The sequence below is a fragment of the Schistocerca nitens genome, chromosome 2 (assembly GCF_023898315.1).
Source record: "Schistocerca nitens isolate TAMUIC-IGC-003100 chromosome 2, iqSchNite1.1, whole genome shotgun sequence".
Classification (NCBI taxonomy): Eukaryota; Metazoa; Arthropoda; class Insecta; order Orthoptera; family Acrididae; genus Schistocerca; species Schistocerca nitens.
The window spans coordinates 835,127,769-835,416,126 of NC_064615.1; the positions used below are offsets into that span (position 1 = coordinate 835,127,769).

The 288,358-nt window shown below is 40.4% G+C and overlaps 1 protein-coding gene across 3 annotated transcripts; it reads right to left on the reverse strand.

Annotated features, from left to right (window-relative positions):
- Positions 1 to 53,411: 53,411 nt before the first annotated feature.
- On the reverse strand, positions 53,412 to 175,935 carry LOC126234664 (zinc finger protein 346-like). 3 transcript variants are annotated; one of them, XM_049943397.1, is made up of 9 exons: positions 175,804 to 175,909; positions 169,831 to 169,873; positions 159,100 to 159,210; positions 124,049 to 124,214; positions 89,617 to 89,706; positions 78,446 to 78,584; positions 76,990 to 77,118; positions 68,076 to 68,209; positions 53,412 to 54,710 (listed from the first exon to the last, which is right to left on the reverse strand). In XM_049943397.1, the coding sequence occupies exons 3-9, from the start codon at positions 159,153 to 159,155 to the stop codon at positions 54,516 to 54,518; spliced, it is 909 nt and encodes a 302-aa protein (XP_049799354.1). In that variant the 5' UTR covers positions 159,156 to 159,210; positions 169,831 to 169,873; positions 175,804 to 175,909; the 3' UTR covers positions 53,412 to 54,515. The 3 variants fall into 3 exon arrangements, with proteins under 3 accessions (XP_049799354.1, XP_049799355.1, XP_049799356.1); XM_049943398.1 differs by lacking the exon at positions 159,100 to 159,210 and having other exon boundaries at positions 175,804 to 175,930; XM_049943399.1 differs by lacking the exons at positions 159,100 to 159,210; positions 169,831 to 169,873 and having other exon boundaries at positions 175,804 to 175,935.
- Between the last annotated feature and the right edge of the window lie 112,423 nt (positions 175,936 to 288,358).

Below are 288,358 nucleotides of genomic sequence, written 5' to 3' on the forward strand. Positions count from 1 at the left end.
ATTTGTTATATATTTTAATTGCCAAATACTTATGACTATTGTTAGTTTTAGCTAATCTATTTTGTGGCAACAGCAGAGAAGTACACGTTCTTGTATAGTAGCCATGTCTTTCATTTGTTACACTTAAATTAAGTAGTTCAGCAAGTATGCAGTTAACACTATCAAGAATATATAAATTAATTACTGTTAAAATTCTATATTTAGTGAACAATGGTTTACAATGTGTTCTATTATCTACCTTAGCCATTACTCTGATTGCTTTCTTCTGGATCACCATAATTTCATTTATTTTTCTGCTGTTTCCCCAGAGTATTAACCCATACCTTAAAACAGATTGAAAAAAGGCAAAGTACGCTGTCCTTACGTACTCAAATGTCACACAACACATCAGTCTCTTCAACAAATATATAACTCTTGACAACCTAACCACAATGTGATCAACATGAGAGTTCCATGTTAGACTGTTGTCAAGTACAATACCTAAAAACTTTGCCTTTTGTTTTTCTATTTTTGTAGTCTTTGATAGACTGAACCACATATTCTGGGTCTTTTCCTCATTTAATAGCAGACCATTGGCATTAAACCATGATGTTGCATTTTCTTTTGCCAATTTCATATCACTTACAAGGTTATCAAGTACATGGTTTACAGATAGAAAAGTTGTGTCATCTGCATACATATATGTCTTTACATCTATATTTCCTGGTAAGTCATTTATGTGTACAAATGACTTACCAGGAAATATAGATGTAAAGACATATATGTATGCAGATGACACAACTTTCCTATCTGTAAACCATGTAAACCATGATGGGGTTTCATGACCCCATTCCTTGAGGTATGGCTATATATTGGTTTAATTTGACTTACCTACAATATTAGTAACCATGAACAAATAAGTAACAAATAAATTTGGTATATCATGCAAACAACTATTTGAAAGTTCTGGTATTCTACTGTTGTTGTTGTTGTTGTGGACTTCAGTCCAGAGTCTGGTTTGATGCAGCTCTCCATGCTACTCTATCCTGTGCAAGGTACTTCATCTCCCAGTACCTACTGCAACCTACATCTTTCTGAATCTGTTTAGTGTATTCATCTCTTGGTCTCCCTCTACGATTTTTACTCTCCATGCTGCCCTCCAATACTAAACTGGTGATCCCTTGATGCCTCACAATATGCCCTACCAACCGATCGCTTCTTCTAGTCAAGTTGTGCCATAAATTTCTCTTCTCTCCAATTCTATTCAATACCTCCTCATTAATTATGTGATCTACCCATCTAATCTTCAGCATTCTTCTGTAACACCACATTTTGAAAGCTTCTATTCTCTTCTCGTCTAAACTATGTATCATCCACGTTTCACTTCCATACATGGCCACACTCCATACAAATACTTTCAAAAACGACTTCCTGACCCTTAAATTTATACTCGATGTTAACAAATTCATTTTCTTCAGAAACGCTTTCCTTGTCATTGCCAGTCTACATTTTATATCCTATCTACTCTGACCATCATCAGTTATTTTGCTGTCCAAGTAGCAAAACACATCTATTACTTTAAGTGTCTCATTTCCTAATCTAATTCCCTCAGCATCACCCGATTTAATTTGACTACATCCCATTATCCTCGTTTTGATTTTGTTGATGTTCATCTTATATCCTCCTTTCAAGACAATGTTCATTCCATTCAACTGTTCTTCCAGGTGCTTTTCTGTCTCTGACAGAGTTACAGTACAATGGCCAAACCTCAAAGTTTTTATTTCTTCTCCATGGATTTTAATTCCTACTCCAAATTTTTCTTTTGTTTCCTTTACTGCTTGCTCAATATACAGATTGAATAACATCGGGGATAGGCTACAACCCTGTCTCACTCCCTTCCCAACCACAGCTTCCCTTTCATGCCCCTCAAATCTTATAACTGTCATCTGGCTTCTGTACAAATTGTAAATAGCCTTTTGCTCTCTGTATTTTACCACTGCCACCTTCAGAATTTGAAAGGGAGCATTCCAGTCAACATTGTCAAAAGCTTTCTCTAAGTCTACAAACACTAGATACGTAGGTTTGCCTTTCCTTAATCTATTTTCTAAGATACATCATAGCGTCAGTATTGCCTAACGTGTTCCAACATTTCTACGGAATCCAAACTGATCTTCCCTGAGGTTGGCTTCTACCAGTTTTTCCATTCGTTTGTAAAGAATTCGTGTTAGTATTTTGCAGCCATGGCTGATTAAACTGATAGTTCGGTAATTTTCACGTCTGCCAACACCTGCTTTCTTTGGTATTGGAATTATTACATTCTTCATGAAGTTTGAGGGTATTTCACCTGTCTCATACATCTTGCTCACTAGATGGTGGAGTTTTCTTAGGCCTGGCTCTCCCAAGGCTGTCAGTAGTTCTAATGGAATGTTGTCTACTCTCGGGGCCTTGTTTCGACTTAGGTCTTTCAGTGCTCTGTCAAACTCTTCATGCAGTATCATATCTCCTATTTCATCTTCATCTACATTCTCTTCCATTTCTATAATATTGTCCTCAAGAATATCGCCCTTGTATAGACACTCTATATACTCCTTCCATCATTCTCCTTTCCCTTCTTTGCTTAGAAAAGGGTTTCCATCTGAGCTCTTGATATTTATGCAAGTGGTTCTCTCTTCTCCAAAGGTCTCTTTAATTTTCCTGTAGACAATATCTATCTTACCCCTAGTGATATGCACCTCAACATCCTTACATCTTTTCTCTAGCCATCCCTGCTTAGCCATTTTGCACTTCCTGCCGATCTCATTTTTGAGACGTTTGTATTCCTTTTTGCCTGCTTCATTTACTGCGTTTTTATATTTTCTCCTCTCATCAATTAAATTCAATATCTCTTCTGTTACCCAAGGATTTCTATTAGCCCTTGTCTTTTTATCTATTGATCCTTTGCTACCTTCACTATTTCATCTCTCAAAGCTACCCATTCTTCCTCTACTGTATTTCTTTACCCCATTCTTGTTAATCATTCCCTAATGCTCTCCCTGAATCTCTCTACAACCTCTGGTTCTTTCAGTTTATCCAGGTCCCATCTCCTCAAATTCCCACCTTTTTGCAGTTTCTTCATTTTTGGTCTACAGTTTTAATCTACAGTTCATAACCAATAGATTGTGGTCAGAATCCACATCTGCCCCTGGCAATGTCTTACAATTTAAAACCTGGTCTTATCATTATATAATCTATCTGAAACCTTTTAGTATCTCCAGGCTTCTTCCAAATATACAACCTTCTTTTATGATTCTTGAACCAACTGTTAGCTAAGATTAAGTTATGCTCTGTGCAAAATTCTACTAGGCGGCTTCCTCTTTCATTCGTTACTCCCATTCCATATTCACCTACTGTGTATTCTTCTCTACCTTTTCCTACTATCGAGTCCCAGTCACCCATGACTATTAAGTTTTTGTCTCCCTTCACTATCTGAATAATTTCTTTTATCTCATCATACATTTCATCAATATCTTCATCATCTGCAGAGCTAGTTGGCATATAAACTTGTACTATTGTGGTAGGCGTGGGCTTCGTATCTATCTTGGCCACAATAATACATTCACTATGCTGTTTATAGTAGCTTACCCATACTCCTATTTTTTTATTCATTATTAAACCTACTCCTGCATTACCCTATTTGATTTTGTATTCACCTGACCAAAAGTCTTGTTCCTCCTGCCACCGAACTTCATTAATTCCCACTATATCTAACTTTAACCTATCCATTTTCCTTTTTAAATTTTCTAACCTACCTGCCCGGTTAAGGGATCTGACATTCCATGCTCCGATCTGTAGAACGCCAGTTTTCTTTCCCCTGATAACAACATCCTCCCGAGTAGTCCCCGCCTGCAGATCCGAATGGGGGACTATTTTACCTCCGGAATATTTTACCTAAGAGGACGCCATCATCATTTAACCATACAGTAAAAGCTGCATGCCCTCGGGAAAAATTACGGCTGTAGTTTCCCCTTGCTTTCAGCTGTTCACAGTACCAGCACAGCAAGGCTGTTTTGGTTAGTGTTACAAGGCCAGATCAGTCAATCATCCAGACTGTTGCCCCTGCAACTACTGAAAAGGCTGCTGCCCCTCTTCAGGAACCACGCATTTGTCTGGCCTCTCAACAGATACCCCTTCATTGTGGTTGCACCTATGGTACAGCTACCTGTATTGCTGAGGCAAGCAAGCCCCCCACCAACAGCAAGGTCCATGGTTCATTGGGGGGTAATTCTAATGGTAGAGTTATTCCCAACATGGCTTCATAACTTTAATTACAGTTGATTCTGGATCAGAGAACCTTATCATGAACTGATACATTTGCCCTTCATTTTTATCCTCTACAGAAAAGTATTCCAGCTCTACTACCCACCTACAGGCAGCCAAGTGCCAGTGGGGAGCAGCGAGCAGGGTGGGCAGTCAGTCAGTTGGGGTGAGCTGATAGGCATCACAGGCAAGCTGATAGATGCCCATGCCCCCTGAAAAAGTGTTGGAACATCATGCTCTAAGGCCTGTATCATAACCATATAAACACTCTGCAGACCACATTGACACAACAACAGTCATCTATGGCAGTGTGATCAGCATCGCTGGTGCTGGAGTTGGGTAATTTCATGACAATTCAACAAACCACTCAACCTGATCAACTAAGACTTCTTTCAAGCATGGCGCATTCAATGATCTAGATAAAAGATGAAAAACTGCTAATTTGCAGAGTTGTATTGCACTCACGAGGAAAGTTACAGGTCTGCAAAGTTTAGAAATTGTGTGAGACTTAAATGAATCTGTCTCAACATAAATGACTATAATTACGTCTTTAATCCAGATACAGCAATGAAACATATATTATTGTAAAGTTAATGAGTAGAGTTCTATGTTAATATGCAACATGACCGGTTTCTAAGAATTTTCACATGAAAGGTCATTGACCTTGATCTTGAATATCTCAAAACACCCCACCTTCATTTTTTTGAAAAATGCGTATTGTATTGCTCCAGTATTTTACTATAAACATGGTAAACATGAAGATGGCACACCAATGACCTCATCCTCAAAAATTTATTTTGTCAGCGTCACTACATTATCAGAGTGCAGTAAGCAGCTATGTATCCAGTTTCTTCCAGAACAGCACACAATAGCAGTCAATTTTATTCTGACTAATTGTTGAAGTGAACAGCCAGTCAGAGAGACTTTTGTTTCAATTAATCATCATTATCTTGATTCATGGGTGTGGCTTGTTTACTCAGACAGTAGTGGTAAATGGATTTCAAGTAAAAATTGTACTGCTGTAATCCATTTAAAGAAGAAGGTCTTGAAAGAGTACACAGAACTCAAGGAATGTTTAGGAGCAGATGTTAAACAAGTGTCCTAATGTATTGTTAGGTGAAAATATTTGCAGCAAATGCTGAAAGCAAATATCACAAAACCCATGAAGCTCTGCTGGTGTTGCCTCAGCTGAACTAGGTACTACGAGAGATAATATCAGTGAACATGAAATAGCATAAGATCTGGCATTGGATTCCTTAAATATTAGCCTTCACTATTTTGGCAAATATCCTGTGAAGAAAAAAATGGCTTCAGGCTGAGAAAGAGTACCAAAAGCAAAAATTGAAAAAAATTGCCTCAATTTTGGAGCATGTTTATGTAGCATAAATGGAAAAAAGAAGATTGTGAAAAAAGGTCGGTGGAAGAAAAATCATAGCCCAGCAAGAGACAATTTTCACATTTCAGATGGTATGTGTGACAAAATAGAAATTTGGACTGTAGTCTGAAAAAGCTGCAGTATAAGGAAGACCATGAAAGAATTTTCTGCTTCAGAATCATCACATGGAGAGAGAAACAGTTAGCAGTGGAACATTGTATAATAATGACACCAGATCCAAAGCTAGGTAAGACGTGTGAGAAAACCATTCAACATGTACATGACTTTTACTATGATCACAATGTGAACCATGTGTCTGTGAAAGAAAATAGAATTAGAGTACATAAGTAGAAGTAACTAGTGTTAACAGTCTTAAGGAATTGTAACTATATAAGATACATACCCAGATGTAAACACTGGATTCTCAAAATTTTGTGAGTTACGACGAAGGTACTGTGTTCTTGCCAATGCCAGTGGGACCAATGTTTGCATGTGTGTCTCACAGCAGCATTTTAAGTTAAATATTTGTTGAAGGGTGTAAAATGAAAGGACTAACAAAGTGTGAGGAACACACATTACTGTCATGCAAGCACTTTGCAGAATTTGTTACATGCAAACCCGCACTTCCAGCATGTTTCTTAAGTGCATGTCCCTATTGTCAAATTGTGACAAGATCAACTGATTATTTGTTTGAACTGTCTGGTATGAACTGCATTGATGAAACTACATGTAAGTGTTGATTAACTACAGGTAGGGTAGCTCTTGAGATTGCAACAAAATCAACAGAAGATTTCAAGGAGGTGTTTGTATGAAGTTTACAACAGTTCCTGTCACACTCATTTGTGCAGCACCAGTCTAAGTTTTTCAAAATCACTAAACAAGAACTCAGTATAAATGAATATTTCGTTGTTTGTGATTTTGCAGAGAATTTCCCCTTCACCATTCAAAATGAAGTACAAGGATTGTACTAGAATAATTCATAGGTTACAGCTAACCCATTTGTAGCTTGCTACATAGATGCAAACATTAAAGAAATACATCATGTGTTGCAAGTGGAAATATCTGACTGCCTTCAGAATGATATGGAGTGCATGTGTATTCTTACCAGGGAAATTTCTTCAGTTTCTTAAATATGTTGTTTACCAACTGCAAAGCACATTTATTACTTGCTGCCCAATACAAAAAGCAGAAAGAATGTCATGAAGCTATTCTACCATCAAGAAATTTTAATGTTACAAGAGAATGTCATAGGCTTGCAGGGATTGGTGAAGAGATTAGCCATACTTCACGGCTTTAAGAGAACTCATAAAAACCAGATTTTGACCCCATGAAAATTGGTTCAATGATTCAATGAAAATATTCATGCCTGTTTTTTCCATTATACATATGCATCCAATCATGATGAAGATATTGCCAAGCTGAAGCAATGTTTGAAGAATACACACATGATTTATGTACCCATAAGTTTCATTGCATAAAGATATAAATAAAGACATATCCCACTTCTTTGGTGAGCAGAGAAGAGTCAGTGACTGCTATGGTGAATGAAATACTGTTAACTGATATGCATGGATTTGTTGTCTCTGTATACGAAAGTCATTGGTGGATTGCACATGGCTTTCAAACTTATGAAGAAATAGATGAAGCCAAAGTTCTTGCAACCACATGGACTATCCCCATCATTCGTGTTTCCTACCAAAGCAGAAACTTGTATTCTCAGAAGATGTGACATTCCCAAAAACTGGATCCAGTGACACCAACTGAAGGATATAGACTCTCCCTGCATCAGATCTAGTGAACATTAACAATTTAACTGGAGAATTGTGAGACGAGTTGTAACTACACTTTACTGCATGTTCACTGAATCTGCACTGTAAATGGTTCATAATACCACTACAAAGCTATGAACTATATTTTCGTGCAACGTTACTTACAGAATGTACTTTTTAATAATTTGTGTTTCATATTTATGTGTTACTGTAGCTTCTGCATTTTGATAATGTACTGACGTGACAAATTTTTGAGCATGATGCCTTGGTTATACCATCTTGATATTTACCATGTTTCTAATAAAAGACTATGGCAATACAGATTTTTTTTTTTTTTCAAAAAATTGATGGTTGTGTTTTCTGAGATATTTAAGGTCAGTGACCTTTCATGTGAAAATTCTTATACATCTGCCATGGTGCACACAAATGTAAAGTTCTAGTCATCAGCTTTCCAATGATTTATGTTTCATTGCTGTATCTGGATTAGAATCGGAATTACAGTCATTTATGTTGAGACCAACACATATAAATTACACACAATTTCCTAAACTTGCAGACCTTTGCAAACTGGTAGTTTTCCATCTCTTACCTAGATCATTGCATGCACCAAATTTGAAAGAAGTCTGAGATAATCTGGTTGAAAAAAATGTTACTTTGCTGGATTGAATGGATAACGAATTACACAGTTAGCAAAGAACATCACGTAGATGAAAGACTTACAGGTTAAATTTCACATGTACACTCATGATGATCCAAGCTTTCCTTATTAACAACTTGCCTTAGTGTCACCGACTACCTAGACACAGTGATTTAGCAATATGTTCATACACTGAAAATGTGACTGCATTGCAATTCATTCACTTAATACCTACCAAGCTAAAAGAAAAGTAATTAAGAATTGTGTTCCACAACATTCTATTTTCTGCCCAGTGTTGTTCTGACTTTTATCAATGACTTAGAATCATCCAGCAACTCCAAAAAATATATAACATTTGCAGATGACACAAATGTATTGATAAAAGGCTAAAATGCTGCAGAAGTACAATATGAAATACAAAACTGTACCTCACACATTGCAGTATGGTTCACCACTAACAATCTTGTCAACACAGAAAATTATTGTAGTGAACCTTCATACCACACAAAACAAAAATCCATTAAACTCCACTACAAATCTCTTCAATAAACAATCAAAAATTGTAAACTCAACAAGTGTGAAGTGGGACACACACATCAATTACTTTGAGTCATCAATCTTCTGACTGATTTGATGTGGCCCACCACCAATTACACCAACAAGAAGCAAAGCTTGGTATGGTATGGTGTAAAACCCTTGCTAGGTGTAAAACAAAATAAATATTTTTAAACAATTTGTATTATGCCCAAGCAGAATCACTGCTGGGATGTGGGAATACTTTTTTGGGGCAACTCGCCAATTAGCAAAAGCTGTTTCATAGCACAAACAATGATTAATCATAGAAGCAACTGAAAATACTGCACGAAGAAACTTTTGCAAGCCACTTTCTAAAGCACTCCAGACACTAACACTGCTATGCCTGTACATTTTGGAGTTAGTTAGTTACTTACATAAAGAAAATTTGAGAGGCTAAAAAAATTTAGTACTTACAATTAAAGCTGTCTGCACATATAACACCAGGCAAAAATTCATTGGCAGCTGGTTATCATATACTAATTTACTACAGCACAATGTACATACTGCACTAAACTTAAGCCATTCACTTCAAATGTGTGCCAGAAATTGCAGTAAAATTACAACATTTCTCTTCAAAAGTGAGCCAGAAATCACATTAAAATAAAGCCATTTCTCTTCAAATGCATGATGGTATGCAAATAAAAAAAAAAGACAAAAACATGTTTTGTACCACTCTCTACACTATAACTAGAAATCAGTGTTGAATGCTGAAATGACTTTCAGCAACACTATGATCAGCTCAGAGAAGCATTGCAGCTGTCTGTTTCTACTGTGCATGCTTTGATGTGAAGTCATTCCTTCCAGCACTATGAGTGCTAATTTCCTCACAGCACCAGATTAATATATTTTTTTGAAACTGGATGTAGCACATTGTGCAAGCGTAGAGTTGAGAAATTTTTAAAGCTTCATTGTCAAAATTCCACCGTGTCAAGTGTTGCCATCACGGTAGCTCAGCATGTTTGGTCAGAGGACTGGCTGTGCTCTGTAATAAAAAATCTGAGTGAAGTATTCAAAGATGAACTTCAAGGAGTGGTGTCCACCCACTCCAAATGCCAAGAACAATTAAGAAAACAAAAACAGAAAAAAGTAGCCCAGTAATAGACTGGTAATCTTTGGACCTGTGGCACTTCTTGGAGATAGCAGTTTTTAATCTTTTTTCCCGCTTGCGATGTCAAACTATTAATTATGAAGTTTAAACATATTTAAGAAGTTCAATTTATACACGTAAAATTAATATATTCAATTTAGATCTGATTTCTAGCATTGTAAGACAAAGTGTTATAGTCCATCACATTGTAGCACAATGGTATAACTTTGCATGAGCCATCACTGCAAAAATTGGACCTTCACAGCGAGTATGCAAACACAGCTCTCACAAGGAACCCCATTGAGTGAAGGCCCCTAAAGGCCAATGACATATACAGCATTTGATGTCCCACATATTGTCTACCATGTAATTGCAATATTGGCTCACATTCAAAGAGAAATGACAACACGTTATACACCCATGGTCTAGGGGTAGCGTCTTTTATTAGTAATCAAAATGTCCTCAGTCCCAAGTTCAAACTATGCCACCACTCAAATTTTTAATAAAAATCATCAGCAATGGAGGTCAAAGACTTTCAGCATAAGAAGTCACCCTCATTCAGCCAATAGCATTGTCAATGAGAGTAGAGGAGCGGTCAGAGGTTCAGGCTACTCTCTTGCCCTCAGGGTGGGAAACAGTCTATAAGGGCAGAAGAATCAGCAGGAAGCAGCCCATAAAGGCAGAAGGATCAGCAATGATCAACACAATGAGGACGCAGAAGGCAATGGAAACCACTGCACTAAAGATACATAATGTGTATCCATAGGAAATGTGCCCTGTAATTGATAAAGTGTCATGATGATCTCTCCATTGGCAAAAGATTCTAGACTAGTGCCCCATTCAGATCTCTAGGATGGGGCTGCCGAGGAGGTGGTGACCATGACAAAAAGACTGAATAACCAATGAAAGAATAATATTCTACGAGTCAGGGCATGGAGTGTGAGAAGTTTGAACATAATAGGGAAGCTATAATATCTGAAAAGGGAAATGCTAAGATTCAATGTAGATATAGTGGGGTCAGTGAAGTAAAATGTAAAGAAGACAAGGATTTATGGTCACATAGTATAGTGTAATATCAACAGCAGTAGAAAATGGTATGACCGATCTAGGATTTATTATGAATAGGAAGGTAGAGCAGAGAGTGTGGTACAATGAACAGTTCAGTGATAGGGTTGTTCTTAGCAGAAACAACAGCAAACCAACACCAACAATGATAGTTCAGGTATACATTCCAACATCTCAAGCTAAAGGTGAAAAGAGAAAGAAAGTATATGAGGATATTGAAAGGGTAATATAGTACGTAAAGGGAGATGAATGTCTAATAGTCATGGGGGACTGGAATGCAGTTGTAGGGGAAAAAATAAAAGAAAAGCTTACAGGAGAATATGGGCTTGGGGCAATGACTGAGAGAGGAGAAAGATTAATTGAGTCCCGTAATAAATTTCAGTTAGTAATAGCAGATACCCTGTTCAAGAATCACAAAAGGAGGAGGTGTTCTTTGAAAAGGTCAGGAGATACAGAGACATTTCGGTCAGATTACATCATGGTCAGGTAGAGATTCTGAAATCAGACATTGGATTGTAAGGTGTACCCAGGGGCAGATAAAGGCTCAGAACACAACTCAGTACAAAAAATAGGCTGAAGTTTAAAAGGCTCTACAGGTAGAATTAATGTGCAAGGAAGTGGGATACAGAAATACTAAGGAATGGGGATATATGCTTGAAGTTCTCTGAAGCTATAGATACTGCAATAATGAATAGCTCAGTTGGCAGCTGAGTTGAAAAGAACTTTACATCCCTAAAAAGGGCAGTCACAAAAGTTGGAGAGAAAAACATAGATACTAGAAAGGTAACTGTGAAGAAACCATGGATGGCATAAGAAATACTTCAGCTGATCAATGGAAAAAGATAGAGTGATTGACTGAGGGGAGTTATGGGACTAAACGGTGAGGTCATCAGTCCAGCAATTCTACGGTTATGTGCATAAGATAGAGGCATTCATTAAAAGTGGGTGGATCCAGAGGGGTCAAACTATAAAGCGAGGAAGCTAAAAACACACACAGTAGAAGGGATTTAAGGATAGGTCAAACCTAAAAACTCGAAAAATTGAAGGAAAAAAGATCAGTCTTTGCATGGGGGAGTGATCATGGGTCCCAGACCCAGAAAACACAAAGAGAGGCCCTAACCACAACAAGCCTGGTCCAGGAGGAAAGCAAAACCTTATAACTGAAAATACAAAGCACTTGCATGAAGGGAAGTCAGGACCAGTTCAATCATCTGTGCATCACCTGCTTATATTAAAGGCAAGGAATCTGGAAGGTTATACTCAGTATGAAGGACCAAAAGAAGGGGACATTCTGCCAATATATGGGATACTGTCAGTCTGGTTCCACAACCAAATTGTGGTGGTGGCTCATTACACAAGAGAAAACAATAGGAGCGCTTCATATGACTGATGTGTAGACAACATAAGACAGTGGACTCCTTCCAACAGGAGCAGAAGGAAGAGTGCCAAACTGCGGTAGTCTCCTTGATTGTGCAGAGTTTATTACTGATAGCAGTAGTACATTGGATGTCATTACACTTTTGGGCAAAGAGAAATTTGATGTGAATCTGCATTTGTGCACCTGGGATCATGAAAGGGACTGGTGGTATGTATCTGCCTCTCTAGCCAAATGGTCAGCCAGTTCATTCACTGGGATGCCCACATGCTTTGGGACCCACGAAAGACAACTGAGCATGCATCACAGCCAAGGGCAGAGAGAAGGTCATGGACAGCAGAGACCAAAGGGTGACTAAAGTAAATTGGTCTGTTGCCTGCAAGCAGCTCATTAGTCAGTACATATTAAAACACTGTAGAGGGAGGCCTGAGTAAGAAACTGGAGAGCCTCTTAATAGCTAGCAGTTCTACTGTGAACATGCTACATGATTCTGGCAGTAAATGATGCTCCATGCCAGAAGGAAATTAAGAGCGTATTCTGCCTTATCTATCAGTTTTAGAACCATCAGTGTAGAAGATGGCAGCCCCTGGAACTCTTCCAAGGAGGGAACATACAAGATGCCAGAATGCCATAGGGTGAAAGAGACCTTAGGCTAAGGCACCATCTGGGGAGTGTGGGGGGTGGGAGGGAAGAAATACATGGGGCACTTTCGAGTGAGTGGAGGTGGATATCCTGACAGAGGGAAGTGAGACACATTCCAACTGGTAATCCTGCCTCTGGTGGGAGACATCCCTCATTTGCAAAGAGGGTGGGGTACACAGGACGGTCAGGGAATCATCTAATGGTGATTGCGTAAGGAACCAGGAGCTGGCTCCATCATACTTGTAGAGGGAGAAATCCCTGCTTCTGTGAGGAAACTGTTGACAGGACTAGTGAAAAAGGCACTGATAGCCAGATGCATCCCATAATGACAAACAGAGTCAAGTAGTTTCAGAGTGGAAGGAGCCACTGAGCCATAAACCTGACAATCATAGTCTAGTCTGGACAAAACCAGAGCACTGTAAAGATGGTGAAGAGTAGTATGGTCTGCACCCCAAGATGTGTGGGCCGGGAGACAGAGAACATTGAGCTTCTGCATGCATGTAGTCCTTAGGTGGCGAATATGGAGCACCAACGTCAACTTTTTATCAAAAAGAATGTCCAAGAAACAGGACTATGCCACAACATCTAGGCGCTTGTCACCAAAATAAAGTTCTGGATAAGGTGTACTGTGGGCTGATGGCAAAAATGCATAACCCGTGTTTTGGAGGGAGAAAACTGGAAGCTATGGGAAAGTGCCCATGCAGATGCCCATCAGATCGCACCATGAAGCTGGCATTCAGAAGATGCTAACGAGTTGGGAGCTGCACCTGATGCAAAAATCATCAACATACTATGCTGGGGTAACCAGAGGACAAACAACGGTTATTGATGATGATGAGGAAGAGTATGACACTTAACACAGAACACTGTAGGATACCATTCTCCTGGATCTGAGGGCTGCTCAGTGAAGTGCCAGCTCGAAGACTGTAGAGCTGATGGGATAAAAACTCATGGATAAAAATTGGAAGAAGGCCATGAAACCCCAGTCATGGAGGGTAACTAAAATTTGATGGCACCAATACGTGTCATATGCCTTATGTAGGTCAAAGAAGATCATGACACGGTGTCCACGGTTAGTAAAACCCTGCCGGATTGCTGTCTCCTATCTGAGTAAGCAGTCAGTTGTAGATCATCCTTCCTGGAAGACACACTGATATGGGGACAAAAGGTCCCAAGATTTGAGTACCCAACATAATCAGAAGCTAAATATCCTCTCAAGTAGTTTACAAAATATGTTTGTTAGGCTAATCAGTCAGTAGCTATTGAGAGATGTTGAGTTCTCCACAGACTTAATGATGGGGATTACTGTACTGCCTCGCCATTGTGAGGGGAAGGCACCTGTGAGCCAAATGCTGTTGAAGATCATGAGTAGATGTTGACTCAGGGTAACATCAAATGTGGATGGAATTTGAGCCTGAGGTCACGTTATGTGAAGAGGTAAGAGCCTGCAAGAACTCCCATTCAGTGAAGGGTTCATTATAGGATTCAGCTTGGTGGGGGTTGAAACAGAGGCAGGTTTCTTCAACTCATTGTTTCTGCAGGAGAAAGGCACCAGGATAGGAAGAGGATGCCGATGCTGTCACAAAGTGTGTCGCAAGGTGTTCTGCAAGGACCGATGGATTAGTGCACAGAGCACCCTGTAGGATAAGACCCTGGACAATTAATTGTCACTGGCAGCTCAGAAGGTTATGGAGCTTGGACCAAACCTGCAATGGAGAGGCATACATCCCCAGGGAGGAAACATAGCACTCCCAGCATTCCTCTTTGCTCCTCTTAATAAGGTAGCGAGCCTTAGCATGGAGATGCTTAAAAGCGATAAGGTTTGTCTATGAAGCGTGTCTTTTAAATCGTTACAGTGCCTGTCAATAGTCCTGGATAGTGACTCCTATATCCTTGATCAGCACAGTACTAGTCAATGATAAGGGGGCCTGTCGATAGGAGTATAGCAGTGCCAGCGGCGTAAAGAATAGGGGCAGAGGCGCCTTGCACAATCGCATCAGTGCAGTCCGAGAGAGAGGTGCGGAAGTTCACAACAGACTATATAAAGCTCAATTGGCCCTGCAGAATCTCCAACATTGGGGCATGTCTGCTTGGCAGCGGCAGAGCAAGAATAGAATCGCCAGGAAGTCATCACTGTCATAAAAATCATCATGGGGTGACCAATGTAGGGAAGCCACAAGAGATGGGGAGGAGAACATGAGAATGACAACAAAAAATGTGCCATGAATGGCACTGAAGTGAGTGGGGAAATCATAACTGAGGAGACACAAATTGAAGTCTGCAATAAGTTGGTCAATTAGAAGAGCCCTAGTTGTCAAAGTGGCGTTCACCCACAGGCAGTGGTGTGTATTGAAGACCCCGAGGAGGGGACATGAGGATGGGAGTTGCTGTATTAAGGGGCAGTTCAACATAAGGAAGTGGCATACCAGGAGGGAGGTAAACATTGCAAATGGTGATTTCTGGGGTCATTTAGACTCGTACTGCTACTGCTTCCAGGTTGGTAGGAAGGAGGATCCAGTCACCAAAGACATCGGTGCAAACCAAAGTGCAGATCCCTCCAGCTGCTATCCCAGGGCCAGCATGGTTTCGACAGAATTCCTGATAACCATGAAATATTGGAGATTAGTCATCTTGGAAGTGCATTTGTTGAAGAGCAAGACAGGATGCATAATAAGAGGAAACAAGTTGTTGAATTTCCAGCAGGTGACACTAATATTCATCGCAGGTTAGACATAAAGAAGCTGAGGGAAGGTCTTGTAACCAGGTCAGTGATTGTCACTGTTGAGGATGGGGTGACATCCATAAATAAGATGTCAGATTCATGTTGCAAGGGGGGATAAGGCACCTATTGGGACGAGGGGGGGGGGGGCCTTGTCCTGGGACTTATGTTTCTTCTTCTTATCCTCCTCCAGAGAGAGAGTGGGCTTCTGCAAGATCTGGAACCAAAAGAGAGCGAGCGACCTTGGGCACAAAGACAGTGCATCCCATGGCTGAGTTGCAATAGCAGGCTTCCAGCCTGAGAGATGCTGGGGGAGGGGGTGTGTGTCCCATAGGGAGGAGCCCCATCACTGCAGTGCACCAAAGAAGGGGGAGGGGAGGGGCACTACTTCAGCCTAGGAAGGGTAGTGGCACACACAGGGGAGGGCATGGGAACCGCAGGTGGGGGAGAGGGGAGGATGAGGGAGGGGAGGCTGGGGTAAGGAAGAGGTAGGAGAGCGAAAGGATGTAACAGTGGCAAAAGTAGAAGAAATCAACAAGGGGTGGGGTCGTCCATATTTTTGGTGAGCTTTAGCATAAGATAGATGATCCAGGGGCTTGTACTCTTGGATCTTATTTTCTCTCTTGTAAGCTGGTCAATCTGGCGTGCATGCAGTATGGTGGTCATGACTATTTACACACAGGTGGCGAAACACAAGGGCTTCCCTCATGGAGTGGATGTCCACAGTCACCACACAGAGGGTTCGCCATACAGCAGGAAGACATATGCCCAAAATGCAAGCACTGAAAGCGCCTCATGGGTGGTGGGACATCAGATTCGGGTCACATCAGTAACACATAACCTTGATGGTCTCTGGGTATCTCCCTCAAAAGCCAGAATAAATGCGGAGGTATCAGTGCGATTGTCTTTATGACCCTTCTGCACATGTTCAGCAAAATGAACCCTGTATCGCTCCTGGTTAGCCTGGAGTTCCTCATCAAATTGCAGGATGGGGCCCCTATTGAAAATCACTCCCAGGACCATATTCAGAGACTGGTGAGGGGTAATAGACACCAAGACATTGCCATGATGATTACAAGCACAAAGAGATGCAGTTTGGGTGGCAGAAGAAGTTTTCATCAACAGGGAGTGCAGCTGCATCATACTGAGGGACTCCACTTTGCCACACTTGTCCTCGATATTCTCCACAAAAAACAATGGCTTTGTAGCGGTGAGTGTGTTCCCATCCATCCTAGTACAGACCAGGTAGGGCAGCAGGTAAAGTGTTTCATCAGAGGGTGGTGAACCTGGCCCTCCTGCCAGGGTGTAACCACGGAAGGGAAGTCTATAGGGCCATTTGAAGTAGCATTCAATGAACCTTTACCATTCAAAGGGGCAGCCCTTTGAGAACCCTTCATGCACCAAGCATCTGACCTGAGACCACCTATTCTGATCAGGCTCTCTCCACGGGTGCTACCCAGCCACAGAAAGAGCTGTCTGGCACAGCAGCAGTTTCTGGGAGTTCCGATGCTCCAGGATGACAAGCAACCACTCCTCAGTGTACATGGAGAAGCAACAGCTCAGATATCAAAAGTGTGATCCCTGTGTTGTCAGGGGGCTCAGCCAGATGGGTACATAACAGCCCCACCACATGGACTGGCTACACGTGCAAGTGACCTAGCGAGGCAGAGGGAGGCTATGGTGGGAAAGGAAGAAGGGAAGGCAGGGAGGAGAAAAATCCACACCGTAGACACTGGGGAGGGAGTTTTTCCCCAAATGGCTCACACTAAAGACAGAGTATTTAGAAGTGGAGGTCAAACCCCAAGGGGGGACCAAAATGCCAGAAAGGATGAAAGAGAACAGGCAAGGGGAACATAACTGCAAGGAATACAGCAAACCAGACAGATAGCCAGGTTGACATAAATTAGAACACCGAGAGAGGGGAAGGAAGGGGCAGCACGGAAGGAGCAAGGATGGGAGGAGGGACACAGTGAAGGAAATACAGCCTGGGAAGGAAGAATAGGCCGCAATAGCTTGGGGTCCCTGTGTGCCATGCACGAACTCACATAAGAACAGTGCGCCCCCTGAGGGATCGATGAAAGAAGGAAGCACAAAAATGTTCAGCAATATAGAAATATAACTCACTCAGGAATGAAATAAACAGGAAGCGCAGAGAAGCTAAGGTGAAATGGTTGCATGAAAAATGTGAAGAAATTAAGAAGAAATTATTTTTGGAAGGGCTGTCTCAGCATGTACAGAAGTCAAAAGAACCTTTGGTGAAATTAAAAGCAATGGTAGAACATTAAGAGTATGATTGGAGTTTCACTGTTAAATACAGAGGAGAGAATGGATAGATGGAAAGAGTACAATGAAAGTCTCTACAAGGGGGAAGACTTGTCCGGTGACATGACAGAAGAAGAAACAGGAAACAATATAGAAGAGATAGGGGGATCCAGTAACAGAATCAGAGTTTAAACGAGGCTTTGGAAGACTTAAGATCAAATAAGGCAGAATTTATAAAATCATTAGTTGAAGTGGCAACAAAATGACTATTCCAGTTGGTGTATAGAGTGCATGAATCTAGTCATATACCATAAGACTTTTGGAAAAACGTCATTCACACAATTTTGAAGTCTGCAAGAGCCAAAAAGTGCAGAATTATCACACAGCCAACTTAACGGCTCACGCATCCGTGTTAGAATAATATGCAGAAGGATGCAAAAGAAAATTAAGGATGAATTAGATGACAATCAGTTTGGCTTTAGGAATGGTAAAGGTATCAGAGAGGCCGTTCTAATGCTGTGGTTGATAAAGGAAGCAAGACTAAATAAAAATCAAGACACATTCACAGGATCTGTCTGCCTGGAAAAGTGTTCAATCATGGCAAATGGTGCAAGATGTTCGAAATCCAGAGAACAATATTGGTCAGTTATAGCGAAAGATGGGTAACATACAATGTGTACAGGAGCCAAGAGGGAACAATAAGAGCTGAAAACTGTGGATTAAATGCTCAGATTAAAAAGGGTGTAAAACAGACATAGCTATTGAAAGTGAAAGCGATAAAGAATTACAGGATCTGCTGAATGGAATGAACAGTCTAATGAGAACATAATATGGACTAAGAATAAACTGAAGGAAGACAAATGTAATGAGAAGTAGCAGAAATGAGAACAGTGAGACACTTAACATCAAGGTTGGTGATCACAAAGTAGATGAAGTTAAGGAATTCTGCTACATAGACAGCAAAATAACCCATGGTGGATGGAGCAAGGAGGATATAAAAAGGAGGCTAGCACTGACAAAAAGGGGATTCCTGCACAAGAGCAGTCTATTAATATAAACATAGACTGTAATTTGAGGAAGAAGTTTCTGAGAATATACGTTTTGAACACAGCAATGTATGGCAGTGAGACATGGACTGTGGAAAAATCAGAAAAAAGAGAATTGAAGCATTTGAGAAGTGGTGCTACAGAAGAAGGTTGAAAATTACATGGATCAATAAGATAAGGATCACAGAGGTTCCCCAGAGAATGGCAAGAGAGGAATATATGGAAAAAAATGACATGAAGAAGGGACAGGACTAGAGGACATCATGGACTAACTTCCATGGTACTAGAGGGAGCTGTAGAGTGTAAAAACTGTAGAGGAAGACTGAAATTGAAATACATCCAGCAACTAATTGAGAATGTAGGTTGCAAGTGCTACTCTGAGATGAAGAGATTGGCAAAGGAGAGGAATTTGTGACGGGATGCATCAATCTACAGTGCTAGCGTTGTTGATACAAAGCAGAGCAATGGCATCAGTAAACACAGTAAACATTGCATTATATCTAGAACAACAGTTGCTGGAACTGATGTTTTGTCAGAAAGGAACCCAAAGAATTTCACAGAGTGAGAAAGAAGTGGCAGATGAAATATTAGCATTTCTGCAAGATGAGTTAGTGAAATGTGTGGTGTCATATACAATTGACTGAGCAGGCAATTCACATGAGGAGTGCAGTCTTGACAGTACATACTTAACAAGTGAAAGTGATACTGAAACAGGTGTCAAGTCATGCAGTTCATCATCCACATTGGACAGGGAACCACAAATGCCATCTCCAGTGAAATGTAGTAAAGAACAATCATTGTCCAAAGGGCGAGTACTAAACATAACTATGTACTTAGATCATTTGCAGCATAGTAAAAAAACAATTATGAACAGATTTCAAATAATTCAGCAGCAATATGACCATGTAGTGCATATGAAAACAGGAAAAGGTGCACTTGTTACAAAATTAGTGTTTGCAATTTTCAAGGATTCTTGATACAATTTACAGGATGTGCATGATAGTGTCCCACTATGTTACGCACATCCGATCACATGCAACATAGGTTAGAGTGATTTCAAGGGAAGCAGTGGATGGTTACAAAACTTCAAACAGTGCTACAAAATTGGAAGATGTAAGATAATCAAACTTCAGTCATCTTGATGATGCACAGCAAACTGCAGTATCAGCCCAAAAAACTGTACATGAGATAACCAAACTTATCCCATCATTCTGTATGGAATTTGTTTTCATCTCTGACCAGTTGGAATTTGAAGAGGAAATGCATATGAAAGGAACCCCTGAAATTAAAGGTACTAAGAGAGAGCTATATCAAGATCGACCAACATCAAGCCCTTAAAGCATTCATATTCAATTATGCTGGCTGCTAATCTGGATGGTCAATTGGCTGGAAAGTTATTTATTGCACTGTGATAAATTGGAGGTGCTCTGTCCCTATGACTCTTTCCCGTGTATGTGATTTTGCAAGGGCACTAGGGAATATTTACATCACAACAAGCAAGAGTGGGAAAATGGGCATAAGAGAACTACAACTATGGTATGAGCACTGCTTTTGGACAATAGCTGGTCAAAATAACTTGATTTTGCTCAATTCCTGATCTGCGTATAAAAAAATTCTCTTTTAGAGCAAACTATCTCTCCTGAAAAGTATGTGACACTGCAATTCATACCACCTGGAAACAATGGACAAATTCAGCCTCTAGATTTTTTTCTGTGCTTATAGAACATGAATTACACTTACTGCAGCTATGCCTTAAAGGATAGAAGTCTCACACTAGGATCCAAAACAGAATGTTTTGCATTCCATTGCTTGCTATCACATTCAATCAATTCTGATCACCCCAATAACCAATATGATTCTGTATGCAATCTTTAAAAATGGATAGCTAGCTGAATGTCCTGTATAGTTTGTAATTCCCATGGAGTTCACCTTCAATCCTGATGGTGCAAGCCTTTGTGATCACAGTGGCATGCCATTTTTCATTTGGTGTTCATGGTGCAAGTTAATGGTTTGTTTTGAACATATCTTCAATGTCAACACTGCCCATTTTGTGAAGTGTACTACAGGCAACCCATAGAAGATTGATTTCTACAGCTCCCAGACAATCATTTTCTATCATCCTCCTAATGCACACAGTGAGTCATTAGCAGCTAATATTTTTCCAGTCACAACTGTTAACATGTTACTTTCAAATGAGCCTTACTAAATATTGAATTTGTGGCCTCGCATTCAAGGGACTGCTTGTCAGACAAACTGGACCATTGCAAACAGACAAAAAACTTTACAACAAACTACCTTACTAGGTCAGTAAAGTAAAAGAAATACAAAAATTTAATGTGGTTCTAGAAAGACATTTGTAAGACAGGTGCTATTACACTGTAAGTGAATATCTGTTGACATACATTTAAACCGAGCGAGGTGTTTAGTGGTTAGCAGACTGGACACGCATTTGGGAGGACGATGTTTCAAACCCAAACCCTGCCATCCCGATTTAGATTTTCCATGATTTCCCTAAATAGCTTCAGGTAAATGTCGTGATGGTTCCTGCAAAAGGGCACAGCCAACTTCCTTCTCCATCCTTCGCTAATCTGATGGGACTGATGACCTCACTCTTTGGTTGCCTCTCCTGAATCAACCAACCAACGTAAATTTAAATTATTTCCTTATTTTAATTATGTAACTAAAATTGCTTTTGTTATCTATTGTATGTTATACTAGATTTTACTATTATTTTATTGTATTATATTTCAGTGCTTTACTGTACTGTACGACGTAGTTAAAATTATTTATGTTGTTTAATCAATTGTATTGTTATTTGCCACGTATTTAAAATTGTGTATTAATGCACAATACACGCTACATCATTACCAAAGATTTGATGAATGAATGCTTAATAAATAAGTAAAAAAGCCCATGCTGTCCAATATGGGCCCCATGTGAAATGAACTTGTGATGTCAAGCTAACCTTGCCAAATATACATCGTGAATTCTCATCTATGTCTGGTACTAGGTGGGAAATCAGTATGTGAATGAAAAGGTACCCACTAAAGTCCATAACTTTGTTTTTTGTGTTCTCAAGAGCATGACTGAGTTTAAATACGCAGCTAGGAAGTATTAAATAGGTGTGAAATACTAATACACTTCCCACCGCAGATGGTTGCTGGGACTGGTTAAGACAGATAGAGTCATGTGCTGTGATGCACAGCACAGGAACCTGCAGATCTCATTGGCCCCAGTTGTCTACAGTTGGAGACACAAACGATGGTAGTCGAGTTTAGGCTTGTTCTGTGCACCTTCTTCACACGTTTTCCAATAGCCAACAAATGTTCAGTAGTGTTCTGGGCACTCTGCTGTGAATGTAGTAGCCAACGTCAGCGTTAAACACGATCATAATGACTAACTTAGTAAATTTTTACTACATTTACTGCGAGTTGTCGTCACTGATAGTGGAGGTAAGAGACAAATTCTACATAAGGAAGCGAGAGACATAATTTACTGGATAGATGTGTTCTTCAAGTGCAAAGCACCTGTATGCGTGTACTGCAATAATCGTTTGGAACCAGCAACAACACACTCCACATCCAAGTCTCGACATGCGTGAACTACCATCGTACGTGAATCTGACTTCAGTATTCAATGACACACGCTATTTGCTAGTGATAAATGGATTCTGCAGAGACATTGTTGCATTTTACTTTCTTACTTAAAATACAGGTGACAATCGTAATGACTTAATTAATTTTTACTCCATCTGTTATGAGTTGTCATCACTGATAGTGCAGTTAAGAGAAAAATTCCACATAAGCAAGCGAGAGACTTCATTTACTGGATACATCCGTTCCTCAAGTACAAAGCATGCCTAAGCGCTTACCGCAACCGTCACTTGGAACCGGCAACAACGCATGCCCTGTTCATGCCTCAACATGCACCAACCACCATGTTTAAAATGTTTTCTAATAAGTTCTAAAGAAAATAAAACATTAGGGATTTCTTTTTTCCAATAGACTTTTACTTTTGAAGGCAGGGGCGGCTCCTGTATAGGTTTGCAGGTTTGCGCTACCCCCAAGGAATAATTTTGGTCAACTGTGTTTACCTTCTGAGCGTTCTGTACTAGTGGAGAAGTAGCGCGCCGTTTATCTCTTTTGAAATGCCCGGGCTCCAAACACCGAACGCAGCGGAGTTGGACGGAATGTGCCGACGGCGACCGCGGGTTGCATTGTGGCTGCAAATGCGGAATTTTGCGGTCTCAGACGGGGTGCGGGGTGCGAGGGCAATGCCTGGCAACACTGTACTCGTATGCGGGCCTTGTGTGTATAAACACCTCACTCGGGCCACCCAGCCAGCCGCAGGAAGAGCGCCCGAACTCTTCCGAAGGGAAACGGAACTATCGAATCTTCAAACAAATTGGGATTCTCGTGCCACCTTGCCAGTTCAGTTGTAGCTGCGAGCGAACTATGTCCTGTGCGTTGTGTTAGTTATTTTAGCGTGGGCTACAGTAAATTTTAGGCTCAAGTGACAAGCGAATAAGTGAAATTATGAATCAGGTATTTGCATTGCTCCCTGAACCCTTCAGTTCACGGAAGTTTAAAGAAAAATTAGAAATCAAGAGGCTAGGTAGGCCGACTCCTGCTTTAACAATTTCAATAGGAAATTTAACTCTGAATTGCACAACAAGCATGAATGGCTGTGTGGTTGTGACATGAAAAATGCCTTATATTGTTTTCCTTGTTTATTATTTAGAGGAGATCTTTCATGGTCTAAACACGGAGTCTGTGATATTCAACACTTCCATGACAAAATTAGAAAACACGAACTTTCTTCAGTCCGTATAAATAACGTTTTGAATATGGCAAGTCTAGGCAATGTTAATATAGCTACCCAATTAGACAGTGTGTACAAAGGGTCCGTGGCATTACACAATCAAAAAGTTACCAATAATATGTACATAATTAACCTAATTGTTAACTGTATTCGTTTCTGTGGTGTGTTGGAACTTGGCCTTAGAGGACATAATGAGACTGAATCATCTTCCAGTCCTGGTGTTTTTCGTTCCTAGATTAATTTTAGTGCAGAATTAGACTCTGTATTAACATCGCATTTAAAGAAAGCTACAGTTTTCAAAGGAACCTCAAAACCCACCCTGAATGAACTCCTCCAGTGCATGCTTCAAGTCTGCCAAGGGGAAATTAGTAAGGAAATTAAGGGTGCTGAGTTTTTGGCCGTAATAGCTGACGAGAGCAGTGACGTAGCCTGTATTTTCCAGATGGTTATAGTATATAGATAAATCATTAACGGAAAACCAGTTGAAAGATTTTGGGACTTCGTAACAGCAGAAAAGCATGATGCCCAGTCTTTGGAAACGTCCATCATCGAATAGATAAATAATCATTTGGGGAATTGTCCACAATAGCGCAAACATATGATGGTGCAGCAGTCATGAGTGGTAGGTCACGTGGGGTGCAGGCTCTTGTTAAGGAAAAGTTTCCCAATGCTTCATACATTCATTGTTATGCCCACCAGTTGAACCTCATTATGCTTAAAGCCGCTTCCATTAATAAAAATGTGCGAATATTCTTCACTAAACTTCAGCGACTTTGCAGCTTCTTTTCAGCATCACATTCAGTCCTGCCACATTCAGTCCTGTTCTGTGGAATTTTCAGTCAAGGAGCGTCAATACCGTTTTCGAATATAGGGAAGATATTGTCACGTGCATGAATAATATGAACCAGGGAGAAAAACTGTGTAATGAGAACACGATCCTGCAAGCCTGTGGCTTAGTAACAATTTTGAAGGTTGAAAAGTTCATTTTTTGGCTTTCATTTTTTCGTAAAATCATGATCCATGTGGATATTTCGTACAACCAGCTACAAAAAAGGGATATTGGCCCAACTTGCGCACAAAATCAGCTGACAGCTTTTGAGCGTGAAATTGCGAACATTAGGGAAGGAGTGAGTGAAAATTCAACAGGTTTACATGAGTACCTACCATAAAAGAGGGAGAACTGAAGATGGCGCAGCGGTGTGTAATCTGTAGTGTCACAGAATAGTAAAGAGTTGGAAACGTGGAATATTGCCAAAGTTTCGTTGCCTATGCCGAGAGCCAGAGGTTAGGCAAGAGCTAAGAGGATTGCGCATATATCGGAATGTGTCGTCACGCAGGGGCAATGGCCTGGTTACGCACAACAGGCGAGAAATAATTGCTTAGCACGCGGGTTTGTGTTAGGCGGAGACTTTCGTAGAGTGCAAGACAGAGGTATAGCGTCAGCTGTACTGCATTTCACAACTTCGCGTAAGTCTGTTGCAACAACATGTAACTCTGTCGCAAGAACACCTAAGGGGCGAGTACGACAGATAAATCAGCAGTATAAGTGGAACGAATGCGGTCATTACAAACGAGCATGACGTCAGGACGTCGCTCGTGGTTCTTTTATATACGCCAGCTTTGATAGCACTCGCACTCGCACTTGCAGTTAGAGGTGTACTGGGTCGCTGCGTAGCGCTCAGCTCGGTGATCAACATGTTAATCTTTATTAAGGAGATGTTGCAGTAAGGGCAACCATCCAGCAGCAGACGTGAGGGGACAGTACCAGCTCTGGTCCTCCCTGCTGCCGCTGTCAATCATCAACCCAGGATTAGCAGACATCGCGACAGACTCGCTCGCCGCCAATGCTGACCACATCAGTGAGCCGTCGTCGAGATCGTGCGGGGCCTAGGCCCTGTGCATCCGCCGTCACAACCGGGTGAGCCGACGACGCTGGGGGACTGCAGCCCGTTCCGCCCGTCCACCGCGGACGAGCCACCAGGAGGAGCAGAGAAGAAGACGGGGTGGGATAGAGTACACTCCGCACTACGAGAACGCTTCTGGTGCCGACAGCGTCGGGGACTCCAACCTGGAGCCTCTTGCTGTCCGCAGCCGAGCCGCCGCCCAGCTGGGCGCCGCCATCCACGCGCGGCTGAAGTAAGGACATTCCTCCGCTACGTCACAGCACTCGGCGCTGCGCTAGCAAGACTGCACGGCCCGGATCTGGTGTCATCGCTACGAGTCAACGAGGATTCGGGGAAGCCATTTCCTAGTATCCAGACAACTAGAGAGGTCACCGCTCGGCCATCCAGTCCACCGTAGGCGACCGGGACCACCGGGGCGCCTACAAATCTACTGCAGGAGGCAAAAGAAGAAGGTGATGACATAAGTTACGAGGCAAAAGAAAGATTCAAGTTCACTGGACACCTAGTTGCAGCCCGTCTCTTTCTACCAGAGAAATTCGATACTTACTCTTCCCGTTTTCCAGAAACTTCTTTCAGAGCTGCTATTGAATGCTACTCTTTTTTGAAAGCAAAGAAACTTTTAACAGAACTCTCTGTTATTTATGGAAGAGAGGAGTTCAAAGGCTTGTGTGAAGCTTTGAGCTTTCTGGATTACACAACAGACAATAATCTTTATGATACACTGATGCGAATCTGTGAAGCTCCTGAAAGCGATAATTACAATTCCAGTGACCACATCAGAAGCAGAACGTTGTTTTTCTTCGCAGAAACGCATCAAAACCTTGTTGCGGAATAGTATAGACCAAGAAAGACTATCAGCACTCTCTATTGAACGAGACCTCGTTTTACGAATTGGAGACTTCAATCAAAGAGCGATTGAAAGATTTGCAAATATAAAGGAAAGGAGGATAGAATTCCTGTACAAGTGATCACCACCACATCCAAATTCAGCCATAAAATCGAACGGCGTTAACATCAGTGCTGCTGAAAAAGGTTAGTAAGGCATGCCTACCACTTCTTGAGTACATAGAGCTGCAGTTAATTCCTTTTATTCTGCAAAAGTAATACTTTTTTCTGTGTACACCTTTTGGTTAGTTCAAATGGCTCTGAGCACTATGGGACTCAACTGCTGTGGTCATAAGTCCCCTAGAACTTAGAACTACTTAAACCTAACTAACCTAAGGACAGCACACAACACCCAGCCATCACGAGGCAGAGAAAATCCCTGACCCCGCCGGGAATCGAACCCGGGAACCCGGGCGTGGGAAGCGAGAACGCTACTGCACGACCACGAGATGTGGGCTCACCTTTTGGTTTTATTATGAGTAGATGCAGGAGTGACATGAGCGAGCGGTCTGTTTTTATCAGACATTACAAAAACGTGGGCAGTGTACTGATTTTCTCTCTTTTATTGATGTTTTCTTCGTGAGCAAAGTGCACCACCAACTTCTTTGGTCACGAGCCGCCACTGATCGAAGGTATGAACGAAGTTTTTGCATCTCTCTTATCATGTATTATACTTTGTAGCTTATTTTTACAGTTATTTTCCCGGAAACCCAAAACACGTAAGTATGGTACATTAAATGGAAAGATTGAATTACATCGACATAGAAACGGATGTTTCGAATGAATGAGGGTCCATTCTAGCGTACGATTCCACTCCTCGGCTTTGCGCAATGACGTCATATCTAAGGCAGAAAGCCTACATAGAGGCGATTTTTGAAAGCAACTGATAATTTTCGTAAACAAACGAATGTAGCTTACGATAAAATTACAATCACAGTTCATGTGATTAATTACTTAGCCGCAAAGTATACCGACAAGAATTAAAGGTAACGAAAATAAAAAAGAACAGAAGTTATATGCCCGAAATAAATTATTACCGTAATTTATGTGAGTAAGAAAAGCCGAGAACCTTTAACTACATTACGGTATAGCGCATGATGAATTCATAAAACTGTGAAATAAAATTAACTTTTAATAACAATTATTAAATCTAAGAGTCTAGTATACAAGAAACGAAAATTCCCAAATGTTGAGTCTAGCAAACACCGGAATCGTAGCTAAAATTGACCTATATAGGTTAATTCCAGCTACCGATTCCAACCACTCCCAGTTCGTTATTTAGACCGTTTTAACGTCAAGTGTTTGCACCAAAGTGTTACAGGATTTCTACAAATGTAGGGGAGAGTGGGGGAAATACACGCACCTAAGGAAAAATCGATGTGAACCATTCCTTACGTCATTAAAACCTACGAAAATAAGTGCATACCATACAATGGACATTTCTCCACATATTCCAATCGTCTGTAAATAGTTATAAACAGTACCTTAATTTTGAACATTATAAAAAGTGCAAATGCGTGGTATTCCCCACCCCTGGGGGTAATGACACGTAAAACAAACAAACCATAAAAATGTACAATACTTGCTATTTTTCTTTTCTTATTAGTTACTACAAATAGTAAACAGTATATTTAAGAACTACATAATGTAATTCTACAAACATCTCTTATAATTTTCGTTTTTTACATTTTTATTGATGTGAAAAGAGTTCATTTTCTCACACAGCAAAGATCGCACTTGTAACCTTTTGGAGTGTTCCAGCCACTACATTCTTCATGACTCCATCTGCCACAAGAAATACATCGGTACCATAGTTTTCCATCTTTCCCAAACTCTCCACAAACTAAACAGACATCCCCTGAAATCGCCAATGGATCAATATCATCCATTTCATCGTCATCACAAATGTTCTGCAAGTCCAGATTTAGGTCATCCTCGCTGCTACTTTCACTTTCTTGGTGGTGTTTCTTCTTATATAATGTCTGCTCCTTCTTCGAGACTTTTTTAAGTTGCTGATTTCTGCACTTATCTGCTTTATCCTTAATATTTCTTGTTTCCTTCTGCTTTCTTTTTTATGGCCTCTTTTTGTTTCTTTATTGATAACTCCATTAGCAGTTTATTCTTCACCGGAGTTGCTGTAAGTATCACTGACTTTCCCTTAGGCTTTCCCTTGGCTTGCTTCGTCTTAGGAAGAACTTGTTTTTGTTTTGTAACAGGAGATATGTCAAATACACTAACTTGCTTGACACATGCACTTTAAGTTGATGTTGTTGTGACCTCTTCTAGGCCTAGTAGAAGTGGAACATCTTCTGGTGAAGGTCCAGGAAAATGTTCTTGACTCCTTTTGGGGATATGTTTGTAGATGCAACCACTTCATTTCCATTTGTTGCATTCGGAACCTCTTCATCTTCAACGACAATATCTCTGAAGATCTCACACTGTAGTAAGTCGTCATGCTGAAATTTGTTTGGATTGAAAGGGCAAATCCCACATGCCTTAAACCCTGACAGCCCTTTGTCCATGGTAGCGACCTTAATATATGCCTAATTAAAAAATTCTGCTAACTCATATGGTGTAATTTTTTGATACATCTGTGACTTCATATACATGTCACATCACGATTGAAGTCTGATTTCAAACAAGAAAAGAATGTAACATAGTGGTTGAAGCTTGTGAGAATTGTGTGGAGGTATGGTCACCATGACAATAGAATGTTTTTTTACAAAATTCAAAAATATCAAGTGAAATGTGGCTGCTGTGATTATCTAAAATCAGCAGCACAGGGTCATCAATAGTTGATTTTACATTGTTCTGAAAATGTTGGATCCATTCGAAAAATACACGTTTTTCCCCCTTTCCCAAGACGTGGCCCCACCAATTTGTTTAACACCTTTAGGAGCCAAAATTCGCATGGGCTTTTGTACAGTATTTATGTTTGTTTCATCGGCGTTGAACACTCGCCTCTCTTTAAATTTATATTTTTCAAAGATTTGTTCAAGTTTTTTAAAATATGCATTAACCTCTTCTTCATTAAATGCCTGTATTCTGTTAATGCTAGTTGCTTCAGGTTTTCTCATGCTGATACTTGGGTTTCTTTTTAAAAATAGAGCTAGCCAATCCTTTCCAGCTGACCTAGATGACTTATCAAAATTGTCTGCAATGGTGTTAGCCTCTGCATACTGAAATGCAATCTTTTGCAGCTGGATGCATTTAATGCCATAGAACAGCTTGGCCATTGTAGTAACATGATCCCTAATCTCATTTTCCTGTTCTGTCGAAAATGTTAGGTTTCGTCCAAGTCTTTGACCCTCGGTATTTTTAACATTCATTCTCATTCGCAGAGTAACTTCATAAATCCCGAAAGCTCTTGATACTTGTCTTATTTTTCTTCCAGATTTGATGGCATCAAGAGCCTTACAAAGTTCCTCTTGCGTCCAATTTGCTTTCTGGGTTTTTCTTTTATAATATCTACCCATCTGAAATTATATAAAAAAAAACCTCGTTAGTATTGAAAATATAACCTGCAAGGGGGAATACCACGCACTTCAACAGCTGCGTGGCATTACCCCACTGTAAGTTCGATGACTAACCTAAGCATAACTCAGCACCTAATTCAAATAGTGGGACAAATCTATAATTATATTAAAGGTTTCATCTAAGGTTAGTAGTTGATATACAAGAATTACATTAAAGCAACTTATAGTAGCACTTACCTTGCAAAATACAGCTGTCCAAAATTACATGAGACACGCCAAAAATAAACAATACTTCACTGTTCCAACAATGCCACTGGAAAATGGCTGGCATAAGCCACGTAATAATAATAATAATAATAATAATAATTTTATTGTCATTCGGCCATTACAGCAATAGACAACGTCATATACATACTAAATTCAATTAATAGTTTGAAAGAAACACAGGTTTCTTGTTAACATTATAGTATTATATTACAGTTGATAAAGTCTCTTATGTCATAGAATGGGTGGTGGACTAGCCAGTCATGAATTGTTTGTTTGAATAATTGTTCAGGTAATTCTTGAACAGATTGAGGAAGTTTATTAAATAATTTGTACCCCATGATTTCGTAGCTGTTGAGTGACTTTGACAACCTGTGGTAAGGAATATAGAGGCACCTATTCCTTCTTGTATTGTGGCTGTGTACATTTTCTCTGGTTTTTGTTTCTGGTAATTTCTTCTTCGTATAAATTAGAACATAGTATATGTACAAGTTTATAACAGTCATGATTTTCTGTTCACAGAACAATGGTTTACAGTGTGCCTTATATGCAGAACCAGTAATTATCCTAATAGCTTTTTTTTTGCAGTATTAATATGTCATGTACACAGCTAGAGTTCCCCCACAAAATAATTCCATATGTTATTATACTCTGAAAGAATGAAAAATGGGATGTTCTAACATATTTTTCAGGAACACAATCCATAAGTCGCCTTAACAGGTAAATAACTCTAGACAATTTACCACTAATTTATTGTACATGTTGACCCCAAGATAATTTATCATCAATGTATACCCCCAAAAATTTGACATAACTTGGATCATCTTACAGAAGCTTGTCTCTAAGACTACAGACCATCTGCTGTGTTTTGTTTTCATTCAGCAGGAATCCATTTGCCTTGAACCAATAGGATGCTTCGTCAATTGTCTTTGCTGCACAAGTTTTAAGGCTATTGAAATCCTCACTAGCATTAAGAAATGTTGTATCATCTGCATACAACACAGTGGTGGACTTGATAAATGACGGCAGATCATTTATCATTATCAGGAACAAAAAGGGGCCCAGCACAGATCCCTGCGGAACACCTACCTTGACTTGCTCTATACTCGACATTTCTCTCCCTACACAAACGACTTGCTTACGATTTTGAAGATATGATTTTATTAATTTAAGGCTGTTATGTCTAATGCCATAGAATTCCAGTTTTTCTAGGAGTGGCTTATGCTTTACACAGTCAAAAGCTTTGCTTGGATCACAAAATGTGAGTTGAGCATAGCCCTTATCCTCAAACACTTGATGTAAGTATTTGACTACAAAGTCTATAGCATCCACAGTAGACAACTTTTTCCTAAAACCATACTGAGATTCACTAATTATTCCTAATTTTTCAAAATAGACAGATAGCTGTTGGTAAATTACACATTCCAGTATTTTAGAAAAAGCTGGGACTACGGAGATTGGTCTGTAACTGCAAGGTGAGTCCATATCTCCCTTTTTATATATTGGAATTACCCTAGCCCCTTTGAGTTCTTCGGGAAAATATCCTTCAGATATGCATTTATTTATACAGAATGTTACTCCTGCCGGCAGGGTGTAGCACCAACTGGGAACAGCTTGCGCCATTCAAACAGCGTAAATCAGCTTGCATGGGATTACCCACATGCGTGTAATTCCCCCACTTTCCCCTACTACCACAGTCTAACATAACAGTCGCGACACTTCGCCTAGATTTTGTTGCCTTCAGCGCTAGCTGCGCCCCAAGCGGCCGGTAGGTTGAACTGTGAGTTCGGCGCGATCGTTAAATCGAATAGTGACTGTTTATTTTGATTTACACAATGGTTTCTACCATCGGGAGCGTTTGTAGCGCAATAAATTGCAGCAGCAATAGGAAGAAGACACCACAGCTGTCTTTTTCAGGTTTCCTAAGGATCCTAACATAACAGTCGCGACACTTCGCCTAGATTTTGTTGCCTTCAGCGCTAGCACCGCCCCAAGCGGCCGGTAGGTTGAACTGTGAGTTCGGCGCGATCGTTAAATCGAATAGTGACTGTTTATTTTGATTTACACAATGGTTTCTACCATCGGGAGCGTTTGTAGCGCAATAAATTGCAGCAGCAATAGGAAGAAGACACCACAGCTGTCTTTTTCAGGTTTCCTAAGGATCCTGAGAGGTATATACCATCATGTTACTAAAGTGTATCGTCAGGATTCACTTGCAAACTGTATGTGTATAAATGATGAATGTTTCGTTTTAGGAGCAAAAAATGGCTAGTTAATAGCAGACGAGAAGACCTTATGAAGAAAGACCCGGTTTACCTGTATAATTATATTAGGTTTTGTTCGCTACATTTCGAACAAAACCAGTTCATGAACGCAGACAATAACAAACTCGTGTGGAATGCACTACTCACACTATTTGACATTCCAAATAAGGCACCTCAACTGACGATGAAGAGGAAACTGCCACAAAGGTTCGACAGTCAATCTAAAGCTGTAAAACAGTCCTATGACACAGAAGCAGCCAGTTCAACTCTCCATGTATTAGTGCCAGATTCGTGAGAATCATCAACACAGACCTGCTTTGAGGATGAAGTGGTTAGATTAAGTGCAGCTGTTCGTGTCTTACAAAAGCGTGTGTAGTGCCAAAATGTGCAGATCGCTAGACTTCGAGCGATACTATTATGGGACAAGGAAAGTGCCTACAGACAGACTGTTTGAAAATTATTCAAATATTTGGTTTTGCGTGAAATGTAATATAATCACCTCATTATAATGTTTTCAGCATATTTCTCCCACTATTTGTTAGTTGCTTGTCCCACTTAGAATAATATAAAGATGAAGGTTGTACTTGTGGCAACAGGCGACAATGACAAACACAGTAGGCCTACAGAACGATAAACGAGCTGTCCATCGCTTTTGCATGTAGAGGTACATGTCTGTGCTTCTTACATGTGATTCTGTGTGTTTATATTCTTTTGATATCGACGTGGTAAGCTGCAATTCTGTCCAATGTCACAAGTGTTTCTTCACGAATGTGTTGTAGCTTGCCACTATATTCATGGTTTTTGTCCATACTTGCGCTTATTTTAGAATCATTTTTAGAAACATATATGCCTTCTGATACTACACAAACTCTTGGAGGCAAGAAACTAACTCGAATAATTCGGAAATAACGTAGGAAATGGATGCAAACAAACATTATGCTTACGACGCATCTGACGTTCACCTTACCTGCCGCTTGGAGCGCTAGTGTCGCTCCACCTGTCAAACGGCAACAACTTTTACAGCAGTGAGTGTCGCGACTGTTATATTAGACTGTGCTACTACCACAGTCTAACATAACAGTCGCGACACTTCGCCTCGATTTTGTTGCCTACAGCGCCAGCAGCGCCCCAAGCGGCTGGTAGGTTAAACTATGAGTTCGGCGCGATCGTGAAAGCGGATAGTGATTGTTTATTTTGATTTATACAATGGGGAGCATTTATAGCGCAATAAATTGCAGCAACAACACGAAGAAGAGACCACAGCTGTATTTTTTAGGTTTCCTGAGGATCCTGAGATGTATATACCATGATGTTACTAAATTGTATCGTCAGGATTCAGTTGCTACCTACATGTGTATAAATGATGAATGTTTCGTTTTAGGAGCAGAAAATGGCTAGTTAATAGCAGACGAGAAGACCTTATGAAGAAAGACCCAGTTTACCTGTATAATAATATTAGGTTTTGTTCACTACATTTCGAACAAAACCAGTTCATGAACGCAGAAAATAACAAACTCGTGTGGAATGCAGCACCCACACTCTTTGACATTCTAAATAAGCCACCTCAACTGACGAAGAGGAAACTGCCACAAAGATTCGACAGGTTTTATTGCGATTTCAAAAGTAATGAAGACAAATTTGGAAGTTTGGTTATTTGCAGTGAAAATGTTTGTTTACTTTAAGGGATTGTGAAAATCAGATGGCTTCAGTTTTTGATGAACGTCCTCACAAGAAAAACTGTGGTGAATTATATGTGGACTTGTTGATGGCTATCCCAAGTTTTCCTCCTGGATGTTGTGAAGAAACTAAGGTGCTGTTGATCAAGATATTTGTTAAAGTGAGACTCGTTTACCGGCTCAAATATTGGAATCAAGACTTAGTTTCTAACAACAAGAAAGCAAATAAGAAACTGAAGAAGTTTGCTCATTTGGGCTACTGATTTCTTTGGTATGTATTTCATTCACTTCTGTCGTTAGTCACTTAATTTTCCTTGCTTCTTTCGTGTGATGACATTACTTTGTTAGCACCTTGTTCGCTGACAGATTGTTTGAAAATTATTCAAATATTTGGTTTTTCAAATGTAATGTAATCAGCTCATTATAATGTTTTCAACATATTTCTCCCACTATTTGGCAGTTGCTTGTCCCACTTAGAATAATATAAAGATGAAGGTCGTACTTGTGGCAACAGGCGACAATGACAAACACAGTAGGCCTACAGAACGATAAACGAGCTTCGATCGGTTTTGCATGTAGAGGTGAATGTCCGTGCTTCTTACATGTGAATCTGTGTGTTTATATTCTTTTGATATCAACGTGGTAAGCTGCAATTCTGTCCAATGTCACAAGTGTTTCTTCACGAATGTGTTGTAGCTTGCCACTCTATTCATGGTTTTTGTCCATACTTGCGCTTATTTTACAATCATTTTTAGAAACATATATGCCTTCTGATACTACACAAACCCTTGGAGGCAAGAAAATAACTCAAATAATTCGGAAATTACGTAGGAAATGGATGCAAACAAACATTGTGCTTACGACGCGTCTGACGTTCACCTTACCTGCCGCTTGGAGCGCTAGTGTCGCTCCATCTGTCAAACGGCAACAACTTTTACAGCAGTGAGTGTCGCGAATGTTAGACTGTGCTACTACTCTCTTCACTACTTTGAAAAGGAGAAAAATTTGGAAGCTGTACCTACAATATTAATTATCTTTTCGTAGTAGCTCTAATATCAATCAGAAATCTAGATATCCTATAAAAACATAGTCCATAGATCTACTGCAAAAACGTCCAAAATTGTGAACCACCGAATAATTGGATTCGGTATCTAAAACTGACCTCCTATACAGGTCAATTCTAGTTACTGCTTCCAGCCATTCAGTGATGCATTAATTAGTTTTTTCAGTAGGTGTGTGCACTAAAATGTATGCTAACGGAATTTCTGCACTTATAATTGCACTGCAAAAAAAGTTACTAATATTGGAATTGGTAACTGGAATCGACCTGTATAGAAGCTCAGTTCTAGTTACCGATTCCAGTTTTTGCTATAGGCTACACCGCAGTAGTTTTAGAGAGTAATTAGAAATGCTATTACGTTTCAGTGCATACAACTCCTGTAAAAGTAATTTACATATGAATCATGGAGCCGTTGAAATCGGTAACTGGAATTTACTTACGTAGGTTCATTTTAGCTATCGATTACAATATTCGTTAGTTTTTGTAGATATTCGTTAATTGTGTATTGACTTTTCTTTTAGAATTGTGTCTCGGTTTCCCCATATTTCATCCTACTGTTTCGTATTTGATGCCATTTCATTTTCCCTGATTTTCTGTTACATTTTAGTTTCTCCCCGCCCAAAATCCCGACTTTCCTGCCTTCTTGCATTAGATTCAATAACTAATAGGAAACTTGAGGCTATTTTATAGCGGTATGACTTTACCATGCTCTTTGCTGTAATGCAATTTAAAGGTTCTCTCTTGCTTTCTACTAGCATAAATTACGAAAAATCTTTTTATCACACATGAAAATTTGCTTTTAATTCTTGCTCTCAATTATTTCTGTTATCTTCAATTCGTTTCGATATAATTCATGACTAAGTAAATAACTGCGTAAACTGTGATTGATTATCGTATACTACATTCATTTACGATCCTTTGCTTTTATAAATTGCTATTCATTGCGTCTTTGCCTTAGGTGTTACGCCAGGACACTAGACTTTATCCGAAATAGCGGTATGGTACTTCCAAATTTATTAAGCACAACCTTGTAATCCCATCTCTAAACATTATGTAGTAATTTTATGTTACCAAATAATTCAAAAAATATAGCTCTTATGTTCGTTTTTACTTACGCGCCTCTGCTTCATGATGAATTCCTCCCAGTCAAACTCGAGCATACCACGAATAACAGGTTTTGAGAAGAGGTAAGGAAGATGGCGATGTAGACGCTAAAGAAACAGAAGTTATTAAATAAAACAATTTTGAATTGCGCAATAATGTTACTGTATGCTACCAACTATTTTCCATGTTCTAAACACTATAGTATACAGTCTTTTGAACAGATGAGCCACAAACATTTGCATGGAAGCATGTAGCTCTGTCTCTTTCACTGTGCTAACTTATAAAAAGTAATAAGAATCCATGATTAGTCACCATCTGACCACAAATCACGAGGACTGGTCAGGGTTATTCTCCTCGACAGATTCCGGGATGTGCTGGGACGGCTTACTTCTTGGGACAAACAAGTGCCCTCGTGCCAGTGGAGTATTGATCGAACTATTCTGTCACGAACTTCAACTACACAATGTCTCACTGATAGCACAGATCCCAAAATAAAGTTAACCAAAAGACAAGTGCACATTATTAACCCCGATAAACCTATAAATGCATCTTTAAAGAGTGATGGCAGAAGCGTGACAGGCCTAATTTAATCGAAATCAAATATTCGTCAGACAGTAATATTGCCCATAGTCTCACGCGTTTTTCGAAGCTATGTGTCACTGGCATACACCACTATATATATTGTATAGTAACTCGCATTCCTGGTGAACTTTGCCCTTTCTTACGTCGTTTGGATTGGAACAGGCTGCTACACGGTTTGCTCAGGGATTAAATTACCGCGACTGATATCACTAATTCAAAACCTAAGCACACTTTTTGTTTACTTATTTGTTTGGAAATGTGGTCGTTAATATTAAATGTCGCTTGTAAACATATAAACGACTATATTGAAGAACGTGACAACAAAGGATCAAGAGCCTGACAGACAGCTTTTAACATTTTCAGATTTCGCAAACTTTATATACTTACCTCGACACATAATTTGGCTTTCTGATATTCCACCGAAGTGATTAGACCAATAACATTTATCTGTACGGCAGTATTGTCTTCTGACTCCATGGCAAGCACTGAACATAACTTCTGTTCTTCCTCTTCTCGTACCAGTATAAACAAACAAAAACAAATGATTTCGGAGAAAACGAAAAATCCATGGAAATTTATTGTTAGACCCCCCCCCAGAAAAATCAAATATTTGTGCGTTCTGGGTTGATTTATTCAGGATTATCTTAGGTGCATTCTGATTCTTTTATTTATTTATTTTTTTCTGTCTCGGTCGGTTGAACCCAGAGAACAAAGTCCCTCGTTCTTCCCTCTTTCCTCAAATCGAATTAGAAATATAAATTTTATAATAGTAGGGAATTTAGGGTTGTCACCTATCCCGATTTCGCAGGGCACTTCGCTGCTTTACTACAAATGCACCCTGTCCCTGCATGAGTATGACGGGATTCATTCAAGTCGATGTTTTTGGTTTACTTTTACAGTTTTACTTTTTATGTCATATTGTTATTCTTGTTAGCCAAAGCCAATATGTGTAAAATACACGAAAGAGCAACAAAACAGTAGGTTTCAATGCCAGTTCTTCCACAACCACGTATTCATAACAAGAAGTGGTTTTATTTACTGTTGTTAAGTGTTTGCAGTTTAGTTTTGGTGTGAGGATAAAAACTGACGAACATCAGTACGAAAGGCCTGCTTAATACATTAAGTGCTACCTTTTGTTTGAATTTTCCTACTTTTGACTTGCAATCCTAGTTGGAATATTTGCTCCATCGACGCCGCCACAGTCGAGTGGTTATTTACCAAGAAACTTCGAACATGTCATGAAATTCTGCTATGGAAAAATAACTGCTAATCTTTTCTTGAAACCAACAGCTGTGTTCATGGAATCAATTCTAGAAATAAGAATAACTTTCACAAAGATTTATCACTTGCTTTGGTTCAGAAAGATGTCTAGTATTTAGCAATACATATTTTCAATAATATGCCAGCAGCCACAAAAAGTTTACCTAATAATAAAGTTTAGTTTGGGAAGAATTTAAAGGATTTATTGGTGGCCAACACTTTGTCCTCCACTGATGAATTTCTTAGCAGAACAGATTGATGCGTGTATGTTAATAACATCACAGAACGTGAATATTGCGTACTATCTGACTTCTGTACACATTTTGCGCAGTAATATGTACTTTGTAAATAAGTACTGAAAAAAGTTCTTTTTGTACGTGGCTACAAATAGCCTGAGAATTATCAAAAATGCACCTAAGTGTATTGAATATTATTTTAAATGTAAATACGCTTAAGTTGGAAAGATTCCACATCCGCAATGGGAATTTCATTAGGGATCTGTGAACTAATTTTGTTGGTTGGTTGTAGTGATGGGCTAAACTGCGATTTTCCGATATCAGTGATTTCTGTGAATGCTACTTTTCAGTATCTGCTATTCTTAACTGCGATTTGTCGCAGTTAAGAGTCGCAGTTAAGGAACATAGGTCGTGTATCCCTCCGCCACTGCTATTTCTGCGATTTCTGCTACTTCCGCGATTTCTGCTACTTCTGTGACTTCTGCTACTTCTGCGATTTCTGCTACTTCTGCGATTTCTGTGACTTCTGCTACTTCTGCGATTTCTGCGACTTACTACTGTATGAAAAAGTTACATCTGTCAACACGGAAAATTGCATCGCAACAAACCTGTCATTGGCAAGTATGTTTTACGTTTTTTCTTCCGTTGGCTTTAATTTTGTATTAAAGAAACAACTGTGAAAATATTAATAGTGTAATTAATATGTAAGTAGCCGTACAGTACCGTAATAGTTCGTATTTAGAAAATGAATTCTAACATATTGTTATGTTCACAGGTACCTGAACTACATTTCAGTCACTCAGTAAAGTGATAACTGAAAATATCATTGTCAACAGATCTGAAGAAATTGCCACTGCATCTTTAGACAGTTTTCGTCAGACGATAGGTTAGTTTCTAAGCGTTTCGATGGACTTAATTACTTCAGTGAGATCGTTCTTGCAAATGTGATATTCATTATAGCAAATATTAGCAATCTACTCTGTCAATTATACTTCTAGTAATTAATGACAGCAAAAATTGTTTAATAATCCTTGTGTTTTTGCAGACACAGTTCTGACTCTGATTACTGGTTGCTGTACGTATCTATCCACATCAAGGCTGTTGTGAGGGACCCGTGAAGATTCAAGACAGCTCTTAGAGGATTTGCAGTTTAAAAGTGAAACAATTGTGAAATAAGTGTGTTAATGATTAAGCTGTGTTTTATCGAAGTTGTTGTGCGATTTTAAAGGAATAATAAATGTCAAATACAGTGAGTGAATAATAAAAATCTCATTTTCCACATGTTTAAGCCGTGTTATACCCATAATTTTCCGCCACTTACTTATTGGTAAACACTTGTTGGAGAGCGACATGCCCCCCCCCCCCCCGCCCCCTTTCTCCCCAATCTTGGTGTGACACTGACCTGTAACATATCCCGAAGTCTACAATATGCATTATGAGGCTGTTGATATGAAAGTGGGAAGTACAGATCTTCCAGTTAAATCAGGAATAGCTTAAGTGCATTACTTGAAAGTAACACAGGAAAAGCTTACTTATGTAGGTGGTAGTAGTGTCGGCAAAAAGTTCTTGTGTGTGAAGTTGCCATGTAGAACACCAGGTGTAAAACTTTTATCCCGAGTCTTGAACTGTGTCGTAACAAAAGTGAGGCATTCATATGACTGTTTTCATTTCTCTACACTTATACAGATGTCTGAGTTCTGCTGTGTTAACATTGCAAAGTCCTGTAGGCATGTGGAGTATTAACCAAAACTGTCATATTGGAAGCAGAATCAAACACATTTGTTACGTTACTTGATATTTTCAGGAGAAAACGGCAATGTTGCTTCTTATTAATATAGTACATTCAGAGTCACAGCAGTATTTGACCAACCATAACTGATGCTGAATGTGCATGTCGTCATATAATATGAAAGGCTTATTTCAATAGTGGTACAAGTCCATTACCTCCACTTTTCTGTCTATAATGCTTCTGAAATTAGTGATCCAAACAAACATAAATAAAGGTTCATCTCTAGCAAGAAGCCATATGCTTGAATATTTCTGGTATCTCAACTGCAGATTTTTCAGCGATCATGTAACTTTACGACTCTATATCTCAAAATTAACAAAAATGGACTTGTACCACTATTGAAATAAGCCCTTCATATGCACACACAGCACATCGATCTCGTGAGGCACAAGGCTCTCATAACGAAGTACGTACGTCGGTCAACAGATGACACTAGGAAAAGTATGTTAACTGCGCTTTTTAGTTGCTACTTGCGACTCTTAGTTGCGATTTGTCACAGAAATCGCAGTTTGACTCGGTAGCGAATAGCGTAGTATGAACTTTGCTCAACAGATGGCAGTGCTAACTGCGCTTTTTAGTTGCTACTTGCGACTCTTAGTTGCGACTTGTCACGGAAATCGCAGTTAGACTCCATAGCGTACCGCAGAGATGGGCGTAGTACGAACTTTGACCCACAGATGGCACTGTTAACCGCGCTTTTTAGCTGCTACTTGCGACTCTTAGTTGCGACTTGTCACGGAAATCGCAGTTAGACTCCATAGCGTACTGCAGAGATGGACGTAGTACGAACTTCGGCCAACAGATGCCACTGTTAACCGCGCTTTTTAGTTGCTACTTGTGACTCTTAGTTGCGACTTGTCACTGAAATCGCAGAAAGCAGTGCTAAATTCGACCAATAGATGGCTCACGTCTTTGAATGTGAAATACTACTTGCGACTGCTAACTGTGACTGAAATCGCAATTAGATTTTGTAAAGTTGCTACTGTGATATCTGTGACTTCTCAGTCACTGCGATTTCTAACAGATACGCGATTTCCTGCCCACCACTAGTTGGTTGACTGATTTGGGGGAGGGGACCAAACAGCGATGTCATCAGTCCCATGGGATTAGGGATTGTTTTATAACTTGTTCCAAATCCTAGAGGATCTTCTTACCATATATCAGTTGGAAGGAAAAGTACATCTAATAAAATCTACGACAGTAGCAGCTGATCAGCGTATGTCGCCAAAAATCGTAAAAAAATTAAAAGTTACAGGTGCAAATTTATTAAATTTGTTCTGCGACACTTTTCTTTGTGGATTGTAAGCTGCCATTAATTAACAGAATACACTACATTTCTCTTCAGGACCAAGTATACTGCGTACATCACATCTTAAATTCCATGATTTAATTTTCAAAAGTTTTTCAGGTCCGGTAACGTCAAATATTTAAACTGTGGCTTTGTAATCTCGGATGTGTTTCAAATTGTTATCAATAACAAAAGTGCAACTCCAACAACTTCTGTTGTAAATTTACTACGTTACATGACACGGCGAGGGACTTTTCGGACAAGTTGTTCTGGAAACGACACATTCAAAACAATAAGATAAAAACTACCACTTTGTAGTATTAAAAAGTACTTCATTCTGTTAAAAATCTCAATAAAGCGTCAAGTTGTTTCACGGAAATGAAATGAGGGTATGGCATTTTTGGCATTTCAGTCGACGCCACATGGGGCGACTTGCGTGCCGGTGATGAGGATGAAATGATGATGAGGACAACAAAACACTCATTCCGCGAACTAAGAAAATCTCCAATCCGGCCGGAAATCGAATCCGGGCCCGCTTGCATGGGAGACGAGCCCGTTACAACCCAGCTAAGCAGGCGGACGTCTTTTCACGCGTACAGTTCCATTAAACTTGACACACCGGAAAGGGCGGAATGGAACGTTAAAACATTCAGCAATACATTTCAGTTGGTGGCATTCACAAGTATCAACAGAACGGAACGGGATATAAAATTCAAAATTTTCTCGGAATCAAAGTTTTAATGTCGTCAACGGTGAGGGAACGGTGTCGTCGTCTATTAATGTCGGGAAGTTAATCAATTTTCGCCGCCCTTACTCATGTTATAATAGCAGATTTCGTGCTTTTGCGACTTCCCACTCATTTTGATTTGTTTTCGTGACACATAACAAATGTCCCATGACAACTTGGGTATTTTTCACACTGAGTATTCTTCCAGTAAGAGAGGTCAGATAATATGATTTAGGTTTTACAATAATTTAAAAGAGCTGATAACCATACTATGTATAAGGAAGAACATAAGTTGGCGAAGCGATTGTCATTAAATAACTTTTTTTTTTTTAAGTGAAAAGTCATCTCTATTGGAGGAGAAAAATACGGCTGATTATGACATTATTTGCTACGTAGGGGGGAAAAAAACCACAAGTGATAATCAGGCTGTATTTATTCCCTTATAAATATTGTCTGATGTGTTTGTATGTGGGTCTTTTACTGACGTGACAAACGTCAAGGGATACTTCTTTAATAATATCGTGTCGGGCCTCCTTCAGACCAGCATAGTGCAGGAAATCGATTTGGCATGGACTCAACAAGCTGTTGGAAGTCCCCTACATAAATGTTAAGCCATGCTGCCTCTATAGCTCTCCATGGCTGCGAAAGTGTTGCCACCTCTGAACTGTTTCGATGTCTTCCTTTAATCCAACCTCCTATGGATCCCAAACACTCTAGCAGTACTCAAGAATAGGTCACATTAGAGTCCTGCATGTGGCCTCCTTTACAGACGAAACACACTTTCCTCAAATTTTCCCAGTAAACTTAAGTCAACCATCTACCTTTCCTACCACAGTCTTCACATGCTCAGTCCATTTCATACCACATTGCAACATTACACCCAAATATTTAAATGACACAAGTCAGTCAGACAGGACACTACTAATGCTGTATCCTAACATTACAGGTTTGTTTTTCCTACTCAATCACATTACCTTACATTTTTGCATATATACAACTAGCTGCCATTCACACCAACTACAAATTTTGTCTGTGTCATCTCGTACCTTCCTACAGTTATTCAGCTTTGATACCTTACTGTACACTACAGCATCATCAGCAAACAACCACTGATTACCGCTCACCCTGTCTGCCAAATCATTCATGTGTGTAGAGAGCAGCAGCAGTCCTATCATACTTCCTTGGGGCATTTCTGACGATACCCTTGTCTCCGTTTAATCCCTTTGATCTACAAACAAACCAATGAATCTTGTCTCTGATGAACACTCCCTGTTGATAACAACATACTATGTTCTATAACTTAAAAACTCTTTGAGCCACTCACACACCAGTGAACCTTTTCCATATGGTCGTACCTTCATTAACAGCCTGCAATGGGAGACCATGTCAAATGCTTACAGGAAATATGGAATCTGCCTGTTGCCCGTCATCCACAGGGCAAAATGAGTTTTATACAAGTGATGCTTTCTAAAACCATACTGATTCTTGGACTTAGCTTCTCAGTCTCAGGAAAATTTATTATATTCAATCCTAGAACAATTTTCTAGGATTCTGCAGCAGACTGAAGTTAGGAACATTGGTCTGTAATTTTGCAGATCCGTTCACCCTTCCTATATACAGAAGCCACCTGCACTTTTTTTCCAGTTGCTTGGGACTTTGCGTTGGGCAAGAGACTCATGATAAATACAAGCTAAGTAAAGAGCCAATGCTGTAAAGTACTCTATGTAAAACCAAACTGGTGATGTATTTGCTTTCAAATCTTTCACTTGTTTCTTCGCGCCATGATTGCTTATTACTACGTCGTCCATATGGGAGTCTGTCCAATAGTCAAATTACAGTATGTTTGCATGATTCTCCAATGTGAATGATTTCTTGAACACAAATTTTAAAACTTCAGCTTTCATTTTGCTATCTTGTTATGGAGTGTTGTGGATGGGGTAAATCTGACACAGTGAAGGTAAAAGGCATACAAACTCTTACTGAGAAGATTAAGACGAGCAAAGATAGTAAAGATGTAGTTTTGGAGAACAGTAGCCTACCTCTGTTACTGTTCATGAAAAATGGAGAAAATCTTATTACAAGGATAATTATGCTAGAACAGCAACATTGGAAAATGAGTCCCGTATTTATCAGTCGCCAATTCGAAAATTTTACCTTTAAAGAAACTATTTTGTGGAGAAAATGTATCAGAGGATTACATGAAAAAATAGGTGTAAGAACTATTTAAAAAAAATGAAGTTCATTACTTTGTAAAAAGTTCTTCAAAATCAAGAATGGAGAAGGTGACAAAACGAAGTTGTTAATGAAGGTAGATACCGATACCATGACATGTGCAGAAAGGTTTTTCAAATATTATGGTGCAATTTGCAGAAGCGTTGGACAATCAAAAGATGATTAGGTATCTGCCTGGGTGAAAATAATTGAGAGCACTGGGAAGCAAATGAAAATGAATTACAAAAACGGCTGTTGTAAAAGTTCTATGAAGATCTGTTATTCACTGGAAAAATAAATCAGCTAAAAAAACATAATGCGCTTTCAAAACACAGTCTATTCCAGCTTATCTAATATATGGTATGAGACCAGTAGCAAACACCAACAAGAGGAATGCATATGAATTGGTGAAACTACTGCCGTAATCTGGAGGACATATGACAAGTTTATGAAATAGAGACATATCTCTTGTCAGACACATTCTTGGCTAGAATTGAAAACGACATCCAGAGTCACTGAAATTACTTATCAGAATGTTAATTTGTCCAAAAATAAAAAAGAAAGAAGACCGTTTAGAGCGAAAGATGACAATCAACTGCCTTCCACATTCTGTTATTTCAGCTGCAGGATCGAGATCCTCCTTTTCTACTACACATCTAGGGCTCGAGAAAGTGGTATAAAAAATTTGGATCAAGACATCTTGTAGATGTGCTATCAGCTTTTGAATTATGATGATATGAGGCAGTTTGAAGTAACCAGTACACAAAAAGCACTATAAATCTGTCAAAGACAAATTTTTCATCAAGTTTGCATTCAATAGTGTGGAAGTCCATAATGACACAAAAATAAAAGTAACTAATATCCAGGTAAGCAAACTTTTTGTCCTTTAGTTCATATTATTTGTAAATTTTAGTGTCTCCTATTATCTTAATGCATGCGATTTTTATTAAAATGATAAATGACAATATCTCCTTACCAGCCCCTAGGTTTTCATCAATTTCTTAATACTATTTGAAAACCCATGTGGTGTGCTACAACTTACCTCTTATACAGATTTGCATCAAACTGGTCAATCCTCAGATATTGCATGTATCATATAAATGTAGAAAAATAAAATAAAAAAACAGATTACCATGTTGCGCACACTGGGCATTCCTCTCCCTTGTTTAACATTATTTGTAAGAAACATTAAGAAAAATACTTACTACGATAACAACAACAATTTATGTAGTTTCCAGGAAGCATGATGATGATAGTTCTAGCCTGCTGCCGTGTGAACAAATGTCTTCTCGCTGCACCTGGCCTCAGCAACTGGGACAATTAATGTAGCTCTCACACAAGACCATGCTACCTGGATTTTTCCAGGGCTACAGACAAACCACATTCCTTTGAGGCTCAGACCACACACTGGACGCAATATTGTCACCTACGTTGGGTCATCACTGCCATATTCACTTTGCGCACTATGCCACGCTGACAATAGTCTCGGTTTGAGAATGTGGTCATTTTTAAATAAAGATAACTTTGCAGTCGATTTTAATACATCTTTTCGCTCTTTATTTTAGCCTTGTCAACATTCTTGGGGGGGGGGGGGGGGCATTTAATCCCAAAATCCTCCCACTGGCTACACCGATGGAATGTATAATAATCACATAGAGATTAGTTAATGAATAGCTAGCAATTAACCAACACTGTTTTGTCAGGACCATGTCTTGTGACTTCGTCCCTGCATCCATTCCAACTAGCAATGCTAGAAAATTTTGGGCTTTTCCAATGGATCCACTGAAGGTTAGGTATAGATGAATTACAGTGTCAGTTGATGAGTGTATTTCACAGAGAACTAAGATCTTACTTAGTGACAAAACTGTAGCATTTCTACTCTCAAATGAAGTTCTAAAACTCCCAATATTTTCTGCTGAAGTTATCCATTAATTCTTCTTACACTTCTCCTAATGCTATCAATTTGTCTTCCACATTCACTTATCCCTTGTTATTTTCCCCCTTTTTCTGTCACACTCCCCAGGTACTTCAAAATTTCCACCATTTTCAGCTGCTACCCATCCAGTCAACTTTCCTATGATGTGCCCCTTTTTCTTGTTGGGACCACCAGCTCGTCCCTATCTGCATTAAATTTTATGTCTATTATTGTGCACAATTTCTACCCTCACATCTAATTGCTTCTGTGTTATCTACTGTTTCTGCATAACAATCAATAAACAGTAGCACTGTCATCCTGTCTATTACCTTTCTTATTACACGTGTCATTATACCACTTATTATCATATGAAGAATTATGGAGATAGTGCACATTCTTGTTTTTTAAGACCATTTCACTGCTTCAGCCATTTTGTTTTCTCCTTTCTCGCTCACACACAACTTACACTTTCCCAGTACTAATGTTCTATCCTCAATATAGTCTGCTTCTCTATTCCTCTTCTCCTTACTACCTCCAAGCCTTTCTTCCGTGTACAGTTGTATACATTATCTAACTCAGGAAGACCACCCATGGGCGTCTTTCTTACTCCCAGTGGTGTTCCTGTAGCTGTCTCACTGTAAATATGAGATCTACTGCAGATCTTAACTGGCCATAAGTCATGGTGTTCCTTCTTTCAACTGCTTTTCTACCATTCTTGGTATTCGTTGTCTCCAGTATCTCCTCGAAAAGTTTAGCACTGTGCCATGTAGGGGTAACATCCATATAGTTTTTAAAAATCCTGTCAGCTTCCCTTCTTGGGGACAGGTACCATTATTTCTGTCTTTCAGCCTTCTGCTGTTTTCACTACTTCTGCTTGTCCAGTGATTTTCACATTTACTTTGTTCAAAGCCAGTGCCTTTCATGTCCTTCAGTGCGTTCTCCACAACTATTCACATTAGATCTTCTTCCATTTACAGTTATTTCCTCCTTTCATGTTGTCCAGTGCCTTTCCATGTGTATTCACATAGATCGTTTTCCATTTCCAGTTAACCCTCTCACAATATGATTAAAACATTTTCTCCACAGCTCCTTGAGATCTTCTCCTCTACCTCAATCCTATCTTTAATATTACAAAAGGACTGATTGCTACTAAATGTGTTATCTATCTTGACAGTGAGTAGCAATCTATTCTTTTCATAACATTGTTGATATTCCAGCCTAGACTTTCAATTGTTCCATTCCTATCTTTCCATTACTTGATGGAGAAATACATCAGTGGTAGAGGCAGGCGACCATTCAGATTTGGCACAACTTTGGAATGTGCAAAGATCTTGATCACACAATTCTTTATTAAGTGTTGATAAGTTTCAAAATTTCATCATCAAACAGAAGCTGTGACAAAGCATACAAAGGAACTAGCTGTAACAAATATTAGTCATCCATAGACAGAATTTTCAATTAGTATTATACTTACATTTAAATCGAACTTTTGTAAAACACTCACAAAAATGAGGACATAGATGGAGTATAATTCAGTCTATGTGCTCAATTTCATGAGCTTTTACTAAAGTTTGATTTAAATGTAAATATAATATTAACTGAAAAATCTGTATATGAATCACTAACATGCATATGTATGTTAGTACATAAATATTTGCTATCATTAATTCCTTTATCTCACAGTTCTGTCTGATGAAATTTTGAAACACGTAATACTTAATAAAGAATTGTATGATCTAGACCTTTCCATATTTCAAAGCTGTGACAGTTCTATCTTTATCACCATTTTTACATATGCTGTCATTCCATACAATATTTTCTGAGTTCCTTTCCTAACCAATAACATCATGATAGTCCATTTTTCCATCCACTTTTTGGGCCTTATTTTTCCTCATTTCACATTATTCCCTTGCTTTTAGTTTGTTTTGTTGGGAAAAAAAGTACTTACTCTTCTTCAAAACTTAGTTATTATTCTTCAAAACTGCTTTTTAACTTCTCATGTGGACACCAGATGGCCTCATGTGCTGGATGCTGCTTGAAAGCACTTCCATGGCAGGCGAGTAGTCAGATGGAATGCTGCTGACTTAAAATCAGACAAGAACAGGTATGTGTCACAAGAGAAACTGCTGCTGGGTGGTTAGTAGCAGTTCAACTGAGTGCTGGATATATTATGGCACAAGTCGTTATCCTTCTAATACAGGTTTCCAATCAGCCTGGAAGCCTATCACTGTAACGCACCTGGAACTTACAGTAATACAAGACTGGCAGTGCTAACAAATACACACCTCAGGGGCTCTGGGTTTGCCATAGATCAAAACAGTAAATTTTAGCCAGACTTGCCGAGTGTTTAGCACCAACCAAACAGCATGCACTGCTTAGGAATGCTACTTACATTATCTCAACTATCTATCTTTGAGACAGAAATGGCAGAAAGGAAGATAGATTAGGTTTTAATATCCTTATTCTGGCAGTTTCTTGAAATGATTTGGAAACCACTGAAAACCTAAAGTCGGCTGGTCAGATGAGAACTTGAAACCCCCTCTTTTGAAATCATGTACGGAATGCTGCCTTCTGTGAGAACTAACTTGGTAGATAACAGAATGAGACGAAATTCTGTTTCATCATATAAAATGAAAGACATGACATCCCAAATTTAGATATTGTTTTATTTTTACTACTTAGGAGTTCACAACAAAATACACAATTTTATATCTTTAATTTTCTGAAAATTTTCTCACAATTATTGTAAAGCTATATCTGATGACCATGAAGCCTCAGTGCACAACCAATCATCAGATTCAGTAACACATGGTGTCTCCATAAGCTGCTGTTTCTCAGTTTTTAGGCTTGGGAATTGAAATTACAATTTCAGAACATTGTGATGAAATGAAGATGACACAGTACAAAGGGACAATAGACTAGAGAAGAGAGTTCATACAAATTATAAATACTTGATATGTTCTTTACATTACTAACAGTACAGTATCAGTAATGAGCAACATTAGACAGCAAGATTAATTTCATCTTGGAAATATATTTTGTACATTCAATAATTCCTCAGAATAAAGATAATTTTCAATGACACAACATATATAAAACATTAGTTAATACCTTTCAATTTCAAGGGTTTCTACTGACTGCACAACTAGTGTCAGCAAACACTTTGAATTGTGCTTATTAAACACATACACAGTTAATAGAGATGCTGTGCTTCTTGGAAAAATACTGATATACAATGTCTGGTTTATCTTATAATTAAAAATTAATATTGCAATCATTTAAAATTATGTACATTTAAATATTATGTACAGTTGTTTAAATTTTACAGTAATTATGATACAAAACTGTGTTAAAATGATGTGTAAAAAGACGTTGGCTTTTTCCCCATCATGATGTCCTCTATGAGCCGAGTTACCTGGCATTCTTCAGGTGTTCCTTTCCCCTCAAAGAAAAATTGGTTTATTTTTGCAGATGAGGAAAGGGATTCTTATTAATACAGAAGATATAAGAATAAAACAGGATCATTATATTAGCAACTTGCACAGAAGACTAGGAAAATAAATAAAGTAATTGACTTCTACACGAAGAGAGGTGGCTAACAGTTGTACACAAGTAAGGGACAATAACATGTAACTACTTTAACACACCTGTCATTGCTGAATCATAATTAATGGAAAAAAGAGAGAATTTTTGTTAAATTTCCACAATAATGTTAAATGTTGTAAGAAGAACAACATAACAGCCACAAATGCTTACATGTTTAATTATGTTGCATTCTGTTAGTTAGGTATAATGAAGATAATTTATTATGTTTTACTCAACCACAGCTCTCAAAGCAACACCTCATAAACACTCCCACTACACCAGCAATTGCTACAAATGCACTGCCTATTACAGCTGTAACAACTAACACGATCATCAGCACAAGCTAAGTCATGTACTCATAGAATATCTAGTGTTGTACCACAAAGATTTAGTTCTTAAAAGTTTTCCAGTTTATGTATAACGTATGTCACTAAGAGTGTTTGTTGACAATACAAAGAGTCACTAGCATCTCACACACAAATTATAATGCTATAAAATGCCCTGAAAATATTTATTGTCATGTAAAAGAACCATAAATTAATACTGTAGCAGTTACTTCACTGTGATAACAACTGTGGACTATTTTCACATCATATTTTTCTTTGGTGCTGTTAATCAAAACAGAAAAAAATGTTCTGAAAAGACGACTATGAAATACACTGAAAGTTCAATAAGAGTGAAACTACTTATCTAAAAGCTGATGTAAGCAGAATTATAAAAGGATTTACATTACACTATCAGTTAGGTCACATTACAAAAATGGCAGAAAGAATATTTAGAAACCTATAACCGATCTGTCTGTAATGCAACAATATAGTTCAGGGAGAAATGCATAGGACATTTAATCACAATACAAAGAAAGGAAGCACTGTTATTATTCAGATCTGTCATTTACTCTCTTTGTATCTTTAGCATAGCCCAGACAATGTGTTTGAATTTAAAACTGAATAATGACCCCAGATATAAATAATCTGCAAAATAAGTTCCTTAAATTTAATCACTGCATCAGTTTGAAATTGTTGCTGGTTAAAAAAAAAATACACACACACAATGAAAAAGACATTTCCTTACAACATTTAAACTCTACAGTTTTGTTCTTACAATGAAAAGTACAAATACACTGCAGAAATAAACTATCACTATTCCAGATCCCAACTATTACTCCAAGTGTCCAGCTTGTTGTTCATTTTTCTAATTACTCCACAGACACTGTACTGGCTGTGAACAGCACTGCACACAAACTATCATGCCTTGTTCACTGCTTCAGTGCTCTTCAGCGTATAAATTTTTAATGAAACGGGAAAAGTTAATACAGCAAACAATTTGAACAGTTTTTTTTTCTTTTTTCTTCAACTAAAGGTGTAATATCACTACCATTTGTTACACCTGAAAAAAATATTTTGAATTATTATTTATGTGTGATCATAATTAATCACAGATCTTCAGTAACATTCAACAACTCTTCTCATTTTTTGCTAATGCTTCTAACAATCCAGAAGTCTGAAAACAGCAATAAAGAGATAACCAAGAAATGTGTCAACCAGAATGCTTCGTTCAAGATAACAACACACTGTTGCAAGAAAAGTCAACCTTAGTCTATACATTCACAGCAGAACAGATGAAAAAGTTGCAAACATACAAATGAATTTTCCCTATATAAGTTACTAGGTTTTGAACAGTTTCTTGTATTTATCACTTACATAATAAATTTGTTAAAAAGGGTTTAAGGTGGTTTCCAAATCTTATATGATATTACAAATATATTAGCTGACTTATCTTGTGTTACCTTGCAAATTTTCATGTGGTCAGTGACACATATGATTAGAATGAACACTGTATTCCTTGTTATCAATGAAGACCATTCACATTTAAGGAAAACTATAATAAACCAAATCCTAAACAAGCCACAATATTTGAGGATTAAATGGTAATTAATTATCTTCTAGTCATTATACCCTACAAATCTGAACAAATGCAAGTTTGAAATTGATTGAAATGTCTGCAAATATTAGTTTACCCATCAAATAACAGAATGTCATCTCGTACAATACTCCCTCTTCTTCAATTATTCTACATTTAATGGTGCTACAGGAAACTGGCATTATCCGCACACAAGTTATTTGTTGCTATGTGTGAACTGTGTACAGTTTAATGTCTAAAATTTAATTTTTTCCAGAAAACTGTCTAAAAACATTTTCACACCAGTACAACTGTGTATTAAAAATAACTAATACTGTGTAGTTCCAATTAGTTTCTCCCGACTTTTCCACACTATGCTAAACACTTTATGAAGCTTACCGTAACAAACTTCACGGTCTACAAATACCTAACCACTAGTGTTATTCAGTTTTTAAATTTATTTATTCAACAGTGATAAATTTCCTTTATTAAGCTAATTTAGCTTCATAACTTGTACCCCTGAATGACTGCTTCTACCATCCTTACCAGAACAAAATAGTTCAGAGCACAAGAAACAAAGTAATAAACATAAAAAAGTTATAGTAACTGAAATACATATTTACTGCTATCAACAAAAGGAATTCCAGTTTCTCTGTCCATTAAGATGGTAAAGTTCACTACATTTTTTGGCTGGTGCACGTCATCACGAATAACACACGAGGAAAAAATTAGTTTTAATAGATATCAAAACATTTTTTTTAAAATTGTGTATCAGATTATTGCTTGGAACTTGAATATACTCTGCCAGAAAACAATAAGCCAGAAGTAAAACCAACACATGTAAAAGAACTGAGAAATCAAACTTCAGTTTCACTATAATATAGGAGCTTTATTTCACTTTAATATAGGAGCTTTAACCAACTAACAAATTTAGGTGGCCTAAAAACAGAAATAATAATTGCTATCTGCAGAACTTCTCAAGTGTAGATGCCCCAGGGAGTTCATCAGGTTATCTTCCTGACACACACTTAATACAAGTTAAATAACAGTTTCATGAGCAGTTAGATTGGTTTATTATAGTGTTTTTAGTTATCAAAGTTGACAAGCTTTTCTTTGTTTCCATTCTCTTCTCAACACCATAAAAGTTAAATAATGCGATACTGATACATCAACAATGTGTTGTTTTGAATCAAATTTGTTATAACAGTAGTTTTAATGTTCATTTTGTTGTGCTGCAACTTTTAGTTCTCGTAATGTTTCACCACTTTGTAGATATATTAATATATGCAGAAATGTATTGTACAAATGCATACTGATTTGTACAAAAAAAAAAAAAAAAAAAAAAAAAAAAAAAAAAATTCATCTCATGTTTTTTCAGATACATAAATTTTAAACTTTACAATATTTCCAACTGAACACACAAGAGTAGCTTCAGAGGAAATTAGTTAGATTAATTCAAGTCAGAAAACACTAACAGTATCACATATTGACGAATTTGTGAGATTTTAACCATTAAAAATAGGTTATCCTCAGTACACTAACTAATCAAGTAACATCAATCATGTTAACAACAAAACTAAAATTCATGAACATTTATTGAGAGTTCCAACAGAAATGATTGTTTTTGATACAAAGTTTGAAGCATTTACATGACAAACAAGGGGAAACAACAAAATGAATAACAAAGGGAAGCGATGTTTTTATAATAATTATACAAGTAATGAAATCACTTTCAAAAAGTTTGTGTGACAACACAGACACTTCACAAGTTAGAAAAAAGCATCTCTTGCAAGCATACAAGGGAGTGATGATAACAATAACAACAGCATTAACACAGAGACAGACAAATGTACATGGGCAAATGACAGCTTATTTGTGTTCATGAACATGAATATCTAAGTCTAAAGGAACAAACGCACATACAGCTTGTCTTGAACATGAGTAACAAAAATTCTAACTATTCAAAATATAAACAATTATTTCTTAGTATAGGAGTATACCTCAGGGATGAAACACATTCATTGCTTCTAGCAATAAAAACATTCAGAATGAATTATTGGTTCTTCTAAAAAATGATGAGCAACTTACATATACTTACAGAAATTAACAGTGGCATAAAATGTGTTATTTTCAGTGAAAAATGTTGTCATACTTGTCAGCACAATAAAAACATTCTTGTTCCAGAACGGATGACTCCTACTTGCACACTAAAAACTTGAATCAATACGGAAAAATGTAAGCTTTACATGAAGAGATAGTTAGTGCTGTTTGAGGGTCATTATACATTTTATGTTGAGCAGAAGTACGACTGCAAATAGAAGACCTGGGAAACAAATAATCGAAACAGACAGTGTAGAAATAACTAAGGGAAAAAATAAAGATACATCAAAGGAAAACTCAGAACAGAAAACTGATTTATGCTTATACTACTCTCGTGAGATTCATACAAAAAGCTGCTTGCTTATTTCACCATTAAAATTCCAAACACTCTGAATATATTTTTTCACAGAAACAAAAGTTAAAAATCAGTCAATTCAGATTAAATACAATTTACATATCATTATGAAAAATAAAAACTATTACCTTAAAATATACGTCTGCGGAATAATTACTCTTCAAATATGAAAATGATTACCTGTACAATCCAAATGATACCAGTCACACATCTTTCTTAAAGACACTATACTGACATTTTTTGAACAAGATGAGGATAAAACATGTTAAAACAGCCCTGTGGCTCTTCAGATCATTGTGGATGTTCCACTCACAATGTTACTATTAAGTGGCTGTGAATACTGCATGGGTAATTGCATTCTGTTAACTTTTGGTTTCCCTGATGGATTGAAATTCGGCCGTCCTCGTTTCCAGTATGGAGCTGATCTTGGCTTACCTTTGCCATTCACTAGTCTATCCTTGTGCTTCCTAGAGCTTAGGTGCTGTGGAAAAAAAGTGTCATATAAATTGATGAAAGAGAGACTTTAATTTTACAACAAATGTATTTAGAAGTGAGCATATAAAGGTAGAATGAATGTAATTAGTACCTGCAACAATGAGCATTATTGTTATGATATACAATCTTAGAAGACTGATTGTCATCCCAAATCATAATACCTATAGGTGCAAATCAGCACAGCTCTCTAGACATGATTGTAATGATAATGGTATTTTGACAGTTTACTTGGGTCTTTCAATAGAATGTTTAATGTGTGTTTGTATTGCCCAAAAACTGGTTGTACAAAGTTTCTTGTGTTCTTGTGAATATAGAAGGGTGTGGAATGAGAAAGAGGGAGGGTGACACTGGGTCCTGGAATATATCCTTCTCTTTTTTGATTCACAATAAATATAATGTGCCCATCTGACAGATGGTTCACCATCAACAGTGTCAGTGTGGTACTGTCAAAAACACTGTAGTTTAATCCAGAACATCATTCCACAGTCTGGTGGTCAGAAAATGTATGCCATCACTTTGTTTATAAGCCAAACCTTTGTGATGAAAATCTATTCCAACATCACGATGTAAAAAGGGCAACCTTCAGATGTGCGTTAGAACCATCAGCTATACGGTGTAGTGATCTACACCTCCAACAATGTGGGTGGTGCACATCTCACATAAAATCTTACCACTGAATAATTGTTAATTAAAAAAGTCAGTCCATGTTTCTTAAAGGAGCTGCTTTATGGACACCATTACAGGTGACCGAATTTTGGTGCACCTTGAGGTAGATTAATATCTGATGAGACTGAAAGACGTAAGTCATCCTTAGAAGTCCTTGGGAGAAAAATGATATAGACTTTTTCCTCTTATCTTCCCAGAGCTAATTCATTTGTGGGCTGATGGCCTGCCTCTATTAATTAGACATCACTTTTCTAGTGTGACATTTTTGTTGCAGGGTAAGAAATTTTACAGTGTTGATCAGTGGCCTAAAAGTTTCTGTCTTATAAGGTGTCTTCTGTGATGTCTAGTCCTCTCAAATCTCTCCTTAACTCTTCCAGCCATCCAATGGAGGTTTTTAAAATTTCGAAATGGAATTTAAAATTTTCTTGGTTAGCCTATTGTCAGTCTTCCTGTTAATATGATCATAAAACTTTACTCCTCCTCATTGTGTCTGTGCATGTTTCCATATTTCTGTACAAATATTCATATTTATCCTCTTTGTCTAGTTGAAATCTTTGTTGTTTTCTGGTCCTAATTTTTTTCTGGGTATTTTCCTTTATTTTTTCCAGTTCTTCTTGTTAATCTCCTTTATTCACAGAAAGGCACTCAGATTTGCTTCCCATTCAGTTACTGCTGGTAGTGTGTAACTTTTGCCTAGAACAATACTGATCTTTTACTATATCATTTTTGGGTGAGATTGTTTGATAATTTTATTTTCTTTATTCTTTCCTTGCTTATCATGTTATTTAATCCATCTGATTCTCTCCATTCGTCCAAATACATTACTTATCAATTCTTTTTATTTTCCTTGGTGTGATTGTATATATATTTCTCTGTTGTGCTTATTTTCAGTGTATTCCATTTCTCATATGATATTTACAATTCAGTTTTAGCTGCTATTTTGTAAGTGTTTCTGCCATTAGTACATTTCTGTCTAAAGTGAGACACTTCACCTTGAATTTTCTTCTTCCTTGGCGCAGTTGGATCTCTTTGATGTTTCTCTCTCATAGTTCTTTATCTCATTCTCTAAGAGCATCAGTGACAGGCTACTGTTCTGCCAAACTCTAATGTTAATTCCAAAAGCTTCGGAAACTTGTTGCAGGATTTTTTTAAGACATGTCTGTTCAACTAACTGTTATACATGTTGGATCAGCTGTTGGGGATGATATTAAATGTTATATTATCCTGAAACATCAGGTATGTCAAGATCACTTGTAAACCTTTTCACTGATTACCGATTTTGAGAGATCTGTTACAAGATCGGATGATGACAGCACAGATTTGTTGAAACTGGTAATCAATAAAAAGATTTACAAGCAATCCTGGTGTATCTGATATCTTAGAACAAAGTATCAACTGATTTACCCGTGGTTTTGTTGGTACCTGCTTCTTCTAGTGTAGGTATACTGTCTGTCTGTCTGTCTGTCTGTCTATCTATCTATGGAATTGTGGTTGTTTATGAAGTAGATGAAGGCAACGGCTCTGTTACATTTCTATATTGTTCTTTTAATGACACACTACACTAGTGGGTAGTGGTACTACATGGTTTCAGAGAAAATGGCAAGTGGCCAAAGAATCAAGTGGATGTTTTGTTGGTACCTGCTTCTTCTAGTGTAGGTATACTGTCTGTCTGTCTGTCTGTCTGTCTATCTATCTATGGAATTGTGGTTGTTTATGAAGTAGATGAAGGCAACGGCTCTGTTACATTTCTATATTGTTCTTTTAATGACACACTACACTAGTGGGTAGTGGTACTACATGGTTTCGGAGAAAATGGCAAGTGGCCAAAGAATCAAGTGGATGACGGCAAGCCAAACACCAGTCCGAAAGAACAAAACCAACAGGAATTCAAACGTAAGGCCTACAATCAACAACAGTGTACAACCAAAGCATGAATAGCAAAATTAGAGGAATCAACAAGACAAGGATGTCACTGGGTGTGAATAGTAACATTGGCGATTGGAAAGCTTCAGGCGCATAAACGCAACTGACCGAGGAATGCGCACTCACTTTACTCGTTGCCTACACTGCCAGGGGGTCTTGCCAACTCACGCAGTGTCCATGCTGCCACTGTCATGGCTGTGAAACCATACAACTCCGAACAGACAATGCTGGTGCGTGCATCTGAATACTGATGTTAAAGTCAGCAATTATACCAAATCTCTGCCACCTTTAACAGGTGCATTGGGACGGAAATGACCAAATCTGTGCTTCATTTGCCGGGACAAGGGGGAGCATTGTGGGGTAGTGCTCCCAGTGCCTCTAATGGCATCTCAGTTTCCACGTTTCATTCCCATGGTGTCTTGTATGCCTGATCCACTTGAGTCTGTGGTTGCTGCTGAGGCATTGAGACTGTCAGTGACTGCGGTGATGGAGGAAGTGACTCAACCTTCATGTGTTGCCAGTCCTTACCTGGTTCAGCTGTCAGTTTCTATTGCTGGTAATGATGATATGGGTGGAGGTTCTAATGCCTCTGTGGCCATGTTCCAGGTAGAACCTGAGGAGCACCAGCAGTCTGTGAGGATGCCAGAAAATGTGATCATCAAGAGGGGTATGTGATGGCTGCAACTTGTTTCATTATTATTTAAATGATGAATAACAGCTGCAGGTGTTCCAAAAACACTGAAATTACTATGAAACTGAGTCAAACATTTCTGCTTCCCAATTATCAGTTTCCATTATATCAGTGGTTTTTATTAGATAATAAAACCATTAGTAGATAATAAACAAGTCCCAACAAGAGTATTTTGATGCCTATTACGTGCACATACATAAAGTGCAAAAATGCAATGAGGTATCCTATATATAACTTTTGTAGCTTAAAATGTCATTTCCCACATTTTACATTTTCCCGCATTTTACACTACTTTTTTTAAGTCCCTAGAAAAGTGTAAAAGTGGGGTTTCACTGTAGTTCAATGCATTCATCATCTACACATACTGTCTTTCCATTCTAGCATTAATAGTCTTATTCAGGTCTTCCATGGTAAACTGATTTAAAGCATGGTAGACTGTTCTTCTTTCTCCTTTTTGTTGTGTGTAATCTGATCACATAACTACACAAGTCCCTCTGAGAAAACTATTGAGATGTTTAACCAATCAAATCTCCCTGGCAGAAAAATTTGCATATCCCATGGGAACATGATAGGAATGAAAGTATCAAAATGTCCATTAAATAAGACTGAGTATTCAGTGCACACCAAAATCTAAATTACAAAGATAAAAACCCAACAAGTGAATTTTGCCTGGCAGACAGAACTTGATAAAATGGATGAAGTATAGGCTTTCATTACTTAAAAAAGATCCTTGATAATTGTCATAATTGATAAAACATTGTAACAAAGACTGCTGAACTCATGTCAACTGTGCATTTTCTTTAAACCATGGCACAAAGATGGAATACAGCTCTAATCATGCTACTTAATATGTATATCACAGTTCTCACATTGTATGAATGAGTGAAATGAAAAAAAATCTTTTTCCTTTAATTCAGTTAAAGCAAACAGCAAATGGCAACTAATTCTGTTCCATAACAAGGTTTCCTTTTAAAATAAAGTCCTTGATCTCTGAATATACTGCACTACTACTTTTTCAGAAGCATTTAACATCTCAAACATCATGTCACTGTAGAGGTGTATAATTTGGTTAATTCCCTTCTTACACTGAGTAAAATAGCTTTAAAATTAGATTATGCTAGCACTTTTTTAATGAAAACTAAGAAAAACGTAGTCCCAATGGTATGGTTGGATCTGAACCATGCTCTTCCCAAATCCAAGACCAGTGTCTTAACAACTGCACTTCTTCATTCAGTCAAAGATTTGTGACTGACTCCTTTGATTGTATTTTTCCAACCTATAAAAATACAACTGCTTGAAGTAACACATAATATGTCATTAAGAAGCAGAATGAAAACACTGTAATCTATGACTAGGTTCACATAACATTGTGGCCATTTTAGCACAAGATATCTTTTGCATTTAATTTATTCATACAAGATCTTAAAAGGAGACCATCCAGCAATTGGATTTTTGTAATTTTTAAGGTTCCATATCAGTAAAATAAGAAAACTTACAGAATTACTTTATTGTCTGCCTTTTATCTGTCCATCTGACTTAAGAACCCTTTTTCTCAGGTATGGATGGAGTTATTAAGTTGAAATTGATGTTGTGTACTAAGGTATACAGCCCCTGGTGATGTGAAAAATTTAAGCTCCTGAGTCAAAAAGATATGGCTACTATGTCACATACTTCTATACTCGCAAACTCACTTAATGAAACCTAGAGGGGTACCTACCGTTGACTAGAATCATAAAATTTGGCAAGACGCCAGGTTTCAAAGTACAAGCAAAGGAGAAACTTGTTAATTTTTAATTAATCACAAACTAAATTTACGCTTTGTTGTCTGTCTCATAAGAGCCCTTCTACTCGGAGAAGGGTACAGGTAGCAAGTTGAAATTTATGTCAATTACTAAGGTCTATGGTCCCTTGGTGGTGTAAAACATTTAAGCTTCTAAGTCAATGCAATTGAAAGATACAGCCATATAAATTGATGGGAAAAAATCGTAACACTAAGAAAGAGTTGTGTGAAAAGTTGGTAGGTGTGTTTCTACATCTGAAAGACGATGTCTATTCAAATTTTCCACCAGTTGCATAAGAGTGGCGCTACTAGCACCATTATGAGCGTGCCAATGAGGTTTGCTTTAAATTCATGCTGTAACAGCCTTGAGCATAAGTCACTTTTGAGATTGGACTGGTGAGTTATGTTAGCCAAGAATGCCTTTCACATGACACAGACACCATTATCAACACCTCACTGTTTGAATGGGATCTTGTAACACGGCTACAATGAGCTGGACATTCCCTCTGTGATATTTGAGAAAGACTTGGCAGGAATGTAGCCACTTAGATGATTGCTGGCAGCGATGGTTACGAGAATATACAGTCGCAAGAAGACTGGGCTCCAGATAGTTACATGGCTCTACTGAGACGGAAGGTCATTGTGTTCAGCGTATGGCTCTGGCACATCATACTGCATCTACAGTAGTAATTTGAGCAGCGGGTGGCACCACTGTGACACAATGAACTATTACAAATCAGTTCAGAAAGCCTATGTAAATGTAAAATCTATCAAATATTTTCTAATTATTGTCAATTAAGTAGTATATCTAATCATAGTTTTTATAAATCTGCATGTCTCCTTCTTTGTTCTTAATTATCTATATTTTATAAAACATTACATACTAAATACATTTTACTATTAGTTTATGGCAGTTGCCTTTGCTTATTGCCTTTATGAAGAGTTAAAGACCGTTGACCGATTTAGAAGCTGCATCTTGTGAAATCATCTCGACAGGTGCTAACAGCTTTTTCAGCACAGTCAGTCACAGTTAGCTGACAACAGTGTGTTCAGCGTGTCTACATACTTGTAAACAAAAGTGCTCCAATTAGTACAGCCTTGTGACATGTATTTTTACCTCAAGTAAAAAACTTCATTAAGTATCTATACAACTGATTTAAGCATCTGATAGAACAAGGATGCGAAATCAACGATAGAGAAGACTTAATAAAAATCCATTTAACTACTCATCCCCTGCTGTCCTCTCCAGGCTTCTGTGAAACGATCAGGTATGTGTGACTTGCTTCAAAACTTGGTGCTGAAAGAGATATCTTCATGAACATGAATAAGTCTGCTTTTCAATTGATGGATTGGAGGGCCAGTGGAGGGGGGAGGAGGGTGTGGTTTCAGCAGCATTAAGTGTGAGCATAAAAATGCAACATTTGTACAGTGTGCTCGATGCTGTGAAAACTATTGTTTTCACAATGTTTATCACTCTGGCACATGTTAGACCACATCTGTGGTATAAAACAAAGGCAAAGCTAAATATCAAGTATTTTATTTTTCATTTTTGCATTCAGAATTTAATTTGTGATGTTTCCTTACTTAAAAAAATCTTTATTAACAATGTGTTATAAAATGTCAATAATTAAGAATTTGTATTTACAATAAAAACTGGAATTTTGCAAGCTATAAATAATTTGAAACAAAAAGATGTGCATTTTCCACAAAAAATTATGAACAGATGTGTTAATTGGCATATATTTGATAAATTTTATATTTTAATGATTTAAATAATGTAGATATTTGAACTGAAAGGGAGGAGGATCACAACTAGTGTGATTCAAACCAGTAAACCGTCAATTACCTGATTACCATTCTCTAAAGCTACAAAATGAGTCATGAGACTCATGGATAAAACATTTAGTGAATTAAAGTTTTTAGGAAAACTTCAAAATTCATTTTCTCAAGTCTTTTTGAGTGCTGCATCAAATTACTAGGCTAATTGCTATTTGAGTTCTGAACTTCACGTACCATAAATACAGGGACATTCAATAAGTACAGCAACATATTTTTTCTTTTTCTGAAAGGGGGTTGGTTTTATTCAGTATTGCAATAAATCATATTATTCCCCAATCTTTTGGCTAAAGAACCCTATTTTTCAACAAAATTTCTGTTCATTGTGACAGCCTTATGCCACCTTATTGGATGGACTTGTATCCCCGTCCCCGCATGGTACCACTATACTGGTTGATATCGGAGCTAACATCTTGCTGCATCAATAACTTCCTCACTATCCACATATGGTTTCCCGTGGAATGCAGCCTTCATCACACCAAACAGATGGAAGTCTAAAGATGTGAGATCTGGGCTGTACAGTAGACGAGGAAGGGCAGTCCACTGAAGTTCTGTGAGCTTCTTTTGGGTGCGCAGGCTTTTAATAGGCCTTGCATTGTCATGGAGAAGGAGAAGTTCATTTTATTGTGATCCATCGATTACCCCAAATGAGAGTGTTCGCATGTTACAACATTGCAAGAGTCACAGATAAGTGGGGCTGGCCAGCGCGCAGTAGTTCAGTTAGGTTTGCGTGACCTTGTTGAGATGATTACAGACACCTCAATGAACGACTCACCACACTGCTGTTCACTGCCAGGTCTCCACAGACATTCTGCAAGTGCCTTTGAGTATCTGTGACGCTCTGGTTTTGTGCCGAAAGAAACTCAATGATACCTCTCTTCTTAGAGAGCACCTCTGCTGCAGACACCAAGCACTGCCATCTATTTGAACTTCGTGAAACTAGAGAAGATAAAGCAGGATATTTGATGACGTCCCACAACAAATTCCACATTTTTTTAACTGAGAAGGTGTTGCATTACTTACTGGCAAAAAGAAGAGGAAGAAGATTAGTGGTTATTCTTTAGCAAAATTCTGATGGTCTACATGTTGCTTGTAACTGTTAGAATGTCTAACAAAAAAGTGTGTGAGATAATCAAGTCACCATCTCTGGTTTCATCATCGACAAAACAATGTTATCAAAGCCACAGAAGTAAAGTTTACAGTATTATTTTCTATTAGCTCTATTCCAAATCTCTTTGGCCTATCTTACTCCACTCCTGCTCAAAGTGTTTGTATTCTTCACAGGCTTGCCCAACTTTCATTTAACTATTTCTCTGGAAATTTTTTGCAGACAACATTTCAAATTATTTTTAATGTTATTTTCTTTGGTTTCACTTCTTATCACTACATTCAAGTGAAAAGTTGCTTAAATATAAATATGAAAAATATATCTGCAAGTTTAAACATAATGGAAATTCCTGGATGGAACAATATGTACAATAAATCACTCACCTATAGCGGATCAGTTGAGTACAGAAACACACAAACCAAACAGCTTCACAGTAGCTTTTAAGTGCTAGCTCTTTTTCTAGCTAAAGAACACACATTCACACAGATAACTACACAGACATCTGAACTTGCACTCCCATGGACATTGCAACAATGACTATTAAAAGCAGTTACCTAAGCTCTTGCAGGTGGAGATGGAGTAGGGAAGAATACGAGGAAGAGGCAGCAGGAGAAAAAAAAAATCATGATTCGAAAAATACAGGGTCATTTTATATTCGCAGATGAAACTATTGCCTCTAAGTTCAACATTTTTACATTGTTTAATGGATGATTATAGGGGCCATCTTACATTATTTACAGATGAAGCTTTGGCCACTGAGGTCTGGTACAAAGTTTATTTTGAAGAATTCTGAAGGGTAGAGCTTAGCAAACAATATTTGTGTTTGAATAGGCTTGACATTTCCCAATACACTGAAGTGCTCAGTACAGTACTGATCTTCCTTGAACAATCACATGACCTATGATTTGTGGCGCTAGTGCATGAGATAGTTACAAAACTGTGAACTAGACACTAAAACAAGCGAATGACCTGCTTAAAAATTGACAATTTCGTGAAACACATGATGAAATAGCATTAAATTCTATCATCTTACAAACTCTTGTTGTATGTGAACAACTTTGTAATAAAAGTTCTCGTACATATATAGATACTGTGTACACACATTAATGCTGCTTTTTAAGTAAAGGTAACATTCAAAAGCAGAAATGTTGTCCTTCAAAAAACGTTACTTGATTATGTGAGACTGTAATGATTTACTAAGTGGTTTGCAAAAGAGAAATTTGGTCACTGTTCATGTATTGGAACAGAAGGTAAAAATGATACCAGCTTTTAAACATAATGGTGACATTCAGATGAAACATGGAAAATTAATACAGAATGAAATGTCTTAACAAACAAAATAAATCATATTAAACTGACTCTAACTGCTGTCACGAGAATAAATTACAGCATCAAGACCCGTTGTGATGTTAGTACCAACAGATGTCACCAGATCATGAGATGAGCGAGCGTTTGAGAATTGGACTAAATTGTGATTGCTACCTTATAATTACATACTGGTTGCTGTTGTTACATATGACCTGCACACTAGAAGATATTGCCATCTGTGTTTCACTGTTGCTCAAGCACGATGCTATGGAATAGTTACAGGGGAAACTAGCACCAACTAGGCTGAGAAGTGAGAACTACGACAAGTGTGGGGAGGAAGGGAGGGAGGGTGTTGTGCAGGCAGCAAATTTCTCCATGCTATCAACCATGGGAATCTACATTGTACACTTTGGCCTTTTGTGAACATCTATCACATTTAAACTGCAGTTTGCCTGAATTCACTCATACTCAGAATTGAACTGGTATTAAAATTGGATACATACGCAAAAATATCACACATTTCTACAGGAAATGGTAAAACTCTAGAGCAAAGCTAGCTGCGTAGTTAGTGTTTCATGCAGCAATGTTATTGGCACTCATTGTGAGGTATGATGGGAACTTAAGTTGTATGTGTCAGCTGTTAGTTCTACAAAGCCATTAAGAGCGCAGCAGGGATACAATGTACTTGGAACCAAGAGACATTGTGACATTCTCATGTCAGTACAGAAGCGAAATCTGCTGTTTATTACAAAAAAAGGAAGAAAGAGACAGTGTTCTCAGGTCCCATCATAACCCCAAATTTAGAAATTACAACATATTCGGAAGAAACAGCCAAACATTAGTGGCAATGAAGAAATAAGTTTCACAGCTGTCCTGTTAGGATGATGATGATTTAAAATAGTGATACCACAGACGACGAGCTAACTAGAAATGAAGGTGTTTAAATAATTTATATTTGTTTATTTCTTCTTGCATTATCAAAATATAGACACTCAATAAATGGCAAAGTTTAGAATACGTGTAACGTAAACTTTTTAGGCGCAGATAACTTAAGTTCATAAAATTTTGTAATTTTGATTAGTCAGAATATGTTAAAAAATATATTTTTCCTGAGGAGCCTCTTAAAATAAGGGCAGTCATCTTATATTCAGGATCGTCTTATACACAGGTAAATATGGTAGAAAACTGAACAGTAATTGCAGGATAGCTAATATATGACATGGCTACTTTCACACATGGCTCTGGCCTCTTATTGGGTAGCAAAAGCCTTGGATGGGCAGCAGAAAACTTAGTTTGGGGGATGTGGGTAGGATTTTGTGTAGGATACCCCTCATTCAGGGCACAGCAAAAGGTAGTCAAAGCTCTGGTGAAGAATATGGTTGGGATTTTCTAGGCCAGGATGATAATGAGTGATCAGAGGAGTGCTGGTCAGTAGGCGGTTAACAGGTTTACCAGTGTCAGAAGAGAAGATGGCATGGGAGATTTATTTATTGATGGATAGGATATTGTGTGTCAGTAAAGGGTCTGGTAAGGTTATTGGTATACTTCAACAGCTTCTGCTTTCAACTAGATGCACCATCCACAGATAGTGAGGCTGTAAAGAAGAGACTTTTTGACATGGAATGAGTGACAGCTGTTAAAGTGGAGATACTGCTGGTGGTTGGTGCGTTTGTTATGGAAAGACATATTTATGGAGCCATCAGAGAGGAAGACTGACATTTAGAAGGTGGTTCAATGAGTTGAGAAGGACCAAATGAAGCTGATTTGGGAATACATGCTGGGGTTATGGAGGAAAGAGCAAAGGTTGTCCCTGCTGTGGGTCTAAACCATGAAAATGTCAATGTATCAGAACTAGATGAGAGGTTTTAGGTGTTGACTGGATAGGAAGGATTCCTGCAGATGGCCCATAAATAAGTTGGCATAGGATGGTACCATGCGAGTATGCATGCCAGTACCACAAATTTGTCTGTAGATTTGGCATTGCAAAGTGAAATAAATGTGGGTCTCACAATGTGGCTAGCTAGGACGATCAGGAAAAAGGGTGCGGGTTTAGTTTGAGGCGGACACTGGGAAAGGTAGTGTCCCATGGTCACAAGATGTGGGGGATGTTGGTGTAGTATGGGAGATGTTGGTGTACACTGATGCCGCATCCACAGTGACCAACAAGTGTCTGGTGATAACGTGACAGGAACTGTGGAGAGGTGGTGACGAAAGATTCCAATGTCTCGAATGTAGTATGGAAGGTTATGGACAACAGTTTGGGTTGCTCAACAAAGGACCATTATATGCAGCACCAATCGAATGACCAGCAGGGAGGTGTGAGGGGTTGGGTTGCTGGAGTTTGGGGAACAGGTAAAAGGTAGGTGGGGGATTGGGGGGGGGGGGTTTGCAGGTGTGTAGGAGCAGATGGATTCATCCTGTGCCAACATATTTACAGGCCATCTGGAGAAATCCATTCAACATCTAAAACCTCTTGCCTGGTTCAAGTTCACTGATGACAGTTTCATGATCTGGACTCATGGCAAGGGAAACCTTTGCTCTTTCCTTCATAACTTAATACCTATCACCAAATCTACTTTACCTGGTCCTTCTGGACTTGTCGATACACCTTCCTAGATGTTGATCAACAACTCGTAGATATCTCCATAAGCACATCTGTCATGTCAATTGCACCAACCACCAACAGTACCTACACTTTGACAGTTGTTACCCTTTCCATGTCAAAACATCTCTTCCTTACAGCCTCACCATATGTGGACGCTGCACCTATGGTGGGAAGCAGAGCTGTCAAAATATACTGATAATGTTACCAGAGCCCTTACTGACAGACAATATCCCACCTAGCTCATCCCTAACAAATATCCCATGTCATCTTCTCCTCTGACACTAGTAAACATGTTAACCAGCTACTGAAACAGCACTCCTCTGATCATTTGGTATCACCCTGGCCTTGAAAAACTTAACCACATCCTCCACCAGTGTTCCAAACACTTCTTGTTGTACCCTGAGATGAGGGACATTCTACACAAAATCCTACCCAAATCCGCAAAGTAGTATTCCGTAACTCTTCCAACTTACGTAATATCCTACACCACATGGGTCATTCCCTTGCTGTCGGCCAAGTTGCAATACACAACCCATACAATCACCCACCACCTCCTACAACAGTCCAGTCACAGGCATTTCCTACCCAATAAAAGGCATGGTCACATGTGAAAGTAGCCATGCTCAGTTACTGTACAGCATTCTATGTAGGCATGACAAGTAACCAACTGTATATTCGCATTAATGGCCCCCACCACACTGTCACAAACTGCAAACTTGACATCTAGTTGCTAGGCACGCTGCACACCATATAAAAAATGTCTTCAACAACTGCTTCACTATGGGGGCCATTTTGTTACTTCAAGCCCATGTCTCTCTGAACTATGCAGATGAGAATTGTCTATTCAACATATACTGCATGCTCACAATCCCCCTGACCCAAAACTCTGCTAACCTGTTCCCATTGCTTCACCTCACTTTTAACCTTCTTCCTCTGCGCCTCTCAAACCCCTACATCTCAGCAACTGCTTTCAATAATCCAGTATCAATAACCAGTCTTGCTGTGGCAATGGGAGTGTACTTTTGAGTGTATGGGTGGTTGTGTATGTGAATGTGTGCATTTTAGCAAGAAAAAGTGCTAGAGCTCAAAAGCTGATGTGAATGTTGTTTTCTGTTACAAGCATATTTCTGTATTTCGACACTGATCTGCTACAGAGCACTCCTTAACTGCGACTGTTATCTTAAGAGAAACATATTTCTATAGGTTACAAATGCCACTGAATTAGTCTTACATATGTTAATTATACAAAAAAGAAAATTCCCTTGAGAAAAACTATAAAATTACAAGGAGATAGAATGGTAGGCCAGTACTGACAACAGACACACATACAGCACAAAAAATTGTCCTACCTTTTTGACCTATTAGTTCCTTCCTCTTAGCAATGTCTTGTAATTTTATAGTTCCCCCTTTTTTTCTTACTAATACGATACACACCTGCTCCAGCTGTATCTCGGAATTCAAGGAGACACTACAAGTATCACAGTAATATTTGTTCACCTTCGACCGTGTTCCATCTGGAAGTTTATGCACGCCGGGAGGAATCTTGAACTCCACATTTCGTACTGCACCTGTCAGCACCAATGATATCAATACTATCTATCTATCACATCAGGAGGTGGCTGCATAGAACAGCACTGATGGGATAATAAATCAGATTGATAGGCATAGGTACTGAATGAGTTAAAGAAAAGAAGAGAAAAAAATTGGAAGCTAAATTACTAAACCATTTACACTGAAACTACAGACAGAACAGCATTTTCCAAGAAAGACACACAACATATAAACATGGCATGACTAATATCTGCAAGAAATTTACCCAACTATTAGTTGCTTCTAGCTGTAAATTACAGTTATGAAATTGACACAGATTTTAAATAGCAAACCATAACAAAAAGAATAAAAAATGTTATTTCTTCGAAACTGAAAATCTGTTGTGATTAAATACCCAAAAAAGTTAGTTGAGAAAGAATTTGGTTTACTCTAAAAATTTATTTTTGCATATGACAATATGCAAACGATGCTCTGCAAAGTGAAAATTCTGCTGCAAGTAACTCTGCTGAAATGGGCTGATTGCTGGTATTCTTCTTCTTCCAGAACAAAAGGTGAACTGACACCAATCTGCCACCAGTTTATGGTGGATATAAGAAAAATTACTATAACTCTTACAAACATCGTTCGCATGAAAGTCAAATACACACTGGTTTTTAAATTATCTATGAAGGTCAAAAGCTGCTGGAGCTAAACAACTATCACTTATTTCATAAAATGTTGGAACCATTGTCACTGTGTAGCTTTTGTGACTTTACAGAGTACATTTTTTAATTTACTGTTTAGAAGCATAAGGAAGAAGCAATTTTTTGATATTTTTGAGAAATTTGTGGGCATTTTGTATTTTACTATATAGCTGTGATTACCAAGAGGGATATTGTTGAAGAACCTAAAAATCTGCCTTTTTCAAGGCAGACAGAAAGCAGGGCTTATGCATTACAAAAAATACAAGTGAAATAAATGTTTGCAAGCATTAACGTGGTACCTGAATAAAACTTCTGAAAAGTACATATTATTTGGGTCACACAATCTAGTTAAATGGTATACTATCTTCTTTTATATATTTCAGTTTATTTTGATCTACACTATATATATTTTGAATACTCGAACACATATACTAATCAGAGTAGATGTTCCATTCTGAACCACCCTTCGCTCGGGATTACAGGGCTGAAAAAGATGGCCAATTTTTAGAGCACTATTTGTGAGGACGTGACCAAGTAAAGTGACATCGTCAGTTCTTTCTACCACTTTTGGTCTTCTCTTGAGTTACTTTAACAGTCTCCTGTGCTTCCAGTCCACACAAACACCTTGCAAGGTCTTCACGAGAACACTCCATTCTACTGTGTGAAACACACTTTCCCAATCAAAAAAACATACATACGTATTCCGGTAAACCTGTAGCTTTATCTGCCCTATCACAAACATTGAATATCATCTCTTGTCTCTTTCCTTTCAGGAATCCAAAACTGATCCCCCCTTCCAAACATATTTCACCTTTTGCTGATTACAATCAGTGTTAAGAGGGGGTGGTGTTCAAATACTAGGCCTGTTCAAAAAGTATCCAACCTTAATTCTTATTGATGAACCAAACAATCGTATTGGGGCATTCATTCTCTCTGTGTCTGTAGGCATATTTAGTGTGCATGACTGATTATTTTTTCATGACTGTGGAAGCAAAAAGTCTGTCTAACCGTTGGCAAGCGAATGCGTGTAAGTGGTAGTTGTTGGATTTTGCGTTGTGGGTACAATGACAGAGAAACTGGAAGAACATTACTGAATCCAATTTTGTTTTAAGTTAACAATTCTCAAGTTGAAAAAATCCACAAGTTTCAACAAGTGTTTGGGGACGAAGCAATGGGTACCACACAGATAAAGACGTGGTACAACTGCTTCAAAGACGGAAACTCATCAGTGAAGAGTTGAAGCATGTTCAGGTAAGGCATTCAACATTAGCAAATGCAGGTATTATTGATCATGTAAGGGCCCTGGTGATGCAAGAAGACAAATCATGATCATAGAACTTGCAAATAAGGTTAAAATTAGTACTGGATCCATTTATTCCATTTTAATAGGATACCTGGAGCTCAGGAGGATCTCGGCTAAATTTGTGCCAAAGTTGCTAAATTTTAGCAGAAGCAACTTCATTTAGAGATCACATAGAACATGCTGGAAACTGAACAGTAATCCCAACCTTCTTAACACAGTGATCACTGGTTACAAGTCTTGGGTTTACGAATGTCCAAATTTTCAGATAATATGCAATGTACAGCACTTTTTGAAATGCCTGCTATCCCTCGCGCACTTTCAGTCGACGATCATCCAGTACCGCTTTGTGGATTTTCTTCACCATTTCTGGAGTCGTCACCTCATTTGGTCGACCACTGCGATGCTCATCTTGGCAGCTCGTACAGCCTTGTTTAAAATCTATTACCCAATATTTCACTGTTGTCAACGAAGGAGCAGACTCTCGCAAAGTAGAATCGAGCTCAGCTTTAATATTGGTTGTGCTGAGGCCTCTCCAAAACAAAAAAATTGTAGCACATAGCGATGATCAATTTTCTACATTTTCACAAGTTCACTTATAATATTCACTGCTGATGGCTGCCAAACAAATACTAAACAATGTGGTGTCTTCAAACTTGAAACATACATATGCTTCATAGATTGTATACTTTCTAATCCAGAGATATTTTTCAACAACTGCCATATCTCGGTCAGGCCGGGTACTTATGGGACCACCCTCATATACCGTGCATAGCAAAATAGCACTGTCCAAAACAGTGCTGAGGTAGCTGTGGTGCACCATGGGCCACAGACGACAGGGGGAACGATGGCTGCACAGATGTGTATGGGTGAACAGATGTGCAACTGCTGATCAACTGACCGCCTAGATGAACCAAGGGGCTACCAACAATGTCTCCTCAATGACCATTCAGCAAATATTGCTGTGTACATGTCTCTCCAGCATATGCCTGGTTTAAGTACCCATGCTGACTGTTGTTCGTCAGCAACAAAGTGTGGAGTTTTCAGCCAATACTGCAACTGGATGTCCAATGAGTGGCGACAGCTGGCCTTTTCTGATTTATCATCTTTTATGCATTTTGGCAGTAGCAAGTGCCCAACCACACTGCTAGCCACTGTTCACTAGGGCATAGACGCCATCTAAGTATTTCCTCAGAGGAAATTATTTCGTTCAAGGAAGACACAAAAAAATAATTCTGTAACAGTAGATTATATCAGTTTTTGTACAGTTCAGAATTGTAATCGTAACTATCAGTTCAGCTGTCAACACGAATTTAAAAAAAATCACAGAAACTAAGTAGATTTGAATTATTAAAGAAGTGAATACACAGTATTAATGCTCTACAATAATATTTATTTGAACCAGCTTTCAACCTATTAGGTCATCATCGAATAACTTAATTAAGTTATCTGATGATGGCCTATAGCCAAGCTGCTATATAAAATTCATAAACGAACAGGAAGCTTTTGAAAAGAAATTTAAACTCTAAAACTGCCTGCATTAACTGAAAATCTGAAATATTTTTCAACTGTTGATGGGTTCTCTCAGGTGCCCAGCTAGATATGATCGTCGGATGCCCATGATAGTTCGGTGATTAACCGTTCTGCCATCATCAGGTGGTGCTAATGCAATGGTCTGTCCGCTCTCTGCTGTTAGTATTTATCCCTTGTGGATCAGGTGCAATTCTGTGTACCGACTGCGCACGGTGTATCCAGTGATGGGGAAAGCAGAGGCTGCGGTATGTGGTGGTGGGGCACTGCAGTATCTCTTTGATGGACATGGCAGAAAGATCTCGTATCTGCTTGCACCATGGCTCATTGGTAGAGCTTGGTACTGATTTCCAGGCCTTGCTGAATTGGTAACCAGTGTCCCTGTTGATGAGGTTGTCTGTTACGCAAATTTCCATGGCCTCTTTGAAGATGCAGTTCTAGTAATTATTTGTGGAGGCCAATACTTTTTTATCATCATAATTCGCTATGTGTCCAATGTTTATGCAATGTTCTGCTATGGCAGATTGGCTTGGTTGGCCAAGGCAGTGTATCGTTGGTGTTCTTTGCATTGATCTTCCACTCTATGAACTGTTTGACCAATATAGGATTTACCACAGCCACATGGAATATCGTATATGCCCGCTTTCTTGAGGCCGACATCACGTTCCACCATTCCTAGTAAGGCTTGCGTCTTAGCTGGTGGTCACAAGACTGTGTTGATCTTATGTTGCCTCAACAGTCTCCCTATTTTGGGCTACACACTGTCAGGGTTTTTTTCTCTTCTTCCGTACGCTCTTCATCTTGGTCCCTACTTGGCTTCTGTTGCCGGAAGGCCCTTTGGATTTGCTGGTTGCCAAATCCATTCTTGCGGAACACAATCTCCAGTTGTTTGAGTTTTGTCAACAGGTTCTGTTTGTCCAAGATTGTATGTGCTCTATGTACCAAGGTGTTAAGCACTCTGTTAATCAGAGCTGGATGGTGGCAGCTGGAAGAACATACATAAAGGCCAGTGTGTGTGGCCTTGAGGTACACACTGAGACCTAGTGAGTCATCTGAACTACACTACATGAGGACACCAAGAAACGGTAGTTGTCCATCTTTCTCAGTTTCCCTAGTGAACTGTATGTTATTATGGATGGAACTTAAGATGATGTAGAAATATTTGTAGTTGATCCTTTCCATGTGGCCAGATTACAAATGCATCGTCCACACATAGGAAGAAACATACAGGCTTCAGTATGGCAGTTTCCAGGGCTACTTCTTCAAAACTCTCCATGAATAGATTTGGCTACCCCCAGAGAGAGAGCACTCTCCATGGCCATTCCACCACTGAAGACAAAGTTGGTCGATGTTAGTACATACCTGAAAAGTTGTATCAGTACTGCCCTGAATTTCTCACTGGTTAAGTTGACAGAATCTTCCAGGGGAACTTTTGTAAATAGTTACGCGACATCAAAGCTGACCATGGTGTCGGATTCTTGTAAAGTCAGCTCCTTTAGGCAGCCAATGAAGTTGGTCGTATTCTGGATTTGCCCAGGAAGGGTCGTAGCAGACCTGCCAGATGCTGTGCCAGGGGGGTACGTCGGTGGCCCTGTGTTCCTAACTAACAGTCACACCCCACCTTTGTGCATCTTTGGAAGGCCATATATCCTCAGTGCTACCGCTGAGCGTTGGCAAAGTCTCTTGATGTCCTCACCTTGAAGCATGCCACTTTTCAGCAAGTCAGAGGTGCTTTGTTGTATCTTATTAGTTGTATCTGTTTTAATTTTCCGATATTCCGGATCGTCTAGTAATTGCAGCATCTTCTGTTCATAGTCATGTCTGTCAAGAATGATATTAACATTCCTCTTGGCAGCTAGGAGAACAACTATAATTGTATTTTCTCTGGGTTATGTAGTACTGTCCTTTCCACTCTGGAGATATTGCTCATGACCATTCTTGCTCTTGAAAGAATCCGGCACATTTCCCTCCTGAGTTCTTCGGCCTTGTCATCTGGTAGCCCTCAGATAGCCTGTTCTACTGAAGATATTATTTCTATGAATGGGAGAGTTGGAGGTGTTGGCGCAAAATTGATCCTGTTTTAAAGTACGGCTATAGTTGTGTTGTCAAAACGTTTCCCTGTGAGAGTGATCATGGTGCGTCATTTGGTCTCTGTTTCTTCTTGTGGTTTGTCAGGTAGCCATGCAAACTTAGGTGTTCTGCTTCTTCGTGGATTTTCAGCACGTCCAGTCTGCTTGGGCTCAAGTGACACCACCGAACCGTTCCCAGGTGTATTCTTGGAGCACAAACGATAATTTTAGGTGAAGGTGCAGCAGCTCCTTGATGTTCTTGTCAAGTTGTTGTCTGGTGTAGCAGATCCTTTCCCTGACCAGAGCCAGGCTGGCTCTCTGCTCGACACGATTCACTGCAGGTTTGCGTATGTGATGTACAACTTTTGTGAAAGTAGGTATGGTGTGTTTGTCCCTGCACCTTAACAAGAAGGCAAGAAAACTTAGCAAACTTCCTTCCTGGTTTCGAAGCTTATCAGGCATCTCCAACAGATGGTACATGTCTTCCCCGTAGAGGTTGGTGATCTGAGGCTTTTCTAGCTACTGTCATTCTTGAGAGACATATGAACAGAAGATGCTGCAATTACTAGAAAAACCGGCATATTGCAAAATTAAAACAGACCTGACTAAGAAGATACAACAAAGCACATCCAATGTGCTGAAAAATAGTGTGCTGGAGAATAAGGACATTAAGAGGTTTCGTCAACACTCGAAGGTAGTACTATGACATATGGCCTTCCAAAGACGCACAAAGATGGGATACAACCTACAGTCAGCAGCAGAGGGCACCAATGTACCCCCTGGCACAGCATCTGGCAGGCCGGTTACGACCCTTCCTAGACAAATGTGGGCTCCACATTGGGAATTCGACCGACTTCATTGTCCGCCTACAGGAGCTAACTTTACAAGAATTTGACATCACTGTCAGCTTTGATGTCGTGTCACTATTTATACAAGTCCTCCTGGAAGATTGTATTAACTTAATCAGTGAGAAATTCATAGTAGTACTGACAACTTTTCAGGCATGTTTAAACATTGACCTACTTTGTCTTCAACAGCCAATACTACGGGCAGACCGACAGAGTGGCCATGGGGAGCTATCTCTCTCTCTGGATGTAGCCACTCTATTCATGGAGAGTTTTGCAGAAGTAGCCCTGGAAACCAATGAACTGAAGCCTGTATGTTTCTTCCAATATGTGGACGACACATTTGTAATTTGGCCACATGGAAAGGATCAGCTACAATCTAAATTCCATCCATAATAAAATACAGTTCACTACGGAAAACAAGAAAGATGGGCAACTATCCTTCCTTGATGCCCTGATGCGGCGCAGGTCAGATGGCTCGCTAGGAACTGTGTGCACCACAATGCCACACACACTGACCTGCACCTATATGCTGGTACACAGAGCACATATGATCTCAGATGAACAGAATCTATAAATGGAACTCAAACACCTGAAGACTGTGTTCCTCAATTATGGATATGGCAACCAGCAAATCCATAGGGCCTTCTGACAACAGACGCCCAGTACAGTCCACGATGAAGAACAAACGGAAGAAGAGAAAAAAAGGCCTGGCATTTCAACCTTTTGCAGGCAACGTGTTGTCCAAAATAGGGAGGCTATTGAGGCAAGATAAGATCAATACATCTTCTGACCATCAGCTAAGATGCAAGCCTTACCAGGAACAGTGAAATACAATGTTGGCCTCAAGAAAGTGGGCGTATACAAAATTCTGCGCGGCTGTGTTAAATCCTATATTGGCCAAACAGTTCATACAGTGGAAGATTGATGCAAGGCAGCCAAGCCCTTCTGCCCTATCAGAACATTGCTTGAACACTGGACACACAGTAAATTATGACGAGACAAAAGTACTGGCCTCCACAAATAACTACTGGGACTGCATCTTCAAAGAGCCCATAGAAATTTGCGTAACAGACAACCTCATCAACAGGGACACTTGTTACCAAACCAGTAAGGCCTGGAAACCAATAGCAATCTCTATCAAGGAACACTGGGCAAGCAGACATGATCATTCTGCCATGCCCCCCCCCCCCCCTTTTCACCTACCGCAGCCTCAGCTTCCCCCACCACCAGATATTCCGCACGCTGTCGGCACACAGAATCGCACCTGGACCTGCAAAGGATAAATACTAGCAGCAGATAGCGAACAGACCACTGCATGCGCACCATCTGATGATGGCAGAACCGTTATTCTGCTGAAATACCATGGGCATTCGAAAATCTTATCCTGCTGGACATCCGAGAAACCGTCAAATAAAATAGTTGCCAGGAAAGCCTCAGATCACATTCTTATCAACTGCTTGAATGATATTTTTGTTACTTTTTAAGATTCATGAAAGTAAGGGAATGATGAAAACATGAAATGATTTAGAAGTTTTTTTAGAAATCTATGCTGAAGTTAAAAGAAAGCTAGATGAAACGTCAGGAAGTGAGATTTTCTCTGTCAAGGCCCACAACCAAAATACATTTTGTATTCTCTAACAACAAAGTAAATGACCTGTTAACAAAGGAGCCATGTGATATATAGTAGGGAATTCTACAATTGTTTCATTAACCAAGTGAATAGCTTTTTCTCCACAAAATGATATGCACTGACATTGATTACTGGACTTAGTTTCTGGCAAATGTGGATGTATGTTACAATACGTTTTTTCAATATAGTTAGTCTCCCTGATGCATAACTTTTCTTCCACTTTTCCAAATTGTATGCCATGCTGCTAAGAGCACATCTCCAGAATTTATCTTTGTAGTCTAATTTATTAGCCCCCTTCTTTATATTATCTTTTTCATCACTGTACTTCCAGGGTTCACTGTCTATGGACTTGTTACTTCACACCTCCTGAAATCTCTCTTTTTTTTTTTTTAAATAATTTGCATTCATTTGCTAGTAATACAGTCAGCTTTCACAAAATACTTACTTTTCTGAATGTCATATACAATGTCATATACTGCATTCTGTTCCAGCCAGGTACATTCTCAGGTAATGTGCAAGTGATGGGACCTCCTTGCACACCTTCAATTCCTTTGCTTTGTGTAACTTTAACACTATTCTTACATTTTACAGGTGCAACATTATTTTTCACCTGTAACTCATTACTCTGTAGCTTTTATTTTCATGATTAATATTCCTCTAATTTTACACCTCACTGGAAGAGTTATGAGAAATAAAGTTCTGTACTGGTTAATATTCAAGATGCTAAACATACTAACCTTTGTTTTCTTCAGAACTAACACCACCTCCATTATTAGCTGCTGAAGATATACTAGTGTTACTTAATATGGATGAATTTCCAGCACTTGTTATCCCTTTTTTAAGAACCTTCTGTTTATGTTTATTGCCTGAAAAATGAAAATTTGTACAACTTGGGCAACAAAAGTAATATCTCAACTGAAAGACAGTAGAATAGAAGCATGCAAAACGTGACATGCACTTATGGTCAATATAGACAACATAATTACTCAAGTACTTCCTACAATATTCTACTGTTCACTTTAACTTGTCCATGTACTAGTAAGTGCACAATGTCCCATTTGTAAACAAACCAAACAGAACTCCTATTGTAGCTACATCAAACATTAGCAATGTAAAGGCCTGTAATCATGCAATGCACCAAGTTGCATTTTACAGTTTGCACAAACAGATCTTGAGGGTCCAAATCTATAGTGTGTTGTAGGGAACGTGCTGATCAATCACAGCTGTAGCTGCCAGTACTTCCATAGTATAAACTGAGCTCTCACAGCAGTGCTGGCCTGATAAGTGCAATGGGAAATCACAGGAGCTATATTAGTTGAAGGTCACAGTGCACCAATGTCGATGGTGCACAGTCTGCCCATCAGATGGATGGCTCTGAGTTAACGAGAGTTTACCTTCTGGCTTTTCTCTACCACTGCAGTATCGCATCAACCGTGTAGAAACAACTAAGGCAAGAGATAAGTACCCACAGTTTGTTTTAAATATTTGTCATAATGCTTCAGCTGACTCACCAGCTCAAGCCAGTCAAAATGAAGATAGAAATTTCAAAGTTTTGACTTGAAAATTGCAGTGAAGACACTGTAATTTCACATGCTTAACTGATTTTAAATCAATTAAGTTTCTTAAGTACATAAAAATTATGAGTAATAATGATATGGCAACAGAGATAAATATAGTGATGTGCAGACATATAGAATATAGTCCTGACAATTATGTTCACTAAATTTCTACTGCCAGATATCAACTTACTAGTATTACGAGGTAATGAAATAGGAACCACATTTAAAAATCATACAGGGGTCAGGTTGACAAAGAGTAAATTTGAGAAAATAATGAAATATACCATCACAGAGCTGAACATTGCTTAACTTTTCAGCTTTTTGAAAGTCTGTCATTGTTTTCCAGAGCTGGGAAAACTTACGCAATCTGAAATTCAAGCAACCCGCAAGTAATATGAAAAGGTTAAAGAACTTTCTTATCTTGTTTAATTTATCACTTTTTATAGATCACAGCATTCATTAATGATATGTGAACATCAAGAAATGCAAGTTGTGATAGTACTAAGCAACTTAAAATATGCCCAGTTCTCAGTGGCACACAACACAATGTAGCAGTAGATGCAGTTGTCAACATACATTCACAAGTTCTGAAGTTAAAATATGAAATTTACATAGCTATCTAAATTATAAATACCAGCCAAATGTGTCTGCAGCTGCTGTGAGGAATTCACAACGACATCACAGACTTCGCACCTCAAAATCCTGGTCTTTTCATCACGAGTGAATGTCTGCCCACTGCTTTGCAACTGCTTCAAAATTTCTTGTGATTTTACCTAATTAACACAGAAACAGTCTATTACTGGTTTTATGCAATGAGTCTCAATGATACTATATCAACTACAGAACCATCTTCATGTACTTCTTAAAAATAAAAGCCTTCATACTCTAATGCCTAACCTACTCAATTGTCCTGCAAAGATACCCTAAAATCACCCATTCAAAATGCTACAAAGTATGCAAAACGTATATTACATAAGTGGTATTAATAATCTGATATGGCCATCACAAATGGGGAGAGACAGTAACTTAATCTCAAATTCTACACTGAGTCTTAAAAAGGAGGTTGAGAAGTTAAAATTTCATTTTGGCTGCTTCCAGTCCTACCTCTCTCACACATGTACCCTCTAAATATGAATAATCAGTATTCAATAACGGCTCTTCTTTCTTAAGTCTTCTCATTTTCACAATGTTTATTTCTCACTCCCCCCCACCTCAGAATTTCCTTGAGGAAACCAGTAGCTCCAAAGTCTCAAATGCTGTGTCTCTGTTACTGTGGATCCAACTATAATTATGCCCACCAAGTGCAAGAACATTACTTGTCTTCAATCTAGAGGGGGCTTTGTGACTGGGGGGGGGGGCAGGGCGGGGGGGGGGGGTGATGGTGAAGGCATGAGGGTGAGAACAGAAAGGGGGGAGAGGGAGGCCTGAAGTTTCTACTGAATTCCACCTGTGGCCATCGAATATATAGTGAGAAGCAGCCCCTCTCAAAATATACAAAGGATCTCATTGAGACCTTCCCAGAGCAAAATTATTCTCTCAAATTTGTATAGAAACAGATCTTCCATCCCTTACCTCTCCAGTCACCTATCACCTCTCACATTCCACCACCTGGTCACAAAGGAGCACTTCCCTTGTGACTCAGTACAACCCAGGATGATACCAACTGGATCACATTCTCCATCAGGGTTTCAAATGCCTCTGTTATGCTCTGAAATGAAGAATATGAACTATCCTTTCCACCCCTCCCATAGTGCTAGTCCACCACCAACCGAACCTAAGCAATATCCTTGTACATCCCTACTCCACCCTTGTTCTCAACCCTCATTGCTCACATCCTTGATCTAGAGGCAAGACTTGTCCCGTATATCCTCCCATTGCCACCTGTTTCAGTCTGGTCGCAAACATCATCCATCCAATCAAAAGGCAGAGCTACCTGTGAAATCAATCATGTGATCTACAAACTAAACTGAAACCAATGTGCTGCTTTCTACATGAGCATGACAACCAACAAGCTGTCAAAAGAAAGAAAACAAAGAATGAACATTTGTTTTTATGTCCCTCGCAACTTTTTTTCTAGTATTTATTCTGGCACCTTCAGATGCAAAACTCAACACTATCAATTTGACTGTGGAATGTAAATGTGCACATTTGTAACAAGCAGGCATATATGCTCAGTTCAGCACTAGAAAGTAGTAGTTTTTAACAGCAGTCATATAGGTTGGCTGTTACACTTGCATAACACAATGCAGACTTTTACGACCAGTGTTTGCATTCTTAGCGATTTTTGTTTTATGGGCATTGGGCTGTGGTCCAAGGCATCCATTTGTAACTTGTACACTTTTATCCCCAAAGATACCCTAAGCTCAACTCTCAGCTGTTGGCAATGATTATTGTCCACCAACATTTAGCTTACCAAACAAGGTAAGGAGACACACACTCAAATTAAATATGAATGTAAAAATCAATGATGTGTATACTGCCTGCTAAGAATATATTGTAAAATGTTCTCAAAACATATCAATATATACTAATGTCCATGTATTAAGGTATACCTAAGGTCAGCAAATGAATATTGAGTCACTGGCAACACTTTACGCACTATTCTATGGCATGACAATATGGAAGTAGTATGGTTTTGAATGAGTATTGTGTGCGTTTAACACATGGTATATAGTTTTAAGAAAGGCAGAATGGCATAGCACATATTTTTTTGATGACATGATGTATGGCTAACCCACTATAAAATTAGAGTCCAAGCCCAATCAGCAATAGTCGAATGTCACCCATATCTTTATTGTATGGCTATGCAGAAGATTTCACAATAGAGAAACACATTCAACGGCTATGTGGACAATGTAAATCATGAGCTATGGCTTGGTGCTTGGATTATTGTCTTTTTTTTAATTGGCCAAAGGATGTCCAACCAACACAGAAACTGCCCTGGTTAAAGACCAGATGGTAGTCTCTGTGTCTTAAATCTTTCACCAGAATGTGTATCGTCAACTTCAAAATGCTGGTTTCCCATACACCATGGCGCATTCCTATCACAAAGGCATCACACGGCTCATATTGTGTGCTTTCTACCCACTGTTAGTGAACACAGAAGCAGTGTAATTCTTTTCTATTCACAGATGAGTTATAGTTAGTCCCGGAGAGTGAATCTCACAATCTGACACGTAACTTAGCCCTGCGTCACGTCAAAGCCCGGCCAATATGGTGAAAAAGTAGCCCATGACAGCACCTCCTTTCTCAGTCTATTAAGAAAAAGGAGGACATCCTAGTCTGCCTGGACTACTTTCTCTGCTGAACACATGCACTGGCGATTTGCTAATACTCATGCACCACAAGAACCACTCTCTCACTAGAGAAGGGATATATGTGTTGCAGTGAGTTACCAAACACAGAGGTGGAGTAACAAGGTTTCACCACAGTTAAGTATTGTATTTTACGGACTATAAAAAGCACCTTTTTCTGTGAAAAATTGCCTCCAAAATTCAGGTGCATCTTATACTCGAAATTAGTATAAAAATGTCAATTGTTTGAGTTATAGCTCTTGACATCCTGTAAAGGGCCATATATTCGATGTCGTGGGAAACCTATCTCTATCTGGCAACACTGGATTCAACTGGCAGCACCACAGCACCATGCGACGAACATGGGTAGCAGGGATTCACAAGTTTGCTAACACAGTCTCCCTCCTGTCCCACAATCACAAACCCAGAATACCGTCCAGCCTATGATGTGTGATTACAGTCTATGGTGCCAGTGAACTTGAATGAAAAGTGGTTTGTGTTACCGGTAACAGTACAATAATTTTAGTAACTACTTTCGAAATGGAAAAAAAATAAAAGGTACAGTATTCATATGACAGGAGCTATAACCTGAAAGTAATAGCATATGAAGAACGACTTGGAAACAGAGCAGCTGAGCGGCATTTCAGGTCTCCACCAACAGAAAAAACCATTCACGATAGGCGGGCTAATAAAGAAGAACTGATAAAAAAGTGAGGAAGACTGAATGTAAAATGGCCAAAAATAGAAGCCAATGTATCGAAATGGATTCAAGGATACCGTCAAAATGGCACTGGAACTGATAAAAAAAATTAAAATACACGCACACAAGCTAACACTACAGGGAACTTAGACTTTATGGGTGGAGTTGGTTGGTGCTACAAGTTTACAAAAGTATCATGGACTTAGCATGCAAACCAAAACCAAAATATCTCAGAAAATGCCACAAAAGTATGAAAAGAATATGCTTTCTTTCCGTCACTTTATTATTCAACATCGAAAGAAAACCATAACTACAAAAACAAGTGAACATATAAAAAAGTGCACTACACTGTTGTCCTTTCATGTAGTACTAAACTTATCCAATGATCATTTTCAAGGGCATAAAATATCAAAATTTTCTGAAATACTGCCAGGACATGTTGTTGACGTACATGACACGGGTTGGATGGATGGGGCTGGTATGAAACTATGGATTAACAGAATGTGGGAGAGAAGGAAAGATGCTTTACTGAAGAAGAGTTCTCTTCTTGTACGATCAGTTTAGTAGTCATCTGAAAAATTCTGTGAAAGAGAAACTGAGACAGGGAAATTTGACCTTCTTGTTATTCCAGGAGAACTTACTTCACAATTGCAACTCCCTGATGTCTTAATAAATAAACCTTTTAAAGTGTGTACAAGAGACGAATAGAACAAATGGGTGATGGATGAAACCCAACAAGTTCACAACAAACAAAACAACCTGCAATCAAACAAGTGTGTCAGTGGATAAAACAGTCATGGTCAAGAATGAGAGAAGACATTATTGCTAAATCTTTCATGAAGTGCAGCATAAGTAGTGCTCTCGATGGCAGTGAATATCATTTTATATATGAATAGGAAATCGATGACAATAAAGAGGAATATGAAGAAGAAGAAGAAGAAGAAGAAGAAGAAGAAGAAGTGGTTCAGATTATGATTTTTAGGGATTTTGAACGTCAGTTCTGTTTTGTAACTAAGAATTTTTTTAGTCTGGTTTTTGTAAAAATTTTATTTAAAAAAAAAACTGCTTGAAAATTAAGGTGCATCTTGTAGTTCGTAAAATACAGTACGTAGAAAGAACTTAACATAGTCATGCAGTTCACTTTACTATGCACAAACTACACACTCATCATCTACACACATTGGTGCATGACCCCATACCTCAAAAGTGTGGTCAATGCATGTAGAGCATCAATAAATTGTAGAGCTGTGCAGGCCTCTTTGGCTGGGTGCATCAGCCCCAATATCCTATATGGTGTGATACCAAGAGAATAATATCACCTTTCCTGCCATTTTTAGGTAGAGGAAAGCATCATGATTGGCCTGTACCACTCACTGCATAGCTTCAAGAACACTCACTCATGGAGTTGAAGCTGTTGAGGAATTTATAACTCTAAAACATTTTGTGTGGTCCAGTGCCCTCTAAAATACATGAACCTCTGCATCACAAGAAAATGAATTCTTTAGGTAAGCAAATGATGAAAATGCTAAGAGCAAAACATTTACCAGCTGAGACTGTCCACTTACTTAGTTCCATTAGTGTAGATATGCATATGCCGAGTGCTCATTTAAAATGATATACTATCTCGATTTGTAAATCTAACCCAGAGAGTGATACATATATCTGCAAAAGAAACTGTGCCATCAAAGACAAATGTAATAAATAGACTTGGACCAGCATTCATACACCTACGTGAAAACTGTCAGAGCCTGTAAAATAAAGCAAGTTGTTTGCTGATGACAGTAAAAGCAGCAGAGAGAAGAGAAACTAATAGTGCCTGATGGGGGCAAAAACTAGACATTCTAACTGAAGAAGCCAAATATATGCCTTATAACTAGAGTGAAATACTATCGGTGCATAAAAATTGTAAGGAAAATTCTGGCAAAATGTAAATAATTTAGGAGTGAAGGAGACAACTCTCTGAGTAGCAGAAGCATTAAGTAGTCTATAGGCACACACAAAAGAGAAAGAAAAATTGCTAACTTTTGGAATCTTTCTCTCTTTCACCATCCCTCCCTCACACACACACACACACACACACACACACACACACACACACACAGATGCATACCTGCGTCCCTAACCCCCTACCCCTTCACTGTGCCAACTGGACACACAACATCCAGCCGGGGGGTGGGGGGCTCTGGCTCTGGCTCAACAAAGAATATATTCTGAAATCTAGCAAGTTTTCTTTTACCGTTGTGTGTGGCTGTCGACGACTCAACACTTTTCTCTTTTGTGTATGCCTGTTGATGACTCCTAAATCAAGTATTTAAAACTATTAGATAACATTAATACCGTAAAAACAATGCCTACGCTAAGCACACAAGAAAGAAAAAGGAAAAAGACTGCAAAACCAAAAGCAACATACTGTTAACTTCTCAACAAAGCAATCCTGAAAAAATGATCCATAGTTTTCTGTTGTCCATCAGAATGTCCATAGTTAATACAATTGGATCAGTTTCAGTAAGCAATTTCATCCCCAAATTGGCAGGCTACAATTTCAGTGTGAAACCCCAACTTGGTTAAAAAAGGAATACGGTCAAAGTCTATAACAGTGGTTCCCAACCCATCTTAGACCATTACCCTTGAGTGCAATGAAATGCTAGGTGGTAACCCAACTCCCCTCCTCCCCACGCCGTCCTCAACATTAGTGCCAACTAAACTTTACAATGAAAAATAATTTTCTGTTAATACTTTTATTTTTAAAATGTTGAAAGATAATTATATTTAGTTTTCGTAAGTGTTTTAGTTTGCCTCAATCTAATAAGACATTTGGTCACACTCACCATGCACCCCATCCAAAATCAACCAAGTTAAAAACTCTGCACTATTCTTATTATTTGTAATTCACTTGATTGTTGGGCTCTTTAGTCCTGAAATCCCAAAAATTGGAAGACTGGAGGCTGCCAATGCTTTATATCTGATTACTACTACTACTACTACTACTACTACTAATAATAATAATAATAATAATAATAATAATAATAATAACTGTGTAAGCCCTACATCAGCGTAACAACCATTTCAAAGTTGCTGTTGTGCTGTGCTGTCAGTTGGTTCATTTATTGCTGCAAACTTATTAATGAACCAATTTCTGGTCCATTGCATGAAGAGCCCACAACTTGCACAAGGCATTTTCATGAGATATTTTAAATACTGTCATAGTTCCATGGTACAAAGTAGAAAGTATGTGTTGTGTGGACTATGAGAGGAAGATATTCATACATTTGCTTCACATCTCTAACATCCACCACACCATTTCACGTGCTAATGCTAGTTTTGAAATAAAAAAATGTAAGTATTGGTAACTTACGCAATCTGCATTACACTCTTATGGAATACTAAAAAACTCATAATGATCCTTTACAAACAATGTACTTTCATGGCTGAAACACAACGGTGCCTTTTGTTTTTACCCCTCAGTAAGTTACATTTTACCCCCAGGTTAGGAACCACTGGTCTACAAAATAAGTTATTAAATAGAGGAAAAAATTTAGAAATATCAGCTATAACAATATCAGCATTCAGAATAACACTGTAGTATTCTTATATAGCTCTACTGACGGGAGACAAAAAAACTTTCTTCAAGGCTTAAAAGACATAAAAGCAAACTGTAAAAAATATGCAACTTTGCTCATTTGTAACTATTTTAATATGGACCATAGCAAATCAAGCAACACAAGAACTGAGATAACGCATCTGTTAGCATCTTATAACTGATACATTCCCCAGTGTTCGATCATTAGGTGACACACTATTGTGAATGTCTAAGAAATAAAATGATTTCTGAGCGACTAATGAATGTCTCTTACAAAATCCAGCAAATTACACATTTACTCAGCGCAATGAAACTGCTTTTCTTTAGCAATTTCCAACAGCTAATATGTCAAATAACTGACTCATTTGCTGTATCTGTCTCCCCAATCAAACAGACATGTACTGCAGGTTGCCGCAGCTCTGGTCAACTAGCAAACACTACCTCAAAAGATCGTATGAAAACAGTACGACAGAAAACGAACACGCTGGGTTGTTGTCTAATAAATCACCAGCAGCTGCCATGGTAGCATGTGGCACCAGCCGTGCACCAGCAACACGAACATCATCGAAAACAGCACTACCATCGCAGGCACGCACGCACTCTGCAAGCCACGTGCTTGCCACTCGTCCACTCTGGACCAGTTTACATCACTAGGCAGAACAATGATCATCTCACTGCAGTGACCGAGCAGCCAAGCCATCACAGAGTACCCTCTGCTCATTGGACTTCCATCTTTAACCCACACTCAAGCTCACTGCCACACTGGACTTTGTCTTCAACCCATCCCAAGCCAATGGCGTTGCTGGATTTCATGCTGAACCATCCTCGAGCTCATCGACTTGCTGGACTCTATCCTTGAGCAGCCAAGCGCACAGCGGCGACCATTGACTCACAGATTTAGTCAATTTAAGAAAATTCCAGAACAAAATCAATGATTGACTTTCAGGCAAGAATATGCCTTGCAAAACTATTGACTAATTTTCAGTCAATAACATTCCAGTATAATGTCAGGGATTGACTTTCCAGCCTGAAACAATCACAGTATGCTTGCTTCTCAAGAAACTGTGCTACTGTGTTCTGTTCATTGGACTTAACATACAATTGTTCCTTGCTGCCCGGGCACATCTACTGTAGTGTAACATTTGCCTTGGTCATGAACACTAAAATTTTGAGAACGATATTTGGCTTAGGGATTACGTGCCAACAGTGACTAAAGACCAGACTTCCAGACTTTTTGTGCTTTCTTGGTTGTCCTGAGCAGCCTTTCCATACTCATGCACTACTTAGAACTGGGGCTCATTTTTTTGCAGCATACATCTGCTCTCAAAATGCACAGTTTCTTTTCAGTATGACATCGCAGCCCTCAGATGTCTTGCACAGCTCCTGCTTCCCTTACAGTGTCTGTAACACAACTTTTGAGTTTCTCTTACAGAAGTTAACCTGCCTGGATGCTGATTTAACCCACGTGTCGACGATGCAGCCACTGCTACTTCTGGAATTCAATGAAGAGTTGGAGCCATGGCCCACCTTCGTCAGATGGCTGGAACAGTGCTTCATAGCCCCTGCAATTCAAGATGGCACTGGTCAACAAGTTTTTCTCCCTGTTTATTCTGGTGCTTTACCCATCTCAACCATTAGTTTCTTAACTCTAGTGTAGACCTTGGTACCAAGTCCTATTCTCACTTTTACAGGATCAACTCAATGCCTATTACAACAATCTTCATGCTTCTATGCACTTCCAGCTTACTGTAATGTATTCACCTGTTTTGACGATCTCCTGACAAATGATTAAGGTAGTATTACATTCAATATTTTTTTTTACTACAGTTTCTGACATGTTCCACATCCACGAGAATCATCTCATTTTTGGGTATATGGAACGAAAACTGAATCTAATCTAAATCATTCTCCATGCCACTCTTCACGCCTGCCAGTACTGATTCCTTACGAAAACACTCACAGCCTTTGGCGCTTCTGACACCTTCCAGCTCCTTCCCACCCTCCGGGTGCAACATCCTTCCTAGTCCCCATTCATCCATGCTCTCATACTACTTCCTTAACCTTTTTCGTTCCTCCTTTGGTGCCATACACTGGCACTACTGCCACCAGCACCTTTGACACCAGCCCCATTCACACTGGCCGCAGTGCCACTTGTCCTGTTGCTGATGCTCCACCCAAATCTCCGGTGACTTCACCACTCTTCTGGGAGCCTTCCCTTCAGGTGGTGCATCACACACCATCTGGGAGTGACATGTTTGATGCTCCTCACCCTCCCTCGTTGCACCTTCTTTGACAGTCCTCTTCAGCCCTCCAGTCACATTCATGGCGCAAGATATGTACCTTCCCTCACTCCTTCAGTTGTCTCCAGCATTTCACAGCATAATGTCATCCTGTTCTCATATGCTATCCCCTTCCAGTTATTCCTACCTGTGACTCATTACTGTCAGTACCTTATGCACCATACGGCAGGATATCACATGCTTCTTCTATCATCTCATTATCTTTCCTCTGGGTGGGCCAACATTTTGCCAATGTAGTTTCGACTGCCGCAGAAATTTCACCTGTAAGCTCTTACATGTTCTCCACACACAGTCCTGAGCTCTCCAATGTGAGTTCCATATTTTTGGAGCTCTGAAAAAATACATCTGTGAGTGTTGATTTCCTTTGAATGAAGAGGTGCATGCTTGGGTACAATCATGGCTGCATAGGCAACTGTAAACATTTTTCCATGAAAGCAATGACTGTCACGTCTCACAATAGGATAAATGTAGTTTCGGTTATGGTAATTACAACAAACAGTTTACTTACTTTTTTCCATCTACCTCATCTTCATTTGACTGCTCCCTATAGTAGAAGAAAAACGCAAGCAAGCAGAGAAAAGTATCATTTCTGCTGAACATTAATTCCATCCAAATAATTATACAAGCATCAAAGTCATCTTAAATGTGTAAAACAAGCAGTAGACTTTACTGAAAATACTTTTAATGCACACAAGAGTTTCAATAGGCACTTCTTTCCTTTTAAAACAGTTGCAGTAATGTAGAGTTCTCACTAACAACATCGTGCGAAAAGTATAAATAGAAACATACACACACACACCTATGCCAGTACCTGGAAGATGCACGGAGAAGTGTGAGTGAGTGTGTGTGATCTAGCTTGTTAAAAGGATCTGCTATCCAGTGAGTTGTCTCCTTTACTGTTAAATTATTTACAGTCTGCCAGAACTTTGCATCAGCAATGGACTACGTTATTCTTATATTCCTTCAACTTACACTGTACCTGTGTATAATTTCTGCAAAATACCAAGAACACTTTATTTCATTATATGACTTATTCACTGTATTTTAGCTTCCAGAGATCCTAATGGATGTAGAGAAAGGGCTAATTCTCATTTGTCGGGCAACATTCATGCAATGACTGCACATCAATAGTCCGCATGCACATACAAGAAATAGTACTGGGATTGTTTGGGGTAGGTGTGAGACGTGGAGCAGAGGCATAAAAGAAATGGAGACGGAGATACTGAGAAGTGAGGTATTGGTTGAAGGAGCAAAGGATGGGAAGAGGGAGAAGGAAAATAGAGAAATTGGAGGAAGGATGGAATGGCCAGTAAACAGGTAGTGAAAGTCATGAGAAAGTGTGTAAATAGGAGGTGAGATGGAGGGAAATATGTAGGATGGATAGTTATTAACTTCCCATTATGGGACAGTATCAAAAATAAGAATGTTGCTGAAGTGTAATTGCAAGCTACTGAAATGACTTAAGGATGAGAATTTAAACAATACTCCAAGTATAACAACCCCATGTCATAACCCTAGTTCTAGATCACTTATTTGGTGATGGTGGACAAGAGAGGAAGGGATGTAGGTGTCAGCAAGAAACAGGGGAGGCAGTGGAACATGTGTGTATGGCGGGGGAAATACAGACAATGGAAGGGGCTTATGGGGAGCAGGGCTAATGACAGCAGAGAGGTGAGAAGGCGGGGCTAGTGGACCAATTACAGATTCTGTGAATTTAGAAGCAGTAACCTACAAGCAAAAAAGGGGAGGGCACACAACGTGTCAAAGCACTCCCCTCCCCCCCTCCCCCCGACACACAAAATGAAAATTGTTGAGTGTGTTAGCCATTTTTTGCAAAAAAAAAAAAAAAAAAAAAAAAAAGTTTGTTTTCTCTTTACGTGGACACAAAACAAAGTGCATACATTTGTGAAAGTCTATGTTTGGCAGTAGTACCTTTTTTGCATGCTTGGCTCCCGCAAGGTGCGTCTCAAGGACTACCATTCCAGAAAACTCTAAGCCACAGATCTCACATTTCAGACCAGCCTAAAAAGAAAAACAGAAGTGAAAGATATTATATAACAAAACGGTAAAAATCTACCCACCCATTTCCTGACTGACATTAGAACTTCTAAAAATTTATTAGAACAGGGATTTTCTCTAATGATACAAACTAGACTCTGAAAGCAAATGCTAGTAATACATGCAGCCTTGCAAAAATATTAACCAAATAGATTATGATATGAAGTATTTGTTTGCTGTAGTAGTAAGTCAAAAGCTATAAGTGTTATTTCGTGAAAGATAAATGTTATAATTCACTAAAACATGTTAACAAGTACTAGTTTCATTTTTTTTTCCCCCTCTGTGTAACTTGGCAGCTCTACAATCAGAATTTTCACTAAAAAGCAGAATATCTGGAGGTATGACTACAGCAATACAATATTAAAAGTTAAAAAATGTAATATGCAGATCTCATGCATAATTGCAGCAATGCTCATATGGGATATGAAAATTTCACCACATGATAAAGTTAAAATGGCTTTCTTTCCCTCTTATTTACTCCTCGCTAAACTTTTTCAGTACAGATATTTTGGCATCTATCATCAGATACGCTTAGAATGGTGATAAAATACAGTTCAAACACGTTTCTGTTAAAATAAGTTTGTAAAACAGAAAATGTGTTTAAGGAAAATGTGTAATAGTAAAATTTTGAATTAACAAAGTTTTGAAGTGACATGTACTGAACATGTGAAACATTTAAGTTGAAAACATATATATTCAGCAACAAGTGAGGTGCAAAAGGCATACAGAATAATAATAATAATAATAATAATAGAAGTACTCATTTTTTCAAAGAATAACTGGATCATTCTCTGAATGAGACAATAGCTGTTGTCCAATAACTATGGACTATTTTTAAAGTAAGTCTACTAAGTGTCATGTCCTGTGGCAATCTGTGTCATAAAAATGGTCCAGTGTAGCTGTATTAACATATAAATTATTAGTTACTCAGCTCATTTACCACTTTCAGTGACAACAAATTTCAACTTGCTACCTGAGATACAATAATTTTCACATGGCCACTCTTCTTCATGACAATAGTCACTGATGACATCAAAAATACTGAAGCATGGGTGACGTGCATGCAGTGATCTTCATTAAACCTATTTCTCAAACATTGTTTTCAATTAAAAATAAATAGTACCATGAAGGCGGATTCAGAACTGAACTTTTTTTACTTTGGAAAAATATTTAAAAACTGCCATTTTTTACTCTCTCAAATTAACAATGAAAAATCTTGTTTTGCTACCTATAATACTGTATTGAACTTAACAGAAAAGGGATAATAACACAGGTTTCATTCAACATACATAAGCAGCATACAAGCTCATCTACGCCCCGCATCGCTTATGGTTTGGCTGCACCTGATGACTAATCCATAGACCCAAGCACATCATGCACTAAAACAAACAAAAATGTTGCTAGCATTTGGACTTTATACATTACAGGTACAAAAACATAAAATTGAGTGCACTTCAAAATAAAAATAATAAGAGATATCAGAAGGGTCAAAATGAAGAAAAGTGAGAGGAACAGGTTACAAGGGGCAACAGGTCAATTTGAACTGAAAGTATTGGAATGTCATGAAACAGATGATAAAAGACAAATAAAAGCAATAAAAACAATAAATCAAATAGGAAGAGTAGGAGTCTCTGATCAATGTTTAACTTTAATGTGAACTTGCAGTTACTAACCACACTGCAAAAACTAGCAGTGCCTCAAGCACGGCCTAGCCTCACAGACTATCCATGCAGAGTGATATGACATTGCTGTTAAGATTGTACACTTTTATCTGGAAAGAATGAATTTACCGCCTCCAGTCACATCATTTTGTATTTTTTTAAGTTGCATGTTATCCACTAAAATCATTTTGGTTTACAAGCTGCATCATTTTGAATAAAACACTCAAACATTTTATAGCTGTCTCGGCATTGTCATCAGCAGATGAAATCACTGACTGCCAGGGCTAGCATGGAGTTCTGTTTACATAGATGTTAACAGCAGCATCTGGAACCTTCCACAGGTGGCCAGAGTGGTGCATGTACGGAAGGCAAGTTGGGCAGCCCCTGGCAGCTCTGTCCCGCTGTGGGACCAAGTGATGTCTCTTGTTACAAGCGGCCAGCACCATGTTTGAAACTGCTGCTCTCGTGTCCCTACAAGCATCAAGGCTAAGTCTTTGCTTTTGGCCAATGTCCAGAGCCCCCATGCCCTACTAAGTGTGCATCCCTGATCTCTGTTAAAATTGTTGCTGTTATTCCAATTTTGCCCGCTTCTTTTATAATAAAATTCCAGTATGATGATGTTTTCTAGGCAATGTTCATACACGGCTGACTTTTCACATTCCCTTTGCTAGGTATCTCATGTATGTGATTATGAAATGTATGCAAGAGAACTCGTCCTTTCCAGAAAATATCACGATCACTATCTTTTCATCATCAGTATCCCATGAAATCAAAAAAATTCTTTCCCATGTCAAGCTGTCATCTGAAAAAAATCTCCATTAATAAAAGCAACCACATAAGCATACTTCTTATATGTTTTTCAAAACCCTAGCTAATAGCCCATTAAATAGAATTAACTTGCACATGCAACAATTTGCTCCAAATGAGGTGCCCTGTTGTCATTATTTGCTTGCACGCAAAAATCCATAACATGCAACTGAGCTACAGGCACATACCTATTAAAATTTGGTAGTTATCCACTATTTTTGGTTACCGCATGGACCTGTGTCCAATTTACTGGAATCCTACCAAATATTTACTTTTATTTAAAGATTTTAAGAAAGGTGCGATATGTAATGCCCCCTAATAAAACATCAGATTAGTGTCTCTGGGCAGTTTCAGTTAAGAAATCACTATCACTTCCTTTCTTCTTGTGAAAGATATGACTCAGTTTATTGGATTAGTTTACAAACCCACCAAATCATTTACTGGATAGTCATTTAAAAGAATTGTTTTAAGTAGACTGTATTTTACTGGTCCTGTTATCAACAAAACAGTTTATAAAGTCAATTTGTGAGTATAAAGGTGAAAGCAATTTCTATGCATACTTATTTAAGGTTACACTAATGCACTTCATATAGTAAGTATTTAAATAGCACACTACATAAATTCAAACACTCTTAAATTGAGTAAAAGCAGTGATGGTGTAAATATGACAAAAAGTTTTTCAAGCATTTTGACCTCAGTAATTGCTTTTATGGTTTCAGGAAGTTTGTTATAAAGTTTAACTCCTATTTGGAAAGTACAATTGTGGTATAAGGATGTGTTGATTTGGATTACATGTAAGTTTTTGTTTTGTATGGTAAAGTGATCATGAATATCAAAGTTTTTTTGCCAACCTGAAGTCCTTATCTGTTACATTTACTTTAAAGGATATAAGGGTTTTTATAACAGATTCATCAGGAAAACGTGATCTTAAGCAGAGGTTTACATGAGTCTCTAGGTTTGCAGACAAACATGATTCTAATTGCCCAGTTCGAAAGTGTTGACAGCTGCTTTAGAGTTTCCTAAGAATGTGGCCCCATGTTTAAAGTGAGAATGAAACTAGACATGATTGTGTTCATTACTGTTTTTTCACTACAGCAGGATTTCAGTGAGCAAAGGAGTTGCCATATCTTGCTCAATTTTGCATTATGGTATTCAATGTATTTATTCTATTTTGCATTGTTTAGCAGCCATAGCCCTACGAATTTGGTTTCGTACTGTTACCACATGATTCATCGTTGATGGAGACAAATACTTACTGTATGAAGTGCATTAGTGTAACCTTAAATAAGTATGCACAGAAATTGCTTTCACCTTTATACTTACAAATTGACTTGATGGAGACAAATGCTTCCCCCATGAACCATGGACCTTGACGTTGTTGGGGAGGCTTGCGTGCCTCAGCGATACAGATGGCCGTACCGTAGGTGCAACCACAACGGAGGGGTATCTGTTGAGAGGCCAGACAAACATGTGGTTCCTGAAGAGGGGCAGCAGCCTTTTCAGTAGTTGCAGGGGCAACAGTCTGGATGATTGACTGATCTGGCCTTGTAACATTAACCAAAACGGCCTTGCTGTGCTGGTACTGCGAACGGCTGAAAGCAAGGGGAAACTACAGCCGTAATTTTTCCCGAGGACATGCAGCTTTACTGTATGATTAAATGATGATGGCGTCCTCTTGGGTAAAATATTCCGGAGGTAAAATAGTCCCCCATTCGGATCTCCGGGCGGGGACTACTCAAGAGGACGTCGTTATCAGGAGAAAGAAAACTGGCATTCTACGGATCGGAGCATGGAATGTCAGGTCCCTTAATCAGGCAGGTACGTTAGAAAATTTAAAAAGGGAAATGGATAGGTTAAAGTTAGATATAGTGGGAATTAGTGAAGTTCGGTGGCAGGAGGAACAAGACTTTTGGTCAGGTGATTACAGGGTTATAAATACAAAATCAAATAGGGGTAATGCAGGAGTAGGTTTAATAATGAATAAAAAAATAGGAGTGCGGGTTAGCTACTACAAACAGCATAGTGAACGCATTATTGTGGCCAAGATAGACACAAAGCCCATGCCTACTACAGTAGTACAAGTTTATATGCCAACTAGCTCTGCAGATGATGAAGAAATTGATGAAATGTATGACGAGATAAAAGAAATTATTCAGGTAGTGAAGGGAGACGAAAATTTAATAGTCATGGGTGACTGGAATTCGTCAGTAGGAAAAGGGAGAGAAGGAAATGTAGTAGGTGAATATGGATTGGGGGGAAGAAATGAAAGAGGAAGCCGCCTCATAGAATTTTGCACAGAGCATAACGTAATCATAGCTAACACTTGGTTCAAGAATCATAAAAGAAGGTTGTATACCTGGAAGAATCCTGGAGATACTAATAGGTATCAGATAGATTATATAATGGTAAGACAGAGATTTAGGAACCAGGTTTTAAATTGTAAGACATTTCCAGGGGCAGATGTGGATTCTGACCACAATCTATTGGTTATGAACTGCAGATTGAAACTGAAGAAACTGCAAAAAGGTGGGAATTTAAGGAGATGGGACCTGGATAAACTGAAAGAACCAGAGGTTGTAGAGAGTTTCAGGGAGAGCATAAGGGAACAATTGACAGGAATGGGGGAAAGAAATACAGTAGAAGAAGAATGGGTAGCTCTGAGGGATGAAGTAGTGAAGGCAGCAGAGGATCAAGTAGGTAAAAAGACGAGGGCTAATAGAAATCCTTGGGTAACAGAAGAAATATTGAATTTAATTGATGAAAGGAGAAAATATAAAAATGCAGTAAATGAAGCAGGCAAAAGGAAATACAAACGTCTCAAAAATGAGATCGACAGGAAGTGCAAAATGGCTAAGCAGGGATGGCTAGAGGACAAATGTAAGGATGTAGAGGCTTGTCTCACTAGGGGTAAGATAGATACTGCCTACAGGAAAATTAAAGAGACCTTTGGACAGAAGAGAACCACTTTTATGAATATCAAGAGCTCAGATGGCAACCCAGTTCTAAGCAAAGAAGGGAAGGCAGAAAGGTGGAAGGAGTATATAGAGGGTTTATACAAGGGCGATGTACTTGAGGACAGTATTATGGAAATGGAAGAGGATGTAGATGAAGATGGAATGGGAGATAAGATACTGCGTGAAGAATTTGACAGAGCACTGAAAGACCTGTGTCGAAACAAGGCCCCGGGAGTAGACAACATTCCATTAGAACTACTGATGGCCTTGGGAGAGCCAGTCATGACAAAACTCTACCATCTGGTGAGCAAGATGTATGAGACAGGCGAAATACCCTCAAACTTCAAGAAGAATATTATAATTCCAATACCAAAGAAAGCAGGTGTTCACAGATGTGAAAATTACCGAACTATCAGTTTAATAAGCCACAGCTGCAAAATACTAACGCGAATTCTTTACAGACGAATGGAAAAACTGGTAGAAGCGGACCTCGTGGAAGATCAGTTTGGATTCCGTAGAAATGTTGGAACACGTGAGGCAATACTAACCTTATGACTTATCTTAGAAGAAAGATTAAGAAAAGGCAAACCTACGTTTCTAGCATTTGTAGACTTAGAGAAAGCTTTTGACAACGTTACTGGAATACTCTCTTTCAAATTCTGAAGGTGGCAGGGGTAAAATACAGGGAGCGAAAGGCTATTTACAATTTGTACAGAAACCAGATGGCAGTTATAAGAGTCGAGGGGCATGAAAGGGAAGCAGTGGTTGGGAAAGGAGTGAGATGTTATTCAATCTGTATATTGAGCAAGCAGTAAAGGAAACAAAAGAAAAATTCGGAGTAGGTATTAAAATTCATGGAGAAGAAGTAAAAACTTTGAGGTTCGCCAATGACAATGTAATTCTGTCAGAGACAGCAAAGGACTTGGAAGAGCAGTTGAACGGAACGGACAGTGTCTTGAAAGGAGGATATAAGATGCACATCAACAAAAGCAAAACGAGGATAATGGAATGTAGTCAAATTAAATCGGGTGATGCTGAGGGGATTAGATTAGGAAATGAGACACTTAAAGTAGTAAAGGAGTTTTGCTATTTAGGGAGTAAAATAACTGATGATGGTCGAAGTAGAGAGGATATAAAATGTAGACTGGCAATGGCAAGGAAATCGTTTCTGAAGAAGAGAAATTTGTTAACATCGAGTACAGATTTAAGTGTCAGGAAGTCGTTTCTGAAAGTATTTGTATGGAGTGTAGCCATGTATGGAAGTGAAACATGGACGACAACCAGTTTGGACAAGAAGAGAATAGAAGCTTTCGAAATGTGGTGCTACAGAAGAATGCTGAAGATAAGGTGGGTAGATCACGTAACTAATGAGGAGGTATTGAATAGGATTGGGGAGAAGAGAAGTTTGTGGCACAACTTGACTAGAAGAAGGGATCGGTTGGTAGGACATGTTTTGAGGCATCAAGGGATCACAAATTTAGCATTGGAGGGCAGCGTGGAGGGGAAAAATCGTATAGGGAGACCAAGAGATCAATACACTAAGCAGATTCAGAAGGATGTAGGTTGCAGTAGGTACTGGGAGATGAAGAAGCTTGCACAGGATAGAGTAGCATGGAGAGCTGCATCAAACCAGTCTCAGGACTGAAGACCACAACAACAACGGAGACAAATTGGATAAATGTGTCCTTGTTTGAAGCATTATGCAATTTTGGTGCAATTTTTTTTGTGCCTCTTTATTACAAGCTGATTATTCATTGCTCAGCTGCTAAGTTGTTCTGTGACAGTGTTTACTGACTGCTGGAATTCTCCCTTACTTTTCCCTTCTAGTAGAACTGTTGTGTCATCTGCAAATATGATATTTTATGCACATCCACATTTAAGCTTCGATCATTTATATACAGAAGGAACAAAAGGGGGTCCCATTACTGATCGTTGGGGTACACCATACCATATTTGTGCGACTATAGGCCACCTGCAAATATATGCCACACCTAAACTTTTGACATGAGATTACAGTAAAAAGTAAATCTTGAATAAGGGTAGCATTACAAATTTACGAGGAAGTTCAATTGGAAGGTCTGGTGATGTGACTAATTCTAGGGACAATGTAAGGAAGTTGAAGGCGAGAGAAAAGTTGATCTTTTGGTTTGTGAGTGAACATACCAGTGACTCGGCGAAATTTAAACTTCAAGTTACCAGCTATGTAAAGGAAAATGGAAAACATGATGCAGATTTGATCTACATGAAAAAACATTCGTCGGAGTTTTGCAATTGAACAGAAACTTCTAAATACTTTGAAAAGCCGGTTTGCATTTCAAGGGCAAAAGTGTAAATATCCAGATGTGGAAAAAGATTTGCCTCACTTTATAATTCAAAATAGGAAATGTGATATGGCATTACAATGGTAATGATTCAAACTGGAGGTTGCAAAATAGTACACAGGAGAAACATTTCACCAGTAGAATTTAGTTTTGCATGGGCAGGCTCAGCAATTTATGCAACGAAACAATCTGTGTCTTTGTCGTAGAGCTACAATAGTGCAAAAACTGCCACAAACTTACACAAAAACAGTTTACCTTCTTTCCAGCATTATGTAATCCAGATTTGATGCAGAAATTATTTACTTCCCCAGATAGGGACTGCAGATCAAATGTCGATCTATTTTAATATAAATAACGTAGGCAAACATAGTGTGTAAATACATACATGTGGTGCAGAAAAGTATTGTTGTATAGTGACATTATGCATTACAGCTCATGGACAAAACTGGCCACCATATGTGTTTTTTAATCAGAGAACCCTCCTCAAAGATGGAAACAGCCCACTGGTATCACTGTAAGAGCTTGTGACGGTAGGTATATGATGGGAAAACTCGTCCTAGACTGGATTTCAGCAGTTTGGAATAAGCGGCCAGGAGCTCTTCTTCACTCAAAATCAGTGCATGTGTTGGACAGTTTTTTGCAGGCACACTGGTGACTGAGTGAAACAAAATGTGAAGGAAACTGTGACAGTTATTATTTCTGGCAACATTACAAGTGCATTTCAGTATGTGGATGTTTTCTATAAATCATATTCAAAGCTAGTATGAGACAATTCTATAGAGACTACAAAATGTACAGTGCAACTTTGACGCCAGGAGGTCGTATGCAACGTGTTTCTGTGTCACAAATGTGCCATTGTATAATCAATATCTGAAAGACTTATCAAAAAATGGAATTTCCAGTCAGCTTGACGTAACTGAAGATGATCGTCTTCATGATAGTGACTGAACAGTGTTTTGGATCATCTAGAGATGGTGAAGATTCAGACAGTGATGATGCTGAGAAGTGATTGCGCATGATTTGAGTGAAACTGATAGTCCGGAACAAATCGGAGCAATTGTGGAACGTTTCGCTCTGTTCAGATTTAATGTAATTTTAGTTATATACCTTTGGCAAAAGCAATAAAAATTTATTGTTACCGGTGATCTACTCAATGCTGTGTGAATTTTACCTCTATCTGACTAAACCAGACATGATAACAACTTTTTGTTTGTGTGGCAACAGTGTTCTTAAATGCTTTATGCTTGTTGAAGGTATTTGAAATCCGTATTTGCAACTACTAAAAATGTGGATGCAGATGACATTTCCAGATGTGATAGAAATCAGACAAAAATGCTACAACTGACAACATTTTCAATGGATAAAATGAAATGTATAAAGTAAAACTTATGCTTCTTTAGAAATAGCAAAATGGCTTTCAAATACTTTTAATTATAAATCCAACAATACCAGAGAAGGAAAGTTGCTACTCACCGTATGGTGGAGATGCTGATTCGTGATAGGCACCGCTATATGGTGAGTAGCAGCTTCCCTTCTCTAGTAATGTTACATTGCATCCTGGATTTCCATTGTTTAATTATAAATCTGATTTACACAATAACTGTTATACATTTTGTAGGCAAGTGTAGTTTCACTGAAAAAATCATCAAACACACATAATAGTTCTGTTATTTGTATTTCCGTGTGTTACATAGGTCTCCACCCCATGAACCATGGACCTTGGCATTGGTGGGGAGGCTTGCGTGCCTCAGCGATACAGACAGCTGTACCGTAGGTGCAACCACAACAGAAGGGTATCTGTTGAGAGGCCAGACAAACGTGTGGTTCCTGAACAGGGGCAGCAGCCTTTTCAGTAGCTGCAGGGGCAACAGTCTGGATGATTGACTGATCTGGCCTTGTAACACCAACCAAAATGGCCTTGCTGTGCTGTACTGCGAACGGCTGAAAGCAAGGGGAAACTGCAGCTATAATTTTTCCAGAGGGCATGCAGCTTTACTATATGGTTAAATGATGATGGCGTCTCTTGGGTAAAATACTCCAGAGATAAAATAGTCCCTCATTCGGATCTCCGGGCAGGGACTAGTCAGGAGGACGTTGTTATCAAGAGAAAGAAAACTGGCATTCTACATAGCGGAGCGTGGAATGTCAGATCCCTTAATCCAGCAGGTAGGTTACAAAATTTAAAAAGGGAAATGGATGGGTTAAAGTTAGATATAGTGGGAATTAGTGAAGCTCGGTGGCAGGAGGAACAAGACTTCTGGTCAGGTGAATACAGGGTTATAAATACAAAATCAAATAGGGGTAGGTAATGCAGGAGTAGGTTTAACAATGAATAAAAAAATAGGAGTGCAGGTAATCTACTACAAACAGCATATCTGCAGATGACGAAGAAATTGATGTAATGTATGATGAGATAAAAGAAATATTGGAACATGTGAGGCAATACTGACCCTACAAGTTATCTTAGAAGACAGATTAAGAAAAGGCAAACCTACATTTCTAGCATTTGTAGACTTAGACAAAGCTTTTGACGATGTTGACTGGAATATTGTGTTTCAAATTCTGAAGGTGGCAGGGGTAAAATACAGGGAGCGAAAGGCTATTTACAATTTGTACAGAAATCAGATGGCAGTTATAAGAGTAGAGGGTAATGAAAGGGAAGCAGTGGTTAGGATGGGAGTGAGTCAGGGTTGTAGCTCTCCCCGATGTTATTCAATCTGTATATTAAGCAAGCAGTAAAGAAAACAAAAGAAAAATTCGGAGAAGGTATTAAAATCCGTGGAGAAGAAATAAAAACTTTGAGGTTCGCCGATGACATTGTAATTCTGTCAGAGACATCAAAGGACTTGGAAGAGCAGTTGAACGGAATGGACAGCGTCTTGAAAGGAGGATATAAGATGAACATCAACAAAAGCAAAACGAGGATAATGGAATGTAGTCAAATTAAATCAGGTGATGCTGAGGGAATTAGATTAGGAAATGAGACACTTAAAGTAGTAAAGGAGTTTTGCTATTTGGGGAGCAAAATAAATGATGATGGTCGAAGTAGAGAGGATATAAAATGTAGACTGGCAATGGCAAGGAAAGCGTTCCTGAAGAAGAGAAATGTGTTAACATCGAGTATAGATTTAAGTGTCAGGAAGTCGTTTCTGAAAGTGTATGGAGTGTAGCCATGTATGGAAGTGAAACATGGACGATAAATAGTTTGGACAAGAAGAGAATAAAAGCTTTCGAAATGTGGTGCTACAGAAGAATGCTGAAGATTAGATGGACAGATCACATAACTAATGAGGAGGAATTGAATAAAATTGGGAAGAAAACGAGTTTGTGGCACAAATTGACTAGAAGAAAGGATCAGTTGGTAGGACATGTTCTGAGGCATCAAGGGATCACCAATTTAGTACTGGAGCGCAGCGTGGAGGGTAAAAATCGTAGAGAGAGACCAAGAGATGAATACACTAAGCAGATTCAGAAGGATGCACAGGATAGAGTAGCATGGAGAGGTGCATCAAACCAGCCTCAGGGTTGAAGACCACAACAAGAACAACAACAACACCAACATACGTCTGCTTCCGTTTATGAGCACACCCTGAATACAATGCTTTTTGTGAAGTCTGGTTGGTTCTGTTGGCTGTACTGAAACAGGTGTCAGTACCAACTGAGGCCACTCGATTTACATCGGAACACTGACTCACATCAGTTGCCGCCCTGTGGCTCTTAGAAGGTGAACAAGCTATAAAAAGTAGCTGACACAGTTTTGAGAAATGAAATCGTCATCTACCCCCCCCCCCCTCCCCCCCTTCTCTCTTTTTTTTCTTTTTCTTACAACTACTGTATCATGTTTTCCAACCCACAAGATACATACACATGTCATTTTGAAGTTGACAGTTTATGACACAAGGGTGGAAAATCTTGATTATAGGTTGTACCATGATTTTTTAAAAGTGGTTTATACACTAAAAAGTGTTTAGAGAGAGTTTTTAGTTTGACATTAGTACACTCAACGCATACTACTTGCTTACAACTGTTCAGGAAGAAAATGATACAAAATAAAATTGTCGAACACAGAATTACAAGAGAATTTCAAGTAACTTCTAGTCACAAGCCATCAACATTGCTCATTAATGACGAGAACTTCACTTTATGAGACTACTTTGTCAAGTACAGAAACATCTGTCATCGTCCTTCAAGGCAATGCTTCATGGTCCGCATTTGATGTAGAAATTGTTATCCCTACAAAGCTTAACTCTTATACTTTCTCTCTAGTTGGAATGCTCTTCTAAATTCTCATTTGTGCTTTAAGTGGTACATTATTCTAATTCTGTTGCTACTATGGCTATTGCTGTTGCATTTCTGTTCACACACAAATTCTGAAACATCACTGGAAATACTATGTGGGTGGTTTGAAAAGTTCTCAGAATCACCATGTGAGGTCAGTGCTAGTGCAATGAGTTGTTCACATGATAATTCATTGGACTGTTGTCTGTAAACATGTGCCACGTCAGTACTCTTTTAAACTGAGCTGTGGTGGTGATGTGCCTCTGCTGTTGTTCCCAAGTAGTAATATATATATATATATATATATATATATATATATATATATATATATATATATATATATATATATATATATAAAAAACAAAGATGATGTGACTTACCAAATGAAAGTGCTGGCAGGTCGACAGACACACAAACAACAAACACAAATATACACACAAAATTCAAGCTTTCGCAACAAACTGTTGCCTCATCAGGAAAGAGGGAAGAAGAGGGAAAGACGAAAGGATGTGGGTTTTAAGGGAGAGGGTAAGGAGTCATTCCAATCCCGGGAGTGGAAAGACTTACCTTAGGGGGAAAAAAAGGACGGGTATACACTCGCGCGCGCGCACACACACACACACATATATCCATCCACTCATATACAGACACAAGCAGACATATTTAAAGACAAAGAGTTTGGACAGAGATGTCAGTCGAGGCGGGAGTGCAGAGGCAAAGATGTTGTTGTATGACAGGTATGAGTGGCGGCAACTTGAAATTAGCGGAGATTGAGGCCTGGTGGGTAACGGGAAGAGAGGATATATTGAAGAGCGAGTTCCAATCTCCGGAGTTCGGATAGGTTGGTGTTGGTGGGAAGTATCCAGATAACCCGGACGGCGTAACACTGTGCCAAGATGTGCTGGCCGTGCACCAAGGCATGTTTAGCCACAGGGTGATCCTCATTACCAACAAACACTGTCTGCCTGTGTCCATTCGTGCGAATGGACAGTTTGTTGCTGGTCATTCCCACATAGAATGCATCACAGTGTAGGCAGGTCAGTTGGTAAATCACATGGGTGCTTTCACACGTGGCTCTGCCTTTGATCGTGTACACCTTCCGGGTTACAGGACTGGAGTAGGTGGTGGTGGGGTGGGTGCATGGGACAGGTTTTACACCGGGGGCGGTTACAAGGATAGGAGCCAGAGGGTAGGGAAGGTGGTTTGGGGATTTCATAGGGATGAACTAACAGGTTACGAAGGTTAGGTGGATGGCGGAAAGACACTCTTGGTGGAGTGGGGAGGATTTCATGGAGGATGGATCTCATTTCAGGGCAGGATTTGAGGAAGTCGTATCCCTGCTGGAGAGCCACATTCAGAGTCTGGTCCAGTCCCGGAAAGTATCCTGTCACAAGTGGGGCACTTTTGTGGTTCTTCTGTGGGCGGTTCTGGGTTTGAGGGGATGAGGAAGTGGCTCTGATTATTTGCTTCTGTACCAGGTCGGGAGGGTAGTTACGGGATGCGAAAGCTGTTGTCAGGTTGTTGGTGTAATGGTTCAGGGATTCCGGGCTGGAGCAGATTCGTTTGCCATGAAGACCTAGGCTGTAGGGAAGGGACCGTTTGATTTGGAATGGGTGGCAGCTGTCATAATGCAGGTACTGTTGCTTGTTCGTGGGTTTGATGTGGACGGACATGTGAAGCTGGCCATTGGACAGATGGAGGTCAACGTCAAGGAAAGTGGCGTGGGATTTGGAGTAGGACCAGATGAATCTGATGGAACCAAAGGAGTTGAGGTTGGAGAGGAAATTCTGGAGTTCTTCTTCACTGTGAGTCCAGATCATGAAGATGTCATCAATAAATCTGTACCAAACTTTGGGTTGGCAGGCCTGGGTAACCAAGAAGGCTTCCTCTAGGCGACCCATGAATAGGCAGCGATTAAGTACTTCACAAAGAAAGGTATGAAAGCAAAGGACATTCATGCCCACTTCCAGAATACATTGGGGGACGCTGCTCCTTCACTGTAAAAGTGCACAAAATTGTCATGGAGGATTGCCGATTGAAAGTGCACGAAATTGCCCACGCTTGCCGGATGTCATTTGAAAGGGTATATCACATTTAAACTGAAGAATTAGAAATGAAAAAACTATCTGCAAGATGGGTGCCACGACTCTTGATGTGCGCCCACACACGTGCCATCACCATGGCAAAAATACACAAACTAAGGTATAAATTGTTGCCAACCCGCCTTATTCACCTGATATGGCTCCGTCAGACTTCCGTCTCTTCACAAAACTGAAAATTTTTCTTGGTGGATGAAGATTCACTTCAAACGAAAAATTGATGGCCAGAGTTGACAACTATTTTGCAGGCCTGGAGGAAACTCATTTTCGAGATGGGATCAAGGCACTGGAACACTGTTAGGCCAAGTGCATTAATCTACATGGAGACTACATTGAAAAATAAAAAGAGTTTCATTGATGTAAGAACTTTTTTTCTTTTCCTTTCCGAGAACTTTTCAAACCACCCCTGTAAAAGAGAAGCTTCTTTACAAATACTCCTCCAGTCATTAAAACAGTCCATGTACTCTCAAAATCAACTATTACATCATTGTTATTTATACCAAATCAGATTTTATTTCAATCATAAGAGGTACTCACCTCGAATCTGTTCATCTTTGTACATACTATTTTACATAAAAAAATGTGTGACATTCAAATGCTCACATTTTACTTGCACAGCTACTTCTAAGACTATATGGCGAGTCGGAACTTTGTAATGATAAAGAAATTTATTGAGATATCTTAGAGGTTCAGTACAGGTGTCATTTTGTAGCAAATCACCTGAAGTTCCATGTGTAATTTTGTAGCAAACAACCTCAAGTTTCACATAAAAGTGTCAAGTGTCACACTTATTGCAGCAAATCATGCGTAACTTGTGGAACAGCAGTGTAGATTTGATTTTTTATGTCAGCTATATTGTTTGGTAGGGGAGGAAATTTAGACCAATCAGTTGTTGGAGAGTCCACTTCATGAACCTGAAACACACGGAGCGCATGTTCTGCACTAATGAAAGTAACTATTTTAACTGTACACTGCACTGGTGCTAATGGTGACTGAATGAGGTATTGATGCACTATGTGAATCAAACTTGAGGTTGTTTGCTACAAAATGACTCCTCTACTGATTCTGTAAGTTATCTCAATAAATTTCTATATCACTCCAAAGCTGTATTGTCATTTTTTACTCATCTTGTGTTATACACAGCAACTTATATAAAACAGGAATTCCAGGCTGGAAACATCTAACAAAAATTATGATAGGCAACACACCCTATTAAGCTGGGTGATGTGTGGAGCATAGGCACTAAACATATCAACATGGAGATTTCACTAACTTTCTAGCGACTGCCTATAGCTCAGGCTGTCTGAAGTGGAAAGAGAGAATGGTAACAAAATAAGAACTGAAAAGATGGTGATTGCAGAACAGCGGGGTGGAGAGGGAGGGAGAAGGAGAGAGAGATATTCTAGCAATGATGTAGAATGTGAGAAGAAATAGAAAGTCGGGGTACAGATAGGGAAGTACGATGAGGGATAAAAGTATTTCCAAGCATGAGGCAGGATACCTAGGGCCCAGGTACTGAATCAGCTATTGAAATCATTGGTACGGGAAATCTGTTTCTGGACTAGCTGGGCAGGGTAAGGATTGTACCAAGGATGTGGCAATGTTATGGGAATACCTGGCTAGCTAACCCCTGCTTCTCACTGCAGATGCAGAGCATGCAGGTGCCCTACTGTAGGAGTAGGGACTTTTTAATGAGTAATGGATGATAGCTGTCAATATGATGAAAAGAGAGAAAACGGATCAGGCCATGAAGAAGTTCGCCAGACCAGGGGTCACATCAACACTTTCCATGCTGCATACAGCAGGAGACAGGAGGGGGAGGGGTAGGGGGGGGGGCTGCCATACTGCAAACCACTGTACTAGTAGCCACAACACTTATTTAAACATTGGAACCCATTTGTTTTATTGGTTTTCTTTTTATGTTCTACCGTTGATAGATGCTGTATAACAAAACTGGGGCTTGCACAGTTATGTTATACAGCATGTATTAATGGTAGGACATATGGAAGTGCATACATAGCTTTTACCTCCACTCCCCATGAGCCATTGACCTTGCCATTGTTGGGGCAGGTTCGCGTACCTCAGCGATACAGGTAGCTGTACTGTAGGTGCAACCACAATGGAGGGGTACCTGTTGAGAGACCGGAGAAACCTGTGGTTCCTGAAGGGGGGCAACAGTCGGGATGATTGATCTGGTCTTGTAACATCAACTAAAACAGCTTTGCTGTGCTGGTACTGCTAACAGCTGAAATCAAGGGGAAACTGTAGTCATTAAGTTGTTTTATTTGTTGCAGTAGTCTTTGTATTCCACATATGAGGTAGTTTCAATAGTTAAGGGGTTGCTTTTAACTTGTACTTGTATTGCTGTCCATGTTTAACTCCCCTTGTAGTTGTCTCATCAAATACTGTTCATATTTTACTTTGCTCATTTATTTAATGTAAACTGGTATACAGCCACTGCTTTGATTATAATGTTAATGTTAAAATGCAGTACCACCACACTCTCCAACTGTAGGTTCCCTCAAACATCTCAATTTTCCTGCATTTACTAATTTCTGTTTATCTTACTGATATTGTTTAAGTTCCTCGTGTATTCTGTATTTACATTGACAACTGTCTCTTCTTTTTTAATTGGTTGTGCATCACTCTCCATGTTTCATACCTCTTGATGCAGCCTTGTCTAGTACTAATTTTATCTTATTTCATTAGTTTTGTTTATTAATAGAAACTGTTATGTAGGCATGATATTCCTATTTTGTGCTAAATGTTTTCCTGTCAACTCCATTGTTATTTATGTACTGTTCCGTTTTTACTATTTCACTGCAAAGATGTTACTCACTGTATGTTTCTACTTCACTCTAGATGTGTTAATTCTCTTCCAATGTTGTCTGCTAACATTTAACTTCTTTGGTGATAATACTCAGTAAATGACTGAAGATGGCCTTGTAAGCCGAAAACCGGTTAGCAATAAAAATAATATTGTAGAACAAAAGCAAACTGGTGCTTTTCATTTATTATTATAATGTTGTTCTACCAATAACCGACGGAAGATTCTGTTAATTTGATTACAGTACTTACAAAGAGTTGTACATTGCACATCGTTCTTTATTAACACAATTATGACTCACCCGGATAAGGCATCATCTGGTTGTGTTAAAAATCAGAAATTTTCTGACAAAAAGCATCCATCAAGAAGACATAATACCAACTAAAATGTACTAAAAGGCAAACTCATGGAGGCAACGACAGGCATAGCAACACATAACATGACCTTGCGTGCAAACTATAAACACAGCTGTACACTACAACTCCAGAAACCCATCCGTATTCACATAGTGCATATGTACGAATGATTGGACTTATTAATACTAAAACATTAATAGTGTTAGTAGAGATGGCTGTAGTAGCCAGGCGGGAGCAAAAGTGGCGTCTAGTAGTGAACATCTGAACCCAAACAGGCTACTATGGTTCTGTCAGTGAGTTTCGTGGCGATAGTTGCATGTGATCACCTGTTGTGTTTTTGTTTCTACATCTACATCTACATGGATACTGTGCAAATCACATTTAAGTGCGTGGCAGAGGGTTCATTGAACCACCTTCACAATTCTCTATTATGCCAATCTCGTATAGTGCGCAGAAAGAATGAACACCTGTATCTTTCCGTACAATCTCTGATTTCCCTTATTTTATCATTGTGATCGTCCCTCCCTATGTAGGTCAGTGTCAACAAAATATTTTCACATTCAGAGGAGAAGATTGGTGATTGGTATTTTGTGAGAAGATTCCGTCGCAAAGAAAAATGCCTTTCTTTTAATGATGTCCAGCCCAAATCCTGTATCGTTTCTGTGACACTCTCTCCCATATTTCGCGATAACACAAAATGTGCTGCCTTTCTTTGAACTTTTTCGATGTACTCCGTCAGTCCTGTCTGGTAAGGATCCCACACCGCGCAGCAGTATTCTAAAAGAAAACAGACAAGCGTAGTGTAGGCAGTCTCCTTAGTAGGTCTGTTACATTTTCTAAGTGCCCTGCCAATACTTACTTTACTTTTACTTTTTCGTGTTCAGAAACTACAATTTGATTGCATTGGTTTCCGGTGGTGGAAGGTTTGGCCGTTGTCCCATTGGGCAACGTTTCCGGGGAGCACCGGCATTTTACTTTCTTCTATGTAGCATGTAAGTAAAATGCACACGTGGAGGCACCTTCCTTGCCAATAAAACACAGTCTTTAGTTAGCCTTCCCCACAACATTTTCTATGTGTTCCTTCCAATTTAAGTTGTTCATAATTGTAATACTGAGGTATTTAGTTGAATTTATGGCTTTTAGATTAGACTGATTTATCATGTAACTGAAGTTTAAACTTTTCGTTATTTAGGGTCAACTGTCACTTTTCACACCATTCAGATATCTTTTCTAAATCATTTTGCAGTCTGTCTTGATCTTCTGATGACTTTATTAGTCGATAAACTACAGCATCATCTGCAAACAACCGAAGATGGCTGCTCAGATTGTCTCCCAAATCGTTTATATAGATAAGGAATAGCAAAGGGCCAGTAACACTACCTTGGGGAATGCCAGAAATAACTTCTGTTTTGCTCGATGACTTTCCATCAATTACTATGAACTGTGACCTCTCTGACACGAAATCACAAATCCAGTCACATAACTGAGACGATATTCCATAAGCACGCAATTTCACTACGAGCCGCTGGTGTGGTACAGTATCAAAAGCCTTCCGGAAATCCATGAATACGGAATCCATCTGAAATCCCTTGTCAATAGCACTCAGCTATTCATGTGAATAAAGGGCTAGTTGTGTTTCTCAAGAACGATGTTTTCTAAACCCATGTTGACTGTGTGTCAATAGACCGTTTCCTTCGAGGTAATTGATAATGTTCGAACACAATATATGTTCTAAAATCCTGCTGCATATAGACGTTAACAATATGGGCCTGTAATTTAGTGGATTACTTCTACTACCTTTCTTGAATATTGGTGTGACGTGTGAAACTTTCCAGTCATTGGGTATGGATCTTTCGTCGAGCGAACGGTTGTATATGATTGTTAAGTATAGAGAAAATGCATCAGCATACTCTGAGAGGAACCTAATTGGAATACAGTCTGGACCACAACACTTGCTTTTATTAAGTGATTTAAATTGCTTCACCACTCCGAGGATATTTACTTCTACATTACTCATGTTGGCAGCTGTTCTCAATTTGAATTCTGGAATATTTACTTCATCTTCTTTTGTGAAGACAATGCCGAAGGCTGTGTTTAGTAACTCTGCTTTGGCAGCACTGTCTTCGATAGTATCTCCATTGCTATCACGCAGGGAAGGCATAGATTGTTTCTTGCCGCTAACATACTTCACATACGACCAAAATCTCTTTGGATTTTCTGCCAGGTTTTGTTGTGGAAACTGTTATAAGCATCTCGCATTGAAATTCGCGCTAAATTTCGAGCTTCTGTAAAAGATTGTCAATCTTGGGAATTTTGTGTCTGTTTGAATTTGGCATGTTTGTTTTGTTGTTTCTGCAACAGTGTTCCATCCAGTTTTGTGTACCAAGGATGATCAACTCCATTGTTTGTCAATTTATTACATATAAATCTCTCAATTGCTGCAAACACTATTTTTTGAATTGAAGCCACATCTGGTCTACAATTATATTATTAATTTGGAATGAGTGGAGATTGTCTCTCAGGAAGGCATCAAGTTAATTTTTATCTGCTTTTTTGAATAGGTATATTTTTCGCTTATTTTTCGAGCATTTGGGGATTACAATATTCAATCTTGCTACCACTACCCTGTGTTCACTAGTCCATGAATCGGTTTTGATGCTCATTAACTCAAGATTATTTGTTGCTAAGAGGTCAAGTGTGTTTTCACAACCGTTTACTATTTGCGTGGGCTCATGAAGTAACTGCTTGAAATAATTTTCAGAGAATGTGTTTAGCACAATTTCGGATGATATTTTATGCATACCTCCGGAATTGAACATATATTTTCGCCAACATATTGAGGGTAAATTAAAGTCACCACCAACTATTATTGTATGAGACGGGTATGTGTTTGAAATCTAACTCAAGTTTTCTTTGAACCTTTCAGCAACTGTATCATCTGAATTGGGAGGTCGGTAAAGGATCCAATTATTATTTTATTCCAGTTGCTAATAATGACCTCTGCCCATACTAACTCACAGAAAGTATATACTTCAATTTCGCGCCAAGTTAAACTACTTCTGACAGCACCAACCGTGTTTAGCCTATCCTTTCGGAACACCGTTAGGTTCTTCGCAAAAATTTCGGCTGAGCTTATATCCGGCTTTAGCCAGCTTTCAGTGCCTGTAACGATTTGAGCATCAGTGCTTTCTATTAGCACTTGGCGCGTTGTGTTGCACTGGGATGGAAAGTTGTTTCCAGCACTCAAAGGTGCTGAAAAGGTTGATAAATTGGCAGTATTAATAATCTTTCAAAGCAAGGAACAATTGTTGGGAGTTCCTGAAATCCCAATAACTTCTGCAGACAATAAAGCCATGGCTGTCCACCAGGCTTTGGGGAAGTGGGGTGTAGCTGACAAAATTAAGGCATTTTGCTGTGATGTGACAGTAAGCGATACAAGTTGAGTAAATGACAGCTCTAAATATCTAGAAAAATTGTGTAGTTGTGACCTGTTATATCTCCCTAACCATCACCACATATTTGAATTGGTGCTGAGGACCCGTTTCAACTCACTGATGGAAGCAACTTCTGGCCCAGACATAGAACTTTTCAAGAAATTTAAAGCTGCTTGGTCAAAAGTCAACAAGAACGTTTACATAACTGGTAGCAGTAAAGTACCTGACGGTCTATTATTCTCGAATTTCTAGAAAACCAACTTTCTACACAGACACAATCACAAGATCATCTTCCTTGGCCGCATTTTAAAGCGTGGGATATCATTTCGCATTCCATGAGCCGTAAGTTATTCTTGGTGGATGGCAAAAGCCATATATGCATTGAAGTTATGTATGTTTCAAGATCAGTTTCACTTGTCTGATTGGGAGAAGAACTCATCAACAAGAATAGGTATTTTTATTGGACACATGTCCTTTCGAGTCTGGTTTCAGTCAACAGAAGCAATTAAAGCACCTTACAACTACCAAAATATCCGGATATTGATCTAGTAATCAGTAAGGCAGCAGTCCGCCTTGATAGCTGAGTGGTCAGCGCGACGGAATGCCATGCAAAGCGGCCCGGGTTCGATTTCCGGCTGGGTCGGAGATTTTCTCCGCTCAGGGACTGGGTGTTGTGTCCTCCTCCTCCTCACCACCACCACCGCCACCACCACCACCACCACCATCGCCATCATCATCTCATTCACTGGGGAAGCGACAGGAAGGGCATCCGGCCACCCCTTAACCATGCCAAATCCGACAGTAACCTTGCCGACCCTGCGAAAATGCTGGACCAAGGCACAAGAAAAAGAAGAAGAATCAGTAAGGCAGCTGCCAAAAATGTTTCAAATCACCTTTGGTACTTAGCTGCAGAATCTGTGGCTTTAGCTTTATTTTATGACAATGATCCAGCAGAGGTGAAGGAAAATATAGCTACAGTTATCTTGGACTTACAAAAATATGAAGAGGAAGAAGGGAGGGGGGAAAATCAAGTGGTAAGGTACATTATACACAAAAATTATCTTTCTTCTTTTGCAAATACTGACTTTCATCTTTTGTGACACATGTTACAAAACCTTTCTTCAAGAATTTTCTATCAGTACCGATTTTCTCCACAAAGATTCTTCAGCATGGAAAGGTGACTCTCCCTACAAAAGTGCAATTCAAAAACTTGAGGAGATGGTGACTGTGAATGCTGCTGTAGAAAGAGGTGTCAATCCTAGTCAGAACTATAATATCTTTCTCACAAACTATGCTCACAAAAGACAAAACAGAGAAAAAAACTGTTTTGCATATTGTTGCTGGAGTGTGGGGTGTGCTTGCTTGTGTGAGTGAATGATGTGTGTCTCCCTTTTACTGATGAAGGCTGTGGCCAAAAGTTATATGTAAGTGTCTTTTAATTGTGCCTGTCAGCAACTTGACATGTCTTTTTTATGTTAATTAGCAATCTGTCTTTTACTACATTATTGCATTATTGTAAGTAAGATAGTTTCTCAAATTGAAAATGTGTGCACCCCTATTGTATCTTGAATTCCTCAAGTGTTTTCTTTCCAGTAATATGGGCTAAATGATTTTAAATTAGAGCTACGTTTGCTTGAATGTGCCACATACATTACTCTCACCAAAACCAAGTACTCAGTGGAGATAAGAAAGAATACAATGTGTTTTAATGAAAACAGGTCTTGTGGATGCTATGTTCCAACTTCAAGTGTTTTAGGGTGGCCTAGAATTTCCTGGTTCACACGAAGTTTTTCACAGTCTGTTTTTCTGTCAGCTGAAACAAAAGTGTGATAGCTAAGGGTCACACTAGCGTACACATCACGCACATTTACACTACAATTGACTGCCTCTGTCTTTTTGCAAAATTCTTTTACTCTGCGCCAGTCGTTTCCTACATCTCATTTCTATGCTGTAAATTGTTGCTCTCCAACAGCAACTGATGAGGTTATTTCAAATACATATGTTTTGTTCTTGCCTCTACCCACAAACAAATCCATAACTTCTATAAGACGCCTTTGTCAAGCTCTTATAGCCCCTTCTGACTACACATTGTTGACCGTCTTCTGTATCCCAAGAAACATTCTCCACCTCTCACAAAACACACTGCTTCTGAACACCCTCTTCAGGTTTCCAAATTTGTCATCAATTTCTCTTACAAAACTTTGACCTCTCCAGAAATCTGTGTCTTTTCAAAATGCTTCACTGTCAGCCCCAAACATGGGTTTGATCCTGTGGAACTAATAAATTTCTTCACCAGCCATTATACTAACCATAGCATGCTAAAATTACATACTGAACCTGTTTCTAAAGGCTCAGTCCCCTCAATCTGTATTCCAGAACTTCATCTTTCTTCTCACAAAGAAGCCAACATAATATCTATGAACAAAAAGTCATTCATCAGTTTAAAACTAATCCAAACAATATTACCTTCCTGCAACAAAGGTTCCACTGCCACTGTTATAAATAACAGTGATTAAGTTTCTGAGGATCTCCTCCAGCATCCATACAACTCAGCTTTTCTTACAAACCTTAGTATTTCGAACCTATCACAGGAGTCCAAGATGGCTCCTGGCAGCTCTTCAGAGTGCCAGGAACATCTCAAAACCAGTCATTAGAATTTACCTCCCTCTTTATCTCACCTACCCCACATGCACCTACTTCTACCTGCTCCTCAGGAGCCATAGAATCAACTCCATTAGTTTTTTTGTTGTGGCTACTTACAATTCTCTCTCTGACAAATCCTCTACCTTCACAGCCCAACAACTTCAACCAATTACATGTAGTCTCAAATCCTACATCCAAAACATTAATTTTTCTCCATCATCTGTCCAGTGTTCCTCTCCCATTACCAACAGACAGCTTACTGATCATCATGGAAGCCACGTCACTGTGCACTCACATTGAACCTCCATAAGCACGGTCTGGTTGCCAAGGAATATAGCCTTTCCCAGGGCCCTCCTGATACACCAAACCCAAAACTTTCTTTCTAAATATTTTGATGAACCTGTTTCTGAGCTCTGTGGCTAAATCAAAGCACAAAACTGTGGAAAAGCTATGAGTGCCCACATGGCATTACCCTGTGCTAATCTGTTTACTGGGCACTTAAACAGATCTTTCTCATCCACTTAACACTTAAAGCTCCCTTGTATGGCTTACATTCATTCTCTACAAAATCATGATCTGGACGCTTTTCAAGGCAGCATCTGCTCTTTCTTTCAGTACTTCAATATCTGCTCCTGATTCTGCTTCATCTGGTCCACTTCACAAATAACTTCCTACAAGTTATTTGTACCTCTCAGATGAATTTAGAAAAATTTTACATTCAACATTAAAAATATTTGTACCCTACAGACTTTGCAACCAAGGATATTTGCCTGAGCCTTAATAGACAGAAAATATCCTGCCCAGCCAGTCAAGCAATAGATATCCCCAGTCATCTCTTCCTGTGGCACCCACGGAGGAGGAGGACAAGGAGAATAGTGTTTGACGTCCCATTGACAGTGAGGTCATTGGAGACAGAGAGCAAGCTCAGATTAGGGAAGGATGGAGAAGGAAAGCAGTCATGTCCTTCTGATGGAACTATCCAGGCATTTGTCTTAATTGATTGAGGGAAATCATGGAAAATCGAAATCCAGATGGTCGGATGCAGGTTTAAACTGTCCGTCGTCCTGAATGCACTTCCAGTGTGCAAACCACTGTGCTACCCCTCTTCTCAACACCCACATCATTGTGACCATTTACATACAGTATGTCACAATCATCCAATACATCCTAGGCTTTCAAAAACTCACGCACATTCTTTGCCAGGGCTTCAACTACATCTCACTGTGCCTTGACAAGAGGGACATATGTCTACAGTCCTCATCACCAAATCTAAGCAATATCCAAAGATAGTTCTATATCGATCTTGTTCCCAATTCTGCTCCACATAGATCATTTTCCTGTGGATGACCCAAGATGGAAGGCTCATCCTGTATACCTCATGCAAGGCTCACCCTTTATACCCACAGACCATCTCCTACCACAGCCCAGTCATAGACATATTCTATCCTATAGAAGGAAGAATCCACATCATATACCAGCTGTGCTGCACTAATGTGCAATGTTTTTTATGGGAACGAAACTAAAACCATTGTAACAGACAAGCAAATTTGGTGATTCCCTGGTCCCAGTCCACAGCCTGCTATTACCGATTTATCCGCAATGTCCAAGTGACAACTACTCTTGCCTTTCTTAAGAAGGGTGTTAAACGTTTCTTTTTTGTAGTTTACTATTTACACTCTATGTACATATTCCCTTCACATGTTTCCTTTTCATTACGAGGTTCAGATCTTTTAGGGTATAGTAGTACGTCTCTGTCAGCGTAGAAATTTCTTTCAAAGGAAGTTCTTAAATGATCGAACTTGTCCTCCAAATACATAGATTCTTTTAGCCTGGTCCACAAATTTTTTGATCTCTTCCTTTTTCTATTTGGGATGGTGACTGGAATTATTCTATAGATACCTATCCACGTGAATGGGCTTTCTGCAGAGACTTTGTGCTCTAAAGTACTGTCAGTGTTGCTACATATCTGTACATCTAAAAATGAAGTCTGAGCTTTCTCTTTCTTCATTGTGAACTATACAGGGTGTTTCAAAAAGAACTTTCCAACTTTGAAAATTCATATAAATTAATTCCTAGTACTGCCTTCACCGGACCTGAGCATGCTAGCTGTGTTTTGGTTTGAAGAACAAAAGTCAGTGACAACAGTTTCAGTGTAATTTCCTTATCCAGTAGGCTAAAGATCCTCCTAGTAGGATCTACAGTTTATGAGTAGCATAAATGTTTTGTAGAAACATGGTGCTCTGTAAGACGTGGGAAATCATCAGGTCATCCATCAAAGGGATAGTGTACCTGGATATGTTACAACAATTTCTGATACCAGAGACCGATGAGGATGACCAAGAACAAAATGTTTACTTCATGTGAGATCGTGCACCACCCTATTACCTGGCTGATGTCCGGGATTTTCTCAGTGATCACATTCCAGGTCAATGGATTGGCCATGATGCGCCAATTGCATGGCCCCCATGTTCCCCAGACCTGACACCACTTGATTTTTTTTTTTTATGGTGAGTCATCAAGGATATTGTATTTGTACCTCCTGTGTGGCTTCTCTGCATGAACTTAGAGCAAGAATTTATGCCACCACAGAGTAAGTTACACCTGCAATGCAACAGCAAGTTTGGGAAGAAATTGACTTCCGATGGGATGTGTGCAGCATAACCAACAGAAACAACATACAACATCTTTAGTTTAAGGTAAAAAAAAACTTGACGTGTTTCCCTACAAAATAACACTAAACCCAGCCTTGTATCTTCTTTCAATAAATTTATATGAATTTTTGAAGTTGTTAAGTCCTTTTTGAAACACCTGTATATTACAATTAATATCCCATCTGATGGGCTGCTTCTTCAAACTTTTCCATATAAAAAAATCAGTACATCTGCACTGAGTATGTTACCCATGCTTCATATAATCTATCGTACCACTGAAATTAAGCTGATGAGAGACAGCATTCAGAGAGCTCTGGGATACCCTTTGAAAAATTGCTTTCCAATTATGACATAATCTCATTAGGAGAAACCATAGCAAATAGTGATACCAATACCAAAACTGGCCATATCAACATTCAGATTCAGCATAAAGGATTTTAATTTCTCCATAAAATGAGCAGAGTCTTTAATGTAAGTGTCAGTTCATCTTTTAAACGACTGTAGAAGTGTTTGGCAATTACACATATTGGGCAGGCAATCAATAGTGCTAACAACAGGATTTAACGGAACACCAGCTTTGTGAATTTTTAGTAAACTATACAATCTTGGTGGTCACTCTTCTGATTTGATGACTCCCTCTTGTCAAAGGGAGAAAATGAGGGGGTTCTTATCAGCTTATTCATTACCCTAAGACTAGAAGCTGTGTGATCTCCATTAATTTCTGTACCTTCCTGATTCCAATCTGTTGTGAATTTTACCGCAGCGGTCTTCTTTTTTCATTATCACAGTACCACTGCCCAATTCTGCTGGAAGAATTAGAATGTCTTTGTTAGAATTTAAATCTCAAGAAAGCTTTCATCTCACCTTTAGGTAAGTTACTGTAATGTGGCTTGCTCCCAAGATACATACTAGCTGTTTCCATGTATATTACATCTGCTGCTGGTTTAGGTAAAAAACTAATTCCAATTTTAATATTAGCAACAATGTCTTCCACTGGTATTTTCAAAGGTACAGCTGCATAGTTTCCTCCTTTGCACCTTCTAGAACTGGCTGTAAACAACACTACACTGCCACTAATCACAAACTTGACAACCTAGTTGCTGAAATATTGTACATAACAAAACCACCGACTTCAATAGATCCTTCAGTGCACGCAGCACTAACACCCCCCTCCTCTCTCCCCCCCCCCTCCCCCCCTGCCCAAGTATTAGTGCCTCTGAAGTACATGTCCCGTTCCCACACCCTTATCTGCATCCGCTCTTTACCTTTCCTGTCAGTTTTCAACAATTTCCTTCATCTCCTGCATTCTCCCTTCTCCTTCCTCCTGCTCTCTCAGTTTTGAAATGATCAACTTTCAATTCTGCATTTTATTATTTCTGTTGACACCCATCTGCCCCATCCTCTAAAATGCCTCCCACTGTCTACTCACCAACTCCTTGCCCCACAGATCTTGCTACCTCTCTATTGCCTTTCCACTTAGCTCAATCTAATCAACCTGAACAACCACTGATAAACACTGATTGCTGCTTGAGTGCAATGTGACTGTGTCTGGGTGTCTGTGTGGTTGTGTGTATATACAACAGAAAGAGACTAGTAGCTCAAGAACTAATTCAGTCCCTGTTCTCTTTGTTACAGAGAGGGACAGATCAGCAATAGGTGAATGGCTGCCTTTCCTCGTTTTTCTTTACTATGACTACTACTCAATTACACCTGCACCGGTGAAACATTGCACTTGACAGTTCACATTATGCCAAGTTACGTTGGCTACACTGCAATATCGATGTTGCCACAGCAGCCTCTACACACATAGCAAACAATATTTTTTTCATTTTGATCTCATAAATGCAAGTTATTGAGCAATAACAATATATATAAGAATTCATTTTCGGCTTGCTACCACAATAACAGCAAATAAACAACCGCATAATAATGTATATATAATCATAACAAAGCACACGCTTTTGATAATAGAGCAAAGAAATACAGAAAAGAAGTATTTGAAGATTACTGATATCTTGAAAACAATACGGTACACAGTTTACAAATAAGTAATAACCAAAATTGCAACTTTTCGCTCTACGTCTCATAATGATGATGATGCAATAAATAACTAATATTCGTAACTTTTCACACAATGGTGCAATTCCGCCCAGCTCCCCATCATTACTGTAGTCGGAATCAGCACCAAACTCCGCTTCACAATCATCATCACAAACACAAATCATGAGCCACAACAAATGTACATTTTCTAGCAGGACTTTGCATTCATCTAGCACTTTGTAATGGAAGTCCGTAATTTTCAGCACAATTTTTAGTAACTTTTTCCTGTCCCTGAAAAGTTCACTTTCTTTTAACAGCACTAGTAACTTTTCTGTTGTAGGATACTGCTGTAGTAAGCATAAATATGCCTGTGAATTGGATCAGTCTTTAAAGAGTCCAATTCAGTGATAGGGTGAGGCTGCTTTTTCTTCTTTCACTAAAAATACATTATCCGATCCAGACGGCTTCGAATTGTTAGGGCTCACACTACATTTTTCAACTTTTGCAATAACACTCCCTCGCTTACTACTGTTCTTGCACTAACTCCAAGAACTTTTGATGTTCATACCACAACTTTATTGGCAGGAACTGATGGCTGTTCATTAGTACTTGGGTATTCTTTCTCCTGCTCATAACACTCACGAGTTCTCTGTAGTAACTTCAGTGCCTCGCTACGTCTTGCTGCAAAGGATAACGGATTCACTAAGCAAATGAAGTTTCCCCCCCCCCCCCCCCCGCCCCCCTCCCCCGAACATCAGAATTCTTTAAACAACAGCATAAAAAAGCGCAGCACAATGTAAGCACACGGTAGAAGCAATACGTAACACATGCTGTTTATATTCGTACCAAAGAAAGCTGGTAATGTGGGAGCTTTGATGTCCCAACTGGCAGCGATTATCATGCTGGGATTGGTTCACACCCCACGACTAGCGCCTTTCACGTTTTGTTCTTCACTTGTCAACCTGTTTCGCTGCCAACTTGAAAGACATACATCAAGTGCAAAGTTTCAGTTGCCTGGGTATAGTTCTGGCTGTTTCATTCTCCAGACTCGTACCCAATTCTAATACCTTACATGACAGTCTTCAAGTAATTTGGTGGATACTATTTCATTTAATCCAGGAACAAAATGCTCTCAGTTACAAGCTCTGTCAAAGAATTATTGGCAGAGTTTATATCATTGACTCATCATCAACATAAAGAAGTGCAACTTCAGACAACTCATACAGATATACTAATTTTATCCTCTACTAACACCCACATGCCTGGATCTCCTCTGATTTTGCTCATGCGAAAACAAAAAAAGGGGGAATTCTGTTTTAAGTGAAGCACAAATTAAAAACTTTGTGAGTTGAAACTTTGTGTGCTGGTAAAATTTGCCACAGAATGAGAATCTCACTCCGGATATATCCCTCAGAGTGTGGCGAAGCCATGTCTCCGCAATATCCTTTCTTCCAGGAACGCTAAATTGATAATTTCGCAGGAGAGCTTCTGTGAAGTTAGGAAGGTAGGGGACGAGATGCTGGCACTAGTAAAGCTGTGAGGACAGGTTATGAGTCCTGCTTGGGTAGCTCAGTCGGTAGAGCACTTGTCCGCAATAAGCAAATGTCCTGAATGGTAGTCTCGGTCCGACACACTGTTTTAATCAGCCAGGAAGTTTGGTATCAGCGCACACTCAGCTGCAGAGTGAAAATCTCACTTTGTGAGTTGTCTGAAACTACTCCTCAAGATTTTAAGAGTAGTATTGTAATGCTCCTAAGTGGCTGCATCAGCTATTTTTATTTGTTCACTCTTCAGTCAGTCACACATATTCCCATCTATTACATACTTTGCCTTAATTATAATATACAGAAAATAGCCACCAAAAAGAAAAAAACCTTAAAAACAAATAAATAATGATATAGTTCATACAAGGTTGTACGACTTTCGCAATCAGCAGTATTGGTACTGAAAACCCTGTTACCAGTCTTTTGGACAATATTCTCACATCTTTTTTTTTTCTTTCTCAATGACTGACATTCTGTCAAAAACAAGTTTGTTACAGCAAGAGAGTTTGGCCATATTACAATTAAGTTTGCATAAATTCTTGGCCTTTCACTTAAACAAATGAATGTTTGTTGTTGTTGTGGTCTTCAGTCCTGAGACTGGTTTGATGCAGCTCTCCATGCTACTCTATCCTGTGCAAGCTTCTTCATCTCCCAGTACCTACTGCAACCTACATCCTTCTGAATCTACTTAGTGTATTCATCTCTTGGTCTCCCTCTATGATTTTTCCCCTCCACGCAGCCCTCCAATGCTAAATTTGTGATCCCTTGATGCCTCAAAACATGTCCTACCAACCGATCCCTTCTTCTAGTCAAGTTGTGCCACAAACTTCTCTTCTCCCCAATCCTATTCAATACCTACTCATTAGTTACGTAATCTACCCACCTTATCTTCAGCATTCTTCTGTAGCACCACATTTCGAAAGCTTCTATTCTCTTCTTGTCCAAACTGGTTATCGTCCATGTTTCACTTCCATACATGGCTACACTCCATACAAATACTTTCAGAAACGACTTCCTGACACTTAAATCTATACTCTATGTTAACAAATTTCTCTTCTTCAGAAACGATTTCCTTGCCATTGCCAGTCTACATTTTATATCCTCTCTACTTCGACCATCATCAGTTATTTTGCTCCCCAAATAGCAAAACTCATCTACTACTATGTCTCATTTCCTAATCTAATTCCTTCAGCATCACCCGATTTAATTTGACTACATTCCATTATCCTCGTTTTGCTTTTGTTGATGTGCATCTTATATCCTCCTCTCAAGACACTGTCCATTCCGTTCAACTGCTATTCCAGGTCCTCTGCTGTCTCTGAAAGAATTACAATGTCATCGGCGAACCTCAAAGTTTTTATTTCTTCTCCATCGATTTTAATACCTACTCCGAATTTTTCTTTTGTTTCCTTTACTGCTTGCTCAATATACAGATTGAATAACATCGGGGAGAGGCTACAACCCTGTCTCACTCCTTTCCCAACCACTGCTTCCCTTTCATGCCCCTCGACTCTTATAACTGCCATCTGGTTTCTGTACAAATTGTAAATAGCCTTTCGCTCCTTGTATTTTACCCCTGCCACCTTCAGAATTTGAAAGAGAGTATTCCAGTTAACGTTGTCAAAAGCTTTCTCTAAGTCTACAAATGCTAGAAACGTAGGTTTGCCTTTCCTTAATCTTTCTTCTAAGATATGTCGTAAGGTTAGTATTGCCTCACGTGTTCCAACATTTCTACGGAATCCAAACTGATCTTCCCTGAGGTCCGCTTCTACCAGTTTTTCCATTCGTCTGTAAAGAATTCGCGTTAGTATTTTGCAGCTGTGACTTATTAAACTGATAGTTCAGTAATTTTCACATCTGTCAACACCTGCTTTCTTTGGGATTGGAATTATTATATTCTTCTTGAAGTCGGTGGGTATTTCGCCTGTCTCATACATCGTGCTCACCAAATGGTAGAGTTTTGTCATGACTGGCTCTCCCAAGGCCATCAGTAGTTCTAATGGAATGTTGTCTACTCCCGGGGCCTTGTTTCGACTCAGGTCTTTCAGTGCTCTGTCAAATTCTTCACGCAGTATCTTATCTCCCATTCCATCTTCATCTACATCCTCTTCCATTTCCATAATACTGTCCTCAAGTACATCACCCTTGTATAAACCCTCTATATACTCCTTCCACCTTTCTGCCTTCCCTTCTTTGCATAGAACTGGGTTGCCCTCTGAGCTCTTGATATTCATACGAGTGGTTCTCTTCTCTCCAAAGGTCTCTTTAATTTTCCTGTAGGCAGTATCTATCTTACCCCTACTGAGACAAGCCTCTACTTCCTTACATTTGTCCTCTAGCCATCCCTGCTTAGCCATTTTGCACTTCCTGTCGATCTCATTTTTGAGACGTTTGTATTCCTTTTTGCCTGCTTCATTTACTGCATTTTTATATTTTCTCCTTTCATCAATTAAATTCAATATTTCTTCTGTTACCCAAGGATTTCTATTAGCCCTCGTCTTTTTACCTACTTGATCCTCTGCTGCCTTCACTACTTCATCCCTCAGAGCTACCCATTCTTCTTCTACTGTATTTCTTTCCCCCATTCCTGTCAATTGTTCCCTTATGCTCTCCCTGAAACTCTCTACAACCTCTGGTTCTTTCAGTTTATCCAGGTCCCATCTCCTTAAATTCCCACCTTTTTGCAGTTTCTTCAGTTTCAATCTGCAGTTCATAACCAATAGATTGTGGTCAGAATCCACATCTGCCCCTGGAAATGTCTTACAATTTAAAACCTGGTTCCTAAATCTCTGTCTTACCATTATATAATCTATCTGATACCTATTAGTATCTCCAGGATTCTTCCAGGTATACAACCTTCTTTTATGATTCTTGAACCAAGTGTTAGCTATGATTACGTTATGCTCTGTGCAAAATTCTATGAGGCGGCTTCCTCTTTCATTTCTTCCCCCCAATCCATATTCACCTACTACATTTCCTTCTCTCCCTTTTCCTACTGACGAATTCCAGTCACCCATGACTATTAAATTTTCGTCTCCCTTCACTACCTGAATAATTTCTTTTATCTCATCATACATTTCATCAATTTCTTCATCATCTGCAGAGCTAGTTGGCATATAAACTTGTACTACTGTAGTAGGCATGGGCTTTGTGTCTATCTTGGCCACAATAATGCGTTCACTATGCTGTTTGTAGTAGCTAACCCGCACTCCTATTTTTTTATTCATTATTAAACCTACTCCTGCATTACCCCTATTTGATTTTGTATTTATAACCCTGTAATCACCCGACCAAAAGTCTTGTTCCTCCTGCCACCAAACTTCACTAATTCCCACTATATCTAACTTTAACCTATCCATTTCCCTTTTTAAATTTTCTAACCTACCTGCCCGATTAAGGGATCTGACATTCCACGCTCCGGTCCGTAGAATGCCAGTTTTCTTTCTCCTGATAACGATGTCCTTTTGAGTAGTCCCCGCCCGGAGATCCGAATAGGGGACTATTTTACCTCCGGAATATTTTACCCAAGAGGACGCCATCATCATTTAATCATACAGTAAAGCTGCATGTCCTCGGGAAAAATTACGGCTGTAGTTTCCCCTTGCTTTCAGCCGTTCGCAGTACCATCACAGCAAGGCTGTTTTGGTTAATGTTACAAGGCCAGATCAGTCAATCATCCAGACTGTTGTCCCTGCAACTACTGAAAAGGCTGCTGCCCCTCTTCAGGAACCACATGTTTGTCTGGCCTCTCAACAGATACCCCTCCGTTGTGGTTGCACCTACGGTACGGCCATCTGTATCGCTGAGGCACGCAAGCCTCCCCAACAACGGCAAGGTCCATGGTTCATGGGGGAAGAAAAAACAAATGTAGTAACGAGATAATACTCTACAAAATTAAAGACTCTCCACTAACCTCAATTTATGGGATGCAAAATAATCATTAAATAATATTTGTCAACATGAGGTATGTTCATTTCATTACAGAAACTTTAATAAGGGCTGAATATCTCCTAATAGAAATATTTTCAAATGCAAAAAATATAAATGTGTATCATTTGCATTTCGAAAATACAAATAAAACCTACATTTTTTTCTAGCCCTACTAATCTATGAGACAAAAACTTTTATTATTATTATTATTATTATTACTGATATGTGCTTTGCAAGACGAACTGCATGACACAAAAGAACATATTGTATTATTTTGTATGCAGACAACTATGAAACAGAGAGCATTCATTACATGAACAATTTCACTGATATAAGATAACAAGAAAAATTAACATATTATACATATAATTTAGAATTAATATTCTTGTTGCATGTTGTGGCAACTGTGTAAGACACACATACATATCTAAGTTGGCATCAAATGAATACCCCTCTTACAGAACATGACTGCAGCCAACACTGAGTAATTTAGAAACTGCGAATTGATTTTTGTGATTCATGATGACAAAAAACTGAAATTATGGAAATGTATTAAAGATACTCATTTTCTGCACACAGTAACAGATCCAAGCAAGTACACTCAGACAAAAACTGTTGAACAAATAGCCAATAGTTGTTATAACTGGAAAATGCTCACCAGTAAATACAAAGTAGAGATTAATCCAAACGGTGATAAAAGACAATTTCTTACAATGAATATCCTACTTGTACTATCTTCTTACACACTAGTCTCTGCTTACTTGTTTTTTTGTTGGCAATTTGCCCATAATATTATCCATAACAGCTTTAGTGACAGGATCAGTGGCAGGGAAACTAGGAGCTGCAGCTTCAATAGGCTTCCTGTCCATGACAGCTGGAATAGGCATTGTCGTAACTACTGGCTGGCTTAGTGGGACAGCTGGTGCACTGCAAAAAAAAAACCCACACTCAACATATATCAGAAATGCAATTTCAAGACACAGATAAAAGGGCAAATGAGTAATAGTCAGCTGCTGCTGAAGAATACTTTTTCTTTTACAGGAATGTATGAAGCCAGCAGTTTGAAGGACTTATGACATTGCTAGCAGTAACATGAATGTTATTCACAAAATACGGTCATACGTAAAGAACTGCATTACTTTATCTTTTGGTAACTAAAATTCCTTCTCTCATTCCCTGTGCCCCATAATGCAAACTGACGAATATGAATTTACATTGCAGTTTCCTGTTTTAAATTTCAGCTGAACCCATTAAATAAGTTCTAGGCTATAAACCAGATGTAAGATGATGTACACCTTAAATGTACTAAGTGTTTATCCTCCATTGCTTTAAAATATTATAAAGTTTTGTTTGAGAATCCTTTATCTAAGCAACTCAGATAAAATAATTATGTTAATATGCTAACTGGCTCTCTAAATCAGCACTAGTGTCGCAGGCTCATAAGCACAATTATTACTTCTTCAAGAATTAAATAATAATAAATACCATATGTGCCCTAATGACAATCTAAGACCAAATATGTAGATTTTGGAGAAAAAATAAAAAAAGGGTTTACAATTTGTAAACTCTGTTTTCCAAATAATCTCACTTTCCACTCACAAGGGAAACTCCCCATCATACCCCCCTCAGATTTAGTGGTAAATAGCCCCGTCAAAAACTGAACACAGATCAGGCATGAATGCAAGAAAAAGATGTACTGAACTGTGAGAAAAGAAGAAAAATAGAAACAGTGAACAGCCCAAGCTCAAGATGTATAACTTCAAGTGAACTGCGAGAACCATGGTGTTGTGTTTGTGTGATCACAGGGCTGGAATGCAAAGTGGGAGATCCGTGTTCACAACTCCCTCGTACCCACCCACCCACCCCCACCCCTCCCCCCACAAAATTATGAACTGCCCATCCGGTCATTGACGATGTGTCTGTTCTCCTCCTGTAGTCTTGGCAATTGTCATCCTAATAACTGGTTACAGAATATGAGTCATATGGTAAGACTATATTACTGTCGCAAGTAAATGTGCTGAACTGTGCGAGCAGGCAAGATGCCGCATAGACCTCTCACAGAAATGAAAGCAACAAATGAACAGATATGAATTATGTTACAACAAAGGAATTCAAGACTCAAAACCTCCAAAACAGAATGCAAGAGTCATAGTATGTGAACAAATAGGAGGTACATACGTCTGGAGGTCCCTCCCTTACACCTCACTTTGCAAATGGACATCACACAACACAGACACAAAACTGAATACAGCAAACAGACACGTCAGTGACCAGATGGACAGTTCATCATTTTATGGAAAAAAAGAGGAAAAAAAGGGGGCACAAGGGAGATTTGAACAGGGGTCTCCCTCTTTCAGTCCAACACTGACCACATAAACACAACGCCATTGCTATTCAAATTTGCTTAATGTTGCACATCTTGAGCGTGAACTGTTCACCGTTTCTATTTAGCTTCTTTTTTCACAGTTTTTCCTGTTTTCATGCTTGATCTATATTCAGTTTTTGATGGGTTATCCAATGGACCATCTTACCACTAAACATGAGGGGGGTGCATTTGGGAGTTTCCCTTGTCAGTAATAATAAAACCAACATTCCGTAATTATTTATGACTCTTCAAACATTCATAACAAATAAAAACATTACAGATGCTGAACTGAAGCTATACAAAAACTGAGATAAGCAGCTTGAATTAACTATTTCCAGATGCTGACAGAGAAATTAAATAAAATCAATGAAAATGCCATAATTAACAAAAGCTTCTAAGGAGAAGCGTACAATGATGAAAATGCAGGGTACTAATTCATCATATTTGTTAACAGTCTATGCACTACTTTGAAAACAGCACTCTGAAATCCTCAGGGAAACCCAGATCACTTAAAGCATCAACAGTAACATAATATATTTTGAAAAGTTGGAAAATGTAACAATTTACACATCTTATTTGATACTAGGAGCTCATACAGTAAAATCAAATTAATATTGAGCGTCATTAACAGTTAAAGAGCGAAATAAGTCATAGGAGATATCATTATTTCTATGAAACAAAATGGAAGCAATATAAAAGACGTTAGATAGATTTTTAACAATTATCATTTAAATAAGTGAGAAAACTTGCTGCAAACTGCTTTGGACATCTTAAGACACTGCTGTACTTCTATCCCATTCACCCAAAGATCTTCAAAGTTTGAGTTATTTAGTTGAAATATTTGCCGATGTTTGCTGTTTGGAGGGAAAGTATCCTGTTGATATTTTTAACTTCTCTTTACGTTTCTGGATTTTAGTCATACTGGCTTGTGGGTATTATTCTATTCATTATTCTTATCTACAAAGGCAAAGCTCATTTCATTTTATCGAGAAAACAATACAGTTATCTATTCATTGAGAACAAAAAATTAAAGAGATAGTAGATTTGACAGTATGTCAGATTTTTCAATACTGAAAATGGTTTTGACTCTTTCCCGGAAACTCAATGCAGAAGTTCTGAACCATATACTTCAGAAGGTGTAGCAAACCACTCATTCATCCTACAACAGATGTCACTGATTAATCATGAAAACACAAAGAATCTGAAAGAGATGGTGAAACGCTGGAGAAAGGAGCATGTTTTAGCAACACATTTCATTAAGAAAAAGTCATTTTTGTTCATTTAAGCAAGCAATTTTATGATCTCACCACCACATAGAGTAGGCAGATGATAGTCATATTTTATGATATTCCTAATACTAGACCAGATGATATCTGTAGAGGAAGGAACCAATCTACACTCCTGGAAATGGAAAAAAGAACACATTGACACCGGTGTGTCAGACCCACCATACTTGCTCCGGACACCGCGAGAGGGCTGTACAAGCAATGATCACACGCACGGCACAGCGGACACACCAGGACCCGCGGTGTTGGCCGTCGAATGGCGCTAGCTGCGCAGCATTTGTGCACCGCCGCCGTCAGTGTCAGCCAGTTTGCCGTGGCATACGGAGCTCCATCGCAGTCTTTAACACTGGTAGCATGCTGCGACAGCGTGCACGTGAACCGTATGTGCAGTTGACGGACTTTGAGCGAGGGCGTATAGTGGGCATGCAGGAGGCCGGGTGGACGTACCGCCGAATCGCTCAACACGTGGGGCGTGAGGTCTCCACAGTACATCGATGTTGTCGCCAGTGGTCGGCGGAAGGTGCACGTGCCCGTCGACCTGGGACCGGACCGCAGCGACGCACGGATGCACGCCAAGACCGTAGGATCCTACGCAGTGCCGTAGGGGACCGCACCACCACTTCCCAGCAAATTAGGGACACTGTTGCTCCTGGGGTATCGGCGAGGACCATTCGCAACCGTCTCCATGAAGCTGGGCTACGGTCACGCACACCGTTAGGCCGTCTTCCGCTCACGCCCCAACATCGTGCAGCCCGCCTCCAGTGGTGTCGCGACAGGCGTGAATAGAGGGACGAATGGAGACGTGTCGTCTTCAGCGATGAGAGTCGCTTCTGCCTTGATGCCAATCATGGTCGTATGCGTGTTTGGTGCCGTGCAGGTGAGCGCCACAATCAGGACTGCATACGACCGAGGCACACAGGGCCAACACCCGGCATCATGGTGTGGGGAGCGATCTCCTACACTGGCCGTACACCACTGGTGATCGTCGAGGGGACACTGAATAGTGCACGGTACATCCAAACCGTCATCGAACCCATCGTTCTACCATTCCTAGACCGGCAAGGGAACTTGCTGTTCCAACAGGACAATGCACGTCCGCATGTATCCTGTGCCACCCAACGTGCTCTAGAAGGTGTAAGTCAACTACCCTGGCCAGCAAGATCTCCGGATCTGTCCCCCATTGAGCATGTTTGGGACTGGATGAAGCGTCGTCTCACGCGGTGTGCACGTCCAGCACGAAAGCTGGTCCAACTGAGGCGCCAGGTGGAAATGGCATGACAAGCCATTCCACAGGACTACATCCAGCATCTCTACGATCGTCTCCATGGGAGAATAGCAGCCTGCATTGCTGCGAAAGGTGGATATACACTGTACTAGTGCCGACATTGTGCATGCTCTGTTGCCTGTGTCTATGTGCCTGTGGTTCTGTCAGTGTGATCATGTGATGTATCTGACCCCAGGAATGTGTCAATAAAGTTTCCCCTTCCTGGGACAATGAATTCACGGTGTTCTTATTTCAATTTCCAGGAGTGTATTTATCCACCTACCATGGCCAACAAGCAAGAATCACTGAATTCTTGGTTATTAAAGCTCAAAAATACAGGTTAAGTGTATCAAAGGAAAGTATATCGAGAAAATTAATAAATATGGCACAGAATTACTGGCTAGTACTTAGTTAAAGGAGGTGAAATATTTAATGCTTCTAATACACACACACAAAGATGGTATGGAGGAGGGAAGGTTTAAAGTGAAAGGCAGGATAATAGCAACCTACTTGTACAAAGGTGAAACGATCGGTGGGGGGGGGGGGGGGGGGGGGCATTTGATTTGTACCATCACCTTTTGTTCTTTCTGTGTGTTATCTGCAGTACTTGCCTGTCACATTTTTCATCATTTGATGCCTACCTCCTCATTTTTAGCTACTTTTGTCAGGTGTCCCCCTCTCATCCTGTAGGAACCCACATTTACTTTTTAACCTTCCTCACTCTATCCCTCTTACATCCCCTAAGAAGGAATTAATAGTTCTAAAAATTAGGACAATGTCACCACTTTTACTTTTATGTGAGTCTGTAGGCATTACTAAACATTTCACTTTCTGAAGCTAAGTACTGTAACGATACAGTATTTAAAAACAACTTTATTGTTTCTTTTGTATTTTCCTTCTCATGGCTAGAGCAAAAAGTAACCATCACTGGTCAGAGTTGTATTTTTAAACCCTCCACCAGTCATGCTGTTGTATTTTGCACAAAACCAGGCAGTTTATAATTGCCTATCACTTCTAGTCAGCTTCTCAGAAAATTTGCGCCAACTCTTCATCATGACAGTACTCTTACATGCCGCCTGCCCCTCTTCACCACTTTATTGTGGCTCCTTTTATGCCCATAAGCGATTTATTTAATATACGCCTGGCTGTTGTACAGAATACAATGTGCAATCGCTCTTTTTCTGATTGTTTTCAGTCATGTTTATTTTCCATAAAGTTGTTTTCTTACAGAACATAAATACAATTATTTTTATGTTTCTCTTATTGTTAATGTTATTGAGTAGAATAGTACAAATTTTGAATGTTTTTATTATGTGGAGTCCAGTAAAACTTTAAGATATTCCTAGAATTTTGTAAAAATTAGAAGAAGAGAATGAAAAAACAGCTCAATAATAATCAACTTAAAATACTGAGGAAAGCGATTCCATCTTGATTGAGGAACAAATACCAAATGCTGACCACGATTCTGAAACTGAAGTAGAGGGTAACAGTGGGGATGCAGATAAAACAAAAACTGAAGATTTTTATGTTGGGAAAAAAGTAGCTACAAAACGGAGCAAATCATGTTTACTGAAATTTTCAAAAATTATGGAAAAAATATAGGAAAAATTTTACTGTATTACCAATTGACGTATTTTTGAAAATTTTTGGTGTAAACAGGACTGATGGAATTCTAAGAAACACTAATTCAAAAATTGAAAAATTATGTCCAATGTGTGAGTGGCCCTGAGATTCCTCTGATCGAACTAGAGAAGAACTATTCTTATTCACGTCGACTTGAAAAAGGGATTAATTGTTAATGTCAAAGAGTTGTGGGCGAAGAATTTGACAGGACTGACTTTTGAGAGTAGATTTAAAATTGAAAAATTATGTCCAATGTGTGAGTGGCCCTGAGATTCCTCTGATCGAACTAGAGAAGAACTATTCTTATTCACGTCGACTTGAAAAAGGGATTAATTGTTAATGTCAAAGAGTTGTGGGCGAAGAATTTGACAGGACTGACTTTTGAGAGTAGATTTGAGTTCTCGCAGGTATCAATTAAGTTGGAGGAGTCTTCAATTTGATGTCAGCACATCCCGGCAGGAAAGAAGGATGCTTCAGAACGAAATTTTCATTCTACAGCAAACTGTACGCTGATATAAAACTTCCAGACAGATTAAAAAGGTAGAGCACTTGCCCGCCAAAGGCAAGGTCCCGAGTTCAAGCCTCGGTCCAACAAACAGTTTTAATTTTCCAGGAAGTTTCACGAAGGAAGCTTGATAAACCTGCTGCCATAAGACATAAAAGTATTTTTCACAGCTTTGTTCAAAAAACAAGAAAATCTTACAGCATGAGTGAATATGTTACAGTTGATGAAATGCATCCAATTCATGGACACTGTTCACAGATTCAATATATGTCATCAAAATCTGTCAAATATGCATCAAAATGTATGCAATGGCAGATGTAAGGAAATTTTAATGTGGAAATTTGGAGGTAGGATTCCACTGCACTTATATTAATAATATCATTATTAATTATATTATCTTGGTAAAAAAATACTAGGCTCATGCTATGTTTCAAATTCACCAGAAGAAGTTGTAAAGCATCTTGTTGAGTAGTTAATACAAATAGAAATATATCAACTGATAATTGGTGATCATGTACATTATAAAAGAAGTATTACACTTTTAGGAAATATAAGAAAAAACAAAGGCATCACTGCTCCAGAAGACAAGAGGTTAGATTCTTCAATATTTGGTTACTGAACAGACCAAACTCCTGTGTTTTATGTAACCAAGATAAGTATAGTAATTATTCTAATGTCTACAATGCATGATGATGGAGAAATAGACCTAGAAAGTGTAAACTAGGCATTATTCTGGAGTGTAATAGGACCAATAATGGAGTGGACAAGCTGAAAAAATTATGTGCCACATACAACAAGAGGGTGACCCTCATTAATTTGTTTTGCCTTATAAATTAGCTGGAGTGAATAGCGAGGTGACGTATGTAATGCTGAAAGAGAATGAATGACAAGTTTTACATAGATTTTTTTTTAAAATATGTTGTCCCTTGAATTAATGATGGAACAATTATCTGCCTCCCAACAGATCTCAAAGCATTTCTTCAACTCCAATATCCACAAGCCTCAAATTCGGCTTCATCGAGCCCTCCAACAACAAAAATGTGTGGAACATGCACCCTTTGTGGGAGGTAGAAAAACAGCTTTGCAACAATGACTTGTAGTATGTGTGGTCACATTGAATGTAAAACTCGCTCTTCAAATAAACTGTCTGCAATAATTGTCAATAACAACAATTTATAACTGTAAATAATTAAATTCAGTTGTAATACAAAGAGCAACAAAAGTTTCTTGATTAAAATTCTTTTTATAGCATAACAAAATTAATACAAATAGATACCAAAAAACCATTCTGCTTTTAACACAAAATGATTAACATATGTTAATTAATACATTTAATTTAAAATGAAAGCAGTACTTGAAGCTCAACAACATACTGTACTTTGTGTGATGCGTGACCTGTCATGTGATAGATACTGGCACAACCAGTGGAAGGTTAAACAGTCCTATTTTATATGAAATTAAGTTTCATCTGCATTTAGAGTTACTGTTGAGATAGCCTCACATAAGTGACAACTTTGCCAATACATGAACAGAAAGTTCATTCAAAATAAGGATCACTGTCAATAAGGATCATAAGGTGCCATGCAGTGAATCTTACCAACGTTAAAAGCTTTTCACTAACAAAAGTCTACTTTAGTTGCTATAGTGTAAACAATTTATTCCATACAAATGACATTCATCTTTCCACGACTTCAAAGCCATGAAATCACTCCATGTGGTTCTATCCGCAGGACCAGATGCAACATATCAAAAACTAAACAAGAAACTGAGTTGAGGATGAGGCCAATTTATGTCCATAGATACACTGCTTGACAATCTCACAGCGGAAGAGAAAGTGCACGTCCACAACCTGCAGTGCCATACACATACTGAGATGGAAAAGACCAGCCCCACTGTTTGCTGATTAAAATTTTATCGTAGGGCAATTTATTATACTGATAAGCTGTTAAACTAAGGTGGTACATAGGACTGTGAAATGGTACAGAAAGTTCATTTTTCACATTCTGAATATGCATGTTTCAATTCCTCACACTCTCCACTGGATGTTAAAGAGCCAAAATAACAGAGTTTCTTCTATCTCTGGTAAGAGAATTGTAGGAACTTTTGCAAACGAACAGAGATCAGATGGTGGAGAAAAATTCTCTAATCAGAAAATCTTCCACCATCTACTGGAATGCAAATTCCAAATGATTTTCTTAGGAAACATGGCAAGAAGAGTGTTGACGCATATGTGTGTAGCTTTTCAAAATCACCATCAAAACACATAACCTACCATAACATGCTTCACTCTGTTTCTTGACTTACAATGCAAAGAAAAAGTACTAATTTCTTCAACTATGCAGGAGAGACAACATAGAGGCATTTCTCAAACCATTATTTATGAAACATAAGCTACATACAAAATCATGAGACATGATTTCTCTGGCCAGCGCTTATTTTCCAAGACGTAAAATTTCCTCTTCTGAAGACAGGTTTTGGCCAATAATTCTATCTCACAATTTTAGTTTTCTTGAGTGATGCTTTCTTTTGATAAAATTAAATACAAACTGGCTTCTAATCTTTGCAAATGCTGGCCTGAAGCCCTTATCAACTTCAAAGTTGGATAATATATGAAGTGTGCATAAACAGTATTTAGACATTTAGAGTTTCTGATTTTGAACCTTCTTGGCATATAAATTACTGTGCTAATAACTTCACAGATGGGCAGTTTCAGTTGTAGTATATTTCGTACATAAAATATAAAGTAAAACAGCAAATGCAGCATACATTACACCACTTAAACAAAATGTACAAGGTGCCATCATTTCCAGTAATTGCATATCAACAAAAATTATTCACATACCTTAACTTTTTGGGTTTGGCAGATTTTCTTGGATTGCCAATAACCGATCTGATGACAGATATAATAAGCACTCATTCTGCTACAGTCTAAGGAACAAATCATGCATGAAACAATCACAACTCTCACATTCAACACTGATGAAGCGAAAAAGTTATTTCAGTAGATCACAATCAATCCCAATGTGCTAGAGCATATATCACAAGCATTCTGTATATCTCATTCACTGTAAAGCTTAGAGGATGTATTGCATACAAAAACACTAAACTACGCTGTGAAAAGGATGATACATGCTCCTCACATGAAACACAGTAAACAGTATAATTAGAATTCCATCAAAGAGTAGCCCATGACAAGTGGTTTATAAACTATCTTTGTAACTATTAACATATTTATTCATTTCTTGAGTTAGTAGAACATGCAGAACAAATACTACAATCAGGTATTGTGGACGGAGTAATGGAAAGAGAAATGACTAAGAAGCAGCAAAACACTTTCATCATAGCCCAGTAGTCAAATCATGTAAGAAACTGCTGAAAAATTTGTAATTGTTAATAAAAATTCAATTTTCAATGCCTCTGCAGTTTTACCATAAAAGTACGAAACTTTTAGAGAAGCTTCCAAGTCAAATATTAATGCTCTAAATAATGTTTATAGTCACTATATTTTGTCCATATAAGCAGCGGCCTAAGTCAAGAAATAATGCCAATTACTGCTAGCACTCCAGAAATACTCGACACTAGATGTGGGTTGCCACTTGGTAACTCAGCACCAGACAGTGGCTCCAATGCACAGAACTTGGCACTTATAGATAGATTAGGTACATACAACTCAGCAGGGAAGACAGCATCTAACCAGCAGTCAAAGAGATAAGAAGACAATGTTCTCAAAAATTTGTCACTAGCTGTGCAATAATGAAATATTCAGCAAATCATAGTTTGGCAATCAAAAGGGTCATTCTACTGAGATGCTATTAACAAATTCACTGAATAAGTAATAAAATGTGTAAGAAGTTAATCTCTATGACTTATCCTAAACATTTGATTGTGTGAATCACAAAAGTTTACTAAAGACGCTAAGTTTCTATGAAACACCTGGATAAGGAAGTGCCTGAATGGCTTCTTGTTTAATAAGTACAGAGTGATTAATCCTTAATGCAACTGTCTGGTGGGGATTTTGTTGCTCCGTTGGCTGCCAGCCTGCTGTGGCACTGATAGGTAGTACATTTCTTCTCGGCTGAAAGGCCTTTGTTTCCAAAGATAGCAGATTTTTGTTAGATGATGCAGTACAGTATATTCAGTGAAACTGTTTCAAGTGAAATGTCAAAATACAACTATTCTATTCACCAAAGAGTATTCATGTATCATTCATACAAGTGTGCAGAATCAGAGTGCAGTAAGGAGATTATTTCAAGAAACAATTCCTGTAATTCAAGCACCTAATCAGAGTATGATTCATCAACTGATAAATAAATTTCACAAAAAGGGAAGTGTTACTTATCTGAAACATAGACAACTACGTACAGTACTCACAGAACAAATTCTGGATAAGTATGGGCATGCTCTGGAAAGGGCTAGAAAATCAGTTTGACATCTTTCTCAGCAAATGTGAATTTCCTATGGCTCTGTTCAAACAGCTACAAAGATCAGATGTTACAGCCCTATAAAATTACTGCAGTGCGAGAACTTTAAATAGGGTAGCCCTGCAAAAAGGTTGCAGTTCTGTGAATGTATTTTGAATAGCATGCATGATGGAGAGACTGACCCTCACCTAAATCTACTTTTCAGATGTATCATGGTTCCAACTAAGTGGATACGTTAATTCACAAAATAGACATTATCAGAGTTCTGAAAAGCTTAATGTAATACACAAGGCACCTCTGCATGATCAAAAAAATAGGAATGTGGTGCGCTATTAGCAGTGAGAGAATAACAGGCCCCATTTTTTCAGAAACAATTAAGTGATAGATAGGGGAAAACAATTTGCAACCTTTTTGGGGAATTAACTGAAAGAGAATGTGCTTTCATGACCTTCCAGCAGGATAGCACATACAGCCAATTCTCATTATGTGAAATTCGTGACTGACGTTTAATATGGTGATAACTCTAATATGTGGCCTCCTCGTTTCCTTCATTTAAGCCCCAGCAATTCTTATCTCTGAGCAGAGAGGAGGGTGGGGGCTTAAAAGAGAAAGTGTACATATCAGATCCACACAATTTACATGAACTTAAAACTAGCATTTGTCAAGAAATTGCTGCCACTCACAGAGGGAATTGTAGAATGCAATGAACAATTTCCTAATCAGGTGTCAAAAATGCTTGAATTATGAAGGGAGGCAGTTCCAGCCTCCCCTTGCTTAATATAGGTGAGTTATTTATTTTTAAGTGTTTATGTTATGTATGTTATAAATAATTGACACGACAAATTGTTATATATTTACTGGGAACCTCCTGTCACCCACACTTAGGGCACAGAAACTGGCCTCACTGGCCTGCTGCAAGCCACAAAAGTAATTGCATTAATGACTGATCACCCTGTATGATGCAGAAACTTGTACTACACTGTTCACGCAATTCAAGGCAGGATGCAGAAATATATATACTATATTCTTCAAGTAATTCACAGGATATTTTATTATTTACATGGGAAGAAGCGAGATCGGCTATTCCCCAGTGTATGATTATTGGCCGATTAATACTCTTGTCTCAATCTACTATTTTAGTTTAATTTTGTTATTTGCATGTTCCTTGGATCGTAAATAAGACCTGTTCCTATGACTTTGAATGCTTTAATTTTCAAACTATAGTACACTTTCTGTGAATATGAGGTGTGTTCAAAAAGTAAGGTGACTTTATATTTTTATGAAAAAATATTTATTTATTCATCAATGTTCATGTTGTCCCCTTCAAATTAATCTCCTTCAGATATAATACACTTATGCCAACGCTTCTTCCAATCTTCAAAGCACTTCTCATAAGCACTTTTTCCTACAGCCTTGAGTAATTCCAGTGATGCAGTTTTTATTCCCTCAATCGTTGAAAATCTTTGTCTCTTCATAGGTCTCTTCAGTTTTGGGAATAGGAAAAAGTCACAGGGAGCCATATCCAGTGAATATGGTGGCTGATGTATGGTTGTCTTGTTGTTTTTGACCAAAAAAAAAAAAACTCTCACAAGCAATTATGAGTGAGCAGGTGCATTGCTGCGATGCAAAAGCCATGAATTGTTTTTCCACAATTTTGGACATTTTTTTGTATATTGCGTTTCGCAATCAGCGCATAATGTCAAGGTAATACTCCCTACTGACCATACGACCTTGAGGCAAAAATACATGATGCACTACACCACAGTAATTAAAAAAAAAACACCGAGGAAAACTATTGTCATATGATCAAACTTGGCATGCTTTTTTTGGTCTTAACTCTTTGGGATGCTTCCATTGGGATGACTGGGCTTTGGTTTCAACATCATAACCGTAAACCCATGTTTCGTCACCAGTTATGGCCCTTCTGAGCAAACCAGGATCATCATTGATGTCATTCAAGAGTTCCTGGGCGATGCTCATACAATGGTTCTTCTGATCATAATTGAGAAGTTTCCGAACAAACTTCGCTGACACACGTCTCATGCTCAAAACATCAGGAAAAAACTGCATGACTTGAATCAACCGATATGCCAATGTCCTCAGCAACTTCTCTTACAGTAATCCAACGATTTTCCAAAACAATTTTCTTCACACCTTCAATGTTATCAATTGTTGAGGCACTGGGGTGTCCAGAGCAAGGTTCGCCATTGGCATCTTCACAGGCTGTTGGAAGAGCTTGTACAGTCGTGGACAAAACGAGCGAGACCTCTCACCTTTTCGTTATGCTGATCCGCACAGCTTTAAAGTTTGCTACACAGCATAACAGGCAAGACAACAAAGTAAGTTTATAAGTGGATATTGCAGACGACTTCAAACAAAATTTGAATGTAGCTTCGTAAAAGTTCCGTTATCAAACGATCTGAGTTGCTGGCGAATACAGTTTATCCTCAGTAGACAGTATATATTATCATTATACATGAGGTGAAAAGGGGTTCGCCGGGTGCAGTGTCTGAGCAGTTCCAGGCGCTTCAGTCACGAACAGCGTGGCTGCTTCATTCACAGGTTGGAATCCTACCTCGGGCATGGATGTGTATGATGTCCTTCAGTTAGGTAGGTTTAAGTAGTTCTATGTCTAGGGGACTGATGACCTAAGCAGTTTGGTCGCATAGTTCTTAGAGCCTTATTTTGACCTTTCGCGTTAATTTTCTTTACATAAACGGTGGTATCTTTAGATTGCGTTGACCACCAGCATCCGCAACAAACGCCGCAGAACGTTTCAGGGAAAGTCTTGAGTACATAGGAGATAAACATCCAAATTATCCATTAGTTATAGGTGGAGACGTTAATCTGGCATCCATTGACTTGGAAAATTACACGTTTATCACAGGGGGCAGAAGCAAAGACTCGTGTGAAGATATTCTAGAAGTGCTCTCAACATACAACCTTGAGCAATTGGTTGAGAAAACAACTCGAGATGGGAACATATTAGATATCTTGGTGACAAACAGAACTGATCTTTTTGAAGAAGTTAATCTAGAAGAAGGTATTAGCAAGCATACTGTCATTGTGGCTTCTATGTCAGTGGAAGTTGCTTTGGGAAAGCAAATAAAAACTGTTATAAACTGATATCTTCATAGTCAGCTCCAAGCATTCACCGCGCGACACAAAGATACTGAGCATCTTTGGTCAGACTTTAAAGGTATTGTCCACCATGTGCTAGAGAAGTCTGTGCCTAGCAAAAATATAGGGGAGGAAAAGAATTCACCTTGGTACAACAAACATATTAGGAAGTTATTGAGAAAGCAGAGAATTCTGCACAGTCGTTTTAATCGTAGTCACTGCCCCACTGACAACAGAAATTATGCGAAATGAAAGCAGCTGTCAAAAGGTCAATGAGAGATTCTTTTAACAAATTTTAAAGTAATATTTTATCTGCAGATTCTAAAAGTAACACCAAAAAATTTTGGTTGTACGTAAAATCTATGAATGCTACAAATAATTCAATACCTTCTCATACTGACAGTACGGGTAATGTAATGGGTGATAATAAACAGAAGGCAGAAATTCTAAACCTAGCTTTCAAAAACTCATTTACAGTAGAGGACTGTATCACCATTCCCCCATTCATTTATTGAACAAATGCAAGGATGACTGACATAGTGTTTAGTGTATCCGGGATTGTACAACAGTTACTATCCTTAGGTGCCAGGAAGGCATCTGGCCCAAATGGTATCCCTATAAGATTATGTGTTGACTATGCTACAAATATAGCACCATTCTTATACATCATCTATCAGAGATCATTGGAATAGTGGAAAGTTCCACGGGACTGGAAGAAGGCCCAGGTCATAGCAATCTATAAAAAGGGGAGAAAATCAGATGCACATAATTACTGGCCAACTTCACTGACACTGATTTCTTGTAGAATCATGGAACATATTTTGTGTTCAGACATAATGACCTTTCTAGACTCTGAGAAGTTCATCTGCACAAACCAGCACAGTATTAGGAAACAGCGGTCATGCGAGACACTGCTGGCCCTCTTTATGCACGATATATTACAGGCTCTAGATACTGGCTCCCAGGTTGATGCCATATTTCTCGACTTTCGAAAGGCGGTCGGCTCAGTTCAGCACGGTCGCTTGCTCCAAAAAGTGCGGGCTTATGGTCTATCCGATAACATATGTGGTTGGATAGAAAGTTTTCTAACAGACAAAGAGCAATATGTCATCCTGAATGAGGTGACTTCAATAGAAATAAGCTCAACTTCAGGTGTGCCCCAGGGCAGCGTAATAGGTCCGCTGCTTTTTACGATTTACGTAAACGATCTGGTTGATGGTACTGACAGCTGCATTAATCTGTTTGCTGATGATGCTGTAGTCTACAGGAAAGTAGTATCACACGAAAGTTGTGAACAAATCAATGAGGATTTGCAGAAAATAATGCATGGTGTAATGACTGGCAGTTATCTCTCAATATTAGAAAGTGTAACCTACTGTGTATAACAAGGTGAAAATCCCCATTAAAAATACAAAATAAATGCCCAGTCTTTGGAAGCGGTAAAATCCGTAGAGTATCTGGGTGTGACTATTCAAAATGATCTCAAATGGAATGATCAGATTACACAAGTAACGGGCAAGTCGAACTCTAGATTGTGGTTTATTGGTAGAATCCTGAAGCGATGCAGTCCTTCAACAAAGGAAATTGGTTACAGTACTTTAGTTCGTCTGTATGGGACACTTACCAGTTGCGTCTGATTCAAGAGATTGAGAGGGTCCAAAGAAGAGCGGCAAGATTCATGCCTGGTACATTTAGCCATCGCGAGAGTGTTACAAATCTCATAGAAAGATTGAAGTGGGACACACCTGCAGATAGATGATGCACTAAACAGAAGAGGCTGCTCACTAAATTCCGAAATCTGATCTCCGCTGAGGATGCAGAGCATATATTATTACCACCAAGTTTCAAATCGCGCAATGATCACCATTCAAAGATAAGGGAAATTAAAGCTCATACTGAGGCGTTCATAAAGTCGTTTTTTCCTTGCGCGATCCGCAAGTGGAACAGAGAGGGGGGAGTATGATTTTGGCGCGAATTGTACCCTCTGCCACACACATCGCTTGATGGCTAGCGGAGTATATATGTAGATGTAGTTAGAAGCTCACCAAGGGACTGTATAACGCAGGAAGTGCGATACATTTCCACCTATTATGCCTACCCATACTTGAGGTAAACTGGTTTTAAAGGTTGGGTAGACAGATAGATGGTCAAGAAAGTGAGACTAGTAGACAAGGAGGGTTCCATTTTTACCGATTTAGGTGACGAAATTGTAACAATGAAAATAGCTACGACAGTTACTGAAGATGAGGGCCACATAAATAATTCCCCCTACTCTCTATTCAAAATGTTCTAGTTGCAGTCAATACATCAGCATATTACTTGTAGCTATGCTTTCAATCCAAATACCATTTACAGGAATGCAAATAAAATCCATTTGCCTATACACGTGGTAATTCGGATCCCAGTATTAATGCCACCGCATTTTAGAAGTGTGAGCATTCCCATTGCTAGCTATCTTAAGAAACACTTCGACTAATGAACGTTTTCTGGCTGTGGCGAGTCTAATGGAGAATTCGAAACATTGTAGAATACATTTGGCAGCTATGTAGCCATTTATTTCCTGGGGTGGTGCAGAATTATCCTACTAAATTTACTCGCTAATGACAGTATTTTGTTATTGCGATAAACATTCCTAATGATTGCCATACAAGTGGTAATATAAAGGTAGAAAATTCATGTTTTTGAGTCCAGAAAGCTCTATGCAACAGAAACTGCAGATCATTTTGCCAATTTCATTGCAAAATTGCCGGCTTATTCATGTCTGGGGTAATAATAGAGGGCTGTTTGCCTGGGTTGTCTGGTCTGCTAGCATAGTGAAAGGTGTTTGCTACTGCAAGGGAGGTCTGGTTAGTTTTCAGTTCTAATCTCGATGAAGGCAGGTAGACTATAAGTAAAGCAATTTTAAGAAATTCTCGCATCCCCAATACATTTTAATGCTACCTTTATTCTGTACCGGTGCCCTGTGGATGTAAATATGAAAATCTTGTAGAATTTCATACTTGTTACTGCCTACTTTTTCCGCTTCTGTCAATAATTGAATTGACTTAAGTGTGGCACTGAATGATTTTTAAATGAATTTCGTTATGAATCTTCACGCATTGCTAAATTTGCACACTTTCATGGTAGGTCAGCAACAGTAATCCAGTATGATTGGTCTGAATGTTGACACTAATCAGCATTAATATAGTCTTACAAATGACTGAAAAGAGTTTGGCAAAGTTCGGATAGTAGTTCAATTTCACGCCTGTGCATAGTATGTTGGCAGCACTTCGTCACCTTGACTGTTATGCTGTGTAGCCGACTTTAAAGCTATGCAGATCAGCATAACGAAAAGGCGAGGAGTCTAGCTCGTTTTGTCCAAGACTGTACCACTTGAAAACATTTTTTTACTTAGACCAGTCTCACCACATGCCACTGTCAACATTTCAAGTGCTTTAGAGCACTTGATTCCATTTTTCACACAATATTTGAAGCAATTTCTTTGCTCTATTTTTTATAATCTAAAATCGCTGAGTACACTAAAACAAAAAATGGCTCTAAGCACTATGGGACTTAACATATGAGGTCATCAGTCCCGTAGACTTAGAACTACTAAAACCTAACTAACCTAAGGACATCACACACATACATGCCCGAGACAGGATTCGAATCTGCGACCGTAGCAGCAGTGCGGTTCCGGACACTAAAAAATGCCTAACCTTTCTAACTGTCAAAAACAAACACAAAAACAAATAAAGTATGCTGTACACTTGAAACTGTGAACATATGTTTGAGACATGTGTACCAACATAACAAAAAAAGATCGATAATCGAACGTATGTTGCCTGTGCAATCTGAAAAGTCACCTTACTTTTTTAACAGCCTTCATAGAACATATTTCACCATGCAAGAACAACTACTGCCTGATATGTGTCAGTCAAGAAACATGATTCCAAGAAATACATGAAGGTAGCCAACACCAAAGCCCCAAAACAACAATATAGAAACTGATCGTAAAAACAACACCCAGAACTGATAGTAAAAACAACACCAAGAACAAGACAGTACTGAAATCATAATGTACGGAGAGTTCTCATTGAGAATAACAAATTATTTAAGAATAAAGGAGATGGCCCACAAAAAGGCAGCAGCACATAACTAGCTGACACTTATTGGGCAGGGGTAATGGGAAAGAGGTGGTGTGGACAGGCGCCCCCATGCACACACAGAGAGAGAGAGAGAGAGAGAGAGAGAGAGAGAGAGAGAGATAATTTTTTTTTTTTTTTTTGGCGGGGGGGGGGGGGGGGGGTCAGTGAGATACCATAGGTTTAAGCCAGGGAGGTTACAGAGGCGAAGGATGTGTTGAAGGGTAGCTCCCATCTGTGCAGCTCAGAAAAGCTGGTGGTTGTGGGGAGGATCCAGAGGGCACAGGTTGTGAAGCAGCCACTGCAATCTCCCAAGTTGTGCTCTGCTGCATGGTGTGAAACTGGGTGGTCCATCTTGTTTTTGGCAACAGTCTGACTGTGGCTGTTCATTATGGTTGAAAGCTGGTTGGTTGTCATAACAATGTAATATGCTGTGCAGTGGTTGCAGCAGAGCTGGCAGATAACATGGCTGCTTTCACAGGTGGCCCAGTCTCTGATGGGGTAGGATAAGCCTGTGATGGGACTGGAGTAGGAGGTGATGGGTGGATGGATAGGGCAGGTCTTGCGCATCTGAGTCTTCCACAAAGGTATGAGCCCTTTGAAAGCAGATTGGGGGTGGGAGTGACATAGAGATGGCCTAGGATGTTGTGGAGGGCGGGTGGGTGGGTGGGTGTGTGGGTGGTGGCAGAACATCCCTTTGGGAGGGGATGGAAGTATCTTGGGTAGGATGACCGTCATTCCAGGGCATCATGATAGATAAAGCCCTGATAAAGGACATGGTTCAGTCGTTCCAGTCCTGGGTGGTATTGGGTGACCAGGGGGGCACTTCTTTGTGGTTGGTCCTTGGGATGGATGTGAGGATCAGGTGTGTGTGTGTGGAGACATGGCACAGGAGATCTGTTTGTGTATTAGATCTAGGGGGTATTGCCTGTCAGCGATGTCTTTTGTGAGGCCTTCAGCATACTGGGCGAGGGAGTTCTCATCACTGCAGATGTGTCTGCCATGGGTGGCCAGGCTGTAAGGAAGGGTCCTTTTGGTGTAGGGGGTGGCAGCTGTCAAAGTGCAGGCCTGTTGGTGATTGGTGAGTGTGATGTGGACAGAGGTGTGGATGGAGCCATCTGAAAGGAGGAGATTGACATCTAGGAAGGTGATACGATGAGTGGAGGAGGAGCAGGTGAAATGGATGGGAGAAAAGTTGTTGAGATTGTGGAGGAATGAGGATAATGTGTCCTGGTCTTGGACCCAGATTATAAAACTGTCATCAGTAAATCTGAACCACACCTGGGGTTTGAAGTTTTGGGAAGCTAGGAATTTTTCCTCTTGATAGTCCATGAAGAGGTTGGGGTAGGAGGGTGCCATGCAGGTGCCCATGGCTGTGCTATGAATTTGTTTCTATACCTTCTCTTCAACTGTGAAGTAGTTATGGATTGATATGTAGTTAGTTAGGTGTGTGAGGAATGAAGTGGTGTGTTTAGAATCTGCAGGGCATTGGGAGAGGTAGTGCTCAATTGGGGCAAGGCCAAGGGCATGAGGGATGCTGGTATATAAGGAGGTTGCATCTATAGTGAACAAGTAGGGACCCAGGAGGTAATGGTGTGTGGATGGTGGAGAGCCAGTGCAGGAAGTGGTTGGTGTCTTTAATGTGGGAGACTAGGTCTTGGACAGTTGGTGCAGGTGCTAGTCAACAAGGTCCATGATTCTTTTGGTTGGGGCACTGTAACCAGCCAAAATGGGGCACCCAGGATTGTTAGGTTTGTGGATTTTGGGCAGCATGTAGACGATGGGTGTGCGGGCTGTTCTTGGAGTGAGCAGGGAGCTCTGTACCTTTTGTGAGCGTATCTGTTGAAGACGCAGTGCTCCTGCCTTTCAGTGAGTTGTCTCCTTTATTCCTAAATGATACAGTACTGAAATCATCACATTAGAGCAAAAGTACCTGCATAGTAATGTCTTTGTACAAGCTTCCAAACAAATATTTTGAATTCAGCACAGCAGAAAACTTCAATAATCAAAAAGCAGCTTCAGCAGCCATAGTGACTTGCAGGGATATCAACAAGATACAAATGGAGATGCTCTGTTAGTGTGGACTGAAGCATATCCATGGTTGCCACAAGTTTCCCCAACTGAAATTCCCTGATTTCCAGACAAGTTTCAGCATTTTTCCCTGACAAATTTTGTCACACAAACAGACCCAGCCTGTGGGCAGATCAGTGAGACTAGATCCAACAGGTAGGTCCTTAGTAGGAAATGATGGGCTTCAGATCAGTGAGCCCGATCCATTAGAGATACCCACAGAAATGGCCTGCGGTTTTTGCCCATCGTGGAAGTCTACTCGTGTGGCCAGCTATTCATGCGTCACAGACACCATGATGATGAAATGAAACTGCAGTGCTCAATCTAAGCAACAGGCAACTTGCGCAAATACTCTTAGAATCAATACCAATGAGGATAGATAGCAACTCACTGTGAAGATGATCACTGAGCCACAGACAGGCACGCAGAAAATACAATCACACTCTCACAATTAAACTTTGACAGAAAACGAGAGCACATACACTTTCACATAATCACTCAGACACAACTCATGCACACATGACTGCTGTCTCCAGCCGCTTGAAATTTCCCTGCTATGTTTGAAATTCCCTGATATTCCCTGATTTCCTGAACTTGTGGCAACCCTGATAGCACATGTTCCTCCTCCACAATTGGGAACTTCCCCCATCCTTTTACTGTGGGAAATACGCACGCAAATACCAAATACATAGCATAACCCATTATGGCCTAAATTTTTGAAGCCAATCACCACCAAAGGTTGAATATGGCATAGATTTCAAAAAAGCAAACTAGCCAAATTTCATTAAAATGCGGATGTCGAGGTAATGTCTGAGAAGCATGAGGTGCCTGTGGAAGCCAGTAAAATCTGTTCATTTGCTGCCATTCCCTGAGGATGCAGGACAAACTGCATATGAAGGCCTACTCTCAAAATAGCTACTTATTAACAGGAATACTAGATCTCTACATACAAGATCACTTCAGCCAAGAAATCATCACAAAAGCTCAAAATATTACATCTGGCATATCAGAGTAAGAATGTATGGACTAAGTTCAAAGTTTCTATTTCTTCCCCATAACTTTAATTCCCTTCCCAAATTTCTCTCATTTCCTTGACATCTTGTTCAAAATACGGATTTAATTACATCAGGGACAGGCTACAAACCTGCCTCATTCCCTTCTTAATCATTGTCTCACTTTCATGTACTTTGACATACCATGACTGCAGTCTGGTTACTATGCAAGTTATAAATCACCTTTCACCTTCTGTATTTTATGCCTTCTATCTTCAGTACTTCAAAGAGAATACTCCAGTCAACAATATCAAAAACTTTCTCTAAATCTACAAATGCTATAAAAGTAGGTTTGCCTTTCTTTAACGTATCTAAGATGAGTCATAAGGTCAGTACTTGGCTATAATGACTTATTAAACTGAGGATTCGGTAGTATTAATATCTGTAAATACCCACACTCTTTGGAATTGGAATGCTTATTGCACTGTTCTGCCTGTCTTACATATCTTTCAAGCTAGCTGGAATAGTTCTATAGGGTTGGATCTCAATAATTCTGTGGGAATGTCATCTACTGCAGGGGCCTTGTTCCCATTTAAGTCTTTGAGTACTCTGTCAAATTATTCTCACAGTACCATATCTCTTATCTCATATCCACCGCCGGCCGGAGTGGCCGAGCAGTTCTAGGCGCTACAGTCTGGAATCGCGCGGCCGCTGCGGTCGCAGATTCGAATCCTGCCTCGGGCATGGGTGTGTGTGATGTCCTTAGGTTAGTTAGGTTTAAGTAGCTCTAAGTTCTAGGGGACTGATGACCTCAGATGTTAAGTCCTATAGTGCTCAGAGTCAGAGCCATATCCACCTACTTTTTCTTCTGTTTCTATAATACTATCCTCAAATTTGTTCCCCTCATATAGCCACCCCCCCCCCCTGTGAACCATGGACCTTGCCATTGGTGAAGAGGCTAGCATGCCTCTCAGGGATACAGATAGCTGTACCGTAGGCGCAACCACAACGGAGGGGTATCTGTTGAGAGGACTGACAAACATATGGTTCCTGAAGAGGGGCAGCAGCCTATTCAGTAGTTGCAGGGACAACAGTGTGGGTCATTGACTGATATGGCCTTGTAACACTAACCAAAACGGTCTTGCTGTGCTGGTATTGTGAACGGCTGAAAGCAAGGGGAAACTACAGCCATAATTTTTTCCGAGGACATGCAGCTTTACTGTATGGTTAAATGATGATGGAATCCTCTTGGGTAAAATATTCCGGAGGTAAAACAGTCCCCCGTTCGGATCTCCGGGTGGGGACTACACAGGACGTCGTCATCAGGAGAAAGAAAACTGGCGTTCTACATATCGGAGCGTGGAATATCAGATCCCTTAATCGGGCAGGTAGGTTAGAAAATTTAAAAAGGGAAATGGATAGTTTGAAGATAGATATAGTGGGAATTAGTGAAGTTCGGTGGCAGAAGGAACAAGACTTCTGGTTAGGTGACTACAGCAGGTGAGCACAGGGTTACAAATACAAAATCAATTAGGGGTAATGCAGAAGTAGGTTAAATCATGAATAGAAAAATAAGAATGTGGGTAAGCTACTACAAACAGCATGGTGAACGCATTATTGTGGCCAAGATAGATATGAAGCGCACGCCTACCACAGCAGTACAAGTTTATATGCCAGCTAGCTCTGCAGATGACAAAGAGATTGATGAAATGTATGATGAGATAAAAGAAATTATTCAGATAGTGAAGGGAGACAAAAATTTAATAGTCATAGGTGACTGGAATTCGATAGTAGGAAAAGGACGAGACGGAAACATAGTAGGTGAATATGGAATGGGGGTAAGGAATGAAAGAGGAAGCTACCTGGTAGATTTTTGCACAGAGCATAATTTAATCATAGCTAACACTTGGTTCAAGAATCATAAAAGAAGGTTGTATACATGGAAGAGGCCTGTAGATACTAGATGGTTTCAGATAGATTATATAATGATAAGACGAAGATTTAGGAACCAGGTTTTAAATTGTAAGAGATATCCAGGGGCAGATGTGGACTCTGACCCCAATCTATTGGTTATGAACTGTAGATTAAAACTGAAGAAACTGCAAAAAGATAGGAATTTAAGAAGATGGGACCTGGATAAACCTACAGAACCAGAGGTTGTAGAGAATTTGAGAGAGAGCGTTAGGGAATGATTGACAAGAATGGGGGAAAGAAACACAGTAGACGAAGAATGGGTAGCTTTGAGAGATGAAATAATGAAGGCAGCAGAGGACCAAGTAGGTAAAAATACAAGGCTAGTAGAAATCCTTGGGTAACAGAACAAATATTTAATTTAATTGATGAAAGAAGAAAATATAAAAACGCGGTAAATGAAGCAGGCAAAAAGTAATACAAACATTTTAAAAATGAGATTGACAAGAAGTGCAAAATGGATATGCTAGAAGACAAAGTTAAGGATGTAGAGGCATATATCACTACGAAAAAAAAAACCTCAGAAGGAAACCCAGTTCTAAGCAAAGAAGGGAAAGCAGAAAGATGGAAGGAGTATATAGAGGATCTATACAAGGGCGATGTACTCGAGGACAATATTATGGAAATGGAAGAACATGTAGATGAAGATGAAATGGGAGATACTGCATGAAGAGTTTGACAGAGCACTGAAAGAACTAAGTCAAAACAAGGCCCCGGGAGTAGACAACATTCCATTAGAACTACTGAGAGCCTTGGGAGAGCCACCCCTGACAAAACCCTATCATCTGGTGAGCAAGATGTATGAGATTGATTAAGGAAAGGCAAACCTACATTTCTAGCATTTGTAGACTTAGAGAGAGCTTTTGACAATGTTGACTGGAATACTCTCTTTCAAATTCCAAAGGTAGCATGGGTAAAATACAGGGAACAAAAGACCATTTACAATTTGTACAGAAACCAGATGGCAGTTACAAGAGTTGAAGGGCATGAAAGGGAAACAGTGGTTGGGAAGGGAGTGAGACAGGGTTGTAGCCTATCCCCAATGTTATTCAATCTGTATATTGAGCAAGCAGTAAAGGAAACAAAAGAAAAATTTGGAATAGGAATTAAAATGCATGAAAAAGAAATAAAAAGTTTGCAGTTTGTTGAAGACATCATAATTCTGTCACAGACAGCAAAGGACCTGGAAGAGCAGTTGAATGGAATGGACAGTGTCTTTAAAGGAGGATATAAGGTGAACATCAACAAAAGCAAAATGAGGATAATGGAATGTAGTCGAATTAAATCAGGTGATGCTGAGGGAATTAGATTAGGAACTGAGACACAGTAATAGATGAGTTTTGCTATTTGGGGAGCAAAATAACTGATGATGGTCGAAGTAGAGAGGATATAAAATGTAGACTGGCAATTCCAAGGAAAGCGTTTCTGAAGAAGAGAAATTTGTTAACATCAAGTATAGATTTAAGTGTCAGGAAGTTGTTTCTGAAAGTATTTGTGTGGAGTGTAGCCATGTATGGAAGTGAAATATGGACGATGAACAGTTTAGACAAGAAGCGAATAGCTTTCAAAATGTGGTGCTACAGAAGAATTCTGAAGATTAGATGGGTAGATCACATAACTAATGAGGAGGTATTGAATAGAATTGGGGAGAAGAGAAATTTGTGGTAGAACTTGACTAGAAGAAGGGAACAGTTGGTAGGACATGTTCTTAGGCATCAAGGGATCATCAATTTAGTATGGGAAGGCAGCGTGGAGGGTAAAAATTGTAGAGGGAGACCAAGAGATGAATACATTACGCAGATTCAGAAGGATGTAGATTGCAGTAGGTACTGGGAGATGAAGAAGCTTGCACAGGATAGTGTAGCATGGAGAGCTGCATCAAACCAGTCTCTGGACTGAAGACCACAACAACAACATATAAGACCCCTTCCCATTTCAACTTTCCCTTCTTTGCTTACTACTGGCTTGCCATCTGAGCCCTTTCTATTCATACAGGCACACTTTTACAACCCTGCATTTGTCCCCTAGCCATTCCTGCATAGCCATTTTGCACTTTCTGTCAATATCATTTTAGATGTCTGTATTCCATTTCATTAACTGCAAGGAATGTCAGAGTTTTGAAGGATAATTACTCTGCACTAGAAGGTGTGGCACTGAAGTTATGACTGGAGCTGAATATAGGCAAAACAAAGTACAATAGAAGCTTGATACACCATGGTCCGATATATCGTGTATTCAGATATAATGCGGCATAATGTATGTCCCCAAAATAAAATATCATTTATAAATTATTTCTGCACTCTCAGAATATTTCATAAACTGGAAAAAAATCTAATTAAAGCCTTACTGTTGCAGCTTCCAAGCACTCAAAATCATAACCAAAACAGATGGACATAATTAAACTCAACCGTTGGTTTGTCTTATCAATATATCAGGACTGTTGCTGGACACAATCTTTGAATATGAATCTCACAGTTAACATTGTAATGCAGACAAGAAAGCAAATATGCAGAAGTGCTTGGCAATAATGGAAATGAGCACAATCATCACGTGGATCATAAACTATCCGTTCATTGTTCTGTGTGCTTGTTACGATGTCACAGAAACAGGAAATGTATTCTGTGAGTGATAAATGAAAAATTATTGATTGTGTGAAGAATAGTGAAAATAAAGCAAGTTTGTCACACAAGTGTGGTTTACCTGAAGGAACAACCAGGGCATGAGTGAAAGTAGAGACTAAACTTAGAACTTTTGTAAAAACAGCTGAAACTGATTTGGGAATGGACAGAGAAAGGACTACCCTATGAAAAGACAGTGAACTTCACAAATGCCTTTACAGGTAATTTTTAACAAAGAGAAGTCAAGGGTCACCTTTCAAGGCAATTATTAAAGCCCAAATTGAAATATTTCATTTTGATTTACATGGCAACAAAGATTTTATAGCTTCTGATGGATGGTATTCGAGATGGGAATGTCACCGTGGAATTCACCAAACAACCATTAAAGAAGTAGTAAGGGCTAGCGACAGTGAATCTGCTTCACAGTTTCCTGAAATTCTACACAAGGTAATGGTAGATGAAAATTTAAATGATCATCAAGTGTATAATTGTGATGAAATGGCACTTTATTAACAATTGCTTCCAACCAAAGCTCTTGATACAAAAAGCGTCAGCAAATAAGATGTGTTTGAGAATAAATAAAGACTGAATAATCCTTCTCTTTGCCATACATAAATCAAGCAATCATAAGCTGAAACCTCTTTTTACAGGTAACAGTAAAGCCAAGAGATGTTTCATGCAAGTAAATATGTCATGATTACAATTCACTTTCTGGCATTTAAAGAATGCTTTGGTAATGTGTGAAATTTTTACGAACTGGTTTCAAGAAGAGTTTGATCCATTCATAAGAAAGTTCCTATGGTCACTTAAGTGAGACAAGAAGCTCTACTAATCTTTGATCACTGTCCAGCTCATCCACTTGCTGATGTGTTGCAATCAGAAGATGGAGAAATAAAAACTTTTGTTTTTGCCAAAAAAGCACAATGGCATTAATTCAGCCACTGGATCAGGACATCATACAAGAATTTAAGGCTCATTATTGCCTTGAGCTGCTCACTTCAATGGTAAATGAGGAAATAAAAGTCTTCTTGAAACCCATAAATCTTAAGAGTATTGCATATTCAGTAGGCCTGGTGTAGCAAAAGCATCTTTCCGACCACTATTAGGATTTGTTGGTATAAGTGTTACATTCAAGAAAATGCAACACTTTAGAGACATGTTTCAACAACAGTGAAATCCCACCCGCGCTTGATATTTTACAGTGCAATACTGATATTGAAGAATTGAACCGTTGGATAGTCACTGACAATGAAGAACCAATTTTGGAGGCCATAAATGACAAGGACATTATTGATGCTGTTCGAAATGGAAAGTAGTGAAGCAGTGAGGATGAGAAAACTGAAAAAGAAACTGTAGGCGATGTTCCCAGTACACACGAAATATGGGATAATATAAATAAAGTGATTGTGTGGTTGGAGTGGCAAAGTGACTTGTTAAAGAAAGCTAACTCATTTCTTTAAAACAGCAGAATAATGGTGTACTGTACCTTGAAGGCAGTGTTGTAAATCACCATACTCTATTTGATAGTGTACTATCGTTTGGTTGACGTTAGAGTGAAGTTTGTCTAATTGCTGTATCCTATTAGGCAAGTTTTGAAATGTTTTACTTCTAATGTTCTTTAAATTTAAATACAGTATAGAACAGTATGTATAATATTACATAATGTGTTCTTCCTAATTTTCCATGAGTGGTTTGTCATTATACAGCTCACTCTCAATATACTGTGAGTACGCTATAACACCAGAGCACATTACCTGACAACCATTTTATATTGGTACGGATAGAAAAGAGACTTCAATAAAAATCAACGGGAAAGAATGTCAAAGAGTGGAAGCATTTAAATATCTATGTTTAATAACAACAGAAGATAACAGGATAGCAGTAGAAACTCAAGAAAGGATAGCAAATGGAAACTGATACAACTATTCCTTGCAGAATATATACTAGTTCATAAATGCTATTAGGATACAAAAGCCAAAATGTATTTGACTACATTAAGACCTATAGTAATGTATGAATTGAAAGGCTAGGTGGTGGTAACAAAGGAAGAAGCATGGTTATTGAGAAGGGAAATAAAGATTTTGAGGAAGATATTTGGGGTAAGGAGAGAAGAAGAAAGCTGCAGAATAAGGACAAACATAGAACTACAAAAATGTTTTGGACAGATGAATATTTTAGTGAAAAATCATGCATGGAAGAATAAGATAGGTTGGTCCCGTACAGAGACTGCCAGAAACTCTGATTGTTAAAGTGATTATAGGGAAGCTCAAGGGGACAAAGAGAAAAGGAAGAAACAGTAAAACATGGCTTGAAACTATGGAAGAGGACCTCAAAGCAGTGGGATTCAGAAACTGAAGAAGGAAAGCAATGGACAGAGAAGAGCGGAGGCAGTTGACAAAGAGGTCCAAGGTCTTGCAAGGACTGTAGTGCCAACTGGTACAGTAGTATTCCATTTCATCTGCTTTATTTGCTGTATTTTTATACCTTCTGTTTTCATAAATTACAATCAATATCACCCCTGTTACCTATGATTTCTGTTTATCTATTTGATCCTCTGCTGTGTTCAATGTTTCACCTCTCAAAGTAACACATCTGTCTTGTACTATATTTCACTCTCCACTTTCTGATGATTGTTGCCTAGTGCTCCCTCTGAGACTCACAACGATCACTGGTTCTTTAAGTTTATCCAGGGACCATCTCCGTAAGTTCTTGCCTTTTCCCACACTCTTAGCTTTAAAGTACAGTCACAGACAATGAATTATGGTCACAGTCCATATCTGCCCTGAACATGTCATACATTTTAAAATCAGATTTCAAAATCTCTGTCTTATCATCACATAAAAAATCTAACTTTATAAGGGAGTAAATATGCTGTGACACTAGGGTCATTATGTCCAACTGGTTTAAGAACTGACTACATTAGGTTTCAGAGTGAATAACACATTTTATCCTTATCAGATGATCATGTGCAACAAACACAGAAGATTAAATACAGTAAGACAAAAATAATGTAGAGTCAGAAGGGACATAATACTGGAAATGCTGACAAACAACTAATTTTACATAAAAGTACACAGATTTTTTAGTAGAATTGATGTTTCATATAATGAAATCGAAGGAAAAAGACAAACTCCTTAACGAGCAAACTGAGTTTATAACAGGTGCATTTATTTAAATGTTTACGACAATCTATTCTGGTGAGGAAGTCGCTGCAGCCTACATGTGTGCTTCAAGTGATACTCTCTGTGACAGAGGCACTATGCTGTTTGGACTGCATCTTCATTTTTGAGCATCTGCACAGTTAATGCAAACACTTTGCAGCCACAATAGGATTGCTAGCTTCCTGCAATGGTATTACATTCTGTGCCATGTTATCTCTTCTGAGTTCACGTGCAGTGATGTAAACATCTCATGACCACTCTGTGCCCTGTTGCCTCTTACATTTATGGGCAGTGGGGTAAACAATAAGACTTTACTCTGTTTTAAATACAGTTTTACTGTCTTAGTAACTTGCATTAATACGATTCCAGCCAATAAATTTACATTTTGAAGATAGAAATGGAAACATGGTTTTAAACAATAAAGAGAACTACGAACTTTTAGCTGAATACTTTGAAAATCCATTAAATTATGAAGAGCCTATTGATAGATTACAATTTCAAAAATCACAACATGAAAATCCACCATCGTAGCCACCTACAGTAGAAGAAATAGAAAAGATTATCAAGTTTATGAAGAATAACAAGGCACCAGGAGAGGAGAGGAGAGGAGAGGAGAGGAGAAATGTGGAAACTAGAGGGCTTATCCATATGGCAGAAAATTCACAAGGTAATTAAAGATATTTGGACAAAAGCAATCAAATCCAGGGACTGGTCGCATTCGGGAGGACGACGGTTCAATCCCGCGTCCGGCCATCCTGATTTAGGTTTTCCGTGATTTCCCTAAATCACTCCAGGCAAATGCCGGGATGGTTCCTCTGAAAGGGCACGGCCGACTTCCTTCCCCGTCCTTCCCTAATCCGATGAGACCGATGACCACGCTGTCTGGTCTCCTTCCCCAAACCAACCAACCAACCAACCAGGGACTGGAAACAAGCACTGATCCACCCTCACCACAAAAAAGAAGAGGAAACAAGACACCAACTACAGGGGTATCTCCATGTTACAGTAACATACAAAATATTATCTAAAGCATCTCTAAATACAAAAAGGAACAAGTAGGATCTAATATAGGAGAGTACCAAGCAAGTTAGATCATGTGCAGAACAGATTCTTAATTTAAAAACCGTTTTGAGAGTGAGAGCTATACAAAATAAAAACACAGTAGTTACTTTCATAGACTTCAAGAAGGCTTGCGATTCAGTTGACAGACAAACACTATTTCAGATACTTTACCAATCAGGCTTCAATGAAAATACCAGAAGACTTGTTGAATAAACGCTCACGGGTACAACATCAAGTATTAAGTTTGAAGGAGAAATTTCTGAACCGTTCAAAATCAAAACAGGAGCTTGACATGGAGATGGACAGTCCCAATTCTCTTTAACTATGTTTTAGATAAAATAGTAAAAACATGGGAAAACACATTAGAAAACAGAGGCATAAAAGATATTAACATGGGACAAAAAAATGGCTCTGAGCACTATGGGACTCAACTGCTGAGGTCATTAGTCTTAACATGGGACAAAGAAAGACCAAATATGGAGTAAAATGTTTAGCCTTTGCAGATGATATAGCATTGATAAGTGAAAACCTAACAGACGCAAATGATATGCTTGATCTATTACATGACACTGTTGAAAAGACTAGGCTAAAAATATCTTATGAAAAAATCGAGTACATGGAACACATACACAATATAAAAAAACTTATGAAAACACAGTATGGAAAAATTAAAACAGTTAATAAATTTAAACACCTCGGAGAATGCATCCAAGCCAACAGAATGCATAACACAACAAATAAAGAAAGAGCAAAGAAGTTAGAATTTGCATACAAATTAACACATAACTACTACTATAAGAAACCAATATCCAATCAAGCAAAGATCACACATTAAAATTCAGTTAGTATGACACAAGCAACATATGAATCAGAGTGCCTTAACATTGAATTAGGAAGGCGAGGGTGGGGGAAAAAAAAAAAAAAAAAAAAAAAAAAGGAGAGGGAGGGAGGGAGAAGAAATCTGTAGAATGGATAGAAGCAGTGAAGAAAGATGCAAACAAAACAGGTGTTACAGAAGAACTAATACATGACAGGAATCACTGCAGGCTACTGACAGAAAATGCAACCTATGAAGAAGATAAAGCAAAACCTCAACCACAGAACGTGTTGACAGATGATCAGAGATGAGCTGTTGGAGAGAATATGAAGTAGTCTAGGAAGAAAGGAAGAAAAAGAAACATCATAAGTCTTAGGTTGTATGTGGTCCATAGCTGGTCAAATTAAAAAAAAAAAAAAAAAAAAAAAAAAAAAAAAAAAAAAAAAAAAAAAAAAAGATATGAATAAATATTAGAACTTCCTATGCAACTCTAATATAATACATGGTTTTTTTCATTTGAAGATTTGCCATAGGGCTATAGAGGACACGCATATCCAGCACAATGGGTACGTAAAGCAATGCACACTTGGTTTTACCTACGTAATTCCTTGATTTTTTTGTTAGTAGTATGGTTTGACAAAGTATGTAATGAACATTGTGTCACCAAATGCCACCCATGACAACACAAATGAACCACATACATTTCAATTTTACCCTACTTAACTCTGAAATACAACTGTCCATCCCCCCCTCCCCCCAACAAGTCCGAGACATTAATACAAGCTTTTCTCTTTTTTCCTGTTGTAGCGTATGAGGATGGTCAATGTAGGCTGAAACACGTAATGGGTGATTCATAGAATGTGATAGTATCTAAAATAAAAGGGATTTCTCATTTTTAATTCCTGTATTTGCCAGCTTATAAGATGCACTAGCATAAAAGATGCACCCCACTTTTTAAGACTTTTTTTGGGAAAAAATGTCTCACTTAATAAATCTACTGAAAAACAGTTATAATACATAAGTGCACACACATAAAATATCTAGGCAGTAAGAGTTAGGTAAAAGAGCTTACATTTTAATTTTCTTTCTCAAATCTGCAAAATTCATCCTCATAAATGAAGGTAGAAATATTTGAAGCCACTAAGTCAGAATCTGAATCCTCATATAATAAATTATTCTATGTACTATCCAGAGAATTACTATTTCCACACTTCTTAAACACTTTAATCACTGTTTCAGTTTTAAAGGAGTCCCGTGAAGCTTTGACTCACTCACAAACTTGAAAACTCTTCCTCCTTCCTGACGGTGTAACTTCAAAATCTGTAGATAGCAGCCAGGTGTTTCACTGCTCCTTCATAAGTACCTTGAATGTCCTTAGTAACTTGCAGTCAATGTTTATACATTTAGAACTTTCAATGTAACTTTGATGGTTAAAGTAAACTAGTTAGCTCTCCTGGAATTACAGCTAATTTCAGTTCACTTACTCAATTTTTAATGCCTTCTGTTCTGTTTGAAAGAAACTGGTCCCATACTAACTGGGTATGTATCCTCAGTAGGCCTCCAGGTCACCTACACCAAATTTTATCTATCCACGACCTTATTCCTCCTCTATCCATCCACATTTTATTCGGTACATGGAAAAATACTCACTTCAGCAATTATTCGTTAGGAAGTGTCTTTCTTTTAAAAATCAAAAGTGGCAGTAATTTTTTCCCATAAGCACAACAGGACGGAACGACTGAGTAATGAGTCTTTTCGTGTCCTGAAGTTTTAACAATAATGCTTTTTGTAGCCACAGCTGTGTTAGAAGGCACATCATAGGTTAGCACAATCTTATCCAGATCTCCAATTTTTGAAAGTTCAAACTTTTCTCTTTTTCTTGCCTTGATGACAAATCAATGAAATTCAACAATTTGTTCTTCGTACTCGGCTGGCACCTTCTGTGATATTTTGTCTTGGTCCACACGCAAAGCCGATACCTCTTCGCAAATGTTGAACTCCACAATATTGATCCAGTCAAGTCGGCAATCCCTCTGGTATTGGCTGTTGCTTTCACTTGATGAATGATCATTTTCCTAGAAACTGGAGCATTTCTGCAGCCCTGTTTCCATCCTCATATGCAATCATTTGCATATTATATGCAATAGTACAGTAGTTCCATTTTTCAGTCATAGTTTGCAAATAAAATCACAATATAGGTACAAGAAATGTGGATCTCCACACTAAACACATCAATAACCAAAGACTGAATGAACAATATAAAAACTATTAACAATGTTGCATATGCAACTACTGAACTCTATACAATTGGAATGCTCAAAATTTGCAAGAAAGCTAACAATGAATTCCTTCAAGCCAAAAGCATAGAAATTTTGAAGAAGTAGATTTAGTGCTTCTCAGCAAATTTCACTAGCATGCCTTCTCTATCATTTCTGGCATATAATTCAAAGTTGTCTCTTTAAGAATTTTTTTACCTTGTCCTTATCTTTGCATTGATGTTGTCCTACAATGTCAATTACTTTTGTTTAACTGTTCTAATAGCTCCTCATAAAGATTTTCAACTTTCTTCATCAGGGGGTAAGATGGCTGGGGCATAAACTTGTATTATTTGCAGTAAGTATTTTTTTAAATTTTTAATTCTATTCTACTGAGATTCCTTCATTGTCAACAATTTATAATTTGATCTTCAATTTTCTTGTAGTGACGAAACTTATTCACAAGTATCCGCCTTTGACTGTGCCTCTATAGTAAAAGACATTTCCAGACTGCAGCTGCACAAGATTCTCTTTCTTTCTTCATAATTCTAATGCTCTCACTGTAGTCCCCTTGACATTACTTACGTCCACTTCCAGTACAAGTAGTCTATCTTCAGTCCTAAGTCACCTTTCACTTTTTAGTCCTTATATGAAGCTCATAGAAGCAGTCACGTCTTTATGAGTAATGATATTTTATTTTAGCCAGAGTTCATGTAGCAAGGTGTTGTCAGAGAAGTAGCTGGGTGTGCCCTATGTTACAAACACATTTGCCTGAGTTCCCTCAGCCCATTATTTTCAACATGCTGTAACCTAGTTTGAGATACCAACATCTGGGACCTCACACTTAGCAACGAGGCTTCCAGTAACCATATCCATGGTACAGTAGCCTTCCAGGCCCAAAGAGTTTGGTGAAACACATGGCCAATGCTAAATCCCAGTGAAGCACAGTTCAGAGCAGTTTCAGACCAACTGCTTGTTAATGTTGAGGATGAAAATATCCCTTCAAAGGGACAATCAGTTACGGTCAGTCAATGTTTGTCTGTCAGTCAGACAGTTTTCTATTGCAGAAAATAATGTGGTCCATCTTGAATTTGAAGATACCCACTTTCCATGCTGTCTGTGATGCAGATTGGAGAGCTACCCTTCTGAGTCTTTTCACCAAACTGATTTCTGAGGGGGGTTTTGTCATATAGGACTTTGGAGTGGAGGCTTAAGGTGCACTGGATGGCACGTGACAGTAGCGGGGCATGTACTGTATGGTTCATCTGTAATGGTTCTTCCACTTGGACAGTCCTACCGATGACTATGCAATTGCTAGTATAGCTCTCAGCTTCATGTAACTAGCAAACCTCTCTATCCACGTAGTCATCTGCTAAAATAAGGTGATGTCATCACAAAGGCTGCCCTACACATTGGCATAAAATATTACATTCAGTAATGCCTTTTCTTGAATGCTGCATTATAAATATTGGTGTCATGTGTTAAATTAATATTGTCTGTCTCAGTTTGCCATTGTTCAACAGCCACATGTTAGAGACTACTATATAACCTTTTTTTTTTTTTTTTTTTTTTTTTTTTTGAGCACCAAAGTCAGTTACAAATGTGCTCATGTCAAAGGGCAGTGAACTGTAATGTTTCTCAACAGTCTATACCACACTCTGAAACTCTGTTTTTACAATTAGTTACAAGCAATTGTGCATAAGCAACAACCATGCAGTGAGGCATAACAAGACATCAAATAATCAAAGCAGTGTCCAGCACATGTAATATAATAGTTATAATTCTGAATTGTATGGCAGTTAAAAAACAACTTTACAGTTATTATGAAACAATAAAATACAACAGAAGAGAACAGATACAAAACCACAAAATGTAATTCTGTATCATATGCCAAATGAGCTACACAAGTTACAGTTCTGTACTTTTAAGTTCAAACTATAAAACACAGAGGAACTTTCCACATGAGGATTTTAAAATATTTGAAGACCACCCATATCACAAGATGTTGCAAAATATCCCAGATATTAAAAAAATGATCCTGATAAAAGTGTATGTTCACAAGATGACAAGTTAAAAAAATAATGAAAGAGTAACAGAAGATAAAATCTTTTGAAGCTCTTCTAAGGGACATAATAGTACGCTCGTAATTACCACTAACCTGTAATTCACCACTGTAGCCACTGCTGGGAATAAAGGGGCTCGGTAGAAACTCATAGCAGATTTTGAACATATAAAGGTTCAGCGAGGAGGCTAAGATGATTCACACTGCCTAAAACAAATAATGCCCAGTTGACTGTTGGTTCAGTCACATATGTAATTATTGTATTAAAATCAGTGGTAGGTGAAGGTGCTGCAGAAGCTTAGTACACTAATTTAAGAAATCAATGTCAGAGATGACAACAAAGACTATATGGAACAGACTCAGACTGTTATTCCACAAGACACTGATTATTCTTTAAAGCAAATTAGAATATGCACAGATGAGATGAGGACAAACTACTTTGCCTCCAGTTCTCATATTTTCCATCAGCAAAAGAAGATCTACCTTCAGTATAGCTTTAGAAATCTCTCAAGATATACATGATAATGAAAGAAGAGAGTCCTTATGTAATGTACAGAACAAGTCTCAATATAAATTTTTCATCCAATTCTAACGTGTACTCAATAAAAATACGACTAACACAATAGATCTGGACTACAGTCTAATGGCAGCTTGCAACAAACAAGGATTTCAATGACAGATTTGATACTCTAAATGCTGGTAGGTTTGGCTACCATTACATACAGTAAAATTTCTTATAGCTTAAGCTAGAAACACCACTGAATGTCCACAGTATCTGATTGGAAGATGAAAGGATTACTATACAAAAAATCCAATATCTAAGCTTAAGGCAAGTAGTTACCATAATTTCCAAAAGTTACAGAGACAAAACTTGTGAAATGGCAACCTTCTAATATTAATAGGGACATTAAACAATGCAATACTTTCATTACTGTAAAAGACCATTATTTACTTTCCAGAAACAGAGCAATTCACTTTTCATATCTAGTCAACAACATAACAGAATGCCTATGGGGTCATTCCATGACAATTCAACCAATTTGAGAAAATTTTCCAGCCGACAGTCTCAGATTTGGCTGAAATTTAGCACGCCAATGCTACCAAGTGTGGAACACTCATGTACAAAATTTTAAGTTCCCCTGCCAATTAGTTCCAGAATTATGGCTTGTGAAAGAAGGTGGCATGACCTGGAAATTGCAACCTGCATCTGGCAATGTATCTTCAGACCCAACTTCAGGTCTTAATAACTTTGGAACTATTCCGCACAGTCCAGTGAAATTTTTACAACCCAGTAACATCCACTTAGAGAATACACTCTATGAATCAAAACACCAACAACATATTTTTGAGGGAAAATAAAAAATTCCAAAATGTGATTTAAAAAATGTTATACGTTAAAAGGTACATATTGTAGGTGCCCTCTATGCCAAATACAATTCACTCAAAAAGGTTATAAATGTTTTTCTGGTAAGCTTAATGTGGCCTAAACACACACAGAACTCATCTTGCCCATATCAGTCACACAAACAGAGTTACATGCACATGAAAATACAAAAATTTGAAAAATTACCTGAAAAACATGGATTTTGTAAGTGTGGTAGCACAAAAGGGACAAGTGATATCCAAGCTAAATTTCAAACACTGCATAAGTAGACCATAATATAATATGTGGCAAAATTTCAACTTGTTATTGCAAGGCATTTGTGTACAATAAAAGTTGACAGAGATGTATTTGGTTACTTTTCCTTTAACACGATTTAGCAAGTAATAGTGATGACGCAGACAGCTTGTTTCAGATAAAGTTGCAGCAATTGTTGGGAACCATTAGGCAACAGAAAGTTAAACAATGGTAGTTTTTAGGGGCTGAATGAGTCATTGTTAGGCAGGAACAACAAAGGAAACAAGCAACAATTACAGGTTACTCATGTTTTTAAGATTCTAGTTCAGACTGGTCAGTACTGTTGTGGAAGTCAGTATGGAGGCAGAAGAGTATACTAGTGGTGCTTTTGTTCAAACAAGTTGCAGTATTGGTAGAGCACAAGCATCTGAATGTCATAAAACAACATTTGGAACAAAATGTGGCATTCGCTTTGTACTGTATGATTTAGATGAATTGGACCAAGATTTGTTGCCATGGAGATCTGGGATACACCCTGTGGGCACAAGAAGTACAGTTCCAAGAAACTTTAGTGTTTGTTATCATCATATGAAAGTATTTCAGGATAAGAATTCTTTCCTACAAAGAAGTTGTTCTGATCCATTTCGGATTCGTAAGAAGACAGTGAAGTGTAGCCTCAGAGAAATTGATATGAAATCAGTATTGAAAGTGAATCAGTGCATGGGACTTAACATGAAACCAGGACTAAAGTTATGTTCCAGGCTTGTTACACTGCTAAAAAATGAAGAATATTCTGATAATTTACATGACAGTGATTAAGAGTATCAGCCACCTACAACCACAGCGGATGAGAAATTAAATACTTCAGTGACTGCTCTTGGTTTCTCTCATGCAGACACACAAAGTTGGGAAAAGAGACAGGCCCAGCTATGGTAGAAGAAAACTACAAGAAGCTCAAATGAAATTAAAACACAAAATACATATCTACATATATGATAAAGCAAGCTAGGAAAATAAAAGCAACCCAAGGAGCGCTTCCACAACTTCAGCAGGCTCAGGGTAAGCAATTGAGTTCAGAAATAAAGGTGCTAGTGTCAGAGTTTTATGAAAATAATGACTACAGCCAAATAATGCCTGGAAAAAAAGACTATGTAATGGTGAAAACGGGAAATGTATGTGTACAGATGCAAAAAAGACTGTTGCTATGCAACATATCAGAACTATATGTAGAATTCAAGGAAAAGTATCCAATACCAAAGTAGGTTTATCACCTTCTTCCAATCTTCGGCCAAAATGGGTTGTGCCTGTAAGTGCAAGGAGCACACACAATGTTCGTGTATCTGAGACCCATCAAAATGCTAAGCTGATGTTTGCTGCTATAAAGGATTCTGGTCTGGATTACAAATGTGCAATGACACTGCTAGTGTGTGACATCAGTTCTACCAGTGCATGATACACAGGTGTAAAAAGTGTCCTGGTAAGGCAAATCTTGCAGAACACATGAATAACAAACTGTATGATGAACTCATCCTTATGAATGATGATGGGTTGGGTTGTTTGGGGGAAGAGACCAAACTGCGAGGTCATCGGTCTCATCAGCTTAGGGTAGGACGGGGAAGGAAGGCGGCTGTGCCCTGTCAAAGGAACCATCCCGGCATTGGCCTGGAGGGATTTAGGGAAATCACGGAAAACCTAAATCAGGATGGCCGGACGCGGGATTGAACCGTCGTCCTTCCGGATGCGAGTCCAGTGTGGATGATGATGATGAACTTGTTTCTTATAAACAATGGACAAACATGGATCACACAAGTCTTGAAGAAAGCAAAGTACAGTGGAAGATTTTTTTGAAATGTGTTGTCAAAAAATGGACAAACTGACCACACACAGCTTCACAGCAACAGCACAATCGGCTGATCTCCAGTTTTGTAAGGATAATTTGAAACAAGATGAAATTATAGCAATACTAGACTTTTCTGAAAATTATGCATTTATAGTTCAAGATGCCATTCAAGGATATCACTGGGACAACAGTCAAGTAACTCTCCAGCCATTTGCGATTTACTATAGACATGAACCAGGTGATGTGTCTGTCATGAGCCTGTGCATTTTTAGTGACTAACTCATGATGCCATTGCAGTTCATGCCGACATTCACACTGTCATGGCATATGTGAAAAACAAACTGCCTCACATACATTTTTCGAAATACTTCAGTGATGGGGCAGCTAGTCAGTACAAAAACTGTAAAAATCTCAAAAATTTATGCATGCATTACCATGATTTTCAGATTCACGCAGAATGGAATTGTTTCGCAACAAGTCATGGTAAAAATGTATGTGATGGTATTGGTGCTACCATTAAGCGCATGGCATCACGAGCTAGTCTGCAGAACCCTACAGAAGGTCACATTCTAACACCTCTTCAATTATTTACCTGGGTACAGAAAAATATCTCTGGCATACAATCATTCTATGTTTCGAAAGATGAGGTGAAATCAGTCGAAGAGTTGGTAAAAAGCAGACTAGAACACGTTAAAGCTGTTGCAGGCACAAGAAACCATCATCACTTCTCTCCAGCGGACTCTGACAATGTGCAGATGAGCAGACTGTCCGGTCATAACTATAGGTTCATGCACAACATGTGTCTTCACAGTGTGCCTGACTCAGGATTCAGAAGCAAAAGCAGCAACATACAACCAGTTTGCTATGTTATTGCTGTTTATGATGACAAATGGTACTTAGGATGTGTTGCAGAGTGCTGTGAAGCAGAAGGTGATGTATTTGTGAACTTCATGGCACCAGCAGGACCAACAAAATCATTTCATTGGCCACGTTTGGCAGACAGGTGTTGGATTCCTTTTGAACAAATTCTTATGACAGTTCCAGTTCCTACCACAGTGTCAGGAAGACAGTACAATTTGCCACTCAATGTACAGAGTACAGTAGCTAAAGTGTGGGAGAACTTCTGTTCGAAGCACAATCGACTAGTTTTTAGCAGTTAAGGTGCAGTAAACATTAATGATAGGTTGTGTTAATCTGTCTATACGTTGTTGCTTAGTGATTAAACAGTTGTGGGAAAGGATAAGAAGAAGCAGAACAGTTTACGATATGTTTTTAGAAAATTGTGTTGTGGAACAATGGCCACATCACCAAATACATCTGTCAACTTCCATTGTACACAAATGTCTTGCAATAACATGCTGAAATTTTGAGATATATACCGTTATGGTATACTTATGCAGTGTGTGAAATTTGGTTTGGATACCACTTGTCTCTTTTGTGCTACCACACTTCGAAAATCTGTTTCTCCGGTAATTTTTCAAATTTTTGTATTTCCGTGTGCATGTAACTCAGTTTTTGTGACTGATATGGGCATGATGAGTTCTGTGTGTGTTTAGGCCACATTAAGCTTACCACAAAAAATTTTATACCCTTTTTGAGTGAATTATATTTGGCATAGAGGGCACCTACAATATGTACCTTTTAACGTATTACTTTTTTTAATCGCATTTTGGAATTTTTTATTTTCCCTCAGAAATATGTTGTTGGTGTTTTGATTCATAGCGTGTGTTCTCTAAATGGAAGTTACTGGGTTGTAAAAATTTCACTGCATTGTGTGGAATAGCTCCAAAGTTATTAAGACCTGAAGTTGGGTCTGAAGATACATTGCCAGGTGCGGGTTGCAATTTCCGGGTCATGCCACCTTCTTTCACAAGTCATAATTCTGGAACCAATTGGCAGGGGAAACTAATACTTTGTACATGAGTGTTCCACACATGGTAGAATTAGTGTACTGAATTTCAGTCAAATCTGAGACTATGTTCTGGAGCTCCTGGTTGAACTCACATGGAATGACCCTATGACATGTATTTTTAATAATCAGTTTCAGCCATCAAAGATACAACCTTACATGAAAATAGGTTGCAGCCACCTTACATGAAAATAGGTTGCAGCACCTCTAATACACTAAAAAGACAGTGAACACTCAAAAATTTAATGCAGGGGAATGGGATGAAGTGGATCATGTCTCTTTTTTTGTCTATTCAATTTTAATTTTTTTAATGCCCTTAAAGAAAAACATGATTCACACATCCCAATGGGGCGAATGTCTACTGTAGACATCATGTTCACTTACTGAAACTATGTAGTTTATTTTAATCCATAAGAACCCAAATAATATATTTTGTAATTATTCCATGCTACCTTACCAAGAACTTTCTGGTTATGCTTCTATGGTGGCTTGCTTGTTACGTGTAACTGTTTTAGGGAAGGGGAATGTGATGGGTGTATATAGAATGATGTAGTGTCACAGTCGGGCCACTGATAGCAGTGAAAGAGAAGAGAAAGTATGAAACCTGATGCCTGGACATAATTTACTTATCTCAAAAAGCACCAAATGGTCTGCTGCACTTAATATTTTTATCAGACCAAAACTTTAAACGGCCCTCACTACAAGTATACAGCAGACAGGATTGGGAATTAACCCAGGACAATGATGCATATCCTTTCTCCCTTTTACAGTCAAATACTGGCAACAAGAATTTCTTCTGCCAACTGAATTCAAAGCAGCTACCATTTAACAAGTCTGCAGGGATGGGTTGTCAGAGAAGTTATCTGATTTGGATTTTCACTGTGAGAGTAATTTTACATTTATAAGCTGTAGTGCAAAGAACAGCCAGGTCATTCCATGTTAAGTCATGCAATAATTCTAGGATTTGTATTCCACCATCTCAGATTTTCACAAAGCTTTGCACATCTGCTCATAATTAAGAATTAGGAGAATTTTTGTATAATTTTTTGGTCTCAAGACAAACTTTCTTTTATAATGAATTTTCAACGTAGTGATGTTATGACAATTTGGCTTTGTAAGAATGTCCACGAAAGTGGTACTTACCTATAGAAATACTCATAACTCAGATCTTTATGAAACTTTTTTGCAGAAGTTAAGAGAGGCATATAGTTAAAAGAAACCTAATTATTTAAGCAGTAAAGTTAGAAAGAAAATTACAAAAAAATGTTAATGTATGTTGCTTTGCCATTTCTGGAAAAATTACAGGGGCATCGAAAAATGCTTATACCACATTTGTCCATCCTGTTGAGAGCCTAGTTTTGGTCTTAAACAGCTAATCCAAAAACTTGTAAATATTCTAATAACCTACAAATATTAATTGGTTTTCTATGAATGTAGCTACGCAAATAAATACAAAAGCAAAATACTTTTCGCTGTGATGAAACAGGGCCATTCCAAGTAAGTCCATTCAGGCTTGAAGTCCACTGCTTCAGATACAGTGTTATAAAATTTACATGCTTGAACATCAATTATTCTAGGCAGACAAATTAACCTTATATGTGAAAAATTTATTTCATTTCATTAATTCCTGAAAGACTATAATATATTGTATTTATCTGTGCAGCTACCCACCCACCTGCTCACAGTAATAAGAAAGTGTTTTGTGAGCCTGCAGTAGCTTGCTTGGAACCTTCACAGGTATGAAAAAAAGCAACAATCATTGACATGTAATGTTCAACATCAATGACATATGACAGTCAGTCCATTTGGCTCAGTTGCTCTTTGTCTTTCTGTGAGACAGGTAATATTTATTTGCGGTGCAGCCACTTATCGTTCCATTTGCAATGAAATACATTTTCAAATGACGTAGTACTCAGTTAATTATGAGGGTGAGTCAGAAAAATTTTGCCCATATTCTTTTTTTAGCCATATTATGACTGTAAATGGAAAGTCAACGTATCCAGTCCCAGTGGTGAACCTTCTTGGACTGGCCCAGTTTTATCTACTGGTAGCTTCATGGCATAGTGCTGCTGTCAGCTATTAAGATGGCTGTTATACTTCACACATTCAATGAGTGCTATTCATTTTCAGTGGAACAAGGGATGATCACTCTTCAGAATCAATGCGGAAAAACAGCCCACCTATGGGGAAATGTGTATCACTTTGAGACACACGAGGAGGAGGTTGTCGTGGTTGTGGTGGTGGTGGTGGTGGTGGTGTGAGTTCACAAGAAATTGTGAAGACTTACATGACAATGAGCATTCAGGGAAGCTGCATTCGCCACTGACTGGTGACAACATTTCCTGTATGAATGCAATGGTGAAATCGGATCTTCATGTGCACCTCACGGTCATTTTCCAGGAGCCTGATATTTTGTATGGGAGTGTTTACAATGACATTCAAGAGTCCTTACAGTACCAGAAGGCTTCATGATGGTGAATGCCTAAGCAATTGGATACACTGAATCATCTGCAACAGGGCAGAGGATGATTTCCATGTTTCTGATCTGCTTTCTGGGAGTACAGTTATTCACATACAATGTTGAAGCCAAGATAGGAGTCTGATGGTAGTTCCACAATAAATCAATTGAATTCTACCACAGGGGCATCTCAAATTTAGTGCCCGTGATGGGACAAGTATCTGAGCTGATGTGAGGACTATGTGGAAAAATAGTGTAAGGCACGAGAATCAATGTAAAACAAGGTATAAAACTGTGTACGTGTTATAAGATTTGTGAACAAAAAACTGAAATCAGTGGACGAGAAAGTGGTGCATGTGACCTGGAGGTGAAATTTCATGAGTCAGTACCAAAAGATCAAAGTATCGAGGATGTAAATAAGATTTTAGACACTCTGACGTGCTCTCCCTTAAAACTTCATTCCATTCAAAATCACAGTATGGCCTTATGGGGCAAATGGAAGCTAGAAAAAGTGAGGCATGTTTTGGAAAAAAAGTGTACTTGTCATTACATTAAGTGCTGAAGTTTCTGACGGTAGGGATGATAAAATGGATGATGAAACTGTCGAACAGAATTGGTAAAACAGTCTGCAACTGATGATGAGTGCACTGACATGCTGGTAATAAAATTACAAGCATTTAAACTGCATTAATTTATGTCTAAGTGTCACAAAAGAGCCCTAAAAAAATTGGAAAAAATCTAACACACGAAAAAGCAATTCTGTTCACTGAAAATCCCAGTTCTGTAACTCAGAATGAACTCAAAGTTACCACTGAACAAGAAGCAGCTATATAACCCATCCTGTTCATGTTTATAACAACATTATGAAAAGGATAGATTGCTATACACCACATAGAGGAGCTATTGAGTTGTAGACAGGCATAATGAAAAGGCTGCTAAACATTCAAGTTTTCAGACAAAAACGTCTTTTTCAGAAATAGAAAAAAAAAACACACACACACAAAACCACATGTGCATGCAATCTGGGGTGGGTGATGCGGTAAGGAGCAGGCGTGGGGTGTAGAGTGGAAAGGATAATTGGGTAGGGGTGGAGTAGACGATGTGATGCCTTTGAAAGCATGAAGGTAGGTTGTGTGGACGGGCTAAAGCTGCTATGTGCAGAGTCGGGAAGCTGTTATTGAGATGAAGTAAATCATGTTAGGCACCATATTTAGCAACTGGTGGTCCAGATGTCTCTTGGTTACAGTTCGGTGGTCGCCATTCATGCGGAAAAATAGCCTGTTAGTTGTCATGTCCAAGTACAAAGCAGCACAATGATTCCACCTTAGTTTGTACATCACATGGGTGCTATCACTGTAACAGGCTATTCTGCCACTCTGTGAACCTACGCAATTCGTTTGTCCGTCCCTTCTCCACCCCTGCTCCCAACCCCTCATCTCACAGCTTGTATCCCTACAACAGACCTAGAGGCATGAACTGCCTCATACATCCTCCCAGCTCCACCTACTCCAGGCCGGTCACAGGCATCACCTATCCCATCAAAGGCAGGGCTACCTGTGAAAGCAGCCATGTGGTCTACAAACTAAGCTACAACCACTGAGCTGCCTTCTATGAGGGAATGACAACCAACATGCTGTTTCTCCATATGAAAGGCCAAATGTGGCCAAGAGTTAGCTGGACCACCCAGTTCTGAACATGCTGCCCAACACTGCATGCTTCACTTCAACGACTGCTTCACAGCCTGCACCATCTGGATCCCTCCTATCAACACCAGTTTTTCTGAATTACAATAGTGAGAAATCTCCTGACAACATTTCCTTCGTACCCATAAACACTTGTTGGTTGGCTGATTTGAGGGAGGGGACCAAACAGTGAGGCCGTCAGTCCCATCAGATTACGGAAGGATGGGGAAGGAAGTCAGCCGTGCCTTTTCAAAGGAATCATCCCGTCATTTGCAAGGAGCAATTTAGGGAAATCACAGAAAATCTAAATCAGGATGGCTGGATGAAGGTTTGAATCGTCGTCCTTCCGAATCCGAGTCCAGTGTGCAACCACTGTGCCACCTCACTCGGTGTCCCATAAAAGTGTTGGCCTCAACCTTCGCTACTCCCTCTCCTTCACTTACCTATCACCTTCCCCACCCACATTCCAGCACTTCACATGTCTTCTATTCCACCAATGCACCTAAAGCCTTTCCTCCTCCTCACCCCCCCCCCCCCCCCACACACACACAACTTAGTACAGCTACCCAACCATACATAACAGCCCTATACTGTGTCCACCACCTCCCTGCATGCTCTCACAGACAGCACATCATCTTCCCCAATCCCTATCCTACTATTCCTCCCTCTCCCTGCTCCATTCCCACTCCTTACCCAACCACTCACCCCAGATTGCTGCACACTGTAAGTCCACAGTCAAGCCACTGCGGCTGGAGACAGTGGCCATGTGTGTGTGTGTGTGTGTGTGTGTGTGTGTGTGTGTGTGTTTTTTATATTTCTGAAGGAGGACTTTTTTTGTCCAAAAGCTTAAATGCTTTGCAGTCTTCTTCATTGTGCCTGTCCATGAACGTGTGGATAACCTCTTAAGAATAAAGTGATGTTTTATTCCACTATGTCACTCTGTAATTTACTTATTTTGATATTTACTCACAATATAAAACAACAAAACATATGTTTCAAATCGCTACAGGGAATTTCTCATAAGATGAACTTTATTAAATTTTTTAAAAACCTAGCACTGGTTGTGAATTTGAAGAAAAGCATGAAGCTCCATGTACACAACTAGTAGTTGGAAGACTACCACCTACAACTAGTAAAGATTACGGATTTTGAAACTAAAGCAGAAAGAGATTTAAAAAGGTACTCTGCAGGAACATGAATGCCACAGCTAACTCAGTCAATCACATCAAGCAAAATAATACTGCACTGTATAACTTCTATATTTAAAATGTAGCTACCCTTTAAATGTAATGTATGGAAAAGAAAAGAGCTAAAGCTTACCTCATTGTGTTTTCCATTTTCCCAAATTATCTGCCTTCAATTTCTGTTTAACGGAACATAAACAGAACGAACTATTAGTCTATTCAAACAGTACAGAAGTTCTTCTAAAGCGATATTCATTTTTATAAGGCTAGTTTATCAGTAAAACAAAACATTGCCTACAAATATTAATTATATCATTAGTGAGGACCACACCATCAATGGGAATTAAAGTCAGATCACATATAATTTTTAAGAGGATTCAACCAAAAGATTTATGGATCTTTATAACAGAAAACTATAGTGTATGGCACACACATTCTTTGCTCCCTTTCTTCTTAAAACATTGATAAAACCTGCTTAGATTTTCACTTCATTATTTCTCACCTTTGCTTCATACATACACCAGTTTAAAAAAAAAATAAGTTAAGCATCAGCAATACGAATCAGTATTAAATGATCTTTCTTTTGTTTTACTTTTACTGTCTACAACACTGGAAATAAACTGAAGACTATACGAAATTTCTGTATTACACTGACACATTATCAAAACTTTAGACTAAATTTATTATGCAACATTAGTAAAGTTACAAATCGGCAAATATAATAATCCAACAGTACCTCCCAATGAGTTCTCCAGTAATGATAACTAAATTTAGTTACACAATGTTTGTTAACTAATCGGACTTGTCATTACATTTTGGCCACTTCTGCTCAGATTTAATAAACACTCTCAACACAAAACTTCTAGTGGTCTTTCATAAAAGACAAATTTCTTAGGACTTGTATGTTTAGAAAGTGATTGAAACGTGTATTACAATGAAAATGTTTAGGGTGCGACACTTGTAATATCAGTGAAAAATGAGACTTGTAGGCAACAAACTGGTGAAACTGACTTTTAAAGAATTATTCAAATGTATATTTCTTCTTCCAAGTATCATTCTTACATAATGTTGAGAGCTCATTAAGCATGATTATTTTTATCAAACAATGTTCACTTGAAGATATTTCTACACTCCTGGAAATTGAAACAAGAACACCCTGAATTCATTGTCCCAGGAAGGGGAAACTTTATTGACACATTCCTGGGGTCAGATACATCACATGATCACACTGACAGAACCACAGGCACATAGACACAGGCAACAGAGCATGCACAATGTCGGCACTAGTACAGTGTATATCCACCTTTCGCAGCAATGCAGGCTGCTATTCTCCCATGGAGACGATCGTAGAGATGCTGGATGTAGTCCTGTGGAACGGCTTGCCATGCCATTTCCACCTGGCGCCTCAGTTGGACCAGCGTTCGTGCCGGACGTGCAGACCGCGTGAGACGACGCTTCATCCAGTCCCAAACATGCTCAATGGGGGACAGATCCGGAGATCTTGCTGGTCAGGGTAGTTGACTTACACCTTCTAGAGCACGTTGGGTGGCACGGGATACATGCGGACGTGCATTGTCCTGTTGGAACAGCAAGTTCCCTTGCCGGTCTAGGAATGGTAGAACGATGGGTTCGATGACGGTTTGGATGTACCGTGCACTATTCAGTGTCCCCTCGACGATCGCCAGTGGTGTACGGCCAGTGTAGGAGATCGCTCCCCACACCATGATGCCGGGTGTTGGCCCTGTGTGCCTCGGTCGTATGCAGTCCTGATTGTGGCGCTCACCTGCACGGCGCCAAACACGCATACGACCATGATTGGCACCAAGGCAGAAGCGACTCTCATCACTGAAGACGACACGTCTCCATTCGTCCCTCCATTCACGCCTGTCGCGACACCACTGGAGGCGGGCTGCACGATGTTGGGGCGTGAGCGGAAGACGGCCTAACGGTGTGCGGGACCGTAGCCCAGCTTCATGGAGACGGTTGCGAATGGTCCTCGCCGATTCCCCCAGGAGCAACAGTGTCCCTAATTTGCTGGGAAGTGGCGGTGCGGTCCCCTACGGCACTGCGTAGGATCCTACGGTCTTGGCGTGCAACCGTGCGTCGCTGCTGTCCGGTCCCAGGTCGACGGGCACGTGCACCTACTGCCGACAACATCGATGTGCTGTGGAGACCTCACGCCCCACGTGTTGAGCAATTCGGCGGTACGTCCACCCGGCCTCCCGCATGCCCACTATACGCCCTCGCTCAAAGTCCGTCAACTGCACATACGGTTCACGTCCACGCTGTCGCGGCATGCTACCAGTGTTAAAGACTGCGATGGAGCTCCGTATGCCACGGCAAACTGGCTGACACTGACGGTGGCGGTGCACAAATGCTGCGCAGCTAGCGCCATTCGACGGCCAACACCGCGGTTCCTGGTGTGTCCGCTGTGCCGTGCGTGTGATCATTGCTTGTACAGCCCTCTCGCAGTGTCCGGAGCAAGTATGGTGGGTCTGACACACCGGTGTCAATGTGTTCTTTTTTCCATTTCCAGGAGTGTATTCTACAGTTTTTTACATATTACTCAAAAGTTCAATTAATGTGTATTTCCTGTACATATGCCATGTAAAATGACACTAAAATTGAAACTCTTAAGGAGAAATACCACTACCACATCAGGAAACCAAAATCTGTCTCACAGTCAGATTCAGAACACAATCTTGCTCTTCAGAATATATGGTTCAACCTAAATCAATTACAGCAAATGCTGGACAGGTCGATATCTTTCACTATTTGATACAATCTAAGCTTGTGATGTCAGGTTTTAGAGATGTTTCTCAGCTGATTATATCAGATTTTGCTGTATTCCCTGAACGTCTGCAACTATCAAATGAAGTTTCAAATGAAACTTACTATTTTGGGCACCATATTCTAAAATAACACTATCAACTGGAGAGCAGTAGGAAATGCATGTACAAATTCGGTATACCTTTGGGGTTTCTCTAATTTTTAAAAATATATTTGTGAGCTTTTCTGACAAAGGGGGTTGAACAGATTATAGACTAGGAGGGATAACTGCATCAAAATAGTCTTTGGGCTGAACACTGCAACAGCAATAGACAAGGAAATGAATCTGGCTTCTCCTGAATGCCATCCAGTGCAAGATCACTAAGTCACCTCAAACAGTAATTTGGAACAAGGATAGGGTAACGTCAGACCACCTTGAAGAAAAGTCACATACGTTTATGTTGTATCACTGAGATAAATTTTGGCAGCATTTTTAAGTATTCAACTGACAGCTGCTAGCCCCACTACAGTACTGACCTCATTCATAGGTGGCAAATACAGATTTATGGATTACCTACAATTGTCTAGGTCACTGGAGGTGTAGTATTAGTTTGTATTGGGCACGATTGGAGACGAAAATCAGCCCTGACCTACTTGAGGTAATCAGTACCATTTACTTCAAGCATTTTGGTGACTTCATATTAAAACTACATTAAGCTGTATGGAAATAGACTCGAATCCTTTTCTCACTGAATATGAGTCCAGTGTCTTAACCACTTCACCTCCTCATTAGGTACCATTCATGGAAGCTGTTCATGGCTCTGTTTGTCATTGGGGACAAACTACTGGCAATTACCTATGATATCGTTTCCTTTCAATTGTTCAACAAATCCGTTCCAAAAATGGAATATTAATGTCATATGGCACACCAGCTTGGGAAAGGAGAGACGGGAAATCTGGCACCGCCAGATCACATACACTGGTGAATTAGTAAATCTCATTTACCAGATGGATGGGGAAAAAAATCAACAGAAACAAAACTACTTCATTGAGAGCTTTCAACGATTATGAAAAACTATTCTTTCCCTTGTTTGCACAGATTTTTACTGTTCAAATAAATGTGGTTATGATCACTTTCAATATGATTGTTTTTTGTGTCACATTCTGCTCAATGGCTTGTTCTCACCAACTGTATGGTATTACTATAGCACACATACGTAAATTTTTGAATATTATGCTACATGCCTATCAATTGATGGAGACCATCTTTAAACTACACACTAAAATTGGTCTAAATGTATGAAATTGGACATTTAGCACACTGCTACACAACATTTTCACTTCATTGACTTCTAAATGACACTTTATTAAATACGGTGAAATTTAAAATTTTTCCACAATATCTATAAAATTTTTACCAATAACATTAAAATGAGCAGAGCACACCTCTTACACATAATGTTAACAATATTCTACCAGTATGATGTTTATAGGAAAAGCTTGCAACTCACCTAGGGCTGGGGGAGGGATGCCGACTCAGTTTTCAACCAGACACAAGTGAAGACATTTAGATGCAACAGAGTTGTGGCAGCAATCGCATGTCTGTGGTGCAAGCTGGCAACTCACCTTGGGTTAGGTGAGGAAGGTGGCAGGTGGGATGCTGATTCAGTTTTTAGGCAGACACAAGTGAAGATATTTAGATGTAATAGAGGTGTGATTGCAATAGCATGTTTGTGGTCCTGAAATCATGTGTAAATGTGAATGGTGTGTGAGGTGATACATGTAGAGAGAGAGAGAGAGAGAGAGAGTGAGTGACAGGCAATGAGCAGTGTGTAGCAATTTTTAATGTGGAATTCCATTATGCAGACTTTAAATATTTCTTGGAATATTCTTGGAATTGCCAAGAAAAAGTCATTTCAAACTGATCCATAAATTTGTGTGATATTTGAGAAGTTGCTGACAAACACAATCAATGTTTTAAAAGGCAATATTTTTACATCCTTGACAGGTGTTTTCTCAGAACTACAAAAATCCATTCCACTGTTACACTTATTTATTTCAAAAATTTTACTTCTGCACCTGATCTTTCTGTCAGGAGAAAGATCACCTGCAGCACCTCATGAAAACATTCACAAAAATGAGTGGCGTCAACAGTCCAAATTACATAATGACAAGAGATGTAGCTCTAATGGGTTAATCATAAGCAGGATGCTCCTACAACACTTGTTAGGAGGGCAGGTTCGTTTTGAGACTTGAAATATTAGAAGTGTCTTTCATGATGGTGATGAACATCTAATGCACAATCCCCAAAATGTCCACAACCTTCTTCTTTCTTCAATGAAGAAGTGTATCAGTTCATCTAGTACTTAGAATAGGAAGGATCTCGCATCATTTATTTACTACACATTTGCAATACATTTCCCTCAAATGATAAAGAAACACACCCTAACAGCAGAGGCAGGAACTTTCTGAAAACTATTGTAGAGTGTTAATGAAACTGAAGACCTGTCCCAGATTTATAATGGAGGAATAAAAGATAAATTATGTTTTCATGAAATTGAAACTCCTAACGTTAGGATGATTGGACACAAATGAAACATTTGATATTTACATAGATGTATTCATGATATAACTTGTTCTTTACTATCTTGCAGTACTTGTCTTACATGAGATTAATAGTTTTCTTGCAAAAGAAAAAAGTAACGATATTAAGTATGATCACAAGCTGTCAAAGACGACTAAATTGTTTGTTTACAAGACAACAGAAGATACACAAATATTTCTTCTTGTGGGAGAAATTGTTTCCTTAACATTCAACATACAGAGATTGTAGAAGTGCGTAGTACAGTCTTATGTGACTTACGCTGGATGTTTCGATTTCTTTTGTCTTCTGCACGCCTCAATCATTGGTACGAACATTCAAATTCTCACAAAGAACACGGTTTCCCAGCAAAATAAAATCCACGGACAATCTCCTGTTACTTAATGCTGTTTAAGATGGCCTTCTTATGGGCTTAAGACTTTAATCAACAAATTATTTGCCTTTAACATTTCAAATCAGAAATACATTTCACTCACATCGAAAGAACTTCCTTTCAACGACGCACCATTATTAGCCGACGTGTGGAATGCTACAATATTACTCAGTATTATTCGATGGTAAAATAACTACATAATCAAGAATGTTTGAAAACAGCTACAAGTTCTGAAATTTATTTTCTGAATCAAAATCGTACATAACGAAAGACACCGGCAAAACCAAACAAATGTCAGAAATTGCATTGTGGAACTTCCAATGCATTCCCTATCATTAAGAACTAATGATGCACTTAATACACACCAAGTTCAGTAGACCACTTGCCACCTGCTGAAGCACTGCTGACTATTTACTTATTTATTTATTTATTTGGATTCAAATCAAATCCTGCAACAAACGAAACACACTATCTTTGACAATATGACAGACGATACTCTTTTCGACCAATAGTGCAACACAGATATTCTGTGGCCGTAGATTGACAGGCTTGCCATTGTACGTTTACAAAACTACAACCACTTGGGGCTTATCTGTCCGTTTTCTATAATGTTAGTGACTCGATAGGTCTTGACGTACGTAGCAAAACAATTAATAACATAGGAAAAAGTGTACATGACAGAAACCGAAGGGTCGCATGATGTGACTTTAGTATAAAAGACATACAAAGGCATCGTCTAATGATATTACGTTTTCAGATTTCAATTTAATAATATGCTACTTACTTTCGTTTCACGTCCATGCATACTAGTTTAAGGAACATTAGTATCGACAGTGGCAGATTTAGATCAGTATGTACATTAGTTGGCAACAGTCCAAAATATGACCCTATCGATGTGCTGACCTGAACGGCCCCGCGATTTCAAATCTACAACTTCTGTTAGGACAATACCTGGATTTTAAACTGTAGCCGTTTGCAATTAAAAATACACGACAAAATCTGTATTACTGCGCACTAATGATATTAGCAGTAATTCTCAGGGCATTCTGATAAATGACAAAATAATTCAGCAATGTCACGAGCGCTACAATTAGACTGTGGCAACAATAATTAGATTAGATTACATGAGATTTACTTCCATTCCAATTGATCCGTAGTGAGGAGGTCCTCCAGGATGTAGAACATGTCAGAAAAACAATAATACATGACAAATATTTACAACTAAAACAAATAAGCCATGTACCTTCCACAGGTCCCCAGTGGAATGATCGTCCTTTTTTTATGAACGCTATATGAAAGGGTCATTTTACAATATTCATTTACTAAGGTCGCATTAATGCACTGAATTTAAAATTTTAAAAAATGTTTTTTTTATTTATAAGTTAATAAACATACACTGGAACTACTAAATTACTTATATACAATGAACTCATTACTTCACTGAAATGCTGCAGGGTTAGATTGTACTTCAGTGCAGTAATGAGTTATATATATATATATATATATATATATATATATATATATATATATATATATATATATATATATATATAAGCATTTTACTTCTGTTGGCAAGTTATTGAAAATGTGTGTTCCTGAATAATGCACACCTTTTTGTACAAGAGTAAGTGACTTTAAATCTTTGTGAAGATTATTATGAATGAATTTATTTATTCATTCATGACGCAAAATAAGGGACACTTGGACTACCTCCACTAACCTAAGTCATCTGTCCGCCACCTCTTCCTAGGGATTGGTGAGAGAAGGACTCAGCCTGCATTGGGCTAGTGGAGAGAGGAAAGTGTGTACTATATTTATTTTGGAACAATTTATTAAGAGAAGGAGTATATTTATTACACTGACACAAAACACACACTCTGGCATGCTTGGGGTCACATCACACGGCCTACAGACATGCGAGCCAGTAAAAAGACCCTGTAAACATGCTTGCTAATCGTCAACTGTCAAAATCGTGCACCAGTCTTTATTTCAACAATTTGAGCCACTACCGCCATCTGGTGCATTCGCCACGTGGTCCAGAGCCCAACTGAGCTGGTACACAGTACTGGCACCAGAGGGCACTGTCGTCCCTGACATCATGTGCTCGACCTCTTTCTCTCTCTATCACCATTCTCACGGGACACATCCGACGCATGCTACTGACGTCACAGCATATAGCCCACATACGTATACAGACGTAACATTTGTGCAATAGAGGTCTGTGCACAATTCAAGCGGAACACATGGGCGCCACTGCCCCGCCCCAGATCCTGCACCGACTGCAGCTGGGCACTCCCCGCAAAGTCCCGCACGCATGCGGTGGCAGCATCCCCATCATACTTGACACACCTGAGAAATTCCTCTCCAAATACGTGATCACCACGGCACCTTCAATGACATGATTGCATCGGAGCAAAGACCTATTTTCAAAGTGCAGATGCTCCAGGGTGGCCCATGTGCACGTGCATGCTTGCGAAAACACCCTTTATCATAAGAGCATTCTTCCTGTTTGGAAATAGATCACTGTCTAAGCACAGACGGGGCTGATCATCGCATGCACATCTAACAATGTCCTCAACCTTATACGGATTTCACATGACTATGTAAAAATAAATGGCTCTAATGGCTCTGAGCACTATGGGACTTATCTTCTAAGGTAATCAGTCCCCTAGAACTTAGAACTACTTAAACCTAACTAACCTAAGGACATCACACACATCCATGCCCGAGGCAGGATTCGAACCTGCGACCATAGCGGTCGCGCGGTTACAGACTGTAGCAGCTAGAACCGTTCAGCTACCAAGGCCGGCATGTAAAAATAAGAATCAAGTAGACCTCCCAGAATTTGTATAGTGTGCCAGAAATAGTTAACGCTCGCTTTCTGGATGTCTCAGCTTGTACGCATGGAAATTCTTGACCTAACAGAATCTGTTGACGAAAATAGCGCAGAATGACGTCGAATGCAGTCTTCCTCGTTGAGCTAGCGAAGTACCCCTCCATCACGTGTTACCCATCCTCCTTTCATCACACACAAACGTTCCCTCTGCTATGTAGAGGCTCCTATATCCCAGCACAAATGATGTGAATGAATCGACCATTATGATTGGCTCTTATCGAATTTACCCTCCAAATTACTGATGCCCCCAGTATCGAAGCACCATCCACCTTTTCTTTCTGGGACTTTCAGTGGTAAAATTATTTTGCACAGACTGCTAAATTGCACTAACAGTTAAACCTGCAAAGTTGTCTACAGATCATCAAATACATACCAGACTGACAAGAATATTGGAAGTCAGGAAGATATTTACCAGAGTAACTACAATTAAATATTATGGTTGCTGCTACAGTCTGACACTGCTTCTGTATCTATAGCTCATATAATTTTCCATGTACAAAATCTCTCTCATACCCTCACGCATATCGATGTGCCGAATCTATATGTCCCTCACGATAGGACACACAGTCATCCTCTCTAGTCATGCCATAACATAAACCATAGTAACTTCACAATGTAATATATAGACATTTTACACAACGTAAGCCACAGTAACTTTACAATACAATATATACACATTTTACACAAACAGTGCAGTTTCTTTTATATCTGTACAGCCCCAAAAAATTGTGGTATGCCTACACTCACACTGACTATATGTCAGGATGCTCCTCAGTCCTAGGGAAGCACCGTCAGCCATTTCTTTCTTTCTACAGACGAGACTTTCAGCGGCAATAAACTATTTAACACTGATCACTATATTGCAATGACAACTAAACCTCTCAAAGTGCCATAACATGAAATATGGAAAGACTCTTACTCATTTACACTGTTCTCCCACTGAGGACAGGAGCTTGAATATTAGTCCACGAAACCGATCTCCAACCTGGCAATATAACACAGCCTACGTGTCGATGTAGAAAAAATACAATTCATAGCATCCGCTATAAAAAATCATACCCTTTACATCATTCATACATATACCATGAAGATGGACAATACCGTATATATACTTCTCTCAGCACCAGGGCATCTATGCCTGACGGGTGCTCACAGCAACTCAGAACTGTTCTACAAATTCGGGATCATTTCCCCTTGGCACAAACGCGTTACTGTTTCTGCTTCCTTGCTTCCTCACTTTTCTATACACATCTCCAGACTCTGGGATTACAAGAACACACGTATTTTCGCATAATATTATCCCATTTTTGCGGTACTTCTCGATATCAAGCACTAGCCAGCATCCAACTGATCGCTAGTGCAACATAATGCCCAATATATAGTATGGAAATTATTTCTCTACAACTCCAAACTTTAGCAAGGTGCAGCATACTTTAAACCACTGAGTAACTAAAAACAAATAGAAGAAAGTGATATTTCCACTCTCAAATACCAAAGTAGGTGATGTAACAGATTCCAAATTATCTCTGTAATTTACAACCCAACTAAGGTCTATCCCATGTCTAGAGAACAGGCAAACGTGTCTTCCACATGCTAGATGCACACACTACAATCGATCTTCTCTCAACCAAATAAAGGCCCAAAATGTGCCGAAGCAGTCAACCGAACAATTCACATGGGAGGGAATAACGGTTCAGAGCAAATGCACCTCCATACACAATCTTCTCAAATTTCCACTTGATCACGAAAGCCCCCCAGCATATACTAAGTATTAGTTCGCTATTTGGTCATCTAGAAGAGGGCAAATTTAACTGAGATACGTTCCTACACTCCAACAGGCCTCTGCATTCAGACGGCTGCTGCCATTAACAGGAGACGTGAATCATTAGCACCACAGGCCATGCATACACAGATCATTCTGGAAAACTGGTCACATATATGTTTTATCATTATACTTGCAATTAAATGTTACGATCGCAGGCTCAATGGAACAGTATTTGACAGTGAGCGAAGTATCGGAAATACACCCTGCTGAAGTCTGTGCCTCAGGAAATGGAAATATCTGTACCTTCCTTACGACTGGAGGCCACTTCAAAGTTTGATCACCTATACTCTAGGCGATTGATCATATCCCATATACTATACTAAATCGCATGAGGTGCTCCCTCTGGTCCTGTTTAGTTGTTTCAAACACTGTTTTCCAACACGTTTTTGTACAATTTCAAACATTTCCTTTTTTCTGCCACAACTTTGAGACCTATTGTAGGTTCTAAACTGACATTAAGAAGTTCTAATCCACGGCCTTTCGCTGGAAACTAGACGTCGCACGGTGTAAATCATATTCTTATGACAGACAGCATAACACGCTACAAATTGGTTGATTTTAAATAAAAGACAGTTACAACATAAGCAAACTGGAAGAGTTTTACGGCCTTGGCATAGGTTTCCAAACTACTGTCCGAAGATGATTCACGAGCTCTATGTTCAGACTCGGCTCTCACACTGACGGAATAGCTGATGGCTCTGAGTTCCCTTTCGACTGATTCCTCATTTTGCACTCATGTACACGATCTCTGTTTGGCTGCTAGCAACCCCCAGAAGTTGTCACCCATAAACAAAAGTCATTCCCCAACTCAAACAAGCGTTGTCAGTCAATCATTATGTGGTAACCAACAGCGCACCAATGCATGGATGGGATGGAAAAGACACCGCCAATGTACTGTAATAATAAGAAACACAGTTGACAGCATGAAGGATGTTAGTAATTTTACAGTAACTCCAACAACGGTCAATGATGTGACAGAATGTTTCCCCAATTTCAGTATCACAGCTAAACCACCCCTTCTCTACTTCGTGTGTATCATTGCGAACATGGATAGATGACTGCTCAGTACGTCCATTCAGTGTTAATTCTCGAATACATAAATCTACATATATCTAACACATCGAGCATAGTGCTTAATTTACGATCCATCTCTCTTTGTATGGGAGGCACAGAGCATTCTCGCTGTCTTAGGGTAAAATTAGAGAGTGAAAGACCCTCCTCACACTGTCATTGACCAACCCGCCCTGCAGCCCTGTTACCGAATTAATCTGCAACTGATCAGAAGAAGACTGCTGCACTCCACGTCTTGTGAATGAATGGAGCTTCCCGAGTCCTAACCCGTCCAAGTGCACGAGATTTTTCGAGATGCGACCATGTCGAGGAGCCGATGTATAGTAACGGATTTCAAAGTGCCGTGATATAATAGCAGACAGCTAAGAAGAACAAGGAACGATTGATTTTTATACGCGATGGAGCTCCAGACGGATGGAGTTTGACCAAGCTATTAACTCTAAAGTATGGTTCTAGAGTCTAGGATCGGTACCTAGAAGGTATTGGTAAGAGAGAGAACATAAACACATGCACTCCTAAGGCTACAATGTTCTGCACTTAAAACGGGCCTATAATGTTAGACCGCATGTGTTTCCAATCTATCAGACGTATGGAATGTAGCTTTGTTAATATTCCATTGTGAGAGAAATGTTTCAAGTGCTGACATACATCCTTCTTCTCGGTTTCTCTATGATAAACTATGTTATCGAACCGTAAAACGAAAAACTAACAACTTCCGTAAAACACTGGCTCTGCGTGATACGAGCACAATATAGCTTTGCGGAGACGTATAGTGTCCACTGTTCACATCCGATCACAGTTCAGAAATTATACGATGGCTGCATCAAGTCTATATAAAATGATCGTTAGTAGCGGGGGATACACCCTACAAGGAAACAGATAACCGCATAGCAGTAGCGTCCGGCATGTGAAAATTACAAGTCATTCCGTCACTAAATCTGTAAACAGCACATCTGTTGGGCAATTGTGTACACGGGGATTGCAGTGCCTCACAAGCTCCTATCGCTAACTTAGTTACGATGCTGAGGTCTCGATTTTACACCCAAGATGCGATAGGGGCGATTGCATAAATCAAAGATCGTTTAGAGGAATGTGTCAAGTCTCATCACACATGAGATGGAAGTCCTCTGATGATCGACAAGTTTACCGTTGACGATCGCAAGTAGATAGTGCTTTAAACCACATACAGAACACGTGTCTGTATAAGAGTAGAATGCACGCTATGTCACACGACTGATGCATCCGGACAGAAAACTGGAAAAAAATTGACCTGAAGCAACTTCTCCTTCTCTAGAATGAATTAGTCAACCATTAAATTGTACCTGGTTACAGCTCTATCTCAATCGATTTAAAATCAACTGATGTGTAGCGTGTTATGCTATCCGCCGTAAGAATATGATTTACACCGTGCAACATCTAGTTTCTTGCTAAAATAGAGCCATCAGCTATTCCGTCAGTGTGAGAGACAAGTCTAAATGTAGAGCTCGTGAATCACCTTCGGACGCTAGGTCAACGAGGAAGACTGCATTCGACATTATTCTGCGCTATTTTCGTCAACAGATTCTGTTAGGGCAAGAATTTCCATGCATACAAGCTGAGACATCCAGAAAGCGAGCGTTAACTATTTCTGGCACACTATACAATTTCTGGGAGGTCGACTCGGTTCTTTTTTTTTACATAGTCATGTGAAATCAGTAAAGATTGAGACCGTTGTTAGATGAAGCATGCGGCGATAGGCCCCGTCTGCGCTTAGACAGTGATCTATTTCCAAACAGGGAGAATGCTCTTATGATTAAGGGTGTTTTTGTAAGCATGCAGGCGCACATGCTCCACCCTGGACCATCTGCGCTTTGAAAATATGTCTTTGCTCCCGTATGATCATGTCATCGAAGGCACCTAGGTGATCACGTATTTGGAGAGGAATTTCTCAGGTGTGCCAAGTATGATGGGGTTGCTGCTGCCTCATGCGTGCGGGACTTCGCGGGGAGTGCCTGGCCGCAGTCGGGGCGGGGTCTGGGGCGAGGGCAGTGGCGCCCATGTGTTCTGTTTGATTCACAGACAGATTTCTATTGCACGATCTGTGACATCTGTATACGTATGCGGGATATACGCTTAGATGTCAGTAGCGATCATCTGATGTGTCCCGTTAGAATTGCAATAGAGAGAAAGTGGTCGAACACATGACATCAGGGATGACAGTGCCCTCTGGTTCCGGTACTGTGTACTAGCTCAGTTTTACTATAAGAAGGGGCACATCAACATTTCATTAACACTGTTCAATTTGTATCGCAGTATTCCTACCTACAGTTGTATGAGAGCTATACATTGCTTAAAAAGCATGGAAATGTTGTACGTAAGTCTGTTGTGCAAAAAGCTTCAGCTAAAACAATAACATGCATCTGTAATTGATTAAAACAATCGGTGCACTGGGCTCCTAGATGGACCACTGGGAGCGATTGATGGGGTATGGCGGCTGCATCTCCCATGGTTACCTGGAGCTATCCCAGTGGCTGTAGGGGGAGCACGAGGAGTCCTCCTCAGCATTAGCGGTGGTCGCCAGCTTCGCCTCTTGGTCGCGTGGGCTATCTGAAGATGGTCTAGCAGCTGACAGGGGCGACTTGTCTCAAGGACCCGTTTACAGACGGACTGCATGTGCAAATGAATCATTTTGTTCATCTCCAGTCCACCGGATGGCGTCGAATCATGCACCAGACACTATCGATTGTTTTCTATTGTTGGAATGCTGCTTACTGTGACTAAAGTGAAATCGCGATCTTTTTTCATCATGTATATTTGCGATGCTTTCAAGGGTTACGATTCGATAAATAACTATAAGTGTGTTTCATCTTAGTTATGTTTGATATGTGGTGGGGTGCATGTAAAATGAATGAGTTCATGGCAGAGCTAAACTTCATAACAAATGCGACACTGCTCCGAGCAACAGCTGCATAGCCTACAGAAAGAATGCCCTCTCTCCTTCCTAGAAATCGTAGCCATCCTCTGTAACACAATCCTTCAAATGGGCTTCTATCCTGAGCTGTGGAAAACCTCTTGATTCCTCTTCTCCCCAGGCCTAGTAAACTTGCCACTGACACCTCCTTTACCATTCCATCAGCCTCACCTCCGTATTTAGCAAGGTTTTTGAGTGCACCATATCCTGACATATCCATAAACACCTGCAACAAGACCTATCAATTCCTGCCCACTAATGGCTTCTATTTCTGCTCCAGTGACCTACTATTGTACTTTACTCACCTCCTATCCCTTCAAATCAACAACTACAGACTCCCATTTTTGTCTCTCTTGATCTCGGAAAAAGCATATAATCATGTATGGCATTCTGGCCTCCTCTTTACGCTCAAGTCTATACAGTTCCCATAAATTACGTCCACCTCACCACATGCTTACTCTCTTACCACCTGTCTTACGTTATCTTCAACAACACCAAATCACATTTCTTTGCCGCTTGGAATGGCCGTGTGGTTTGAGGTGCCTTGCACGGACTGCGCGGCCCTTCCCGCCAGAGGTTTGAGTCCTCCCTCGGGCATGGGTGTGTGTGTTTGTCTTCGCATAAGTTTGTTTAAGTTACTTTAAGTAGTGTGTAAGACTAGGGACTGATGACCTCAGCAGTTTGGTCCTTTAAGAATTCACACACATTTGAATATTTTCACATTTCTTCCATCCCACTGCAAATGTGCTCCAAGGTCGTGTCCTCTCTCCTCTCCTGTATGTCCTCTACACCACCAATATGCCAAAACCCCCTCCTCTTGTTCATCTCCTTCAGTACGCCAAAGACAGTGCCTTCCTCACCCCCTATCCTACCCTCCAGAAATGTCAACTATCCCTCCAGCTGTATCTCAATCAATGCGCTTCCTGCGACAACCAGTTTCTACTCAGAATCAACTCTTTCAAAGCGCAGGAAAAAAATATAGGCTGAGCCACCTGCAGCTTCCACTCCCACACCTTACCATTTATGACCATACTACACAGTTAAATAACACACTAAAATACCTCAGACTAATATGTCATTGCCGACTAATATGGAAGCCCCATCTACCTACCATTCAACAGAAGGCCCACAGTATACTAGAATTACTAAAACTATTAACTGACTGAACATGTAGACAGTACCCTTCCACAATCCTCCACGCCTATTAAGCCCTGATCTGAACCATCCTCTGCTATGCAAAAGTGGCATGGACTTTGGCTCCTTCCTCCTTTTATCATATCCTGCAGATCCTCGAATGCCATGCACTCCACTGAGCCTTTTCGATCCGCTTTCCCATCTTGAACACGTCTGAATATCCTACAGTACCCATAAACTCGACTATCCCATTCCTCTCCACTCAATGATCCAGGTAATCTGCTGTGCCTCTACCACCACATTCCACTAACACTCTACCTCCACACCCTTCATGTCCTCTCCCAGTGAAACTTTAATTGCCTTTCCTTACCTAACCATGAATTCTGTGCTGATATACACCTGTCCTACCAGATATAAAAGAACCCACCCTACCTCCCTCGGTCAGGGCTCCCTTCCTTTCCACTTCTCTGCACCAACACCCTATAAGGTGCTACTATTTTGCACCTTACAATGATTTAATTTCCATCCCTTACCATGCGATTGGAAATGGAAATGCCGTGTGGCTAGGGACTTCCAGTCGGGCAGACCATTCGCCTGGTGCAAGTCTTTCAAGTTGACGCCACGTCGGCAACTTGCGTGTCGATGGGGATGAAATGATGATGATAAGGACAACTCAACATCCAGTCCCTGAGCGGAGAAAATCTCCGACCCAGCCGGGAATCGAACTAGGATCATTAGGTATGACATTCTGTCGCGCTGATCACTCAGCTACCAGGGGTGGACACCGTGCGATTAATCTGAACTAGGAAACATTTGATAAGTTCTGTATCGTTTATGATGACATTTGAATGTAACTGACATCATCATTTCCACTAATTCTTAATTATAATGGGTGATTGGTTTTATTATCAAAGGCTGTGAACTAAACTGAAAATAAACTCCGAACCGAACAGGTATCGGAAGACGCAAAGGTACCGACTCGCCGCCATGTTATCCTCAGCCCACAGGCGTCACTGAATGGGGATATGGAGGGACATGTAGTCAGCACACGGTTCTCCTGGCCATATGTCAGTTTATCAAATTGGAGCCGCTACTTTTCAATCAAGTAGCTCCTCAGTTTGCCTCACAAGGGCTGAGTGCATCCAGCTTGCCAACAGAGCTCGGCAGACCAGATGATCACCCGTCCTAGTGCCAGCCCAGCCTGAGAGTGCTTAACTTCGGTGACCGGGCCGTTGGCTCAAAGACAGTGAGCTCAGTGGAATAAGGGACAGACGTGGAGCACAGGTCTCTCGGTGAATGTATGTGGGCAGCCCTCGCCGGCCCGGAAGTGGCGAGTATTGTGGGAATGCGGCGGCACAGCTTTCAAAAGCAGCTTCCCAGTCCGGCTTATCGCGGGAGGTCCCACTGGGACATGCAGAGCGGCTCATGGTCTTCCCATGTTAGAGTGATCGCCGACCTCACAGACTGGATCGCGAGAGTGAGGAGACAATCTGCACCTGAGCTCGGCTGGCGCCTTGTAGTCGCGTCTGGAAATCTTGATGAAGAATACGGAGGAACTTCCTGGCAGATTAAAACTGTGTGCCCGACCGAGACTCGACCTCGGGACCTTTGCGTTAGTTCTGCAAGGTTCGCAGGAGAGCTTCTGTAAAGTTTGGAAGGTAGGAGACGAGATACTGGCAGAAGTAAAGCTGTGACTACTTTCCAGTTGCGTGGAAAATCAGCAAGATTATACCGATCCCCAAGGCAGAGAAAGACCTGAAGAAACCCGAGAACCACCGCCCAATTAGCTTACTCTGCACCATGTCGAAGCTACTCGAATGCGTCCTGCTCCCGCGAATAAGGCAACCCCTCTCGGATGGGAACGTCATCAGGCGAGAACAATTCGCGTACCAACAAACATTATCAGCAGAGCTCCAACTCCTAAGAATCACAGAGGAGATCACGAAATCGATGAACCTGGCAAAGTACACGGCAGCACTAATGCTGGACGTAGAAAAAGCGTACGACAAGGTGTGGAGGAACAATCTGCTGGTGAAATAGAAAGAAGACACCGACATACCCAGATGCTACCTACGCGTGATCAACAGCTTCATGACAAACAGACGATGTTTTGTAAAAATAAACGGGCAGAGATCAGAAACTAAGACCTTGGAGGAAGGAATTCCACAGGGGTCGGTACTGTCTCCCACCCTCTTCACAGTGTATGTGAATGACATTCCAAAAACAGAGGACACAGTACTGGCCCAATTCGCCGATGATACTGCAATACTGACAAGTCACAGAAGATTAGACACTACAATTAGACGACTACAAGAACAAACTAACCTAACTGAAAAATGGGCAAAGCTAAATAAAATAAAAATAAATGCAGAAAAAACCAAAGCCATCCTGTTCACAAGACGCAGACCAGACATCCAAGACAGAATAGAACTCAATGGACACAGAATCAACTGGACAAACAAAGTAAAATATCTAGGAGTCACACTAGATAAGAAAATGCTATTCACAGACCACATCAAGGAAAAGAAGACGAGAATCACAAAAGCAATCCACGCGATCTACCCACTTCTGACAAGCAAAGAGATGACAACCCGCACCAAGATGCGGATATACAAGGCAATAATACAGCCTGCCATCCTGTACGGGTGCTCCTCATGAGGCATCACGTGTAAAATGAACATTAAGAAACTCCAGACACTGCAGAACAGATGCCTAAAGCTCACCCTACACGCACCTCCATGGACCAGCACAGAGGCAATCCACAGGGAGCTCGAGATGCCAGGAATAGCAGAACAAATCGAAGAAGCCACCAGGAAACTGGTGACGAAGATAGAGAGACTCAGACCTACGAACAACAGGCTTGAAGACATTGCCACGGTGGAACCAACCGCCTGGCACAAAGTCAAGGTACCTCTATCAATCATTAGGAACCAACAATAGTAAACACCAACTGAGGAACCGAGAAGAGTGAAGAAAGTACACAGACAAGAAGAATCCAAGAAACAAGGCAACAAACAAGCAACAGGTAGACGCCAAACATCAAGCAACCAATAGAGAACCAAGGCAACTCAAACCCCATCAACCACCATCAAATAAGGGCCACTAAAGGGCGAAAGTGCCCACAGTGAGTCCCAAAGCGCCAAAAATGGAGACCCAATTATTTGTTTTGTTAATAAATAAATGGAGCCCCCAATTAAGAAAAACCTACCCTGCACACACGGGGGACCAAGCTCCTAAGGAGCTAGAACCCCAGCCATCGCAAAAAAAAAAAAAAAATAAATAAAAAAAAAACCAAAAAAAATGGAGCGGGCGTGAGTCGTGCTTCGGTAGCTCAGGTGGTAGAGAGCACTTGCCCGCGAAAGGCAAAGGTCCCGAGTTCGAGTCTCGGTCGGGCACACAGTTTTAATCTGCCAGGAAGTTTCATATCAGTGCACACTCCGCTGCAGAGTGAAAATCTCATTCTGGAATACAGAGGAACTTAGCTCGGCGGTCACGTATGCCAGCCTGCTCCTCGCGAATTCTTCACTGTCTGATCTCTAATAGATGTAATTTTGTTTAGACAGCGAAATAGGGACGAATTCCAGAAGTTCCGAAGCAAAAACTAACTTAAGTCGGTGGTTGGTCGGCGGTCGGGATGTGGGCAGAGAGAGAGAGATTGTGCAGGGAATTCTATGATTAAGATTCGACGCCCGCATTTAGGGGGCATTAAATCAGAAGTTTGCAATCGAACTTGTATTGTAACGAGCATTTAGACCACTGTACGTGTTATAAACTTAAACGATTCTGAACTTCGGCTTTCTGGCTGGGTGTTCTCGTCTTTTATGCAGCGTACGGTGACCTTGAGAGCCCTTCTCTTATTATACTCTCACGCTGAGACGTTTCACGTTTCTAAACTTCGCCGTTCTGGCTGGGAGTACACGTCTCTCGTCTATAGTGTGCAGAGAAGCTACAAGACAGTATTCAGATTTAGTAGTTTGTGACCACAGTCAGCTGTCCAAGCTCTTGTATTTTGACATTCAGAAGAGCTGCAGTTTTGTCGACGGCACAGATTTCTTCGAGAATCGTCACTCTGTTTGGCCTCCACGCTGTAGTCACGGTGATATTGCGATTCGCTCTGCCGCTGTAGAACTGTAAACGTAAACTGGTGATATCATTATTAACATATATTTTTTTATCTCCACTGAGGTTTCACACCAATTGTTTGCGAGCCGTTTCTTCTAGAATTTCGTACAGAGGTGTTCTCACTCATTTCGCGTTTCATTTCTCAGATCAGGAATCGAAAACAATGCAGAATTTGGCAGTTGATTGTTAGTATTAATCTAAAGTGACTACTATTTTTTTACATGTCCGTTGGATGATTATGTCATTATTTCATCTCTATTTAAATGGTTTCTAACTTAAAATAAAAATGTATATTGTGGAAATGCATTTGTTCTTTCAATGGAGTTTAGTTTCCCCCTGATCATTGGTTTTATGTTTTGTGTTGTTTTTTTTATTAATAATGTTCAGATCCGGTAGTTAATTTGGAGGAGCTTGAAGACGAGAGTACAGTCTGGATATCCAAGAAAATTACTTAACTGTCCTTGGGATATGACTTAGGTGCAGGCTAGCCATTGTGATATAACTTTTTCGCTGTCGGTTAGCTACTCATTCTCATCACTTTCTCCAGGGGCTATTTATAAGTGATAGGCCACATTTCATATCGCTTTAATTAAGCCCCTTGGCGCAACTTGGGGTTTAATTTAACACACACACACACGCACACACACACACACACAAACACAACCCACAACCAAGAGGGGTGTTGTAAAGGAATGGCAAATATCTCAGATAATCAAAAACCTACAAAAACGCAACTCTTAGCAATGGAGAAACAGTAACTGATGAAATCATGGATGAGGAGGAAGAAGAAGCTGAAACACAATTGGACTTGCCATACGGACCTAAGAGGTCAAGGCATTAACTTTTTTTTCGTGGTTCTCTACTCTGTTACATGCCTTTTCATTCTTAGTAATTTTCATTTTTAAAATACACATTTAGCTTCGAAGAAACGACACTATATTAGTTATAATGAGAAATTTTTGTGCAATATACGTGTTATACTTCTAAAACTGAGTTTTCTATGTAGTTAAAAACCTGTACTCAAGGGCGCCCAAACCCGGGAGCAAGGGGCAGGTGACTGCGGTCCCCCCCTCTTAGCTCTCAGGGAAAACGAAAAAATGTAATGTAGTCGTGTGTTTTCATTTCAAGAAAATGATTTAAAAGTCGCTATTACATAGTCTTTTAGCAGGGTCTGGCCTGAAACTTTTTTACGTCTACTTAGAAGTCGACGTTCGTCTTCCAGAATATTAAAAATACTCCATACACCCAGGTCTCAGATCTTGTCCCCCTCCCCAACCCCTCCACAAACTAACGTACGGGCTCTCTTGCTTGTGCCGAATTAATTATCTATTGAAGACGGGGAGGGGTGTTTTTATTGTTGTTAAACGTTGGCAATTAGAAATGCCTAAAATCAAAAACCTGCGCTTTTTGCCACTTTTACGCAGCCTTAACAGACATGACCATCCCACGGAGGGTAGGGAGATGGGAGGGGTTCTTAATGTTAAACATTGATCATTAAAGGCTATAACGATGAAAATTGTATTTTTTGCCATTCTTTGGATAATTTGACGATTCTCTCCATCATTTTAAGCTCTTTATCTCTCTATGTATGTGATGTAAAAATACCGTTAAGCAATGGAAACTGTAGATAATCTTACGCTTTCAAAGGAAGGTCAACGTCCTTTACGTCGTAGGATAAAAACGAAAAATTAGAAAAAACTGAAAGCATGCTAAAATATCTCCGTTTTTCCTCTGCCAGAAATTTAGCTCACAGTTCTCGAGGACGAAAATTTGGATTCTATACTACATACAATCTACATATAGCATACCATAGTTGTTGTTGTGGTCTTCAGTCCTGAGACTGGTTTGATGCAGCTCTCCATGCTGCTCCATCCTGTGCAAGCTTCTTCATCTCCCAGTACCTACTGCAGCCTACATCCTTCTGAATCTGCTTAGTGTATTCATCTCTTGGTCTCCCTCTACGATTTTTACCCTTCACACTGCCCTCCAGTACTAAATTGGTGATCCCTTGAGGCCTCAGAACATGTCCTACCAACCGATCCCTTCTTCTACTCAAGTTGTGCCACAAACTCCTCTTCTCCCCAATTCTATTCAATACCTCCTGATTAGTTATGTGATCTACCCATCTAATCTTCAGCATTCTTCTGTAGTACCATATTTCGAAAGCTTCTATTCTCTTCTTGTCCAAACTTTTCATTGTCCATGTTTCACTTCCATACATGGCTACACTCCATACGAATACTTTCTGAAACGACTTCCTGACACTTAAATCTATACTCGATGTTAACAAATTTCTCTTCTTCAAAAACGCTATCCTTGCCATTGCCAGTCTACATTTTATATCCTCTCTACTTCGACCATCATCAGTTATTTTGCTCCCCAAATAGCAAAACTGCTTTACTGCTGTAAGTGTCTCATTTCCTAATCTAATTCCCTCAGCATCACCAGACTTAATTCGACTATATTCCATTATCCTCGGTGTGCTTTTGTTGATGTTCATCTTATACCCTCCTTTCAAGACACTGTCCATTCCGTTCAACTGCTCTTCCAAGTCCTTTGCTGTCTCTGACAGAATTACAATGCCATCGGCGAACCTCAAAGTTTTTATTTCTTCTCCCTGGATTTTAATACCTATTCCAAATTTTTCTTTTGTTTCCTTTACTGCTTGCTCAATATACAGATTGAATAACATCGGGGAGAGGCTACAACCCTGTCTCACTCCCTTCCCAACCACTGCTTCCCTTTCATGTTCCTCGACTCTCATGACAGCCATCTGGTTTCTGTACAAATTGTAAATAGCCTTTCGCTCCCTGTATTTTACCCCTGCCACCTTTAGAATTTGGAAGAGAGTATTCCAGTCAACATTGTCAAAAGCTTTCTCTAAGTCTACAAATGCTAGAAACGTAGGTTTGCCTTTTTGTATACCATATGTTCATAAAATTAGGACCTTTTGGAAGGTCCAATGACCCGCCGACTTGAGTGTCTTGTCCATCCTGCAGTCTAATGTTATGCCGACCGTCTGTGGAAAGTCTTGACGAGATCCACGTTACATAACATACAGAACTATACCACTCGCCTTGCAAGTACTATTGGTCTCTTGCCAATGGAGAAGTAGTCGCTTATTGAAGTGCTCATGAACGGAAATAGGCTCTAAGAGGCGATGTCAAGTCACCGCACACGCAAATAAACGATGCTGCTACAGCTTTAAATATTAAGGCGTGAAGGAAAAAAAGAGCCGCTGTATTTGCCAAACCTATGAGCAAACATAGTCTCCTGTTTGAGGAGACCGTCCGGCTTGGGAAGTATCGACAGTAGATATAACCAGAGTCCGTCGTGTATCCGGTGAACAGTTACAATCTGCCATCAACGTGCACAGTTGATCGCGAGATGAGTTCGTGGCGGCGGCGACGGCGCCGGAGACACGAATCGTTTTGCGGGCCGAGACGGGGGATTACGGTACTGAGGCCTCCGCTCTCACGTTCAATTAACCGTGACGCGATTACTCGTCGCGAACTCCGGCATTTCGCACTGACAACTAAAATAAGCTCTCTACGTCTACATCTAAATCTATATCGCGCGAGCTACCTTACGGTGTGTGGCGGGGATTGCAGGGTGTTTCAAAAAGAATAACCCAATTTCAAAACTCAATATTTGTTGATAAAAAGTACTGCAAACACAGGATGGATTACAAATACTAACAAAATCTGAAAGTTCTAGCTGTTGTTGTTGTTGTGGTCTTCAGTCCTGAGACTGGTTTGATGCAGCTCTCCATGCTACTCTGTCCTGAGCAAATTTCTTCATCTCCCAGTACCTACTGCAGCCTACATCCTTCTGAATCTGCTTAGTGTATTCATCTCTTGGTCTCCCTCTACGATTTTTACAATCCACGCTGCCCTCCAGTACTAAATTGGTGATCCCTTGATGCCTCAGAACATGTCCTACCAACCGATCCCTTCTTCTACTCAAGTTGTGCCACAAACTCCTCTTCTCCCCAATTCTATTCAATACCTCCTCATTAGTTATGTGATCTACCCATCTAATCTTCAGCATTCTTCTGTAGCACCACATTTCGAAAGCTTCTATTCTATTCTTGTCTAAACTATTTATCGTCCATGTTTCATTTCCATACATGGCTACACACCATACAAATACTTTCAGAAACGACTTCCTGACACTTAAATTAATACTCGATGTTAACAAATTTCTCTTCTTCAGAAACGCTTTCCTTGGCATTGCCAGTCTACATTTTATATCCTCTCTACTTCGACCACCATCAGTTATTTTGCTCCCCAAATAGCAAAACTCCTTTACTACTTTAAGTGTCTTATTTCCTAATCTAATTCCCGCAGTGTCACCCGACTTAATTCGACTACATTCCATTATCCTCGTTTTGCTTTTGTTGATGTTCATCTTATACCCTCCTTTCAAGACACTGTCCATTCCGTTCAACTGCTCTTCCAAGTCCTTTGCCGTCTCTGACAGAATTACAATGTCATCGGCGAACCTCAAAGTTTTTATTTCATCTACATGGATTTTAATACCTATTCCGAACTTTTCTTTTGTTTCCCTTACTGCTTGCTCAATATACAGATTGAATAGCTTCGGGGAGAGGCTACAACCCTGTCTCATTCCCTTCCCAACCACTGCTTCCCTTTCATGCCCCTCAACTCTTATAACTGCCATCTGCTTTCTGTAAAAATTGTAAATAGCCTTTCGCTCCCTGTATTTTACCCCTGCCACCTTTAGAATTTGAAAGAGAGTATTCCAGTCAACATTGTCAAAAGCTTTCTCTAAGTCTACAAATGCTAGAAACGTAGGTTTGCCTTTCCTTAATCTTTCTTCTATGAGAAGTCGTAGGGTCAGTATTGCCTCACGTGTTCCAACATTTCTACGGAATCCAAACTGATCTTCCCCGAGGTCGGCTTCTACCAGTTTTTCCATTTTTCTGTAAAGAATTCGCGTTAGTATTTTGCAGCTGTGACTTATTAAACTGATAGTTCGGTAATTTTCACATGTGTCAACACCTGCTTTCTTTGGGATTGGAAAAATTATATTCTTCTTGAAGTCTGAGGGAATTTCGCTTGTCTCGTATAGCTATGCTAGTGCAAATGCTCTATGTATACACCACCAGCAGCATCACGAACAGTATCTGTACGATAGCTAAATAGGTCATAAACTTTACGCAACGTGTCTGTTTTTATAGAAGTTTTGGTAGCTGTTGTTCTTCACTCCTTCTGTGTCACGAGGTAACGGGGAGATGAACACGCTTTTCTTCATACCCTGAATGGCCAAAAAAATAGTACACCTGCCTAATGTCGTGTAGGGCCCCAGCGAGCAGAAGAGTGTTTCTGGAGCCACTCTGTAGCAATTCTGGACCTGTGGGATGTCGTATTGTCCTACTGGAATTGCCCATGTCCGTCGGAATGCACAGTGGACATGAACGGATGTAAGATATCAGAGAGGATGCTTACGCACGTTTCACCTGTCAGAGTCCTACCCAGACATATCAGGGGTCCCATATCACACCGGCTGCAGATGCTCCACACCATTACAAAGCCTCCACCAGCTTGAACAGTGCCCTGCTGGCACGCAGTGTCCATCGATTCATGAGGTTATCTCCATACCCGTACACGTCCATTCTCTCGATACAATTTGAAACGAGACTCGTCCGACTAGGCAACATGTTTCCTGTCATCAACACTCCAATGTCGGTATTGACGGACCCAGGCGGGGCGTAAAGCTTTGGGACGTCCGGCCATCAAGGGTGCACGAGTGGCTCCGAAAGCCCTATCGATGATATTTCGTTGAATGGTTCGCTCGCTGACACTTGTTGATGGCCCAGCATTGAAATCTGCAGCAATTTGCAGAAGGGTCGCACTCCTGTCACGTCGAACGATTCTCTTCAGTCGTCGTTCTTGCAGGATCTCTTTCGGGCCGTAGCGATGTCGGAGATTTGACATTTTACCCGATTCCTGATAGTCACAGTACATTCGTGAAATGGTCGTACGGGAAAATCCCCACTTCACCGCTACCTCGGAGATACTGTGTCCCGTCGCTCGTGCGCCGACTATAACACCACTTTCAAGCTCACTTAAATCTTGATAGCCTGCCATTGTAGCAGTAGTAACCGATCTAACAAGAGCGCCAGACACTTGTTGTCTTACATAGGCGTTGCTGTCCGCAGCGCTGTTATATGCCTGTTTACATACCTTTTTATCTAAATACGCATGCCTACACCAGTTTCTTTGGCACTTCAGTGTTTATCCCCACAAGCGATAATAGCATGGGTTCATGTTGGCGATCTAGGAGGGCGAGAATGCAGGGCAGTATCTCGAGTCCCTTACGCCCTGTCAAGCGTTGTGGAAGAGTGTCATTGAGAAACAGACGTACGTTGTCGTGCCAGTGTCACGGAGATCCATCCTGTTGTAAGACGAAGTTATTAGAGTCCTCCTGAAGTTGTGGAAAAAGCCAATTCTGCAGCATCTGAAGACAGCTCATTCGAGTCACGGCATTTTCCTCAAAAAAGAAGGGACCGTACAAAAATGGCTCTAAGCACTACGGGACTTTAACATCTGAGCTCATCAGTCCCCTCGACTTAGAACTACTTAAACCTAACTAACCTAAGGACATCACACACATCCATGCCCGAGGGAGGATTGGAACCTGCGACCGTAGCAGCAGCGCGGATCGGGACTGAAGCGCCTAGAACCACTCGGCCACAGTGGCCGGTGGGTCCGTATACTTTTTCACTTTAGGTGAGTCTCTTTCGTGTTCAATAATCTCAAAGTGAAATGTTGCTTAATCACTGAAAATTCACCGCAGGAAAAAAGTAAAAAGATATTGTTCGTGCTGCTGGTGGTTGATACACAGAGCATTTTTTACAGTATACCTAAAACTTTAAGAGTTTGTGAGTATTTTGCAATTTGTCCTACGTTTGTAGTATGTTTTATCAATAATTATGGTGTTTTGAAATCAGGTTATTCCTTTTGAAACACTCTGTTCTTCAGCTACAACTGGAATTCGTTCTACCAGAACTACAGTTCGGGAGTTTTGGTGCACTACATCAATGACGCAGTAAATGGCAGGATTACCAGCAGTACTGATAGCATTAGTACTGACGAAACATAAATGATCGTGTAAGAGAGAAACTGGAAATCGACAACTTCTGTTCGTTTTTTGTTTGTTTGTTTTGGACATAATTAGAACCGTACATCATTCAGTGTTAGACCTTTCGGTATTTTATATCTCTACAGAATATAAATTGCATTTTATAAGTAATAAAAATTAGCTGATCGCATAACATCTGCAGGTTTATGTAACCAAAGCAATTACTTTTAATTCAAGTGCAGTTCACATGCACAAGCATAGAAAAATATATATAATTATTGTTGCTTTTTGTACTCAGTAGAACTTTCTTCATCACGATCAAAACCAAGAGTTTCCTGTTATTAATAATGAGTAATAATAATAAAGAGTAACCGAAACATGTTTTGTATAAAAATTCCTGACAGATTAAAACTGTGTGCCGAACGAGACTCGAACTCGGGATGTTTGCTTTTCCACCGGCAAGTGCTCTACCGACCGAACTCCCCAACCACGACTCGCGACCCGTCCTCATAGCTTCAGTTCCTTCAGTTGGCAATGGCTAAGCCATGTCTCCACAATATCTTGTCTTCCAGAAGTGCTATTCTTGAAAGGTTCGCAGGACTGCTTCTGTGAAGTTTAGAAGGTAGGAGGTGAAGCACTGGTGGAACTGAAGCTGTGAGGAGCGGCCACGAGTCGTGCCTGGGTAGCTCAGTTGACAGAGCACTTGATTAGATTAGATTAGATTAGTACTTGTCCATAGATCATGAATACGACACTTCGCAAAGTGTCAGGTTAATACATCTACATCTACATCTACATCTACACCTACATTTATACTCCACACGCCACCCAACGGTGTGTGGCGGAGGGCACTTTACGTGCCACTGTCATTACCTCCCTTTCCTGTTCCAGTCGCGTATGGTTCGCGGGAAGAACGACTGTCTGAAAGCCTCCGTGCACGCTCTAATCTCTCTAATTTTACATTCGTGATCTCCTCGGGAGGTATAAGTAGCGGGAAGCAATATATTCGATACCTCATCCAGAAACGCACCCTCTCGAAACCTGGCGAGCAAGCTACACCGCGATGCAGAGCGCCTCTCTTGCAGAGTCTGCCACTTGAGTTTGTTAAACATCTCCGTAACGCTATCACGGTTACCAAATAACCCTGTGACGAAACGAGCCGCTCTTCTTTGGATCTTCTCTATCTCCTCCGTCAACCCGATCTGGTACGGACCCCACACTGATGACCAATACTCAAGTATAGGTCGAACGAGTGTTTTGTAAGCCACCTCCTTTGTTGATGGACTACATTTTCTAAGGACTCTCCCAATGAATCTCAACCTGGTACCCGCCTTACCAACAATTAATTTTATATGATCATTCCACTTCAAATCGTTCCGCACGCATACTCGCAGATATTTTACAGAAGTAACTGCTACCAGTGTTTGTTCCGCTATCATATAATCATACAATAAAGGATCCTTCTTTCTGTGTATTCGCAATACATTACATTTGTCTATGTTAAGGGACAGTTGCCACTCCCTGCACCAAGTGCCTATCCGCTGCAGATCTTCCTGCATTTCGCTATAATTTTCTAATGCTGCAACTTCTCTGTATACTACAGCATCATCCGCGAAAAGCCGCATGGAACTTCCGACACTATCTACTAGGTCATTTATATATATTGTGAAAAGCAATGGTCCCATAACACTCCCCTGTGGCACGCCAGAGGTTACTTTAACGTCTGTAGTCGTCTCTCCATTGATAACAACATGCTGTGGTCTGTTTGCTAAAAACTCTTCAATCCAGCCACACAGCTGGTCTGATATTCCGTAGGCTCTTACTTTGTTTATCAGGCGACAGTGCGGAACTGTATCGAACGCCTTCCGGAAGTCAAGAAAAATAGCATCTACCTGGGAGCCTGTATCTAATATTTTCTGGGTCTCATGAACAAATAAAGCGAGTTGGGTCTCACACAATCGCTGTTTCCGGAATCCATGTTGATTCCTACATAGTAGATTCTGGGTTTCCAAAAACGACATGATACTCGAGCAAAAAACATGTTCTAAAATTCTACAACAGATCGACGTCAGAGATATAGGTCTATAGTTTTGCGCATCTGCTCGACGACCCTTCTTGAAGACTGGGACTACCTGTGCTCTTTTCCAATCATTTGGAACCCTCCGTTCCTCTAGAGACTTGCGGTACACGGCTGTTAGAAGGGGGGCAAGTTCTTTCGCGTATTCTGTGTAGAATCGAATTGGTATCCCGTCAGGTCCAGTGGACTTTCCTCTGTTGAGTGATTCCAGTTGCTTTTCTATTCCTTGGACACTTATTTCGATGTCAGCCATTTTTTCGTTTGTGCGAGGATTTAGAGAAGGAACTGCAGTGCGGTCTTCCTCTGTGAAACAGCTTTGGAAAAAGGTGTTTAGTATTTCAGCTTTACGCGTGTCATCCTCTGTTTCAATGCCATCATCATCCCGGAGCGTCTGGATATGCTGTTTCGAGCCACTTACTGATTTAACGTAAGACCAGAACTTCCTAGGATTTTCTGTCAAGTCGGTACATAGAATTTTACTTTCGAATTCACTGAACACTTCACGCATAGCCCTCCCTACGCTAACTTTGGCATCGTTTAGCTTCTGTTTGTCTGAGAGGTTTTGGCTGCGTTTAAACTTGGAGTGTCGCAGGTTCGAATCCTGCCTCGGGCATGGGTGTGTGTGATGTCCTTAGGTTAGTTAGGTTTAAGTAGTTCTAAGTTCTAGGGGACTTATGACCTAAGATGTTGAGTCCCATAGTGCTCAGAGCCATTTGAACCATTTTTGAAACTTGGAGTGAAGCTCTCTTTGCTTTCGCAGTAGTTTCCTAACTTTGTTGTTGTACCACGGTGGGTTTTTCCCGTCCCTCACAGTTTTACTCGGCACGTACCTGTCTAAAACGCATTTTACGATTGCCTTGAACTTTTTCCATAAACACTCAACATTGTCAGTGTCGGAACAGAAATTTTCGTTTTGATCTGTTAGGTAGTTTGAAATCTGCCTTCTATTACTCTTGCTAAACAGGTGTCTATACAAGATATTACATTACACAAAATATTACATGACACTTTATATTTATATATATATTTTGGGGGGGGGGGGAGGGGGGGCTGCGGTTGGGGAAATTACCGACTTACTATATCCAAAAATTCATCTAATGAGTAGAAGGAGTTGCCATTAAGAAATTCTTTTAATTTCCTTTTAAATGCTACATGGTTATCTTCAGACTTTTGATGCTATTAGGTAAGTGACCAAAGACTTTTGTGGCAGCATAATTTACCCCCTTCTGAGCCAAAGTTAGATTTAACCTTGAGTAGTGAAGATCATCCTTTCTCCTAGTGTAGTAGCCATGTACACTGCTATTACTTTTGACTTCGTTCGGGTTGTTAATAACAAATTTCATAAGTGAATACATATATTGTGAGGCTACAGTGAAGATCTCTAGCTCTTTAAATAAGTGTCTGCAGGATGATCTTGGATTAGCACCAGCAATTATTCTGATTACACGCTTTTGTGCAATGAACACTCTATTACTCAATGATGAGTTACCCAAGAATATGATGCCATACGAAAGCAGAGAATGAAAATAGGCGTGGGAAGCTAATTTACTGAGATGTATATCGCCAAAATTTTCAGTGACCATAATAGCGTAAGTAGCTGAACTCAAACGTTTCAGTAGATCTTCAGTGTGTTTTTTCCAGTTCAACCCCTCATCAATGCATATACCTAGAAATTTTTAATATTCTACCTTAACTACCGATTTCTGATTGAAATCTATATTTATTAGCGGTGTCATTCCATTTACTGTGTGGAACTGTATGGACTGTGTTCTGTCAAAGTTTAATGAGAGCCCATTTGCAGAGAACCACTTAATGATTTTCTGAAAAACAACGTTTACAATTTCACCAGTTAATTCTTGTCTGTTGGGTGTGATAGCTATACTTGTATCATGGGCAAAAAGTACCAGCTTTGCATCTTCGTGAATATACAATGGCAAGTCATTAATATACAGGGTGTCCCAGCTATCTTGTCCACCCAAAATATCTCTGGAACAATAACAGCTATTGGAAAACGACTTTCACCGGTATCAATGTAGGGCTGGGGCCCATGAATGTATATATATTTGGAAACATTCTAAAACGAAAGCATATGTGTTTTTAACACAAACTTATGTTTTTTTTAATGGACCTCCTATATTTTTTCTTCAGCAATCCATAGCATGACAAAGCACATACACAATGGCGTTGATTGCATCGCAATATTCCCATTACATCCCGACATACTAAGACGCGAAGTTGACGCTTGAAACACCCGACATGCGCTGCTAGCGCACGTCCTGAGGCTCAGGCGTGAACCCCATGCTGCCCGTAATCGCGATGTGATTGACATGTGTAATCACACCTCCATTCTTATCAAGAGGTCCGAAACGAATAATACGGTCTGCTGCCATCAACTCTCATAAGCACATAATGGTTTCCCTCTTGCACGTTTTACATATCTACGTACACAATATGAACCAGTACCGATCGGTGTACACCCCTCAGGTTGTCTTATTTATCCTGCACACCCAAAATAAGGTTTATATAATGCGTTATATGACCCATTGCGCCTGTCGCGCAGGGCCTGGCTCTACCTAGTCAAGTGTCCAACGTAGTTCCCACTACTGCCACAGTTACCACTTCGCCTTGTTTATGATTTGCGACCCATGCAAACTCCTGTACTCCACCACCCTCAGAGCATCCCATTTGTTGTTGCTTTGGCGTGCAGTACACCGCTTGCCAGTGTAGTCGTGCATCAGAGTAATCTAGTGACGGCACGGAGGTAGTACACATTGTGAATAAACGTTGTGTTGTGGAACTTGTACTGTACAGTATAATGTACACACATGAAGATATGGTAGAAATGCTGCTGATCTATGGAGAATGTACGTTGACGGGAAATGCGTTATGAGTTTGCTTGTTTGTTGATAGTACTGTTAGCGAACATTATGATTATTAAATTAATATGTCTGTTTTCTACCCTACTCTACATACCTGTACTGTACTCCGTTGTAGGTGGACGAAATGCTGTTCAGGCAGAACGACTGTACAGAAGACGATTCCCTGACAAGCCATCGCCTTCGCGCCGGATGTTTGGTCGTCTCACATCTCGTCTACGTGAAACGGGAAGCTTAAATCCAAGACCTCGACATCGTCCTAGAACACGTACAGATGAACGTACTGAAGTTGCTGTGCTCGCTACCATAGCTGTGAATCCTCAAATTAGCACACGTCAAATTGAACGTGAAGTTGGTGTGTCGAAATCAAGTGCACAGCGTATTCTTAAACGTCATAAATTTCATTCTTACCATGTTCATTTACACCAGGGTCTTCATGGAAATGACTTCCGCAATAGGGTAACATTTTGTCGGTGGGCTCAGCAAAAACTTCTGACTAATCCAAATTTTTTTGCAGATGTTCTCTTTACCGACGAGGCATCATTCTCCAACAAAGGAATTGTCAATATGAGGAATATGCATTATTGATCCGCAGACAATCCAAAATGGCTCCGTCAGGTAGAGCATCAACGTCCGTGGAAAGTTAATGTTTGGTGTGGGATTATTGGAGATACCATTATCGGACCTTTCTTTATACATGGCATCCAAAATGGCAGACAATACTCCAGATTTATACGACACAATCTTACTGTTCTCTTGGACACCGTACCTCTGAACCGGAGAATGGTCATGTGGTATCAGCATGACGGATGCCCTGCACATAACGCCTTACGAGCACGACGACTTCTGAACCGTAAGTTCCCTGGTAGGTGGATTGGACGAGGTGGCCCAGTTAGGTGGCCTGCCCGATCTCCGGACCTTACACCGCTGGATTATTTTCTTTGGGGAGCAGTGAAGGATGCTGTTTACCAACATGAGCCAACAACACCAGAGGACATGAGGCAACGCATTATTGATTCTTGTACAGCCATCAAAGAGGAAACAGTAGCACGAAGGACCCTATGTATGCAAGCCAATGGGCATCACTTTGAGCATGAGATGTGAACGCTATGTTTAGTATGTAGTGCTGGTATCACAGTGGAAGTTTCTACACTCCTGGAAATTGAAATAAGAACACCGTGAATTCATTGTTCCAGGAAGGGGAAACTTTATTGACACATTCCTGGGGTCAGATACATCACATGATCACACTGACAGAACCACAGGCACATAGACACAGGCAACAGAGCATGCACAATGTCGGCACTAGTACAGTGTATATCCACCTTTCGCAGCAATGCAGGCTGCTATTCTCCCATGGAGACGATCGTAGAGATGCTGGATGTAGTCCTGTGGAACGGCTTGCCATGCCATTTCCACCTGGCGCCTCAGTTGGACCAGCGTTCGTGCCGGACGTGCAGACCGCGTGAGACGACGCTTCATCCAGTCCCAAACATGCTCAATGGGGGACAGATCCGGAGATCTTGCTGGCCAGGGTAGTTGACTTACACCTTCTAGAGCACGTTGGGTGGCACGGGATACATGCGGACGTGCATTGTCCTGTTGGAACAGCAAGTTCCCTTGCCGGTCTAGGAATGGTAGAACGATGGGTTCGATGACGGTTTGGATGTACCGTGCACTATTCAGTGTCCCCTCGACGATCACCAGTGGTGTACGGCCAGTGTAGGAGATCGCTCCCCACACCATGATGCCGGGTGTTGGCCCTGTGTGCCTCGGTCGTATGCAGTCCTGATTGTGGCGCTCACCTGCACGGCGCCAAACACGCATACGACCATCATTGGCACCAAGGCAGAAGCGACTCTCATCGCTGAAGACGACACGTCTCCATTCGTCCCTCCATTCACGCCTGTCGCGACACCACTGGAGGCGGGCTGCACGATGTTGGGGCGTGAGCGGAAGACGGCCTAACGGTGTGCAGGACCGTAGCCCAGCTTCATGGAGACGGTTGCGAATGGTCCTCGCCGATACCCCAGGAGCAACAGTGTCCCTAATTTGCTGGGAAGTGGCGGTGCGGTCCCCTACGGCACTGCGTAGGATCCTACGGTCTTGGCGTGCATCCGTGCGTCGCTGCGGTCCGGTCCCAGGTCGACGGGCACGTGCACCTTCCGCCGACCACTGGCGACAACATCGATGTACTGTGGAGACCTCACGCCCCACGTGTTGAGCACTTCGGCGGTACGTCCACCCGGCCTCCCGCATGCCCACTATACGCCCTCGCTCAAAGTCCGTCAACTGCACATACGGTTCACGTCCACGCTGTCGCGGCATGCTACCAGTGTTAAAGACTGCGATGGAGCTCCGTATGCCACGGCAAACTGGCTGACACTGACGGCGGCGGTGCACAAATGCTGCGCAGCTAGCGCCATTCGACGGCCAACACCGCGGTTCCTGGTGTGTCCGCTGTGCCGTGCGTGTGATCATTGCTTGTACAGCCCTCTCGCAGTGTCCGGAGCAAGTATGGTGGGTCTGACACACCGGTGTCAATGTGTTCTTTTTTCCATTTCCTGGAGTGTACAATGGGCCACTTTACCCAGTGATGTTAAGAAACATTGGTTTGCAACAATTTGTCATTTAACGGATTAGATAAACATAACATTGATAATTATGTGATAATAAAACTAATTGGTTAAACATGTTTACATTCATCTTCTATGTCCTACGTGAACTTCCCAAATCAAAACATTTTTACCTAAACAACGGTAAAACTTTTACTCCACTTGCTCGTTTCACTAAAACCATCAACATGAATTTTACTATTACGAGTGAATGATTAACTGTCACTTGCGCTAGATCTACAGTAAAGTAAAGTTTTAACGTTGAACGGCATTACCTTTTTAGTAACGGATTAACGATAAGCGAAGTTAACTTTGTGACTAACGTTGCGGTACACAGATATGTTGCAGAACCGCATCACCCCTAGCCTATGGGATAAATAGCTGCTGGAATGTACGACGTTAATGCAGGATGGCAGCTGACCGTATTATTCGTTTCGGACCTCTTGATAAGTATGGAAGTGTGATTACGCATGTCAATCACATCGCGATTACGGCAGCATGGGGTTCACGCCTGAGCCTCAGGACGTGCGCTAGCAGCGCATGTCGGGTGTTTCAAGCGTCAACTTCGCGTCTTAATATCTCGGGATGTAATGGGAATATTGCGATGCAATCAACGCCATTGTGTATGTGCTTTGTCATGCTATGGATTGCTGAAGAAAAAATACAGGAGGTCCATTTAAAAAAACATAAGTTTGTGTTAAAAACACATATGCTTTCGTTTTAGAATGTTTCCAAATTAGAAGCTTGTACACGGAAGACAATGGACCCGAATTCGACTGTTGGTCTGGCACACAGTTTTAACCTGCCAGAAAGTTTCATATCAGCGCACATTCCGATACAGATTGAAAATTGCATTCTGGATGTTTTCTGTAAATTCGACGAAGTATTAAGACGATGTTTGGCATAACCTCCTGGCAGGTTAAAACTGTGTGCCGTCCGAGACTCGAATTCGGGAACTTTATCTTTCGTGGGCAAGTGCACTACCATCTGAACAACCCAAGCACGACTCACGACCCGTCCTCACAGCTTTAATTCCACCAGTACCCTCGTCTCCTACCTTCCAAACTTCACAGAAGCTCTCCTACAGACCTGTGGAGAAAAAGAAAAAACAGCATCACTGACGTATTTGGATTGAAAGTAATATATGATCACTCTCAAAGCTTATTGAAGCACATGATACGTATTTCATCGTGAAAACAAAGAATTGTCCCGAGATAAAAGATAAAATACTGTAAGATGTGTGAAACTGTTCCGCCTGTGTAACGAAGAGGGTCGTCACTCACGAATTTGCGTCCCCTTGGACCCTGTAGGAACGTCCAGTGAGAACGATGTTAAGAAACACAATTACAGATTTGAACATAATTTTTGCATCGTGTCACGTATGAACGCATTTTATTTACGAGAGACTCCGTGCTCGACAGCCTCAGCTAGGATTTCAATTCCGACGGCTCGCGTTAATACTACCGAAAGTGCTCCCTACCTCCTGAAACTTTTTTTATTTGCAGCTCTTCCCTTCGTCACTTCACGCTACGCCCCAACCGCTGGTATACGCTATACAAAAGTAATTGCAGGTACTTTCAGGCCAATATTCCCGTTTAAGTAGAGCAAAACATTTTTGCGTGCTATTTTGTGAAATCACTAGTCTATCGAAGTGTACCACAAGACTATTGTCCTCAGCACGCAGTAAGTGCATTTTACACAAAACTTCGTTTTTATTGATGCAACCTCTCTGCATTCCATTGCAAATTTCTGAACCAAAAATCAAGGGAGCAGAGAAGACAAAGAACGGTCTCCGAGCCAGAATAATTAATTTTTTCACGGATATCACTCTATATTGTTCTAGCCGTCGGATACTTTCCACTTGCGTAGTATCGAACTACAGTTCCACACATTAACGTTTCGTCAGAATCCTCAAATTCCATTAATTTGCGCTTATGCTCCTTCCTTGGATAATCAAAACACGTGTCCACATCTACAGATTCTGCGATGTTACTGCACTGTTAATGCAGAAACTGCGCGAAATTATATTTTTCCTGGCTTCTTCAGTACATTCGATACTACAGTGTTAGATTTATTTTCAGTGTCTTTTCCCCATTTTCGCACACCGACCATTGTATCACCAAACATCGGCTCCTGCACATCGCTTACTACTAAATACCCATACCTTTCCACAGAAGTCTTAAACCACACATGAACACTCGATACCGCACTGAAACAAGGAACATTTAACTGGCGCTGATCAACGGCTCTATTAAGCGTACATGCGGCAACAAAGCTACACTATGTGATCAAAAGTATCCGGACCCCTGGCTGAAAATGACAAGTTCGTGGCGTCCTCCATCGTTAAGGCTGGAATTCAATATGGTGTTGGGCCACCCTTAGCCTTGATGACAGCTTCCACTCTCGCAGGCATACGTTCAATCAGATGCTGGAAGGGTCCTTGGGTAATGGCAGCCCATACTTCACGGAGTCCTGCACTGGGGGAGGTACCGATGTCGGTCGGTGAGGTCTGGCACGAAGTCGGCGTTCCAAAACATCCCAAAGGTGTTCTATAGGATTCAGGTCAGGATTCTGTGCAGATCATTCCATTACAGGTATGTTAATGTCGTGTAACCACTCCGCCACAGGCCGTGCATTACGAACAAGTGCTCTATCGTGTTGAAAGATGCAGTCGCCATCCCCGAATTGTTCTTCAACAGTGGGAAGCAAGAAGATGCTTAAAACATCAATGTAGTGCTGTGATAGTGCCACGCAAAACAACAAGGGGTGCAAGCCCCCTCCATGAAAAATACGACCACACCACAACACCACCGCCTCCGAATTTTACTGTTGGCACTATACACGCTGACAGATGGCGTTCTCCAGGCATTCGCCATACCCACACCCTTCCATCGGATCGCCACATTGCGTTTCGTGATTCGTCCCTCCACACAACGTTTCTCCACTGTTCACTCGTCCAATGTTTACGCTCCTTACATCAAGCGAGGAGTCGTTTGGCATTTACCGGCGTGATGTATGGCTTATGAGTAGACGCTCGACCATAAAATCCAAGTTTTCACACCTCCCACCTAACTGTCGTAGTACTTGCAGTGGATCCTGATGCAGTTTAGAATTCTTGTGTGATGGTCTGAATAGATGTCTGCCTACTACACATTACGACCCTCTTCAACTGTCAGCGGTCTCTGTCAGTCAACAGACGAGGTCGGCCTGTACGCTTTTGGGCTGTACGTGTCCCTCCACGTCTCCACTTCACTTTCATCGCAAACAGTGGACATAGGGATGTTTAGGCCTGCGGAAATATCGCATACAGACGTATGACACAAGTGACACCCAATCACCTGACAACGTTCGAAGTCCGTGAGTTCCGCAGAGCGCCCCATTCTGTTCTCTCACGATGTCTAATGACTACTGAGGTCGCTGATATGGAGTCCCTGGCAGCGTAATGCACCTAATATGAGAAACGTATGTTTTTGGGGGTGTCCGAATACTCTTGATCACACAGTGTATGAGGTGGGCAAATCACAGTGCTTAGCGCTGGCGGACTGCAGGAAGCAGGCGTGACTTTGAGGTGTCTAAATTATTGACGGTTGCTCGAGGAAAAGTTCCGCAATCTACGCTTCTGATAGTCTACGGTAACCTACTGTAGTTTTGCAACTCTAGCTGCAGCTACCTCCTCTCCGCATTTCCCGTTCCTTCCGCAAATGGTGCTTGTTGAGAACGATTGTCGACAGGCCTCTAATTTCGCTGTTTCTCGTAGTGATAATTTCGAAAGACGAACATGGGCGTAAATAACAACTTGCCTGATGCTTCTTGAAATGGATGCTCTCGGAATTTTAACAGAAAAACGTTTTCGTGATGCGCAATATATCTGTATAAAATGCATATTTGAACCATCAATTGTTTTTATTTTATACCCACACGGCTACCGGTTTTGGTCTTGGACCATCTTCAAGGATGAAGGATTAAAATGGTTTAAGCCTCCGAAATAAACAGTAGCAATGCCAATATTGTATTAGGTACTGAAAGCTGGATGAAACCAGACATAAACAGCAGTGAAATTTTGAACTCGGATTGAACAATGTTTAGGAAGGATAGGACTGATGCTATGGGAGGTGGTGTGTTCATTGCAGTTAAAAGCTGTTTAAACGCAGTTGACATCAATACTGGGTCGGACTGTGAAATAGTCTGGATAAAGATGTCAATCAGACAAGGACTGACTATTGTATTAGGATGTTTTCATAGACCACCAGCATCCGCAAAAAAAGTCTCAGAAAGTTTCAGGGAAAGTCTTGAGTACATAGGAAATAAATATCCAAATTATCCGTTAATTATAGGCGGAGACTTTAATCTGGCATCCATTGACTGGGAAAATTACACGTTTATCACCGGGGGCAGAAGCAAAGACTCGTGTGAAGTTATTCTAGGAGTGCTCTCAAAATACAACCTTGAGCAATTGGTTAGAAAACCAACTCGCGATGGGAACATATTAGATATCTTGGTGACAAACAGAACTGATCCTTTTGAAGAAGTTAATCTAGAAGAAGGTATTAGCGAGCATAACGTCGTTGTGGTTTCTATGTTAGCGGAAGATGCTAAAAAAAAAAAAATAGAGTAGAGTTTTCTTGTTTGGGAAAGCAAATAAAAGTGTCATTAATGAATATCTTCATAGTCAGCTCCAAGCATTCACCGTGGGACAAAAAAATGTTGAGCATCTTTGGTTGGAAAAAATGCAGGGGAGGGAAAGAATAAACCTCTCTACAGCAAACATATTAGGAAGTTATTGAGAAAGCAGAGAATTTTGCACAGTCGTTTTAAACGTTGTCACTGCCCCGCTGACAAACAGAGATTATGCGAAATGAAAGCAGCTGTCAAAAGGTCAATGAGAGATTCTTTTAACGAATTTGAAAGCAATATTTTATCTGCAGATTATAAAAATAACCCCAAAGAATTTTGGTCGTACTTAAAATCTATGAACGCTACTAATAATTTAATACCTTCGCTTGCTGACAATACGGGTAATGTAACGGATGATGATAAACAGAAGGCCGTAACTCTAAACCTAGCTTTCACAAACTCGTTTACGGCAGAGGACTGCTGCACCATTCCCCCTTTCAATTATCGAACAAACGCAAGAATGGCTGACATAGTGTTTAGTAAAACTGAGAAGTCATGCGAGACACAGTTGGCCCTCTTTGTGCATGATATACAAGAGGCTCTAGATACCGCCTCCCAGGTTGATGCCATATTTCTCGACTTTAGTAGGACTGTAAAAAAGTTAAGATCCTTAAACGCCGGGAAGGCATCTGCCCCAGACGGTATCCCCGTAAGATTATATGTTGACTATGCTACAAATATAGCACCATTCTTATTTATGATCTATCAGAGATCATTGGAACAGCGGAAAGTTCCACGGGACTGGAAGAAGACCCAAGTCATAGATATCTATAAAAAGGGTAGAAAATCGGATGCACATAATTACTGGCCAATTTCACTGACATCGATTTGTTGTAGAATTATGGAACATATTTTGCGTTCATACATAATGACCTTTGTAGACCCTGAGAAGCTAATCAGCAGGAACCAGCAGTTTTAGGAAACAGCGGTCATGCGAGACACAGTTGGCCCTCTTTGTGCAGGATATACAAGAGGCTCTAGATACCGCCTCCCAGGTTGATGCCATATTTCTCGACTTTCGAAAGGCGTTCGACTCAGTTCCGTATTGTCGCTTGCTCCAAAAAGTGCGCGCTTACGGTCTATCCGATGACAGAAGGTTTTCTAACTGACAGAGAGCAGTACGTCGTCCTGAATGGGATGACTTCAACAGAAACACGCGTAACTTCAGGTGTGCCCCAAGGCAGCGTAATAGATAAACGATCTGGTTGATGGTATTGACAGCAGCATTAAGACTGTTTGCCGATGATGCTGTAGTCTACACGAAAGTTGTGAACGAATCACTGAGGATTTTCAGAAAATAAATGCGGGGTGTAATGACTGGCATTTTTCTCTCAATATTAGTAAGTGTAACCTACTGCATATAACAAGGCGAAAATATCCATTAATGTACGAGTACAAAATAAATGCCCAGTCTCTGGAAGCGGTAACATTCGTGAAGTATCTGGGTGTGACTATTCGAAATGATCTCAAATGAAATGATCAGATTACACAAGTAACGGGCAAGGCGAACTCTAGATTGCGGTTTATTGGTAGAATCCTGAAGCGCTGCAGTCCTTCAACATAGGAAATTGCTTACAATACGTTAGTTCGTCCAGTCTTACAGTATTGTACGTCTGTATGGGATCCTTGCCAGTTGGGTCTCATTCATGAGATTGAGAAGGTCCAAAGAAGAGCAGCAAGATTCGTGACCGGTACATTTAGCCATCGCAAGAGTGTTACAAATCTCATAGAAAGTTTGAAGTGGGACACACCTGCAGGTAGACTATGCACTAAACGGAAGGGGCTGCTCACTACATTCCGAAATCCGATCTTCGCTGAGGATGTAGAGCATATATTATTACGACCAAGTTTCAAATCGCGCATGATCACCAATCAAAGATAAGGGAAATTAAAGCTCGTACTGAGGCGTTCAGACAGTCGTTTTTCCCTTGCGCGATCCGCAAGTCGAACGAGGGGGGGGGGGAATGACATGACTTTGGCGCGAATTGTGCCCTCCGCCACACACCGCTTGGTGGCTAGCAGAGCGTTTATGTAGATGTAGTCATTACTTAAAATGTGTAGTGCATGTCATAAATGTAAATATATGCCACAGGACTTTAAAAGCAAACCGAATACTGAATGTACACAGAGCATTATAAAGTCCTGTGACATACATTTACAGTCATGACATGCAATACATATTTTAAGTAATGACTAACGCAGTATGGTGGCTTAAACCATTTTAATCCTTCACCCTTGAAGATGGTCCAAGACCGAAACTGGTAGATGTCTGGGTTTAAAATAAAAACAGCTGATGGTTCAAATATGCATTTTATACATTACTTAACGACTGTTGACAGTAACCTTCCAAAATTGGTTATCACAACACTCTTCTTTTAATCACATTTGATAAGAGTGCCAGACTGATAAACAATACTCTAGCATGGATCGAACGAGTGTTTTACAAGCTACTTCTTTCCTTGATGAATTACGCTACATTAGGATTAATCCAATGAACTCAAAAATGACATCTGATTTTCCTACAATTAGCTTTATATAGTTATTCCAATTCAGGTAGCTATGGACGACTATCCAGAGCCATTTTTACGGTTATTTCTGCGTCCAGTGGTTTGTCACTAATAGCGTAATCGTACAGCAAGAGTAATCACTCCGCCACGAGAGTCAACTGTCCACCACACGTTTTCCTACATTTCATTACAGACTTCCAGCACTGCAAATTTCTTGTGTATAACAGCATTGACCACAAACAGCCTCACACAGGTTCCGATGTTATTTGCTACATCCTCTATTTATATTGTTGGGAGTAGGGGAGCCATACAGCTTCCTTGGTGTATTCCCGAAGTTGCTTGTACACCTGTCTGCTCCGTGGCGTTAAGAACGACTTGTTGAGTTCTGTCTGCTAGGAAGTCCTGAATTAGTCGCAGACCCGGTCAGAAACTCGGTATGTTCGTATTCTGTTCACTAAATGAAAGTGCGAAACTGTATGTAACGTCTTCCGATTTCAAGTAACATGGCGTCAACCTTTCTTGTAAACCTGGCGAATCGCTCCATCCACAAGTTTTGGAAATGTTCGAATCTTGTGAATCGCTCAATATGAGGCAATCAGTAATCACAGTGAGAGAAAAAGAAACTCAATGTTTTGATGTCCTGCCAAACTGGAGTACAATGACAGATTTATGGGTCGACCTTGATTCAAACACTGTTTATTGTCGTAACTAGTTTCGACGAAAATTTCGTCATCAATGATTTTTAAATAAAAAAATCACCTAAAATCGCAAGTTTTTACGAAGTTAAAGGCGTGCCTTTTTAGTCACTCCTTCACTAAATTCTCCATATTTAAGGATTGGAAATTATGTGAAACCCCAGTGTTACTGAAAGACTGTGTGCTGGAATCAACTTCGAGTCAGGTCCACCCGCAAGAATCAGTGCTGCGTTAAATGTGCACAATGAGTTGAAATTCAGCAAGAGGTAAATAGCAACTACTTAATACAGCTGAGGAAGCAGCAGTGTTGTTCAGAGCAGTGAATCTCGTGCTAATTTACTGGGTCACATTTAGCTTGCCCAAGCACACAGCATTAAGTAAAATACCGATACTTTACTGTTAATATAGTCTACTGATTAAATTGATGAGAGATGCTTCTCTGCTTCTCGCTTGTTAATATAGGGGAGAACGTTGCCTCTTTGTACAATTCACAGACTTTTGCCTCTAGGCAGCGCTGTAAGAGAAGTTTAAAATATTTTGTTATTCCATTCTTAAATATGACAAATACTTTTTGCATGATGCAGCATTTTTTCTAAAATTACACAAATTACTCCAAAAAATTAGGTTTTTCCAAATGTGAGGTATTCTAAGGTACAACATAATCAAGTACCTAGGAACAAATATTCGACTGAAGGTTGGTTGGTTGGTTGGTTTCTGGGGAGGGGATCATCATCGGTGCCATCGGATTAGGAAAGGATGGGGAAGGAAATCGGCCGTGCCCTTTCAAAGGAACCATCCTGGAATTTGTCTGAAGCGATTTAGAAAAATCACAGAAAACTTAAATCAGGATAGCCGGACGCTGGTTTGAACCGTCGTCATCCCGTATGTGAGTCCAGTGTGCTAACGACAGCGCCACCTCGCTCGGGTCGACCGGGTCGACTGTAATCTAAAAGCGTTGCAATCCAGAAAATCAGTACTGTATTTAATAGTAATTTTGTTAGATTATTATTTCAGTAAAAACAAAATCAAGCAGAAGTATGATCAAAAATCAGTTACAAGTTACGAACATTACTAACACAAATTTCTATTTTCAAGATAGGCAAAATTGTTAAGATATTAAAGAAACAGTTCATTTGCCAGTATCGCATGTTCCATGTTACAAGACCTTCTTCTGTTTCCAGGGACAAAATGATGTCTCAAAAACGAAGTATGGCTTAACTGTCCACATTATATACGTTCCAGACACGTCTTAGCTGGTAATGCAAGCTCAGTTCGAAGCGGGACTCGTCACCGAATACAATTTTACTGTGGTCAATGAAATATTTGTATAAGGCCGCAGACGTGCCTCGAGACGCCCTGGGCGGTGGTGGAAGACCAATTTGGCTATCGCCCACCATAATGCCTGACAACCAGGAGTGATAGTCTGGGGTTCCATTTCTTTTCATAGCGGGACCCCTTTGTTTTCATCCACGGCACCCTTACAGCAAAGGGGTACGTCGACGACATTCTACGCCCCGTTTTGTTGCCCGTCATGGCACGCCATCCTGGGTTTACATTTCAGCAAGATAATGCCCACCCGCACACGGCGAGAGTTTTTATTGGTTGTTTTCGCGCTTGCCAAATTCTGATCTCTCCCCAGTTTAGAACGGTTGGCGCATTATGGGCAAGGCTCTCCAACCGGTTCGGGAGTTTGAACATGTAAGGCACCAGTTGGACAGAATTTGGCATGATATCCCTCAGGAGGACATCCAACAACCCTGCCGATCAATGTCAAGCCGAATAACTGCTTGCATAAGGGCCAGAGACGGACCAACACGTTATTGAGTTGCCCAGTCTGTGAAACTCTTTCTTTGGCGGCGCGGGCTAGCTGGGCGGTGTAGGGGTCTTGTGACGGTTCTCGCGGCTCCCCATGTCAGAGGTTCGAGTCCTCCCTCGGGCATGGTTGTGTGTGTTGTCCTTATAGTAAATCATTTTAAGTTAGATTAAGTAGTGTGTAAGCTTAGGGACCGTTGACCTCAGCAGGTTGGTCCCGTAAGACCTTACCACATACTTCCATTTTTGTTTCTTTTACGGTCGCAGGTTCGAATCCTGCCCCAGGCATGGATGTGTGTGATGTCCTTAGGTTGGTTAGGTTTAAGTAGTTCTAAGTTCTAGGGGACTGATGACCACAGATGTTAAGTCCCATAGTGCTCAGAACCATTTTTTTTGTTTCTTTCTCTGGAATAAATCATACAATTTTTCTGAAACTGTAATCATATTTATTGAATTTCGTCCCATTCGGATTATTTCTTCGTGGTGCGTCGTGTTTTTTATTTGTCTTAGAGTGTATAAATAGTTCTAAAAACATATATATATATATATATATATATATATATATATATATATATATATATATATATATATATATCGATTTACTCACAATAACATTCTGTACCTGAAGAATTAACAACATATCCCAAAAAGATTTAATATATTTTGCAGAACTCAAATGAGTAGAATGTGAAATATTTACAAATGCTGTGCAAAAGACAACCTCATGACTGGCAACAACAAAAACTTTAGAAAATAGCGGAAAATGGTTATAGCGGTCTCTCGTGCGCATTACTTGATGCTGTTCTAAAATAGTCACTAGACTGACATGCCGACCAAAGATCATTCTGTGTTTCTTGGTATACTACCCTCTAGGTACAGCACGCTTCGCTGTACTTTGACTCGCTCCACATTTGTGCAGGTTTCCCTTTTGCTGGGGTGTGCCGACACTCTGAGTGAATGAATGGCTGCATACACATTTCATGTATGCTGACTTGGGAGCTAATGTTAACATGATACTTGTATAATAAGTATATCAATTTGTTAAGAGAACTACAGTATACGAGAATAGCAACCAGACCACTTTCCGCTTTATCAGCCAGTCAGGCGCAATTAGGGACAGGTCTGATGATATAGTAAACATAATACGAGCTAACCAGGTATCGCTCAGACTGAATTCAAGACTTCCTAGCAGGCAGAACTCAACATATTTTTCTTAATAGGATGAAGTTGTCAGATGCAAAAGTTATTTCGCAAGTGACTCAGGGGAGTGTCATAGGGCGGTTATTGTTTATAAATCCACTGGATAATGTCTTGGGCTCCATGAAGCTGTTCATGGGCGATGCTGTTGTCTACAGGAAGGCACAACAGCTACAAAACTGTAACGAAACGCAAGCAGAGCTGCAGCGGATCGACGAGTGGCGTGGGGACTGCCAGTCGTCCTTGAACCCAAACAGATGCAACGTATTGCACATGAATAGGTGGGAAGGTTCATTACTGTTCGATTACGGTACTGGGGCTAAATCACTAAAAAAATCAGGCAGGTGCCAGTAGGACTCGTGTACTCAGGGTTTCGTACAAACTTAATGATGTAAGGACACAGTTCACACATTCCGGGAAACGAGAATCTCGAAGATTTTTGCCTGTTATCGACACTGATACTGACAAGCTATCGGTCCCAGGGATTCCAGGACTTTCGGGAACGTCTTAATTTCAAATCTGAAGTCAGATAACATTTTTTCGCTTCTGATATTCACAAATTAACAATTTTCTGATTCTTTTCCTTTACTTGTACTGTGAAGCTTCTCTTCTTGCCAAATTTCACGATTCTACCTCAAGGGAAAGTACACTATAGGTTTTAAGGAGTGAGTTTGCGAGTATCAAAATACAGTATTTGACATAAATGGCCGTATCTTTTGACTGCATTGACTTCGAAGCTAACGTTTGTTCTACCGCCAAGTGACCACAGATGGCCATTTCTTTTGAGTGCACTGACTTCGAAGTTTACGTTTATTGTACCGCCAAGGAACCGTAGACCTTAGTATGTGACATAAATTTCAACTTGATACAACTTCCGGTTCCTGAGAAAAAGGGGACCTAAGAGACGGACGGACGGACAGACACTCTAAAGACATATTAAAAATTTTTGTCGTCTGACTTAATTGCGGACTATCAATTTTCGGATTTTTTTCCTTTGGTAGTGGTGAGGAACCCTGCTTCTTGGTAAAGTTCATGATTCTAGGTCAACGGGTTCAAAATGGCTCTGAGCACTATGGGACTCAACTTCTGAGGTCATCAGTCCCCTAGAACTTAGAACTACTTAAACCTAACTAACCTAAGGACATCACACACATCCATGCCCGAGGCAGGATTCGAACCTGCGAACGTAGCGGTCTCGCGGTTCCAGACTGTAGCGCCTAGAACCGCACGGCCACTCCGGCCGGCTGGTCAACGGGAAGCCCCCTGTAGCTTTTGATGAGTGAGTTTGCAAGTGTCAAAATATGCGATATAAATGGCTGTTTCTTTTGACTATTGATTCCGAAGGTTACGTTTATTGTACCGCCAAGGAACCGTAGACGTCAGTATGTGACATAAATTTCAACCTGGTGCGTCCACCTGTTCCTGAGAAAAAGGAGTCTTAACAGTCGAACGGACGGACACACAGTCGGATCACAAATGAAACAATTTTTTTTTTCGTGTGACAAAATTAGAATTTAACAATTTTGCTCCTTGCCAAATTTCGTGATTCTTTAACAGGAAGTACCCTAGAGGTTTTGATGAATGAATTTGCGACTATCAAGACCTGTGACATAAATGGACGTACCTATTGACTGCACCGACTTAGAAGCTTCCCTTTTTTACACCACCATGGTCCGCAGACCTTACTACGTGACAACAGCTTCAATTTGATACGTCCGCCTGTTCCTGAGAGAAATGGTTTTCAACAGTCGGGCAGACAGACTGAGAGACAGAGTGACAACAGAGTGATCCTATGAGGGTTCCGTTTCTAGCAATTGAGCTACAGAGCCCTAAAAATAACAACAGTAAGAAACAAGTAAAAAACAAAAGAAGAAGAAAGAAAACTGGAGCAAGCGTTCAGAGTGACCTAACCTGTAATGACCACATAATTACCGGTTATAGGAAAAGCAGGCGCCAGGCTGAGATTCGTTGGAAGATTGCTGGGCATTACTTCATCCATGAAAGTTGTGACATAAAAAAATTCGTCCAAACCTTAGCAGGTAGTGTAAGTAGGTTGTTTAGTTTTTTATGTTGGTAACGCCACGTAGCGCTCTCTATTAAAATCGGTGACTGCGTTGTGTGCAGTCTGTGGCTGGTTGTCTTTGTTGGAATATTCGCTATTCTAGTGTTGGGCAGTTCGATGTGAACAGCCCGTAGGGTTGGGCAGTTGGAGATGAGCCACCAGCTGTGTTTGATGTGGGGAGAGAGACGCCAGAGTTCTGAGATGTTAATATGAGCGGACGATCTGGACGTGTGTCCGTCAGGAAAAGGAAATTTGGTAAACTGGATGTCACGAATTTATATATATATATATATATATATATATATATATATATATATATATATATATTATGACTTTTGAACAGATTATTAAGGTAAATACATTGTTTGTTCTCTACCAAAATCTTTCATTTTCTAACTATATGCCTATCAGTAGTTAGTGCCTTCAGTAGTTAGAATCTTTTTTTAGCTGGCAGTATAGGCGCTCGCTGTATTGCAGTAGTTCGAGTAACGAAGATTTTTGTGAGGTAAGTGATTCATGAAGGGTATAGGTTATTGTTAGTCAGGGCTATTCTTTTCTAGGGATTATTGAAAGTCAGATTGCGTTGCGCTAAAATATTGTGTGCCAGTTTAGTAATGATCAGAATAAGTAAAGAGAAAACAGTCTCAGTACGTTCAGTTTCTCTCTGGAGTTTGAAAATCAAGTAGCGTAGAAGTTTTACCAGCACAGTCATTCTTTACATTCAAAGCGGAAGTTTCAGTAGGATTAACTGAAGAGACAGGGACGATCGAACGAAGAGTGGTGTCGGTGAGTAAGAGTAAGAACGTTGCGGCGACGCTCGAGAAGCACCAGTGGCAGGCGATAGAAAAGAGGTGCTGTGCATCGCAAGTCCCAAGATGAGTCTGAGAACATATTACTTCCTCCCACACGCGTCTCGCGAAACGATCACTACGAGGGATCCGACATGTTAGAGCTCACACGGAGACTCACCAAAAGTCGTTCTTGCCTTACACCATTTGCGAATGGAACAGGAAAGGGGAGAAATAAAAAGAGGTGTCGCAGACTGCCTACGGCATGCAGTGAGGTCACAAATGTCATGGGATACCATCTAACATCGTATCGAACCCCATTTTGTCCTGTGTAGTGCAGGAACTCGATGTGGCGTCAGCTCGACAAGTCGCTGGATGTCCCCTGCAGAAATACTGAGCCATGCTTCCTCTATAGCCGTCCATAACTGCGAAAGTGTTGGCAGTGCAGGATTTCTGCACGAACTGACCTCTCGATTACATCCCAAAAATTTTCAATGGGATTCATGTCTGGCCATTCGCTCGAACTGTCCAGAATATTGTTCAAACCAGTCGTGAACAAATGTAGTCCTGTGACATGCCGCATTGTCAACCATAAATATTCCATAGCTGTTTAGAAACATGATGTCCACGAATGGCTGCAAATGATCACAAAGTCGCCAAACACAAGCATCAGCTGAATCATATGACCCACTCCATTCCAATAAACACAGCCCACACCATTGTGGAGCCATCACCAGATTGCACCGTGCCTTGTTGACGATCTGGGTCCATGGCTACCTGGGATCTGCGTCGCACTCGAACTTTACCACCACCTCTTACCAAATAAAATCGGGTCTCATCTGACCAGGCCACGGTCTTCCAATCGCTTACGGTCCAATCGTTTTGGTTACGAGCCCAGGAAAGCAGCTGCAGGCGATGTCGTGCTTTACCAAAGGCACTCGCATCGGTCGTCTGCTGACACAGCCCATTAACGCCCGATTTCGCCGCACTGTCCTAACGTAAATGTTCGTCGTACGTCCCACATTGATTTCTGCGGCGATTTCGCATAGTGTTGTTTGTTTGTTAATCCCCACAAGTCTAGGAAAAGGCCATCGGCAACTGCTTTGTCTGGAACATTCTTGACATTGTGGATCTCGGAATAATGAATTACTTAACGATCTCCGATGCCAGCCGGAGTTGCCGAGCGGTTCTAGGCGCTACAGTCTGGAACCGCGCGACCGCTACGGTCGCAGGTTCGAATCCTGCCTCGGGCATGGATGTGTGTGATGTCCTTAGGTTAGTTAGGTTTAAGTAGTTCTAAGTTCTAGGGGACTGATGACCTTAGAAGTTAAATCCCATAGTGCTCATAGCCATTTGAACCATTTGATCTCCGAAATGGTACGTCCCTGGCGTCTACCTCCAATTACCATTCCGTGTTCAAAGTCCGTTAATTCTCGTCATGAGGCCATGATCACATTGTACACCTTTTTACATGAACCACCTGAATACAAATGACAGCTTCGCCAAAACACTGCAGTTTTATACCTTGTGGACGCGATACGACCGCCATCTGTATGGTATATGTGCATATCGCTATCCCATGACTTTGTCACCTCAGTGTACACTGTATGGGCTTTCTTCTTTATTAGTGTTACAAGTATCAAACAAGAGAGATATTGAAAATAAAGGATATAAAACACACAATAACAAATTACTCAGACACGATTTATAAACAAAGACATTAAAACAGAAAGATATAAAGCGCTACACAGTACATAAATGGACACAATATAATACCTACACTATATATACCGGTGCGCAAAACTTAAGGTCGAAAATAACTTTCGCATGAGGCGTCACCGCCAAGTAACGTAGCTCGATGGAATCTTGACCATACACAGAAGTACAATCGTCGAACACAACCATCAATTGGATCATAGGACCCAGTCCATTCCAAGTAAATACAGCCCACACCAATATGGAGCCACCATCAGCTTGCACTGTGCCTTGTTGACGATCTTGGTCCATGGCTTCGTGGGGTCTGCACCACACTCGAACTCTACCAACACCTCTTACCGACTGACATCGGGTCCCATCTGACCAAGCCAATACACAATGAGACGAACAACAATGATACTTTTATACAAAGACAATTATTAAGCTGAGGTCACCGCGATTTATTATGGTTCTCTGGACATTCGAAAAGGCAGGACATGGTTATTAGTAGGGTGTGCGACTGAGACCACCATGGACGGCAGTGCATGTTCTGCAACGTACTCCCTTGCTGACTACAAGGTCGGCAAGGAGTTCTTGTGGAAGAGCGTTCCTTTCCTTCACCGGCACGGTTAGAAACTGCTGTTTGGTCGTTGGTGCATGTGGACGTGCTGCAATAGGTCTCCCCAACGCATCCCAGACATACTCGAAGGGATTTAAGTCGGAGAAACGAGCAGGCCAGACCATTCGCCAAATATCCTCAAGTTTCAAGACTTCCTCCATTAGCGCTGTTCGATGTGGTCGTATACTGTCATTCATAAAAAATGCAGTCAGGGGCGAGCGCCCCCCCCCCCCCCCCTCTCCTGAAAAGGCGCTGATGGGAAAGGAGTACAGTGTCATAACAATGTTGCCTGGTGAGTGTGCCGTGTCCATGGATCTGGAGGTCAGTATGCCCTTGCGACATTATGTCTTCCCAAACAACATCCAGACCATAAAAACGATCATTTTCGACAGTGTTCTTGGATGCGCTATGTGTTCCCACCTATCGCCATAATAGGGTACGTCCAGAATCACTACTCAGACTGAATCTGCTCTCATCCGAGAAGAGCACGGAACCCCACTCCTCGATGGTTCAGTGTCTGTGCTCTTGGTACCATTGTAAATGGTGCTACCGATGTGCGGGTGTCAACGGAACACAAAGTACTGGTCGTCAGGCAAAGAGACCACCCCTTTGCTCTCGACATGCCTCTGTTGAGCGTGACACGATGTGCTTTGCAGTTCTGTTAAATGTGGTTGCAGTTGCACCTACAGTTTGAAGTGAAGTAATGATCACCTCCTGCTGTGTTTGACCGTGGTCAGACATCTCTCCTTCGGGCAGCGGTGCATGTTGTTCTGAACGTTCCTCATGCTCGTGAAACAATGCTGTAATCAATACCTAACTTCTGGGCTACATTCATCACACTTTGTGTTTCTTACAGTTTTCCGACGAGTCTTCTTCGTGTGGAGTTATTCAAATGCTGTCTCTGGGCCATGTTGTAAGGAAGAACACCACCACAGCGCACAGTGACTGCTCGCTCGCTGATTGACAGACACACATACAGTCTTTTTCCGTAGCTTCAGCTTCCTAGTGTTGCGGGACCTGCCCCATCGGCACTACACTCACGGTGACCTCGTGCCATGTGACATCCAGGTTTGTGCACACGACTCCGAGACCTCTGGCAACATGCTTGCGAACTTTCATTTATTTCCACTGAGCAGTTAATACGTTACACTACTTTATATACATCGTCCTTCAGTTTTGGACAGCAGTGTACAGTATTTATGTACAGTATTTATGTACAGTATTTACGTACAGTATTTATACAAGTTGTCTGCAGTATTTGGCAACATTAATGGCATTGATTTTAGCCAGTCCTGCACACACAGCCGGATAATGATGACACTTGATAAGATGGCTAGAAGTTTGTTCATCCTCTCATTCGCACAGTGAGTCTTCATGCCCCTTTTGTCGAAGTTGTCCTTGGATCTTGCAGCGCCTGTGCGCATCCTGCTTACGGACCTACACGTACAGCATCTCTCTTAACGTCTAGGGGGAATACTTCTTCAATTTTGATAAGTTCCAGATGACCACGGTATCTCTGTTCCTGTAGTTGAACCTTGGCTTTTCATGGGTCTGATTGAAGAAGACTGTAAGAAACTCTTCCTGAAATTCAGCGGAGGTGATGCTGGATGAAGCCCATAAATGGAGTGGGCTGAGATGTTACAAACACTTTGTCTCTCTATGTTAGTGGTCATGTCCTGCCTGATAGCAGGCATCCAGATAGTTGTGTGCGGTAAAGTGCGCGCTTTTGGAATGGGGAGGCGCACCGGCCACTGTTAGAACCTACCAGTTGGGTTAAAGACGATGGCCATTGTGCTAGCCAGACTGGAAGTGATTCTTAGGCAGTTTCCCACATGCCACTTGCTGAATATAGGACTGGTACCCTCGTCCGGACCAGCTACACACTATGCAAACATTCAGAAAAATTTCTCACACTAGCACATAGGAAGTAGTCTAGACGCATATAAACGGGATTCACTGATTCGTCCTGGAGGATTAGTAGAAGTCTGATGACCTTAGATGTTTGGTAATTAATAAAACAGCAAAGATTGCAATAACCATTTATTTAAAAATGACGACAGGTTTCGTCTTTTATGTTGGCCATCTTCAGATTTAATGTACTGCAAAGATGTACGGAGTGCCAAATTAAATAGGGAAGTCACAACATAACATAGTGTGCGAAAAAAGGAAGAAAAGAAAGGTGAACAAAAAAATAACGTAGCATTTCCTACCAGCCTGCAGCCGGTAGTGCGGGGAACGGTTACTGAAATAACAGGCTTTTAGTGCTGCTGATGGCTAATCTACACGCAACAGTAAACGACTGTGATTTCACGCAACTGTTCCGCGCACCGCCGGCTGCTACCTAACAGGTAAATTCTACGTATTTTAACTCTTGTCGGTCTTTCTTTTTTCGTATACTATGTGATTTAATTTGGCGTTCCACAGTGGGTTAGATCTGAATATGGCCAGCATAACGACCGAAACCGGTCGCCTTTTTTAAATAATGATTATTGCGATCCTGAATGTTTTATTAAATGACAATTTATAATGGATCACTGTCAGATCACCAAACCATGTTATCTGAAATTAGATGTTTAGTCCCTTTCAACCCATAGTCAGCAGTACACGTGTGAAATCGGTCGGGGCTATGCATGCAATTGAATACAATTTCTACGTAGGTGTTGTTTCAAACAGCCTGTGGTTAGCTGTAAGTTTCATTCTGGATAATATCGCATGGGAAAATTTGTACTACACAAGACTAACATATTCAGCGGCGAGTAGCGGTGCTAGGGCACTTGCCCCTACTATGTGAGTACGGGCACCAACTCCACATGCAGTTATATTACGAAGCAGATAGCAAAGCTCTAAGAATAAGCAGTACTCCATCAGCGGTTCAGTAGCGCTGCATGCCTGGCGGTAGCAGTCAGCGCGAACAAAGGCAGTACCGGGTATATTTGGAGTTTTACTGTTCATGCTAATACACATCGATGAAACGAGTACCACAGCAGATCAATCTAGAGAGGCTCTATCGACGGGCACGAAAAATTCCACTTTTAAAATCATTTTGTTTGAAATGGGAAACAAAGTGACGCTTTCTGTCGGCACTGTGCGTCGCATGAAAGACATGATGAGCATTATTTGTTTGGGCGGGCTTCAGCTACACAATGCAAAAACTAAATTGCAAATATCTGCTGAAACACCAGAGAAACTGCGCCTGACGAATCTTAGACACACTTTACACATTCCATGGTTGGGTAATGCAGGAATGTCCATGAACATGACCCTCCTAGATGAACTCACAACGTTGCATAATGTGAACGATGACAGAATGAGTGGGCTGACGTTCTGAATGTTTCCTGCACTGTTCAGTGTTCCCTCAAAAATAACAAAGAAGATTACGTCACTAAAGGCTATTTCTTCCCTTATATCTCGAAGTCTGCAGCTGGTACTATATGTCGCTGCCTCATACACTCCTCTGTCTGGTCGGAAGATACAGTATTGACGTATACACGGTGTTTCAGAAGTGATGGTGAACATTCAGGGATATGACAGGAATGATCATTCGAAACAAAAACGTCAAGTAAACATGGGGTCTAAAACGCATACCTTAAGAGCTAAGAACAATTCTAGATCATAAATACTGTGAAATAAATCTCTTCTAATGCAAGCTCTGCGCTTTCCACATTTTGGGAAATGTCCAGTAAACATGTGCTCTAAAATGCATACCTTAAGAGCTATGAGCACCTGTTCATCTTCGCTAATTTGAAACACAACTCATCTAATGAAAAAATGCTCATAACATTTAAGGTATGTATTTTAGAGCAAATGTTTCCCGCACTTTTTTTCTTGTTTTGGTCCATACTACCACTTCCAAAAATATGGAAAGCAAAGAGCTTGCAGCAGAAGAGATGTGTTTTACAATACCGAAGATCGAGATTTGCTCATAGCTCTTAAGGTATGCGTTTTAGACCCCATGTGTACCTGACTTTTTTGTTTGGAAAGATCATTCCTGTCATATCTCTGAATAGTGACCATCACTTCTGAAACAACCTGTATATATTGAGAAAGTGAGGGAGAATCTGGAGAGCAAACTTAACGTCAGAAGCAGAGACCACATACTAGACGAAGTTAAGCTATTCTGATACTCTGGAGCAAAATAACGCTTGACGGACAATGCACGGACGATATAAGAAGCAGGCTAAGCACAGGCAAAGAAGACATTCACCGCTGAAACAAGTCTGGCAGTGTTCAAACATAAACCTTCACCCCTGAAAGAAATTTCTGATCATGTACGACTGGAGGACAGCACTATATCAAAGTTGCTTATTATTTCATTATATTTTACTGTATCGAAGTTAATAGTGTACTACGGGAAAATTGAAAGAAAAACATAGCGTTTGAGATGGTTGCGGAATATTAAGCGGACTCCAAGACAAGAAATGACTAGTTCCTCCGTGAAATCGGCAAGGAAAGGAATATGTGGAACAAACTGACTACAAGAACGGATAGGATGCTGGAGCATATCGCATAGCAGCAAGAAAATTGACCCAAAACAAAAAAAGGCAATTTTTGATTCGTTGTTGTAGTGGTCTTCAGTCCAGAGACTGGTTTGATGCAGCTCTCCATGATACTCTATTCTGTGTAAGCTTCTTCATCTCCCAGTACCTACTGCAACCTACATCCTTCTGAATCTGCTTAGTGTATTCATCTCTTGGTCTCCCTCTACGATTTTTACCCTCCACGCTGCCCTCCAATACTAAATTGGTGATCCCTTGATGCCTCAGAACATGTCCTACCAACCGATCCCTTCTTCAAGTCAAATTGTGCCACAAACTCCTCCCCAATTCCATTCAATACCTCCTCATTAGTTATGTGATCTACCCATGTAATCTTCAGCATTCTTCTGCAGCACCACATTTCGAAAGCTTCTATTCTCTTCTTGTTTAAACTATTTATCGTCCATGTTTCACTTCCATACAAGGCTACACTCCATACAAATACTTTCAAAAACGACTTCCTGACACTTAAATCTATACTCGATGTTAACAAATTTCTCTTCTTCAGAAACGCTATCCTTGCCATTGCAAGTCTACATTTTTTAATTATGTCGCCGAAAAATGCCTGTGAAGCGCCCTAACGTGCGCGAAGAAAGTCACATCTCTTTCTCGCAATTCGTAGATTTCAGGGCAGTTGTGTCAGTTTTGTTGAAGGTCACTTCATGATTCGCCACGGCAAGAACAATGTCGTTTCAGCGTTGCTACTGGCAGGTGTTTATGAGTCAGTCAAGAAGAGCCGCACATTCTGAGTTTGACACTTTTCATGTACAAGGTAAGTAGAGAGCAATTTTTAATATGACTGATTATTACAATGTCGGTGTTTATACAGTGTCTTTATCTTACATTACAATGTCCTTTAGATGTATATGCATGTCTGAAGGAACAGAGGATTATAACTGCTGTAAGTATTCCGAAAAAGGAAATTTCTGCTGTAAAGAAAGTTCATACTGAATACGAATACCTTTTTTCGAAGAATTGTATTCCTAACTTACATAAGCTGATTTATGATTCTATGTTTTCGTGAATCGTGTGCCTTAAACTGTACCAAATTAATTTTCCTTACTAAATTGTATTTATGTTCATGAATTACAATTTTGCCATTGGTATTTTTCTAATCTAACAATTTAAGCTCGTTTTTAGTTTAACTTAAGTGCTAATTCCGCCTGATGGAGGTTCGAATGTCGTATTATATTACAGTAAGTGAAAAATAAGTAAAAAAGAATATATTATTTGGAGTGGAAAAGCGGCAAAAGTATTACATGAAGGGGCATAACAAAAACAAAACAGTTTATAGAAAATGAATAAAAGTGACACAACTCGAATAATTAACTAATAATTACCTAATAACGCCTCATATTCGACGAGAACAGGACTACATGTCCATATTATTATTGCATAGACTCTAATGGAATTTACTGGCAAAATTACTTACCTGAAATTTAAAAGACGCTTATAGAGTTTCTGTATAAGCTTTTTAGAATTCTCTAATTCGATTTTTCTCAAATATTGTATTTTTGAGTTCTGTCACTATTCTTGCGGGATGCGATATGTTAAGCCATTAGGAAATAACTTCCACGTTGCGAGAAGTAGCCAGAGAGAGCAAGAGGGAAGATGTACAAAAATTACCGAGAGCGTTGGGTGTAAGTGCTACTCTGAGATGAAGAAGTAGGCTCTGGAAAGGAAATTGCGGGAAGCCACGTCAAACCACGTCAAAAAACCACTAAAAATGTTGGCGATTGCTGGCCGACGTGCCACCTGCGAATGACCACCGTTGACACCACGACGTAATCAGTACTCGTCAGTGAACACAAATTTGTGCGTCACTTCTCCTTCTCCAGTTGCGTCTTTCTCGTGGCCATCACGGACGGGCTGTATGCTGACGATGCTTAGGGCAAACATGGAGATCAGCACCCTTGCTCATAGCTCAACTTTAAATGTACAGTTCCTGGTGATCCTAACTGTGAGCAACAATAACTACTCGTCTGATTCGGCGGTCGAAACGAAAATCTCTCTTCCGCTGGCTTCCATAAACTGCGAGACACGCATGTTCTTTCTAGGCGCTCCACAAATCGGAGACAGTTTAGTACAAGCATTCTTAATTTTACGTATCTCCACCGGAACGGACATGAGCGCCTAATCCAGGAAGTGAAGACAAATTTCCAAATTTTTAAACTTTTCAGTCACCTTTCGAAGAATGAAGCTGCATGGAAATAAGGGTCATGCAAATGGCGAGACGTGTTCAATAAGTAATGCAACACTTTTTTTCTGGAAGCAGGTTGGTTTTATTTGGAATTCCAATACATCATATTATTCCTCACTCTTTTGGCTACAAAACCCTATTTTTGAACATAATTCCGTTCAATGAGACGGCCTTACGTCATCTAACGGGAAGGGCCAGTGTGCCCACATGGCACCATTCTACTGTTTGACGTCGGAACTAACGTCTTACTATATCAATAACCCCCCAATCATCCACGTTTTGCTTCCCACGGAGTGCATCCTTCATTGGGACAAACAGATGGAAATCGGAAGGTGCGAGTTCCAGGCTGTAGAGTGGATAAGGAAGAACAATGCAATGAAGTTATGTGAGCTGCTCTCGGGTGTCCAGACTTGTGAGAGGCCTTGCGTTGTCGTGAAGAAGGAGAGGTTTGCATTTTTGTGGCGACGAACATGCTGAAGTCGTTTCTTCAATTTCCTGTGGGTATCACAGTACACTTCAGTGTTGAGCGTTGCATTATGAGGGAGGACTTCAAACAGAATAACCCCTTCAGAGTCCAAGAAGACCGTCGCCATGGCTTTACCGGATCAGGGTGTGGCTTTGAACTTTTTCTTCACAGGAGAGGTGGTGTGGTGCCATCCCATGGACTGCCGTTCCGTTTTGTTTCCGGTTCGAAGTGATGAACCCCCGTTTCATCGCCTGTGACGATGTTCGACAAAAAATTCTCACGATCCGCCTCGTAACGTGGAAGCAGTTCCGCGTAGACGGTCCTTCGTTGCTCTTTATGGTCTTCTGTTAGACGGCAAGGAACCCAGCGGCACATACCTTTGAGTACCGCAATTGCTGACCAACTGTCAGCACTAACAACAGAGACATCCAGTTCAGCAGCGAGCAGCGAGGTGTTTCATTATGGTCTGACAGTCACCTCGAATGAGAGTGTCCACACGCTCCAACGTTGCTTTGTGCGACCGAATGGAAAGTGGGAGATCGGATAGGTTTGCGCGACGCATCGCCCAACGAATCGCCGTGCGTTGCTCACTGCTAAGTCTCCGCAGACATTCTCCAAGTGCCTATGAATATATGCGATGGTCTGGTTTTCCGCCAAAACAATCTCAATGACGGCTCTCTGCTTGAAACGTACCTTCGTTACAGGCTACATGTAGCCCAGCCACCAATCAGTAATTCATGAAGCTATGGGGGCTGAAGTGGAAATATTACAAGATTTCCCACAAAAAGTTCCACATTTTTCCAACCGAAAATCGTCGAGAAAAATGTGTCGCATTACTTATTGAAAGACCCTCGTAGAAAAATACAAGGTATGTTTAACACAGAAAACTTTCAGTTGTTTGCCTGAAAGATGGTGCACGTGTATGGCATGGGATTGCACTTCATTGGCTGCAGATATGATGATTTTTCTTTTTTCGATTTAAGGACTTTTCTGGCGCATACTTCTGTAATTGAAGGAGGAACGGCTCCTTTATGTAAGTGCCTGTTCCTTTTGTGGAACAGAAACTCAGAATGTCCTCGACTGCTTGGAAGCTCCATGTCTTAAAATTCCTCAGTGTCTGCTTGAGATCATCGAGAAGTACAGCAGTGAACTGTATTGTTGCATTAACATGTTGAAAAAACATTAGCCACACTACCAGTTGGCATTGTAACAACAGTAGAGTGTTCATTTTCAGCCCTTCATTGCTTCGAGATTTCTCTTGCTTCTCAACCAGAGGAGAAGGAAACTCTGATGTTTTATTGACAATTCAACTGGACATTGAGATTGGTAGTGACGAAGTTAGTACAAGATTCGCAAAAAGTAATAAGGCGTGACTTTAGTTTCTCCTGTGCCTTGTATCTACTAACATTTAGAAAAAAATTATGCATTTTATTGTCACTATTATTGCAAGCTCAGTCATCTGTGGCACGTTAAAACCAGTGTTAACTGCAACTTACATTGGAGGTCAAGAGGGTGTTTGGTGCGGGTGGGGAGAGGGGGAGAGGGCTTAGTAAGTGTAGACATCGAGAATATGTAATGAAGGTAGCTTGAAAATTGACCAAAAAAGAAATAATAAACAGAGACATTGATGATAGTACGTATGTTGAAAACTATCGAGAATCACGATCAGTGACGAACCCCCTCCTTCCGGAAATCGAAACCTGTATTTGCGTATGGCTCCCCTGCAGAGTGAACATTCATTCTGGAAGCTATCAACCAGGCTGTGGCTCAGCAATGTTCCCGCAATATCCTTCCTTTAGGGATCGCTTGTGCTGAAAATTATGCAAGAGAACTTTTGTGAAGGTTGGACTGTAGGAGATGAGGTACTGGCGGAAGTAAAGCTGTGAGTGCGGGTTTTCGGTTGAGGGTGTGTAGCTCATTCGGCAGAATGCTTGCCCGCGAAAGGCAAAGGTCCAGGCTAGAGTGCCGCTCTGGCACACAGTTGTAAACTGCCAGGAAGTTTCAAATACTTACGCATTATTTGAGGTGACAGACGACCTGAAATATGCCACGGACAACCATGAGGCTACAATACAAACACTGCTAGAGTTCAGCAACACAGTCGGTAGCGTCAACATACTGCTCAGAAAAATATATAGCTGAAATTTTCGTATAATACACTGAAGTGGACAGAAAGCAACTTGAGGAACAGATATTAACATGACGTTCGTGGGAATGAAAAGCTGTACTGGAAGCAGGTTAACTCTGGATTTCCACAGGGATCAATCTAGGGCCAACTATTGTTCTCCTTGCACAGCAATGACATCTGGTCAGTTCTATAATCCTGTAAAAATATCATTTCTATGCCGACGACCTCCAGCTTCACCTAAGCGCCAGATGTGAAGACATCAGTACAGCAGTCACTGGTGAATTTAGTGTTATGGGCATTAGGCGGTGGTCCGAGACATATTTCTGTGCCCAGAAGTTCGTTTCCTAATACTAGAGACGTTCTCAGAGGCTATGAAGACTCAGGTAGAGCACTGTTTATCTGTATCCACAGAAAGATCGAGCTAGACCGTTGCCTAAAGTCGTGGAGTCGCGCCGACGTATGTATGGAGCTTGTACATGGGAAAGAATTGACGCTGATTGTTTTATTTAGCACTAAAAACCATATACTGATATTACCCTCCATCTTTTAAGTCGTATTTGTGCTTTTATGTAGCGTTGTAGTGACTGGATCTTGATGAACCCATAGTATCTGAGAACGAATTTGGTGGTTCCCTTGTCCCAGTGTGTGATCTGCTATTCGATGGTAGGCAATGAATTGCAGTTAAACAGGTGAATTCCGGAGTCTAAAATTTGAGAAATTAAACACATCCGTCCGTCGAAAGAGTTTCAAGATTGATTTTACACCTGGCGTATAAGAGCGACGTCAGCGCAGTAAATACGGTGGCAGCTTGAACCAACAACTGTAAACAACAGATGTCATTCGACCAGTTGATTGTGAACAGTCAGTGTTGAATAGTGAATGAGCGACCGTAGTTGTGTCAATTTTGTTGTATCACAAATCGCGAAGGAGCAACATCTCTAAATCAAGTGTCCGCGACATTCCCCAGAAGATTTGAAGAACATAAAAGTGTGTCCAAAGTCTGTCCCGTCCACCTTCATTCCCGAACACAAACAGGGACGCGCGGAGTTGATTGAAATGCAAAACGCAGACAGTTCGTTTCTAGAAAGAATCTTCACAGGTGACGAGACTGGGTGTTACCAACACAAACCTATCACAAAACGTCAAAGTGCAGAAATTTATACGTGAATTCAATCCTTTGATGACATAACCGACATTAAAGCTAAAGTGACAAACGAATTGAAGAAGATCCCAAAGGACTTTTCTGACAGTATCATAGAGCAGCTTGAAAGTTCTGTGCGTTGTACTCAAGTAGAGGATACTTTATAAAACACTGGAAGCATTAAAATCACCATCTTAACGTTTCTCTATTTTTTATCAATCGATTCGTGAAACTTCTGTGTCCAAATGGGCACAAAACCCGAGACTTAAATTAAATGCTATAATAACCCCTCATGAACCATGGACCTTGCCGTTGGTGGGGAGGCTTGCGTGCCTCAACGATACAGATAGCCGTACCGTAGGTGCAACCACAACGGAGGGGGTATCTGTTGAGAGGCCAGACAAACATGTGGTTCCTGAAGAGGGGCAGCAGCCTTTTCAGTAGTTGCAGGGGCAACAGTCTGGATGATTGACTGATCTGGCCTTGTAACACTAACCAAAACGGCCTTCCTGTTTTGGTACTGCGAACGGCTGAAAGCAAGGGGAAACTACAGCCGTAATTTTTCCCGAGGGCATGCAGCTTTACTGTATGGTTAAATGATCATGGCGTCCTCTTGGGTAAAATATTCCGGAGGTAAAATAGTCCCCCATTCGGATCTCCGGGCGGGGACTACTCAAGAGGACGTCGTTATCAGGAGAAAGAAAACTGGCATTCTACGGATCGGAGCGTGGAATGTCAGATCCCTTAATCGGGCAGGTAGGTTAGAAAATTTGAAAAGGGAAATGGACAAGTTAAAGTTAGATATAGTGGGAATTAGTGAAGTTCGGTGGCAGGAGGAACAAGACTTCTGGTCAGGTGAATACAGGGTTATAAATACAAAATCAAATAGGGGTAATGCAAGAGTAGGTTTAATAATGAATAAAAAATAGGAGTGCGGGTTAGCTACTACAAACAGCATGGCGAACGCATTATTGTGGCCAAGATAGACACAAAGCCCATGCCTACTACAGTAGTACAAGTTTATATGCCAACTAGATCTGCAGATGACGAAGAAATTGAAGAAATGTATGATGAGATAAAATAAATTATTCAGGTAGTGAAGGGAGACGAAAATTTAATAATCATGGGTGACTGGAATTCGACAGTAGGAAAAGGGAGAGAAGGAAACATAGTAGGTGAATATGGATTGGGGCTAAGAAATGAAAGAGGAAGCTGTCTGGTAGAATTTTGCACAGAGCATAACTTAATCATAGCTAACACTTGGTTCAAGAATCATAAAAGAAGGTTGTATACATGGAAGAATGCTGGAGATACTAAAAGGTATCAGATTATATAATCGTAAGACAGAGATTTAGGAACCAGGTTTTAAATTGTAGGCCATTTCCAGGGGCAGATGTGGACTCTGACCACAATCTGTTGGTTATGAACTGTAGATTAAAACTGAAGAAATTTCAAAAAGGTGGGAATTTAAGGAAATGGGACCTGGATAAACTGAGTATACCAGAGGTTGTACAGAGTTTCAGGGACAGCATAAGAGAACAATTGACAGGAATGGGGGAAAGAAATACAGTAGAAGACGAATGGGTAGCTCTGAGGGATGAAGTAGTGAAGGCAGCAGAGGATCAAGTAGGTAAAAAGACGAGGGCTAGTAGAAATCCTTGGGTAACTGAAGAAATATTGAATTTAATTGATGAAAGGAGAAAATATAAAAATGCAGTAAATGAAGCAGGGAAAAAGGAATACAAACGTCTCAAAAATGAGATCGATAGGAAGTGCAAAATGGCTGAGCAGGCATGGCTAGAGGACAAATGTAAGGATGTAGAGGCTTATCTCACTAGGGGTAAGATAGATACAGCCTACAGGAAAATTAAAGAGACCTTTGGAGAAAAGAGAGCCACTTGTATGAATATCAAGAGCTCAGATGTAAACCCAGTTCTAAGCAAAGAGGGGAAAGCAGAAAGGTGGAAGGAGTATATAGAGGGTCTATACATGGGCGATGTATTTGAGGACAATATTATGGAAATGGAAGAGGATGTAGATGAAGATGAAATGGGAGATACGATACTGCGTGAAGAGTTTGACAGAGCACTGAAAGACCTAAGTGAAACAAGGCCCCGGGAGTAGACAACATTCTATTAGTACTACTGACGGCCTTGGGAGAGCCGGTCCTGACAAAACTCTACCATCTGGTGAGCAAGATGTATGAGAGAGGCGAAATACCCTCAGACTTCAAGAAGAATATAATAATTCCAATCCCAAAGAAAGCAGGTGTTGACAGATGTGAAAATTAACGAACTATCAGTTTAATAAGTCACAGCTGCAAAGTACTGACCCGAATTATTTACCGACGAATGGAAAAACTGGTAGAAGCCGATCTCGGGGAAGATCAGTTTGGATTCCGTAGAAATGTTGGAACACGTGAGGCAATACTAACCTTACGACTTATCTTAGAAGAAAGATTAAGAAAAGGCAAACCTACGTTTCTAGCATTTGTAGACTTAGAGAAAGCTTTTGACAATGTTGACTGGAATACTCTCTTTCAAATTCTGAAGGTGGCAGGGGTAAATACAGGGAGCGAAAGGCTATTTACAATTTGTACAGAAACCAGATTGCAGTCATAAGAGTCGAGGGGCATGAAAGGGAAGCAGTGGTTGGGAAGGGAGTGAGACAGGGTTGTAGCCTCTCCCCGATGTTATTCAATCTGTATATTGAGCAAGCAGTAAAGGAAACAAAAGAAAAATTTGGAATAGGTATTAAAATTCATGGAGAAGAAATAAAAACTTTGAGGTTCGCCGATGACATTGTAATTCTGTCAGAGACAGCAACGGACTTGGAACAGCAGTTGAACGGAATGGACAGTGTCTTGAAAGGAGGGTATAAGATGAACATCAACAAAAGCACACCGTCGATAATGGAATGTAGTCGAATTAAGTCGGGTGATGCTGAGGGAATTAGATTAGGAAATGAGACACTTACAGCAGTAAAGGAGTTTTGCTATTTGGGGAGCAAAATAACTGATGATGGTCGAAGTAGAGAGGATATAAAATGTAGACTGGCAATGGCAAGGATAGCGTTTCTGAAGAAGAGAAATTTGTTAACATCGAGTATAGATTTAAGTGTCAGGAAGTCGTTTCAGAACGTATTTGTATGGAGTGTAGCCATGTATGGAAGTGAAACATGGACAATAAAAAGTTTGGACAAGAAGAGAATAGAAGCTTTCGAAATATGGTGCTACAGAAGAATGTTGAAGATTAGGTGGGTAGATCACGTAACTAATGAGGAGGTATTGAATAGGATTGGGGAGAAGAGAAGTTTGTGGCAGAACTTGACTAGAAGAAGGGATCGGTTGGTAGGACATGTTCTGAGGCATCAAGTGATCACAAATTTAGCATTGGAGGGCATCGTGGAGGGTAAAAATCGTAGAGGGAGACCAAGAGATGAATACACTAAGCAGATTCAGAAGGATGTAGGTTGCAGTAGGTACTGGGAGATGAAGGAGCGTGCACAGGATAGATTAGCATGGAGAGCTGCATCAAAGCAGTCTCAGGACTGAAGACCACAACGACAACAACAACAACAACAACATTTACCAAGTTAGTTTAGTAACTCATCAGAAATTTATTCATTCTGAATTCCTGTGAGAGTTGTCCTCTATTGTTCTCGACGGCATTCCAGTACCATATCAGAAAACAGTGAATAACGTGCAGAAAGTACCGTCATCACGTTCTGGAAGACTTCCGCTTACCCCGATACTCCCCACAAGTTTTACGAAACGTAAACTTGTGCAATTATTCGTTCTACCGAGCCAGCACTATTGGGATGTAACCTAACACGGCACGAGTAGCAGAAACTAAACGTCAGTAATTACCTATGCACCATCCGTATTTTGGTAGTGTTAGTACTTCGTTCGCCCGGTGAGGGCAGTTGCTGTCGAACAAGTGATGCGATTACCACACACTATAGCAGTATTGTACTTCAGAGAGGAAACTAAATTATTTTTGAAAGCTCATTACTATTAATACAGTTTTTAAGACTCTGACTTGGTTTTATATATACGATCAATTAGTTACTTTTTTCTCCGTTAGTAGTATTAATGCACGACACTATGTGGAGGGAGTTACAGGTTCCACACATAGTACAGACATACTTTGTGCTTTTTTACACACATCGACGAGGGTAAAAGGGAGGCATAGACGTAACAAACACGAAATATCTCACGAAAATCTCTTTTCCAAGCTGTAGGTAATTACTACAATAGATCAGATATTACTTAGTTACTCACTTCGTCACAGATAAATGAACCACACAATGACTGTTATAAAGCTGTACACAGTATTATTATTGTTACTATTACTACTACTACTATTATTATTATTATTGTTAGAGTTGTGAAACACAAAGCATTAACAGTCTTCCAATTTTTTCCAGATCGTAAGTGAGGAGTCCTGGAATCTAGAAATTTACAAACAGGTGTTGTACACACATTTTAAATTGACTGATTTCAAGTGGGCGTGCAGGGTGTAGGTGACAGGTACCGCTAAGGAAAAGCTTGTACACACTACTCTAGCACACCACATGGAAAAGAAATTTGGACTTCAAGGCTTATAGATGTGAAATTAGATTATCTGTACTGTGACAGCAATGAAAATATAAAGGTGCAACTTTGGATTTGGAGAATGATTTGTAATGTGCACTGACTGAGAACAGCTCGGATGTAAAAAATATTGTTAGATATAACAGTATCAACTGCCTCAGTGACTCATTAGGTCATAGCTTAGTTAAATACCCTCAAGAACTAAATATGATTCATCTTTCATCATTTTGAAAATAAATGTGTTTAAAGAAAATTATCTTTCATTCTAATTTCATTCTAAAGCTTTGTAAGGCGTTAAAGTTGGTGATGGTGGGTGCTGGGCCCAGCATCAGTGGTGGTGGGGGATGCAACTAATATCTAATTGCATTCAGGGGTAACGGTCTAAGAAAGGTTGGGAACCACAGCACTACACGCTCCTCACTGCTCATGCCGCTCACTCCCTCGCATCAGAGATTAAGTACATGTCGCCTCATTGTAATAGATACACAAGCTCTCACTTATCGAGAATCCTAGCTGTGTACGTTCATAAAACAACAGCATTCGTAAACTTCTTCACTTCTTTGGTTTAGAGTTCAGATAAGGAGATATACTCATTTTGCTTTAAAATAACAGATGAGACCAGAAAAAGTCGTGTTACACTCAATGGACATATAGAGAGAACGAAGGAAGACGGATTAAAAAAGAAGATCCACACATTCTCCCAAAACAGGAAACAGACAAAGAAATGGGTGAGGAGGCAAGAGCCGGCCAGTGTGGCCGTGCGGTTAAAGGCGCTTCAGTCTGGAACCGCGTGACCGCTACGGTCGCAGGTTCGCATCCTGCCTCGGGCATGGATTGTGTGATGTCCTTAGGTTAGTTAGGTTTAATTAGTTCTAAGTTCTAGGCGACTGATGACCTCAGAAGTTAAGTCGCATAGTGCTCAGAGCCATTTGAACCATTTAGGAGGCAAGACAAAAGTCTGGATAAGTACGAGTAGGACTCGCGCACCAAGCGTTCCGTACAAACTTAATTATGTATATAGCTAGTTCATCCATCACGGCATCCGAAAACATCGACGACTTTTGTCTGTTATCTATATCGATACTGGCAAGATATCAAGATATGTGATATAAATGGCTTTATTTTTTGACAGCAGTGATGGAGAAGCTTCAATTTTTTACAACCCTAAGGGACTGTGGACTTTTAGTATGTAGTGACAAATAGAGTTGTTAAGAGTCGAGCATCGGATAGCAAAAAATGATTGAATCTATTTTTTGTGTGATATATTTACAAAGAAACAGTTTCGGATTTTTTCCTTTACTTGTACTGTAGAACCACGCTTTCTACCAAATTTCTTTATTCTACGTCAACGGGAAGTGACCCACCAGGTTAGCCGAGAGCGCTAATGTGCTGCTTCCTGGACTCGGGTAGGTGCGCTGGCCCCGGATCGAATCCACCTGGCGGATTAACGACGAGGGCCTGTGATTTTTAGGCGGTTTTTCACATCCCACTAGGTGAATACCAGGCTGGTCCCTATGCCCTGCACCAAGTGAGGTGGCGCAGTGGTTAGCACACTGGACTCGCATTCCGGAGGGCGACGGTTCAATCCCGCGTCTGGCCATCCTGATTTAGCTTTTCCGTGATTTCCCTAAATCGCTCCGGGCAAATGCCGGGATGGTTCCTTTGAAAGGGCACGGCCGGCTTCCTTCCCCGTCCTTCCCTAATCCGATGAGACCGATGACCTCGCAGTTTGGTCTCTTCCCCCAAACAATCCAATCCAATCCAATCCTATGCCCCGCCTCAGCTACACGACTCACAGGCATTTGAAAACGTTCACACTATTTCATGGCTTACACTAGATGCGTACAGCTGGGGTACACTAATTCCATCCCTGGGGGTACGAGGTGGTGACAGGAAGGGCATCTGGCCACCCTTTGACACTAACATTGCTAAATCCATAGTAACAGGGCCGACTCCGTGTTCAAGTGCAACAGAGACCCAAGGAAATGATGATGATAGCTCACGGGAAGCACCCTACAGGTTTTGATGAGTGAGTTTGCAATATCAAAATTTGTTACATAAATCGGCGTATCTTTTCAGTGTATTGACTTACAAGATTAAGTTTTTTTTACTCCACCAATGGACAGACCTTTATGTGACAAATTTAAACTTGAAAGTCCACCCATACGTGAGAAAAAGGGGACAACGAAGTGATCCTTTAAGGTTTCCGTATCTACCGACTGATGGAACCTAAAAAGGGACTCAGAAATCCAAACTGAACGTGAAACTTTACTCAACAGAGCTAAATTCAGAATAAACCTCAGGAAGATGAAACAAATATAGAAACAACTAGAGTCAAATATTCAGATGAAAGGAAAAGAGCTCATTCTGATGCTCGGTCCACCACCCACCATCACCAACTTTAACGCCTTAGAAACTTTGGAATGAAACTAGAATGAAAAATAATTTTATTTAAACACATTTATTTTCAAATGGCTCTGAGCACTATGGGACTCAACATCTGTGGTCATAAGTCCCCTAGAACGTAGAACTACTTAAACCTAACAAACCTAAGGACATCACACACATCCATGCCCGAGGCAGGATCGAACCTGCGACCGTAGCAGTCGCGCGGTTCCTGACTGAGCGCCTAGAACCGCTAGAAGAAGATGAATGATATTTAGCTATAGTTTGTGTTTTATTGAACCATGAACTAACGAGGCAATGAGACAATTAATTCTGATTATGTCTAACAATCTGTTTTATATCTGAGTTGTTCTCAGTCAGTGCACATTAGAAACCATGCTCCAAATCCAAAGTTGCATCTTTATATTTTCATTGCTGTCACAATACAGAAAATCTACTTTCACGTCTATAAATCTTGAATTCCACATTTCCTTTCCACGTTGCTTGCTCAAGTAGTGTGTACATGCTTTCCCTGACCTACTCTTCTCCTTAACGGTACCTACTTCACCTGCACCCACATTTGAAGTCAAACGAGTTAAAATGTATGCACAACATCTTCTGTCTGTAGATCGTTAGATTCCTGGTCTCCTCACTTTCGAACAGGAAGAAATTGGAAGACTGCTTATGCTTTGTGTTTCACAAATCTAATGATAATGATAGTATTAATAATAATAATAATACTGTGTACAGCATTATAATAGCCCTTGTGTCCTGCTGGCAATTGTTTCAGTTATCTCTGTCGAAGTGAGTAACGAAGCAATATATGATTTAGCGTAGGAATTATCTACACCTGGGAGAAGAGATTTTCATGAGATATTTAGTGTTTGTTACGTCTACGCCTCACGTTTACCCTCATCTATCTTTGGAACAATGCACAAAGTATGTGTGTTGTGTGAGTGCTATGCGAGGACCCTGTAACTCCCTCCTCACATGCCATGCATTAATGCTACTAATGGCAAAAAAGTAAATAATTGATAATATACAGGGTGAGTCACCTAACGTTACCGCTGGATATATTTCGTAAACCACATCAAATACTGACGAACCGATTCCACAGACCGAACGTGAGGAGAGGGGCTAGTGTAATTGTTTAATACAAACCATACAAAAATGCACGGAAGTATGTTTTTTAACACAAACCTACGTTTTTTTAAATGGAACCACGTTAGTTTTGTTAGCACATCTGAACATATAAACAAATACGTAATCAGTGCCGTTTGTTGCATTGTAAAATGTTAATTACATCCGGAGATATTGTAACCTAAAGTTGACGCTTGAAACCTCCGACGTTCAGTTGCGTGTTGTAACAAACACGGGCCACGGTCGGTGAGCAGCATCTGCAGGGACATGTTTACGATGACGACCGTGTTTACGAGTGTGGCTGTAGTGCACTGTTGTGGTTTGGTCTAGCTGTCGCAGTGTCCGCATGTAGCGCTTGCTGCTATTGTTATTCTGCATTCGTCTCCGCACGCAGACCAGCTATAGTACACCGTGTTACCAGACGTCTGTGATAGTGTAGTGTTGTAGGAACTGTGACCATGGTGTATCCGAACTCTGAAAAGGCGGAGATGATACTCATCTATGGCGAGTGTCGACGAAATGCAGCTGAAGCCTGCAGTGTGTATGCAGAACGGTACCCGGACAGAGAGCATCCAACGTGCCGCATATTGCAAAACATCTACCGCCAACTGTATGCAACAGGTATGGTCGTAGCACGCAAACGGGTCCGTAACAGGCCCGTCACAGGAGAAGCGGGTGCAGTTGGTGTGTTAGCTGCTGTTGCCATGAACCCACACATGAGTACACGGGACATTGCGAGAGCCGGTGGACTGAGTCAAAGTAGTGTCATGCGCATACTGCATCGTCACCGCTTTCACCCGTTTCATGTGTCGCTACATCAGCAATTACATGGTGATGACTTTAATCATCGAGTGCAATTCTGTCAATGGGCATTAACAGAGAATGCGTTGCAGTTCTACCTGTTTACCGATGAAGCGGGTTTCACAAACCACGGGGCAGTGAATCTACGGAACATGCATTACTCGTCCGTGGACAATCCTCGCTGGCTCAGACAGGTAGAGCGACAGCGACCGTGGACTGTAAATGTATGGTGCGGAATCATTGGCGACCACCTCATTGGTCCTCACTTCATTGCAGGGGCCCAAACAGCTGCAACATACATCGCGTTTCTACAGAATGATCTGCCAACGTTGCTCGAAAATGTCCCACTGGAAACGCGTCGACGTGTGTGGTATCAGCATGATGGTGCACCTGCACATTCCGCAATTAACACTAGGCTGACCCTTGACAGGATGTTCGACGGGCGTTTCATAGGACGTAGAGGACGCATAAATTGGCCAGCCCGTTCTCCTGATCTTATACCTCTGGACTTCTATCTGTGGGGTACGTTAAAGGAGAATGTGTACCGTGATGTGCCTACAACCCCAGAGGATATGAAACAACGTATTGTGGCAGCCTGCGGCTACATTACACCAGATGTACTGCGGCGTGTACGACATTCATTACGCCAGAGATTGCAATTGTTTGCAGCAAATGATGGCCACCACATTGAACATCTATTCGCCTGACATGTCGGGACACACTCTATTCCACTCCGTAATTGAAAACGGAAGCCACGTGTGTACGTGTACCTCACCCCTCATGGTAATGTACATGTGCGTCAGTGAAAAAGACCAATAAAAAGGTGTTAGCATGTGGACGTAATGTGCTGTTCCAGTCTCTTCTGTACCTAAGGTCCATCACGGTTCCCTTTGGATCCCTACGTAATTCGGTGCTCTCCGATACACACGATCGAACAGCGGAGGAGTGGTACTCAAGCGTCAACTTTGGGTTACAATATCTCCGGATGTAATTAACATTTTACAATGCAACAAACGGCACTGATTACGTATTTGTTTATGTGTTCAGATGTGCTAACAAAACTAACGGGATTCCATTTAAAAAAACGTAGGTTTGTGTTAAAAAAACATACTTCCGTGCATTTTTTTTTTTTTTTGTTTGTATTAACCAATTACACTAGCCCCTCTCCTCACGTACGGTCTGTGGAATGGATTCGTCAGTATTTGATGTGGTTTGCGAAATATATACAGCGGTAATGTTAGGTGACTCACCCTGTATATAATCAACTTAGCAGTAGCAATAGCAGGAGCAATGATCTTCAAAAAATAATTTAGTTTCATGTCTGAAATACAGGTGAATCCTTTTGGTTTTCACTCCTCGGGAAATTTCATTTTACCTCTTAGCGGGTAATTACCCCCACGTTACTAATCACTGCTATAGTGTGCGGTAGTCACGTCACTTGTCCGACCGCAGCTGTCCTGACTGGGCGTCTGAAGTACAAACATTGTCAAAAAGACAGATGGTACATAGGTATGCAACCACGTTTAGTTTTTGCTATTTGTGCCGTGTTAAGTTACTTCGCAGTAGTGCAGGTTCAGTAGAAAGAGTGATTGCACAAGTTTACGTTTCGTACATGGAAAAATCTTCCGTAACTTCTGGAGAGTGTAGGGATAAGCAGTAGTGTTCCAGAATGTGGTGAAGGTATTTTCTGGACAGTTCGCGTGTTGGTCAAATGTGTGTCAATTCCTAAGGGACCAAACTGCGAAGGTCATGGGTCCCTAAACGTACACTACTTAAAGTGACTTATGCTAAGAACAACACAACATCCATGCCCGAGGGAGGACTCGAACCTCCAGCGGGAGGGGCCGCGCAGTCCGTGACATGCTGCCTAAACCGCGCGGCCACTCCGCGCGGCAGTTCGAGTGTTGGTCCAAAGTTATACCCAAGTTATTCACTATTTTCTGGTATGGTATTGGACAACCTTCGAGAACAACTGTCACAGGAATTCAGAATGTATAAATTTCTGATGGGATACTAAACTAACTTGGTGATTTTAGCATTTAATTTAAGTCTCAGGTTTTGTGCCCATCTGAACGAGAAGTTCCACGAATCGATTAATAAAAAATATTGTCTCGGAGAAGGGTGAAGGAACAGAGAAATTAACTTTTACCTTGTCACATTCCTTTGCTGGCCTGTACGAAATAAAAATAAATAAATGGATTGAAATCCATATATATATATATATATATGTGTGTGTGTATGTATGTTGCACATCTGCTACTAAACCACTAGAGCTATTTCAACCACATTTGGTACACGTCCCTTACTGCCAAGCAACAATCGCTGGCGGGGAAAGAACCACCTATCTATCATAGTTCAGAATATATGACGTCATAAACAATGAGATGCGTGGAAAACTGCCACATCATAGGCTCTGAGCACTATGGGACGTAACATCTATGGTCATCGGTCCCCTAGAACTTAGAACTACTTAAACCTAACTAACCTAAGGACAACACACAACACCCAGCCATCACGAGGCAGAGAAAATCCCTGACCCCTCCGGGAATCGAACCCGGGAACTCGGGCGTGGGAAGCGAGAACGCTACCGCACGACCACGAGCTGCGGACCACTGCCACATCATACATGAAGTTTAAATTTGGACTCTGTTCGCACTCAATATCTCAGACAGTATCCACATATACCGCTAAATGCAACAATAAAATTATATCATACTGCAGTACCACAAAAAGTTCAAGAGACATGACGTCATAAACACTGAGATGGGTGAAAAACTGCCGCATTGTACACGACACTTAAATTTATTACTTCTTTGGTACTAATTCTATTCACAACATATTTTGCAGACACACACACACACTTATATATATATATATATATATATATATATATATATATATATATATATATACACACTTATATCAGTGTCACTGTATGGCACATAGATCAGGAGATATGTCATAAACACTGAGATGGGTAAAAAAATGCCGCGTCGTGCATGACGTTTTAGATAGTTAGTCTTTACAATAAGGCAACCCTACAGTCGAGTCAACTCATGGCAGCGCTTTTGCCACCTTTCAACTGCGAAGCGCAAACGGCTGAAGGCGAAACAATAGGCGTCTATAGAGCTATGAAGTGGCATTGCCATACAAACGTTTACAAAATCCCATTCTTGACACGCGAAGCAGCTGTACTTACGCATTTGTACATTATGCACATTTCTTTGTACAACTATTTCATAACTTCAAAGGTGTTTTCACGAATACATTGAAATGATTTTTTTTTCGATATTAAACGACAAACACAGTTTTTTTGTTTCTGGTTGTAATAGAAAACTGGCAAAAGGAATACCCGGCAACGCCGGGTTTGTCAGCTAGTCGATAAATAAAATTTGTGGAGTATGTATAATATGAAGACGGAGGTGAAGGAAAGCGTGGAGTCTCGAGTGGTAAAAAGATGCTGTCGTGGAGGACGAAAGTTGAGGAGTGTGCGGCGCGGTAGTCCCTGAGTTTTTTACTCCAGCCGTTCCGATCCGTCGCCCCTGCCTTCTGGGCTGCGCCAACCGTTTTTTGTGGCGGCCAATTTACGTAGCCTGGCAACAAAGGGTTAAAAGCAGCTCACGTGCGGGGAATCAACCTCCCGGGGAAAAAGTGGCCAGGAATCTTTTAACTTTTTGCTTCCTCGGGAGCTACTATCTAGGTCTGATACATGTTGCGCCCTCTCCCAACAAAGAAACTGGGTCCTAAAAAAAGTGTGGATCTTTCCAGCCTTCTCATTTTACTTGCGTAGCAGGTACGGCTGGAAACTGCTGGTGCCTTTAATAAAAAAAAGGGAAAGTGGAAGGCGCAAACGAAAGTGTGTAGGGTAGGGGCGCTACATGGAGAATGCTAACGGTGTTGAGTTTATACGTGCAGAGATATTCTAATTATCAATTATTAATTGCAATCCGGTGCACAGACTACCTGGTAACAGAGAAGAACGTGAAGCTGTACACTTCGAGAAACGGAAAAATGAAACGATGAACTGCAGTTTAAAGTCTTTAACTGTGCGCCGACATGAAATGGAGCTGTGTGGCTACAGAAAGTTTATTGGAAGGATATTGAGAAACTGCAGTTTGTCTACGAAAGAGGTTGCTTAAGAAGCAACTCCAAGCTGTATGCTGAAACACTGTTCAAGTGTGAGGGACCATAACTCCCCTTTCACTGCTCCAGACTTACAAATATACGCTAATCGTTTCAGTGCTCCAGACGTATATATACTATTTGCTATAAAAAATACTTACAGCGGTTCCCTGCTACAATCGTATAGTTACGTGTAACGCCGACTATCGGGCCAGCGAGTCAGAGGTAATTGTTGGCGAAGTTTGCAGTTTAATTGTTGGAATACTAGGAGATACCTGAACGACTATTGAATGCTGAATTCTCTTTCTGCTGAGTTCATTCGTATCGCTATATTACCTAGTTTGTGTGCGGCCGTTTCCGCGTTACCGAATAAAATGACGCGGCGTTACCGTCCGTTTACAGACGATGAGCTGCTGAGTATTCTAAACCAAAGTGACGACGAGGATATCATGCCCAATCCAGCTGATTATGGGTGGACAGATAATGACGACGACGAGCTGGCACATAAACCTGTCACTACAAAAATAAAAAAATATTTGTGAACCAACAAACGTTGAACCAGTAAATGCAGATTCAGATTTTGATGTTATCGTCGATTCTTTCTCTGATTCCGAAGAAGGGCCTGAGCGTAAGCCTGAAAAATCTCTCAAGAGACACAAAACAGTTGATTTTAGATGGAAAGACTCTGATTTGGACCCTAAAGTGTATAATTTCGATAACAGTGGTTCCGGTTGCAAAATCGTCAATTTAGGTGATTTATGTACTGTATACGACTGCTTCCAAGTTTTTTTTTAGCCAATAAATTGTGAGCTACATAGCTGAGCAATGTAATTTATATTATGAGCACCTTTGCAATGATGCCAGTGAAAAATCAAGACTGCGACGTTGGAAAAACACAAAAAGTGACGAAGTTTGCTGTTTCCTTGCTGTAAATTTTCTGATGGCTCAAGTGAGGAAAAATGAAATAAATAGTTATTGGACCAATGATCAGTTACTGTCTACTCCAATGTTTGCGCAAATCATGCAGAGAGATAGATATCTTCTGTTACATTTTGCTGACAACAGTAAGGACCCTGATGATAAAATCTGGAAATTACGTCATATTGTGGATCAGTTAAGAAAAGTATTTCCAGGTGCTATCTATCCTTTTAAAAATTTTTGCATCGACGAAAGTTTAGTTCTCTTCAAAGGTCGTGTCTTCTTCAAGCAGTACATTCCTTCCAAACGCCACAGATTTGGTGTAAAATTTTTTGTGTTATGTTATTGTGAAACTGGTTATATTCTTGACTTTATTGTGTATATGGGTGCAGCAAAAAAGACGCAAAAAAAGATACTGACTTTGGTGCAAATTTTGGAATACCTGAAAGCATTGTTCTCACTTTACTTGAACGTTACCTTGGTAAAGGTCACACATTATATGTTGACAATTGGCACACTAGGCCAACGTTATTATCTTATTTGCATGACAGAGTGACTAATGCCTGAGGAACTGTGAGAACAAACCGCAAAGGCATGGCTGCTTTATCAAAAAAACTTAGAAAAGGCGAGATCGAGTTTATGTCAACAGATAAACTTCTTGCTCTGAAGTGGCAGGACAAGTGGGAAGTGAAGATGCTTTCAACTCTTCATACAAGCGAAATTACAGCGACTGAAAAATTGACAGAACCACGAATGAACCAAAAACAAACCAGCTTGCATCGTAAGCTACACTGAAAATATGAGGGCCGTCGACAGGAGCGACATGATGCTAAGTTCAGTAGAATGTGTACAAAAAACTGTAAAATGGTATAAAAAAGTATTTTTTTCATTTGGTGGATCTGTCTCTGCTCAATGCGCATGCAATATATAAAACTCAAACGGGACGAAATGTTTCAGTATCTGATTTTCAACAGAAACTTATCAAGGACATCCTAGAGATTCACACCCAACCGCAAACACAGGGACGTCGTGGAAGGAGATCGGCTGATGGTGACAATCCCTTACGCCAACCGAGCGCCGCTTTAATCTCGCTAATCCCAGGAACTTCAAAGAAGAAGGCCGCCCAGAGAAGATGTATTGTGTGTGCAAAACATGATAAACGAAGTGACACAAGATACATTTGTGTAAAATGTAATGCGCCTTTATGTTTGAATTTTTGTTTCGAGAGGAATCACACTTTGAAATAGTACTAACGTAATATGTTTTGTATTTTTTTTCTCCCAATAAAGTACCTTTTTGAACAAAATAAGACTTTCTGAACAAAGATTTTAAAAAAAGGAAACGATTTACACCGACAATACTGGATTTTGCGTCTCATTTTTATCTCAATAATAATGGTAGACTGCTACAGTCGTATATATACGCACCGGGTGAAAATAACGCGCACAGGGCGGGAGCCGCTGAGAGTAAATGCGGAGTGAAAGGATTATTGGAAGGATATTGAGAAACTGCAGTGTGTCTACGAAAGAGGTTGTTTAAGAAGTAACTGCAAGCTGTATGCTGAAACACAGTTCAAGTGTGAGGGACCATAACTCGGCAGTGGAAGGATATAGGGGGATTACAAAAAAGGGTTGACCGCAGCGTGGGACATTGTAATGTAAGTGCAGAGAAATCTCGACTGACAGATAGTCGAAGAAAAATTCAAATATCTTGGATTGCTATCGTTTTGGAGATGTGCCTGTGTGTGTGAAATCTTATAGGACTTAACTGCTAAGGTCATCAGTCTCTAGAGATGTGCCTGACATGAAGTAGATAATACTAGGAGTTTTTTGCTCAGTTATAATTTTTTTTGTCTATGAATGAATTGCGTATCTGAAAAATGCCAAGTTGCATCATGGTTCAGAATCCACGTTAAACTGTGGGCTGGATAAGTTTGTTTAAAGGAGGGAGGAAGACAGAGGCACATCATATCCAATAGGGCCATGCCTATTACAGCACTGTCGTGCTCAAACCAACCTCCTGGCAAACAAAACCACTATGTTAAAATGATGATGTAGTGATGGGTCACATCTCGTTTCCTATTATTCTTACTGCTTGAGTGTTTACAGATTTTATGCCAAACCAAGTGGATCTAAGAGCTACATTTAGATGCTGTTATATAACAGATTTTTTAAAGTGGCATATTAACGACCCCTGGGATTCTTTAAGGTGTAAATAACCAAATAACATCACCACCTTTTATTTATCTACGAGGGTAACTCAAATGAAAAACTTAAATTTTTTAAAAATATTATTTATTGTGCAGAAGTGGTACAAAACTGTATCACTTTTCAACATAATCTCCCCCACGATCAATGCAAGTCCTCCAGCGCTTACAAAGTGCATAAATTCCTTTAGAAAAAAATTCTTTTGGTAGTCCACACAACCACTCATGCACAGTGTGGCGTACCTCTTCATCAGAACGGAACTTCTTTCCTCTCATTGCGTCTTTGAGTGGTCGAAACATATGGAAATCACTTGTGGCAAGGTCTGTTGAGTATGGAGGAAACACTCAAAATGCAGGTCTGTGATTGTTGCAAATGTTGTACGAGCAGTGTGGGCCTTGCATTGTCATATTGCAAAAGGACACCTGCTGACAGAAATCCACGTCGCTTTGATTTGATAGCAGGCCGCAGATGATTTTTTAGGAGATCTGTGTATGATGCACTAGTGACAGTGGTCTCTCTAGGTATGTAATGCTCCAAAATGACGCCTTTTTCGTCCCAAAAGAGAGTCAGCAAAACTATCCCTGCTGACGGTTCTGTTTGAAACTTCTTTGGGTTTGGTGATGAGGAGTGGCGCCATTCCTTGCTCGCTCTCTTCGTTTCCGGTTGGTGGAAGTGAACCCAGGTTTCGTCCCTAGTAACGATTCTTGCAAGGAAGCTATCACCTTCTCGTTCAAAACGCCAAAGAAGTTCTTCACAAGTATCAACACGTCGTTCTCTCATTTCAGAAATCAGCTGCCGTGGCACCCATCTTGCAGACACTTTGTGAAACTGGAGAACATCATGCACAATGTGGTGTGCTGACCCATGACTAATCTGTAGCCGGCCGGAGTGGCCGAGCGGTTCTAGGCGCTACAGTCTGGAGCCGCGCGACCGCTACGGTAGCAGGTTCGAATCCTGCATCGGGCATGGATGTGTGTGATGTCCTTAGGTTAGTTAGGTTTAAGTAGTACTAAGTTCTAGGGGACTGATGACCTCAGAAGTTAAGTCCCATAGTGCTCAGAGCCATTTGAACCATTTTGAACTAATCTGTAAACATGCTGCAATGTCATTCAGTGTCACTCGGTGGTTTTCCTTCACTATGGTTTCAACTGAAAGAATGTTCTGAGGAGCCACAACTCGTTGTGCCTGACCTGGACGAGGAGCATCTTCCACTGAAGTCACACCGTTTGCGAACTTCCTACTCCATTTGTAGACTTGCTGCTGTGACAAACATGCATCACCGTACTGAACCTTCATTCGTCGATGAATTTCAATAGGTTTCACACCTTCACTACGCAAAAACCGAATAACAGAACGCTGTTCTTCCCTGGTGCAAGTCGCAAATGGGGCAGCCATCTTTATACCGATACTGCGACGGTATGTGTGCATCTGCACTATGTTGCCACCTACAGGCCATTCTGCACGCTGTTTGTAGCAAGCTTACCAACTTACAGGATAACGGCGCGAAATTTTGATTTGTTATAACAAATTTAAGGTTTTTATTTGACTCACCCTCGCAGCTATTTTTGCAAGGACAACCATCACCTTAACTGAGAATCATGTTATTCATACAACTGCTTTACAACATGATATTCTAGTAAGAAAGAAAAGGAAAAATCAATACTATGAGCGATGATTCCACATGAACCACATTTTATTCTCGTACTAGCCGAGTTCTCGGTGTTGCTCAAGTATGTATTTATTCCAGTCTTCTATTAGTCCATCTCCTCCTTTCCTGTCTCTCTTTTGATCTCCACCATCCCCTCTCTCTGTCCATCTCCTCCAATTCTCACTCTCTGTCCATCTCCTCTTCCCCCTCTAATTCCATCTCCTTCTCCCCCTCTCTTTGTCGTTCTCCTTCCCTTCTCTCTGTCTATCTTCTACTTCTTCCTCTCTCTGTCCATATCCTCCTATCCACTCTCCCTCTTCCCTTTCCTTTCTGAGTTCATCTCCTCCAGTCCCCTCTCTCTGTCCAACTCCTCCTCTTCCCTTTGTCTGTCCATTTCCTCTGCCTTGTTATCTGTTCATGTCATCTTCCACCATTTCTCTACCTTCCTCTTCCTCCTCCTCTGTCCAGCTCCTCTTCTTTCCTTTCACTGTCCATTTCTTCCTTTCTCCTATTTCCTCCTCCCCTATCTCTCCCCAACCCGTCCTTCCCCTACTGTACCTTTCTTCCCCCTTGCTGTCTGTCCATCTCCTCGTCCACTCTTCACTTTATCACACTCACCCCAGTAGGAGGCTGGTGGTTTTTACCCTTGTAGTATTTTTTTCCGGATTATAACTAGTATGTGTACCAAACCAAATTTTATTGAAATTGGTCCAGGGGTTCAGGATGAGCTACTTATCCATGACTTTGCCTGCATACGCACATGTCAAATATATTTTACACATACCTGTTTTTAACAAATTTCACATATCTCACCTGTACTGGTATGTCTAGCGAATTTCGACCAGCAATTTCTTCTTCACTCAGCTCAATGTTTATGGCATCATATCTCCTGAACTATGTGTGCTGTACAATAAATTTGAAGTTACATCCAGTGTGTGTATGCCTACTGTCTGCGATTTGTATTGTGAATAGAGTTAGCAGTAAAGAAGTAATAAATTAAACATCATACTTCATGAGGCAGTTTTACAGCATGAGTAGCGAAACAGCAGTAATCGGTTAAGTGTCTTTCGTTTCATTGTATTATGTGGGTCGTCAGTGAGAAAAAGTTTCGTGGAGTTTCGAAATCATGTGTAAAGTTTGTTGCAAGTCTCCAAGCACTCTCGTTCTCAAATACTGGGTGACTAAAGTTGAAAGGTGGCTACACTGAGCCACAGCGCCAGAGATCGCGCTAGAGGGTATTGTTCCGCCGCCTCCACTGGCAGTGATTATTGAGAACTCGTAGTGGGCAGTGCTTTGGGAGAACTCGTGGTAGTCAGTGCTGAGATGTCGTAGTGAGGAGTGTTTGTTGAGATGAGCTAGTAGGCAGTGCTTGCTGAGATGTGATACTGAAAAGTTCTTGTTGAGATGTGATAGTAGCGAGTCGGTGTGGAGAGATTGTAATGTCTAGAGTGCTTTTCATCAATATAAATTAAGGTAACAAACTACTTTTCTTTTCTTTCTCATTATTTCAATGTCCTGAATAATGCGTCATTACAGGTTCAGTCAACAAAGCATCTGGCTTGTGTTCTTGTATTAGAGTGTAATTCTGGTTTTCTTGAGTAATTATGGTATTTCTATTTTCTTTAATTAATTCAGTATAAATGATATTTAAAATTTCTTGTGTTGTTGAAGAAGAACCGTGCCAGATGCGTACGTTGAGTCATACTTCCACACACAGAACAGTTACACTTGTGCTTTGGTTTCGTAGGTTTTATAGTTGCTGGGGACTTAATTAATTAATTGTGTTAATGAAAATTTCCATTTCATTCTTTGTTGTTGTTCTTTGCAGTCAGATAGCGTAATAATACTAGTCAGGGCCAACCGTTACGAGACTTCGTAACCGAACAGACAGCTACTAAAGCAAAAAAATTAAAATTATTTTCATTACATTTAATTAAGCCCCCATGCACGTGGCGTCCACTGCTTCGGATCGTCCCTTGGAATTCTTCTGATTGTAGAAATAGTAGACAGTAGGATTGTTGTAGTAATTTGTAGTTAGTAATTGTAGTCTATATTGCATGTGTAGATTTGGTAATTGGCATTCTTCTAATGGTATTTTTCAAAATTTTTGTTGTTGTCTTGTCTATGGGTTTGACAATTTAGTGCAATTATTTCAATTGTTCGATTAATCGTGTTTGAGGGAAACATTTCGTGTGAATGGTATGGTTGGAGATAAAGTGTCATTGTGTGTAATTTCATATAGTGACGAGTTTTGTATGTTTTGTAAATGATTACGCGATCGATGAAAAAGGCAAAAATGATGGACAGTGAGAATGACGAAATTGTTGACATGGCGAACTCGCCAACACAGGACAACAGTATGATGAATAATGGAGTTGAAAACAATGTAATAAGTCGGGAAAATAGTCCGGAACCATTTCAAAATTTTTCTCAATCAGAAAATTCTCAGAATACGAGATTAACGATAGAAAATTCGGGAATAGTATTGAACACAGATAGCTTTACAGCTATGACGAACGAAACTGGTTTTGCGGGAAATGTTAGGGGCGAAAGGAATTTCGAACAAGTTAATACGGAGCAGTTGATGGGTGTAATATTAAATTTGGGATCTGAATTAAAAACAGTGGTAACACGGTTAGACTCACTGGGGTCACAGTTGGATCACAAATAGGAACAATTAAAACAGAGATGGAAACAATGGAAACACGGTTTGACTCACTGGGATCACAGTTAGGATCTGAATTAAAAACTGAGATAGGAACAATGGAAACACGATTAGACTCACGAATAGGGACATGTTTCAAAAATATGAAAGATGAATTAAAGAAAGAAATCAGAGAAGAAGTACAACCGATTTTGAATGCTCACAATAATAGATTAATTGCAGTAGAGATTAGACAAAGGGAACAGGATAGAGAACAGGAAGAGAGAGATCGCGTGATAGTACAGAAATTTTCAGAGTTAAATTTACAGTGTGCACACGATAAGGAAGAGATATTTGAGAGAATCGAGGAATCCGTACCAAATGACAGAATAAATAATCTAACACAACAATATGAACAGTTAACTACCAAATGTATCAACACTGAAACCCGAGTCGCAACACTTACGGAAGACGTAAGTAAACAGAAAGAAAAAATAGGTGACTTAACGGAAAGAGTTGAGGAGATTTCAGATAAATTGACAAGTCTTAGTTTAAATGGGGATAGAGATTCAGATGATACAGCTCCATTACCATTTGCAGAAACCGAAGAGTACCAGAACATAAATAAGCATGTTGAAAATCAGGGAGAATTTAATGAACGCGTTAAAAGGGAAGTTGAGGCATTACGAAAGCAAGTCAAACAAATTGAAGGCGAAATCGTAGGAAAAGACAGCAGAAGAAATTTAGAATCACAGATAGCAGAGGGCTTTGAAGAAGATAATTTGTTTCATTTACGGCACGCAACAAGAGAGCGCCAGGCGCGCGAACTTGACAATAAGCGACATTCAAACTGGGACAGACGCGGTAGGTCTTTGTCGCCACGAGGCGAAAACTTTGACTATAAACACTTTTTAACTGTTCGGAAATTTAAGATGTTTCGCAATTCTAAGAATGACATACATCCATGTGCATGGTTAGATCAATTTATGTACGCACTCCCACCAAATTGGCCACTAAGTCACAAACTGGAATTTATGTGTGGATATTTAGAAAACGAACCGGCGACGCGGATGCGCGCACTCATTAGAGATTGTAATAATCTGAATGATTTTTATCATGCATTTCTATCGGCATATTGGTCCGAAAACACACAAGACAGAGTCAAACATAGTCTGATTATGCAGCGTAATTTTAAACAGTCTGAGTTCCGCACGCCGGCAGAATACTTTGAAGACATGATTCGAAAGAATCAGTTCCTGTCCAACCCTTATAGCCCGACTGAATTAATTCGCATTTGTTTGACTAAGTTGCCACAATCCATAAGACAAATTGCTTTAGCCGGAAGATGTAAAGACGACATTGAGACTTTTAAGACTTTGTTACAAGAACTTGAGTATGACAACGACGACGGGACTTCTTGTAACTTTTTCAGTAACAGTAATTACGATAGATTTTCAGAGAAAAGGGATAGTGATCGGAACGGGCGTTATATGGGTAATTTTGAGAATGACAGACGTAACAGACAGGACAATAGATACCAGCCTTATGACAATAACAGACGTTCCAACAGAAATTACACAGACAATTATAATAACGGTAATTCTTACCGGAATGATCAATCATACGGAAACAGTAATCGGTATCATCAAGACAGAAATTATTCATACAATAATAGAAACTCTTACTACAGAAATAACCAGGGTAGTAGGTCTAACAATAATTTCAGAAGTGACAGTCGAAATTACACAAGAAGTAGCTATGCAGACAGACAGGAAAACAGAAATTTTAATAACAGACACAACCAAGAATTTGCATCTAACAGACAGGAAGGACCTAATTGGCATCCTCCGCGTGACAGAAATTCAGAGAGACAAGTGGAAATAGTAGAAATTGATCCGCGAAATGTCGGGAATAATCAAAGACGTGACGCAAACAATCGACAATGACTAGCAGCTTCGGCTTCTGGCAGCAATATAGACGGTTCAGAAAGTAATGACACTACGACTTTACACTACGTACGCCTGGAAGACATGAGAGACATTTTGCTAGATGAAAAGGAAAATAATGTAGATGCATTTTTACATCCTGTTATTGAAGTATGTGTGGGTAAGAATAAGTTCACTGCAGTTTTAGATTCTGGGAGCCCATTGAACGTCATTAGTGAATCAGTTTTTCGTATATGTGAAAGAACTATTGCCTGTCCTGTGTTACCTATTTCTAAAACTACAATTCGAGGAGCGATTTCTGGAAAAGGTGTGGAAGTTAAACAACAGACCAACCTAAATTTCATTTGTCAAGGATACGAATTTTCTGCTAATTTTATTATTGTTCCATTACTCAGTACACAGATTATTTTAGGTATGGAGTTTCTTAACGCACATAAGGCAATTTTGAACTTTAAAGAAGGAAGTGTGAATTTGAATGTTGCCGGAATGCCGAAATGTTTGAAATTTTTCGAGTGTTTAGCAAGATCTGAATCAGATACAAAATGTTTAAGGTTTCTTACTTCTGATGTTTTCGTTGAGCATTATGACGACAGTGTGTTTATTCATGACAATGACAATAGATACAGAGACGCGATGGAGGATATAATTAGTAGCGAAGAATTAATTAATGAAAAGGTTAAAAAAGCTGAAGTGCCAGATGACGTTGCAAAAGAAGAGCTGCACCATATTTTGACTTCACATGCTACAGTGTTTAGTCATCACACAGGAACTATACAAGGCTTACAATATTTATTTAAAGTTAAAGAACACACACCATTTCGAGGAAGAACGTATGCTATTCCTTTGGCTTACAGAGACAAGGTTAAGAATGAACTTCAATACATGTTAGATCAGGGCATTGTTGAGCCAGCAGTCAGTCCTTATACCAGCCCATTACACGTTGTTCTTAAAAAGGATGGGTCAATTCGTTTGGTTCTGGATTCCAGACAGATAAATAATATTATTATTCCTGAAACTGACCGTCCACAAAATTTAGATGAACTTCTTCAACATTTCCATGGAATTAAAGTTTTATCCACGATTGATATGCGCGCAAGTTTTTGGCAAATAGAACTCCACCCTGATTGTAGAAAATATACTGCCTTTTTAGCCTTTGGTAACTGTTACCAGTTTCGGAAATTGCCGTTTGGACTTACTGTATCTTCTGCAGCATTCATTCGTAGTTTAAATGAAATTTTACCTGTTTATCTTCGTGACAATATTACTTCATATGTTGACGATATTCTTATTGCTAAACGTTCTTGGAGTGAGCATAACAAAATTTTGGATTCATTATTACGTATTTTTGCACGAGTTGGCATGACAGTGAACTTGGAAAAATCTGAATTTGGTCGTTCTCAGGTGAAATTTCTCGGTCACATTATTTCTACAGAAGGTATTCTTCCCGATCCAGAGAAACTAGATGCTATTCGTAATTATGCTGTTCCTACCACAAAACGTGATGTTCGTAGTTTCCTTGGTGTTTGTAATTTTCTTAGACGCTTTGTTAGATTGGACAATTTGGCCACACCTCGTTTATGTGAACTATCTGGAAAGAAATCTAATTGGTGTTGGGATGAGGAAGCTCAATCAGAATTTGAACAACTTCGTGATGCTTTAGTTGCTGCTCCACTTCTTTCACATCCGGATCTATCTAAAGATTTTTGTTTGGCGACGGACTCATCATACAAAGGCCTAGGTGCACATTTATTTCAAGAGATAGAAGAAGACGGCGTTGTAGTACAGAAGACTATTGCATTTGGAAGTCGTGTTCTCTCTAAATCAGAGAAGAATTATTCGATTACGGAACTTGAAGCTTTGGCTGTTGTTTGGGCTTTCACAAAATTTCGCACATTTTTGTTTGGTAGGCATACTAAGGTTTACACTGATCATCGAGCTCTGGAATTTCTTATGTCGACAAAATTAACTCATGGCAGATTGTCACGATGGGCGTTGTACCTACAGGAATTTGATTTTAGTATTGTTTACATACAGGGATCTTCAAATATTGTTGCTGATGCTTTATCACGTGCACCTATGGGTTTGAAACAAAGTGCTGAAGAGGACTGCAAAGAAAACCATTATTGTTTGATGTACATTCAAGGTGTTGCGTTTGAGAACTTTATTTCGTCTTCGCTCCAGGACATCGCTAAGGAGCAAAGTAAGGATCCAATCTGGAAGAACATTAAGGAGAAGTGGAGGAGAAAGGAAAGCGTAGCGATCAGACAGTATTATTTAGTTCGCAATGACATTCTTTTCAAACGAAAATCGGTCGACAACTCTGTTTGGTTAGTTTGTATTCCTGATGAGTGGGTCAATAAATTGATTTGGTACACACATCTCAGTTATGCGCACTTTGGTCCCAGAAAATGCTTTCATAAATTACGAGAAAATTGTTACTTCAGTAATATGGAAAAACGTATTCGATCTGTTCTTGCCAAATGCAAATTATGTCAAATGGCTAAGCCGCCAACTGTTTCTCACAGAGCACCGTTGTTTCCTATCATTCCAGCGAAATTAAAGGACATGGCTGCAGTCGATTTGTTCGGTCCAGTGGTTCGTTCTACTAATGGTTTTGCGTACATTTTCGTAGCAGTGGAGTTGACATCAAAATATGTGTGTTTTACACCTTTACGCAAAGCAACAGCTCGTTCAGTATCTAACGCTTTCATCAAACATTTTCTTAGAGAAGTGGGTCATGTTGATAAGGTTATATCAGATAATGGATCACAGTTTCGCTCTAAAATTTGGCTTCGTACTCTACGGCGTCGTAAAATTAAACCAATTTTCATTTCACTTTTTCACCCTCAGTCTAACGCTTCAGAAAGATGGATGAAAGAAATTAATAAATTGTGTCGTCTTTATTGTCATCAGAATCACACAACGTGGGATCAGTATCTTCATATTTTTCAAAACATTCTGAATGAACTTCCTAATGACTCAACTTCTTTACCGCCTCTATTGATATTAAAAAATAAAGCACCGATAAATCGCATTTCTGAAATTGTTCCTTTTCCGCCTTCACGGAAACTGCGGCATTCGGAAGTTGTCAACCTGGCTCTACAAAATATTGCATCTGCAGCTGCTAGAAGAGAGAAATCAGCTAAGCGTCCTGGTCGTTTAAAAACTTTGTCAGTTGGTCAAAAGGTATTAATTAAGTCCCATCGTTTATCTCACAAAGGAAAAGGCTTGTGTCGCAAATTTTTTCTGCTTTATAACGGTCCATATAGAGTTCGCAAAATTATTCATGATAACACTGTTGAAGTAGAAACTCTTAAATCTCGACGCTCTAAAGGAATACATCATATATCGAACGTTAAAATTTTTGTGGAATGATATAATTTTGAAACATTTTTGTGGAATGACATACTTTAGAGAAACTAACAGCTACATGTAAACATGCGGAGAGTACAAGGATACCGCGCTGTGTTTTGGCGGCGGCGGGTACTCAAAGCAACAGTCAAGTCGGCGCGCCGCACAAGGCAGTCGTTGACCGCAAACAATCACTTCTTACGTCACGCGCCTACAGCTGATCGAGCGCCCAGTGTGAATGCACTGACAGCCGTAAACAAATACACAGTCTAATTTCTCGGATTAAATTCAGTATAAAACTATAGTGATTTGGTAAATTATGTTATTAACGTTCAGTATTTTTCAGGATACGGTTGTGTAAAATATTTAAGACCTTCAGGTAAATTCTGTGCGTGTCCGACGTTAAGACGACTTGCTTTGGAGAAAATTTTCAGGAAGAAGGTCATTTCGAAGAAAAAAGTAATAAACTAAAAAAAGGGTAACTATTGAGTTTATTTTTCAGGTAACATATTTCCACTTAGGTACGTACTTTTTGCTGCTTGCGATTACGTGACTCATACTTTGTGCTAATTTCATGTTCTATGAATTTACTTGTGAAGCGACGTGCTTGTGTACATTTACTGATTTTGACAATTATTGATTAATGAACAGTGTTATTACTTGTATATATTATGCATCGCTTGGCTGCTATGCTTTTTCACTGATGTCATATTTTTTTTATGTGCCTGTTGTGCTTATTTATTTAAATTATAATTGTCACCTGATTAATTGTGCTGATGTGGTTAGATATGTAAGTTATACTTTGTGATTTATCTGCTTGCGCCTTCATGGGTACTTATTAAGATTACATATGAACATTTATTTGCTTATGTCGATGTGATGCTAATGACCTGTTTATTGTGTAAGGCATGTTTGCTGCTGTGCGTATGGATTGCATATTTACACATTTCTGTTTTGTTGTCATAACTACTCTTCAATTTAGAATATAGCAATGCTGATGTACAGTGTACGAACATAGAGTTTAGGTTACACTGTGGTATTAATTATAGATTGTTCGCTTGGCAGAGCCTCGTTGTAGGAATTGTGCTGCATCCACTTGTTGACATTCTGTTCTCTACTGGTATATTTACTCGCTATTGCATGTTTTGCTTACGCTTAGTGCCTTATATTTTAAGATAAGAAAATGAACTGCAGTAATTCTACGAACGACATTGGTGCAAGAAAGTCATAGAAGTCACATGAGCTGAGGTTTTATGGAAGCTGTATAAATTTATGCTAATAGGAAGGAAGCTGACGACATGACATACCAAAACTAGGTTTAGACCATTGACAGTATTACACTGCATTTTTCGTGAGCAATTGAAATAGGAAGTGACACTTGACACAAAAAATACTCCACATGTTTGCTTCTGCTATGATTCTTGAAGTGGTGTACACACTGTGAAATATTATGATCATTCACACTCCGTAATCGTACTTAATTACTGAGAGTTATTCGAACTAAGTCTGTTAGAGGTCATGTATGCATTTCTTTTATTTAATGATGGACAAGGAACCAAAATGTATCTTATAATTTATAATGAGTAGAAAATTTGGGTCAGATGGATTACACAGAGGTTGTGTGTGGACACTGTGTCTTCGGATTGTATGGGATGCTGAATTGAAGTTGCACTAGGATTTTGTCTGTACTTGTTCGAGGAGACTGACTAGAGGAAAGAGTTGTTATGGAAGTGAAATGATATTGGTGCTGAGGTTTATATGTATCGACATATTATTGAGGTATTGAGATTATGTAAAGTTGATGATTATTCGAGTTTCGTGGACAAGAGGTAAGGTAAATGAGGTATTAGTGAAGTATTGAGATTAGTGATGATTATTGGAGTTTTGGTGGATAAGAGGTAAAGTAAATGAGGAGCATATTGTTTTTGTTGGTTTATATGGAACAAGGAGGATGAAGATGGCAGACTAGAACACTAAAGTGGAAGGAAGATTGTCTATACACACACTTTGTTAAATCACTAAGCAGTATACACTTTTTTTTGAAGAGAGGAAGTATTTGCATATCTTGGCTTCCTGACAGTTGTTCAGCAACAGTACAATTTGATCTGGCTTGGCAAACATTGGTCTTGACATGATGACTATGACGTTGACTAACTACTATTGACTGTTATACATTGCTGCCACTACTACTTGATACACATGATGAACATAAAATTTTGACAGAATTGCATTTACACAGTTAACACTATTCAATTACACAGTAGTACTTAATGTGGATGAAAGATGAGTGGATGTGTTTTGTGTGTTTTCCTTTTATAATCCCAGAGAAGTGATCCCAACCTATCTCCTAAATATTATTTCACTTGTTTGTTGTGGCTTGCACTGACACCCATAAATATTATAGGTTAACTGTTATTGTGTACTGTAATAGTTAATGTGACAATTACCTGATATCATTTGTGTGTTTATTATGATTTGTATGTTTAGTGTAAGAGCATTGATAATAATTTGTTAAAGAAATTGTATGTGCATTCAAACTACTGTTCATGACTGAACTGTCTCAGTAGTTATGGTGAATAGTATGGACTGTTACTTGCACTTTTTCTACATGATTGGTGCCACAAGGACATGTTTAATTTCTGCTGATGAACTGTGTGATCAGTGATTGTAAAAAATTATGGACTGTTACTTGTACCTTCTCTACATGATTGGTGCCACAAGGACATGTTTAATTTCTGCTGATGAACAGTGTGATTCGTGATAGTGATAGTCCATAAAGACTGCGGTCAGCACCTGATCAACATTGCTGGTGCCACTAATGGACTGCTTCTACTGAAATGGTGTTACTTGTTGGTGTCTGCACCTGCTCAACATTGCTGGGTGCCACTGATGGATTGCTTCTACTGAAATGAAGTCACCTGTTGCTGTGTGCACCTGATCAACATTGCTGGTGCTACTAATGGACTGCTTCTACTGAAAAGATGTCACCTGTGCTGTGTGCATCTGCTCAACATTGCTGGTACCACTGATGGACTGCTTCTACTGAAAAGATGTCACCTGTTGATGTCTGCACCTGCTAAACATTGCTGGGTGCCACTGATGGATTGCTTCTACTGAAATGAAGTCACCTGTTGCTGTGTGCACCTGATCAACATTGCTGGTGCCACTAATGGACTGCTTCTACTGAAATGGTGTTACTTGTTGGTGTCTGCACCTATTCAACATTACTGGGTGCCACTGATGGACTGTTTCTACTAAAAAAATGTCACTTGTTGGTTTTGCACCTGTTGACCATTGCTGGGTGCTACTGCTGGAACTGTCAACTGCTTATTCTTGAGCTATGGAAAGCGTTTATGTGAATATTTGTATAAACTGATTTTTTTGTGTATTACTGTTTGTGAAAAGTTATGAGACTCTTACCTGCACATATTCGTCATTGCTGACGCTATTGATTGAACTGTTTAACCACATAATACTTGTGTAAACTGTTATGTAAAGTCACATGTATGAAAGAATTTGTATTGCTTACTGTATTTTATATATTAGGTTATTGAAAGGTCAGTGCAAAGCCAAAATTTTATCTAGTTATATGATATTTACGCATTAATATTATCTTTTATTTTTGTCTGTATTTTTTTTGACGAATTTGGTGGTATTTTCACCACCAATGCTGGCAAAAATACCATCAAATTCTAGCCTGTGGAGGAAGGGCATATGAAAGGTGGCTACACTGAGCCACAGCGCCAGAGATCGCGCTAGAGGGTATTGTTCCGCCGCCTCCACTGGCAGTGATTATTGAGAACTCGTAGTGGGCAGTGCTTTGGGAGAACTCGTGGTAGTCAGTGCTGAGATGTCGTAGTGAGGAGTGTTTGTTGAGATGAGCTAGTAGGCAGTGCTTGCTGAGATGTGATACTGAAAAGTTCTTGTTGAGATGTGATAGTAGCGAGTCGGTGTGGAGAGATTGTAATGTCTAGAGTGCTTTTCATCAATATAAATTAAGGTAACAAACTACTTTTCTTTTCTTTCTCATTATTTCAATGTCCTGAATAATGCGTCATTACAGGTTCAGTCAACAAAGCATCTGGCTTGTGTTCTTGTATTAGAGTGTAATTCTGGTTTTCTTGAGTAATTATGGTATTTCTATTTTCTTTAATTAATTCAGTATAAATGATATTTAAAATTTCTTGTGTTGTTGAAGAAGAACCGTGCCAGATGCGTACGTTGAGTCATACTTCCACACACAGAACAGTTACACTTGTGCTTTGGTTTCGTAGGTTTTATAGTTGCTGGGGACTTAATTAATTAATTGTGTTAATGAAAATTTCCATTTCATTCTTTGTTGTTGTTCTTTGCAGTCAGATAGCGTAATAATACTAGTCAGGGCCAACCGTTACGAGACTTCGTAACCGAACAGACAGCTACTAAATCAAAAAATTAAAATTATTTGCATTCTATTTTAATTAAGCCCCCATGCAAAGTATGGGTTTCTCGCATTGTGGACATCACTGTTTTTTCACACCCATCCCCACCGCCCACCCTTTGATGAGCAGATGGTTCTTACCCCAACAGTGTTTATTTCCAGACAGTAAATGATATGTGTAACAAGTTTGGAGGAAATCAGTCCAGTGGTTTTGGGAGGGATGTGGAACATGCACACATGCACACATATATCCATGTTTATAATCTGTATGGATTATATAAACTCGTAAGGTGGCTATAATTTCGCACCTTAAAAGCACTCATCTACATACTTTGCCGTGATTTACAACCAGAATTAGGTATGATTTGATAGGTTGTACATCGTATATATGAATATTTAAATAAGACTGACATTGTCACGTACACCCTGTAAATAGTTGTTAACGCTTATTGCATGAAAGGTGACGGAGTGTCTTTATTATCAAAATGGCATAATGAATGATTGCCTATACTAGTAGAGGTTGGAACGTCAGTGGAAATGAAATGGCAGGCGTAGCTCAAGCCCTGGGTGGAAAAGCTCACACAGGTGTGTTGGTCCTACTTGATACAGGAAGTAGCCAAGACGGACGGTCGGGGCACCTGAGTGCTAAAGCACAATACAGTGGCGGCCAGCTGGTTTGTAGTGGGGCCGGAAGGATAACCGGATAATACTTCGGAAACTGAAAATTTTGGACGCAGCAGAGAGGAACGAGGAAGCGTTACCTCGGAAATCACGCAGGCTGGGATATTTCCGGGATTTTTACTGTGAGAAGCGTACCATTGTATGTATTCCTAATTAACGAGGATAGGTATTTCCTCACTAACTTTCCGCGCAGGACGACTAAAGATTAAAATTTGGTTGGTCGGCGTTTGGAAGAATCTATAGAGAGGGAAAATATTCCGTGGTTTCGAGAAGATGATTCGATTTCTGCAGTTATGAGGGAGGGGAGCCGAGCTCTGCTGGGAAGCCAGGATCTTCCGTTTTGAGTGCCCGTGTTTGATGGTCGCTTAGTATCGGCTTTTGTTGATACAGACCGACTTGCTGTCTTTGCTCTCAGGAGATTTTATAGTTGGAACGGTTAGGCACTGTACTGTTGCGAACTTATACGATTCTGGACTTCACCTCTGGGCAGGGAGTCATCATTGAGTACGCAGCGTTCAGTGATTGAGAGCACTTCTGCCTACACTCACGTTGAGACGTTATCTGAACTCCATCCTTGGGGCTGGGTGTTCGCGTTTCTCATCTGTAGAACACAGACAGAAGACAGTATTAGATTATACCAGTCAGAGGACCATATTCTCCTGTCCTAGAGTTTGAATGAGTTGTTTTTATATTTTGTGGCTGGAGTTCTTTCATCGTCGCAGACGTGTACGAGGCCCATCAATCCGACGCAACGGACGCAGTACATACGGTGATATTGCTAATTGCTTCGGCTTATTAAGACTATAAAGCTAAACAGCTGTGACCACATAACTTTTATTTCCATTGAGGTTGCACACCACTGCAGATCATCTTAGAAAGTTGTGTCTTCTAGTGTTTGGTACGTAGATGACGTCAGTCATCTGGTGTCATTTATATTAGATCGCGTAGCCATAAAAAAAGGGGCAGATTTGGACAATTGATCACTAATATTAGTTAGGAAATTCATTAGAGTCTCTTTATGTCCATTGGACATTAATATATAAATATTTGTAATATATAAATGGGTTTTAATCTGCATTAAATGTATAAGCGGAAAGAGCATTTATCATTTTGTAGTTACTAGTTCCCTTAATTATTCATTTATCTTTATGCTGTAATTATATGTTAAAGAGCAAGAAGGAGGAGATAATATCGCCATTAAGAGTTCCTAAGATCTGCTTCTGGGGATAGTCAGACTGGGCCAAATCTTCATTTTCGCGTTCAGTATTTTCCGTCGCGCACATTCATTTTGCACCTGCCTGGAGTAACATCTTGGAAACTGTACACTATCTGTGATCGTAAATACCAATCACATACCAACAGACAGGTGTGTTGGTATAGTGTGTAGCCTCCTGTAGCTACAGTCCAGTCCTGGAGTCGTGCGCAAAGACAATTTCAGAGACGTCGGTTGTTGTTTTGAGGGTCCACCTCATTGCATTTTAACACTGTACGATCAATGTTTTGACTGATGCCCTAATACACTACTGAGCCAAAACAGTATGGCTGCTGTCCGCCGCCTGGTAACATTCCAGGTACGTGGTGCCCTAAGGCGCTTTCAAAATCTGGATGCATAGATCCATCGTGTATCGCTCCATTTTAGCTGGTAACAGTAGGCGCAAAAGCCAACTGACAACGACAGTCGGTAATCGCAATACCAGCAGATGACAGTCGCTTAAATTTCTGGTCCAGCAACCGAGCAAGCTGAAAGGGGCGTAATAATTGCATTCTTCATAGGACACTCTTTATATGGTTCGAATTGTGCCTATATATTTGGCGGTCGCCCTGACCCTTGAGCTTCCAATGTAGCTGTCGATTTACCTCTGATGATGTCGCCCACATATGAGAACCAAACGTCGCCCGGAGGTTTTCACTGAAAATAACGGCTGTGAAACCCTTTATTGTAATATACCAACCAGATTTTGGTTTTCTGCGATTTCCCTTAATCAGTGAAGTTCAGTGCAGGGGTGGCTCCACTTAAAACGACGTGGCTGATTTCCTTCTTTTTTTGTCATCAGTCAGAGACTGGTTTTATGCGGCCGGCCACAAATTTCTCTCCTGTGTCAACTTCTTCATCTCAGAGCTACCTTGCTCCCCATGTCCTCAATAATTTATAGGATGTATTTCAGTGTCTGTCTTCCCTTGCATTTTTTACTTCTACAGCTTCCTCAGCTACCATGGAAGTTATTCGTTGATCTATTGACACGTGTCTTATCATCATGTCCTTATTTCTTATCAATGTTTTTCGCACTTTGCTGTCCTCACCAATTCTGCGGAAATCTCTTCATTCCTTACCAGTCTAGCTAATTTTCAACATCCGTCTATAGCACCACCTCTCAAACTATTCGATTCTATTATTTTTCGGTTTTTTCACATCCGTGAAACACTACCATAAAATGTTGTGAGCCAACATACAGCTTGCCCACGATAACTTGTCGATTTTAGTGGGGCTACCACAAGCTGAGAAAATCAGCATTAGTTGAAATATATTCGGTCTTCTCTGTGAACATTAAGCTGCCACTGGACACGAAGTATTACTGAACACTTTGTTAGGGATAATTTTGTCAGCAGTGCGGCAAGCGGCCGACGATGCACTCCCCTCCCTGCAGTTCTGATGTGGGGCAGTCCAAATACGGGGCCAAGGCACGGCTCCTAACGTTCCCGACAACGCAAATCCGTCAACTTATCGTGGACGACTTGTACATCCTCAGAAATTTCTTTCTCATATCAAGATCGATCCTTGATACCAACAGACTTTTTTTGCCACGAATGCCTTCTGTGTCTGCGCTAATCTTCTTTTCGTGTCCTTCTTGCTTCTTTCGTCATGTGTTGTTTTTCTTTTCCTTCCAAGATATCAGAATTCCATCGCTTCGTCTACCTCGTGGTCCCCAGTTTTGATGTTAAGTTTCTCGCCGTTCTTATATCTGCTACTCCTCATAGCTTTCGTCTTTCTTTGGTATATTCTCAGTCCATAGCGTACGCTCATTACACTATTCGTTCCATTGTATGGGTTCTGCAGTTCTTTCTCATTGTCACTTAGTATTACAATATCTTCAGCGAATGTTATTGATATCCTTTCACCCTGAATTTTAATCCCCCTCATGAAACTTTCTTTTATTTTCGTCATTAATTCTTCAAAGTATAGGCTGAACAGTAAGGCAAAAAACTACATGCACTTTTTAATCGGTGCACTTATTTCTTGGTCCTCCAGTCTCATTTTTCCTTCTTGGTTCTTGTATATATTGTGTATTACCCGTCTTCCCTATCCGTGCTCTGTCTCTGTAGGTATCAACATGGGTTCCGAAAACACCGATTGTGTGTAACCCAGCTCGCTCTATTCGCTCACGGAACACAGAAATCAGTAGATACTGGCGCCCTGGTATATTCCGTGTTCCTTCGTTTTCGTAAGGCATTCGATACAGTTCCGCACTGCCACCTAATCAATAAAATGCGAGCGTACGGAACTCGAGCGTGCCCTAGGGATGTATTTCACAATACGTTCCATGAAGCTTTACGCTGACATTTCTATTATGTACAGAGAAGTCGTAAAGCTTGAAAAGTGAAGCGAAATGCAGGAAGACCTGCAAAGCATCCTCGCTTCGTGCAGGGAGTGGCAACTGACCCTCAACGTAAACAAATGTAACATACTGCGCATACATAGACAGAAAGGCCCACTTTTGTACGATAACACAATTGTAGAGCTCTCAGTGGAAAAATTTACTTCCATAAAAGACCGGGGAGTATGTGTACGGAGTGATTCAAAGTGGAATGACCTCTTAAATTAATAGCAGGTAAGGCAAATGCAAGACTGAATTCATTGGAAGAATCCTTTGGAATGTAAACAAAGAAGAGGTCAACAATGGACGAAGCTTACAATACCCTCGCTCGGCCAATGTTTGAATAATGCTCGGCATACTGGTATCCTTTAGAAAGGATTGATAGAGGAAATAGAGAAGTTCTAAAGAAGAGCAGCATGTCTCCTTACAGGTTCATTTGGTAAGTGCCGAAGCGCCACGGAAAATTCAGCCAGCTCCAGTGGGCTGACGCTGTATATTACCCGTTCCAAGAGCATACATTGGTAGAAGTCTCAAGAAATGTGCCACTTCCTTCTATGACTTTTTTTTTTGAGTCATCCGTCTTCTGACTGGTTTGATGTTGCCCACCACGAATACATCTCTTCATCTTAAATAGTACTTGCGACACACATCCTCAATTATTTGCTGGATGTATTCCAATCTCTGTTTTCCTTTAACAGTTTTAACCCTCTGCAGCTCCCTCCAGTACCACGGAAGTTATTTCCTGATGTCACAGCAGATGTCCTACCATCCTGTCCCTTCTTCTTGTCAGTGTTTTCTATATATTCCTTTCCCCTCCGATTCTGCGCAGAACCTCCTCATTTCTTACATTATCAGTTCACCTAATTTTCAACATTCTTCTGCAGCTCCATATCTCAGATGCTTCAATTTTTTTCTGTTACAGTTTTCCCAGAACCCATGTTTCACTGCCATACAATTCTTTACTCCAAACTTACATTTTCAGAAATTTTTTTCTCAAATTAAGGTCAACATAGATGCCAGTAGACTTTGTGAGCGTGTGGGGTTGCTATTCTGTCATTCTGCGCAATGGATTAATCTGAGATGTACTCTTTACCCTGTGGCTCCTGCAAGATGGAATTTCCACCCCCACACTACTACAGAAGTCAGACAGACGCTCCTAACGTTCTAAAGAGAAACGCCTAAAAAACTTTCAGCAATAAATATCTTCTGGAGTCGTCCGCTGTAAGGAAATGACACAAAAATTAACAAAAGCGCACAATACCGTAAGCTGCGATGACTGCTGTCTGCGCCACTCGCTGCTGACAAATAAGATAATTCTCGTTCTATCTGGATTGACCTTCGCCAATCAAACTCTCCCTACGCCCTGATGAAGTCAAGGATTCCTATTCGCCCCTAGTCTATTGGCGTGGTACACCGGTCAGATAACCAGTCCACCACGATGCCACTCAAAAATTCGCTCGCAGGCGTTTAACTATAACTCTGTCCAATCACACCACACAGTAAGTGTGGTGGCCAACACAGTGAACAACGCTTAATCGCAAGGACTCAGTATAGAGTCGCACTTCGATTCGCTCTCGACAGAGGTGCTCTCCCAGTGAAGTACTGAGGAGAGACTTGTTCCTCGCTCTTTGAGTACACGTATGAGAGCGAACACTCTCGTTACGTGTTCTCGCTCCAAGAGCGACAATGGAACGGCCCCTCTCCACGCCAGACGTGAAGGGGTATATCTTTCGGTCTCTTCCATTAATCCTTCAGCTCAAGGCATCAGAAATATCGTCTGCCAATCAGCATTGCTCTTCTAAACGGGAGAATGACGTTTCGTTTAAGGTGACCAATCCGGAAATCTGTAGTATCGGCTTTTGGCGTTTGCTGTCTCCCTATGAAAATCTCTGAAACTGCGTGCTATGTGTAAAGAATGCGTAGGCTGGCCCCTCCCACATAATGTAGCGGAATTTGCTTTTAAGCTGAACACGGGGTCGTCTTTTCACTCGGGCAAACGCTGTCTGCTCTACGGGCGGTCACCGGCCGACGTAGATGGGTTGGGACCGGCCTCCTGGCGTGCGGTTGCCTCTCTCGAACTAAAAGCTCCTGTAACCGTCGTGTCTGGAATGTATGTGTGTACGCCAGCCTCGAGTAATTCAACCACGGTGCCCACTTGCGATTTATTAGTTATTTGCATATTGTTTACATGAATTCATACAACATTGACTTTATCTTATCGAGTTTGGGTTCGAATGAAGCGTCTTGATGTGCAGAATATGATTGTGAGGGCGGAATATGTAAGCAATGAAGGTCAGGAGACCACAACGTCTTACAACTTCTCTTGACCAAGAAAGCCCGTTTTGCCAGTGTCAGTCCGCTTTTGATGTCCTCCTTGCTCCGTCCGTTATGTGTTGTTTTGCTGCCTAGGTAGCAGAATTCCTTAATTTCATCTACTTCGTGATCACCAGTTATCAAGTTTCTCGCTGTTCTCGTTTCTGCTGCTTCTCATTACTTTACTCTCAATCCATATTCTCTATTCACTGAACTGTTCATTCCATTCAGCAGATCCTATAATTCTTCACTTTCACTGAGGATAGTTACGTCATCTGCGAATCTTATCATTGACATCCTTTCACCTTGAATTTTAATTCCACTCTTGAACCTTTCTTTTATTTCCGTCATCGCTTCTTCGCTGGATAGATTGAACAGTAGGAGCGGAAGACTACATCCCAGTCTTACACCCTTTTTTAATCCAAGCACTTCGTTCTTGGTCTTCTACTCTTATTATTCTCTCTCGGTTCTTGTACACACACTGACCAGCCAAAACATTGTGACTACTGCCCACCGCGGCGTTGGATGCCGCCTGGTGGCATTGCAGGCACGTAACACGGTAACGAAAGTATGTACGCGGAGCAGACACGGAAGGGGGATCGTTCCAGCAAAGATATAGGCTGCAGATGGGGAAATGCATTGAGGTAAGCGACTTTGACAAAGGGAAGGTTATTATTACGCAGAGTCTGCAAACGAGTATCTCGAAAACGGCGAAGTAGGTCGAATGTTCACGAGCTACTGTCGTGAGCATTTACAGGAAGAGGTAGAAGGAGAGTAAACCACCACTAGGCACTAAATAGTTGGACGTCCACGACTCTTCACAGAACGTGGGGCTTGGAGACTAGTCTGTTCTGTAAACTAGGATACATGGTGATCTGTGGCATCTCTTTCGGAGCACAGCGTTCACTGTACATTGTTGAACATGACAGTCTATACATGATCATAAGTTGACACAACGACATCGTCAAATACAACTGCAGTGGGCACCGAGCCATCGAGATTCGACCGTCGACCGATGGAAACGTGTCGCCCCTTCGGGTGAATCAAATTTTTGTTACATTAGGCCACTGGTCGTGTCCGCAAACCCCGACTCCGAGGTGAACGGCGGCTCAAAACGTGCCACGCACCTCGGGCGCAGGCTGTTGGGAGGAATATTATGCTGTGGGAGGGGGCTTCTCCTGCGCTTGCGTGGGACCTGTGGTAGTAATCGAATACACGCTGACAGCTGTGAACCTCCTGCATCCCTTCATGCTTGATGTCTTCCCCGACGGCCATGTCATCTTTCAGCACCATAACTGTCCGTTTGTCGGAGCCAGATTCTTGCTACAGTCATTTGAGGAGCATTAGAGTGAACTCACGTTGACGTCTCGGCGACCAAATTCGCCTGATGTAAATCCAATGTAACCCGTATAGGGCGCTATCGGGTGCCATCAACGCGTGAGTAAATCAGTGGTCCGTTACTTACGCGAATTACATGACCTGTGCATAGATATCTAATGCCACATACCTCCACAAACCTACCAACATACCGTCGGATACCTGATACGCAGAATCAGACGGACAAACAACCTATTAAACAGACGGTCATAATGTTTTGGCTCATCACTGTATTGTATATTACCCGTCTTTCCCAACAGATTAACCCTATTTTTATCAGAATTTCGAACATTTTGCATTGTCGGAAGCTTTTTACAAGTCGTCAAAACCTGTGAACCTGTCTTTATTTTATGTTTAGACTTGTTTCCATTACCAATCGCAACGTCAGAAATTCCCCTCTGGTGCCTTTGCCGTTCCTAAAGCCAAACTGATCATCTTCTGTGCACATCACTGGAAAAGACCATGAAGATAAAATTAGAGAGATTCGAGCCTTATCGGATATCGTTCTTCCCGCGAAAAGTGGAAGGGGGCAGGGGTGGACAAAGTAGCCACATACGCAGGCTGTTGGGAGAAGTATTACGCTATGGGGGACATTCTCCTGCGCTTGCATGAGGCCTGTGGTAGTAATCGAAGACACGCTGACAGCTGCGAACCATCTGCATCCCTTCATGCTTGACGCCTTCCTCGACGGCAATGTCATCTTTCAGCAGTATAATTGTCCGTGTCTCGGAGCCAGATTCTTAGTACAGTGGTTTGAGGAGCATTATAGTGGACTCGCATTTACGTCTCGGAGACCGAGGCGGCTTGCGGAGTGGAAATGTACTCCCGCAGTCAACGGGACATTAAGCGCTGCCTAATCTTCCTCGCTTCCTAGGCTGAACGAGTTTAGACGCGGCAGGCAGGCGTCAGGGGAAGAAGAGGCGAGTGGTAGCGGGCCACGTCGGAGCCGCCGCTCGCCCGCCGACGCTGCGGTTCGCAGGCGCCGCCCCCTTGCCCCCCTGTCCCGCTGTCCCGGCGATCCGCGGCCGCTGCTCTCCTCTCGTCTCGTCTCGCCTCGACTGGCTGCTTCGGCGATCGGCGATGGGGCCGCCGCGATTAGCCGCAGCCTTCCCAAACTGGGTCTCGTCGCAGCCAGTCGTGACCGGCCGCCGGCCGCCGGGGATGCAACAAGCGGCTGCCGCCGCGACGCAACGGTACCGCGCAGCGGCCTGCCCGGTGCGACGCGGCGCCGTTTGCAGAAAGCCACCTTCTCGAAACTAGCGGCTTACAATGGGAGCAGTCTCTCGCGATCGTCATATACGCTGTCCTACTGTATCTGGGGCCTCTGGGACTACGTCAAAGGAAGCGCTTTTTGTGGTCCTCGGAATTTTTTCGATTGACCTCACAATCAAAGGGCAGCCACGTACTGGTTAAAGGTAGGGATGATGATGATGTTTGGTTTGTGGGGCGCTCGACTACGCGGTCATCAGCGCCCTACAAAGTCCCAATATTTACACAGTTCAATTTTTTACACAGTTCAATCTAGCCACTATGACGAAAGATGATGATGATGAAATGATTAGGACGACACAAACACCCAGTCCCCGGCAGAGAAAATCCCCAAACCGTCCGGGAATCGAACCCGGGACCCTTAAAGGTAGGGATGATGATGATGTTTTGTTTGTGTGGCGCTCAACTACGCGGTCATCAGCGCCCGTACAAAGTCCCATTATTTACACAGTTCAATTTTTTACACAGTCCAATCTAGCCACTACCACGAAAGATGACGATGATAATGAAATGATGAGGACGACACAAACACCCAATCCCCGGGCAGAGAAAATCCCTAACCCGGCCGAGAATCGAACCCGGGACCCCGCGATCCAGAGGCAGCAACGCTAGCCATTAGACCACGAATTGGGACGGTTAAAGATAGGGAGACATGATAAGTTGATAGAGATTACAGGACAGAATCTTAATGACAAACGACAACTTAGCAATTGGAGGGTGGGCCGGCCGGTGTAGCCGAGCGGTTCTAGGCGCTTCAGTCTGGAACCGCACGACCGCTACGATCGCAGGTTCGAATCCTGGCTCGGGCACGGATGTGTGTGATTTCCTTAGGTTAGTTAGGTTTAGGCAGTTCTAAGTTCAAGGGGACTGATGACCTCAGATGTTAAGTCCCGTAGTGCTCAGAGCCGTTTGAACAATTTATGAATTGTAGGGTGGACACACGGCAGAGGGAATGGGACGTGGACGACAACTACCGAAGGGTCTACCAATTTTTCCCGCACATCAGGGAACGCCCGAAGATGGACCATATCAACCCCAGTCGGGGCATGGCTATTTTCTGACTGGCCACGGCCCATACCCCGTGCATTTATATCGCTTGGCACTCAGCCAGTGTGGCACCTGCACATGTGGAGAAAATGGATCCACCAAACAAACACTATTTCTCTGTCCCTTAAACACTACTGCAGTAACACCGACACAATTACAGCTACACACGCTGGCAGACATAAATGCGGTATTCAGGAATGAAGACACATGGGAAGAAATAAACCGAGTGTCAAAGGAAGTATCCCAGATACTCCATAATGTCTACAATCAAACAAGGTCGTACCACAGACCGCGAGGACAGACGCAAAGCTCACGGGATACAGAACTGTGGAAAACTACTAGCTTTCACATGAGAGGTGACACAGACGCGAATGCAAACACAGACTCAGACAACAATAATAATACGTTCCTCATTCGACACAACGATGGAATGAACACCATAATAAGATAACAATAGACATCCTGGACTTCACTCCACTTTTCACATCGACGTGAGGATGTAACATGTTTAGTTTCTGTAATGTCATAATGAAACATAGTGCGCAGCGAAAGGATGGCTCGAAGAACATTACGAGCCCTCCAACGTCTACTGGCTACATGGGGCAGCCGTACCTTTTCCCAACCAACATCCACAATTCCAAAATGGTTCAAATGGCTCTGAGCACTATGGGACTTAACATCTAAGGTCATCAGTTCCCTAGACTTAGAACTACTTAAACCTAACTAACCTAAGGACATCACACACATCCATGCCCGAGGCAGGATTCGAAGCTGCGACCGCAGCAGCAGCGCGGTTCCGGACTGAAGAGCCTAGAACCGCTTGTCACAGCGGCCGGCTTGGGTAGTGGTCTGGGCATAGGAGAGCGGCTCAAAATCGAGTAGTTTCCCCATGACGACTGGTGTTTATCAATATCCATCGCGTGAATCTCCTAAAACTCCTCACAGGAGGCGGCACGTTACCGAAGCGTTCTAAGCGGTAACAGGAAATGGCGAAATTTTTACATTCTAATAATGATTCTATCTGGAAAGTTTAAGTGTTAAATAATTTCATGAAGCCTTTTGAAAGAAGTCGGATTGCTACAGTGTCACTGGTGCGGTGAGGAGTTTAGTCCTGTCTCGAGGTCATAGTTAGACTGGCGAACCATAGATTTATTTGACAGTGTAGCAGAGAATTAATCCGGGTCCGTCCGCCCCGATAGCTTAATGGTGAGCGTGACGGACTGCCGCCCTAAGGGACCCGCGTTCGATTCCCGGCTGGGTCGGGGATTTTCTCCGCTCAGGGAGTGGGTGTTGTGTTGTCTTTATCATCATTTCATCCCCATCCGGCGCGCAGATCGCCCAACGTGGCGTCGAATATAATAAGACCTGCACCAAGGCGGTCGGACTTGCCCCGTAAGGGGCCTCCCGGCCAATGACGCCAAACGCTCATTTCCACAATCCGGATCCGCTAATGACTGCTTCCGATTGAGTACGTTGCATAATCTGTCTCGTGCGCCGCACGTCGCTCACAGTGCAGGCCGCGGCCGCGCAGGAGATTTCGCGCGACGCTACGGAAGCTCCGAAGCCCGGTCGAAAGGAACGTTTCAAAGGAAAGCATCCAAGCGACGTAGGAGCTGCAATAGCCTCCCCTGTTGTTGTAACGGGCGTCAACCTTACAGCTGCCACGTCTAACCGTAAGCCAGGAAGCAGCGTCCAGTCGCACTTAAAAGCGTAATTAACTATCTCATCTAGACTAATTACTTTTAGCTCCCGGAGTTGTGTGCAGTGGGGTCTGGGCGTGGGCTTGTTTTAAAATATAGTTTGTTCACAAACATCAAAAGGCAGTCAGTACGACAGTACGCAGGCATGCACGTCTTCGTCTGAAGCAAATCGATGGGCTCGAACTTCATTCTTCAGCGTTCAAAAATACACTACTGGCCATTAAAATTGCTACACCAAGAAGAAATGCAGATGATAAACGGGTATTCATTGGACAAATATATTATACTAGAACTGACATGTGATTACATTTGCACACAATTTGGGTGCATAGATCCTGAGAAATCAGTACCCAGAACAACCACCTCTGGCCGTAATAACGGCCTTGATACGCCTGGGCATTGAGTCAAACAGAGCTTGGATGACGTGTACAGGTACAGCTGCCCATGCGGCTTCAACACGATACCACAGTTCATCAAGAGTAGTGACTGGCGTATTGTGACGAGCCAGTTGCTCGGCCACTATTGACCAGACATTCTCAGTTGGTGAGAGATCTGGAGAATGTGCTGGCCAGGGCAGCAGTCGAACATTTTCTGTATATAGAAAGGCCCGTACAGGACCTGCAACATGCGGTCGTGCATTATCCTGCTGAAATGTAGGGTTTCGCAGGGATCGAATGAAGGGTAGAGCCACGGCTCGTAACATATCTGAAATGTAACGTCCACTGTTCAAAGAGCCGGCAATGCGAACAAGAGGTGACCGAGACGTGTAACCAATGACAACCCATACCATCACGCCGGGTGATACGCCAGTATGGCGATGACGAATATATGCTTCCAATGTGCGTTCACCGCTATGTCGCATAACACGGATGCGACCACCATGATGCTGTAAACAGAACCTGGATTCATCCGAAAAAATGACGTTTTCCCATTCGAGCACTCAGGTTCGTCATTGAGTACACCATCGCCAGGCGCTCCTGTCTGCGATGCAGCGTCAAGGGTAACCGCAGCCATGGTCTCCGAGCTGATAGCCCATGCTGCTGCAAATGTCGTCGAACAGTTCGTGCAGATGGTTGTTATCTTGCAAACTTCCCCATCTGTGGACTCAGGGATCGAGACATGGCTGCACGATCCGTTACAGCTATGCGGATAAGATGCCTGTCATCTCGACTGCTAGTGATACGAGGCCGTTGGGATCCAGCACGGCGTTCCGTATTATCCTCATGAACCCACCAATTCCATATTCTGCCAACAGTTATTAGATGTCGACCAACGCGAGCAGCAATGTCGCGATACGATAAACCGCAATCGCGATAGGCTACAATCTGGCCTTTGTCAAAGCCGGAAACGTGATGGTACGCATTTCTCCTCCTTACACAAGGCTTCACAACAACGTTTCACCAGGCAACGCCGGTCAACTGATGTTTGTATATGAGAAATCTGTTGGGAACTTTCCTCATGTCAGCACTTTGTAGGTGTCGCCACCAGCGCCAACCTTGTGTGAATGCTCTGAAAAGCTAATCATTTGCATATCACAGCATCTTCTACCTGTCGGTTAAATTTCGCGTCTGTAGCACGTCATCTTCGTGGTGTAGCAATTTTAATGGCCAGTAGTGTACGTTCAAATGTTCAAATGTGTGTGAATTCCTAAGGGACCAAATTGCTGGGGTCGTCGGTCCCTAGACTTACACATTACTTAAACTAACTTACGCTATGGACAACACACACACACACACGCCCGAGGGAGGACTCGAACTTCCGGCGGGAGGGGCCGCACAATCCATGGCATGCCGCCTCAAACAGCGCGGCCACTCCGGGCGGCAAAATATGGAAATCACATGGGGAGAGATCGGGACCGTATCGAAGATGTGTAAGGGCTTCCCAGTGACACTTCTGCAACGTAGTCGAAATAACCTTGGCAGCATGTGAGCCCGCCCGCCTGAAGAAAGACATTCATGGCCGTCGCTCTGCTCCGTACAAAGAGGTGCACGCCTCGTTCTAATGACGGTTCCTAAGGCAACCCAAACATTTTTGCACGAAGGTAATGACTGTCTTGTCTCATAGTCGGATAAATGTATTAACAGTTATGGCAATTACTTTCGAAATAATCTCGTTTTTATTCGACTGCACTTTATACATCCTTACATAAAACCCGAATGCCACCAACACACACGCTTGATAGTTATTCCATACTATCCATACCAATATTATAAATGCGAAACTAAACCACTTAACCAGCTTCGATGAAATTTTCTATGCAAACTGCTTGATACCAGAAGAAGAGCATAGGCTACTTTATAAAGTAAGAGAAAGAAAGTGGATGTGGATCCCTAAGAAGGTGAAGTAGGAAAATGAACATCTTTTTGTACATCTGCAAACATAAGCTGCGTTCAAAAATTACTAAAGTTGTTCCATGCCGTACAGCCTGTATAACGTAAAGCTACTTCAATGGCATGATGCGTAGACCTCCTTTTCACGACCATTTGCAACTGGAACAGGAAAGGGGGGAAGTGATGGTGGTACGCAAAGCACCGTCCGCCACTTTCAACAGTGTGGCTTAAGGAGTATGGATGTAAATGTAGATGTAGACACATGAGCGCTCGAACCCACGCCCTTCGATACACACTGCTCGGCAGGGACACTGCGCGTGCCGTCGCGTCGTGGGTGCTGGCAGTTTGGTGGAGGAGGGGGGAGGGTGCGCACATCACGAGCTATGTTTACTCAAACAGGCAGATTCGTGAGGACGGCTGACATAGCACGTACAATATCTTACTTCCCACCACTCATAACAAAACTACTGATACATAAGTGCAGCTGTGGGTAACAGCTATTATCAGACATGCAGTATTTGTTCAGAAATAATCCTTATTTTAAAAAGGCCGCAGCACAAACAATATTCTAAGCAGATACAACATTTTCAAACACTCACCTACTTATCTTCAGTGATATACAAGTGGGTACCGAACCGGAATAAATTAACAGAAATCGTAATATTCACAGTATCAGCCAGTATTAACTTTATAAGTTGCCAACCAGAATAAAATGATATATTAAATGAACAAATGCCATTACAGAAACTACGAACTACGACCAAGAATCTCCACTCAGCTAATACTTCAGACGACATGACACCACATAGCAGCATAGCACAGACAACTTTAGTATATGTAAGGTGATCGAAATACAAACTCTGCGTGAATACAAAAACTCACTACAGAAATCACTTATGCCCTCATGGCCACACAGTGCAGTATACCCTTCACAACTCGTAACTGTTACACTGTGTTCAGAAACACGATAACAGCCACTGGCAGCCTCAGTACCTACCGCACAGTGCACGTCAGTAGATGTGAGTCATAAAAGCGTAACACTTCATGCTACATAGAATACAGCAACAAATAATCTTCAGCATTCCTGGTCTCTGGATGCATCTCATGTCTTCTTTTGGACACCGGGAAAAAGACATAATCCACTCTCCAAATGGGCGATGTCCACATACAGCTTGGTTATGCAACCCGTTGACCATTGTGATTGTCCACCGCTACCCAATCCCACGGTACTCCACGTTTCAGACTGTTCCTGCTTCCCTTCCCCCGAATCTAAATCAGTTTGGTCAGCACAGCAACATAGTGCACCACCACCCAATCACTTGCCCGCCGCTGGACACCGCGGCCTCCAAGGATGGCTCCGTACAACTGAGCCGCTCCTGCACAACTAGCCCACCGACTGACAACTGCAGCCACCATGCCAGTGCCTGGTCCCCCGTGAGACACTGCAGGATAGTCAAACGCTTCTACGGCGGCCACGGCACTGACCTCCAGATGAAGTTGACGGTAGTTTTTCGTACAGCAAACTGTAACCATTGTAGACAGAATAAAAAGAAAACAAATGTATCGAATAAAATCCTCAGATGGGTGATTTTCTAAAGATAAAATCTTGTTCAGAACAGATTTTTAATTTAAAAAACAACAATTTACCAAAGAATGTTGATCAGCAAACCTATAATAGTATCATTTATTGATTACAAGAAAGTATTTGATTCTATTTTGGTAGAAATCCTTGGGTAACAGAAGAAAGGAGAAAATATAAAAATGCAACAAATGAAGCAGCCAGAAAGGAACACAAACGTCTCAAAAATGAGATCGACAGGAAGTGCAAAATGGCTAAGCAGGGATGGCTAGAGGAACAATGTAAGGATGTAGAGGCTTATCTCACTAGGGGTAAGATAGATACTGCCTACAGGAAAATTAAGGAGACCTTTGGACAAAAGAGAACGACTTGTATGAATATCAAGAGCTCAGATGGAAACCCAGTTCTAGGCAAAGAAGGGAAAGCAGAAAGGTGGAAGGAGTATATAGAGGGTCTATACAAGGGTGATGTGCTTGAGGACAGTATTATGGAAATGGAAGAGGATGTAGATGAAGATGAAATGGGAGATACGATACTGCGTGTAGAGTTTGACAGAGCACTGAAAGACCTGTGTCGAAACAAGGCCCCGGGAGTAAACAACATTCCACTAGAACTACTGACAGCCTTGGGAGAGCCAGTCCTGACAAAACTCTATCATCTGGTGAGCAAGATGTATGAGACCGGCGAAATACTGCCAGACTTCAAGAAGAATATAAAAATTCCAATCCCAAAGAAAGCAGGCGTTGACAGATGCGAAAATTACCGAACTATCAGTTTAATAAGTCGTAGCTGCAAAATACTAACGCGAATTCTTTACAGACGAATGGAAAAACTGGTAGAAGCGGACCTCGGGGATGATCAGTTTGGATTCCGTAAAAATATTGGAACACGTGAGGCAATACTGACCTTACGACTCACCTTAGAAGGAAGATTAAGGAAAGGCAAACCTACGTTCCTACCATTTGTAGACTTAAAGAAAGCTTTTGACAATGTTGACTGGAATACTCTCTTTCAAATTCTAACGGTAGCAGAGGTAAAATACAGGGAGCGAAATGCGTTATAAGAGTCGAGGGGCATGAAAGGGAAGCAGTGGTTGGGAAGGGAGTAAGACAAGGTTGTAGCCTCTCCCCGATGCTATTCAATCTGTACATTGAGCAAGCAGTAAAGGAAACAAAAGAAAAATTCGGAGTAGGTATTAAAATCCATGGAGAAGAAATAAAAACTTTGAGATTCGCTGATGACATTGTAATTCTGTCAGAGACAGCAAACGACTTGGAAGAGCAGTTGAACGGAATAGACAGTGTCTTGAAAGGAGGATATAAGATGAACAAAAGCAAAACGAGGATAATGGAATGTAGTCGAATTAAGTCTGGTGATGCTGAGGGAATTAGATTAGGAAATGATACACTTAAAGTAGTAAAGGAGGTTTGCTATTTGGGGAGCAAAATAACTGATGATGGTCGTAGTAGAGAGGATATAAAATATAGACTGGCAATGGCAAGGAAAGCGTTTCTGAAGAAGAGAAATTTGTTAATATCGAGTATAGATTTAAGTGCCAGGAAGTCGTTTCTGAAAGTATTTGTATGGAGGGTAGCCATGTATGGAAGTGAAACGTGGATGATAAATAGTTTGGACAAGAAGAGAATATAAGCCTTCGAAATGTGGTGCTACAGAAGAATGCTGAAGATTAGATGGGTAGATCACGTAACTAATGAGGAGGTACTGAATAGGATTGGGGAGAAGAGGAGTTTGTGGCACAACTTGACTACAAGAAGGGATCAGTTGATAGGACATGTTTTGAGGCATCAAGTGATCACCAATTTAGTATTGGAGGACAGCGTGGAGGGTAAAAATCGTAGAGGGAGACCAAGCAGATTCAGAAGGATGTAGGTTGCAGTAGGTACTGGGAGATGAAGAAGCTTGCACAGGATAGAGTAGCATGGAGAGCTCCATCAAACCATTCTCGGGACTGAAGACCAGAACAACAACAAGAGAGATAAAATCATTAGAAAATTTGAAACTAAAGTAAAATTAGCAAACACTATTTGTGCAGCTTAAAGAAATACGACATCCAAAGTGAAATTTATGGGAGAAATATTCGTCATTCGATATAAAAAATGGTGTTAGACAGTAGGATGACTTATTACCTTTACTATTAAAGTGTGTTTTAGAAAAAATTAAGGATCTGTAATTTGAAGCTAAAAAATCCCGGTATTACACTAATAATTCCAGGAAGGAAATCAGATGGGATTACGGTAAGCTGTCTGGCGTTTGCAGACGATTTTGCAACACTTTTAGAAAAAACACAAGCATTTACTTAAACATATATTCTGCAAAGAACAACGAATAGAATTTGTGTCAGAATTTAAGCAGAAAAAACAAAATTCATGACAAATACCAAAAAATGCACCAAAATACATTGAAAAACAGATAGGTAAAAAACAGAACGAGTAAGTAAATTTAAATATCTTCGGGACGCCCTACAGCAGAATGGACTAGAGAAGATTGCAATAAACGTAAGAGCTAATAAAATGGAAAGAGCATATGGTTTGACAATAAATATCTACACCCATATATGTTAATGATGAGCTATACGCTGGACAGAATATGGATATTTTAAAGACAGCTTACCATAAAATATCAGAAGTAACGGCAAAGTGGAGTTTAATTTCCTTTGAAAATATCTAACGACCAGAGGCTAATGAAACAAATATTCCTGTATTTCTGGAAACCGAAATCAACAATAGCAGGGATTATATAAATAATGAAAAAACCAGAAAAGAAGATCAAAGAATCGTAAATAACAGAAAGAAATTTTTTTTAAGAATTTAATACTGGGTTCAGGAAAGTTTCATGGGGGAAGATATATGAAACTGGGAACAACATGGACAGAAAGAAAGACAACGTTGGGAGTAGACAAAGGAGCATTGGAAAAATAGAAAACGACAAAGAAAGAAGAGGAACTGACGTTGATACGTTGTCGTAGATGGCCAATACGAAGATGAAAATAACCTTCGTATACAGATCTAAAAAGGTCACTTGATCTATTGACGAGATAGTACTGAAATGAGTAGCAGTGTGCTTAAACCTGTACAGATTATTGGGTGAACAATCTTGGCTGGGTCAAAAGGAGAAAATCACACACAGTTATTGTAATACAGGAAATAATGAATGAGAGACGGATCCGTCAAATGATGCAGGATGACAGTAGAACATTTAGCGTTACCTGCGCAGCAGCTGGGAGACTATGGGTTCAGCTCCCATTGTACTTTCGATCTATGACTGTTAAATTTATCCATCAAGTTGTCGTGATAAATGAGCAACGAAATTCTTAAATGGTCAGCTCGTTGAAAACTGGCCCCTTACATTACAGTACTAAGAGTTGAGCAATCAGGTATACTGCTACGACATGGCGCCTATACTATTGGTCTATGTGGCTTGGAGGCTGACTGTACCCGTTGCGGAAATGTGTATTGACTTCTTCACACAGGTTCAAAAAATGAGAAAGTGAGCACCACTGCTCGTTTGAGTGGTGTTTAAAACCTCGGCACTCAAAGAAAACAGTCGACAGATAAAAATGAAACTGCTTTTTATGGCTAACCGTGAAACATGAAAGTGTGGAAGTTCCTACAAAGGCTTGATTATCCTGGTAATAGTTAGTAAGTTATTAATACAACTAGGTACTGATTCACAAAAATCAAGGTAAAATACAAAGTGATCAAGTGACCCTCCACCTCAAACATAAGCAATGGCAGTGATGTGGTGTGTATGTGACATTCAGTTACAAGGAACGAGCACAATAGGATGAGTCGATCTGGAAACAGTACAGAAAGGAGCTATCGTGTTTGGACATGTCTATGTCTACACCGTGAGCATATTTGCCCGATTTGTCGGTGTATGAACATGAACTGTCCAATGTATCTACAAGAAATGGTGCATCACTCAGTCATGTTACTTGGCATAAGATCAGTGGTCGTAGAAATATCCTAACTCAGAAGGATCAGAGAAGAGTGTCACACCTTCTGAAAAACAAGATTATGAAGTACTGAAGAACTCTATGGACTCTTATCCTCGCTGAATCGAGGCCTTATCAAGGCTAGACGCGCCGTGGCACGGTATTAGAGCGACGTCTATTGCAAGGGAGACCCTAATTTTTAACCCGGTACGCTTAGAAACTTTGTTGCACTTGTGGAATCATGCCATTTTTCGTATGCTAAGTAAAGATGCACGCTCCGCAAAGAGAATCTTAAGCGTCCACTCCGAAATAATTGCGAGGCAAGTGGAGTACTTAAGTGCCCCAGAATACTAAGCAGACCGGCGACTGGCGCCCCGCCACTTGGCTGGCTGATGGCTGGCGGAAACGGTTCGCCAGCGGCGCTTCGGAGGCGCAATTGAACAAGAGTCCGCAACCGAAACCAAGTAACTGGCTTCATACTAGTATCTCTTACCTTTTTAAAGCGTTTATTGAGAACATTAATGAGGATGCTTGTAATATCCTTATTTCTGCACGCCGCGAAGTACAACAGGTACTTTTAATTAATGTTTACATTCTTTGAACGTTAGGAACTACATCACAAATAGAAATGATGTGAACGTCTCTCACGTCATTACCGTTACAGCTACGAACGCTGCAAATCCCTCTCATATGTTGTTCCAAATCTGAAAGAGTAAGGCCAACAACCGGTGAGTCCAAAAGGTCAAGGATTTACAGGATCTTGACTCACTCTGAGCTACATGTATCGGTTTCACAAAATAAGAGTGGAGTACTGCAGTACATACGTACCTAATCGTTCTCCATCGACTTATATTCAAGTGCATCTGTTCTCATACAGCAGAAAAACATTTCGCATCCGTGACTGGGGAAAGGTCGAACAACAATGGGTTGTCCAAACTGCTGTAATCTACAGAAAATAAACGTACATTTTTATGGTTACAGTATTTACTGTCCTCAGATATCAACTACCTAAATCGAAAGATCGTTGTAATCGGGAAAAACTGAAGTTTCGCAAGAACATATAGCAAACAGAAGAAACTTATACTGGAAGTTCCTGAAGTACGGCGTCTATCCCAGGATATGATCAGTGACACTTGGTAATGTCGTGAGCAAGTTCTGACGCCACAGTAGCACAGATATGCAGAGAGTCCATCAGTAGTCCAATACTGATGACAAAGTTCTGCAGCAGAACAGCAAGGGCGGGAAGATGCATTCGGCAGAGTCCAGCATAGCGGAGCCATGTCGCACTCCAGCGGCAGTGACCATGAGAAGCTGAGACCACTGTGCTGTAGCGCAGTTGGCAAAGATATATTTGAGGTGGCTGTCCGAAGAGAACTGACTTCCACCTATTTTGTGGCCGCTTATATTCCCCAAGAGTCAAGTGATGTAGTTTCCGCCGCTTGTGGCGGAGCCACTAAACCTATGTTGCCTATGGTCTCCCCCATCTCTCGTCCATCAGTGCCAAAGATGTAAGACAAACTAAATGCGGAATTTACGTCACATTCAGCGTTCGTTTACATGAATGTAGATGTGGTTACATACTCAATCTCTTCAATTCAACGAAACCTGAAAGAGCGCTTTTCGTATTCTTGCTTCATTCAAATGTATGGAATCTACCGAATTGTCCGAAATGGAAAGTTTAAAATCTGTATGTATTACGCACTTTTGTCTATAAGACCTGAACTGTTAATGAGAAAATAATTCAAAACTGCTGCCTGCTCAGCGAGAAATTGATAGATACATGTTGCTGGATCAGGGCACAGACTGTAGTGGAAGACATGTTAGTAGTATAGCTAGGGGGATACCGGATCAGATCCCACGTGACTAGGGTCAAGAGAAGCCACATCTCTTGCGATGTCACAGTCCAAAATGTCGAAATGCAGGATCGCTGTGGTGAGGTGTCGCATTGTCCTGCTGGAATTTAAAAATGCAATATGGCACTGGGGAGGGGGAAGTTAAAACTGGAAGATAACGAGGATTTTAAAAAATTGAAGAAATTCAATACAACAAATAAAAAAAACTGGGTAACTGAGAGTCTGACTCGCGCTCTGAGGGTTCCCTACAAACTTAATTATGTACATGGAAATGGAAATGAAATCCCACGCTTCTTGACAGAGCATAGGGGAACGATGCGGCAGACCAGCCCCGCCGTACTAGGCAAGGTCCTAATGAAGGTGGTTTGCCGTTGCTTCCCTCCGACCGTAATGAGGATGAATGATGATGACACAACAACACCCAGTCACCTCGGGGCTGGTGAAAATCCCTGACACACCGGGAATCGAACCCGAGAACCCGTGCTCTGGAAGCGAAAACGCTACCGCAAAACCACGGATGGCTGACAATTATGTACATAGATACTAAAAATAATTTTGTGTGGCTCAGTGGCCCGTAGGAAGCCGTTGTCCAGCAGTGAATGTCAAATTTCTAATGATGATGACGGAAAACGAGTTTCATGTTAGTATTATCATATTTTTCGTCTGTCGCAGCGTTGAGAATTTGCCACTTTAATTAACTGAACTAATCGTGTGCTTTCGGATGTTCAGCCGAGTGGGTCATTTCACTTTTAGGCACGATACTTAGACGATCGACCCAGTCGTCTTCTTCTGGTACTGTGAACTGTGTTACTATATATGTGATCGCCGTCTGGACTCCACCAAAATGGAGTTAAAAGCATGATTGAACACCCGAAGCACACAATTAATCAACTATCCACCGAGAAAACCTAAGAGCTTTCAGTTCTTCAACATACACTGAAGAGCCAAAGATACTGGCACGCCTGCCTAATATCGTGTAGGACACCGGCTAGCACGCAGAAGTGCCGCAACGCAACGTGGCGTAGATTAGACTAATGTCTGAAGTAGTGTTGGAGGCAACTGACATCATGAATCCTGTAGGGTTGTCTATAAATCCGTAAGAGTACGAAGGGGTGGAGATGTCTTCTGAACAGCGCTTTGCAAGTCATCCCAGATATGCTGCTCAGATATGTTCATGTCTGGGGAGTTTGGTGGCCAGCGGAAGTGTCTGAAATTAGTAGAGTGTTCCTGGAGCCATTCTGTAACAATTCTGGACGTGTGAGGTGTCGCATTGTCCTGCTGGAATTGCCCAAGTCCGTCGGAACGTACAATGGACATGAATGTATGCACGTGGCCAGACAGGATGCTTACGTACGTGGCACCTGTCAGAGTCGTATCTAGATGCATCAGGGGTCCTATATCACTCCAACTGCAAGCGCCCCACACTATTACAGAGCCTCCACCAGCTTGAACAGTCCCCTGCTGACAATCAGCGTCCAAGGATTCATGAGGTTGTCTCCATAACCGTACAAGTCTGTCTGCTGGATACAATCTGAAACGAGACTCGTCCGACCAGGGAACATGTTCCCTGTCATCAACTGTCCAATGTCAGTCTTGACGGGCTCATGCCAGGCGTAAAGCTTTGCATCGTGCAGTCATCAAGGGTACATGAGTGGGCCTTCGGCTCCGAAAGCCAATGTCGATGGTTTCGTTGAATGGTTCGCATGCTGACACTTGTTGATGACCCAGCATTGAAATCTGCAGCAATTTGCGGAAGGGTTGCTCTTCTGTCACGTTGAGCGATTCTCTTCAGTCGCCGTTGGTCCCGTTCTTGCAGGATCGTCTCCCGGCCGCAGCTATGTCGGAGATTTGAACTTTACCGGATTCCTGATATTCACGGTACACTCGTGTAATGGTCGTACGGGAAAATCCTCACTTCGTCGCTATCTCGGAGATGCTGTGTCCCATCGCACGTGCGCCGAATATAACACCACGTTCAGACTCACTTAAATCTTGATAACATGCCATTGTAGCAGCAGTAAACTGCCTAACACCTGCGCCAGACACTTGTTGTCTTATATAGGCATTCGCGACCGCAGCGCCGTATTCTGACTGTTCACATATCTCTGGTTTTGAATACGCATGCCTATACCAGTTTCTTTTGCTCTTCAGTGTACATGGCCAAGAATATTTGAGAAGCTACTGGCTATAGAAGACCATATTTTTTAATTTTTGTAGTTACGAGGTGCGTTCCATAAGCCATGCAATCCTTTTTTTCCCGGCCAATTTCGGTTGAAACAATGCGGAATCTATTGTGGGACATCGTGGATTATTCCCGCTTCAATTCTTCTGGTTTCATGAAGTTGCTGGCGTGGAAGGAGGTAACTGCATAAATTATCTGGGAGTAGGCATTAGGAGTGATTTAAAATGGAATGAACATATAAAATTAATCGTCGGTAAAGCAGATGCCAGACTGAGATTCATTGGAAGAATCCTAAGGAAATGCAATCCGAAAACAAAGGAAGTAGGTTACAGTACACTTGTTCGCCCATTGCTTGAATATTGCTCACCGGTGTGGGATCCGTACCAGATAGGGTTGATAGAAGAGACAGAGAAGATCCAACGGAGAGCAGCGCCCTTCGTTACAGGATCATTTACTAATCGCGAAAGCGTTACGGAGATGATAAACTCCAGTGGAAGACTCTGCAAGAGAGACGCTCAGTAGCTCGGTACGAGCTTTTATTGAAGTTTCGAGAACACACCTTCACCGAGGAGTCAAGCAGTATAGGAGTCAAGCAGTATATTGCTCCCTCCAACGTATATCTCGCGAAGAGACCATGAGGATAAAATCAGAGAGATTAGAGCCCACACAGACGCATACCGACAACCTTTCTTTCCACGAACAATACGAAACTGGAATAGAAGGGAGAACCGATAGAGGTACTCAAAGTACCTTCCGCCACACATCGTCAGGTGGCTTGCGGAGTATGGATGTAGATGTAGATGCAGATACGTTGTCTTCAAAATGGCGTCGATAACGGAGTTGTGTTCCAAAGAGAGAACTATCATTGAGTTTCTTTTGGCGGAAAACCAGAGCATCACAGATGTTCATAGGCGCTTGCAGAATGTCTACAGGGACCTGGTAGTAAACCAAAGCACAGTGAGTCGTTGGGTGAGGCCTTGTCATCACCGCAAGAAGGTCGCGAAAACCTGTCCGATCTCCCACCTGCCGGCCAGTGGCACACAGCTGTGATTTATGCAATCTTGGAACGTGCCGACACTCTCATTCGAGGTGAGACGTGGATCACAAAAAAACATTTCGCTGCACAATTGCCGTCTCTGTTGGTAGTGCTGACACATTTTTTTAAAATTTCAAATATGTTTCTTATTACACAAAAATACATACACTCTCACAGTACTTACTTTCTCACATTTAAAAACATCATGTTGTTGTTGTGGTCTTCAGTCCTGAGACTGGTTTGATGCAGCTCTCCATGCTACTCTACCCTGTGCAAGCTTCTTCATCTCCCAGTACCTACTGCAACCTACATCCTTCTGAATCTGCTTAGTGTATTCATCTCTTGGTCTCCCCCTACGATTTTTACCCTCCACGATGCCCTCCAATACTAAAATGGTGATCCCTTGATGCCTCAGAACATGTCCTACCAACCGATCCCTTCTTCTGGTCAAGTTGTGCCACAAACTCCTCTTCTCCCCAATCCTATTCAGTACCTCCTCATTAGTTATGTGATCTACCCATCTAATCTTCAGCATTCTTCTGTAGCGCCACATTTCGAAAGCTTCTATTCTCTTCTTGTCCAAACTATTTACCGTCCATGTTTCACTTCCATACATGGCTACACTCCATACAAATACTTTCAGAAATGACTTCCTGACACTTAAATCTATACTCGATGTTAACAAATTTCTCTTCTTCAGAAACGCTTTCCTTGCCATTGCCAGTCTACATTTTATATCCTCTCTACTTCGACCATCATCGGTTATTTTGCTCCCCAAATAGCAAAACTCCTTTACTACTTTAAGTGTCTCATTTCCTAATCTAATACCCTCAACATCACCCGACTTAATTCGACTACATTCCATTATCCTCGTTTTGCTTTTGTTGATGTTCATCTTATATCCTCCCTTCAAGACACCATCCATTCCGTTCAACTGCTCTTCCAAGTCCTTTGCTGTCTCTAACAGAATTACAATGTCATCGGCGAACCTCAAAGTTTTTATTTCTTCTCCATGGATTTTAATACCTACTCCGAATTTTTCTTTTGTTTCCTTTACTGCTTGCTCAATATACAGATTGAATAACATCGGGGAGAGGCTACAACCCTGTCTTACTCCCTTCCCAACCGCTGCTTCCCTTTCATGTCCCTCGACTCTTATAACTGCCATCTGGTTTCTGTACAAATTGTAAATAGCCTTTCGCTCCCTGTATTTTACCCCTGCCACCTTTAGAATTTGAAAGACAGTATTCCAGTCAACATTATCAAAAGCTTTCTCTAAGTCTACAAATGCTAGAAACGTAGGTTTGCCTTTCCTTAATCTTTCTTCTAAGATAAGTCGTAAGGTCAGTATTGCCTCACGTGTTCCAGTATTTGTACGGAATCCAAAGTGATCTTCCCCGAGGCCGGCTTCTACTAGTTTTTCCATTCGTCTGTAAAGAATTCGTGTTAGTATTTTGCAGCTGTGGCTTATTAAACTGATTGTCCGGTAATTTTAACATCTGTCAACACCTGCTTTCTTTGGGATTGGAATTATTATATTCTTCTTGAAGTCTGAGGGTATTTCACCTGTTTCATACATCTTGCTCACCAGATGGTAGAGTTTTGTCATGACTGGCTCTCCCAAGGCCGTCAGTAGTTCCAATGGAATGTTGTCTACTCCGGGGGCCTTGTTTCGATTCAGGTCTTTCAGTGCTCTGTCAAACTCTTCACGCAGTATCGTATCTCCCATTTCATCTTCATCTACATCCTCTTCCATTTCCATAATATTGTCCTCAAGTACATCGCCCTTGTATAGACCCTCTATATACTTCTTCCACCTTTCTGCTTTCCCTTCTTTGCTTAGAACTGGGTTTCCATCTGCGCTCTTGATGTTCATACAAGTGGTTCTCTTATCTCCAAAGGTCTCTTTAATTTTCCTGTAGGCAGTATCTATCTTACCCCTAGTGAGAAAATCCTCTACATCCTTACATTTGTCCTCTAGCCATGCCTGCTTAGCCATTTTGCACTTCCTGTCGATCTCATTTTTGAGACGTTTGTATTCCTTTTTGCCTGCTTCATTTACTGCATTTTTATATTTTCTCCTTTCATCAATTAAATTCAATATTTCTTCTGTTACCCAAGGATTTCTACTAGCCCTCGTCTTTTTACCTATTTGATCCTCTGCTGCCTTCACTACTTCATCCCTCAAAGCTACCCATTCCTCTTCTACTGTATTTCTTTCCCCCATTCCTGTCAATTGTCCCCTTATGCTCTCCCTGAAACTCTGTACAACCTCTGGTTCTTTCAGTTTATCCAGGTCCCATCTCCTTAAATTCCCACCGTTTTGCAGTTTCTTCAGTTTTAATCTACAGGTCATAACCAATAGATTGTTGTCAGAGTCCACATCTGCCCCTGGAAATGTCTTACAATTTAAAACCTGGTTCCTAAATCTCTGTCTTACCATTATATAATCTATCTGATACCTTTTAGTATCTCATATTTCACGAAAACTTAGGATCGCAACTACAATAAAACTGACAGTACCACACTGACATGGTATCGAAAATATTCATTTTGCAAGTACAAAGTGCAATCTTTTTTCCTTTGCAAATGTTCATTGGCACTACATTAAATTTGACACAAAATAGACAGCACTAA

Excerpts from the sequence above, each read along its gene's own strand:
- LOC126234664 (XM_049943397.1), bottom strand. The coding sequence starts at position 159,155 with ATGAGTTTCTACCGAGCCCCTTTATTCCCAGCAGTGGCTACAGTGGTG. Across the intron at positions 89,707-124,048 it reads AATTGCCAACAAAAAAACAA|GCTGGTCTGAAATGTGAGAT; the intron begins GTAAGCAGAGAC and ends TTTTCTTTTTAG. Across the intron at positions 78,585-89,616 it reads GAGCCAAGCATGCAAAAAAG|GTAAAATCACAAGAAATTTT; the intron begins GTACTACTGCCA and ends TGTGTTAATTAG.